Raw genomic sequence first — 288358 nt, 5'->3', positions numbered from 1 at the left:
CATGGCTAGTTTGTCAATGACCAAGAGGAAGAGAATTCCACAGTTTGGCACCAAGATAAGCCATAGAGCTTCCGGCCCATTTGGATTTTTTTATTATAGGGATTGAGGCTAAGGTGGCTGATGAGGACCTGAGATGTCTGGTGGGCTTTTGGAAAGAAGCAAGGGATCTTAGAGAAAGGTTTTTTTTGCTGTGTAGTGCCCTGTGGATACAGCACAAAGTTTTAAACTTTTTACGTTGTTCCACTGGTAGCAAGTGCAAAGAAGAGAAGGCCGATTTGGCAGATTCATGCCTGGGTATGTCAAAGAGGAGGTGGGCAGCAGTATTCTGCACCACCTGTAACTTCTTTTTCACATATTTCAGGGAACCAAGATACAAGGCATCACCATAGTCTAAACGGGAAATAATGAGTGCCTAGATGATAAGTCTATCTTCAATGGGTGGAAGTATTTTAAACAACTTCTTTAGGAGTCTGAATGTACCAAAGCAAGTGGAAGAACATTTCTTAACCTGATGACCCATGGTAAACCATGGATCAAGCCAAACACCTAGGCTCTTGATGTATAACTTGGGCAGGGTCAAATTCCCTAATGAGTGCAACAAAGGGTAATTGAAGCCTGGCCAAGAGCAATGACCTAGAATCATTACCTTGGTCTCGTCTCCATTTAGCTTAAGTTTACATTCGGACATCCATTCTGACACTGCCCATAGGCAGGGGGAGAGTGACGACTCATAAGAGCTGTGCTTAATAGAAAATGAGACCACCAACTGGGTGTTGTCTGTGTATGACACTAGTGAAAGGCCATATGGCTGAGAGAAGAGCCCTGTGGCACTCCACAGCTGCTCTTAAAGCAGCTGAAGAAGAATGACCGATCTATCACCTGAAATGATCCCCTAAAAAAGAGCAGAGCCAGCTCAGCGCGCTGCCTGTAACTCTAATCTCCCTCATTCTTAAAAATAGAATGTTGTGATTGACAGTGTCAAACGCAGCGCTAAGATCAAGAAGAATAATTGCAGACACAGATCCCTGATCAAGAAGCTTCCTGACCTCTTCCGTAACTCCAATCTGAGCTGATTCTGTACTGTGTAGAGGCCTAAAGCCCATCTGAGTGGGTTGAAGAATATTGTAGTTTTCATGAAAATTTGAGAGTTGAACAGTAACATGTTTTTCAACTATCTTAGAGAGGGCTGGCAACAAGGAGATGGGTCTATAATTATTGAGCACGGTTGCGTCTAGGTTAAGTTTCTTCAGCAGGGGTTTGACTACAGCATGTTTCCACTGGTATGGGATGGTGCTGCTAGACAGCGAAAAGTTCAACATGTCGGTCAGAACTGGAACTATGACAGATAACCTAGTGCTAAAATTGCAGGGGAACCAGATGTGAGAGTAGAGAGTAATTTAGAAGCCAGGTCCGAGGAGAGAGGGGAAAACCGTGAAACACCGCTAAGCCATTAACACGTTCCTCTCGAAGAGTTTGAGAACAGAAGGTGCCCTTCGGGAAGGCAGAGTAAATGTCTGAGATTTTTTGCTGAAAAAATGATGCCAGATTGTTGCTGTGTTCTTGGGAAGCTTCGCTATGAGAGTGAGGATGAGCAATTTTTCTGAGTAAATGAAATATCTCTTTAGGAGATTTGGAACTCTATTCTATTTTGGTGGCATAGTAAGTGCTTTGAGCTAATTTAATTTCAACATGAAACAGTCTAATAGCTTTCCTATAATCTTTTTTCAGAGAAATATCGTAGGATTTTCTCCATCTTCTTTCAAGGCGTCTGCAACCCCTCTTAAGTTGAAGAATATGGGAGGATAACCAAGGGGTGTCTTTTTTCAGACGGCTCCCAAACCTGGTTGTATAGGGAAGGAGAGTGTCTAAGCTTTTGATGATCCAGTTACAAATCTAAGGGACAGGCCTTATTATTTAACAAGGAGGGTTTCAGACTCTCAAAAGTGATGACACAGTCCCTGACTTTAAGCATATGTTAGCACCTATAGGGTTGGGTTATAATTTGGGAGGATCTACCTATGACAGAGGTGGCTATATTAAGAGAAATTAAAGAGTGACCTGACCAAGCCAGAGGAGTAGGGGGCAAGGAAGTTAGGCCAACTACGTTACTAAAGACTAGATCGATGATGTGGCCATTGTTATGTCTGGGACCTCTGACCAATTGTTTTAGGTCCAAAGCGACCATGTCAGTCAAACGAATTTTAGCAGCTGCGTTATATTGATTTTCTGATGAATATTAAAGTCACCAAGAATTGTGAAGTTGGATTTTTTGCAATTTAGTTCAGCGACTTGCTCGGAAAATGATTGTAAAATATTTTGTACAGGACCAGGAGGGCAATACACTAGGACTCCTGAAAAAGTGCATTGGGGATTTAGTGAGATGGAGAAAAACATACTCCTGCAATCAGGCAGCTGAAGGGGCCTGGATATGACCTTTACTGATTCCTCAAAGATGATAGCAATTCCTTCCCCTTTAGAGGTGGTTCTTTCCAACCTTGTTATTGAGTAGCCTTGGGGAAATGCCAGAGCTCCGTCAGGTGATGACCCCTCGTGGAGGTATGTCTCAGTAAGAAATAAGGTGGTAGGTGTCAGATCACTCAAGAGAAGATTAATATCAAGATTATGAGCAGTCAGGGAACGGCAATTAGGCAAAAGGAGAGCACTATGTGGGCCTTTCTGTAGCGAGGTGCCATTTGTCACTTCAGGCTGAGGGGATCAAAGGCAAGTAGAGCAGAGCCAATTGGCATCAGTAAAGTCTAAACGGCAATAAAAACTTTCTGAGGGGCCCGGTCTCAGCAACTGGAGGAGATCAGGGTTGTAAGAAATCCTATTCCTCCTAATTGGAGCAGGGGTACTGGCCCCTGGGCCAGGCCGGGTGTGGCTAGGCGCAGATGGGCTTGCCTTCAAGTTGCCAGCAGCACACCAGCTGCACACTCCCGCTGCACGCACCCGCTGTGCTTCCGCAGCATCGCACCCATTATATGGGGTCAAAATGTGAGAGGAGGACGGCAGCTAAACCGCTGACCTACAAGATGGTGCCTAGCAGAGTGTATGGTCAGAGGGGAAGAAATGGCTGCCATTGGCTTTCCTGAGGCAAACCAGAGATGCCGGCTAGGAAAGAGGAGGGCATGAAACAACAGGTAAGGCGAAGGGAGTAGCAGGGGACAGGGGAGGGGGAACAGTAAAAAGGGCTTACTCCACTGTAAAGGCTACTGAACACAGGCCAAGGAAGGCAGCAGGAGCTACTAAAACCCAAATAAAATGAAACAGTAAAACAGACAAGTTGTAAAAACAGCAATAATTAGGCAAATGGTCACAAGTAAAATGTCTTGAAAGTACTTATTATTATTAAAATTAAAAAGCTCAGTCACCTACAGCAGTGTCCTAACATGATCCGCTGCACGTCTGCCGCATCACGCCCCTTATATGAGGTCGAAATGCGAGAGGAGGACGGCAGCTAGACCACTGACCTACAAAATGGCATCTAGCAGAGTGTATGATCAGAGGGGAAGAAATGGCTGCCGTCGGCTTTCCCGAGGTGAACCGAGATGCCGGCTAGGAAAGAGAAGCTGTCCCGATGGCCCTAAGGTCCAGTTGTCCAATTTTGGTGGAGGCAAGAGCTTGCCTCCCCACGCAAGACAGTACCCCCATGCATCACGTGATTTGTTGTTGCCAAGGCTTCTGTGCGACCTTCCACAAAGTTCTTCATGCACAGCACAACTCTGGCCCCCTTCACTCCTTCCTACGATTCACAGCTTCCTGAGTGGTTCTCCGGTGGCGTTGGATCCCTTTGTGTTGTGCTGCATGGGCCTCCATTTGCACCTTCTTTGTCCCCATGCTGTGGGACTCCTGTGCGCACTGCCTGGTCTTCTATGGGCTCTCTGAGTTGCTGAGAGCCCCCTCTGTGTCTCTCTCCTCGGTAGAGGCCACCAGGTCCCTCCTGGTCCCGGCAGTGCCATTTTCCGCTAATCGTGAGTTTTGTATTTGCCAAGGCCTGTTGGCAGAATCCAGTGACACAAACCAGCCAGCAAAAATCCATCCAGCGTGGGACATCGTGTGCACCAACCAGGAACCCTCATCTGTCTTCTTGGGTGCATAACTAACTTTGTCTTTTCACCGGTGGTTCTTCTTTTGCACCTTCATCTGGGTTAGCAGGGGCTCCTGTTCTCCCTGGACTCTTCAGTGCTTCTTCGACTTGGTCCCCTTCTTCCACAGGTCTTCAACCCCAGGAATCCATTGCTGGTGTCTTGCAGTCACTTTGGGTTCTTGCATAATCTTCTATCACAACTTCTTGTGTGTTGTAGGAAACTTACTGTGATTTACTCCTGTTTTCCTGGGCTCTGGGGTGGGTTCTATTACTTACCTTTGGTGCTTTATTACACTCCGAGGACCCCTCTACACACTACACTTGACTAGGTGGAAAACCGACTTCCACATTTTACTATTTTAGTATCTGGGTTGTGTTCCCCCTAGGCCCATTGCAACCTATTCGAATTTTCACTATTTGCACTGCTTTCTAAGTGTTTTTACAGCAATTTCTGCATTCTGGGGTATATATTGTGTATATTACTTACCTCCTAAGGGAGTATAGTCTCTAAGGTATTTTTGGCATTGTGTCACTAAAAATATAGTACATTTATTACTGTAACACTGAGTATTGTCTTTCATGTTTGTGAGTACTGTGTGACTACAGTGGTATTGCAAGAGATTTGCATGTCTCCTAGATAGGCCTTGGCTGCTCAGCTACAGCTACCCCTAGACAGCCTGGCTTCTAGACACTGAATACATTTCACTAATAAGGGATAACTGGACCTGGTATAATGTGTAAGTTTCATGGTACTCACTACAAACCAGGCCAGCCTCCTACCCCAGGCAGCCAGGACATGGATCAACCTTCCCCTACATTTCAGGACTGCCCCATCACTCAAGCAATTCAGGAAAGAACTCGAGTCATGGGTGATGGTTTGAAGACCACTACACAGCAACCAACTTCCCTGGTGCTTTGAGACACTCACAGGTGATTTGCCACACTTTATAAATGATTAAATGATTAATAGGGATGAAAATACTGGCTGTCTCTACTACCCACCGCAATGACAATCAGCTGGGCATTCTTGACCGGTTCAGATTTGCATTACTGTTTGTGTCTCCTTTGTGAAGCACTTACCATTCCTACACTTCACCTCTCCATCATGGTGCAATACCATCTCACAGATCTTGACATTTGGTTCCTCAATATCAACAGCATGACCAACTTCATTAAACACACAAAAAACCTAGCCTCCTTGGGGTCCATACGACCTGATATTGCCCTGGCAAAGGAAACCCATCCCATTGCACTGGAAACCAGTAAATTTAAATGTGACTGGGTGGGCAAGGTAATATCTGCCTCAGATGATCCCTTTCTGAGAGACCCCAGAACTGTGACCACCCCCAGAAAATACAGAGTGGCTATATTGATCAACGAGAAGGTGCCAGTGAGGTTCCTGAATATGTGGACTGATATCCATGGTCAATAGGTCTATGCCTGCTGCGTACCTCAGGTCACACTTATTTGTGGGATTTATCTATTCTCCAACAAGAACTAAGCACCATTGGTTCACAAAAGTGACGAAACCCCTTACCAAATTAAGCTGCACCCCTGTCATCATCAGAGGGTGTTGGAACATGGTACTGAACTCCCTGGGATTTGGCACCCCGGCCTTCTACACACTCTGGGCAGAGCTATGTTCAGTGACAGTATGGGCATTTTCTCCTTGCATGACCCGAGGCACCTGTTTCACCTTGTGGGAAGAGATTATACCTATGTTTTTCCCTACACAAGGATCAGAATCCAGATTGGATTTCTTACTGACAACCTCAATCACGCTACCAAAGATCCACAAGTGTGAGATGAAGGTGAGGGATATATGACCATGCTTGGATTGTTCTCCCTTGGATATCCAATTAATGAGACCTAAAACATGCACATGGCAAATGGACATTTCGAAATGTCAGAAGAAAAACTGAAACTCATTTCCTGACTTGCAGAATACCTAGACCTTAATGGTCCTATCATCCACTTTAAACAGATTCTATGGCCAGTAGGAAAGTATTTCTATTGATGAACACTGATGAGGGAATCCAATATAGTACAGAAAGCTGCCGAATGTAATAGTCTGGCGCTGGAAACAAAAATCTTGACCCTACAGTACACATACCTGGATCACCCCACGCTGTTCCATTCCCTCTCTCTGCTGAATAAAAAATTCAAACTGAACATGGACTATACTCTAGTGAAAGAGAAATAACTCATGCAGATTAATCAGAAAAAATAGGAACAAGGAAAAAAAAACAGGTAGACTCCATGCCCTGTAACTCTGACAGAGAGAGGCCAAATCGGTTTGGAATACCTCTGGCTCACTACTTACCAAAACAGATGTGATAGCACGTGAATTTACTTCCTTTTACTCTGGCCTGTACATGTCAGAATACCCTGAGACCCAACAAAAGAGGACTCGTTTTTGTCACATACCCACCTGCCCAAACTTCCTACCCAATTCCCAGAGGAACTGGAACAAGATATCACTGAAGATTAAGTGGGTGAGTGTTAGAAATGGGTCTCTAAATAGCAGAGGTATTTACACTGTCTAAGTAGGGACCCCATTCCTAGTCAGGGTAAGTCGAATACACTCTATTCTGTGCTCACCCTCTGGTAGCTTGGTGCAGAGCAGGTAAGCTTAACTTGAAGGACAATGAATAAAGTATTTGTGCAGCACACACATACAGCAATGCACTGACAACACCACAAAAGGACTCCACGTGGGTTTAGAAAATTAGGTAGTTTTTATCTGATAAAAAGAAGACCAAAATCCAATATGTATAATAGAGTTATCCACCCTTTTAAATTGAGAGGTACTTCCACACTTTTTAGAAAGGTTACGCTAAAAGCCCCAGACATGCATTACTCTGGAGAATGGCTGGATTTCAAGGGTTGAGAAATGCTGCTCAAGTTGAGGGGAAGTGACAACTTATGTGGCACTCCGTGGGAACAACAGTGCAGTGAGGAAAAAGGCCATCGAGCCCACAGGCAATGCAGTCGCAGGAGATCGGTGAGTGATTTAAAATTCCTTTCTCTGTCTCAAGTGTGGTGAGAGGAGAGGCCACACAGGACTACGGGCAGCTGCTACCGCAAGGAAGGCCGCATGGTACTGTAGTATGATCTGACCCTAGCGTACCCCTGTACCTGTGGGAATGCAGTTATCACAGAAGCGGGCACTCAGAGTTCTCTTTCCGAGTGTTTGGCCCAGAGGAGGTTCCCAGGTAGAAGGTGCTGTGGGGTGGCCATGTAGCACTAGCCTGCTGGTGGGCGTAAGGTATCCTTTTTTTCCAGTCGGACCGCAGCGTTACAGGCACACACTGTGCTGACTGTATGAGAATGTACGGCAGTCCAGCACACTCCAGCGAGGAGACGCTTGTCACACAGGGTGGGTTGTGCACCATGGGCTGATGAGAGAGGTGCATGGGGCAAAGTCTTTAATGTCCCTGGGACCCTGCAGATAATAGGGGGCAAGCCCACAAGTCCTTGGAGTCACCCTGGATTTAGTGGTAGCTTTGCAGTCCTTTAGCAGGGCTGAGGTCAGCAGGCAGAAGGGCTCCACAGTCCACTGGGGAATTAATTACTTATAACAATGAGACCCATCCATGAGGCGATCCTTCAGCACAGCAACCTTTGCCCCAACATACGTTTTTCCAGGTCCAGAAGTGTACTGATTTTAGGGGGTCAGAGACCCAGTAATTATACCCAGAAGGGCCTTTGATGTGGGGGTGATTTCAAAGCATCTTTCTGAAGAGCACAGTCCCCCTTTCATCCCAGCTCTGGCTACAGACTATCAGCAAGGGTACTCAGCCTCTTTTAGTGGACTCAGGCCAGTTACCCTATGAAGTGTAAGTGTGAGCCTTTCCCAACTTCCTCTCCAGGAAGACCCATCAGTATGCAGACAAATGCAGATGCAGTTGGGTATCTTGTGTTGTGGGTGTCTGGAGGGAATGCACAATTGCAACTGTCACCGAGGCGAGGTCAGACGTTTATTGGAGACAGGTTTTCAGGCACACAGGGCAATGAGGGCTGAAAAATTCCCTCTTTGTGAAAGTTGCGTTTCTAAAATAGTAATAATAAATCCAACTTTATCAGTAAAGAGGATTTATCATTACCATTCAAATGAAATCAAAATAATGCAGATCAGGATTTATAGCTTAAAAGTATTTTAATGAATTCCCAGTCCCGGCCTATGAGAGGAGCAGGCCTCACAGAAATGAAAAGCAACTTTGGCAGTTTTTCATTAACAGTACATGTAAAACCTAAAAGTACATGTCCTGCATTTTACTTACATGGCACCATGCTGTAGGAAAGTACCATCTTGCCTGTCATGTTACCCCACTTTTTACTATATGGATGTTTGTTTTTGCCTGTGTCACTGGGATCCTGCGAGCCAGGACCCCAGTGCTCATAAAGTATGCCCTGTGTGTGTTTCCTGTGTGGCACCTAACTGTATCACTGAGGCTCTGCTAACCAGAACCTCAGAGTATATGCTCTCTCTGCTTTTAAAATTGTCACTGCAGGCTAGTGACTAATTTTACCAATTCTGATTGGCAGACTGGTACACCCTTATAGTTCCCTAGAATATGGTACCTAGGTACCCAGGGTGTTGGGGTTCTAGGAGATCCCTATGGGCTGCAGCATTTCTTTTGCCACCCATAGGGAGCTCAGACAATTCTTACACAGGACTGCCACTGCAGCCTGAGTGAAATAATGCCCATGTTATTTCACAGCCATTTTACATTGCACTTAAGTAACTTATAAGTCACCTATATGTCTAAACCTCACTTAGTGAAGGTTAGGTACAAAGTTACTTAGTGTGAGGGCACCCTAGCACTAGCCATGGTGCCCCCACATTGTTCAGGGCCATTTCCCTGGACTTTGGGAGTGCGGGTACACCATTACACACGTGCACTACATATAGGTCAATACCTATATGTAGCCTCACCAAGGTAACTCTGAACATGGCCATGTAACATGTCTAGGGTCATGGAATTGTCACCCCAATACCATTCTGGCCATTCTGGTATTGGGGGGACAATTCCATGCGTCCTCGGGTCTCCAGCATAGAACCCGGGTACTGTCAAACTAACTTTCTGGGGTTTTCTCTGCAGCTACCGCTGCTGCCAACCCTCAGACAGGTTTCTACCCCCCTTGGGCCTGGGCAGCCTGGTCCCAGGAAGGCAGAACAAAGGAGTTCCTCTGAGAGAGGGTGTTACACCCTCTCCCTTTGGAAATAGGTATGAAGGGGAGGTGCCCAGAGCTCCTCCAGTGTGTCCCAGACCTCTGCCATCCTGGATGCAGAGATGTGACGGCAAAATGGACAACTCTGGGTGGCCAGTGCCAGCAGGTGATGTCAGAGACCCCTCCTGATAGGTGCTTACCTTTCTCTTTAGCCAATCCTCATCTGAGGGCTATTTAGGGTCTCTCCTGTGGGTATCTCACCAGATAACGAATGCAAGAGCTCACCAGAGTTCCTCTGCACTTCCCTTTTTTACTTCTGCCAAGGATCGACCGCTGACTGTTCCAGGACACCTGCAAAACCGCAACAAAGTATCAAGAAGACTACCAGCATCCTGCCGGCTTTCTCAACTGTTTCCTGGTGGTGCATGCTCTGAGGGCTGTCTGCCTTCACCCTGCACTGGAAGCCAAGAAGAAATCTTCCCTCTGCCAACGCAGGCACCGAACTTCTGCATCACCGGTCCTCTGGGTCCCCTCTTATCTTGACGAGTGTGGTCCCTGGAACACAGGAGCTGGATCCAAGTGTTCCCAACAGTCCAGTGGCCCTTCTGTCTAAATTTGGTGGAGGTAAGTCCTTGCCTCCCCACGCCAGAGAGTAATCCTGTGTACTACGTGAACTGCAGCTGCTCGGGCTTCTGTGCACTTTTGCAAGACTTCCTTTTTGGACACCCCTAGCCCAGGTCCCCAGCACTCCGTCCTGCATTGCCCAACTAACTGAGTTGGACTCCGACATCGTGGGACCCTCTTTTGTTGTTCTGAGTCAACCGTCGTCCTTCTGCATGGGCTCTCTGTGTTGCTGAGCACCCCCTCTGTCTCCTCTTCCAAGGGGCGACCTCCTGGTCCTTCCTGGGCTCTGGCAGCACCCAAAACCCTCAACCACAACTCTTGCAGCTAGAAGGGCTTGTTTGCGGTCTTTGTGCGTGGAAATAACTCTGCATCCTCCAGCACACCATTGAACATCTTCTGACCAAAGGAGAAGTTCCTGGCACCTTCCGTTGTTGCAGAATCTTCGGCTTCTTCCACCCAGAGGCAGCCCTTTTTCACCTTCATCCGGGGTTTAGTGGGCTCCTGCCCATCGTGGACACTTGCGTGACTCTTGGACTTGGTCCCCTTCCTTTGCAGGTCCTCAGTTCTAGGAATCCATCTTCACCTATTCCCAAAGGTAGAGGCAGAGTCACAGAATGGTTTAAGCAAGAAAATGCTCCTAAAAGTGGCATTTTCAAACTAACAATCTAAAAACCAACTTCACTAAAAGATGTATTTTTAAATTGTGAGACCACAAACTCCACATTTCTATCTCCTCTCAAAGGGAAACTGCTATTTAAGGATATTTAAAGTCAGCCCCCATGTTAACCTATGAGAGGGATAGGCCTTGCAACAGTGAAATCTGGATTTGGCAGTATTTCACTGTTAGGACATGTAAAACACATCAGTACATGTCCCACCTTTAACATACACTGCACCCTGCCAATGGGGCTACTTAGGGCCTACCTTAGGGGTGCTTTACATGTATAAAAAGGGAAGGCTAGGCCTGAGTCGAATTGGCAGGTTTGAAACTGCACACACAAATGGTGCAGTGGCTGGTCTGAGCCATGTTTTACAGGGCTATTAATGTGGGTGGCACAACTAGTGTTGCAAGCCCACTAGTATCATTTGATTTACAGGCCCTGGGCACCTCTAGTGCACTTTACTGGAACTTAGTAGCAAATCAAATATGGTAATCATGGAAAAAGCCAATTATGCATACACTTTACAGAGGAGCACTAGCACTGGTCAGCAGTGGTAAAGTGCCCAGAGTATCAAAAACAATGAATGAATGCATTGCACCACTTTGTAAACATGGCTCTGGGATTTTGGGCATCTAATAAAACATTAACGTAACAAAATGATGCTAATGTGTCAGTAGATGCCCCAAGGGGCTCTTAAATGTGCCCCAAAGCTCTAATGATGAAACTATATCTCAAAAGTACTCCACACAGAAATGTCCCAAAATGCTAGAACTCCATGGGGAACCATTTCCTGGTGTATCTAGACTTTACAACTGAAATATGACATATAAAGAATCTAAAATAGAAGAAGCGAAACACTCTTAAGGCTAGAATTAAATTAAAAAAAGATCCCAAAAACAACACACCCATTATCTAATACTACTCCAGAGTAGTTGGCACTCTGTGGAACTCCCTCCCTAATGGGATGAGAGGCCAAAAAGATCTGTTTATCATAAAAAAGGAAAGCTTACCTGTTTAAAACGTACTTTAATTAAGCCTCCTCTTATCTCCTAAATAAGTTTAACTCTGCACTTCCTCTTTGTCAAGACTGAAGGATATGGGTGCTTTGCCAAAATGGAGTATAATGAAAGCCCCAAATATCCACCTGACACAACAAAAGTTGGACACTCTGGAGTAAAATGGGGAAAGGGGTGACACCAGAAACATTGCTTTGGAGTAATGCTAATAATAGCCAATGCATTCTCAGAAATGTGGTTGGTAATCTTAACAAGCTCAGAGGAAGACTAGAAACTAGTAATTTGGCAAGCTGACCTTTAATATATAAAAGATGCAATTATGGAGTCATTCTTACCACTCTCGTGGAAAAAGACTGCCAAGACTAGCCCTGATCCTACTAGGCTACAGGTCCAGAGCTGTATCCGCTGAGGAGTGTAATGATATCCCAGGAGGGTGTATAGAAGTAAGGTGGAGAAAAGAGTGGAAAGGATTCAGAGAAGGTTGAAAGTGTACATCACCAATGTGTTTTGATAAGGAAAATGAAAGGCATGAAGATGGAAATGAGATGAGGGAACTGTGAAAGGAATAAAACAACAAAGTGTAGGAATGCAAGAGTGGATGTCAAACTAAGCCACAGGGAATTAGGGCCTACAGCACTGAGAGAAGCTGCTAGGTATTTTGCCTTTATTACAGTGGCCCTCATATTCTGGATCTACCACTCTTGCCCTTGAAATCCGCAATCATTTTTTTCCCGCAGTAAAAAGAGATGCTTTTTGCTAATATTTGGTTTCTGTTTCTATTCAATATGCACTTTATGTAATCTAAGGCCCATATTTATCTGCTTTGTGGCACAGAGAAAGGGCAGGAATACACTGTATCTAACCCTTATCGCACATTCCTGTAGTTTCCCTTTCACTGGTACCTCTTTGGCAGCCTAACACCAACACAGATACCCTTGCACCATGTTGCATGGGTGCCTCCGATGCATGCCGGATTGGTTTTGTGCAGGAAGAACACCTTCCTGCACAAAAACAATGCTGAGGTGCTTTTTCCTCTTTCTATGTGTGCTGCCGAATGCTCCCCGCTAGGCCTCCCCTGGGGAGGCACATCTTTTTGGTGTATTCCAGGTTTACAAGTTCTTGTAAATCTGCGAATGCATCAAAGTCCATCGATGTAACTTGGGAACTCCCAAGCAAATCCTGTGAAAACACCTCCCTGGCACAGAGTAATGTAACATAGCGATTTCAGCTACATTAAATTACTTGAGATTTATGAAGACACAACTGGCCACGCAAAGAGGCCTTGTGTGGCTGCATAAATCTCACCTAAGGTTTGTGTTGCTCTTGTACCATGTTGCGTGGTGCAAGAGTGACGCAAACCGGGCCATATAAATGACCCTAAATGTTCTTTATTTCTTCATCAAAAGCACATTTCTCTCCTTTTTTTTACCACAATATCCTCACTGTCTCTACCTAATAGCCTTAAAATAATTTGATTTTGGCCACCTAAACTCCTCCTAGACAACTCTGTCTTTACATTATGTTTTAAGCAAAGTTCTCCAAAACTAGACTTTGTCTCAAATGTTGTTTGGAATCCACAGCACAATAATGTCCAATAGGAAGAGTTTACCAAGCACTGTGAATAAATAAAATCAATGTTTATTGCACCTGGGTCATTGGGTATCATTAAATCCCATCATTTGGTGTCCGAGTAAAAACTCCCTCACTGCACTCTGGCAGCCCCTGTGTGTTTGAAAGTGGGTTATTAGTATGGGCGGGTAAGTACCTACACATATTAATGAAGACACAATCAAAAATAAGATACATTTAAAGTCTCAATAAATTAATCCTTACACAACCCATTGTAGCTTGGCTCACGAGCTGTCAGGCATAAGTGAGGAGATAGGCGTGTAAATCATTTAATACCAACAAGACAGTAAATAAATAAAACACAACACACAATAAAAATCCAACACCAATTTAAAATGACACCAAAACAACAAAAATCTAATGTAGGAAACAGGAGATATGAATTTTTAAAGACTGAGGGGTTCATTTTGACCCTGACGGTCCTGCCCCGTCAGACCGCCGACAGCTTGGCAGTGCAGGACCACCAAATTATAACACGTGTAGTGAACTGGCTGCACTGCAGCCAGTTCACCACCTGTATCGCTAGGGGGGTAGGACCGCCTGGCCGAAGGTTGTCCACCTTCGACCGGCTGTCCACCTAACACTGCCTACTGTATTTTGAGTATCCTTACCACTAGGGATTATGTGGCAGCAGCCCTGCCACAAAATCCCTGGCGGGAAGGATACTGGCGACAGAAATACTCATTCCTGTTTCCACTACAGGACTCCCCAAATCCCCCCTCCATGTCAGAACCGCCCCATCCTTGCAGGCACACACCACACATATATACACGCACACATCCACGCTAACTCATTCACACACACATGCACACAACACTCCCCCCACATCCCACATGCACGCAGTCACACAGGAACACAGACACTTGCACACACACAAATTCCCACAATACCCCCCACCCCACATTCACACACACGCACCTCCATTCACGCACACAACACTCAACACTTACCTTGTTACCCTTGTCCAGCCCTCTAGTGCCTTAACTGAGATGTCTACAAAGTAAACCCAGGACTGGGTACTGACTTTCTGGGTGTCCTTGATTCTATACTACTTTGAGGAAAGAACAAACTTCCTGATCAAACATTTCTTCATCAGTGGCTACGATTCTGCCTCTTCCTCCTCTAGGGCCAGGGGGCTATCCCACCCAGCTATTAGATTCAACTCCCACAAGAGTGAACCCCAGTACTGTAAGCTAACCCTCCTTATTCAAAGGGTTCTCTCAAATGCTGTCAATCATTTGTCAATGTCATCAGCCTCCTGGTATTTAGGGGCAATCCCCTTGTGTTGCCTTGGGTCAAACCTACCACCCCTGGACACCTCTAACTCTTCTTCGCTTTCACAATTTCTTCTCTCTTCCTGTGACCACCTCTTCTTGGCCAGGGCCATGTTCTCTGCCTCTAGAGCTTTATAAGCTAACTGGGTCTCAAGTTCTCTTTCCCCGAGGAACAGTTCTGCATTTTCTGTGGAGTATCCTCTCCCCCTACTAGCTCTAGGTAGGATCCCAGTTACTGTAGTAGTGGACAGGCTTTCTGATTTATTGTTGCTATGGTTGGAGGGGTCATCCTCCCCCCTCCCCTTCCATCTCTGGAGCTTCCTTTTTGGTGTGTTTCAGGGACTCTGCCCAGGCTTCAATAGACTTAATCAGTTATCAGCCTTTCCTGTTGGTAGCTGCTGGTAATCCCCTGTCCCTACACAACCCCCTAAGCTAAACTACAATGAGGGAGGGTAGGTTAGCCAGATCAAGCTTCATTGTATCCCTAGGTTTTGTGTCACACAAAAAGAAAACTTTGCAGGAACTAAATCAGTGAGTTAGAAAAATCAAAAAAGTGAATTAATTGAAATTAGTCCAAATGAAAAATCAAAAAACAAGTTTTGCATTAGAAAGATTTGGTCTTAAATGCTGACTTGTGAAACAGGTACTGGATCCACCACTGTGCACCAAATATTGGAAAGTGGGTTATTTGTAAATGCAAGTAAATACCCACACTTAGTAGTAAGGACACAATCACAAATAAGGTCAAGTAAAGTTCTCAATAAATTAATCCACGCTCAACCCTTGATAACATGGCTCACATGCTGGCAGGCTTAACTATGGAGACAGTTCTGTAAAGCGTTTAATAACAACAAAATAGTAAATATGTAAAACACAACACAATACAAATCTGACACTAGTTGATTCAAAATAGTTTTTTTTTAGCATAATTACGCCCTTGACATGCACAGTTTTTTATGAATAATTTACAACAAATGTTACAGTGATATTATCAATAATGTTGCAAAAGATGTCATGAGTGCTGTAATATCTGGAGTAGTTAGCAGTACATTATTTGAAATAACTCTAACAAGTGAAAATGTGACCCTAACTATATTGTTCCTATAACATTTAGTTGTTAAGTGAATTTCTATGGTTTTCTTAATTCTATTTCCTAATTATAACATCCCTGTAATCTTAGTTTTTCCAGTGAATTTCTATCATTTTTTTAATGTAAAGTCATTTTCATGACTATACGTTAATCCAATCCCACGTCAATCCTGCTCTTTGGCCATGCACAGCAGAGGTTGCCCACAGAGCCTGGCCTATGGCCAGGCCCACCAGCCAACCCCTATAACTAGCCAGCCCCACGCAAGACGTGGCCTTTGTCCGTGTGTGGTAGAGGTTGGCCACAGGGCTTGGACTGCAGCCAGGCCCCTGCAGCCACCCCCATATAACCACCGACTGGCAGCAGGACCAGGCCACGCTAGATTTTTTTTTTTTTAAACTCATGGCAAAGTTAAAAAACATTTACAAATTTCACCATAATTGTTCTAAAAAATGCTTTTTTTCCCCTGGTGAGGTTCTGGGGGACCCCTGTACCAAGGATAGGGGCATAGGATAAGCACACCTTGCCCCCATTTCTTTTTTACATTTGTTATTGAGACTCTGCTGAAGCCGAGTCTAAAAACGACTGTCAATATTTGCTGGTTGACGTGCTGGCAGCCATTCAGTTCTCTGCATGAGGTCAGGAGGATTTGAGAAGCCTTTACATCTCTAGATATACATGTTTGGTTTTCCTTTAATATCTCAAAAAACACTGAACAGATTTACACCAAATAAGAAAAAGGGTGATTTCTGGCCCAAGAGCAACCTTTCTGAGCAAATTTAGAAGATTTTGTTCTGCAGCTTGTGCTTTTGGTTATTTGGGGCCAGATGTACAAACCATTTTGCATGGCGCAAACTGCGAAGTTTGCACCATGCAAATCGGCCATCGCGATGCACATTCCCATTTTGCGAGTCGGCAACGACTCGCAAAATGGGAATGCGACTCACAAATAGGAAGGGGTGTTCCCTTCCTATTTGCGATTTGCACTGCGATGCAGAATTGCTTTGTGACCGCGAACGCGGTTGCAAAGCAATTCGCAGTTAGCACCCATGTCAAGTGGGTGCTAACTCATTTGCAAAAGGGAAGGGGTCCCCAGGGGACCCCTTCCCCTATGTGAATGTCGCCCAAAATATTTTTTCAGAGCAGGCAGTGGTCCAATGGACCACTGCCTACTCTGAAAAAGCGAAACCAAATGGTTTCATTTTTTTCTTTTGTAATGCAACTTGTTTTCCTTTAAGGAAAACTGGCTGCATTACAAAAAAAACTGCTTTATTGAAAAAGCACTCACAAACATGGAGGTCTGCTGTCTCCAGCAGGCCACCATCCCTGTGAGTGCAGGGAATCGCAAGGGGGTCGCAAATTGCGACCCACCTCATTATTATTAATGAGGTGGGTCTTTGCGACCCCCTTGCGATTCGCAGAAGGTGTCTGAGACACCATTCTGCATACGATTTTACGAATTGAAAATTGCGAGTCGCACCGACTCGCAATTTCCAATTCGCAAAAACGTATCTTGCTACATCTGGCCCTTGGTGTTTTTGAGGTTTTAAAGGGAAAATACATTTGTATATCTAGGGCCATGGATCCTCCCCATAACATTGTGAATAATAAGAGCTCATGCATAGAGCTGCAGAGCTCTGATTGGCTGACAACACTTCAAACCTGGAAAAAACTGAAAAAAGGTGAAAAAAAGAAAGGGGGTAGGGTAGGTGCACCTTGACCCCTAGCTCTGGTGCTGTTGTCCCAGAGGGACCACGTCATGGCAAAAAAACACTTTTTAAAAAATGTTTCCTTTCAAATTCACAACAACGCTGCAAATTCATGTCAATTTTTTTAAAACATAGCAAATAAGTGAGGGCTCCAGAGCCTGTTTTTAATGAAGCCCTGAGTGAACTAGGCCCCAAGGGCATATCGGAAGCCCCACTCCTGGGCTTGCTGAAGCCCCGGGGACCGCCACCTCCCTGGGCGATTATTACATTGAAATTGGGGGGGGCGCACGGCTCCCCAGCAGCCCTGGGACTTTAATGACATTGAATGTGGGGGGCAGCGAGACCCCCCTGCAGCCCCAGGGACATCCACTTTCTCGAGGCTTTAATGAAAATTAATGCAGGGATTGTGCGGCTCCCCTGAACCCCCAGGGACTGCCATGTTCCCAGAGCTTCAATCATAACTAAGGGGGCGTGCAGCACCCTTGCAGTGCCTGGGGACTGCCATTTCCCTGGGGCTGAATTTAAAAAAGGAAGGGTGTCCGTTATGGACACCAGGGACCACCATTTCTCCAGGGTTAGTTCACATTGGAGGAGGGCCACGTGGCACCACTTGAGGAGCCAATGATTGCCCTGGGGACAATCACCCCCCAGGGCTGGCTCCTGCCATGTCCCAGAGTGCCCACCCTTGTGACATAGCTGTTTGCTTTTGCTTGGCGGGAGCTGACACCTTCACTAAGCAAAAGCAAACTAAGTCCGCTTCTGCAAGAGGGAGCTGTTAAACAGCTCCTGCTTGCATAAAGCTGAGTCTTCATCTATTTCCCTGCATGAAAATATGCATGCAGGAAAACAGATGAAAACATTGCTCCCACAAGCAGGGAGCTCTACTTAAAGCAGCTTCCTGCTTGTGGGAGCAATGCTGGCTCCCGAAGGATGTGGGAAGCTAGCTAGGTCTGCGGGACCTTGAGCCTCCCCGCGCAGTTCTGTCACTCTCTCTTTCCTCCACCCCATAATGGGATGGTAGAGAGAGATTGTTATAGCAATGGTCACTCCATGCAATGACTTCAAAGCGTCAAATTAGCAAGATGTTTGGCGCAGTTTTTATAGTTATGTTTTGATGGACAGCAGACATGGGTCACTTCTGGCCTAATGTTAAGGCTTGTGGACTTTCAGTAGGTTGAAAGTTGACATTCTAGTATCTCATGGCAGTGTGTCTGTTTATTTTCTAGTGTTTTGACTGTTAAACAATCCTAGTGATGGAGCATTGAAGTCTCTTACTGCTCAAAATCTGTGGGTTGAATGTCATAGCTAAGTCTGGACACTGCACAGTAATGAGTCACCTAAGAACTAGTGGTTAATATCTCAGACATGAATACTGAACATAAAAGGGCTCCAGTCTAGGTGAGCCTGTGGTTATTTTCTGCTTTAGTTTCTTTTCAACTAAATATTTAAGTTACATATTGAAACGTAATCTCACTCTTTAATTGACAAAAACATCTGTCTGTTCACTTTGTCCGGAACTATATCATTTTAAGTATAACATGCAGCAATGCCTAAAAAACCTCTCTCTCTCTGTCTCTCTCTCTCAATTTCTCTCTGTCAAATCTTTCTCTAAATTACTCTCTCTCTCAGTCTCTCACTTTATCTCTCTCTCTCTCTCTTTCTCTCTCTCTCTCGCTCTCTCTCGCTCACAGGGTTGGGTGGCTATAGGGGATTAGTGGGGTGATTATAGGGGTTGGTCACAGGGCCTGACCACAGGCCAGGCCGTGCAGTCAACCCCTGCTGTGCATGGCCAAAGGCCATGCACGGTTGTGGTAGAATTAACAGATAGTAATGAAAATGACGCTACAAAAAACATAGAAATTCAAGGAAAAAACAAAGGTTACAGGGACGTTATAGTGAGAAAATAGAATTTAAAAAACATAGAAATTCATTTAAAAAACTAAAGGTTCCAGGGACTTTATAATTAGGTTCCGAATTTACTCATAGAAAACCTGAGAAGTTCACAAGTTATTTCAAGAAACTATAACTTGCGCCCTAACATAACTATAACTCAACCCTCATCATGCACTGTTAGTTAGGCCAGATATAACAGCAATAATGATATCTTTAATAACTTCATTGATATTATCACTGTAACAATTGTTGTAAAATTATTCATAAAAAAACTTGCATGATGGGGCACGTGCTACAGCTACGTTAGGGCACGAGTTATAGTTAGTTGAAATAACTAAACTTTTATAGCTGGTAATTTCTAAAGTTTTGTAAGAGTAAATTACGAGCCTAGCTACAATGTCCAAGTAACATTTGTTTTTTTAAGAGAATACATACCTATTTATATGTATATAAAAATATATATATTCACTAAAATAACAGGTTAAAATGATGTTATAGTGAGGTGAAAAATTTAAGAAAACATGAACATCACCAGCTATAGTTAAGTGAACTAATTATAACTCGGGCCTCTGCCATGCACAGAGTTGTCATCAATGATGTAATTTGAGATGTCAACAGTGATGGTATCAACAAGTCATAGAACTTGTCATGAATGTTGTAATATGTGAGTTTATAAGCACTGCATGGCAAGGGTGCAAGTTATTGTTACTTTAGGACCCTGGACCTTGCCTTCCCTGCCAATAGTCACAGCAGGCATCACCTGAGGGCAACAAGGTCTGTGCATTTCCATAGTGAGGCGCAGAGTTCCCTCGGTCGCAGACTGCCCCCCCCACTTTAACCTGATGAAAATGCACCTTGTCCTCCTGTGGGAAATAGTGAGGCATGTTACAAACTGATAAAGACTCATGAGGAACTAGAGAAGGCCATCAACACCCCCTAACCATATAACTTGACAGCACAGTGCTTTCACTGGCACACGGGTGGGAGTCACACCTAATAGCATGTACAATTATCAGAAAGGGGACCACATGATTGATCAACGCAATACGAAGGATTTCTAGGGCTCCAGCGCTCACACCTCTGCTTACATCAAAAGGGCTAAAGCCATGAGGTAAGACAATATCTGAGAATCCACGCCCCACCAAGATACTTCCAAATGGACAAGTTTAACCCCATGCATGGTTTTTATTGCATAGACTGTTATATGGGGGTATCTGGCTGGTGAACTAATTGCCGTGGTCCTGGCAAGTATTTACTAGTACTTTTTTGTTTCACATCACAAGATTGTTTCAGGAGATCCATGGTGGATTGACAGGTGGTGGGGGCCCACTGAGGAGGGGCGATTACATAAATTGCACGCTCGACATAGGAGGGGGGAGTAGGTTACACTGTGGGTGTGTCATCCTGTGTGTAACTACTAAATCTGCATAACACATCATAAGCGTCCAAGCTGACATAACTACTCCACATTATATCATGCTGACACGGAATGTGCGGTGTATGGTGACACACAACAAATAATATCAGATTCCTGCATATCTCAAGTGTTGCCACACACACATTGCTATATTGGCAGTAACCCATTTTACATACATGGAGCTCCGAAGCTCTTGGCTAAATGGTGTGGGCAGGTATATGGCACAACCACATCAGTGTCTTCCTGAAGAGTGCTGATCTGGTTGGCACGGGGATTCCCCTTTGTTATGGACCAATACATTCCAGAAACAGAGGTTGATATGTGGTTCTCTAGAGACACTTAGACGGGTTGCCGCTCATGATAGTAGGGGTATACGTGCCCAAATCAAGCCATAAAGAATTTCTTGGTATGCTTACCCCTGTTCTTTTTCACAGCCCAGTGGCTACCTACCGGTGAGGGGGATGACTTTAACTGTGCTACGACATAGACCATGATCAGTCCCACCCATCACTGCTCAGCGTGCAAATAGGAGAGTGGCTAAGGGGTTCGGCTCCTGGCTCGCTGACTGAGGGCTCACTGATCTGTGGCACATTGGGCACGATATGGTTCGGGATTACTCCTTTTACTCTCCGGTCCACGATCCCCACACTAGGATTGATTTGTTTCTCAGATCGGCATAGCTGGCTCAAATGGTTGTGAGGGCAGAATACCTGCCTCACACTCTATGTCATCACAGCCTACTACAAGTGAACTGCAGTGGGGCAGGCCGTGAACACGTATTCCCATGTGCCACCTGCAGACTGAAGCTCTTTCCAATCTTCCGTTTAGGGAGGAGCTATCAGCATGTTTTGTCCAATATTTTGAGAACAATAGTGACACCAACCCCATCCATGACACAGAATGGGAAGCACACAAAGTGGTAGTGAGGGATCACTGCCTATCAGCAACCTGGGGAGTTAGGTGTGTATTACACTGCAAATTGATGTTACTGGATTCATAGCTGTGCTCACTAGAGAAAGAGGTTGCATCCTGGATGGTAGGCCCTGTCCACCTCCCGGACCTCTGGAAAAACACAATCATCTACATATATGCCTAATCTGACACGATTATAAGCATTACCTGGCTAAGCTGCACACTGAAGATGACTGCCCGGGTAGACTGCTGGCTTGGCTCATTAGGAACAAAAATCAACATACCCAATTGGGGCCATCAGGTTGGACACTGATTGTATGGCCACAACACAAACATCAATTAATGATGCTTTTCATTACTCAGGGGGCCCCGCTCCCACCCCTGGTCAGTTGACAGTCTTTTTGGAGGGTTTTCCCCTGACTTGTCTCACTCCACTCCAGAGGGCTGAGCTCGACAAGCCGATTCAGCTCAAAGAAATTCCAGCCACACTAGGCACAGGAACGGATGGCCTACCGACTGAATATTACTCTACCTACTCCGCACTTCTCAACCAACCTCTGTTGGAGATATGTAAAGAAGCACAAACTCATGTGTCAGCTCCCGGACTCCCAACGTGAGGCGTTTTTTTAGTAGTCCTATGCAAACCAGGATGTGACCCATTTGATTTGCCTTCTTACAGGCCACTGTCCCTGCTTAACCATGACTGTAAAGTATTAGGTAAAATACTTGCAAACCGACTTCTTCTCCTGATCAGCATATTGATCCAGGAGGACCAATCTGGATTTATTCCATGTTGTAGTACTTTCCTCAGTATTAGACACTTGTTAAGAATTGTCCATGATACCCCACAGGCTAACTATGACAGGGCAATGGTCTCCTCAGACATGAAAAATTCTTTTGAAATCCTCAACTAAGAGTTCCTGTTAATAACCCTATGAAGCATGGGTTTTGGCCTGGGGTTCTTGAGTCCGGTCCACTCTGTTCTTCAATCCTATGGTCCGAGTCAAGACGGGTTGCTTAATCTCTGATAATCTTCCTATATATTCAGGCACCAGGCAGGAGTGCCCGCTCTTGCTGTTACTATTTGAAATGGTGATGGAGCCTCTCATCTGCTGTCTGCTGTGTTACCACCCTTCCGGTTTTAATGGCTCTACTAGACACCTTTAGAGATATCTAAGTGCTAAGAGTAAACTAGACAAAATCTTGCTATTTCCCCTCACACAGACTCTGGCATCTTTGAGGGCTAGCCTACCAAGTCATTGCTTACAATAGTGCCATGATTCCTTTAAGTATCTAGTGATACAAAAATATCATTGCAATGACGACCTCAAGAGGGCAACCTGGGTTGTGCTACCTGCTCTATCTGTGGTTCACTCTCCTTTTGCTGCTCACTACTTCTCTTTCCCTTGGAACATGTGGCAATAGCTGAGATACTCATACTTCCTAGACTGTTGTATTTTTTTGCTGCAGTATCAGTAGTTTTTCCCAGAACCTTCTTTTGTGAGCTACATAGATTACAGTTAGTACTGCTGTGGGGGATGGACTGGCGCTGTGTTGCCCTGACTACAGTACAGCTCCCACTTGAGAAAGGCAGTTTAGGCATGAGTAATTGTGAGTTATACTATGGTGCTGTGCAATTGTAGTGGCCCCTGCAATGGCTCAGTGACTCCACCAGTGCTCAGACCGTACGTCCTCCCACTGAAAGCTTATCTAACCCCCGTGGTATTAAGCGTATGTTGCCATTGTCAACTCTAGAATGACCGTGCTACGGTTGAAGGGGTTTAACCATATAGTGTGGGACTGTCCTTCCCTGCTATATATACCTGGCAAGAGATAATGGCAATGAAAGCAGACTTAGTTGATCACATGATAACTTCCACCCACTAATCCTGCCTCCTTGGGCTCTGCCCTAAATCCAAAGTGGACAAACATTTCCCTAGGTTTATTGACCTGGCATTGTGTTGTTTTATCGGCTCATAACAATGCTATGGAAGGTTCCTACAACACTGGGTATCACTAAATGGCTCTAAGCCCTGCTACAGTGGGCACAAGCATGCTGTGCTCCTTAAGGTAAAGAAATGTTGGGTTTGTGAGAAATGAGATGTATTTGTGATCAGTATAGAAGGAAGAATGATACCTGCCCCCCTTAAGGGAGCGGCTCACCACCATTGTACTTGATCCTCTTACATACAGACTAACTCACACAAGGGCAGTACAGTAGAAAACTCACACACCCCACTTCCCCACACATTACACAGCAGACTAATCCCCCATTCCTCCTCACCTTGGGAGCGCCCACCACCTTGCCCTGCCTTATCCTCACTGTTTGTGCATGGGTGCACAACACAGGTGCAACAAATCCTGTCAATATTAATTGACTACTGTACACTATGCATAAAATTCTCACTGTAGTGTGTTCACTATGTTGAGCTCTCAGCTGAATATGGAGCTTTCCCTGTTCCCTTTCCCATCTTTCTCTCCCTCCATTGTGCTGTACATTTTGTTTTTGTTGTTTTTAGAAAACAATAACAATAGTTTTTAGAAAAACTCTGTCATGAATATCTCTGTTTATTTAGGTTAAAATGCTGCATTTTCATGTAACTAGAAAGTCACATAAACCTGTGTTTTCTTTGAATTTCTAAGTTGTATTAAATGTATAAGATATTATTACCATAACTTACCTCAAATGTCACTTTGACTATTGCTTTTCAGTGAATTTCTGAGTTTTTTAAAGTAATTCAACAATATAAAGAGGTGTAATTTTAAGTAAGCAGACACACTGGATTTGTCAATGGGTCAGAACATCAACATATTTATGGCAAGCCTATTGGCTTTATCAGGGGTCAACACATCAACACACAAACTAGACCTATCTTCTTTTTCATTAAATCACCACAATTAATTATGGATACTTATAATCCAATGCAATCCTATGTGAATACATGGCAATGATAATAAATAATAATCATTTTCACTAAACTATTCTAAAAAATAATTTCTATTCAAGACTGCAGTCTTAGAATCTTTCTTTAACACTCTTCAGGCCACAAAATGCAGCCAGAGCACCAGACACAAGGGATCTCCACACTCAAGTCGAAAGGCATCGAGCTCCTGCTCAGAATGCTTTAAAAAAAAATCTTTTTTTTAAAAAGAATGCAATCTCTCATGGGTTCATGTATTCAATGACCCAGTAGACATACTGTGACCTTTTAAATGTTCCTGGGGAGCAAGTGCACTACCTGTAGCTCCCATCACAATTAAAAAATAATTTTTTGTGGTGATCGCGTCCCTTCTGGGGGCACCTGGAGGATAAAAATATTAAAATATTTAGCCCTCGATGGAACTTATGGAGTGCCTCCGGGTGAGAGCAATGAATGTCAAATGAGTGTCTTCTCCTCTCTTTTCACAGGTTTATTTCCATTTTTTTAATTAATAAATATTTATACTTGTGCACTGCGGTCCGAACCTAGACCCCCCAACAACTCAAAAATGTTGGTGACAAAGACCTTATGTGCACTGCAGAGCAAGAAGTAAGGAAATCAAAACATACCATTCCAAAGTCTTCTACAGTGTAAAAGCAGCTCTGTGGTTGTCTTCCATCTTTCGTAGCAGAGCATGGGCTATTTGTAGGGTCAGGGCCTATAAGTGGCATAGGAAGTCTTCTGATGGCCCTAATGCAAGAAAGGAAAATGCCCCTATGTGTCTCCCATGTGGACAGTAAAATACAGCCAATATTTGGCTTCATTGGGCCCCTCACAACTCTGGGCCCGGGTACTAAAGCACCTGCTGCACTTTCGCTAACAATGCCCCAGCAGCCCAATTGCTTTCTCTGGCCATATTTACATACTAGTCTTCTTGGAGACAGTGATAGCCATTAGTGCCCCAGGCTGCCATATCATTCACTATACTGACATTCTTGAGGCAAATTTTCTGAAGGTCCTTCAACAGCCCCTCACCCTGGTTGTTCATTTTTCAAATTGTTTTCATGCACAGAAAAACTTCAGGGCTGATTTAAGAGCCCCTAGCGCCTCCTTGTGTCACATTAGCATAATTGTTTACGCTAATGTGGACCAAAGAGGCACAAATTGTTGCGTCAAATTTACAAAGTGTGGCAATGCATGCATTGCACAACTGTGTAACTGTTTGCACTACATTATGCCTGCGCCACGCATAATGTATGAAAAGGGGGCGTTCTCCCGTTAGGGGGGCCGAAAAAATGGTGCAAAGAAATCTAATAGATTTCTTAGTGTCATTTATTTCAACACTTTTAACGCATGCTCAGAGCAGGCATTAAAAGGAGGTATGCCATTGTTGTCAATGGGCCTCAATGGGCTTTGAATGATTAGCATCAAAACAATTTACGCTCATCCTACAAAGCTCCGCACTAGTGTCATAAATTTTTACGCTAGTTCCCCTAACTACTGCTATGGGTCGCCGTATTTCAGATACGGCGCACATATGGTGGCTTTAAGGGGGTGCAAGAAAAGTGCTGATGCAGCTCCACGTTTCTTAAATCAGGGCCCTAGTATGTTAAAATAGGCAGTGTCACCACTGGGGAGGTGGACTGGGAACCATAAGCACCCAGGAAAAAATGTCTAAACTACCACCACTTCCTCCCCTCTATTGCCCTTTCTCACTCTCATCCTCTCTCTCCTGTTGCATAACCTATGACTTTGGTGTAGTTCTAGAAGGTTTGCTTTCCACCCACTGATGACACAGGTAAACTTAGGCCCATATTTATACTTTTTTTGTGCCGCAATTGCGTATGTTTTTGACGCAAAAGCAGTGCAAACTTACAAAATATAATTGTATTTTGTAAGTTTGTGCTTCTTTTGCGTCAAAAAGTGACGCAAATGTGGCAAAGAAAAGTATAAATATGGGCCTTACTTCAATTTACCACAGCTAAATGTGAAGGCAGGTTACTGTAGTCCAGGAATACCCCACTCAGTACATTGTTGAAGTGAAGTCATTGCTTTTGGGTTACTCAAAACCCCTGGATTGGGATCAGGAGCACTGTGGTAAATGAAAAACTATTTCACTCTTAACAATATGACACACAGCATTAAAACAACAAAAATAAAATGAACATTTCTAACATGGTTAAAATGTTATCTAAGAGCAATACAAAAGAGTTAAACCATAAAAGCCTAACACCCTGAGCCCTATCTCTATGCGCTACGCTGGGAGAGCATATAGTAGAGAAACTTGCAATAAAGAGTTACTGAGGGAGAAGTGGCTTTGGCTGTCATTATCGGACAATCCATGAAGGAAGCGTTCCCTGTGAAAGGCAAACCTGAACTGCAATAACAGCCTCCCTTGGGTAATTGGCTCTTATCAGTGACAGGCAAGATGCATCATCTTTTCTGAGTGACAGCAGTAACCAAGATTGTTCTCGGGTGGTATCTTGCAGGATAATCTGGGGCGAAGGAACTCTCTACAGAAGCGGTCAAGTGGTGGTCGTTAAATAATAAGCATTATCAGGTGTAGGAAAGTACCATCTTTGTTGGCATGTTACCCCCAATTTTACATGCCTGTCAGTATGTTTTGGCAGTCTCACTGGTATCTTCTTAGCCCCAGTGCTCATACTTTGTGCTCTAAATGTGTATGCCTGTGTAGTGCCTAACAGTGTCACTGAGGCTCTGCTAATCAGAACCTCAGTGCTCATGCTCTCTCTGCCTTTAAATTTCTCACTACAGGCCAGTGACTTAATTTGCCAATTTCATTTGGCATACTGGAGCACCCTTATAAGTCCCTAGTATATGGTACCTAGGTACCCAGAGCATTGGGGTTTCAGGAGATCCATATGAGCTGCAGCATTTCTTTTGCCACCCATAGGGAGCTCAGATAAACCCTTACACAGGACTGCCATTGCAGCCTACGTGAAATAACGTGTGTTATTTCACAGCCATTTTCACTGCACTTAAGTAACTTATAAGTCACCTATATGTCTAACCTTCACTTGCTGAAGGTTAGGTGCAAAGTTACTGAGTGTGAGGGCACCCTTGCACTAGCAAAGGTGCCCCCACATAATTCAGGGCCATTTCCCCGACTTTGTGAGTGCGGGGACACCATTACACTTGTGCACTACATATAGGTCAATACCTAAAATCTGGTATTGGGGAGTCAATTCCATGCATGCTGAGGGCTCCACTAGGGACCCCCAGTACTGGCAAGCCAGCTCTCTGGCATTTTCTCTGCAGCTACAGTTGCTGCCACCCCACAGACAGGGTTCTGCCCTCCTGGGGTCTGGGCAGTCCAGTCCCAGGAAGGCAGAACAAAGCTTTTCCTCTGAGAGCAGGGTGTTACGCCCTCTCCCTTTGGAAATAGGTGTTAAAGGATGGGGAGGGAAGCCTCTCCCAGCCTCTGGAAATGTTTTGAAGGGCACAGATGGTGCCCTACTTGCATATGCCAGTCTACACCGGTTTAGGGAACCCCCAGTCCCTGCTCTGGCACGAAACTGGACAAAGGAAAGGGGAGTGACCACTCCCTGTCCATCACCAGCTCAGGAGTGGTGCCCAGAGCTCCTCCAGTGTGTCTCACACCTCTGCCATCTTGTTTTTAGAGGTGTGGGGGCACTCTGGAGGCCTCTATACCTGGCTAGGTAGCCAATCCTCCACTGAGGGCTATTTAGGGTTTCTCCTGTGGGCTTCTCCTCAGATTACGACTTGCAAGAATCCATCAGGGCTCCTCTGCACTTCTCTCTTTGACTTCTGCCAAGGATCGACAGCGGACTGCTCCAGGACGCCTGCAAAACTGCAACAAAGTAGCCAGAAGACTACCAGCGACATTGTAGCGCCTAATCCTGCTGGCTTTTTTGACTCTTTCCTGGTGGTGCATGCTCTGGGGGCTGCCTGCCTTCACCCCGCACTGGAAGCCATGAAGAAATCTCCTGTGGGTCGACGGAATCTTCCCCCTGCTTCAGCAGGTACCAAACTTCACTGGTACTCTGGATCCCCTCTCATCCTGACGAGCGTGGCCCCTGGAACACAGGTGGTGGACCCAATTGGCCCAGACTGTCCAGAGGTCCAACTGTCCGAATTTGGAGGAGGTAAGTCCCTGCCTCCACTCCCAGGACAGTAATCCTGTGCGCTGTGTAATCTGCAGCTACAAGGGCTTCTGTGCACATTTCCAAGAAATCCTGCATGCACAGCTGAGCCTAGGTCCCCAGCACTCCGTCCTGCGATGCTCAGCTCCCTGAGTTGATCTCCAGTGTCGTGGAACCTCTCTTTGCAGTACTGAGATGACCGCTGTGTTCAGTCTTCTTGAACCCATGTTCAAGGACTTCTGCGGGTGCTTCCTTCTTTCCGTGGGCTCTCTACATTGCTGAGGTTCCCCTCGGTCTCCTCTCACAAGTGGCGACATCCTGAACCTTCCTGTGCCAGGGCAGCTCCCTTTTTCTTGAACCGTGACTCTTGCAGGTAGCAAGGCTTGTTTGTGTTAGTCTGCCAAGGAAACAACTCTGCATCCTCCAGCACGCCGTGGGACATTCTTCTGCATGAAGAAGAACTTCCTACCTCCTTTCGTAGGTGCAAAACCAGCATCTTCTTCCAACCGGAGGCAGCCATTTTGCACCTTCATCCGGGGTTTAGTGGGCTCCTGCCCCCCCAGACACTTTAGCAACTCTTGGACTTGGTCCCCTTCCTTTGCATGTCTTCAGGTCCAGGAATCCATCTTCGGTGCTTTGCAGTCTGTTGAGGTCCCTGCAAAATCCTTTATCACGACTTTAGTGTGTTTTGGGGAAATAGTAGTACTTTACTCCTACTTTCTAGGGTCTTGGGGTGGCCTTTACACTCTTGGTGTTTTCTAACACTCCCAGCAACCCTCTACACACTACACTTGCCTAGGGGTGCATTTGTGGTTCGCATTCCACTTTCTTATTATATGGTTTGTGTTGCCCTTAGGCCTATTGCATCCTATTGTGTTTTACAGTGTTTGCACTACTTTACTGTTTTACTTACCTGATTTGGTTAGTTGTGTATATTTTGTGTATGTTACTTACCTCCTAAGGGAGTATATCCTCTGAGATATTTTTGGCACATTGTCACTAAAATAAAGTACCTTTATTTTTAGTAACTATGAGTATTGTCTTTCTTATGATATAGGGCCAGATGTAGCAAACGTTTTGCGACTAGCAAACGGCAAAATTTGCCGTTTGCGAGTCGCAAAACGCGTATCCCAATGCAGAAATGCATTTTGCGAGTCGTTACCGACTCGCAAAATGCATTTCAGACTCGCAAATGGGAAGGGGTGTTCCCTTCCTATTTGCGAGTCGCATTGGGATGCAATACCATTTGCGACCGCATATGCGGTCGCAAATGGCATCGCAGTTACCATCCACTTCAAGTGGATGGTAACCCAATCGCAAATTGGAAGGGATCCCCATGGGACCCCTTCCAGTTTGTGACTGGAGCCCAAAATATTTTTTCAGGGCAGGGAGTGGTCCAAGGGACCACTCCCTGCCCATAAAAAAAACCGAAACTAAAGGTTTCCTTTTTTTTTTAAGTGCAGCTCGTTTTCCCTTAGGGAAAACGGGCTACACTTAAAAAGAAAAAACTGCTTTATTTAAAAGCAGGTCGCTAACATGGAGGTCTGCTGACGTCAGCAGGCCTCCATGTTAGCGAGTGCCTATACTCGCAATGGGGCCGCAATTTGCGACCCACCTCATTAATATTCATGAGGTGGGTCATTGCGACCCCATTGCGAGTTGCAGTCGGTGTCGGAGACACCGTACTGCATAGCAATTTGCGACTTGCAAATTGCGAGTCGCAGGGACTCGCAATTTGCAAGTCGCAAATTGCTTTTTTCCTACATCTGGCCCTATGTACCTATATGATACAAGTGGTATTGCATGAGCTTTGCATGTCTCCTAGTTCAGCCTTGGCTGCTCTGCTATAGCTACCTCTATCAGCCTAAGCTGCTAGAACACTACTACACTCTACTAATAAGGGATAACTGGGCCTGGCATAAGGTGTAAGTACTATTGGTACCCACTACAAGCCAGGCCAGCCTCCTACATCAGGGATGGAAACCTTTGAAATAATTTAATGAATGTGGTACATAGATTACAGGCACCAAATAAAGAGTTGGAGGCATATTTTTAGGAAGAAGGAACCCAAGGGGATCTAAGGATTTTTCTTGATGGCCCTGACATATTGGTAAGGGAAGACTTGATTCGGACTGGGTGTCTCACCAGGTATTATATCTGGGTCATTATTGGAATGACTTAACACTCTCAGTTCTACGAATGATAAGGGCAGACAATATTCATGGTATTATTGTTTCTAACAGATATGACACTGAATTTATTGAATCTGGCAAGAGTGTTGTCCAAGATGGATTTGAAGGCCTGACCAGAATAAAGTGGGTCCTTAGGGTTTTTATGTGCCTCTCTACTTGTATCCTCCATCTCCTTTCATCCACCTCTCTTCTCCCCCTCTCTCTGATATTGCCCCATGCTCTTTCTTATACATTATACTTTCTTTCTCTTACCTCTGTCTCTCCACCTTATTTGTGAGCTTACCAAGAACCTATAGGGGTTTACAGGCTGGCCATTACTTTGCTCTCATTTGCTTGCTTCTTATTAAGGCCCTCATTATGACATTGGCGGTAAATACTGCTTACTGCCACACTGACGGGCACCAACATATTGCTGCGAATATCCGTTCACCATAATATGACACACACACACACACCAATCCGACAGAATACTGCCACATACACAAATCCACCAGCCAAAAGGTCAGAGATAAAGTGGTGGTCCCAACACCCATACCATTACGTGAACAGAACAACGCCCAACACATTATGACCCACGCATTACAACAGCGGACATTCAATGACAGTAAACCATTGGTGGTACAAACCGCCGCGCTCAGAATTGACACCTGCATAAAAACAACTCTACATTGGCCAATATTAAAAACACACACCTGACACTCATACACACACCACACCCACCCACCCACAGCACTACAAGACACACAACCACAGTACTCACAACCCCTTACAAACAACAATTACTGCCAGGAGATTGACACAAACAGCACAGAGACAACTAGACACACACACCACATACACCTGTACATCCCTCAAGCACCCCACATCACACACCTCGCCACAGTACCCAAAACACTCTCACCAACACACACCACACAACACCCATGTCCCCACAAAGGCAACCCCATTTCACTGATGAGGAGTTAAGGGTCATGGTGGAGGAAATTGTAAGGATAGAGACACCGCTGTTTGAAGCACAGGTACTGAATATATCCATTCCCAGGAAGATGGGGCTATGGCGGAGGATCGTGGACAGGGTGAATGCCATGGTACAGCATACAAGAACAGGAGGTGCCACGACTATCCAGTCCCCCAACAGAAGATGCCCCCAGTGATGATAGTAATTCTGGACTTCGGAATCTGGACCAACAACCTGACCTATCATGGATCACTGGACAGTCAGTCACCAACGCCCACTCTCATGCCTCCCCATCAGTATCCAACACCACAGCACCCACCCAGCGTACCCACACCTCTGTCCCAAGAACACGTCAATAAGCAGTGTGCCCACATGTACAGGGACCCCAGACCACACCTCATACCCAAGACAATCGGGGTCAGTGGCAGTGGGCACACCATTCAGGGGATAGAGGCACAGGCCAGCAGGGACACTGGGAGGAGCGCTGGACACCAGGGGTAGGACAGGCCAATAGAACCAACTCTCCAGGAGGCACTCACCGAGATCCTGGGAGCCTACCAACATTCCCAGGACACGATGGGCCAGATCCTTGACATCGTGCAGGAGAACAGGCTGCTGCATGAGGAACAGAATCAGGGAGGACTTGCAGGCCGTCAACACCACCTTGATCTCCATAGCAGGGGTGCTGGAAGACATAGCCAACATCATGAGGGAAGCAACAGCACAGCAGCGGGCCCCTACCACTAGCCAGTCCATTGACCAGCCCTCCACTTCTGCTGCAGCTAGTGGGCAGGAAGCCCCACCACAAGACCCACATGCCACCTGCACCCCTCCCCCTGCAGAAGGTGAACCACCCCACAAATGTTTCCTGCGACCTGGACAGAAGCCAGAGACACTTGCCAAGACCACCACCAGGAAATGAAGCTCTCCTGATTGTCCCCCTTGTGTCCCACACTGTCACCTTGTCCACTTTGAACTGCCTTTGCTCCCCTTCCTATGGTCCCTTGGACACTGGACCTGTGCTACAAAGTGACTGGAACAATCCCCTCGACTTTCCTCCACCATCACCCCATTTCATTGCACTTTTCCCTCAATTTCATAGCACTATAATAAACACCCTTGTACACAACTTGACTACTAGTATTTTATGTGTTGAAAATGTGCATTTATGGAAACAGTTACAACTAGTGCAAATGTCCGGAACACTGTGAGAGCACAGAAATAATGAACTGTAGCTGTCTGTACTCCTCACATCAGTACACAGTTGTTATCTCTCCAACATCTGTAAAATGACAAGCCATTAGTGACAGTAAGTTGAGATGCAATGGAAGTTAATGCCATCGTGCTACAGCCACACAGAAAACATCAGAGGAATGGTCAGTTGCACTGTCGCACCTGTGTGTCATTGGAAGTATTGACGTATAACTGATGTTGTGTTGTCCTCATCCTCATCCTCTGCCTCCTCATCCTCACTGTCCTCACCATCAAATGCTGCCCCAGGGGCATCTCCAGTCACCTCCTCCTGCCGAAAAGGTACATGCCGTCTGAGTGCCAGGTTGTGCAACCTCGGCATGCCACTACTATCTGGCAGACCTTCCCGGATGAGTAGCACAGGGATCCACCTGTCAGATGGAGGCACCTGGACCTGGCCTTCAGGCGGCTGAAGGTCCTCTCGATTATCCTTCTGGTTCCCCATGTGCCTCATTATAATGTTCCTCAGCCCCTGACCTGGTATTCCTCACAGGGGTCAGCAGCCAGAATAGGTTTGGGTAGCCAGAGTCACCTGAAAGTATTGAGGGACAACATTTAGCCTTACACAATGATTTGGGGATGACACCTAAAGGCATACACTAACATACAGTGGTTGGGGACCATGGCTCACCTGTTAGCCACACCCAGTGCCTCTGTAGTTGGGCTATCACATTCGGGATGCTGCTCTTCCTCAGAACAAAGGCGTCACGCACCGACCCGGGATACTTAGCATTGACGTGGGAGATGTACTGGTCCGTCAGGCACACCATTTGCACATTCAGTGAGTGGAAACTCTTATGATTCCGGAACACCTGTTCATTCTAGCGGGGGGCTAACATAATATGTGTCCCGTCAGTGGCCCCAACAATATTGGGTATATGTCCCATTGCAGAGAATCCGGCCTTCACAGTGGCCAAATCTTCCACGTAGGGCAAAGTTCTGTAGCTACACATGTGTTTCACCAGGTAGAGAAAACTCTTGCCAGCACGATTGAGAACATTGGCTGTGAAATTTCGGTTGCCAAGCCCACTGTCACTTGAAAAGAAACAGTTGCCAGGAAATGGAGCACTGATAGCACTTGGAAAAGAGGGGGGATCCCAGTCAGATGACCGATAGCAAATATCAGGTCAGGCTCCAAATGGGCACACAGCTCTGTGATTGTGGCCCTGTCAAGTCTATAGGTGAGTATAATGTGCCGGTCCGCCAGTGTAGCCAAGTCCACAAAGGATCTGTACACAGGGGTATGTTTCCTCCTCCTATTTATCCACAGCGGTAATTATCTAAGGGACACAAGAGTGAGTAGGCTGTCACAATTTGAACAATGGAACCCCAACCTCAGTGTACATAGTGCATTTTTGTGATGGGACAGTGGGAATGGTGAGGTATGTGCTAATGTAGGCTGTGACGCAGTTAAGGTTTATATGACCCTTATCTGCCACCATAAAATGGCGTCTGTCTGTCCTGTATGTAGGGACAGGTGGAAGTGAGGTAACTCTGCCGACGTTGGGGGTTGTGGCAGAAGGCGGTCTTGCACTGTCGTGCAATTCCTCATTGGATAATATTTGGCTCTATGGAGTACAGTGGCCAAGGGGGATCTGCACCGGCGGTGACGGTGTACACCTCCGCGGATGTAACGCCATTTTCTATCTGATTCCTCACTTGTTTCCTGACCTTCAACAGGAGCACACCTACACTGCGTGTGCTGCTGTGACCTATGTCTGGAACCTACCATGGCCCTTGTGACCGGGGAAAGGGCCCCTGCCTTCACTTCGGAGGAGTTGTGGAGTTAGAGCATTTGGTGGATGGGGTTCTACGCCAGTACGGACTGCTGTATGGGCCTCCAGACCAACCGGTGAGTACACCTTGGGCACGATGCATGTGGAAATTATGCATGGGGATGTGTGTGCAAGGATTGTGTCACTGGTGGTAGTGTACAGGGTGGGCGCCAGACGATGTGTGTGCCAATGGTGACGGAAACGGGATTGGTGGGCCATATGTGTGACAGGGTGGATTGTATGTGTAATGGTGCCCTCCTGTCTGTATTACCTCTGCAGGTCAGCGCCCATCAAAAGAAGGGACGTGCGGACCGTGGGGGTCTATGGCAGACAGATCACCCAATTTTGGAAAAGGTGCAAGGACCTGAGACGCTGGGCACGGATGTCCGCAGAGGCCTCCCAAGGAGGAAGGAGTGCCCGCCCCACCCTGACCCCCCCTGATGGCCAGCATACTGGTGGTGGCCTACTCAGAGATGGATGGGCACTTGAGGGCATCACAGCAGCCACAAGGGGGTCAGTACAGTGGGAATTACTACAATAATTGGCAGGTGACATGGGATCTGGGTGGTGAGTGTGGCTTAGTGGGTGCCCCTAAGGCCAGGCCAGACATTGCAGCGTGAGCCAGCTCAAGGGAAATGGCTGCATGGCAAATGAAGGTAACCTAGCTTGTTAGCATTCCATGTCAGTCAAGGCTTTGGGGGTACCAAGAGGGGTGCAGTTGGTGGTGTGTGGCCGTCATCTTGCTGTGGTATCTAGCCAAATCACTGGCAGTGTAATGCATAGTGCTCAAGCCTGATCCCTGTGTGTGACGGTGCTGTGTATGCCAAATGTAGTGTTGGTGCAGTAATTGACCCAGTATTTCCTTTCTCTCTCTCCACCCCTTTTTTCTTCTGTCATCCTGTCATCTTGTCCATGTGTGCCTTAGCATCATTTGGCGAAGGAGCGTGGGCACCAGCGACAGAGGGAGCTGCATCCCACAGGACCCTGGAGGCAGAGTCCACCGACACCAAGGGGACCAGTGGGATGGAAGGCGAGGGGAGCACCACAGTGGAGACAGGAGGCGACAACTCAGACTCAGATACCTCCTCTGATGGAAGGTCCCTGGTGATGGTGGACACCTCTGTGAGCACCCCAGCTGCTGGTACAGCCACCACCCCCGTACCTCCCAGTAGCCCCTCTGCGAGTTGCCCGTGCCCACTCACCCAGGAGGGTGGGCATCTCCTTTGCCCCAGGCACCTCAGCCCCTGCCCCATTGAGCCCTGCTGCTCTGAGTGAGGAGGCTATTGAGCTCCTGAGATCCATCCCTGTAGGGCAGTCAACCAATGTGAATGCATTCCAATCCTGGAGGGCATTCACAGTGGATTAGCGGCCCAACAGTGATCGACTCAGGCTCTGGACTCCTCTCTGATGGAATCCATTGTCCCTGTCTCTATCATCCCCCCTCCAACTACCACTTCCTAGTCTCCTCAGTCCCAATACATGCACACATGCAGACAAGCATGCACACAAGACAACACACAAGAGTGGCACAGTCAAACACAGGCACCACACTTCATCCCACAAGCACTCACGCAAACACTAAACATTTGCAGACACAACCACATCCACTTCCTCCACTGTCTCCCCCTCCTCCTACTCTACCTCCCTCACAGTCATGTCCACACTCACACCTGCATGCACTGCATCAACATCTACTACCAGCATCACCACACCAAGCAGCATACACATCTCACTAGCAGACACCTCGACAACATCCATGCACACGTCCCCTATGTCCTCTCCCACCCTGTTTGCCCCCCTCCTAAAGGACACAAACTCAAGCACTTACACACCCAACAGCCATCCACCTCACATCAGCACACTGCCTATGCACCTGCACCCAAGTCCAGCAGACATACACCTCCAATAACCACTCACTCAACCTCCACTCCCATCCCTCCTCCACCCCACTGTCCCTAAAAAGCTTTTCCTTGTTGTAGGAAAGTACCATCTTGCCTGTCATGTTACCCCCTTATTTCACTGTATATATGTTGTTTTAGTCTATGTGTCACTGGGACCCTGCCAGGCATGGCCCCAGTGCTCATAAGTATGTGCCCTGTATGTGTTCCCTGTGTGATGCCTAACTGTCTCACTGAGGCTCTTCTAACCAGAACATCAGTGGTTATGCTCTCTCTGCTTTCCAAATTTGTCACTAACAGGCTAGTGACCAATTTCACCAATTTACATTGGCGTACTGGTACACCCATATAATTCCCTAGTATATGGTACTGAGGTACCCAGTGTATTTGGGTTCCAGGAGATCCCTATGGGCTGCAGCATTTCTTTTGCCACCCATAGGGAGCTCTGACAATTCTGACACAGGCCTGCCAGTGCAGCCTGAGTGAAATAACGTCCACGTTATTTCACAGCCATTTACCACTGCACTTAAATAACTTATAAGTCACCGATATGTCTAACCTTCACCTTGTTGAAGGTTGGGTGCAAAGTTACTTAGTGTGTGGGCACCATGGCACTAGCCAAGGTGCCCCCACATCGTTCAGGGCAAATTCCCCAGACTTTGTGAGTGCGGAGACACCATTACACACGTGCACTGTACATAGGTCACTACCTATGTATAGCGTCACAATGGTAACTCCGAAGATGGCCATTTAACATGTCTAAGATTATGGAATTGTTAGCAGCGCTGGCCCAGGAAGGCAGAACAAAGGACCTCCTCTGAGAGAGGGTGTAACACCCTCTCCCTTTGGAAATAGGTGTGAAGGCTGGGGAGGAGTAGCTTCCCCCAGCCTCTGGAAATGCCTCCCCAGCCTCTGGAAATGCTTTGATGGGCACAGATGGTGCCCATCTCTGCATAAGCCAGTCTTCACCGGTTCAGGGATCCCCCAGCCCTGCTCTGGCACGAAACTGGACAAAGGAAAGGGGAGTGACCACTCCCCAGACCCGCACCTCCCAGGGGAGGTGCCCAGAGCTCCTCCAGTGTGTCCCAGACCTCTGCCATCTTGGAAACAGAGGTGTTTGTGGCACACTGGACTGCTCTGAGTGGCCAGTGCCAGCAGGTGACGTCAGAGGCTCCTTCTGATAGGCTCTTACCTCTCTTGGTAGCCAATCCTCCCTCCTAGGTAGCCAAACCTCCTTTTCTGGCTATTTAGGGTCTCTGCTTTAGGGACCTCACCAGATAACGAATGCAAGAGCTCACCAGAGTTCCTCTGCATCTCCCTCTTCACCTTCTACCAAAGGATCGACCGCGGACTTCTCAGGATGTCTGCAAAACCACAACAAAGTAGCCAGATGACTACTAGCAACCTTGTATCGCTTCATCCTGTCGGCTTTCTCGACTGTTTCCAGGTGGTGCATGCTGGGGGTAGCCTGCCTCCTTTCTGCACCAGGAGTTCTGAAAAAATCTACTGTGGGTCGACGGAATCTTCCCCCTGCAACCGCAGGCAACAAAAGACGGCATCACCGGTCCTCTGGGTCCCCTCTCAGCACGACAAGCGTGGTCCCTGGAACTCAGCAACTCTGTCCAAGTGACTTCCACAGTCCAGTGACCCTTCAGTCCAAGTTTGGTGGAGGTAAGTCCTTGCCTCCCCACTCTAGACTGCATTGCTGGGTACCGCATGATTTGCAAGCTGCTCCGGCTCCTGTGCACTCTTCCAGGATTTCCTTTGTGCACAGCCACGCCTGGGTCCCCGACACTCTAAGCTGCAGTGCACAACCTTCTGAGTTGTCCTCCGGCATCGTGGGACTCTCTTTTGTGACTTCAGGTGGACTCCAGTTCACTTTTCTTCTAAGTGCCTGTTCAGGTACTTCTGCAGGTGCTGCCTGCTTCTGTGAGATCTTCCTGACTTGCTGGGTGCCCCCTCTGTCTCCTCATCCAAGTGGAAACATCCTGGTCCCTCCTGGGCCACAGCAGCATCCAAAAACCCTAACCCCGACCCTTGCAGCTAGCGAGGCTTGTTTGCAGTCTTTCTGCATGGGAACACCTCTGCAAGCTTCTTCACGATGTGGGACATCCATCCTCGAAAGGGGAAGTTCCTAGTCCTCTTCGTTCTTGCAGAACACCAAGCTTCTTCCAACCAGAGGCAGCTTCCTTGCACCCTCAGCTGGCATTTCCTGGGCTCCTGCCCACTCTTGACACTGTTGCGACTCTTGGACTTAGTCCCCTTGGTTTACAGGTACTCAGGTCCGGAAATCCACTGTTGTTGTATTGCTGGTGTTTGTTCTCCTTGCAGAATCCCCCTATCACAACTTCTGTGCTCTCTGGGGATTGTAGGTGCACCTTACACCTACCTTTCAGGGTCTTGGGGTGGGCTATTTTTCTAACCCTCACTGTTTTCTTACAGTCCCAGCGACCCTTTACGAGCTCACATAGGTTTGGGGTCCATTCGTGATTCGCATTCCACTTTTGGAGTATATGGTTTGTGTTGCCCCTATACCTATGTGCTCCTATTGCAATCTACTGTAACTTTACATGGCTTGCATTACTTCCTTTTGCGATTACCTGCATAATTTGGGTTTGTGTACATATATCTTGTGTATATTTCTCATCCTCATCCTGAGGGTACTCACTGAGATACTTTTGGCATATTGTCATAAAAATAAAGTACCTTTATTTTTAGTATATCTGTGTATTGTGTTTTCTTATGATATTGTGCATATGACTCCAGTGGTATAGTAGGAGCTTTGCATGTCTCCTAGTTCAGCCTAAGCTGCTTTGCCATAGCTACCTTCAATCAGTCTAAGCTGCTAGAAACACCTCTTCTACACTAATAAGGGATAACTGGACCTGGCACAAGGTGTGATTACCTCTGGTACCCACTACAAGCCAGGCCAGCCTCCTACACTTGTCCAACTTGATCTCTTCCCTCCACCTCCCCCTCCCTCTCCCCCTTCCCCTCCCCCATACTGCCCATAAGAGCAGGGTCCCAACAACCCAGACCAGGACCTCAGCCAAACAGTCCACACAGACAGTGCTGGCACTACCTAGTCGTGTTGGCAAGTCAGTGAAGGATCCCACTCCACCAGCCAGGAAGGTTAAGGATCCCACACCTCCTGCCATGAAGGGGAAAGAGCCCGCACCTCCTGCATTGACAGGAAAGAAGCCCTCGACTCCTGCCAGGAAGGCTAAGGAGCTGCACATCCTGCCATGAAGGGGAAGAAGCTCTCAACCCCTGCCAGGAAGGGTAACGATCCAACGCCTCCTGTCATGAAGGGGAAGAAGCCCTCGACTCCAGCGGAGGTTGTCAGGGTGACACCACCACCACCAGTGGTCACGCCCCCACCGCCAGCTGAGGAGGTGCATCCCTCACCTCCAGCAGAGGCTGTCAGGGTGAAACCACCACCGCCACCACCAGTGGTCACGGAGCCCTCACCACCTGCTAAGGGCATCCCTCACCTCCAGGAGAGGCTTCCCAGGAGGCACCTTCACCTTCTGACACTGTGCAGCCCTCATCTCCAGATGACACAGTGCAGCCATCACCACCAGCGGAAGCCATGTAGGAGCAGTGGGCATGTTCCCCACTTCAGAGATTGTGACCTTGCACTCCCCAGGAAAGAAATGGGCAGAAAGCCTCCTCCAGAATCATTGGGAAAGTCACCCACCTGAGAGACTGCAGAATTGCACACCCCAGGACAGAAAAATGGGCATGGAGCCCCCTCCAGAACCAGTGGGAAAGTCACCTGCTCCAGAGACCGTGGCCTTGCACTCCCTAGGACAGAGAAATGGGCATGGAGCCCATTCCAGAACCAGTGGTAAAGTCACCCACCTGAGAGACTGTGGCCTTGCACTCCTCAGCAGAGAGAAATTGGCATGGAGCCCCCTTCAGAACCAGTAGGAAAGTCACCCACCTGAGAGACTGGTCTTGCATTCCTCAGGACAGAGAAATGGCATGGAGCCCCCTCTAGAACCAGTGAGCTTGTTCCCCTATTCGGCTGAGGTGCCCCCATCCGCCATCCCCCTGAGGTGCCTGCCCACTTGCAAATTAATGCCCCTGCAGAGTTCTATACAGATGAAGTGAGGATTCAAGTTGGGCCTTGGACTGTGCCCTGTGGCCCTCTGGGCCCTTAGTACATTGGACTGGGCATTGGCCCTTTGTGTACATTTGTATGTCTGTTTTTCATACACTTGGTTCATTTGGTAGCTGCTTATATCAATACATTCTCATTACTGCATTCTTGTTGTCCTTGCATTATTCTTCTGCACATCGTGTGCCATTGTTTTTCGTCTCCAGCTGTTTGTGTGTACAGTGTGTGTGTATCAGGTGTGTGTGTCACTCTTGTTTTCCTCCCTCCCTCCCTTGTGTGCCAGGTGGCTGTACTCACTGGTGTCGTCGTTGGTGTTCCAGGTGGAGAATCATGTAGATGAGCATCAGGAAGACTTGAAGTTCTGGTTCCATGGCGGCGCTGTTCTTCCCTGTGTCTCCGATGGTGAGTCTTTGCTCTTCTGTGATGTGTTTCCACCAGGCTTTTGATGGCGTTGGTACTGCCCTGGAAATCGTGGTGAATTTCATGGTCAAAATATGGTGGACTCCCTCAAGTACTATATGCTCTCTGTGTTTCTAATGTCCTCTTTCCCCGCTTCTCTTGCAATCATAGTTTTCACTATCATGTGCTCCAATCCCTAGCTCCCAATGTTGCTGTCACTTTCGCTGGAACCGCTGGTGTTAGTGCGCATGAGAGGGGTGGACCAAGCCCCCTGAGGGAAGAGGAAAGAAGAGAAAAACTCCAAGCAGAAGAAAAACACTGGCCACTTGCTGCTCAGTGGCAAAGTGTGTTTTCTTGGACAAACTTTGATGAACTCTGGGGGTGCCCTCCTGAGCATGTGCCAGCCGGGGAAGATCTGCTTCGACCTGCAAGCACAAGCAGTGACACAATACAAGAAGGCAAGCTGAATTATAAATACCTTGATGCAGTTGCTTTTCGGGCACTTCTGCAGTGGCCTTTGGAGGAGTTATCCAAACTCCATTAATTTCAGTGGTCGGAGGTGGGGCAGGCAGAAGAGGACCATGAGGTTGTCAACATTGTACCATTACAAAAGGGTAATAGGGGTAATAGGGATGCAGCTGACTGCTCTCTTTGCTTCCATGTTATCTGAAGTAACGTGTGTGTCTATTATTGCATGTGGTTTCACTTTCAAAATGTTCAGAAGTAGTTTCTGAGCCTGAGTTCACTACTTAAGACAATGTCTCTCTCATTTTGTTTGTTGCACCATGGGCACATAGTTCTTGTTGTCTCCCGGACTGAACCGTGCCAGAGGGGCGGCAAACAATCTTACAATTGCATCAGAGGCATCCACAGGCCTTGCATTGAACAAACGAGTCAGGAGACAGAATGGCATTTCTCACTAGGGTCAGTAGTCGTAACTAATCACGGTTACCAACTCCTATCTTTTTATTTCGAAAATACATGTGGACATATGGTAAGACTGTACCAAATGCATCAAGAATCTCAATGGCTAAAGAGGGGGCTACCCTCATGTCAAATACGACGCAGTGCGTTCTAATGTGTTGTACTTGTGTCACATACACCACATTACAGTTCTGTGGTCCTCACTCTGTGCCTCCAGAATCTGACTACCTGTAAGTACCTTTTCTGCAGTGACTGCTCCGGTCTGGGCAAATCGACAGGACAGGGGGCACAAAAAAACATTACCAATTAAAAAATAATGAAGAAAAAAAATTACCTTACTCGCCACCTCCGCCGCGGGCTCCCAGGCTGCCCTGTCGGCAATCCTAATGCTGATTTCGTGGTGATGGCAGCATGAAAGCAGCATTAGAAATGGCCAGAGTGTCCTGGCTAGGTGCTCCAAAGAAGACTGGGAGCATCTGCCTGCTGTCTCCAACCCGGCAACACAGTGCTGGGTTGGAGAGAGTACAGTGTTCATGCATGTTTGGCCACTCTGAGATAGCCAGCCAAACACACATGCACACTGAGGGGAATGCACACAACTCCACTCAGTGCCTGTCATCCATATGACAACGCCCCTTGAAAAATAAAAGCGAGAATGAATATTGTTTGTCATGGTTTATATTCTTCAATTTGCAGCTGCTACTGGCGGGGGTGACGCTCGTCCACCATAGCAGAGGAGCCGCTGCACTTTGAAGGTTTATGTTATCTCTTTGTAAAACGATCAGTGTTTAATTTCTGCAATTGCTTTTTTCTGTATTTCAGTGTGATTGATGGAAATGCAGAGCTCATTTTAGAAACCGGTCAAATATAGTCACACTTTAACATCTTGAAATATTTCCGTTACAATGGGATGTAATTAGGGAAGTACAAACAAACAATGATGGAAACTGATTTTAAAGTGCACACTTGTGAATAAAGTGCATGCTTTTCCTCCTCATTCTAGCTCTGGTGAAGGAGTTCTGCCACATGAAGGAAGAGGAAAAAATGGGGAGAAATAAAGATACTTTTACACATCGCGTCATTCTTATGTCACTCCTAAGGTGGCGTAGGAATGTGATGCATTCCCAGACTTCTAAATCTGGGAATGCGTCAGATTCCTTTAGGTTCCATGAGTGTTGTGTGGGAACATCCGAAGCACCAACCATGGAATGCCCCTTTCACGCACTGTTATGCGCGAAAGGGGTCCATATTTACAAGGCCATGAAAAGTCACTCAAGGTGGCATTGCATGGCCTTGTAAATATGGGCTGGCAAATTGCGCCACTGGAGCATTAAAAAAAAATGAGGCTCCGGTGGCCCAGTTTGCCGCTAGGGACTCATAAAGGAGGCCCTTGGTTTCTTTGTTTGAGCAAATCATTTGTGACATTTGTGAATAAAGTGCATGCTTTTCCTCCTCATTCTAGCTCTGGTGAAGGAGTTCTGCCACATGAATTGCAATTACATCTAGAACTGCCAATGTTTGTCGCAAGTATAGAAAATATGACTTCCTATTTTGTGGATTATAGAGCAATAGCAACATATTTATTTACTTGCAAGCACTTGTAAAGATGACAGTTTTTGGTCTAATATTGCTAGGTTGTAGGCTACACATTCAGGAAGTGGGATTTCTGATATTGGGGCCTCATTTACGAGGCCCGTACTGTGCCACCCTAAGCCACCAGGAAATTACAGAAATGCACCTTATCTACAAGATACAGTGCATTTCTGTCTTCTTCCTCTGTGTTGCTGCACCAATTGCTGCCTAGTGTCAATGCAGGCACCATGGTGAAAGGGTGCCTGCTTTGTGGGAATAATTGTTTTTGTGCAGGGCAGGACACCTTCCTGCACAACAATCACAAGAGGTGATTTCCTTTTTCTATGTGTGCTGCATTCTGCAGCAGACATAGAAAGAGGAAATAATGGGGAGAAATAAAGATACTTCTACACATTGCGTCATTCTCATGTTACCCCTGAGGTGTCGTAGGAATCTGACGCATTCCCAGATTTCTAAATCTGGGAATGCGTGAGATTCCTTTGGGTTCCATGAGTGTTGTGTGGGAACATCCGAAGCACCAACCATGGAATGCCCCTTTCACGCACTGTTATGCATGAAAGGGGTCCATACTTACAAGGCCATGAAAAGTCACTCAAGGTGGCATTGCATGGCCTTGTAAATATGGGCTGGCAAATTGCGCCATTCGAGCATAAAAAAAAATGATGCTCCAGTGGCACAGTATGCTGCTAGGGACTCATAAAGGAGGCCCTTGTTTTCTTTGTTTGAGCAAATTATTTGTGACTCTGGCAAAGCACTTTCACATTCTATACATCAATTCCCTTAGCAACAAAACTGCTTGAAATCCTTGCTCATCTGATCTTGGATTCCCAGGCTTGCCTATTTTGATTCTACCTTTGGTAAACAAATCACCTTGTTAGTATGCACTGCTTTACATAATAATTAAATTAGAATGCAGGTTAGTGCAAACGATCAATCAAATGTCTTAACTGGCATGATGCCCTGCAAACTAATGAGTTGGGAGTTTGATGCATAGTGACTGGGCTCTAGGCTCCTCCACTTAAAGGAGAACGGTATGATCCGAATGCCAGGGGACTGTGGATAGTAACACTAACTAGATATTACTCTGTTATCAGACATAAAAAATAATTATCCTTTCGGGTTTTATAATACTCCACAATTCATTAGTATGTTTATTGCTATAACATCAATTCACTCCAGGAGGTGTACTTCCAGCCTGAAGGTTGCCCTGTTTGATTTCAAAGTTGGTAAGCGTTTGGAGTTGGTTTTGTAAGGGGGTCTGAGGCAGGCATAGTGTACCTTAAGCTGTCATATTAAAGGGTGGGTATTGCTTACTCTGGTGGACCACACTGGAACTTACTGACACATTGTGGCTGTGTTTGTTGAATATGATTTGAGAGAATCTATATTTCACTGGGAGAGTAGAATTTAATGTTATTATGCCTGGATTGGACTTACAGGGCACCAAGCATTTTGCCAATGTCTAGAGAGGTTGTAGCTGGTTTTGCCTTCAGGGTGACTAATGCCATGACCACGAACAGGACTATGTGTGTGTGTCTTTCTTTCCTTCTGCCAGGTGCTAGCCGGGAGCTAATCTGGCCTGTGTGAGCACCTAGGGAGGAGGAAGATTGTGTTGAAGCCCCTGTATGTAGCCTGCCTGTGAGGAGGAATGACAGCATACATCAACTCTCCCACCAGATAGGCCTGCAAGCTTGGCCCCCACACAGTGGTAAGACCTTCATGAAACTGCCCAATACATGGCCTCAGCACCTGAAAGATACATATCTTAGAAACCCAGGTATTGAGCACCCTCTCTTTCTGGCTTCGGGGGCAAGTGAAGTTGCCAGTGCCGGAAGGCTACAGCAGACTGTGTGGCATCAGGCAATGACCACTGACTGTGCTTGCTACAGCCCTTTCAAGCCAATTTCAAATACAAATGGTTTTAGAGTGTGCGTACTCATAGTGCCTTCTCTGAAGTAGCTTCAAAGCTCAAAGGTATTTTAATCATGGCTTGCAACACAAATGCAACACCAGTAGTTTTTCAAAGAAATGTATGTGTGCAAGTGTATGGAAATATTGTAATGTGGCATTGTGTGCTATTAGTCCACAAGTGGCAAGCATTCACAAAGCAAAATCTGAATTAAATGATAATAGGCACAACAGCAGGAAATGTTCAGGTGGCTTCTGCAGACACGGTTAAGAATGGCACTTCTCTATTGCTTACCTTAACATGCAATAGGGATCTTAGAGGAAATTGGTTGTGATGAATGCTACAACACATCAAGAATGCAATACATGGGTGTTAGACCTGGCATCCCTGGCGTGGTCTCCTATGTCTTTTTTGCCTCTGCTTCCCATTTTTGACTTTGTGCTGGACTCTGTTTTTGCTGAAATTGATACACTGGGCACTTTACCACTGCTGACCAGTGCCAAAGTGCAAGTGCTCTTGTGTAACTTATAAGTGTAATTGGCTTTTCTATGATTGGCATATCTGATTTACTAGAAAGTCCCTAGTAAAGTGCACTAGAGGTGCACAGGGCTGGTAATCAAAGGCCACTAGTGGGCTTACAGCACTGGTTGTGCCACCCACATGAGTAGCCCTGTAAACATGGCTCAGACCTACCGCTGCAGTATATGCTTGTGCAGTTTTAATCTGCTAATTCAACCTGGCAAGTGCACCCACTTGCCAGGCCCACACCTTCCCTTTTTATATATGTAAGGCACCACTAGGGTAGGCCCTAGGTAGCCCCATGGGCAGGGAGCAGTGTATGTTAAAGGTGGGACATGTACTGATGTGTTTTAAATTGTCCTAATAGTGAAATACTGCCAAATGTGTTTTTCACTGTTGCAAGGCCAATCTCTCCCATAGGTTAACATAGGGGCTAGCTTTAAATATCCTTAAAGTGCAGTTTCCCTTTGAGAGCAGATAGAAATTTGGAGTTTGGGGTCTCTGAACTCACAATTTAAAAATACATATTTTAGTGAAGTTGGTTTTTTGATTGTTAGTTTGAAAATGCCACTTTTAGTAGGCATTTTCTTGCTAAAAACCATTCTGTGACTCTGCCTGTTTGTGGATTACCTGTCTGGGTCAGACTGACACTTCGGTTGTGTAGGAGGCTGGCTTGGCTTATAATGAATACCTGATGGTACTTACACCTTGTGCCAGGTCCAGTTATCACTTATTAGTAGATTAGTAGTGTTCTAGCAGCTCAGGCTGATAGAGGTAGCTATAGCAGAGCAGCTTAGGCTGAACTAGGAGCCATGCAAAACTCCAACTATACCACTTATATCATATAGCACTATATCATAAGAATCACAATACTCAGAGTTACTAAAAATAAAGGTACTTTATTTTAGTGACAATGTGCCAAAAATATCCCAGAGGATATACTACCTTAGGAGGTAAGTAAAATACACAAAATATACACACAAACCAAAATCAGGTAAGTAAACAGTTAGAAAAGTAGTGTAAACACTGTAGAATACAATAGGATGCAATAGGCCTAGGGGCAACACAAACCATATACTCTAAAAGTGGAATGCGAACCACAAATGCACCCTAGGCCTAGTGTAGTGTGTAGAGGGTCACTGGAAGTGTAAGAAAACACTAAGGATGTCTGAGATACCCCACCCCAAGACCCTGAAAAGTAGGAGTAAAGGTACCTTACTTCCCCAGAAACACACTAAAGTCGTGATAGAAGATTCTGCAAAGGCAACAACTGACTGCAAAGCACTGAAGACAGATTCCTGGACTTGAGGACCTGCAAAGGAAGAGGACCAAGTCCAAGAGGCACGCAAGTGTCCGGGGGGGCAGGAGCCCACTAAACCCCGGATGAAGGTGCAAAAGGGCCGCCTCCGGGTGGAAGAAGCTGAAGATTCTGCAACAACGGAAAGTGTCAGGAACTTCTCCTTTGGTCAGAAGATGTCCCACGGAGTGCTGGAGGAAGCAGAGTTACTTCCACACAGAAAGACCACAAACAAGCCTTGCCAGCTGCAAGAGTTGCGGTTGAAGATTTTGGGCGCTGACAGGGCCCAGGAAGGATCAGGAGGTCGTCCCTTGAAGGAGACAGAGGGGGCACTCAGCAACAGAGAGCCCAGGCAGAAGCAGGCAGCACCCGCAGAAGCACCTGAACAGGCGTTCAGAAGATCTGAGCACGGCGGTCGTCTCAACACAACAAAGGGGGTTCCAACAATGTCGGAGGTCAACTCAGCAAGTTGGGCAATGCAGGACGGATTGCTGGGGACCTGGGCTGTGCTGTGCACGACGGAAGTCTTGCAAAAGTGCACAGAAGCCCGAGCAGCTGCAGTTCACACAGTACACAGGATTACTGTCTGGCGTGGGGAGGCAAGGACTTACCTCCAACAAATTTGGACAGAAGGACCACTGGACTGTTGCGGTCACTTGGTTCCAGCTTCTGTGTTCCAGGGACCATGCTCATCAAGATGATAGGGGACCCAGAGGACAGTGATGCAGAAGTTTGGTGCCTGCGTTGGCAGGGGGAAGATTCCGTCGACCCACAGGAGATTTCTTCTTGGCTTCCAGTGCAGGTTGAAAGCAGGCAGCCCTCAGAGCATGCACCACCAGGAATCAGTCAAGAAAGCCGGCAGGATGAGGCGCTGCAATGTTGCTGGCAGTCTTCTTGCTACTTTGTTGCGGTTTTGCAGGCGTCCTGGAGCAGTCAGCGGTTGATCCTTGGCAGGAGTCGAAAAGGGAAGTGCAGAGGAACTCTGGTGAGCTGCTGCATTCGTTATCTGAAGAGGAACCCATAGAAGAGACCCTAAATAGCCCTCAGAGGAGGTTTGGCTACCTATCCAGGTAAGAGCCTATCAGGAGGGGTCTCTGACATCACCTGCTGGCACTGGACACTCAGATGTCTCCATTGTGCCCTCACACTTCTGCATTCAAAATGGCAGAGGTCTGGAACACTGGAGGAGCTCTGGGCACCACCCCTGGGGTGGTTATGGACAGGGGAGTGGTTACTCCCCTTTCCTTTGTCCAGTTTCGCACCAGAGCAGGGGCAGGGGGGGTTCCCTGAACCGGTGTAGACTGGTTTATGCAAGGAGGGCACCATCTGTGCCCTTCAAAGCATTTCCAGAGGCCAGGAGAGGCTACTCCTCTCAGGCCCTTAACACCTATTTCCAAAGGGAGAGGGTGTAACACCCTCACTCAGAGGAAATCCTTTGTTCTGCCTTCCTGGGACTGGGCTGCCCAGGCCCCAGGGGGGCAGAAACTTGCTGAGGGTTGGCAGCAGTGGTAGCTGCAGAGAAAACCCCAGAGAGCTAGTTTGGCAGTACCTGGGGTCCATGCTGGAGCCCCGGGGATGCATGTAATTGTCATCCCAATACCAGAATGGTATTGGGGTGACAATTCCATGATCCTAGACATGTGATATGGCCATGTTCCGAGTTACCATTGTGAAGCTACACATAGGTATTGACCTAAATGTAGTTCACGCGTGTAATGGTGTCCCTGCACTCACAAAGTCCGGGGAGATTGCCCTGAACAATGTGGGGGCACCTTGGCTAGGGAAAGGGTGCCCTCACACTTAGTAACTTTGCACCTAACCTTCACTAAGTGGGGGTTAGACATATAGGTGACTTATAAGTTACTTAAGTGCAGTGTAAAATGGCTGTGAAATAACGTGGACGTTATTTCACTCAGGCTGCAGTTGCACTCCTGTGTAAGAATTGTCTGAGCTCCCTATGGGTGGCAAAAGAAATGCCTCAGCCCATAGGGATCTCCTGGAAACCCAATACCCTGGGTACCTAGGTAGCATATACTATGGAATTATAAAGGTGTTCCAGTGTGCCAATTAGAATTGGTCAAATTAGTCACTAGCCTGCAGTGAGAACATAAACACTGAGGTTCTGGTTAGCAGAGGCTCAGTGATACAGTTAGGCACCACACAGGGAACACATACAGGGCACACTTTATGAGCACTGGGGTCCTGGCTAGCAGGATCCCAGTGACACAGGCAAAAACAAACATACATATAAGTAAATAATGGGAGTAACATGCCAGTCAAGATGGTACTTTCCTACAAACACCCGCTGTGCGGCTAGAATCAGTGCTCCACCTTCATCGCAGTTGGGAGATCATGGCATCGCGGCTGGAGAAACAACGCAACACCTACTTGCGGCTGGTGATAACACAAACCTTACGCAGTGATGTTTTATAACACCGTGTGACCAGATTTCTCATGCATCATGGCTGGGTGCCAAAGTCATTGTTAACCTGCGCAGATAAGAGCTGCCCTGTCCGGAAACTGACACATTGCTCTCTTCTAAGGGAGATAAACAACACATTGCCAACCCGACCAGAAAAGAAATGACGCACAGCCTCATTGGCGAGTAAGGAATAAACACATTGCTGACCTTTCCAAAACCCGTGCAGCTTTACTTTTGACACAATCTAGGTACTTTGGGACATATTTATACTTTTTGACACAAAACTGCACTGGCGCAGTTTTGCGTCAAAAATAATACCAGGGGTTAATGCCATTTTGGTGTGCTGTGCGGGCGTCAAATTTATACTTTGATGCACGATGGCGCAAACCACATGTGTGAGTCTTTTTTTTTACTCACACCGCAGCGTCAAGAAAACAACGTTACCACGGCGGAAATGACTGTGGGTTGATTTACGACACCTCAAACCGGATAGGAGGCGTTTTTATGACGCAATAGCGTCAAAATTCCCAGCGAACGTAGCCATTTCAGCAGAGGAGAGACAAAATAAATCCCAGATGCCTCTACAGACCCCAGGAAGATGACAACAGACCAGGAACCAGCCAGAAGGACCCACACAGGAACCAGGACACTTTTAAGAAGAAAAGAAAGTGTCGCTTCAATGCAGAGGAACAGGAAATGCTGGTTAAAGAGGTGACGGAACACCAGCACCAATTGTCTGTCACCTCAGAGTTGCCAATCAGTAGGAGAGAGGCTATATGGCAACACATTGTTGACAAGATTAACAGTGTGGCAGAAGTACGCAGAACAGTCATCGAGAGCAAGAAACACTGGCATGACTGCAAGCGCAGGACAAAGGAAAAGATGGCCAGGAACAGGAAGGCAGAACTGCAGACTGGAGGTGGGAGTCCAGCACACCAGGAGGCCTTGGATCACATGGAGGAGATGGTCGCAGCCGTCATCCCTGGGGGGATTGTCACAGGGATTCAAGGACAGGACAGTGCAGACTACCAGGAGACAACGCACATGCAGGGTAAGTCGCATGGTGAATTAAAATGCACTAATGTCAACTGTAAGGAGGGGGGGATACCGACCACAAAATGCATGGAAGTCATCATATACATGGAGTTGCATGGGTAAAGGGGTATGGCATGGGGGCATGGCCTGCACAGACAGAAGTCGGGGCACACCATTACACTACACCAAGAACAGTCCCATGGCGGCATGCTGCCATGCCAACGATGGAGCAAAGGTAAAGCCACGCCAGGAGGGAAGGGCACAACATCAAACTGACATCCTGGCACAAGTCAGCCACTATACCCCCTACATTAACTAGGGCCCAATTAACAACCTCTAGCCATACCGACAACTGGAATGTAACATTGACAACAGTTGTCACTACCACCTCCGCTGTGTGTGCAGCTCAATTAGCCAATGGCAGTAACTTCCCCATGGATCATACACAGCTAAATTAGAGGGTTTAGGATGACAACTCTAATAATCCCCTGAAACAAGACAAAGGCCCCAGTCCTGTCAAATGTCAATGTCCATAGTTGTCGCAAACATCAGCCAATGTCATCAACAGTAGGAGCTACACAGCACTAAGGACACACCCATGCTGCATATGTCAGGGTCCATCCTGTGCCTGGGTCACAGTGTTCCCAAACATGTCATACTGCTCAGACAACAGCATTGAGGGGGAGGACACATGTAACTGGTCACTGAAATACACCAGCACAGTCAGAGAAGGAAATAGGACACTGCTACGACTATCAGGGCAATCCAATGTACCACACATTCCCAACATCAGCTGTACACATTACCAATGCCAACATCCATATCGTGCCATAACAATGCTATGCATAGGATACGCTACATGTCAACTACATATAAGTGGATGTGAAAGATCAGAGACTGGGGCAGGTCCAGATTGTTAAGTGTGCTGCCAGTGCCATCAGAGCACCCATAGCCAGTGAAAGGCCTCACCATGAGAATGGATGTAGACGGAGGGTTGAATAGGACAAGAAGGTGGCAAATCACTATTTGGCCAGAACAAACACCTAGAGGAGATGATGCCAACAAGTCTAATAACTTACCACAATACATGTGACATGCAGGTGGGCCATAGGCCTGGGAGAATGCCCATCTGAAAGAATGGAGCAATAAACATGAAACAAGATCACAATGTGAATTCATCACAAGGCAGGCATGTCACATCACTAATGCCACAACCCAGACCCACTAATTGTACCCCATTTCATTGCAGAGGACGATGGATCTCCTGCGGATATGCCTGTCCCAGAATACCCTGATGACATGGATGACGAGCTGACAAACATCACCAGCAGACCATCCATGATGTCCTTGGAACCCTCCAGACCCCACCTTCAGTCACAAGGAGGAGCACAGAACAAGCAGCCATCACAGAGGACCCACACACCACCCCAATTGTAAGACCTGCCAGCTCCAATACAGCTGAGAACTCAGACGACACAGGCACCAGCTTTGAGAGAACTGTAGTCGGGTACAGCGGGAGCTGACCAATGAGGTGCGGGTGGGGATGCAAACCATGGCAGCCAGCCTAGAGGGGGTGCGTTCGTGCATGATGTCAACTGAGGAACAGGCAGCAGCTATGCAAGGGCGAACAACCATCTTGCAGGAAGCTGAAAAAAGGTTGTAGGAAATCAGCACAGCTGTAATACAGTTGGCCCAACACCTACAACAGCAATCCTGTCAATGTGTGCACGAATGCAACATTGAACCCCTCCGGGCCGACCTGGCTGCCTACCATCATGATGTGGCTGCTATTCTTAAGAATCAGCAGATCCTCCTTGCTGCTCCTTGCTTAAGACCTTCACAGGTAGCAGCGACCAGGATATCTGACTCCACGTCTTCTAACACTGAGGTGTGTGTTTCCCCTTCACAACCACCACCACCAAGGACAGAGGAGGCAACACACACATCAGAAGAAGAAGACATGGAACAGATCACATTCACACGGAAAAGTGCCCGGAAGCACTAGTCCGTGCCACATGGCCAAATATTACCACGGTCCTGCGTTTTGAAACATGCCAGTCTTACAACAACTCTACTCAATGACTGTTCTGCTAACCACTGTATTTCTTGTCTGCCTGCCCAATGCTTGTCTCTCTCTTAGTCATTCGCAAATCCTGTCCCTCTGCACTGTCTGAAACATCACCCAAACATGTCAAATGCATTTTCCTTTATCACTTGTGTAGGATCACAATGGAAGATGTCACTATAATGGACTCACAATCATGGACAATGTACATATGGCACTACAGCACTTTTCAATAAATAGCACATACACAACAAATCTGTCTCTGTGTAATGTGACATATCAACTGTGCAGTCGATAACTGAAATGTGCCTCCTGTCAAATAACGTAGCTTGTCAATACAACTGTCCAGAAATTATGTAGTCAGATAAATCTGCACATTGGCCAGGATTGCATCATACTATGCCCTTCCTGAGGGTAATATCTAATGAAGTGAGAAACCATACACCATCATGCTGTGTTGGACAGAATAATGCTTCCTCAAGGGATGTCTAAGTCATCAAATAGGGGCCGCAAAATGTTGTCATCATGCAATACTAACATATATAACAGAGCACACAAATCTAAGCAAACACTCCAAAAACTGCATGAATGAAGGTGTCTGAGTTTATATCCAAATAGGTAATCATGCAGAACAGTGTCACAAATCATCTATGTGACTCATGAAGATGATACTACAAGAGTGCTTACGACAACTCACCTTATAGGGGTGTCCTTGAACATCACACTGCAGTCAGACCTAAAACTGTTCCCCCAAAACCAATTCTGGAAGCACTGTTTGTGACTTAGAAAACATACTTATCGACAAAAACACGTTGGGATCCATATTAACTGTGATTGGTGGTTGCAACAAATGGTGGAATCTTTGCAAGGTAGCTCTGGGGTAGCTGCCAATCTTACAGCTCAGTTAGGATTTGTTTGTTGCATAGGACACAAATGTAATAGTACAAAATTCATGTACACTAATGCCAAGGCCATGATCAAGAAGCATTTAACACATACTGTAAAGGGTTCACTATATATTTAATAAATGGTAATCACAGAAGAGGAAACTGAGGGAAAAGTCTTACCTACCCTAATCTACCCTGACTACTCATTACCCACAACTGTCCCTAACTAACCTAACCTAAACTTACTTATTACATGTAACGAAACGTTCTAAACATCAGCCCCCCAACCCCCTTATGAGACGGGATACATGGAGGACAACAGATACTAACTAAACACATGCTATACTATCCTAAACAAATATATATGTTTTTTTATTTTTTGATATATATTTTTATTTTTATATGTTTTTTTTAAACACACAAGAACCCCAACATAGCCCCCCACCCACACACTTAATAAGTAAAAATAGAAAGAATCAGGACCCCCCACCCCCACCCACTAACACTATCTAAACTAACAGCCTATACTAACCTAACACTAAGCCCACTAAGTATGAGAACAAGGAAAGAGGAGGGAGGGGAGGGAATCGGGTCCATCATCATCAAAGTCTAGAGGATGGCCCTCAAGAGGGTCCGCTTTATGGACTGCACACGCCTGTTCATATGGCGAACATCCAGACTCAGATTACTGATTTTCCTCAACACACGGTCCATCTTACGTTTCATTGCCTGGAAAGATGCAGGGTCAACCTTTGGAGCTGGGGCAGTCTGGGTACCAGCAGAGGAGGTTTGTGGGTGTGTAGAGCCAAGGCCTGTGGGCTGCCCTGAAGGTGTTGCACTGCTGGGGCCTGGAACAACAGCAGACGTTGGGACAACAGTCCCAGCTGTGGGTGGTGCCAACTGGGTGGAACTGGTGGTTGTGCTGGTGGTGGCAGTGGTGGGCAAAGTAGGGGCACCCTGTGGGAAAGCCCTCCTTGCTCCAGAGGCCCGTTCATTGCGGTACCTACGGGCCATCCTCCTGAACCCCGACTCTACAAGCAGGATATGTTGATATCTCATGGCCCGCCTCTGGAACTCACGGACCTGGATGGGTGTCATGTTTGCAGCTGTGAAGACAAAGGCAAATAATTTAAATTAGGAACTGCATTGTCTGAAATGGCAGAAGATGTAAATCAGACAATACATCTACTGTACTTGTAACAGCTCATATCACCATACAGATCATTGAATGTTCCTGAGGAGGTACATGGCAGGCCAGCCTCCAAAGGTCACATCACACAAAGCACATCCAAAACCTACAAGATGGGTAACAACTGGCATTGACTTGCCATCTGAGTTCTGCCAGTTATCAGCTAACAATCATGCTGCACATCCTCCGCCAATGCCTGGGCTACAGATGTCAGTGTACGGAATGAAAAACTAAAGCCACATGGTCTGCAAGTTGTAACTGGACTTGCTAGTATAGTACTCATGGGCCATACCTGAGTGGGTATACTAGGTTCCGACCAAACAGTCACTTATTCACATGTATGTGTAACATACTGGTAGCATCAGTCCTAGGTACCCTATTCACAAACCCATGACTCTGTTTGAGGGGGGGTGGAGAAACAATGAATAATTCCAAACAACATGGATACCCAGGAGTGTTTAGAAAACTCTGCACGTGTTTGGCTCTACACACACACCACAGGTAAGGTCTATAAACAATTAGGAGTCTGCAAACCTTTGACCAATCATAGCGCCACACATGTCAGGAAATGCAGAGCTTGGTACACATCATATACTTCCAGTAAGGCATGACTTACACCAGATACAGAGTTGCAAGAACACCCATGATCATGATTGGCATGCACACCTAAGCCATTGCAGTCAAGTTTCACATACCTGTTGCACTACATGTGGAAGTACATGCTGCTAGGAAGTTCTACCTACAGTTTAATAAGTACTTTGGTTAATAGGGAAGCAGAAGTCTGTTGGAAAGCGATTTGCAGTACCAATCTGCGAGAATGTGGGTCTGACAGGCTGACTAAATCTGAGATGAGTTCCAGTGCGACTCTTGTTGATACAAGTGTTATCCACATGACTCACCCCAGGACTCATTGTGGAGACTACAGGAATTACCTACAATCCCTAGATAATACAATCGGATAAGCATTGGCCAACTCAAAAATTTTGCGAAACTGAAATCCCACTCATGGAACAAGACAAATGATTGGCCAGCGCATCACACCCTGCTATGTGTTCAACACACAGGAGTCCATAACACATCACCAGCAAACACAACACATAACAGACATATCAACACTTACTGGAGTGGTCGAGGTCCTCAACTGTAGCCACCCCTCCCACAGTGTAGGGTGCCGGTCCACCTGTAAGGCACTGAAGGAAGAAATGTGCTCAGAATCTGTGCACTGACCAACAATTTCAAAGACATATACAATGTGTAAGCTGAATAAAGTAATGAAAGCCATTCAGACATGATGATACCGCATCTGATATATCACGGCCAACATGTACATAGCATGGGTCTCCTGTGACAGTTACACACATATCTGCACACATGCAGTGGCCCTAACTATCATCTGGTGGCAAACATGCTCCGTCATTAGTGATCAGAAATAATAATGGTGTGTAATCGTCTCATCATGTGCATCCAAGAGAGACATCCAAAGACTGCATTACCAGTCATTACCAATCAAACAGCCTATGTGGCCATGACACATTTATTACACATAGGTACAATGTACAGAGGGGCAGGGACTTTTGTAAGACCTCGGGCCTGATTCTGACCTTGGCGGTCTTTTCGCAAGACCGCCGAGTTACCGCCGCGGTAAAGACCGCCGACCGCGGCGGTATGCCGCTGCGCGTATTCCGACCGCTGGGAGCGTTCCGCCGGAATACCGCCAGCAGCCACACTGGCGGTCGGCGGGAAAGTGGAGACTGGTCAACCTCCACCGCCACGCCAGCAGAACACCGCCCCCAGAATTACGACCCACATTTCTGTGTGGCGGTCTTCTGTTGGCGGTCTTCTGTTGGCGGTCACGTCCCTATGGCTCCCGTCGCCTCCCGGAGGCCCAACGCACAAGGTAAGTTGATCGTCCGTGAGGGGAGGGGGTGGGGGGGTGTTGTGTGATGTGTGCGTGCATGGGGGTGTGTAGAGGGGGTGTGTGAGTGCGTGCATGCGGGCGGGGGGTGCTGCTGTGCCTTTGGGCAATGTGTGTAGTTCGGCGGGTGCGCATGTCGGCATGTATGTGTGCGGGTATGTGCCCCCGTTGTGTATGTGTGTGTGTAGGGGGTGTGCATATGTGCATGTTGGGGGTGCGTGCATGTCGGGGTGCATGTATGTGCATGTCGGGGTGGGGGGGGCAGGGGGTTCGTACCACCTCTGGGGGGTGGCAGGGGGGTGGAGGGTGTGGGGGGAGGACTCGTGGGGGGCAGTGGGGGGTGGGGGAGACCCCTATCAGTGCCAGGGAAGGAATTCCCTGGCCCCGATAGTGCCTACCGCCATGGTTCGCGTGGCGGTTCCCGACCGCCAAAAACCGCGGCGGTAAGCAGGGTAATGATACGGTTGGCGGTCTTGGGTCGACCGCCGGGCCGGAGTGTGCGAACTCCAGCCCGTCGGTCATGACCGCCGTGGCGGTCGGAGTGGGGAAGTGGCGGTCGATCGCGGCGGTGACCGCCGCGGTCAGAATGCCATTTTTTGGACCGCCGGTCTGTTCGCGGTCCGACCGCCGCCTCTCCGCCGACCGCCAAGGTAAGAATCAGGCCCCTCATGTTGTTACAGTTTCTTCATTTGATGTGGCCCAGCAATGGTGATTTGCACCAAACATGGAGATGTGAACGCTTGTGCATACCTTTGGACTGCCTTCCCTAATTGGAATGTGGCACAACAAATTCCAAATACCATTCTAAGATGTTAGCTGAGTGCACCTTACACATTTTCCCGATGTTTTCAAATCCATATCTGACATGTATCCAAAACGATGAAGGACCACAATAATCCCTAACATTCATAGAACTTCCGTGAAAGCTTTCCACACTCACCAGACTCACATGAGACATATGTCTCAGCCAGTTTGCTATCATCAATTGATGTGAAGCCAGCACTCATTTTCTGCATCATGTAGTGTTTCTAAAGTCAGTCTAGCTATTGCGTCAACAAAGTTAGCCAATATTTTAGTACATCTATACTTCTCTGGCAAATGTGACCTATATAGACATGATTGGCTCCTATTTTGTTTGGTTGTCTGACACAAAGGCGGCACCAACTTACTTAACGGAAAAGTATCCTGTAAGTTTGCAAAGCACGTGCTTCCTGACAGCTAGCAATAGTGATCCTTCACATAGTGCATCAAGTACCCTGTATGTTTCCGCAGCATTACACACTTAAGCTGGCAGATATTGTACAAATCATCTGATGTCACTACAGAGCATTTAATCGTGCACATTTACATGATTTGTACTCACCAAGAGGGCCACCAATCACTATTCCCAGGTGGTCCAGCAGATCTTGCTCCCTGGTGATGAGGTCATCCCACTGGTGCTTCAGCTGGTGGTCACTCCCCTGGCTCCCATACACGTGCTGCAGGTGATGCAGCACCTTTCCCCACCGGATTCTGCGCGCCTCAGTGTGATACCCCTGTATCACTCTGCCTCGATCATGAGTGGTAGGAAATGGCACACAAGCCATATAAAGCCCCCCAACTCCTTCTCACCCATCCTGCCAAGATGTGGCCTACCAGACATCTCGGGGAATTGGGGATAAAGAAGTAGAAAGGAGAAAAGGGGTACAAAAAAAACAAAAGTAAACTTAACCACTAAAAGAGCCCAACTATCCCCAAACTAGCACTACCCACAACAGACTCCCACAAACAACAAAAACACTAGAATACTGGACAAATGTAAACAAAACACACTAGGACACTATACAACAACAATATTTATTTAACAAAATAACAATTAAGATAGCACACAGGACACAAAAGCACAAAATCACTGGACAACACTCTGAACACAGCCACACAGTCTAGAAGATTCACAGACTGCAAAGTGAAAGTGAAAGTACACCCACTGTACATAATCTGTAAACAGGATATCCTATTACATCACTTCCTGCATAAAATGGCTGCTGTTTTTCTCGTTATGCGTCATATTCTTTCACGCATACAGTTTGTGTGTCATATTTTTTGACGCACAGGAGTGAAAATTAGGCCGCATCCAAATAATAGTAAACAGTCTGTACAATTATTTGGATGCGGCCTAATTTTCAATCATGTGCATCGAAAAATATGATGCACAATCAGTATTGGTGGAAAATAAATGACACATAACGCTAGCAATGTTAACATTTCAGTGCATGAACTGGTTTGGGGCATTTTTTCAGTTGTTATGTTATGTTACATTTGGTACACATCAGAGATAGGCTGATTGCACCCACTATGGTGTTGATGGTGTATGTTCTCATGTGAGACATCGTACTGCAGCGGACCATGACCTGCTACTTCCTTAACAGGATTTTGACGGTTGGCTGACGCACTAGATGGCCATATGTGTGTCCTGCATATATGTATTGCACAATTTGGGCATGTTTGGCATCAGGAGAGGATAGCAATGTGACGAACATAAGTACAATACCTCAATGCCTATGGCTCAATGTGTGTGCAGTGGCAACTAATGTAGTTGTTGACCAAGTGTGTGTGCATCACAAGATGCATTATTGAACATATGCTTGTATGAATGTGAAGTCAATGTGTCCATACCTTAGATGCAAGTCATTGTGGAAATGAGAGGGGACATGTGCTAGTCATACATGTAGCAATATCTGTTGTGTGCACTTCCAAGATTTTGGGTAACGTAGACACCACAAATGACAAAGCATGCACCAGGTAGGTGGCAGACGCTTGTTCATGTCAATGGTCCACAATTTCACCATCCTATGTCCTAGATTTTTGGTAACTTCTTCCTAGGCACTTGTTGGTGAATCCCACAGTGAATAAGGCACATGCATTGATGAAGTAGGTACCATGTAATTGGCCCAGACAGCCAAAGGTGAACCACAAATATATGATGACGCCACAGTTGAGGTCATATAACTGAGCCACAACTCTCCAGTGGCTGTGGTGGACCAGCAGACGAGGCAGCACGTGTCCACATATTTCCAGTGATCAATTGCACAGAGGTGTCTTGTTCATGTGTGTGGTCCAATGTTGATCCTGTATATTTTTAGGGGTGTATGTTGTCACAGTTACATCCAGGTCTCATCATGAGTCAGTGGCAGCTATTCCTGTATCTACTGAGTATCCTTTGTTGATCAATGTGAGTAAAGTGGATGAGGACATGAGAACCTACATGTGAATGGTCCCACCCTGTCACTGAAGACGTGTAATGAGACTGTTAACAGGGCAACCTTGGTGTGCTGAGTGAGATCATGTCTCTGGTGTCATGTTCTGGCAGGTGTCATTACAACAATTGTACACAGGTTGGCCTCTGCAATTCCCACTGCATCTGGGAACATCATAGCCTCTGTGCTGATTATTTTCGCAGCTATTCACCACACATGGCCCATCAATATGTTGTGAGCAATGTAATTCTCTGTGTGAACTGTCAGGGTCCTAACATGTGTGGACTTTTCATGGACATTATCAGAGGTTGCTGGTTCTGCTAAGGCCCCTACCCAATCCTTGCATATGGCCCTGGGACACTGTCACACTTTGTGGTTCATGCATAAATGAGACCCAGACAAGGGATGGGCCATGATTTTGGTATTCAAAGAGGATTTAACTAATATGGTACAATTAAAAGGCAGATGATGCTATACAATGTATTTGGGTATGCATTGATGAAGCACATGACCAAATACCCTCTGAGGGATGAGAGGTTTGGTAAAGCAAGTGTGGTACATATGTAGCCACAGGGAAACTTTAGGGTGACGCACAGAGAGATGCCAGTCAGGCTGACAGGATGCAAGGTCAATCTGGATCCAGCAATTTCACAAGTTACATAATCAGTGGTCTAACTAAGACTGTTTGGAGGACGATCTAGTCAGTTGACATGTAAAACTTTGTATGCCCTGTGTTTTTGGGGGTGACACATGAACCCAAGGGCTGTGTTACACTGCTTAATTACTAGCAATGCTTAACGGTGTATTTGAAAACATGGCAACTCCTATGCTGTTCCAGGCATCAGCAGGGGCAGTGCATGTTGAAATGGGTGGAGTGCATGGAGGTGATCACAGGTGTGGGCTGCATCAGTTTCTCACAAGTCCTGTAGGTGAAATTTGCATTCTAATGGCCAACAGACATTTTCACATGGGAAACAATCTACAGGTCATAACAGGGCTTAGAAACTACAAGCCAGTGTATTAATTGACCTGGAATCCATGCAGTCAGATGTACTATGACAATGGTATACCATAGGAAAGGGTGTAGCACACTGGATTACTATTGTTAGTCTGTGTGTTAGAGGAGGGAATATCGGGGTACACATATTACTATCCAGGGACCTCTTCAGAAAGGTGGGTTGTGACCAGGTGCATGGGTGTGTCAGGAGTTAGGAAATGGGCTGACATGTACATGGAATGTCATGTGCGCAATGCTTGTCATATGTGTGGCACTTGTGCTGTCTATGATCTGCTTCGGAGAACTCTAGTCACAGATAGTCCTTGCAAAGATTGGATGCAGTTGGACTTACTGCTGTCAAGGGTCTGGTCATACATTCCTGTTACTGATGCAAAAGCACATCAACTGCCTCATGTATGAGGCTTGTTTTCCCCTTATTGAGTGATGGTGTCTCAGTTGCGTGCCATAGGCTGCGATGAACCATGTTTCCAACATGTATGTGTGAAATAGGTGTGGTCCTCTGCTATTGGCCTTCAAAGGTGAAATGTACAGGATGTATGTCATTTACAGTGTGTGTGTATGTGACCGTTGTATGGTATGCCTCACAATTTCTCTGGGATTTTCAGTGTCCTAATCGGTACATCAGCAATGCTCCATGAGGCAACACTCTTATTCTGATAGTTAGAGTTTAAATTAGTTCATAAAGTGGTGATGGTGATTATATTTAAAAGAAATTGTTCACGATATGTTGCCGCCTACGCAAACCAGCGGCCGTGTTTTGTTGTTCCCCCTCATGTTGCAGGCCAGCATCCTCCTCTTCCTCCTCTTCAGGCATGTGTGGGTCTGGTTCCAGGAGCGGAATGATCCTTCTAATGCAAATGTTGTGCAGGATGGCACATGTTAGAATGATCTTACAGACCATTTCAGGTGAATATAGGAGGCTACCACCTGTGATGTCGAGGCACCGGAATCTCGACTTGAGGATGCCGAAGGTCCTCTCGACTATGGTGCGTGTCCTCCTATGTGCATCATTGTAGGCACGCTCTGCTGCAGTACTCGGGTTGCCAATAGGTGTCATTATCCATGGCAGGATGCCATACCCCTGATCAGCTGAAAGAGAAAATGAATGGGATCATGTTAATGTAGCTTGCCCCATTGATATCAGCTTGCATGGCAGTAGTTGTCTTGTGTTGTCTGTGATTCTTTTGTGTTATTGTGTTGCATCCTAGGCTTGTAGGATGTACCATCTGCATTGTGTTGTTTCCTTGGCAGAACGAGTGTTTGGCTGCTGACCGGTTGTCAGCAGTATGTTTTGGGATTTGCAGTACAGTGTGCCCTCCCTAGCATTGTGACTTGTGATACAGGTGTTCCTGTGTCTTCACTGGGGGTGAGATGATAGTTCCGTACACAGGTTAAATTTGACAGTGTTGTTAACACGTTCATATCAATGTACCCTGGACATCCCATACCTTTAGACTTATGCAATGGATTAATGTAAACATAATTGAGACGCTTATAATTTGCAAGGTGACATTTAGGCAACACACTCCAAACGTTGTGATCATTGACATCTTAACATTAGGCTGTACAGTTATTTCAGATGTGTGACAGGTTCAATGGTGAACTATGAAACATGGCTAGCGATGTCACAACCTCAGTGTATTCCTGTTGACATGTTGCTGTTGTGGTGTATGTGTTGTGTGTCCTAGAGGGTTCCTGTGCAGTGTGTATATAAGTAGGTTTTTGTACTTACCAACAAGTGGTCCATTGATATACCGTCCATCCTGGAAGTGTTGATTGATGGTGCTGTGATGGAAGATGAATGAGTCATGGACACTCCCAGGATGTTTTGCCACGATGTTGGTGATCAATCCTTGGTGATCGACAATGGCCTGCACATTGATGGAATGTGTGTGCTTCCTGTTGCGGTAGAGGTGTTCAGTTGCAGCAGGCGGCACAAGGCATACATGTGTGCAGTCGATTGCACCAAGGATGTGTGGGAAGCCACTAATGATGTAGAACCCCTGTTTTGTTTCCTGCTGCTTCTGCAGTGTGTTAGGGAAGCAGATGTGGCGGGGTGTGAGTCCAATGATGGCATCCAGTACTTTGGGCAAAAAGGCAGAGAATGATGGCTGTGATATTCCGGCAACCAGGGCACTAGTTGTTTGAAAAGAGCCACTTGCCAGCATGTAAAGTACGGCAAGCAGCTTGGTTTCTGTTGGGATGGTGCGGGGTGTCAGCAAGGTGGGTGCCAACTGTGGCTCTATGTTTCGCAGCAGCTGCTGAATGGCCTGCCTGTTCAACCTGTACCTCTGGATGATGTCATGTTCCCCGAGGCCATGAAGGGTTGTTCTGGGGTGGAATATCCTCTCCTGCCTTCTGCGCTGCCTTTGGGGTCCCTGCTGGTGTTGTGGTAGCTGCTGTTGTTGTTGCTGGGCTCTGCGTCTGCGTGCACGCTGGATGAGAAGCACCTCCATGTCTCCCTTTTGCTGCTCTGCTGTTGCATCTGTGTGTTCTGATTAAAAACAGGTGTGTTTGCCCCATTTGAATGCCTACCCTGACCCAGGCGTTAAATTTTGACGCAAATCAGGCTGTGTGTCATAATCTGGCTCCGCCTCCCGGACGTGAGTCATTTTTGCCCAAAAGCATAAATACGACGCACGGCCGTTTAAGTCCTTTTTTGGACGGGAACCTTGCATGTGATTAACGCAAGGCGGGTTGCCGCATCCAAAAAATGACGCACACAGTAGAATTTTGTCATCCGTGGGCTCAGGCGTCAAAGTTTAAATACAGGGCAAGGTTTGCGCTGAATGTGCGTCAACATTTTTTACGCATATTCGGCGCAGACGGATTATAAATATGCCCCTTTGTGTGAATTAAACGATTCTATTGTTTTCTATGGAGTAAGACTCTTTTTACTTTAAAAATTCATAGCTTGACTTGCCTTTGTTGGATTTTTGTTAGTTTGGTCTTGTTTGATTCAGATAAATATTACCTATTTTTCTAATCTGGTGTGGTGTCCATTTTTTGTGTTTTTTAACTGTATTACTGTGTGTATTAGTACAAATACTTTACACATTGCCTTTAAGATAAGCCTAACTGCTTGTGCCAAGTTACTAAGAGGGTAAGCAGGGGTTATCTAAGTGTGTATATCCACTGCCCTAAGAAGAGTGAGGGTCCCTGTTTGGACAGAGAGCAAACTGACTGCCAACCAGAGACCCCATTTCCAACAGTGGTGATCAGCGGTAAGGATTGAACTTGTATTTGTACTTGACATACAGTGATTAAGCATACACTACTATTTTCAGTGCAGGCCATTACACAACCACATACCACTTGTTTGTGTGATTTTGCCTTTTCTCTTTCTGGACTTCATCTGGTTCCATTTTTTATTTTTTAACTTCTCATTGGGAACTCTTTGTTCTGCCTTGGAACTTTGCACTTTTGACTTGTCATCATGTCTCAATCTTGAGATGCACCAGCTGGAGCTGTTTTTAAGTTGGAGAAGCTGGAGAGTTTTACAGATGCTCAACTGAAACAGTTCAGTAAGGATTTTGCCTATCCCATTAGGAGCCCCGCCAGGAAGGAGGAGCTGCAAAAGGCACTGAGGGCCTGGGTGACTGCCAAGGAGGTTAGGGGGCACACAGATGTTGGGGGGCACACAGAGGGGGAGATTGAGGGTGAGGATGTGCAATACTGCCTTGACGGAGTCGTTGAGGTACCTGTACTGCTTGGTGGGAGGGTCTCCAGGACCGGTAGCAGTGTGTACTCTAAGGGTCTGACTCCTGAAGAGTTGCAGGACAGACAGACAGAGAGGGTCCACCTGATTGAATTAGAGACGCTTAAGATGGAGAGGGAGATGGAAGAAATGAGGATGGCCATTGACGAGAAAAAGATGCTCTTGGCTCATGAGCTTAGTTTGAGGGAACTAGATCGGAGGAGCCAGTCTACCAGAGATGGTGGCAGCAGTACCACAGTGCAGCCTCAGAGGAGGGTGCATATCCCAAAAGACCTAATGAAGGATTATAAGAGAGGGGATGATATACTTGTGGTTTAAGGGGTATGAGTCTGCTCCCCACATGAACATGGTCACTGAAGCACATCGGGAGCAGGTCTGTGGAAGTACTTTGAGGTAGAGGTGAGAGATAATCTGACATCTTAAGGGGATCTTCAGGGGCTCACTTACTCCATCATGACAGACACCTTACTCACAAGGTATGGTCTCACCCCTGAGCAGTACAAGGACAAGTTTAGGTCCTACAAAAGAAAGAATCCCACACTGGGCTAGAAAGTGTTGACTCTTTCTGCAGGTCACTAGATGGTTGGGTGAAAGGGAGTAAGGTAACAACTTATGATGGGATTTACAACTTGATTGCACTGGAGTACTTGTGCAGTATTTGTTTTCCAGAGTTGTGCCAGCACCTGATTAACAGCAAGCTGACTGACCCCAGTAAGCATGCACAGGAAGCGGACCGTTGGGAGAGCACCAGGGTCCAAAGAGGTATGGGGAGACCACGTCAAGGGGGGGTAGTGTCCCTCTCAAAAGGGATAGTGTAGAAAAAGGAAGAAATCTTAAGAGCAAAAACAAAGTACCCAGACTAAGGATAAACCGATTCCCGCAAGAGTCATGCATATGACCAGGTGGGTCATGTGAGGGGGGATCCCAAATGTTCCACGTGGACACAGGCACCCAATGCTGCTCAGTCACACGGGTTTGGACAGTGTAGCGCTAGGGGAGTAGTTGATTCCAGCTGTGTAGGAGCCAGCTGAGATTACCCTTGCCTCACTAGGAGACAGTGAAATGGTCTAGAGAACCCTTGTGCCTGAAAACACTAAAAAGTATAGGCAGTGGGTTTCCATCAATGGACAGGGGGTGGAGGCTCTGAGAGACACAGGAGCCAGTCTGATTACTGTGAGAAGTCACCTGGTGACTGAAAAGCAGATATATCCCCATGTACTTCACCAAGTTGTTGCCATAGACAACTCAGAGTACCTGTACAGAGTGGCGCTGGTTCACTTTGAATGGGGGGGGTCTCAGGTGCCTTGAGATTAGCTGTGAGTCCAAACATGCCAGTAGATTGTCTGCCTGGCAATGACCTGGAGTATTCCCCTTGGATCTGCTGGGTGTGTGTGTGTCCACCTGGTCAATGGCAGCCCGTCAGGGTGATCAGAAGATCCTGGAGCCTAAAAGAGTTACCCGAGTGTCTGCCAGGAGGAGGAAGGGCAAGGGGCTTCGGAAACCAGCTCCAGAAGTTTCAACAGTCTGGCGGAGGCCTAACCTGAGGGAAACGCTCCGGAGCCTACAGGGGAACAAGTGGCTGAACTGGGGGAGGGCCATGAGATGACTCAGTGGCAGCAGGAAGGGGGACCCACCAGGGAAGCCTTCTGTGAGGCACATAGGACATGCCCTACTCTGGAAGGTTTGCAGCGGCAGGCTGCAGAACAGGCATCTGGCAACAAGTCTGGATCACACTTGATCTACTGGGAGAATGGCCTCTGTTGGAAATGGACCTTCTGCAGGGTCACCCCCAAACTTTTTGCCTTCCTCTTTCTCTTTTTCTGACTTCATTTTTGCTGGCTTTAGGACTCTGCGCTCGTTACCACTGCTAATCAGTGATAATGTGCATATGCTCTCTCCTTAAAATATGGTAACATTGGTTCATACCCAATTGGCTTATTTAATTTACTTGTAAGTCCCTAGTCAAGTGCACTACATGTGCCCAGGGCCCGTAAATTAGATGTTAATAGTGGGCTGCAGCACGGGTTCTGCTACCCACAGAAGTAGCCCCCTAACCATGTCTCAGGCCTGCCTCTGCTGCTTCAGCTGGACTTTGTTGTGCATTCCTGCTTGAGAAGAATCCTGAAGGGCTTGGACTGAGCTTGTCTCCTGTTTTGAAGACTCAGGGCCATCAAAGACTTCCTCTGCCAGAATCTAGACTCTCTGTTGAGACTTCTGCCCTGCCAAGTGGTACCCCATCGAGTCCCTGGTCCCTTGAAAGGTGAAGGTGGCAGAACAAGGACTGAAATCCATGCACAGAACACTGAGCGAGGACATTTTTGATGCACCAGCTGCAATGTGACTGAAAAACGACACGCCACCTGCGTTGCAGCAAGAATCGACGCTCCACTTGCCTCGCTGCTGTGAGATCGACGTATCGCGGTTGGTGAAACAATGCAACCCCGCTGCGGCTGCAGATAACGTCCCAAACCCCGCGCACTGTGGTTTTCTAACACTGTGCAACTGGATTCCTCACTCATCATCACTGGGCGTCAAAGTCACTGTGAAACTGCATGGATCTGAGGTGCCATGTCCTGAAAACGACGTGTCGCTCTCTTGCGAGGGAGAAAACTGACACATCGCCAACCGATCGGCCTCACTTGCAAGTAAGGAATCAAAACATTGCTGACTTTTTCGAGGCACGCTTACCCGTGCAACATTCTTTTTGATGCAATCCATATACTTTGTGTAAAATCAATGTTTCCATTGTTTTCTATGGTTTTCTACTCTTTTTACTTTAAAAATTCATAGCCTGACTTTTGTATGTCGGATTTTTGTTCTTTTGGTCTTGTTTGATTCAGATAAATATTACCTATTTTTTTAAACTGGTGTGATTCTCACTCTCCTGCATACTTCTTTCCCCATCCCCACACTCTGTTGTTCCTTTGGTGTGTGCTTCCCACCCCACATTGCTCTCTCCTTTGTGCAATGCTTTTCCCCTTTTCGTCCCCTCCTGCTTTGTCCCCATTTATGCCCTCTGCAATAGTCCCATGAGAACTGAAGTGAGTGATATACATGCATGGACTATCCATGCCAGCTAAAACCTACCCTGTCCTGTTCTTAAAACTACCCGACCCCCTTGCCCTGAACCCTAAAACCTACCAACCCTGTCCTAAAAACTAACCCGACCCCTGCCCCACCCTGAACTGTAAAACCTACCCGCTCTGTCCTAAAAGCTAGCCAACCCCACCGCTACTCTGAACCCTAAAATCTACCCCACCCTATCCTAAAAATGACCCCGACCCCCTTCCCCGAACCCTAAATGCTACTCCGCCCTGTCGTAAAAATAATCCGACCCTGAAGGAGGCTGGCCTGGTTTGTAGTGGGTACCTTGGGTACTTAAACCTTATACCAGGTCCAGTTATCCCTTATTAGTGAAGTAGTAGTGTTCTAGCAGTTTAGGCTGATAGAGGTAGCTATAGCAGAGCAGCATAGGCTGAACTAGGAGACATGCAAAGCTCATGCAATACCACTTATAGTTACAGAATAAACTAAGTAAAGACAATACTCAGTGTTACCAAAAATAAAGGTATTTATTTGGGTGACACAGTACCAAAAATATCTTAGAGACAATACTCCTTCTGGAGGTAAGTATTATACACAATATGTACACTAGACACCGAAATTAGACAGGCCAGCAATGCACCGTATTGTAGATGCAGCACATTTCTGCCCTTTACCAATGACGCAGGGCAGTGCAGGAAGGTACTAGGGGGCTCATTTACAAGAATCTGATGCATCCCCATCGATGCATCAGATTTCTTGCGCTGCCCTGCACCCCCCTAAAGATGCCATGGTAGCACTGTATTTACTATACAGTGCTCCATGGTGCACATTGTCCACAGATCACATCTAGCACTAAAATTACGCATCGCTCGACCAGCATTAAAAAATGACGCTACTCCAGCAGTGCCAGAAGGCCCACATTCAGAAAGGCTTGTGTCTGTTTAACGCCTGCACTGAGCAGGCATTAAAAAAGTGGTGATGTGAAGGCGCAGAACAATGCAGTGAAATCTTGTATATTTCACCTCGCCAGTTCTGCAAGGCTTCTAACAGGGGAACCATTACCTTGCATTCATTATAAATGGCACAGGTATAATGTGGCACAAAGCTTTAAGAAGTGGCACAATAGTCCCATTGCACCAGTTTGTAAATGTGGCACACCGTAGGGGTCTCCTAGGCATCATCGCTGCATCAAAAAAAAAAGGAGCAACTGTGGCGCAAGGGGGTCTGTATATAACCCCCTTCGGGCCAGATTTAGGAAAAGTGGCACTGCACCCTTTAGCGCCCCCCTAATGCCACCATGGCGGTAGGTAGGGAACTAGTATCAGACGTTTTGATGCTGCTTCGGAGAGCTTTGCAGGATTAGAGTAAAAATGTTAAAGTTAATACTGCAAAGCCGATTGAGGCCCATTGCAAGTATGGGTGTGCCATCTTTTAACGTGTGTTCTTAGTATTCGTTAAAAGTGTCGAAGAAAATGACACTAAGGTGCGCCATTTTTTCACCCCCACCTAAACGGGGGACTGCCCCCTTTGCATACATTATGCGTGGCACATGCAGAACATAATGTATAGGGTTAAAAAATGGAGTAATGCATGCATTGCGCCACACTGTAAATTTGGCTTATCGATTTTGGCCTTATTGGGGCACATTAGCATTAAAAAATTAGGCTAATGTGGCGCAAGGAGGGCTAGGGGCGCTTAAATCTGACCTTTAGTTCGCCGCCCAGCACCACGGGCCTCATAAGTCAATGTTCCGATAAGGAGGCAAGGATTGTGCTGTATATGGTCTTACAAAACGAATGACAGACCTTTCATGGAAAATATATTTAGCTCAGCACTGCCATCTACTGAGTGATCAGTGTATGATTGCTGATTCTGTTCTGAAACTAAAGCTAGCCAGTAAAATAAATATTAATACAACTGAACCTACATTGGTACCGTTCTCACGGTAGCGCAATATAACTAATTTCATACAGTTAGTCTCAACATCTGTTTTTCATTTTGTAACTATTTTACCAGTCACTGCAAAAATACACTGAAATACAATCGGTTTTACAATAAGAACTAAAATATAAACGTCGTGAAAGTCTCACATACCTTTTCGAACCATTTTGCCAACGTGGCAAACAAAATACACTTTGGGTTACATGTCACAATCTTCAAAACTTCCTTTCATCTCCGGTTTAATTTTAACGTCTAGTTTGGCTATAAATCTTCAGGCAAAACTCCCGGAAGTATATTCTAAGCCTCTTTTGTATACAGTGCAGGGGCGCGAAAGAATGACATCGACATGAACTAACTATGTGCTCGTTAGCGTCGGGCATGAATTGCGGTCAACACAGCTGAAAACCGTTGTTCAGATCTGTTATGACCTTCACTAGGCCCGGATGGCTCTCCACTGTCAGGACGGCTCAGAGGTCAGGAGACGGAGTGCATTGGCACTTGCCTTTGGCGCGTGGGCCTTTTACTATCTAGCCCCTTAAGTCAGGGACATACCATTCACCATTACTTCATAGGGGAATCCGTCAACCTCACAATGAGGAACTACCCTAGTAATGAAACATACCCAAACATAATGGCGGTCATTATGAACATGGCGGGAAAGACCGCCGACCGCCATGGCAGAGGTGAACAGAATGCCGCCGCCGGCGAATGGAAACCCGCCATATAATGATCAAAAAACTCAACCCCACCAAAAATTCCGAGACCACCACTCCCTGCCAGTACCCTGTTGGCGGGAATCCCGGCCCACCCCACCCCGCCACCGCCAAGCACACCCACATCCCACCCTCCAAATAATGATGCACAAATCACCTCGGCGGACAATGGAGGCCGGACGACCATTGGCAGCTGCGACTGCCACGGGTGGCAAGTGGGCCCATCACCAACCAGTGAACACTTTGGCTAGGCCTAGCACCCACACACCTGACACACATCCAGAACACCATAAAATACCCCCAGGCACACCCCACAATCCCTTGCAACGAAACCAGGACCAGAAGACGGAGAGCACCAGAGCCAGACAGAGAACGCCAGCAGACAGGACACACATAACGACCCACACAGGAGCACCCAAACCCCGTCCCCAGTCCCAACGCCATCCAGCACCCTCACCATGTCCCCCCCACCAAAAGGGAGCTAAGGATCATGGTGGACGAGAGCCTAAAATTGGAGCCACAAATATTTGGGTCCAAGGTGCAGCACACACCCATCGCACGGAAAATGGAGCTGTGGCAGACCATTGTGAACAGGGTGAATTCAGTGGGACACCAGGGACGACATCCGCAAGAGATGGAATGACGTGCAGGGGAAGGTCCGGCCATGGCATCCAGGCACAACATCGCAGTGCAGAAGACTGGGGGAGGACCGCCACCAACACCACCCGACTACACAGACTGGGAGGAGAAGGTACTCGTCGTCCTGCACCCAGAGGGACTCACTGGAGGAATGGACTCGGGTAAGTCATCTACAATTACCCCATATACACCATACCTGTAATGCATGCACCACCCCACCCCACCCACACCCACCTAGACCCACACCCCACCCAGCTTTTACCCACCACATCCACCACCCTGTATCACCCACAACTCACTACCAGGCCCACATCACTCCAGCTGTGCACAGCCACCCACCCCTGCACGTACCCAAAATGGAATAATAACTCCAACCACAATGTAACCCCACCACTGCCACTAAATGCAATGACCACCTCACAAAGGCACTCTGGAAGGCCACAGAAAGGCACACCAGCAGAAAAATGCACAGTTCAGTACACCTCAAACCCTCATGCATTTGTAACATACATTTCTATGTCCACCAACAGGCACCACCACCCATGGAACCCTAATGGAGGGGACAAGGAGTGCCACAGCACTCCAGGGAGACAGAGGCACATCACAGGACACTGGTGAAGGATCCCTGGACACTGGTGAGCAGGCAGGCCCCTCACACAGCCCTGGATGCTCACCATGCAGCAGCCGCACCCAGGAAAACACTGTCACCCCTAACACCCAGTCAAGACCAGCAGGCCAGGGGAGGCATACCCACACTAGTGGACCCAGGGCACAAACATGTGGAACACAGCTACAGAGGCCACAGTCTCCCACCCCCAACATGCAGAAAGACGAGAGCCCCAGTACAAGTGGCACGTGAAGTCCTGCGCAGGGGACACAGGCACAGGGGGCCACGGCAAGGTCAAGTGCCCCAGTGGGTCAGGGGGTAGGGCACCGGATAGATTCAGCAGCCCAGGACGTCATTGCAGAGGTATTGGAGGCCTACCAACATATCCAAGACAGGTTGGCACAGATTGTATCCACCCTGGAGCAAAGTCAGAGGATGCAGCTGGAACAACACCAACAGGCCATGGAGCAGTGGAACAATTGACACTGCTACTACTGCCAAGCAACCATCTCACCCATTCACCAACTACACTTAGCTGAGGGCTAAATAAAGTACTAAACTACAAATAGGACCCACCTATGACATCAAACAGGCCTGCCACTAAGTCAGTTTTGAGGGCACACAACCATTACGACTTCCATCACTGTACATAGCACATTTCACTGTATTCCACCAATAACCACATATGTCACCTGTAACACTGTCCCCTGTCTTCAGTGTTGAACAAAGTGGAATATGGATGCAACTGGCAGGGAACAACTTTATTGTCAATTTGTGCATGTTGATGGTAATGTGTGTTTCAAATTAGGCAAGGAGGGAATGCATATATTGTCTGTCAGTACCATGCTGAAGAGGTCCATGTCTCGCCTATCATGACCAATTCCCCCTAGATGACATAGCACACTTACAGTATCAGTCACTAACCATTCTTACAGGCTTAAGTCCCACACAGTTATTGGAAGTAGAGTTGTATCAGTTGGTTCCTATAATTGACATCTGTAGGAGGCTGGCCTGGCTTATAGTGGGTGTCTTGTGTTACTTACATCTTGTGCCAGGTCCAGTTATCCCTTATAAGTGAATTAGAAGTGTTCTAGCAGCTTAGGCTGATAGAGGTAGCTATAGCAGAGCAGCTTAGGCTGAACTAGGAAACATGCAAAACTCCTACTATACCACTTATATCACTTAGCACTATATCATAAGAAAACACAATACTCAGAGTTACTAAAAATAAAGGTACTTTATTTTAGTGACAATATGCCAAAAGTATCTCAGAGGATATACTCCCTTAGGAGGTAAGTAATATACATGAAATATATACCCACAAACCAAAATCAGGTAAGTAACAGTTAGAAAAGTAGTGCAAACACTGTAGAACACAATAGCATGCAATAGGAGACAATAGGCCTAGGGGGAACACAAACCATATACTCCAAAAGTGGAATGCGAACTACAAATGGACCCCAGGCCTAGTGTAGTGTGTAGAGGGTCACAGGGAGTGTAAGAAAACACTAAGGATGTCCAAGATACCCCACCCCAAGACCCTGAAAAGTAGGAGTAAAGTTACCCTACTACCCCAGAAAGACAGTAAAGTCGAGACAGGGGATTCTGCAAGGATTACAACTGACTGCAAAACACTGAACCTGGACCTGAGGACCTGCAAAGGAAGGGGACCAAGTCCAAGAGTCACGCAAGTGTCCCTGGGGGGCAGAAGCCCACTAAACCCCGGATGAAGGTGCAAAAGGGCTGCCTCCGGGTGGAAGAAGCCGAAGTTTCTGCAACAACGGAAGGTGCCAGGAACTTCTACTTTGGTCATAATGTGTCCCACAGTGTGCCGGAGGATGCAGATTTGTTTGCATGCAGAAAGACTGCAAACAAGCCTTGCAATCTGCAAGAGTCACGTTTGAGGATTTTGGGTGCTGCTAGGGCCCAGGAAGGACCAGGAGGTCGCCCCTTGGAGGAGGAGACAGAGGGGGCACTGAGCAATACGGAGAGCCCACGCAGAAGCAGGCAGCACCTGCAGAAGCACCTGAACAGGCACTTAGAAGATCTGAGGTCGACTCAGAGCCACAAAAGAGGGTCACACAACGTTGGAGTCCAACTCAGCAAGTTGGGCAGTGCAGGACGGAATGCTGGGGACCTGGGCTAGGCTGTGCACAAAGGAAGTCTTGCAAAAGTGCACAGCAGCCCAGGCAGCTGCAGTTCACGCAGTACACAGGATTACTGTCTGGCGTGGGGAGGCAAGGACTTACCTCCACCAAATTTGGACAGAAGGGCCGCTGGACAGTCGAAGACACTTGGACCCAGCTCCTGTGTTCCAGGGACCACACCCGTCAGGATGAGAAGGGACCCAGAGGACCAGTGATGCAGAAGTTTGGTGCCTGCGTTAGCAGGGGGAAGAATCCATCGACCCACGGGAACACATACAGGGCATACTTTATGAGCACTCGGGTCCTGACTAGCAGGATCCCAGTGACACATAGGCAATAAAAAACATACATACAGTAAGAATGGGGGTAACATGCCAGGCAAGATGGTACTTTACTACAACATCTTCCCCTTCCTCATCCTCACCATCACTCTCCTCACCTCTCTGAGGTAACTGATCAGGACCTGTAGCACCCTCCACCTCCAAAAGGGGGATTGAATGTCTCACTGACACGTTGTGCAACATGCAGCAGGCCACCACTATTCTAAACACCTTATCAGGCCCATAGGCCAGGGAACCCCCAGAGAAATGAAGGCACCGGAATCTAGCCTTCAGGAGACCTATAGTATGCTCTGTCACCCTCCTAGTATGTCCATGGGCCTCATTGTATTTCCTCTCCTCATCCGTCCTGGGATTCCTCACTGGTGTCAGGAGCCAACGCAAGTTTGGATAGGCAGAATCACCTAGAAAAATGGTGCAATACAGAGCCGTCATTGTTATGCCCCTTAGTCAGACAGACTGGTTCTCAGCAATGAGTCAGTTAGTGACAGGCAAAATTACTTATGATCCACCCTCTGTCTTCTTGTAGTTGTTTCATCTTCTGTGGCACACTACTGTTCCTCAAAACAAATGAATCATGGACAGAACCCGGAAACATGGCATTCACCTGGGAAATGTACTGGTCTGCAGTACATACCAATTGGATGTTCATGGAGTGAAAGTTCTTCCTGCTTCTGTACACCCGTTCACTCACTCTTGGGGGGATGATAGCTACGTGGGTGCCATCGATGGCACCTATGACATGGGGAATGTTTGCAAAGGCATAGAAGTAAGACTTGGTTGCAGGGAGGTCAGCACTTTGGGGGAATCGCACATAGGATTGCAGATGTTGTACAAATGGATTCAGAAATCTTGTCAGTACCTGGCTGAACATTGGCTGTGAGAAACCAGCACCCATGCCCACTGTCACTTGAAAAGAGCCTATGGCCAGGAAATGGAGTACGGAGAGCACCTGCACCTCAGTTGGAATGGCGTGCTGTTTACGATTTCCGGGAGTCAGTGCAGGATCCAGTAATGCACATAGGTCCTGAATAGTTGCACATGTGAGTCTGTAGGTGATTATGATCTGATGCTCCACCATGGTCCCCATATCCACAAGTGGTCTGTACACTGATGGTGCCCTTCCACGCCACAAGGGTCAGTACCTATGAGGGGTAAGAAAAAGTAGTGATGTGCACACATGCACTGGCATATTTGCTACATACATGCACTGCATTCTTCATAGTAGTGTCTGTACAATAACTGCAACCTGGCAGATGTACATGTACATCACTAGGAGGGAATGGAGTAAATCATGTGTGATTATATACTCAATGGATTGAGGCCTATGTGCTTCTTATGGCTAGTAGGCCCAGCATTGTGAGTAATATAAATTTCAAGATGCGTAGGAGATGGCAAAATGTCTGCCCACTGTATTTCTGCCCCTTCGTTGTGGAAGTGATCTAATACCGCTAGCTGTTGACGTCACAGCATACGGCGGTGATGACCGCTGTTCGCACCCTCATCGGATAACATGGATGCCAATGGGGAATCCTGGCATATCATGATCGCCGCCGGTGGTGACGGTGCATACCGTTGCGGAACGTACGCGCGTTCGTCATCGTTTGATCACTTGACTCCCTGATCCTGTGCGGACAAGTACTCCACTCTGTGTACTTGTGTGGCCTGTCTCTGGCTATGGATGTTCAACATGGTGCAGGGGAAAGGGCCCCGGCCTTCACCCAGGAAGAACTGGAGAAACTGGTGGAAGGGGTCCTGCCTCTGTACGGAAGACTCCACGGACGGCCAGAGGTACAGGTGAGTCCAGGTTTTGGGGGCACTGTGTGAGTGATGGATGGAGTGGATTGGCCAGATGTGTGCTCCTGTGAGCCAGGATGGGGCTTGGTGCATGGAATGCTGTGTGCCACTATCCTGCATGTCTGGGAGTACTGTTTGTCCTATGTCTGACAATCTGCCACCTGTTGCCATCGTGCAGATGACTGACCTCTGTGTTCCATTTCTGTGTCACCCTACTAGGTCAGCGCCCACCAGAAGAAGGCACATTGGCATGCCATTGCCAAGGAGGCACGGACCCTGGGGGTCTACAACCGGCGGAGCACCCACTGTCGAAAGAGGTGGGAGGACCTGTGGTGCTGGGCGTGGAAGATCAGTGAGGCCCAGCTGGGGAAGTCCTCCAACGTGGAAGGGGTGCCCATCGGGCACTGACCCCCCTCATGTGAAGGATCCTGGGCGGTGGCGTACCCAGACCTGGATGGGCGCTTGAAAGCTGCACAGCAGTCACAAGGGGGTGAGTACTCACAGCCCAAACTTCAGCCTGGAAGGATGAGTGTGTGTGCAATAGGGCTTATGGTGCTTAGATCAGGGATTTTGACTGGTGTCCAGCTACTGTCTGCTCCCCAAAGGGTGTAGGGATGTCCCTGTCAGGTTTCACCTACCTCAGCTCCAATACAATTTCAGGATATGGGTGTAGGTCAGTATACTGCTCAGTAGTCAGGGCCATGGCCATGGGCCTAGTGCACGGTGCTGCCTGTTGGGTGTGTCTGCTGGGTAGGTGTATGTCTGGCCATTGTGTATCAGCATTCAGCTACTTACAAGTGTCTCTTCTGTTTTGTCTCCCCATCCCAGTTCTCTTGTGTTTGTCTGGTACAGCATCAACATCAGGCGAGGGAGCTGAGGCACCGGCAAGTGGGGAGGCAGCGGCCCACAGATTCTCTGAGGCAGAGACAACGGATGCCCAGGGGACCAGTGGGTGGGAGGGCGAGGGGACTTCCATGGGGGAGGCTACTACCACAGGAGGTAGTGACTCTGAGACCTCCTCCAATGGGGGTCCTCAGGCAGTGGTGGACACTAGTGGACAAACCATGACCATGAGATCTTCCGCCACCCCCATACCATCAGCGCCCTCCCTTCTGCTCCCCACCGAATTGCCCGTGCCCGCCCACCCAGGAAGGTGGGCTTCTCCTTCTCCCCAGGCACCTCCTCCCCTGCCCCAGTCAGCCCTGCTGCCCTCACAGAGGAGGCTATTGACCTCCTGAGAACCATCTCTGTAGGGCAGACAACCATCGTCAATGCCATCCAGGGTCTGGCTTCTGAGGTGCAGCAGACCAATGCCTATCTGGATGGCATTCACGGTGCTGTGTCTGCCCTACAGAGATCTTTTCAGGCTCTGGCCTCCTCTTGGACGGCAGCCAGTTTCCCTGGCCATTCCATCCCCCCTCCAACCTCCTCTTCCCCTTCCAGCACCCCACTCCCTTCACCCGTCCAAAGCACACAATCAGACCCGCTTACAGGCACATCAACACACAAGAAGCACACTTCCAAACACAAGCACCACACCACCCACCACAAACATTCACACAGCTAACAGACACACGCACACACAACAACATCCACTTCGCCCAGTGTGCCCACCACTTCCACCTCCCTGTCTGTCCCCTCTACATCCACACCCTCATGCACTGCATCTTCACTCACTGTTACTGCTCCTCTTCCTGCACTCACCACAATAGCAGACAGCCATACATGCACCTCATACACCACACCTGCACTCACCACCTCCACTGTAGTTGACACATGCAGCACACTCACCTGACTTGCAAACACCCACCCAACATACATCCACATGTGTCCACCCCCCACCTCCCAAAACACTCAAACTCACCAAGACACCCACCCATCAGACATCCACCACACCACAGCATACTGAGCAGTCACCTGCACCCACTACACGCACACCTACACCCATACATCAACTCCCTCTGCCTCCACTCACACGCCCTCATCCACCCCCACCCCAATTGCTCCAAAAAACTTCCCCTCTCCCGTGCAGACCTGTTTGAACCCACTGGCCCACCCCGTCTTGTCCCGAAACGTGCCCACCTCCTTGCCCTTTCCGCTCCTTCCACATCGCAGCCCACCCCAGTCCAGCCTTCCCATTCCTGTGCCCCTTCTCCCGTGAAGAAGAAGGCCCGCTCGGAGCCTAAGCCATCCAGCTCCACCCGAGACAAACAGCCCCCACCCCCTTCAAAGGAGAATTCCACCCCCCCTCCAACCTCCTCACGCAAGTCAAAGTCCCACCCCCGTAATAAATCCCCACTCCTACCCCCCTTCCGTGAGGTGCCTGGATCCCCCATATGGTGCCCCATTCAGTGGATTACCCAGCACTTGTGGGAGTCAGATGTGGCCAGTTGTGGCCAAGGACAAATGACTTTTGAAGGACTGGCCACTGGCCCTGTTGGCACCATTTCACTCACTGAGCTACATAATAAAGTTTCGGTGTGGCCTGTGTTTGGGCTGCACGCAGCTCCACCCTGGTGTTTGTTTTAAATTTTTTATGGGTATGGGGCTATTGTATGTACTATGGCCAAGTTGCAGTGGCCTTCGGTCAGGTGCGTCCCTCTTGGTGTGGGGTGTCTGACTTGAGCTGCTGGGAAGGGTTGGGGGGGGCGTTGCGGGGTGGGTGGAGTGGGTGGGTATGTAACTTTGCCCTTTCCTCACTTGTGTCGTAGGTTGCGGTACTTACCGTCATTGTCTTTGTCGGCGGTCTCAGTCGTGTAGATTTATGGCAAGGAGCAAGGCCGGCATGATCTGCAGCTTTCTGTCCATGGATGCCGCTGCACGTTTTGTTGACCTCCGGTGAGTGTTTTCTTCGTTTTGTTTCTTTTCCGCCTGGCTTTGTGTGGTGGTGTTTCCCGTCTCGGAACTGACAGCGGAATGGTGGTTCATAATTTGATGGACAGGTTGGGCCTTTCTGACGGCCTGTGGGCGGACTCTGCCGTTGTCAACGGGACTCCTTTCCTGGCAGTGGGTGGTGCGCGGGATGCATGTGTTTCGTTTGGTTCACTATGTGGCGGTCCGGGCCGCTCCTCTGTTGGTGGTTTCTACCACCACCGCCGGCGGTGCAGAACGGACCGCCATGTTCATAATGAGGGCCAATATTCCTTCCTTTTCCATAAACAAAAAGAACAGAAAAATCAATAGGAATGAAAAGAACACATAATACTATACTATGCTATAGACAAATGTAAACAGGCATAAAATGGCTGCCTCTATTAACAGTCACAGTTCGCCAAGTACTCGATTACAGCAACACAAAATCCTTTGGCCTACTGGAAAGTGGGGGTTGGGGCCATAGATTATATTTCCCTGAATCATCCCTCATAGGGACACTCACCACAGCTTCTGCAGGATCACTCCCCCCAGATGGTTCTTGTAGGCGGTCTCATTCTCTAACTGCTGATGAGTCCCTAGTAAGGGGCGGGCTCCAATGCAGCGGATTGCCCCTTGATGTCATTTCACTGAGTCCAGGGGGTGGGGAAAATCATCTAAGTTGTCAGCACCTTCAGAGTCAGAGGGCTGTTCCCCAGTACCAGTCTCCATATTTGCACCGTTGGAACGGTAGGGCTTAAAGAAGGAGATATTCCAGGTCACAGACTCTTCTCCTCTTGCCACAGTTATCATGGTGCTGTTTGTTTTCACAAGAGTCCAAGGCACCATCTCAAATGGAAGTTTGAATTTCCCCACTGGACGTTGTTTCCAAATCAACACCCGGTCACCCACTTGGAGGGGCGATACACGGGCACACCACTTCCTGGACATGCGATCGTTGGCAGGGCCACGCTGGCGCAACCTTTCATTGGCCTGCTCTTGCATGGCGGTGAGGATTGCATAGTGTTGGATGGTGTCCCCCACCATTCTGTTCATACACAGAGAGCTGGGTGGTATTTTCGTGGTAGTGTGGGGCTTGAGTCAATACTCTCTCAGGAAGGAATACAAGGCACAGCCTTTGTTGTGCGACTTGGCCACCGCAATTCTCAGGACTTTATTTAGGGTTTGCATGAAACACTCTGCTTCACCGTTAGCTTGGGGCCAGCATGGTGTAATTTTCCGATGCCTAACGCCCTTGAGAGCCAGATATTCTGCAAAGTCCTGACTAGAGACCGCTAGTCCATTATCCGTTCGGAGATCCTGGATAATATTGTGTCAAATAGGGAGGGAGAGAGAGATTTTATAATGGTCCAGTGCATATCCTCCCAAAGGTAATTACAAATAAATAAAGTAGCCATGGTTGTATGAAGGAGTCTTGGGTTTGCAGCCGCTGGGTAGGTCTTGGCGCAGGCTCTACCACAGCAATTTGCCACAGTAGTCCCTCGGCTCGCATTATCCCAAGGGGCCCATCCCCTAATATAGGATGGTCCAAACCTATTTAGGTTTTTTGCGTATCTCTTCATGAAAGTTGTACATTTTTGTCACACACTATTCACTCACTTGAGTTCCCTAGTGAAGCTTAGGAGTTTTTTTGTACTATTTTTGGTCCTGAAAAATTGCCAACTGATCCTTTGAGACAATATAAACGTAAAACATGACAACCATAATTAGGGTTGAAGGAACAATTTTCCTTTTCCCTATTGTTTTTTGGTGAAGTGGAGGAACAGTATTTCCTTACCACTCCAGCTATTTTTAACCTGGACCTAGACCCCTCGCTCATCATAAACATATTGATGGTAGGGTATAGAGACAAATTTAACATACCCGCTCCTGATTTCCACATACCCTCATAGGTCTGAATCTACTCTGACGTATAACCATGGCACACATTTAAAAAGATCTCTGACAAAGAGCACCCCTAGAGGGACCTGTCAGACACTGCAGGCCCAACCCGACGAGGAGCAGGCCCTGTGATGAAGCATGACATCCATTGAGTGTGTGAGGACCCTGACTTCTACTCTTAAGAGTACCCATGAAACTTGTGGCCATCCCTTTTTGAACAGTGTACTTTATTAATTTGTGATATTGTGAGTGGCCATTATTTTTTCAAAACAAGGGATGATTGGCTCCACCATGTCTTGTCCAGAATCTCTACCTCTGTATACTTAGAGAAATCATCAACAACCACCAAATGTGTCACCTATCTGGTAGGGCGTAAAAGTCTTCACTGTCTCGGTTCCAGAGGACCAACGGGATCAATTCTGTGAGTATGGGTGCTGGGGGTTCACTAGGGCGAACAGCCTGACAGAGGTGACAGTGTTGCACCACTCTTTCCATATGTTTATCCAGTCATGGAAACCACACCTTCCAATGAAGCCTTGCTTTGGTTTTGACCTCCCCTTGGTGTGCCCGAGTGAGCCAAATCAACTATGCAAGATTGTAATGACCTGGGGACTACCAGTCTCAGTCCATGGAGTAGACACCCTTCTGGAGACACTGACAGTTCCTGTTGGAACATGATGGAACGAAGCTAGCATGAGGCCGGCCTCCTCAGTTCTTTTTGACTGGTCACGCACCATAACATGCCACCTTCCTGATGTGACGTCCACTATGGGCAGTTGTATGCATTTATCTTCTTAGGTGGCATCCTTGAACTCTTTCATGGACATCAGCAGTGGTTGGGACTGCTCGACTACCAGGCGCACATAGTTCTCCACATCCTCAGCTTCCGATTCTTCCTGAGCCGTGGCTGGCCTGGCATACCTCGACTGATAGTCTGCTGGAATCTGGGCACGTGGTTGGCACACCACAGTGAACTGGTACTTCTGTAATTGGAGAATCCACTTCTCTATCCTAGGGGGAGAAGTGGAAGCTGACCTATTAAAAAGGGGAATAAGAGGTTTGTGATCCGTCACTACAGTGAAAGGTTGTCCGTATAGGTGCAGGTGAAAATGGCAGCAGCCCCAATGAACAGCTAAGGCCTCCCTTTCAATATGGGAGCACTGATGTTCCATCTCAGTCAGGGCACAACTGGCATAGGCCACCGGGGCCCCTCCCCTTGATCACTCCGTTGAGACAGAATGTCATCCAGGCTTACTGGACTTGCATCCACAGACAAATCAGATTCTTTGGATGAATCAAAATACACCAACGTGGCTGATAAATCTTCCTGGACGGGACCCCATTCCCAGGGGGCATCAGCCTTCAATAGCTCTTGGAGAGGGGCAGTTAGAGATGCCAAGTTCTGAATGAACCTCCCACAATATGTTACCATGCCCAGGAAGTTGCAGACTCCGGTAATAGAGGTAGGTGTGGGTGCTGTTTGAATGTCTTGGACCTTCTCGGAATCTGGCATTACTCCTCTGTCAGAGAAGTGGTAAGCGAAGAAAGCAAAATGGGTCTGTAGGAATGCACACTTTTCCCTATGTAGCGTCAGCCCATGATTTTGCAGACATTTAAACGTAGCTCGAAGTCGTTTGAGATGTTCCTCCACCATGGCGGCATGCACAAGGATATAATTGCTGATGTTTATCACTCCCTCCAGCCCCGCTAGTACTCCCCTTATGTTGTCCTGGAAAACCTCCATGGAACTGAAGATCCCAAAGCTGAGGCGTTTGTACCTCTGGAGTCCCACATGCGTAGAAAATGTAGCAATGGTACTTGACTCTGCGGTAAGCAGCAGTTGGTGGTAGCCTGCCCGCAGGTCTATTTTTTAAAAGCAGCGGAACCCACTTACCTCTGCCAAGATGTCATCTATTGTCAGGGTTAGGTGGCATTCAAGGCATATGGCTGCGTTGGGCAATCTCATATCAATGCAGATTCTCACCTCACCAGGCTGTTTGTGCTTCTTGATGATGACAATCGGTGAGACCGAGAGAGTGGTTCCCTCCACCCACTCAATGATATCTGCCAGGTCTTCTCAGTTCTTCAACCTTGGGATGCAGATGAAAGGCAACTCGTTAGTGTTTCAGAGCTACAAGTTGGACAGACTTATCAATGTAGGTGAGGTGTATCAGCCTTTCATTTCGGCATCCAAGTCCTTGAAACAGCTGGGAATGTTCTACTACCAGTCCCTTACTGCTCTCTTAATGTACACTAAATATGAACTACACTAGACCCAGCTCCTCCACCGTCCTGAAACTCAGCAACATGCCAGACCCGGTTTTTGTTATGTAGAGTTTTGTGCCAACTGTCTGGATCTACTGTGTGATATCAGTCTTGAAAACTCCAGCCAGAGGAAGCAGGGTGGATGACTCAAAGGTAAAGACTTTGGTAGTGGTGGGATGAAGCACCAGGTGAATTTGTAGTGCCTTCAGAATGGGTAGAGCCATGATGTTGATGGATGCTCCGTATCTATGAGGACCACTACGGGTCTACCCTCTATATGTATACTGCATTTTGGGATGCTTTTCTGGGGACAGCCTCCCACCTGAATGGCATGAATCAGATGGATGGCTCCTTCTAAGTCATCATCATCATCCATGTTTCCATCCCCTGCATCCGGTGAGTGAACATCCGCAGTGTAGGAGGCTGGCCTGGCTTATAGTGGGTGCCTTGTGGTACTTACACCTTGTGCCAGGTCCAGTTATCCCTTATTAGTAGATTAGAAGTGTTCTAGCAGCTTAGGCTGATAGAGGTAACTATAGCAGAGCAGCTTAGGCTGAACTAGGAGACATGCAAAGCTTCTACTATACCACTTATATCATATAGTACCATATCATAAGAAAACGCAATACTCAGAGTTACTAAAAATAAAGGTACTTTATTTTAGTGACAATATGCCAAAAGTATCTCAGAGGATACACTCCCTTAGGAGGTAAGTAAAATACACAAAATATACACACAAACCAAAACCAGGTAAGTAAACAGTTAGAAAAGTAGTGCAAACACTGTAGAACACAATAGAATACAATAGGAGTCAATAGGCCTGGGGCAACACAAACCATTAACTCCAAAAGTGGAATGCGAACCACAAATGGACCCCAGGCCTAGTGTAGTGTGTAGAGGGTTGCTGGGAATGTAAGAACACACTAAGAGTGTCCAGGATACCCCACCCCAATACCCTGAAAAGTAGGAGTAAAATTACCCTACCACCCAAGAAAGACAGTAGTCGAAATAGGGGATTCTGCAAAGACAACAACTGACTGCAAAGCACTGAAGACGGATTCCTGGACCTGAGGACCTGTAAAGGAAGGAGACAAAGTCCAAGAGTCACACAAGTGTCCGGGGGGACAGGAGCCCACTAAACCCCGGGTGAAGGTACAAAAGGGCTGCCTCCGGGTGGAAGAAGCCAAAGATTCTGCAACAACGGAAGGTGCCAGGAACTTCTCCTTTGGTCAGAAGATGTCCCACAGCGTGCTGGAGGATGCAGAGTTCTTTCCACACAGAAAGACCCCAAACAAGCCTTGCTAGTTGCAAGAGTCGTGGTTGAAGGTTTTGGGTGCAGCCAGGGCCCAGGAAAGACTAGGAGGTCACCCCTTAGAGGAGGAGACAGAGGGGGTGCTCAGCAACACAGAGAGCCCAAGCAGAACAGTCAGCACCCACAGAAGCTCCTGAGCAGGCGTTCAGGAAATCTGAGCCCGGCGGTCATCTCAGCACAACAAAAGAGGGTCCCACGAAGTCGGAGTCCAACTCAGCAAGTTAGGCAATGCAGGACAGAGTGCTGGGGACCTGGGCTGTGCTGTGCATGAAGGAAGTCTTGCAAAAGTGCACGAAAGTCCTAGCAGCTGCAGTTCACGCAGTACACAGGATTGCTGTCTGGGGTGGGGAGGCAAGGACGTACCCCCACCAATTTTGGACAGAAGGGTTACTGGACTGTCGGGGATTCTTGGACCCAGCACCTGTGTTCCAGGGACCACGCTCGTCAGGAAGAGAGGGGACCCAGAGGACCAGTGATGCAGAAGTTTGGTGCCTGAGTTAGCAGGAGGAAGATTTCGTCGACCCACGGGAGATTTCTTCTTGGCTTCCAGTACAGGGTGAAGGCAGACAGCCCCCAGAGCATGCACCACCAGGAAACAGTCGAGAAAGCCGGCAGGATGAGGCGCTACAATGTTACTGGAAGCCTTCTTGCTACTTTGTTGCGGTTTTGCAGGTGTCCTGGAGCAGTCAGCAGTCGATCATTGGCAGAAGTCGAAGAGAGAAGTGCAGAGGAACTCTGGTGAGCTCTTGCATTCGTTATCTGATGAGAAACTGTAGGAGGCTGGCCTGGCTTGTAGTGGGTACCAAGGGGTACTTACACTCTGTACCAGGTCCAGTTATCCCTTATTAGTGTAGAAGAGGTGTTTCTAGCAGCTTAGGCTGATAGAAGGTAGCTATAGCAGAGCAGCTTAGGCTGAACTAGGAGACATGCACAGCTCCTACTATACCACTGGTGTCATATGCACAATATCATAAGAGAACACAATACACATATATACTAAAAATAAAGGTACTTTATTTTTATGACAATATGCCAAAAGTATCTCAGTGGGTACCCTCAGTATGAGGATGCCAAATATACACAAGTTATATGTACACAATACCAAAAATATGCAGTAATAGCAAAAGGAAGTAATGCAAGCAATGTAGAATTGCAGTAGGTTGCAATGGGAGCACATAGGTATAGGGGCAACACAAACCATATACTCCAAAAGTGGAATGCAAACCACGAATGGACCCCAAACCTATGTGAGCTTGTAGAGGGTAGCTGGGACTGTAAGAAAACAGTGAGGGTTAGAAAAATAGCCCACCCCAAGACCCTGAAAAGTAGGTGTAAAGTGCACCTATATTCCCCAGAGAGCACAGAAGTCGTGATAGGGGAATTCTGCAAGGAAGACCAACACCAGCAATGCAACCAAAGTGGATTTCCGGACGAGAGTACCTGTGGAACAAGGGGACCAAGTCCAAGAGTCGCGACAAAGTTGAGATTGGGCAGATGCCCAGGAAATGCCAGCTGAGGGTGCAAAGAAGCTGCCACCGGATGGTAGAAGCTGTGGATTCTGCAAGAACGAAGAGGGCTAGAAACTTCCCCTTTGGAGGATGGATATCCCACGTCGTGAAGAAGCTTGCAGAGGTGTTCCCAGGCAGAAAGACCGCAAACAAGCCTTGCTAGCTGCAAGGGTTGCGGTTTGTATTTTTGGATGCTGCTGTGGCCCAGGAGGGACCAGGATGTCGCCACTTGGATGAAGAGACAGAGGGGGCGCCCAGCAAGTCAGGGAGCCCTCACAGAAGCAGGCAGCACCCGCAGAAGTACCGGAACAGGCACTTGGAAGAGGAGTGAACCGGAGCTCACCCGAAGACACAAAAGGAAGTCCCACGACGCCGGAGGACAACTCAGGAGGTTGTGCACTGCAGGTTAGTGTGTCGGGGACCCAGGCTTGGCTGTGCACGAAGGAAATCCTGGAAGAGTGCACAGGAGCCGGAGCAGCTGCAAATCACGCTGTACCAAGCAATGCAGTTGGACTGAAGAGTCACTGGACGGTGGGAGTCACTTGGACAGAGTTGCTGAGTTCCAGGGACCACGCTCGTCGTGCTGAGAGGGGACCCAGAGGACCGGTGATGCAGTCTTTTGTTGCCTGCGTTTGCAGGGGGAGGATTCTGTCGTCCCACGGGAGATTTCTTCAGAGCTCCTGGTGCAAGAAGGAGGCAGGCTACCCCCAGAGCATGCACCACCAGGAAACAGGCGAGAAAGCAGCAGGATCAGTGATACAAGGTTGCAGTAGTTGTCTTTGCTACTTTGTTGCGGTTTTGCAGGCGTCCTGAGCAGTCAGCGGTCGATCCTTTGGCAGAAGGTGAAGAGAGAGATGCAGAGGAACTCTGATGAGCTCTTGCATTCGTTATCTAAAGAATTCCCCAAAGCAGAAACTCTAAATAGCCAGAAAAGGAGGTTTGGCTACCTAGGAAGGAGGATAGGCTAGCAACACAGGTAAGAGCCTATCAGAAGGAGTCTCTGACGTCACCTGTTTCCAAGATGGCAGAGGTCTGGAGCACACTGGAGGAGCTCTGGGCACCTCCCCTGGGAGGTGCAGGTCATGTGAGTGGTCACTCCCCTTTCCTTTGTCCAGTTTTGCGCCAGAGCAGGGCTGGGGGATCCCTGAACTGGTGTAGACTGGCTTATGCAGAGATGGGCACCATCTGTGCCCATCAAAGCATTTCCAGAGGCTGGGGGAGGCTACTCCTCCCCAGCCCTGACACCTTTTTCCAAAGGGAGAGGGTGTTACACCCCCTCTCTGAGGAAGCCCTTTGTTCTGCCTTCCTGGGCCAAGCCTGGCTGGACCCCAGGAGGGCAGAAACCTGTCTGGCGGGTTGGCAGCAGCAGCAGGTGCAGTGAAACCCCGGGAAAGGCAGTTTGGCAGTACCCGGGTCTGTGCTAGAGACTCGGGGATCATGGAATTGTCTCCCCAATGCCAGGATGGCATTGGGGTGGCAATTCCATGATCTTAGACATGTTACATGGCCATGTTCGGAGGTACCATTGTGACGCTATACATAGGTAGTGACCTATGTATAGTGCACGTGTGAAATGGTGTCCCCGCACTCACAAATTCTGGGGAATTTGCCCTGAACGATGTGGGGGCACCTTGGCTAGTGACAGGGTGCCCACACACTAAGTAACTTAGCACCTAACCTTTACCAGGTAAAGGTTAGACATATAGGTGACTTATAAGTTATTTAAGTGCAGTGGTAAATGGCTGTGAAATAACGTGGACGTTATTTCACTCAGGCTGCAGTGGCAGGCCTGTGTAAGATTTGTCAGAGCTCCCTATGGGTGGCAAATGAAATGCTACAGCCCATAGGGATCTCCTGGAACCCCAATACCCTGGGTACCTCAGTACCATATACTAGGGAATTATAAGGGTGTTCCAGTATGCCAATGTGAATTGGTGAAATTGGTCACTAGCCTGTTAGTGACAATTTAGAAAGCAGAGAGAGCATAACCACTGAGGTTCTGATTAGCAGAGCCTCAGTGAGACAGTTAGTCATCACACAGGGAACACATACAGGGCACACTTATGAGCACTGGGGGCCTGGCTGGCAGGGTCCCAGTGACACATACACTAAAACAACATATATACAGTGAAATATGGGGGTAACATGCCAGGCAAGATGGTACTTTCCTACACAACCCGCCCCACCCAAACGAAGGACAATAAGACTAGCCATGACCTGATGAGTCTTCATTGTCTAAGTGGAAATATCTGGAGAGTCCATCTGCATTGGAGTGGGTATTCCCAGGTCTATGTTCCACTGTATAGTCCATTCCCTGTAGAGATATGGACCACCTCAACAATTTAGGGTTTTCACCTTTCATTTGTTTTAGACAAAGTAGAGGTTTGTGGTCTGTCTGAACAATGAAGTGAGTGCCAAACAGGTATGGCCTCAACTTCTTCAGTGCCCAGACCACAGCAAAGGCCTCCCTCTCTATGGCAGACCAACGCTTTTCTGTAGGGGTCAACCTACTGCTGATAAAAGCAACAGGTTGGTCCTGGCCCTCAGAATTGAGTTGTGATAAGACTGCCCCTACCCCTAATTCAGATGCATCAGTTTGAACAATGAATTTCTTGGAGTAACATGGGCTTTTTAGGACAGGTGCAGTGCACATGGCCTGTTTCAGCTCCTCAAAAGCTTTCTGACAGCTAGCTGTCCACAATACCTGTTTAGGCATTTTCTTAGAAGTGAGGTCATTAAGAGGGGCTGCAATGGAGCCATAGTTCTTTATGAACCTCCTGTAATACCCAGTGAGGCCTAAGAAGGCTCTCACCTGGGTCTGAGTTGTAGGGGGAACCCAATCCATGATAGTTTGGATTTTCCCCTGAAGTAGTGCAATCTGTTCTCCACCTACAAGTTGTCCCAGATAAACCACTTTCCCCTGCCCTATCTGGCACTTTGAAGCCTTGATAGTGAGGCCTGCCTTTTGCAGGGCCTCCAAAACTTTCCACAGGTGGACCAGGTGATCATCCCAGGTGGAGCTAAAGACAGCTATACCATCTAGATACGCAGAACTAAAAGCCTTCAACCCTTGCAGGACTGTATTCACCAACCTCTGAAAAGTGGCAGGTGCATTTTTCAAACCAAAGGGCATTACTGTGAATTGATAGTGCCCTCCAATAGTCGAAAATGCAGTTTTTGCTTTAGCATCCTCTGATAACTTGATCTGCCAATACCCTGCAGTCAAATCAAAGGTGCTTAGGTACTTGGCAGTTGCCAGTGTATCTATTAGCTCATCTGCCCTGGGTATAGGGTGAGCATCAGTTTTAGTTACCTGGTTGAGACCTCTGTAATCTACACAAAACCTAATTTCCCTTTTTCCATCTTTGGAATGAGGTTTGGGTACAAGCACCACAGGAGAGGCCCATGGGCTTTCAGAGTGCTCAACCACTCCCAGTTCAAGCATTTTCTGAACCTCTTGTTTTATGCAGTCTCTGACATGGTCAGGCTGCCTATAGATCTTACTTTTGACAGGCATGCTGTCTCCAGTATCTATAGTGTGCTCACACCAAGAAGTGGTGCCTGGCACAGTAGAAAAGAGTTCAGAAAACTGACCCAGGAGATTTATGCAGTTGTCTTTCTGCTCAGCAGTAAGACAATCTGCTAGAACTACACCTTCCACTAGAGCATCTTGTTCTGTGGAAGAGAAGAGATCAGGGAGAGGGTCACTCTCTTCTTCCTGTCCTTCATCTGTTGCCATGAGCAGGGTGAGATCAGCACTGTCATAGTAGGGTTTTAGGCAATTGACATGGAGCACCCTAAGGGGACTCCTGGCAGTGCCCAAGTCAACCAAGTAGGTGACTTCTCCCTTCTTTTCAACAATGATGTGGGGTCCACTCCATTTGTCTTGGAGTGCTCTTGGGGACACAGGCTCCAAGACCCACACCTTCTGTCCTGGTTGGAACTGAATCAGAGCAGCCTTCTGGTCATGCCATTGCTTTTGGAGCTCTTGGCTGGCCTGAAGGTTTTACTGGCCTTTTTCATGTACTCAGCCATTCTGGATCTTAGGCCGAGTACATAGTCCACTATGTCTGGTTTTGGAGCTTTTAAAGGTTGTTCCCAACCCTCCTTCACAAGTGTTAGAGGACCTCTTACAGGGTGTCCAAATAGGAGTTCAAAGGGGCTGAAGCCCACTCCTTTATGGGGTACCTCCCTGTAAGCAAAAAGGAGACAAGGTAACAGGACATCCTATCTCCTCCTGAGTTTTTCAGGGAGTCCCATTATCATTCCTTTGAGAGTTTTATTAAACCTCTCAACCAGTCCATTTGTTTGTGGATGATAAGGTGTGGTGAATTTGTATGTTACACCACATTCCTTCCACATGGCCTTTAAGTATGCAGACATCAAGTTGCTACCCCTGTCTGATACAACCTCTTTTGGGAAACCCACCCTGGAAAAGATTCCCAGGAGGGCTTTTGCCACTGCAGGTGCTGTAGTGGTCCTTAGAGGAATTGCTTCAATATATATTGTGGCATGGTCCACTACCACCAAGATAAACCTATTGCCTGAAGCAGAAGGAGGGTCAAGGGGTCCAACTATGTCAACCCCTACCCTTTCAAAGGAAGCCCCAACCACAGGCAGTGGAATAAGGGGAGCCCTTGGGGTGCCACCAGATTTGCCACTGGCTTGACAAGTGACACAGGACTTACAAAAATCTTTTGTGTCCTCTGACATTCTAGGCCAATGAAACAGGGGGACAAGCCTTTCCCATGTTTTAATTTGCCCTAAATGTCCAGCCAAGGGAATGTCGTGGGCTAGAGTTAGGAGGAACTCTCTGTTTTGCAGGGGAATTACCAATCTCCTAGCTGCTCCAGGTTTTGGGTCTCTTGCCTCTGTATACAAGAGGTTGTCCTCCCAGTAAACTCTATGTGAGTACCTGACATCCCCATTTTGCTGTTTGACAGCTTGCTGTCTTAGATCCTCTAATGTGGGACAGGTTTGCTGTGCCACACTCAGCTCCTCCCTGACAGGCCCCCCTCCACCCAAAAGCTCAGCAGTGTCTGCTTCCAGCTCCTCTGGTGAAGGTTCTGCACAGGGGGGAAATTCTTCTTCCTCAGAAGTAGAATCATCTGTAAAGGGAGGGATAGTGGGTAGGGATTTACCCTTACTAACCCTAGCTTTAGGGAGCACTTGGTCCAATGTTCCAGGATCCAAGTCACCCTGTCCTTTTTGCTTTTTGGCCTGAGCCCTGGTTAAAGCAAAAATATGCCCAGGAATGCCCAGCATTGCTGCATGAGCCTCCAACTCCACTTCTGCCCAAGCTGATGTCTCTAAATCGTTCCCTAGTAGACAGTCTACAGGTAAATCGGAGGCAACAACAACTTTCTTTGGACCAGTAACCCCCCCCCCAGTTGAGATTCACAACAGCCATGGGGTGGCTAAGAGTGTTGTTATGAGCGTCTGTCACTTGGTACTGGTGACCAAGTAGGTGTTGTTCAGGGTGTACCAGTTTCTCTATTACCATGGTAACACTGGCACCTGTGTCCCTGTAGGCCTGAACCTCACCACCATTTATTAGGGGAAGTTGCTTGTACTTATCCATATTAAGGGGACAAGCAACTAAGGTGGCCAAATCAATGGCACCTTCAGAGACTAACACAGCCTCTGTGGTCTCCCTAACAAGACCAACCCCAACTAAATTTCCAAAAGTGAGCCCAGCTACTCCCTTGGATTGGCTATTAGTAGGTTTTCTCCCACCACCACTGCTATTACTAGGGGCACTAGGTGCAGCAGTAGGGGTTGTGGTAGGCTTGGTGCTTTTCTTTGGACAACTGGCATCAGTTGTCCAATGGCCTTTTACTTTACATAAATAGCACCATGGTTTCTTTACTTGACTAGAAGAGGATATGGACCCACCATCCCCACCAGAGTGTTTTTGTGGGCCTGATGAAGACTCATTTTTAGATTTTTCCCCACCCTTGTCTGAAGACTTACCATCCTTCTTCTTGCCATCCTTGTCACCCCCTGTATGACCTTTTCTGTTCACTCTTGTTCTGACCCATTTTTCTGCCTTCTTTCCCAATTCTTGGGGAGAGGTCAGATCTGAGTCCACTAGATATTGGTGTAACAAATCAGACACACAGATATTCAGGATATGCTCTCTCAGAATCAGATTATACAGGCTTTCATAGTCAGAAACTTTACTGCCATGTAACCACCCCTCCAAGGCCTTCACTGAATAGTCAACAAAGTCTACACAGTCTTGTGAGGACTCTTTTCTGGTTTCTCTGAACTTAATCCTGTATTGTTCAGTGGTTAAGCCAAATCCATCCAAGAGTGCATTTTTTAAAACTGTAAACTTATTGGCATCACTTTCCTTAACAGTAAGGAGCCTATCCCTACCCTTTCCACTGAAAGATAGCCATAGGATAGCAGCCCACTGCCTTTGGGGGACCCCCTGTACAACACAGGCCCTCTCAAGTGCAGCAATCCACTTGTTAATGTCATCCCCCTCCTTGTAAGGGGGAACTATCTTATGCATATTCCTAGAATCATGCTCTTTCATAGGATTACTATCTGGAATACTGCTGCCGCCACCATGGGGTCCAAACCCCAACCTCTGTCTTTCTTTCTCTAAGTCTAAAGATTCCCTGTATAGAGCCAGCTGTTGCTGTTTAAGCTTCAGCCTGGACTCTTCCACTCTCAATTTATTGAGCTCCCTTTCTAACAATCTGTCATCAGGGTGGGTGGGTTGGGCATGCTTGGACACAGACTAATGATGTGAATGGACAGAGGGAGACCTGTCCCTAACAGATTGCACCCTAACAACCTGGCCTGCAGGAATAACATCCCTACTGTGATGAGAGCTCATATTGGTACCAGCTATGCTAGGTGGTCTGCTAAGGGGCAGGTTGGGAAGATCACCATCTAACACTCTTACTAGGGGAGCCCCTGAGTCAGAGTGTGAACCATCTCCTAACTTCTCAATGGATGTGCCAGCTAAGGCCTTATCATTCTCAATAAGCATGTTAGATAACAATTCTCTAGAGGGATTCTTTCCCACCCCTAAACCTCTATCAATGCAGAGAATCCTTAAACCTTTCCAGTTAAGGTGGTCATAAGCTGAGCTGACCAGATCAAGAGAAGGACCTACATCAGACATGATAGGAAAGGTTTAGGGACAGATAAAAGAGAGAAAAAGTTTCAGGACTTTTTAAGGAAACAGAAAAAACTTTTTCAACTTTTTAGAAACTTTTTGAAAGTTTAGAGGTACTTTTCAGCACTTAACAGATAGTGTAAAAGAAGAAAAGCAAAACTTTTTGGTTAGGTGTACATACACTGAACTTGTTTTGTATATTATTCTCTTATGAAAAGTACAAAATGACAAAGTGGTAAGTAGTTGCAAGTACTTATCCCACTGCTGCACAACCAATGTAGGAGGCTGGCCTGGCTTGTAGTGGGTACCAAGGGGTACTTACACTCTGTACCAGGTCCAGTTATCCCTTATTAGTGTAGAAGAGGTGTTTCTAGCAGCTTAGGCTGATAGAAGGTAGCTATAGCAGAGCAGCTTAGGCTCAACTAGGAGACATCCAAAGCTCCTACTATACCACTGGTGTCATATGCACAATTTCATAAGAGAACACAATACACAGATATACTAAAAATAAAGGAACTTTATTTTTATGACAATATGCCAAAAGTATCTCAGTGAGTACCCTCACTATGAGGATGCCAAATATACACAAGATATATGTACACAATACCGAAAATATGCAGTAATAGCAAAAGGAAGTAATGCAAGCAATGTAGAATTACAGTAGATTGCAATAGGAGCACCTAGGTATAGGGTCAACACAAACCATATACTCCAAAAGTGGAATGCGAACCACAAATGGACCCCAAACCTATGTGAGCTTGTAGAGGGTTGCTGGGACTGTAAGAAAACAGTGAGGGTTAGAAAAATAGCCCACCCCAAGACCCTGAAAAGTAGGTGTAAAGTGCACCTATATTCCCCAGAGAGCACAGAAGTTGTGATAGGGGAATTCTGCAAGGAAGACCAACACCAGCAATGCAACCAAAGTGGATTTCCGGCCGAGAGTACCTGTGGAACAAGGGGACCAAGTCCAAGAGTCGCGACAAAGTTGAGATTGGGCAGATGCCCAGGAAATGCCAGATGAGGGTGCAAAGAAGCTGCTGCTGGATGGTAGAAGCTGTGGATTCTGCAAGAACGAAGAGGGCTAGAAACTTCCCCTTTGGAGGATGGATGTCCAACGTCGTGAAGAAGCTTGCAGAGGTGTTCCCACGCAGAAAGACCACAAACAAGCCTTGCTAGCTGCATGGGTCGTGTTTAGGGTTTTTGGATGCTGCTGTGGCCCAGGAGGGACCAGGATGTCGCCACTTGGATGAAGAGACAGAGGGGGTGCCCAGCAAGTCACGGAGCCCTCACAGAATCAGGCAGCACCCGGAGAAGTACTGGAACAGGCACTTGGAAGATGAGTGAACCGGAGCTCACCCGAAGACACAAAACAAAGTCCCACGATGCTGGAGGACAACTCAGGAGGTTGTGCACTGTAGGTTAGAGTGTCGGGGACCCAGGCTTGGCTGTTTACAAAGGAAATCCTGGAAGAGTGCACAGGAGCCGGAGCAGCTGCAAATCACGGGGTACCCAGCAATGCATTCTAGCGTGGGGAGGCAAGGACTTACCTCCACCAAACTTGGACTGAAGAGTCACTGGACTGTGGGAGTCACTTGGACAGAGTTGCTGAGTTCCAGGGACCACACTCATTGTGCTGAGAGGGGACCCAGAGGACCAGTGATGCAGTCTTTTTTTTGCCTGCGGTTGCAGGGGGAGGATTCCGTCGTCCCACTGGAGATTTCTTCAGAGCTCCTGGTGCAAGAAGGAGGCAGGCTACCCCCAGAGCCTGCACCACCAGGAAACAGGCGAGAAAGCGGCAGGATCAGCGATACAAGGTTGCAGTAGTCGTCTTTGCTACTTTGTTGCGGTTTTGCAGGCGTCCTGAGCAGTCAGTGGTCGATCCTTTGGCAGAAGGTGAAGAGAGAGATGCAGAGGAACTCTGATGAGCTCTTGCATTCGTTATCTAAAGAATTCCCCAAAGCAGAGACCCTAAATAGCCAGAAAAGGAGGTTTGGCTACCTAGGAAGGAGGATAGGCTAGCAACACAGGTAAGAGCCTATCAGAAGGAGTCTCTGACGTCACCTGCTAGCACTGGCCACCCAGAGCAGTCCAGTGTGCCAGCAGCACCTCTGTTTCCAAGATGGCAGAGGTCTGGAGCACACTGGAGGAGCTCTGGGCACCTCCCCTGGGAGGTGCAGGTCAGGGGAGTGGTCACTGCCCTTTCCTTTGTCCAGTTTCACACCAGAGCAGGGCTGGGGGATCCCTGAACCGGTGTAGACTGGCTTACACAGAGATGGGCACCATCTGTGCCCATTAAAGCATTTCCAGAGGCTGGGGGAGGCTACTCCTCCCCAGCCCTGACACCTTTTTCCAAAGGGAGAGGGTGTAACACCCTCTCTCTGAGGAAGTCCTTTGTTCTGCCTTCCTTGGCCAAGCCTGGCTGGACCCCAGGAGGGCAGAAACCTGTCTGAGGGGTTGGCAGCAGCTGCAGTGAAACCCCGGGAAAGGCAGTTTGGCAGTACCCGGGTCTGTGCTAGAGACTTGGGGGGTCATGGAATTGTCTCCCCAATGCCAGGATGGCATTGGGGTGGCAATTCCATGATCTTAGACATGTTACATGGCCATGTTCGGAGTTACCATTGTGACGCTATACATAGGTAGTGACCTATGTATAGTGCACGCGTGAAATGGTGTCCCCGCACTCACAAAGTCCGGGGAATTTGCCCTGAACGATGTGGGGGCACCTTGGCTAGTGCCAGGGTGCCCACACACTAAGTAACTTAGCACCTAACCTTTACCAGGTAAAGGTTAGACATATAGGTGACTTATAAGTTACTTAAGTGCAGTGGTAAATGGCTGTGAAATAACTGGACGTTATTTCACTCAGGCTGCAGTGGCAGGCCTGTGTAAGATTTGTCAGAGCTCCCTATGGGTGGCAAAAGAAATGCTACAGCCCATAGGGATCTCCTGGAACCCCAATACCCTGAGTACCTCAGTACCATATACTAGGGAATTATAAGGGTGTTCCAGTATGCCAATGTGAATTGGTGAAATTGGTCACTAGCCTGTTAGTGACAATTTAGAAAGCAGAGAGAGCATAACCACTGAGGTTCTGATTAGCAGAGCCTCAGTGAGACAGTTAGTCATCACACAGGGAACACATACAGGGCACACTTATGAGCACTGGGGCCCTGGCTGTCAGGGTCCCAGTGACACATACACTAAAACAACATATATACAGTGAAATATGGGGGTAACATGCCAGGCAAGATGGTACTTTCCTACAGAAACCCACAGGAGAGACCCTAAATAGCCCTCAGATGAGGATTGGCTACAGAGAGAGGTAAGCACCTATCAGGAGGGGTCTCTGACATCACCTGCTGGCACTGGCCACTCAGAGGTCTCCATTGTGTCCTCACACTTCTGCATTCAAGATGGCAGACGTCTGGGACACACTGGAGGAGCTCTGGGCACCTACCCTGGGGAGGTGCTAGTCAGGGGAGTGGTCACTCCCCTTTCCTTTGTCCAGTTTCGCACCAGAGCAGGGCTGGGGGATCCCTGAACTGGTGTAGACTGGCTTATGCAAGGTGGACACCATCTGTGCCCTTCAAAGCATTTCCAGAGGCCAGGAGAGGCTACTCCTCTCAGGCCCTTAACACCTATTTCCAAAGGGAGAGGGTTTAACACCCTCTCTCAGAGGAAATCCTTTGTTCTGCCTTCCTGGGACTGGGTTGCCCAGGCCCCAGGGGGGCAGAAACCTGTCTGAGGGTTGGCAGCAGCCGTAGCTGCAGAGAAAATCCCAGAGAGTTAGTTTGGCAGTACCCGTCTCTATGCTGGAGCACCGGGATGTATGGAATTGTCCCCCCAATACCAGAATGGTATTGGGGTGACAATTCCATGATCCTAGACATGTTACATGGCCATTTTCGGAGTTACCATTGTGACGCTACATATAGGTATTGACCTATATGTAGTTCACATGTGTAATGGTGTCCCCGCACCCACAAAGTCTGGGGAATTTGCCCTGAACAATGTGGGAGCACCTTGGCTAGTGCCAGGGTGCCCTCACACTAAGTAACTTTGCACCTAGCCTTCACTAAGTGAGGGTTAGACAAATAGGTGACTTATGAGTTACTTAAGTGCAGTGAGAAATGGCTGTGAAGTAACGTGGACGTTATTTCACTCAGGCTGCAGTGGCAGTCCTGTGTAAGAATTGTCGGAGCTCCCTATGGGTGGCAAAAGAAATGCTGCAGCCCATAGGGATCTCCTGGAACCCCAATACCCTGGGTACTTAGGTATCATATACTAGGGAATTATAAGGGTGTTCCAGTGTGCCAATCAGAATTTGTAAAATTAGTCACTAGCATGCAGTGACAATTTTAAAAGCAGAGATAGCATAAACACTGAGGTTCTGGTTAGCAGAGCCTCAGTGATACAGTTAGGCACCACACAGGACACACTTTATGAGCACTGGGGTCCTGACTAGCAGGATCCTAGTGACACAGGCAAAAACAACATAAATACAAGTAAAAAATGGGGGTAACATGCCAGGCAAGATGGTACTTTCCTACACGCAGCCTGAGCTGTCTTGGTTCTGTTGAGCTTCTTGGAGGGAGCTGATCGACAGACCTTGGCAAAGTGGTTGAGCTTACCGCAGTTTGTGCACAATTTCCCTTGAGCAGCACACTGACCTTGGTGGGGTTATGACCCTTCACCCATGTAGCATGCTCGCGTTTCTGGTGCCTTTTTTTTGGTCCCAAGTTACTGCAGTGACTGCATTTATCTGTTCAGTTTTCACTGGTCTCTGCAACACTGCCACCATGTTCGCAACACGTACCTTCAAAAGAACCTTTAACCTCCGCATGGTGAACATGTCCACCATCTGCATCACCGGGACTTGCAGTATGTTAGAATCCCTGAAGGAATTGTGCTCGTATTTCACCCCCGGAGTCCGGCAATGTACAAGTACTCACCAGCTCTCGGGGTCTCCCATAGAATGTGTCAACCGATTCTTTAGCAAGTTGCTCAGCCTGGTGCAGCAAGAACCTTTCATAGACAGGGTTGGCTAATGGCTCGAAGTGGGCTGTTAGAGCCCTTTTTAGTGTTTGGTATGTGAATGGTGGCCCTTCTTCTGTCACCTATTTGCTGATTTTGTGGATTGACGCCCCTCTTAGTTGTAACAGCATGGGACGGCGTTGATCATTGTCTAGCGCTACAGTTGCAAAATATGTTTCCAGTCTCTCAGGCCCGTATTTATACTTTTTTTAGCGCCACATTTGCACCGCTTTTTGACGCAAAACGGCGCAAACCTACAAAATACAATGGTATTTTGCAAGTTTGCACCGTTTTTGCATCAAAAAACGACACAAATGCGGCGCTAAAAAAGTATAAATACGGGCCTCAATCTACTCCTTCCATTTGGCCGCCTGAGCCGATGGTGGCTCGTTGATTTTTAAGGGTTCCAGAGCAGGTATGGATGACATGATGTACTGCTGACAGCTTGAAATTACGTCAGTGTAATACAATATAGAAGAAGAAGAGAATAACGCAGATCATATAACCAAATCTTTGTATGTGTGTGGGAGTCAAGCCGTGTCACCGTTTTACGTGGGCGTGTGGATCATCCTCTTTCTCGTGCTGTGGGCCTTTTATCAGTATGTGTTTCTGGTGTGTGCTCCTTGGGTTGACTGAAAAGCCCCGGACTGATCCTTAGAGTCTGTCTCCCCTCCTTTTTGCTTAGTTCCTCAGGAATGTGCCACAGGTATCCCTTTATGCCACCTGGGTATTGGAGCAGGGGATCTTGGCTTTGTTTCTCCGTTAGGTAATCCTTTCTTGGTCCTGGATGGACAGGTGACAAGCACACACCTGTTCTAGTGCAACTAAGTAGCAGAAAGCGTTGTCAGTGTGCCTGTCTCATTATACATACTCTGTCTCCGGATGCGCGCAATGAGCAGTGGTGGATGGGGCTGCTGTTGTGTGTGCCGGTGTCAGGCAAAAAGCCTGCAGCATCCGTAAGACGCTGTGTTCACTTGCGCCACTGCGCTGCAGAGACACACCCAGCCGGCATCGGATGTGGACATGAGGCATGGGATGCCCTCCGGCCCCGCCAATTTGTTATATCCTGCACTAGGCCCAGATGACTCTCCACCCCGTCAGGACAGGACAGAGGACAGGAGATGGAGTGCAATGAACCTTGCCTTTGGCACGAAGCTGTAGGCCTTTTATTACCTAGCCCCTTACGTAGGAGATATACAATTCACCATCACTCCATAGGAGAATCCGTCAACCTCACAAAGAGCAACTCCCCTGGCAATGGAACATCCCAGAACATAACAAGAGCAACACACATGGTGGGTTCGACAGCTTGTTTCCAAAATGTTAGAATACACATGGATATGCATTAAAAATCTCACATTTCTCTTCATGTGCACCATGAAACTTAAACACACCTGTTTTAAACTACTGATCAACGACAGACTGGGATACCAAAAGCAGCTCTGGCAAAAATGTTCAAACCAGCCATGCTCCCTTCCTCTCTTCGTACAATCTCTTTCATCGCATCTATCCATTCCTTTCCTTCTCTTCTCTTCTCTTCTCTTCTCTTCTCTTCTCTTCTCTTCTCTTCTCTTCTCTTCTCTTCTCTTCTCTTCTCTTCTCCAATTTCTTTTCTACCTTTCCCCTTCCCACCTCTCTTTCTCTTGAAGCCTCACTGTGCTTGCTCCATTTAGCCCTGGGAGATTGGGGAAAACTGATAGAGGCACCAGTAGCGGGCCTGAGCTTTTAAAACTGGCAAACAAAGGCAGTGGCTTAACGGAACTGAGGCCCCGTTGCAAAGTACAGGCCGGGCCACTCTCTTGAGTCACCCAGGAGCTCTAAGGCCAGAGTACTGCACTAGGGAGGACCTCTGGAGCATGGGGCCACTTGTCAATGCAGGGGCTGTGGGGGGTCTTTGTTATACCACTGAACAAGGAATCAAGCCCAATGGAGAAATGCGTGGTAGAAATAAAAACCTGTCCACAGGGGTGTTGCTTCAGGGGGGTAGTTGGGGTGTTAAACCACCCTAATGAATATACTATTTAACAAATAGTTGCGTACAGTAGCTGTCAGTTGGGTATGGGAAGGTGTCTGCCCGATTTCATCTGGAATTTTTAAATAGACAAAAACAAACACTCTTGTCTGTAGTGATGGTCTTAAAACATTGTTATTTTACAAAATACTGTGTTTAAAGTACTCCCTCACAATCCACACTCATTTCCCTTTCCAGTGACCCTTAAGCTACCCTTATGCACTGCTTCTTATGGAATGATTGACATGATATGCCAGCGTGTTTGTCAGGAAATCTGAAGCTTATACCCCCCAAGTCCTACTGACAAGCTATGCCCCTGCCTGTCCAGCCCTGCTACTGTTTGCTCTGCTACAGATAGTGAAAACAGACTATGGGTTATGGGCACTGAGGAGGATCCTTCATGGATTGCGAGATAGGTAGGTCCTAGCACTGATTACTAGAGTGTGAGGGGCTAGAACAAGCACTAGTTCTGCAACCTAGATGAAGAGATTGACAGCTAGAACAATGGGGCATATTTACTAAAAGTTCACTCAATACAGGACAACAGCAAGCAAAGTTGCTGCACTACCTGAAAGGGTGAGAGCAGAACAGGAACGTACTTAGTAAGATATGGCACTCTTCAGCTCTCTACCCGTGCTGGCACATTTGAGGCTGCCTAGCGCCAACGCAGGCACACTTACACAATGGTGCATGGATACCTGCATCCCAGGTAAGATTGTTTTTGTACAGTAAAGTAGCACACTAAAACAATCCTAAGAGGCAATTTCCTTTTTCTATGATCTGCAGAATGCATCACAAGAAGAGGAAGCAACCAGCAGAAATAAGCACATGTCTCATCTGTACTCCATGGTCCGAGTGGAATTCCATTTCCGAGCAATACCACAATTACTTATTTCAGTAAATCTGAGATTGCATCAGATTTTATGGGTGAAAGCATGGGCATGCCTATACACACACATGAAATGCCTACCACAAAGTAATATAATGCAACACAGTACAAGCTGTTGCATTGTGTTGCATTTCTTCACAGAGTAGTGGAATGTAATAAAATATCTACTTGTCCCTGAGACAGTCTGCTTTACAAATCTGCTTGTCATGTAAAAAAATCAACTTGTCCCCTTTGGTGTCACGTAGTGCAGGGACAAATTATGGCAGCACTCTCATCTTATAAGAGCTCTGATGATAGCCTCTCTGTTGATAATATAGAAGAGCTTGAATACTAGCAATTCCCTTAGGGGTATATTTATTGAGAAATCACGCAGCGTAGCAAGTCACCTTGGTGCGCTGTGTGATAAAGGGCAGGAATGACCCATATGTAAAACTGTACGGCGCATTCCTGTCCTTTCCCTGTGCTGGTGCACAATGTGCTGCCTAGCCACAATGCAGACAACCTTGTACCATGGTGCAAGGTGGTGTGCGATGGAAGTGGGATTGTTTTTATGCTGCAAGGGGTTCCTGTAGGAGACTGGCCTGGTTTTTAGTGGGTACCTTGGGTACTTACACCTTATATCAGGTCCAGTTATCCCTTATTAGTGAAATATAGTAGTGTTCTAGCAGCTTAGGCTGACAGAGGTAGCTGTAGCAGTGCAGCTCAGGCTGAACTAGGAGACATGCAAAGCTCCTGCAATCCCATTATAGTTGCACAGTACTTATACACAAGTAAAGACAATACTCAGTGTTACCAAAAATAAAGGTAGTTTATTTGGGTGACACAGAACCAAAAATATCTTAGAGGCAATGCCCCTTCAGAAGCTAAGTATTATACACAGTATGTACACTAGACACCAAAATAAGGTAAGTAATTAGACATAAGATAGTGCAAACAATCGAAAAAGCTATAGACTGCAATGGGAGAAAATAGGTCTGGGGCAACAGAAACCATATACTAAGAAAGTGGAATGTGAATCACAAATTCCCCCCTGGACAAGTGTAGTGTGTAGAGAATTTCTGGGAAAGTAAGAAAACCCCAAAGGTGAGTAAAATACCCCACCCCAGAGCCCAGAAAGTAGGAGTAAAGTACTGCAAGTTTCCTTAGGGCACACTACAAGTCATGATTAGAGTTATTGCAAGACCTAAGCAAGACTGCAAACAACATCTGGTGGATTCCTGGACCTAAAGACCTGCAAAGAGAGGAGACCAAGTCCAGGAGTCGGAAGAAGTTCCAGGAAGTACAGGAGCCTTTGTCAACCTAGAAGAGGATGCAAAAGAAGAGTCCTTGGTTGGACGAAGACTGCAGGAATGCTCCAAAGGAAGATGGCTGCGGGTTTCTGCATGAAGCAATGGATGTCCCACGTAGAGATGTTGGATGCAGGCGAGTTTCGGTGCTGGATTCGTCCAACAAGCCTTGGTTCAAGCAAAGTTGCGTTTTGTGTCAAAGTGCGGTTGCCTGGACCCAGGAGGGACCTGGGGGCCTCAACTCAGACCGAGGAGGCAGAGAGGGCTCCCAACACTGGAGGGAACCAACAGATGACCAGGCAGCACCCACGGAGGTCCCAGGACACAGGGACAAAGAAGGTGCAAATTGCTGTTGGTGCAGCACTACAAAAGAAGGTCCCACGCTGCCAGAGGTCAACTCAGCAAGCTCTTACCTCCTCCAAATATGGACAACAGGACCTTAGGACAGTCTGTGTCAAAGGGGTCCACCACCTGTGTTCCAAGGAGCACACTTGTTGCCACGAGAGGAATCCAAGAGAACCGGTCATCGACTTAGAAGGTGCCGGCAAGAGCAGGGAAGCGACTCCGTCACTCCATGGGAGATTTCTTCGGTCCTTCTGGTGCAGTGTGAAGACAGGGAGTCCCCAGAGCATAAACACCATGGAAACTGTTGCAGTTGCTGGCTGGAGCTGAAGATGCAGAGGAAAAGTATCGCTTGTGGATACTTTGTTGCTGTTACAGCGGTTCCTGGAGCAGTCTGCTGTCGATCTGAGGTCAGAGGATGAAGTAGTAGTTGCAGAGGATTCCTGCTGGAAACTTGCCAGTAGAATCTGAAGAGAAACCCACAGGAGATACCATAAATAGCCCTACATCCTGCGACACTCAACTCGCTGAGTTGTTTTCCGGCGGCGTGGGACCTTCCTTTGCTGTGCTGCACAAACCACATGTTGCACCTTCTTTGTCCCTATGTCCTGGGACTCCTATGTGTGCTGCCTGGCATCCTGAGGGCTCCCTAAAGTGCTGAGATCCCCCTCTGCCTCCTCACACAGAGTTGAGGCCCTCCTGAGTCCAGCCAGTCTGAAATGCACTTTTGTGGTAACCAAGGCTTATTGGTGACTTCCAACACAAAATCATGTCTGCATCCATCTTCACATCGTGGGACATCTTTTGCATCATGCAGGAACCCGCTGGCATCTACCTAGGGTGCATTCCTGCAGTCTTCCACTAACCGGGGACTATTCTTTGGCGCCCTCTTCTGGGTTAGCAGGGGCTCCTGTCCTTCCTGGAACTTCTTTCGACTTCTAGACTTGGGCTTCTTTCTTTTCTGGTCTTCAGGTCCAGGAATCCAGCAGTTGTTGTGTGCAGACTTAGTTGGTTACTGCATAATCCCAATCACGAGGTGTAGTGTGTCCTAAGGAAACTTGCAGTACTTTACTCCTGCTTTTCTGGGCTCTGCGGTGGGGTAATATACTTACCTTTACTGTATTTCTACTCTCCCAGCGATTCTGTACACACCACACTTGTCTAGGGGGGAATTTGTGATTCGCATTCCACTTTCTTAGTATATGGTTTGTGTTGCCCCTAGACCTATTTTCTCCCATTGCATTCTATAGCATTTCCAATTGTTTGCATTGTTCTATGACCATTTACTTGTCTAATTTTGGTGTCTAGTGTCTATATTCTGTATAATACTTACCTCAAGAAGGAGTATTGTCTCTAAGATATTTATGGTACTGTGTCACCCAAATAAATACCTTTATTTTTGGTAACACTGAGTATTGGCTATACTTATGTATAAGTACTGTGTAACTATAAGTGGCATTGGATGAGCTTTGCATGTCTCCTAGGTCAGCCTAAGCTGCTCTGCTACAGCTACCTCTAACAGCCTAAGCTGCTAGAACACAACTACATTTCACTAATAAGGGATAACTGGAACTGGTATAAGGTGTAAGTACCCAACGTACCCGCTACAAACCAGGCCAGCCTCCTACATTGGTGGTGCAGCAGTGGGATAAGTACTTGCAATTGCTTTACCACTTTGTTGCCTTTGCTTTTCACAAGAAAATCTTGCTCCAATATTTAGAGCATATATAATATATACTTAGAAACCATTTTATAACTTTTTTAAAGTTCTTTAAACTTTGCAATATCTTTTACAAAGTCTTGAAAGGTTTTCTTCTTTTCTTTAAAAAGTTAGCTATGTTATTCTACTAACGTTTTACTCACTTTCCTAAACTTTTTCTTTCAATATGTCTTCTGTAGAAGCTACCCCTAGAGTTGTCAAGACTACCTATGAGAATCTAAACTTGAAACGTTTGGGGAGTCTCTGCATTAAATGAAGTTTAGGGATTGGGAAGAACCTCAATAAGGAGTTCCTCTTAAATCTTCCCCTCCAAGATGACCAGGGACTCAGCACTGGTCCAGATCAGACAGGGGAAGAGGTAGAGGATCACTCCAACCAGGAAGGCTCAGAGGAGCAGAATGACAATCCTGGGGAGGGTCCTTCCACAGACCTATCTGTCAATAAGTTCCTGTAGGAGGCTGGCCTGGCTTATAGTGGGTACCTGATGGTACTTATACCTTGTGCCAGGTCCAGTTATCCCTTATTAGTAGATTAGTAGTGTTCTAGCAACTTAGGCTGATAGAGGTAGCTATAGCAGAGCAGCTTAGGCTGAGCTAGGAGACATGCAAAGCTCCTACTATACCACTTTTGCCATATATCACTATATAATAAGAATCACAATGCTCAGAGTTAGTAAAAATAAAGGTACTTTATTTTAGTGACAATGTGACAAAAATATCTATAGGATATACTCCCTTAGGAGGTGAGTAAAATACACTAAATATACATACAAACCAAAATCAGGTAAGTAAACAGTTAGAAAAGTAGTGCAAAAACTGTAGAATACAATAGGATGCAATAGGCCTAGGGGCAACACAAACCATATACTAAGAAAGTAGAATGCAAACCACTTAGGGACCCCAGGCCTAGTGTAGTGTGTAGAGGGTTGCTGGGAGTGTAAGAAAACACTAAGGGGCATATTTATACTCTGTTTGCGCCGAATGTGCGTCAAAAATTTTGACGCACATTCGGCGCAAACCGTGCACCATATTAAAACTTTGACACCCAAGCCCGCGGATGTCAAAATTCCTCCATGTGAGTCATTTTTTGGATGCGGGAAACTGCCTTGCGTTAATGACATGCAAGGTAGGCGTTCCCACCCCAAAAATGACTTTAAGGCCTGTGCACCTTTTTATACTCCTGCGTCATTTTGATGCACAGGAGGGGGCGGGCCTTAAAAAACAGCGCACAGCCTGATGTGCGCCTTTTTTTAAGGCCTGGGTGAGGGCAGGCGTTAAGGGACCAGTGGGCTCACTCCCATGGTCTCTGACCATGGAAGAAGTACAGAGGTGCCCTTCCCTGCCCCCAGAAACACCCCCTGCCACCCTCGCCCACCCCTGGAGGACACCAATGGTTGGGGGGACCCATCCCAGGTAAGTACAGGTAAGCCTAGTGTAATGTGTAGAGGGTCGCTGGGAGTATAAGAAAACACTAAGGGTGTCCAAGATACCCCACCCCAAGACCCTGAAAAGTTGGAGTAAAGTGACCTTACTTCCCCAGAAACACATAAGTCGTGATAGGAGATTCTGCAAGGACCACAACAGATTGCAAAGCACTGAAGACAGATTCCTGGGCCTGAGGACCTACAAAGGAAGGGGATCAAGTCCAAGGGTCCCGAAAGTGTCCAGGAGGGCAGAAGCCCACTAAACCCTGGATGAAGGTGCAAAATGGCTGCCTCCGGGTGGAAGAAGCTAAAGATTCTGCAACAACTGAAGATGTCAGGAACTTATCCTTTGCACGGACGTTGTCCCACGGCATGCTGGAGGATGCAGAGTTGCTTCCACGCAGAAATACCGCAAACAAGCCTTGCTAGCTGCAAAGGGCGAGGTTAAAGAAAATGGGTGCTGCCCGGGCCCAAGAAGGACCAGGAGGTCGCCCTTTGAAGGAGGAGACAGAAGGGGCACTCAGCAACAAAGAGAGCATATGCAGAAGCAGGCAGCACCCACAGAAGCACTTGAACACGGGTTCAAGAGAACTGAGCACGGCAGTCGTCTCAACACTACACAGGAGGGTCCCACGAAGCCGGTGGTCAACTCAGTGAGTTGAGCAATGCAGGACGGAGTGCTAGGGACCTGGGCTGTGCTGTGCATGAAGGAGTCCTTGCAAAAGTGCACAGAAAGCCAAAGCAGCTGCAGATCACGCAGTACACAGGATTACTGTCTGGCGTGGGGAGGCAAGGACTTACCCCCACCAAATTTGGACCGATGGACCACTGGACTGTCAGGGTCACGTGGATCCAGATCCTGTGTTCCAGGGAGCAAGCTTGTCAAGATGAGAGGGGTTCCAGAGAACCAGTGAAGCAGAAGTTTTGTGCCTGTGGTAGCAGGGGGGAGATTCTGTTGACCCACAGGAGATTTCTTTTTGGCTTCCAGTGCAGGGTGAAGGCAGACAGCCCTCAGACAAATCTTACACAGCACTGCCACTGCAGCCTGAGTGAAAAAGTGTCCACGTTATTTCACAGCCATTTTACACTTCACTTAAGTAACTTATAAGTCGCCTATATGTCTAACCCTCACTTGGTGAAAGTTAGGTGCAAAGTTACTAAGTGTGAGGGCACCCTGGCACTAGCCAAGGTGCCCCCACATAGTTCAGGGCAATGTCCCTGGACTTTGTGAGTGTGGGGACACCATTACATGCTTGCACTACATTTAGGTCAATACCCTCTCCCTATGGAAAAAGGTGCTAAGGGCTGGGGAGGAGTAGCCTCCCCCAGCCTCTGGAAATGCTTTGAAGGGCACAGATGGTGCCCTCCCTCCATAAGCCAGTCTACATCGGTTCAGGGATCCCCCAGCCCCTGCTCTGTCACGCAACTGGACAAAGAAAAGGGAAGTGACAACTCCCCTGTCCATCACAACCCCAGGGGTGGTGCCCAGAGCTCCTCCAGTGTGTCCCAGACCTCTGCCATCTTGAATGCAGAGGTGTGAGGGTACAATGGAGGCCTCTGAGTGGCCAGTGCCAGTAGGTGACGACAGAGACCCCTCCTGATAGACTCTTACCTGGTTAGGTAGCCAATCTCCTCTAAGGGCTATTTAGGGTCTCTTCTGTGGGTTTCTCGTCAGATAACGAATACAAGAATTCACCAGAGTTTCTCTGCATCTCCTTCTTCGACTTCTGCCAAGGATCGACCACTGACTGCTCCAGGACCCTGCAAAACCGCAACAAAGTAGCAAGAAGACTACCAGCAACATTGTAGCGCCTAATCCTGCCAGCTTTCTCGACTGTTTCTTGGTGGTGCATGCTCTGAGGGCTGTCTGCCTTCACCCTGCACTGGAAGCCAAGAAGAAATCTCCCGTGGGTCAATGGAATCTTCCCCCTGCTAACGCAGGCACCAAACTTCTGCTTCAACAGTCCTCTCGTCCCCTCTCATCTTGACGAGCGTGGTCCCCGGAACAGAGGAGCTGGATCCAGGTGACCCCGTCAGTCCAGTGGTCCTTCTGTCCAAATTTGGTGGAGGTAAGTACTTGCCTCCCCATGCCGGACAGTAATCCTGTGTACTGCATGATCTGCAGCTGCTAGGGCTTCTGTGCACTTTTGCAAGGATTCCTTCAGGCACAGCACAGCCCAGGTCCCCAGCACTCCGTCCTGCATTGCTCAACTCGCTGAGTTGACCACCGGCTTCGTGGGACCCTCTTTTGTTGTGTTGAGACGACCGCCGTGCTCAGATTTCTTGAACACCTGTTCAAGTGTTTCTGAGGGTGCTGCCTGCTTCTGCCTGGGCTCTTTCTATTGCTGAGCACTCCCTCTGTCTCCTCCTCCAAGGGGCGACCTCCCGGTCCTTCCCGGGCCCGGGTAGCACCCATTATCTTCAACCTTGACTTTTGCAGCTAGCAAGGCTTGTGTGCAGTCTTTTTGCATGGAAACAACTCTGCATCCTCCAACCAGCCATGGGACATCTTCTGACTAAAGGAGAAGTTCCTGGCACCTTCCATTGTTGCAGAATCTTTAGCTTCTTCCACCCGGAGACAGCCCTTTTGCACCGTCATCTGGGGTTTACGGAGCTCCTGCCCCCCCAGACACTTGCATGACTCTTGGACTTGGTCCCCTTCCTTTACAGGTCCTCAGGTCCAGGAATCCATCTTCAGTGCTTTGCAGTTAGTTGTTGCCTTTGCAGAATCCCCTATCTCGACTTTACTGTCTTTCTGGGGTAGTAGGGAAACTTTACTCCTACTTTTCCGGTTCCTGGGGTGGGGTATCTGGGACACCCTTAGTGTTTTCTTACACTCCCAGTGACCCTCTACACACTACACTAGGCCTGTGGTCCATTCGTGGTTCGCATTCTACTTTTGGAGTAAATGGTTTGTGTTGCCCTTAGGCCTATTGTGTCCTATTGCATCCTATTGTATTCTACAGTGTTTGCACTACTTTTCTAACTGTTTACTTACCAGATTTTGGTTTGTGTGTATATTTTGTGTATTTTACTTACCTCCTAAGGGAGTATATCCTCTGAAATACCTTTGATATATTGTCACTAAAATAAAGTACTTTTATTTTTAGTAACTCCGAGTATTGTGTTTCTTGTGATATAATGATATGTGATATAAGTGGTATAGCAGGAGCTTTGCATGTCTCCTAGTTCCTAAGCTGCTCTGCTATAGCTACCTCTATCAGCCCAAGCTGCTAGAACACTACTAATCCACTAATAAGGGATAACTGGACCTGGCACAAGGTGTAAGTACCATCAGGTACCCACTATAAGCCAGGCCAGCCTCCTACAAGGGGGTGACAAGGGTGGCAAGAAGAAGGATGGTAAGTCATATGACAAGGGTAGGGACAAAGATAAAAAATCAGAGTCTTCATCAGGCCTACAAAAATCCTCTGGGGTTGGTGGGTCCAAATCCTCTTCTCACAAAGATAAAAAACCTTAGTGTTATAAGTGTAAAGCCAAAGTTCATTGGAGAACTGACAGTCATGCTCCAAAGAAAAACACCAAACCTCCCACCACCACAATCCCAACTGCAACCACTAGTGCCCCCAGTAATAGCAATGGTGGTGGGAAGAACACAACTAATAGCCAGTCAAAGGGTGTAGCTGGGCTCACCATTGGTAATGTAGTTGGGGTTGGTCTAGTTAGGGAGATCACTGAGGCTGTTTTAGTCTCTGATGGTGGCATTGACCCTGCCACTTTAGTTGCATGTCCCCTTAATATGGATAAGTACAAGCAGCTACCCTGATTAATGGTGTTCAGGTTGAGGCCTACAGGGACAAAAGTGCCAGTGTCACCATGGTGAGGGAAAAACTGGTTGCCCCTGAGGAGCACCTACTTGGTCACCTGTACGAAGTGACAGACGCCCCTTGCAACACAGTAAGCCACCCAATGGCCATCGCGAATCTCAACTGGGGGGAGTTACTGGTCCAAAGAAAGTTGTGGTAGCCACTGATTTACCTGTAGAATGTCTGCTAGCCAATGATTTGGAGACTTGAGCTTGGGCTGAAGTGGAGTTGGAGGCCCATGCAACAATGCTGCACATTCTAGGGCACATCTTTGCTCTTACCAGGGCTCAGGCCAAGAAGCAAAGAAGACAGGGAAACTTGGAGCCTGGAACAATGGACCAAGTGCTCCCAAAAACTAGGAGTAAGAAGGGCAAACCCTTGTCCATTATCCCTCCCTCCACAGATTATTCCCCTTTTGAGGAAGAGGAATTCTTTCCCTATGCAGAACCTACACCAGAGGAGCTGAAAGCTGATACAGCTGAGCTTTTGGGTGCAGGGTGGCCTGCCAGGGAAGAGCTAAGTGTGGCACAGCAAACCTGCCCCACATTGGGGGGCCGTCAAGCAGGAAAATGGTAATGTCACTGACACACACAGAGTTTATTGGAAGAATAATCTCCTTTATACTGAAGCAAGGGACCCTAGACCTGGTGCCACCAGGAGACTGGTCACCCCCTTCAGTACAGAGAATTCCTCCTAGCTCTGGCTCATGACATTCCTTTAGCTGGGCATTTAGGCCAGAGCAAAACATGGGACAGACTTGTTCCACATTTTCACTGGCCCCATATGTCAGAAGACACAAAGGAGTTGTGTCACTCCTGTGTCACCTGCCAAGCCAGTGGCAAGACTGGTGGCACCCCAAAGGACCTATTAATGCCACTACCAGTGGTTGGGGTGCCATTTGAAAGGGTAGGGGTTGATATTGTTGGCCTCCTTGACCCTCCAACAGCTTCTGCCAATTTGATTTATTCTTGTGGTGGTGGGCCATGCCACAAGGTACCCAGAAGCTATCCCCTTAAGGACCACTACAGCTCCTGCAGTGGCAAAGGCCCTCCTGGGAATCTTTTCCAGGGTGGGCTTCCCTAAGGAAGCGGTGTCAGACAGAGGTAGCAACTTCATGTCTGCATACCTAAAAACAATGTGGAAGGAGTGTGGTGTTACCTACAAGTTCACCACCCCTTATCACCCACAAACTAATAGACTGGTTGAGAGGTTTAATAAAACTCTAAAAGGTATGATTATGGGACTCTCTGAAAAACACAGAAGGAGATGCGATGTCCTATTACCATACCTCCTTTTCACCTACAGGAAGGTACCCCCAAAAAGGAGTGGGCTACAGCCCCTTTGATCTCCTATTTGGTCACCCTGTTAAGGGCCCCCTTGCTCTTGTTAAAGAGGGTTGGGAACAACCTTTAAAAGCTCCAAAACAAGACATAGTGGACTATGTACTTGACCTGAGAAGTAGAATGGCTAAGTACATGAAAAAGGCCAGCAAAAACCTTGAGGCCAACCAAGAACTCAAAAAGCAATGGTTTGACCAGAGGGTTGTCTTGACAGAGTACCACCCAGGACAGAAGGTGTGGGTATTGGAGCCTGTGGCCTCAAGAGCACTCCAGGACAAATGGACCACATCTAATTGTAGAGAAGAAAGGTGAGGTCACCTACTTGGTGGACCTGGGCACTGCCAGAAGCCCCCTTAGGGTGCTTCATGTCAATCTCCTAAAGCCTTACTATGACAGGGCTCACTTAACCCTGTTCATGGCTACAGATGAGGGACAGGAAGAAGAGAGTGACCCTCGCCCTGATCTCTTCTCCACCACTGAAACTGATGGTTTAGTGGCGAGAGTAGTTCTGGCAGACTGCCTTACTGCTGAGCAGAAGGAAGACTAAAAATCTCCTTGATCAGTTTTCTGAACTCTTCTCCCTCACACCTGGTACAACTACTTGGAGTGACCATACAATTGACTCTGGAGACAGTTTACCTGTCGAAAGTAAAATTTACAGGCATCCTTACCATGTCAGAGATTAGATAAAAGCTGAAGTTCAGAAAATGTTAGACCTTGGAGTTATTGAGCCTTCTGATAGCCCCTGGGCCAGCCCAGTGGTGCTTGTCCCCAAACCTCATAGCAAAGAAGGAAAGAGAGAAATGCGGTTTTGTGTGGACTATAGGGGGTCTCAATACAGTAACAAAAACAGATGCTCACCCTATACCCAAGGCAGATGAGCTAATAGATACCCTGGCATCTGCCAAATATCTAAGCACTTTTGACTTGACTGCAGGGTATTGGCAGATCAAGATGTCAGAAGATGCTAAAGCAAAAACGTATTTTTTTACCATAATAGGGCATTATCACTTCACAGTTATGCCCTTTGGTTTGAAAAATGCACCTGCCACATTTCAGAGGCTGGTGAATACAGTCCTCCAAGGTTTGGAAGCTTTTAGTGCAGCATATTTGGACGATATTGCTGTCTTTATCTCCACCTGGGATGATCACCTGGTCCACCTTTGGAAAGTTTAGGACACCCTGCAAAAGGCAGGCCTAAGTATCAAGGCTTCAAAGTGCCAGATAGGGCAGGGGAAAGGGGTTTATATGGGCCACCTGGTAGGTGGGGAACAGATTGCACCACTTCAGGGGAAGATTCAGACCATTATGGACTGGGCTCCCCCTACAACTCAGATCAAGGTCAGAGCCTGTTTAGGTCGCACTGGGTATTACAGGAGGTTAATTAAGAACCCTGGCTCAATTGCAGCACCTCTTAATGACCTCACCAGTAAAAAGATGCCTACAAAAGTATTGTGGACAGCTAGCTGTCAGAAAGCTTTTGAGGAGCTTAAACAGGCAATGTGCTGTGCACCTGTCTGAAAGGGCCCAAATTACTCCCAAAAATTAATTGTTCAAACAGATGCTTCTGAATTAGGGGTAGGGGCTGAACTGTCACAACTAAACTCAAAGGGCCAGGAACAACCTGTTGCTTTCATTGGTAGGAGGTTGACCACTAGAGAAAAGCGTTGGTCTGCCATAGAGAAGGAGGCATTTGCTGTGGTCTGGGTACTGAAGAAGCTGAGACCCTACTTGTTTGGGACTCACTTCATTATTCAGATAGACCACAAACCTCTATTATGGCTTAAACAAATGAAAGGTGAAAACCCTAAATTGCTGAGGTGGTCCATTTCCCTACAGGGGATGGACTGTACAGTGGAACATAGACCTGGGAGTACCCACTCCAATGCAGATGGACTCTCCAGATATTTCCATTTAAACATTGAAGACCCATCTGGGCACGGTTAGCCTGATTGTCCCTTGTTTGGGGGAGGGGGGTTGTGTAGGAAAGTACCATCTTCCTTGGCATGTTACCCCCATTTTTACCTGTATGTCAGTATGATTTTGCCTGTCTCACTGGGATCTTGCTGGTCAGGACCCCAGTGCTCATAGTTTATGGCCTAATGTGTGTTTCTGTATAGTGCTTAACTGTGTCACTGAGGCTCTGCTAATCAGAACCTCAGTGCTTATGCTATCTCTGCTTTTAAATGTGTCACTGTAGGCTAGTGACTTCTTTAACCAATTTCATTTGGCACACTGGACCCCCCTTATAAGTCCCTAGTATATGGTACATAGGTAGCCAGGGCATTGTGGTTCCAGGAGATCCATATGGGATGCAGAATTGTTTTTGCCACCCACAGGGAGTTCAGACAAACCCTTGCACAGGCCTGCCATTGCAGCCTGGGTGAAATAACGCACACGTTATTTCACAGCCATTTTCACTGCACTTAAGTAACTTATAAGCCACCTATATGTCTAACCTCAACTTGCTGAAGGTTAGGTGCAAAATTACTAAGTGTGAGGGAACCCTTGCATTAGTAAAGGTGCCTTCACATAGTTCAAGGCCATTTCCTGGGACTTTGTGAGTGCGGGGACGCCATTACACACATGCACTACATATAGGTCAATACCTATATGTAGCTTCACAATGGTAACTCCAAATATGGCCATATAACATGTCTAAGATCATGGATTAGTCCCCCCATTCCAAATCTGGTATTGGGGAACCAATTCCATGCATCCTGGGGGCTCCACCATAGACCCCTGGTACTGCCAAACCTGCTCTTTGAAGCTTGCACTGCAGCTACCGCTTCTGCCACCTCACAGACAGGGTTCTGCCCTCCTGGGGTCTGGGCAGCCCAGTCCCAGGAAGGCAGAACAAAGCATTTCCTCTGAGAGTAAGGTGTTACACCCTCTCCCTTTGGAAATAGCCTCTGCGAATGCTTTGAAGGGCACAGATGGTGGCCTCCTTGCATAAGCCAGTCTACACCTGTTCAGGGACCCCTTGTCCCCTGCTCTGGCGTGAAACTGGACAAAGGAAAGGGGAATGACCACTTTCCTGTCCACCACCACCCTAGGGCTGGTGCCCAGATCTCCTCCAGTGTGTCCCAGACGTCAGCCATCATGCTTTGAAAGGTGTGGGGGCACTCTGGAGGGCTCTGAGTGGCCAGTGCCAGCAGGTGACATCAGAGACCCCTCCTGATAGGTTCATACCTGATAAGGTAGCCAATCCCCCTCTCAGGGCTATTCAGGGTTTCTCCTCTGGGTTCTCTTCAGATTCTGCTTGCAAGTTTCCTTCAGGAATCCTCTGCAACTACTTCATCATCATCTGACCTCGGAGCAACCACAGCCTTCTCCAGGAACCGCTGTAACAGCAACAAAGTATCCACAAGGGATACTTTTCCTCTGCAACTTCAGCTCCAGCCAGCAACTGCAACAGTTTCCATGGTGTGCACGCTGTAAGGACTCCCTTTCTTAATCCTGCACCAGAAGGACCAAAGAAATCTCCCATGGGGTGACAGAGTCACTCTCCTGCTCCAACAGGCACCTTTTAAGACGATGACCAGTACCCTTGGGCTCCTCTCACAGCGACGAGCATGCTCCTAAGGCCGCAGAGGTTGGACCCCTTTGACATAAACTATCCTGAGGTCCTGCTTACGCTGGAGGAGGTAAGATCTTGCCTTTCCTGAGAGCGACGGTACCCCTGTGCACTGCGTCTTCTTCACCTCCTAAGGCCTCCGAGCCCTATTTGCAAAATTCTTTTGTGCACAGCCTGGCCCAGGTCCAAAGCACTACATTCTGCGATGCTCAACTCGCTGAGTTGTTCTTTGGCGGCGTGGGACCTTCCTTTGTTGTGCTGCACCAACCGTGTTTTGCACCTCCTTTGTCCCCATGTCCTGGGACTCCCGTGGGTGCTGCCTGGCATCCTGAGGGCTCTCTAAAGTGCTGAGAGCCTCCTCTTCCTCCTCACACAGAGTTGAGGCACCCAGGTCTTCCTGGGTCCAGCCAGCGCCATTTTGATGAAAAACACACTTTTGTCATAACCAATGCTTTTTGCCGACTTCCAACACAAAATCATGTCTGTATCCATCTTCTAATCGTGGGACATCCTTTGCATCATGCAGGAACCCGCTGCCATCTTCCTAGGGTGCATTCCTCTAGTCTTCCACTAACCAGGGTCTCTTCTTTTGCACCCTCTTCTGGGATCGCAGGGTCTCCTGTCCTTCCTGGAACTTCTTTCGACTTCTGGACTTGGGCCCCTTCCTTTTCTGGTCTTCAGGTCCAGGAATCCAGCAGTTGTTGTGTGCAGACTTGGTTGGTTACTGCATAATCCCAATCATGAGGTGTAGTGTGTCCTAACGAAACTTGCAGTACATTACTCCTGCTTTTCTTGGCTCTGGGGTGGGGTAATTTACTTACCTTTACTGTATTCCTACTCTCCCAGTGATTCTGCACACACTACACTTGTCTAGGGGGGAATTGATGATCCCCATTCCACTTTCTTAGTATATGGTTTGTGTTGCCCCTAGACCTATTTTTTGCCATTATGTTCTATAGAATTTCCTATTGTTTGCATTGTTCTATGAATATTTACTTGTCTAATTTTGTTGTCTAGTGTATATATTGTGTATAATACTTACATCCAGAAGGAGTATTGTCTCCAGGATATTTTTGGTACTATGTCACCCAAATAAAGTACTGTACTGTGTAACTGTAAGTGATATTGCATGAGCTTTGCATGTCTCCTAGTTCAGCCTAAGCTGCTATGCTATGGGCTTCCTCTATCAGCCTAAGCTGTTCGAAGACTACTACATTTCACTAATAAGGGATAACTGGACCTGGTGTAAGGTGTGAGTACCCAAGGTATCCACCACAAACCAGGGCAGTCAACCATTGTGAATGCCATCCAGGGGCTGGCAGCCCAGATGCAACAATCTAATGCATTCCTGAAGGGCATTCACACTGGATTGGGGGCCCAACAGAGATAGATTCAGGCTCTGGCCTCCTCTCCTTTTGCAGCCATTGTCCCTGTTTTTACCCTCCCCCCTCCAACTTCACTGCCCAGTTCCATTCTCCTCAAACCCAATCCATCCGAAGCACACAGGCAGACAAGCATGCACACAAGATAACACCCAAGAGTGGTACAGGCAAACACAAGCACCACACTTCATCCCACAGGCACTCACACAAACACCATCCAGTTGCAGACACACCAACATCCACTTTTTCCACTGTCTCCCCCTCCTCCTCCTCCACCACCTCCCACCCAGTTCCGTCCACAGTCACACCTGCATGCACTACCTTATCATCCACTACCAGCATCACCATACCAAGCACAACACACACCTCACTGTCAGACACCTCCACAACAGCCATGCACACGTCCCCTGTGTCCTCTCCCCATGTGTCTGTCCCCCCTCCTAAAGTACGCAAACGCAAGCACTCAGACACCCAACAGCCATTCACGTCACAACAGCATACATGCCATGCACCTGCACCCAAAGGCAGCGTACAGACACCTCCAACAACCACTCCCTCTTCCTCCACCCCCATTCATTCTCTCTCTTCCCACCCCAATGTCCCTAAAAAGCTTTTCCTTTCCATCATTCCCTACCCCTCCCCCCTGTCCTGCATGTATGGGCAGGGTCGGAAGAACCCAGCCAAGCACCTCAACCACACAGTCCACAGGCCCAGTCTTCACCACGCCCACTCGTGGTGGAAAAGGATCCAGTCCACATATCCTGAAGGTGAAGGAGCCTCCACCAGGCAGCCTCAAGAGAAAGGAGCATGCCCCAGCTGCCAGAAAGACCAAGGAGCCTGCACCAGCAGGCAAGAAGGGAAAGGAGAATGTCCCATCTGCCAGAAAGACAAAGGAGCCTGCCCAAGCAGGCAAGAAGGGAAAGGAGCCTGCCCCCACCAGCAGCAGCACCACCACCACCACAATGCAGCTGTCCAAGGTTGCAGGGGATGGGCAGGAGCTTCCCCCCACCAGCAGCACGACCACCACTGTGCAGCCATAACCGCCTGTGGACAGTATGTAATCCTGCCTCCGTGGGCTGCTGTGCGGCCTGCCCCCTCCAAAGCCAGTGGGTATGACACCCACCTGAGAGACTGTGACCTTGCACTCCCCAGGATCAAGCACATTGCTTACTCCAGAACCAGTGGCCAAGACACCCACTTGAGAGACTGTGGCCCATCACTCCCCAGGACCAAGAGCACAGGGCATGTTGCCCCCTCCGGAACCAGTGGGTAAGACACCCACATGTCCATCACTCCCCAGGGTCAAGCACAGGGCACATTGCCCCTCCAGAACCAGTGGGTAAGACACCCACATGCCCATCACTGCCCAGGATCAAGCACAGGGCACGTTGCCCCCTCCAGAACCAGTGGGTAAGACACCCACATGCCCATCACTCCCCAGGATCAAGCACCGGGCATGTTGCCCCCTCCAGAACCAGTGGGCAAGACACCCACTCGAGAGACTGTGGCCCATCACTCCCCAGGACCAAGAGCACAGGGCACGTTGCCCCCTCCAGAACCAGTGGTCTTGTTACATCTCCCAGTTGAGGTGCCCCCCCGTTCACCCTCCTCCCGAGGGGCCTGCCTATTTACCAACTGATGCCCTTGCAGTGTTCTCTCTGTGTTAAAGCAGGTGACATGTGTGGCCTTGGACTTTGGCCTGTGGCCATGTGGACTACACAAATAGTGGAATGGGCTGCGTCCCTTTTTCTGTACATATGTATATATCTCTTATCTTGCCTAACTTATTTTTCATGCTGTGTTGATCTCATTACAATCACTTTTGCGAAATTGTTTTGTCCTTGCATTATTCATCTGAGTTATGCAGTAAAATTGTTTTTGTAATGCAGCTGGTTGTGTGTATGGTGTTGGGGGGCCTGTTGTGCGTGTGTGTGACACTCTCTTTTTCCTCCCCCCTCCCTTGTGTGCTAGGCAGCTGTTCTCACCATTGTCGTCTTCGCCGGCGTTGGTGTTCGTGGTGGAGTAGAACGTAGAAGATCATGGGAAAGATATGCAGTTCAGGTTCCATGGCGGGCTGGTTGTTCCCTGTGTCTCCAATGGTGAGTCCTTTCCTTTCTAAGCTCAGTTTCTGCCAGGCTTTTGATGTTGTTGGTACCGCCCCGGAAAAGGTGGCGGTTTGCAGGCTCATAATATGGTGAGTGAAACATTGACTACCGCCTGGCTGTAGGCGGCCACCACCATGGTGCATGTTGTTTCTGCCCTGGCGGACGGTGTGGTACATTGGCTGTCTTTTGGGGATCTTTCTGCCATGATCATAATTTGGTGGTAGTCACCACTCCCTGTTGGTGGCATTACAGCCACTTTAACATTAACCGCCAGGGTCGTAATGAGGGCCTTAGGGTTACTAAAATAAAGGTACTTTGGCCCTCATTACAACCTTGGCGGACAGTGGTAAAGCAGCGGTAATGCCGCCAACAGGCCAGCGGAAAAGAAATGGAGTCACGACCATGACGGAAACCGCCAACATAGACAGCCACTTTAACACTCCGACCGCCACGGCGGTAGAAACAAATACCGCAGTGGTAACCGCCAACAGACAAGCGGAGGACAAAGTACTGCCCACTGTATTACAACAGGCCTATCCACCACCTTTTCCGGGGCGGAACCAACGCTATCAAAAGCACAGCGGAAACAGTACACAGAAGGGAAACCACTCACCTCTCGACAGCCAACTAGGAACCAGGACGCCATGGAGCCCGAGATACACGTACTGCCAATGCTGGTCTTCCTCCTGCTGTATCAGGAGCAGGACAGATGCCGTCGACGACCACAGTGAGTACTGTACCTACAACACAGGGGATGGGGGGAGGGAAAAGAGAGTGACACACACACGCAACACGCAATACCCCCACCCCCACCCTCACTCACAACACCATACACACAAATACATGCAGCAACATTACATATACATCCCCCCCCACCCCGTGGAAGAACGCAAGGACAAATTAAATGATTGTAACAATTGTAATCATGAAAAATCAGATAGTGAAAGTTAAAAAATCAGTGTATACAAATATGTACACCAACTACACAACTCTGGATAGTGTACCAATCATTGTCCGTGGACCAGTGATCCCAAAATGCATGGGTGAAGCCCAAACAAGATACCTGACTCGAAACAGAGAGAACACTGCAGTGGCATCAGATCGAAAATAAACAGGCACCTCAGGGGGAAGGGGAGGGGGGGGCACCTCAGCCGGATGAACGCACGACGCCACTGATCCTCAAGGGGGCTCCATGCCCACTGCTGTATCCTGGGGAGTGCAAAGCCACAGTCTCTCAAGTACTTTCAGTGGGTGGTTTGCTCACTGCTTTATCCTGAGGAGTGCAGAGCCACAGTCTCTCAAGTCGATAATAGTCTCCACTGGTTCTGGGGGGAGCTTGGTGCCCAGAGTGCTTCATCCTGCCAAGGACTGAGGTAGTGGATGTGATTCTCCACTGGTTCTGGAGGGGGCCTTGTGCCCAGAGTGCTTCATCCTGCCAAGGACTGAGGTAATAGATGTGATTCTCCACTGGTTCTAGAAGGGGCCTTGTGCCTAGAGTTCTCCAAATGCAGTGTGGCAGATCCCATTCCCTCACCTGGGTGCCAAGAGATTGGCTAGGAACAGGTAGCATGATACGCCATGGAGGCACAGACATACCCCACCCTGCTGCGGATTTGCCTTCCACCTGCAGGTGCAAACATGAGTTATGCCTCATGGAAGCTGGGCAAGGTCCAGGAAGTCTCCTCCAGCCTCGGACGGCTGCCCACTGGGGATAGTAGCCATGTCAGCTGTGGTGCCACTGTCCGAGCACGTCACGGGACACGTTGCGTCGGTGTCTGTGGCGGCGGTGCTGGGGGTGGTGCATGTGTCAGCACCTGTTGGGGGACACAGCAGGATGCCTCCTGCAGCCTCAGACGGCTGCCCACTGGGGAAGATGCTGGGGACTGTTGCTGAGGCTGCAGATGTGCAGGTGGCGGTACAGGTGGCTGTGCAGGTGGCGATGCCGGTGCCAGTGCAGGTGGCGTGCTGGTGGCGGTGCAGGTGGCGGTGCTGGTGGCGGTGCAGGTTGCAGTGTTCGCCGCCATACTGGTTGGTGTAGTTGTTGACAGAAGGGGTGACTCTAGTCCTTCAGTCGGTGCTACCGTGCCCTGTCCTGACCTACTGTTCTGCTTTTGTCCCTTCCCCACCTTTGATGGTGCCACAGGTGTCTTGCCACTGTCTCCTTTTGTTTTGGCGGGGCCTTTGGTGGCTGTTAGGTGCGGCTTCTCCCTCCAGGATGTGGGCACCTTCTTCACCTTAGCAGGTGGTGGAATGTCCTTGGCCTCCCAAGGTGGCACACTGGCAGCCCTGATGGGTGGCGCACTCGATGACCCCGCAGTTGCTGGCGCCACGGTGCCTGGGGACTTGGTGGCTGAGGCGCTGGGCTGGGACCTGGAAAGCCTGGCCCTAGGGGAAGGATGGGAGGAGGTGTAGGGACGAGGTCAATGTTAGCCCGGAAAAGCTTCTTAGACACACTGGGAAGGGAAGATGGAGGGGATTTGGAAGTGGATGAAGAGGTAATGGTTGTACGAAGTGTGTGTTTGCTTAATTTGGGTGAAGGTGCATGGGCCAGAGGCTGTTGTGAGGTGGATGGCTGTTGGGTAGGTGTGTGCCTGCGTTTGTGTACTTTGGGAGGAGGGCTCACAGACACACTGGGAGAGGACACTGGGGATGTGTGCATGGTAGTGGGGGTGATGATTTCACGTGAGCGGTGTGTGGTGATGGGCGTGCTGGTGATGGAGGTAGTGGCTGAGGATGTAGTGCATGCATGTGTGAGTGGAGATGAAACAGGGAGGGAGGAGGAGGACGTGGAGGAGGGAGACACAGTGGAGGCAGCGGATGTTGCTGTGTCTGCATGGGGATGGTGCTTGTGTGAGTGCTTGTGGGATGTGTGGTGCTTATGTTCGCCATGTCCACTCTTGTGTGTTGATGAGTGTGCATGCTGGTCTGATGGTGTGCTTAGGATAGGCTGAGGTACAGGGGATTGGGTCTGGGTGGAGGAAGTTGAATGGGGGAGACTGGACATAGGGACAATGGCTGCCCTCAGTGCTGAGGCCAGAGCCTGAAATGCTGTCCGTTGGGCCGCCTGCCCAGAATGAATACCCTCCAGGTATGCATTTGTTTGTTGCAAATGCCTCTCAACACCCTGGATGGCATTCAAAATGGTAGATTGCCCAACAGTGAGGGATCTCAGGAGGTCAATAGCCTCCTCACTGAGGGCAGCACGGCTGACAGGGGCAGGGTCTGAGGTGCCTGGGGCGAAAGAGATGCCCACCTTCCTGGGTGAGAGGGCACAGAACACACGCTTAGGGGCTGCTGGGAGGGCGGTGCTGGTAGGGGGGGTGGCGCCTGTACCTGTTGATGCAGTGGGCACAGAGGTGCCCACCACCGCAAGGGCGCTCCCATCAGAGGAGGAGTAGCTGTCGCTGGTGTATGCTCCTGTCCCCGTCATGGAGCTCCCCTCGCCCTCCATCCCACTGGTGGCTTCAGACTCCGTTCCTTCACCCTCCAGGGCCAAGTGGGTTGCAGCTCCCCCCTGCTCCGGTGCACTGCTCCTCCGCCAGATTATTCTATTGCACGCAAAAACAGGGAGACAAAACAAAAAGAGGGGGATGACAGAAGAAATACATGTTCAGTGCATGCAACACCACTACCGTTGGTGGACACAACACACAGGGAGCAGCCCTCTACACTAAGCCATGCACTAACAGTTCCTAGCAATTTCACATGCCCATGGGGGACAAGGCCTAAGCCCGATTGCTGCACACCTGGAGGTCACAGGAGCCTGACTAGGTGTAGATGGCTATTACCAATAGTGAGGTTGGGGTGCCACAGAGCCTGCCAAACAAGAGACCTAGCCTACCAAGTTCGCCCTGGCCTAGAGGAACCCACAGCCCACTTCGACCACCCAGACACCTCGTAAAGCGTGCAGAGTCAGCTGAATTAGAGTGTTCTCACCCCCTTGTGGCTGCTGTGATGCCCTCAAGTGCCCATCCAACACTGGATAGGCCACCACCAGGATCCGGTACATCAGGAGGGTCACAGTGCGACGGGCACCCCTTCCACGTTGGGAGGCCATTCCCAGCTGGGCCTCCTCCGTCTTTTTGCTCCAGCGGCACAGGTCCTCCCATCTTTTCCGGCAGTGGGTGCTCCATCTATGATAGACCCCCAGGGTCCGGACATCCTTGGTGATGGCACGCCAAATACCCTTCTTCTGGTGGGTGCTGGCCTAGAGGACAAGAGAAGTACAAATGGATGTTTCTAGCCTGTACATTTCATCTCACGCATTGCCAAACACCTCCTACCCTGGCCCAGCCATACATGCACACACAATCCTGACATGCTGGCCTGTCCCCCTCCCCATCCACAACACTCCATACACTCAGGTGGCATCCACCATGCTCGCAGTGTACTCACCTGTTTGTCTGGAGGACCATACAGTTGCGTGACTGGGGGAGGACCCCATCCATCAGTTTCTCCAACTCCTCCAAAGTGAAGGCAGGGGCCCTTTCCCCAGACACTGTAGCCATTGTCGCTTCCAGACACAGGTCACAGCAGCATTTGCAGTGTAGGTCCTCTCCTGTTGAAGGTCAGGTATCAAGTAAGTGAACAGTAAGAAAATGGCGGCCACATTCGTGGCAGTGGGTACCGTCACCATCAGTGTACATCGTCATTGGCTCCTGGGACCCACAGGGCCCAATGTTAACAAATGCTGAATTGCGCACCGCGGTCTTCGACGGCCCACAGTGACGGTGTACAGCGCCAGCACAGTTACCTCATTTCCCCTTGTCCCACCTTACAGGTCAGGCAGCCGCCATTTCAGGTGGCCACATGGGATGAAAAAAAACTGCGTCACACCCATCTAGGCCTGGAAGACAGACAGATACTGGCGCATTGTGATTTTCCAACGTTTTAGCAAATAACACTTTGTGATACCTAAGTGTTGGATGACCCTCTGCTCGCTGTTCTCCATAGGGCACATCTGCTGTGGCAGGTGATGAGATGGCAGCATCCTCCGGTGTGCAGACCCCTGGTGGACCTGTCGACAATGGAAGAGAGATGCATCATTATCACATACAGACTTGATCGTGCAACAATCTTGGAACTGTGTGCCCAGTTGGAGCCAGACCTGATTTCAGCTATCCCCCATCCCACTGGAATCCTCCCTCTAGTGCAGGTTCTGTCTGTACTCCATTTCCTGGCCAGTCGGTCTTTTCAAACAACAGTGGCCATGGCATCAGGGATGTCCCCGCCAATGTTCTCTAAAGTGATGTCCAGAGTGTTATCTGCCCTGCTGAAACACATGCGCAGCTACATCGTTTTCCCTCAGGTGGAGGATTTGCCCACAGTGAAAGGTGACTTCTATGCCCTGGGACATATCCCCAACATCATTGGTGCTATTGATGGTACATATGTGGCATTTGTCCCTCCCGCAGGAATGAACAGGTGTACAGAAACCGGAAAAGCTACCATTCCATGAATATGCAGATGGTGTGCTTGGCAGACCAGAACATCTCCCATGTGAATGCAAATTATCCTGGCTCTGTGCACGACGCTTACATTTTGAGGAATAGCAGCATCCCTTATGTGATAGGGCAACTCCTGAGGCACCATGTGTGGCTAATAGGTGAGCCCAAGGTCCCAACACAGTTGACATAGGTGTCTGGGTAAGGGGTTATCTCTAAGGGTTAGTGTCTGTCTTACAGTTGTCCCTCGACATTTGCAGGTGACTCTGGTTACCCCAACCTGTCATAGCTACTGACCCCAGTGAGGAATCCCAGGACAAGGTCAGAGGAACGCAACAATGAGGCACATTGCTGAACTAGGAGGATTATAGAACGCATCTTTGGCCTCCTGAAGGCCAGATTCCGGTGCCTCCATCTCACAGGTGGCTCCCTATACTACTCACCGAAGAAGGTGTGCCAGATAATCGTGGCCTGCTGTATGCTGCTCAACCTGGCTTTGCGACACCAGGTGCCTTTTCTGAAGGAGGATGGGCCAGATGGTGGTCTTGTGGCAGCTGTGGAGCCTGTGGACAGTGAAGAAGAGGAGGTAGAAGAAGAAGATGTTGAGAACCGAAACAACATCATCATGCAATACTTCCTGAGAGCACAGGTAAGAAGATGTAACTGCTTCCCACATCTCATACTATTGTTGGAGCCAGCATAAGTCTGTCATTTTCACTCAGTGTATGGACCCTGACTTGTTACTTTGCCTTTCCATTTCACAGATCTGGTTCCCACTTTGTGCCCTCTGCTATGTTTACTGTTGGCCTACAGCTGTGTTACATTGGTATGTGAACAAGTACATTGACATTGCTATATTCCAGAGGTTTTGCAATTACACATCAGTGAAAGCACAGACTCACTCCAGATTGTTTTGTGATTCAAGTGTGTTTATTTCTGTGCAAATGAGTGGAAGTGGGTGTGAAATGGGCTGAGGTGATGGTGGAGGAATGTCCATGGCAGAGTCCAGTCTATTTGTTTCACGGGTGCATTGTCCAATGGGGCATAGGAAGTGGAGCAATGGCAGTTTAAGGTGGACAGGGTGACAAAGTGGGACAGAAGGGTGACATTCAGGGGGGTCTTATTTCCTGGCGGGGTTCTTGGCAATGTTCACTTTCTTGTGCCTGGATCTCAGGGATCATTTGCAGGGTGGTTCTCCTTCTGCAGGGGGTGGGGTGCTGGTGGCCTGTGGTGCCTCTGGCGGTGCCTCCTGTACACTTGTGCCGGCGGAGGTGGAGGGCTGTTCATCGTCCAGGCTATTGTCAGGGGCCCGTTGGTGTGCACTGTGTCCCTCCTGGTGTTGAGAAGATCTGCCAGCACCCCTGCAATGGTGACCAGGGTGGTGTTGATGGACTTCAAGTCTTCCCGGATCCCCAGGTAGTGTTCCTCCTGCAGCCGCTGGGTCTCCTGAAACTTGGCCAGTACCGTGCCCATGGTCTCCTAGGAATAGTGGTAAGCTCCCATGATGTTGGAGAGTGCCTAGTAGAGAGTGGGTTCCCTGGGCCTGTCCTCCCCCTGTTGCACAGCAGTCCTCCCAGCTTCCCTATTATCCTGTGCCTCTGTCCCCTGAACTGTGTCCCCACTGCTCCCAGGTCCCTGATAGACCTGTGTTAGTGGGGTTGCCTGGGTTCCTTGTAGTGGTGGACACACTGCTGATTGACGTGTCCTGGGACCAGAGGGATGGGCCCGCTAGGTGGGTGCTGTGGTGGTGTTTCCTGAGGGGGAGGTTCAGTGGTGGTTTGTGACTGTGTCAGGGGAACCGACTGTCCTGAGGTCCATGATGGGCCGGGCTGGTAGTCTTGATCCAGGTGTGCAGAGCTGCAGTCATCACTGTGGGCCTCTTCTGTGGGGGGACTGGATATGTCTGGCACCTCCTGTCCGGTGACGTTGGGTATGGGTCCTGTTGGGGTGTGAATGCATGATGTTAGTATCTGTGTGTGCCATCTTGTGCAATGGGTGACTTACCCTCTACTCCTGTGCTTGCATTATTGCCGTGGCCCTTGTTTGATTGGTGATTTTGGGGCATGAGTGAGTCTCTCTACTGGACATGCTTTGGTGATGGGTGTCCATGCATTGTTGTTACATGCAGGGCTTGATTTTGGGATGTGTGGGTTGATGGGCTGATGGGTGTGAGGGTGAGGGTGGGAGTATGTGATGGCATGCAGGTGGGGTGGGGGGATATAGTTGTAAAGATTTGCCTTGCCAGAGTCCAGTCCTCCTGCTACTCCTGCGAGGCCCTCAGGATGCATTATTGCCAAGACTTGCTCCTCCCATATTGTAAGTTGTGGGGGGGGGGGGTCCATCGCCAGTCCTCTGTACAGCAATCTGGTGTCTGGATACAGCGAAACGTACCTTCCCCCGTAGGTCGTTCCACCTCTTCCTGATGTCATCCCGTGTCTTGGATGCTGTCCCACTGCGTTGACCCTGTCGACAATTCCCCGCCATAGCTCCATCTTCCTAGCAATGGACGTCTGCTGCACCTGTGATCCGAATAGCTGTGGCTCTACCCGGACGATTTCCTCCACCATGACCCTGAGCTCATCCTCAGAGAACCTGGTGTGTCTTTGAGGTGCCATGATGTGGTGTGGGTGATGTGTGAGGTGCTGTCTGTTGTGATGTGTGAGGGGATGTGTTGGTGTGTGTTGTTTGAGGTGCGTGGATGTAGTATAAGTGATGGTGTTGTGTGTCTGTGGATGCTGGTGTTGTGTTAGGTAGTCTCTCTCTCTGGCCTTCTTTCAGAATGTTGGTTGTAAGGGTTTGTGGGTGATGTGGGTGTGTGCTTTATATTGGATTGGGTGTGTGGGTGTGGTGTGTGTATGTGTGTCAGGTGTGTGTATTTTGAATTGTCCAATGTGATTGTGTTTTGTAAATGTGTGTGTATTTTGAGTGCAGCGGTGTGTACTGCCAATGGATTACCGCAGTTGAAAGACCGCTGCGTTGATTCGTGGGTCATGATACTGTGGGCATATTCCTGTTGGCGTGACGGCGTAGGTTTTGGTATCGCCAGTTTATCACTGACCTTTGGTGTGGCAGACTTGTGTGGGTGTCTGTATTGTAGCGGATTCCGAGCTGTGAGTCGTAATACCTGTAGTGGAATTCCGCTGCCGCAACGGTATGTTGGCGGTCTTCTGCACGGCGGAAAGTGGGATTTACCGCCAGGGTTGTAATGAGGGCCTTTATTTTGGTGACATAATTACCAAAAATACCATAGAGACTATACTCCCTTAGGAGGTAATTAATACACAAATTATATACATTAGTATACAGAAATAGGCATAAAACAGTTAGAAAACAGTGTAAATAGTGAAAATCTCAATAGTTAGAAATAGGCCTGGGGGAGCACAAACCATACACTAAGAAAGTGGAATGCGAAAGTCGGTCTCCCACCTAGCTAAGTGTATTGTGTAGAGGGGAGCTGGGAGTACTAAGAAAACCCAACGGTAAGTACCACAACCCACCCCAGAGACCAGGAACGCAGGAGTAAATCACTGTAAGAGAGGAGATGATGAATTATGCAAAGCCCAGAAGAAACTGCAAGACACCAACAGTGGATTCCTGGACAAGAAGACCTGTGGAAAAATTGGACCAAGTCCAAGAAGCTCAGCCGAGTCCAGGAAGGGCAAGAGCCCCTACCCACCAGGTTGAAGGTGCAAAATGTGAAGCACCAGTGAGGAAGAAGTGTCAGCACTGAGCCCAAGAAGACGAAGTTGGGTTCCTGGAGGATGCAGGTAATGTGCCACGCTTGAAGGAGGATTTCAGTTGGGTTTGCTTCTGCAGGTTCCGCCAACAAGCCTTGGCACATGCAAAACACGCAGTTAGCTGAAAATGGAGTGGCCATGGACCAGGAAGCTCAGGTGGACTCTACCCTCGAGGGGACCCGGAGGGGGCCCTCAGCAACACAGAGAGGCCACAGAATCCCAGGCAGCACCCACAGGAGTCCCCAGGACAGGGACAGGAGAGCTGCAAAAGAGGCCTACGCAGCACTGCGAGAAAGGCTCCCACGCTGTGAGCTGTGCATCGCAGAATGGAGTACTGAGGGCTTTAGCTTCAGGATACCTGAAGATCTAACGCCAACAAACCTTGGCAGCTGCAAAGGATGTGGTGCATGGGTGTACTGTCCAGCATGGGCAGGCAAGGGCTTACATCCACCCAAGTTGGAAAGTTGGAAGAGAGGACCGTCAGGACCACTTGAGTCGACCACCTTTGAGGTAGGATCCACACTGCTCAGCAGGAGAGGGGATCCAAGCAGCCGTTCATCGTCGCAGTTGGTGCCTGCAGAAGCAGGGTAGTGACTCCTTCACCCCAAGTGAGATTCCTTCTTCCTTCTGATGCAGGCTGAAGACGGGCTGTCCTCAGAGGATGCACGACCAGGGAATTGTTGCAGTTGCTGGAAGGCGCTGGAGATATAGGGGGTGATTCTAACTTTGGCGGGCGGCGGAGGCTGCCCGCCAAAGTTCCCCCAACAGAATACCGCTACGCGGTCAGAAGACCGCCGCGGTTATTCTGTGTTTCCCGCTGGGCTGGCGGGCGACCGCCAGAAGGCCGCCCGCCAGCCCAGCGGGAAACCCCTTCCCACAAGGAAGCCGGCTCCGAATGGAGCCGGCGGAGTGGGAAGGGTGCGACGGGTGCAGTAGCACCCGTCGCGATTTTCAGTGTCTGCATGGCAGACACTGAAAATCTTTTAGGGGCCCTCTTACGGGGGCCCCTGCAGTGCCCATGCCATTGGCATGGGCACTGCAGGGGCCCCCAGGGGCCCCACAACACCCCTCACCGCCATCCTGTTCCTGGCAGTCAAAACCGCCAGGAACAGGATGGCGGTGAGGGGGTCGGAATCCCCATGGCGGCGCAGCAAGCTGCGCCGCCATGGAGGATTCCTCAGGGCAGCGGAAAACCGGCGGGAGACCGCCGGTTTTCCGTTTCTGACCGCGGCCATACCGCGGCCATACCGCCGCGGTCAGAATGCCCTTGGGAGCACCGCCAGCCTGTTGGCGGTGCTCCTGCGGTAGTTGACCCTGGAGGTCAATGACCGCCAGGGTCAGAATGACCCCCATAATGTTGCAGGAGGCATCTTGCTTCTTTGTTGCAGCCTGTAGGGAACTGAAGAGTCTAGGTGCAGTTTCTTCTGTCAGAAGTCAAAGTGGAGTTTTCAGAGGTTTCCTGCTGGAATCTTGCAATCCGAATATGAGACTCCAAATAGCCCTGAAAGGGGGATTGGTCACCTAGCTGTGTGACCACATATCGGTAGGGGGCTCTGACGTTACCTGGTGGCACCGGCCACTCAGATGCTCCCAGAGTTCCCTGCCAACCTTGGATCCAAGATGGCAAAACCCAGGGACCCTCCGGGGTGGTGATGTATAGGGCAATCGTCACTCCCCTTTCCTTTGTCCAGTTTCGTGCCAGAGCAGGGACTGGGGGTCCCTGAATCGGTGTAGGCTGGTTTATGGAAGGAAGGCTCCAAATGTGCCCTTCAAAGTATTTCCAGTGGCTTTTGGAGGCTATCCCTCCCAAGCCTGTAACACCTATTTCCAAAGGGAGAGGGTGTAACACCCTTCTCTCAAAGGAAATGCTTTGTTCTTCCTTCCTGCCCTCAATCTTCACAAACAACAGGAGAGCAGAAACCTGCCTGGGAGGTGGCAGCAGCTTGGGCTGCCTGGAAACCCTCAGAATGCTGAAATGGCAGTACTAGAGTCCTTTAAGGAGCCCCCAAAGGGCATGGAATCATACAACCAATGCTTGCAAAAGCCTTGGGGTATGATTCTAACATGTTTGATACCAAACATGCCTATGCCTATGTTCAGAGTTACCATTATGTAGCTGGACATAGGTAGTGACCTATGTCCAGTACATGCTTACAGTGGCGTCTCCGCACTCACGAAGTCCGGGAAAATGGGCCTGGGGTTCATGGGGGCACCTCTGCTAATGCAGGGGTGCCCTCATACACAGGTACTTTGCACCCTGCCCTCTGGGCTAGAAGGCCTGCCATAGGGGTGACTTATAAGTGACCTGGTGTAGAAAACAATGGCAGTGAAAGGGTGCCTGACACCTTTTCATCCAGGCTTCAATGGCAGTCCTGCAGAAGCCTTTACATTGTCTCCCTATGAATGGTAAAATATATGCTGCAGCCCATTGGGATCCCCTGGAACCCAATGGCGTGGTGCCTAGGTACCATATACTAGGCCTTATAGTGGGGGACCAGTGTGCCAATTTTGGATGAAATACAGAGTTTTGGGAGAGAGAGCATAATCACTGGGATCCTGGCTAGCAGGATCCCAGTGAACACAGTCAAACACACTGACATCAGGCAGAAAAAGGGGGTAACCGTGCCAAGAAAGAGGGTATTTCCTACAATAAACAATAGTTCCAAGATGTGAATGTCCTGTTGAGTCTGTGCAAACCTACACATTTGCATGTTTTAGTGATTTTCACCAATTCTTCTCTAGTCTTTTCCCATATTAAGATTGGTTGGAAACGTACTCCTGAAAAGGGCAGAAGTAAAATCTCTTCCAGAGTTCAAAGGGGAGTGGTTGGAGGGAAAGTGAACTTGTAAACACTCAACAGATTTTCGCATGAGCAAATCAATGGATGCACATTTGCTTATACTAAAATGCAGTTCACAAACATTTTCCAGGACTGTGATTTCCTGGCCTACTTCTGTAAATGTATGTGAATTAATGAGAGCTGTAAATCTGCGCTAATGCAAGAACATGTACCATAGGTGCACTTTTGTGACTTTCTTTGAGATTTGGGTCCCTAATTAGGTCTGGTGATAGCCAAGACTTTTTTGTTTAATTACATTTTGTCCCTCTATCTATCCGGCTTCTCTGTGTGTGACAGCATTCTGCTCTTTCACATTGAGCATATCAACACACAAAGTAGTTTTTTCAGTGCCCTGGACTATTGCAGCAATCTGTGCTTTTTGAGACCAAAAAATAGTTTTACTTTTGCCAATGTTTGTTATAACGGTGAGTACTCCAGAGCTCCTACAACATTAACATTTTAGAAAAACCATGTCAAAACAAGACTCGCATTGACAAAACCAAAGATTTGACCACAAACATCAGACCTGCTGGCTTTGCCAATGCTTATTTATTTGCATGTTTCCCATAATCTTGTTGAAACCAATTTTCCATTATGAATTCTTTTTGGAAATACTAGCATGCATCAAGACATTTCACTAGAAATGGTATCTAAAATTTTACATGAGTGTGTTAAGGAAATACTTTTTCCAGGTTGCATTTTTTGTGAACATATTATTTTGAAAGCAAAGAGCCATAAATCGTGCTTTCAAGCATCTGCAAATATTTGCATCTTCTCAGAAAGCATTCTGGGAAATATATACGTAGCCTCATAATGGTAAACGTTTGCAAACGTGTGTACATATTTCTAGGCTGGAACCTTTGTCAGTAGCGCAATCCGAATTTACAACATTTTCTTAGAGCACTCACCCTAATAGAAAAAGCTTTGTGTGAATGAACCGTAAATACAAATCCGAGCAGAAAATGCTACATAAACTGCATATAATGTCTTTCCTTGATCTATAATGTGGTACTGTAAACTGGCAGCTAAGGGTTTTGTGTTGTGGGGCTTGGACTTACTAAGTTGCACGTATTGCCCATGTGTGAGTTTGTAAATATTTCTCAAACCTTTGTATAGCCTAGCTGTCCTTGCATGTTGCAAGGACAATGCAAAGACTTAGCCAGTCTTGGCATTAGAATTCTTGATGAACATTTGAGGCTACACTTTAAATGGCTGGTCTCAATCTATTACAGACCCACATGCTCTGAAGAGAGATGGTTTTCTACTGTAGTTCTACTCCTGAGCTATTTCTTTACAGGTCTTGTAAGCTGTTTGCTTTTCATTTTCAGTACCAGTGTCACAGGTAATCATAAATTTGAATTCAGAAAAATTGTAACCACCTTAGCTCACAAGACACATGCCAGAACTGGAGATTTCATTAATCTATTAAATGAGACAAGATGGACCCAATTCACAAAATCTTTGTGGGCAGTTTGTGTGACTAATTTGTCTAGTATTCCTGGTTTACTACCAGACTAATCCTGGAATTCAGGAGTAGGTTTATGGTACTTCAAAAGTAAGTGAAAGTAAACTCATTGTTATTTGGGTGCTGTTTGTTTAACACTAGCAAATGACTGCATCTCACTAGGAAAGTAGAATACAGCACCAAGATTCTATTTAAAGAATCAGTGACATTTCACAGACAATCACAAACTGAAACATGGGGCAGGAGACATCAACAGATACTAACAGACAAGATAATTGCTAACTTACTACCAGCAAAGGACAAACGTAGTAGAAGATCTAGCTGCACACTACAAAGAGACGTTATCAACATACTCAAGCCAGAAGCACAGCTAAAACTAAAAAGAATAACCAAGCACATGGTCAATGAAGATATCAACATAGAAAGCAAAAAGCTCAGATGGGCCGAGTGAAGATGGAAGTAAAACTCCTCAATTTACACTTAACACTAATTAACAACGAAAGCAAAAAGCAGAAAAACTTACCTTCAGAGCAAAAGTATTTATTTTCCATTCACAACTGGATAAGGACAGAAGCTGCCCCAAACAACACTAAAACATCATCAGACAATAAGGATACTGAATGAAAATTCAGAGGCAAATGTTTGCAGTAAAGAATAGCAAAGACTTTGCAGAGTTCTTCACAGACAAGATTTAAAGGATTGAACTGTCTCCTAAAGACCACAATTGCATTAACAACTTTACACCCAATACAGCCTAAGTAACAAATAATGAAGGGAAATAAGTAAGACCTCATGAAAATCATCTCAGAGCTAAATCCCACATCTCACATTGCCAAACCACTACCCTCAAAAACAGTTAAGGAACTCAATCACCTCCTTGCACCCTTTCTGGCCAAAATAATTAATACCTCGTTATCTCAATGGACAATACCACACTGCCTGAAACTAGGTCAATGTTAAGTTAACAGATAGCTGTTCAGCGTCTTGTGGATTTGATCTGAGCGGTGGAAGAACAACAAAGGAGGATCCCCACAGTGTTTGTATTACTTTTCACGGATACCAGGACCACTTTAGAATGGCACATAGAGTGGGAATAATAGGGCAACTTTGAATTGGGTCCCATTAAGCTATTGGAAATTTGGATGCCACGGATAGGTAATTGTGTGTGAGGCAGACAACGGTGTCCTGAGGAGACCCCATGAGTCAAAACAGTAGGGGTCAAAACATCAGCAGAATCCCCCAAACGGTTAAGGACATTGTTTTGAGAATGGAGTAGCTCTGACATACGGGCACACCATCATTTAAGTCTGTGCAACTACCATTTGGACACATTTTGTATTTTTCGTATTTCATATTTATTTTATTAGTTTGATAGCAGGCAAATTAAGCCATGCAAACCCCATAACTCATAAAATAACAATAAACTATATCCCATAACTCATAAGTAACAATAAACAATACAATAACTTTAAAATGACTTCACTAATATATCACTAAACAGCTTAATAATCGTAAACAGATCCAACCCTTACAACCCTGTCAATACTTGCATAAATCATATGATGTGCAAAAAACACTGACATGTACCAATTAATTTGCAAATTCATCTTACAACTTTAAGAGATTATCTCTAGCATAATACTCCTGACCCTGCTCAGCAATGGTTATAGAAATGACAATAACATTATATATTAAAAATCGTGCTATGGGCATGCAATTCAATTGAATATATATATATATATATCTAAAAAGTAAATTCTAGACCTTCCCCCTTCCTGGACTTAACCATATATATGGAATCATCCCCCCAAAGCCCCCCTGTTCACAGTCATAATTAATTGCACAAAAATATATAATTTATGAACAGTGAACTTAACAGGGCAGGATTAACAGGGAGTACAACAGTGGAAAATGGAGACCAGTGCAGTGCATGCCCTCCCATAATCCACAATGATATGTAAAAATGGCAATATCATAAAGTCAAGTCATGCCAGCTAGCATTTCAGATACCACACATAAAAATGTATTTCTGGCCTAACGAACCGGCATGCTATCACACTGCATAATTAACAGTTCCAAATCTCTCACGCGGGGTACCTGCAACTTTCGAAGAAACAGTTATAGCATACTGCATTGTATATCATAAAAGGAGTGACAGAAAACAAGGATATGCACCAAAGAAAATTATTCCAGCTTACAGAAAGGACAGGGATCCCAAGCCAACCACTCCTGGTTAATACTCCTCCACCTAATTAAGGCGGATGCCTGGCCCAGCCTGACCTTCAGGGCCCACTGCCGGACTGACCTACTCTTAATATCCTTCAGGTAGGGCTGTAAGTGGCCCGTACATTTATCCTCCCATAAATGCTACAACATATTTCTCTTGCAGACATTAACAACATCTCTATTACGTGAACAGTCTTTTATTGTCTTTCATTGCTTGGATTTGGTGAAACTGACATTTTCAAGGGAGTATACTCTGCCTGCAGGTCATGAGCTGACTCAATGGTCTTTACATTATTTACCTGTTCAACCAGATGTATCTCTTCTAAAAGGATTTTTATTAAAGGCCTAAAAGTCCCTGCTTCAGCTTTTAAGAGCCCGGGCCAATAGTTAAGCACCCGTTCTATATATTGAAATAATATATCAGTAGGGCCCAGCTGTAGCCTCAAGGCACTACTAACTGAACCCCCTGGGCAAGTCTAACCAACTATTCCAAATGTTTGTTTCTATAGTTTGCATACACTTCACTTATTTTTCAGACAGTGTTTCACAGCCATGGAGCAATGGAGAGAAGTTGGCCTTATACACCTCTCTAAGCACTTCCACAGATTTATGGCTTAGGACAGAATTCAATCTCTGCAATGCCCCTGCATCCGACTTGGTGCTAGTTTCTTGCAAAGAGATATGAGCCCCAAAGTCCAGATTATTTCCGAACAGTAGGCCCAAGTCTCTATACTCCTTGACCATCTCAACTTGTGAGCCCCCCAACCACAACTTAGACCCCAAGGACTGCCTCTTGTCTTTTGAAAAAAAACATAATCTTAGTTTTAGCTATGTTTATTCTTAGCTCATTTCTCTTTCAAAACAGCGAGAAGGCCTCCAATTACCTCTACGGTCCAACTGCATCAGGTCTAATAGCACTGTGTTGTCTGCATAAAACAGTGTTGCTATATGTTCTATCCATAGCTTAGGAGGGAAACATATCACCATTGTCATGCATCTGCGATATAGATTGAAAACAGCAGTGGAGTCAAGGAACACCCTTGCCTCAACCCATTAGGGGTACTGATCTTTTTTGATAAAACCCCATTACCCCATAACTCAATTCTGGTCTATGAACGCTCATGTAACTGAACTGTCAGTTTCAGAAGACCCCTCGGACAGTTCCATTTAGCCATTTTTCCCAATAAGAGTGATCTGTTGATGGTTTCCAATGCTGTTGTTAAATCTATGTATGCCATATAAAGTGGCTGTTTTCTTTTGAGGGCATACTCTTCAGCCAACACTTTCAATGTCACACAGCCATCCATAGTTGAATACCCTTTCCTAAAACCCAGTTGGGTCAAAGGGAGAATTCTAGCTGAGCACACCAAATCTTCTTATAAACCCAATAAATGTTGTGCATAAATTTTACTTGTTATATCCAGCAGTGTGATCATACGATAAATACAGGGAAGGGACCTGTCCCCACTTTTGAATAAAGGATACCCTGAAACTACCCTTTGAAGTGTACGGCACTTTATGCCCATCCATCATTTCCTTAATCACAGGTACCAGGGATTGAACCTACAACTGAGGATTAAGTTTAATAATGCCTGAAGGTATGTCATCTGGCCGTTGCACCCTTGACATTTTCAAACCCTTAATCACTTCTACAATCTCACTGACTGTAGGGACAGGTATGCTTTCCTCCTCCTCTCTCTTGCTGGACGTGCTCCTCGCCAGAGTATCTACAAATCTTCTCCTATCATCTCTAGCTCTTTATAAATCTGAAATATATCTGGCTTAGGTGTCCTTCGAAATTAAGCTTGCTGAAGTTTGTTTAACTAATTCCAGAGTATCATTTACAACCCTCCAAAAGTGATTAAGGTTACAGCTACGCAAGAAAGAAATTACCCTTGCCCACAGGTTCTCTCTTTCCCTCCCCTTAATGTGCTGCATCTGTTCTCTAAAGTCTTTCCTATGCAGTTTGTTCTGACTCTCTCTACAAGAGTTCCCAACCCTAAACGCCTTTTGAATATTCTCATATAAACATAAACTTGGGCTGCTTCTCTCAGGCTTCTGCATAGCCTTACCGGCGCATCTTTTATTCATCCCTATTCCCGTCCCGACCCTTATGGAGAAGATACATTTTTCAAAGTCCTGGGCTCCATGATGAGAGTATGAACTTGGCATGCTCCTCTAATAAATTCCTCAATACATTTATAATATAACTTTTTAATTTGGCAGACCACAATATTCTGTGGTCATTCTTACAGCACAACTGCAGACTGTTGGATCACTAATCCCTTGTCAAAGCCTCCCTAGCCAGCAAGACGATAATCAACTTGTGGCCACTACCTTCCAGAGCCCCTACAGACAGATCCATTACCATCCCAAAATGCTCTGAAGAAAAATTGCATGATAATGCAAGTATGTAACCCTCTCTTTATCAAACTTTGATTGCGCCGGCTGATCTTCTGGACACCTACTATTAATGATTGTCAGGTTAAAGTTGTCAAGCAGGATCCCTAGATGTCTACCGCCCACCTCCACTCTCTGACCCCCCCACACTTGGCTGGGGATATTCAGTGCGCTTTCGTTAGCGCTATGAGTGCCCTTCCTCATCTGCCTTGAGGATATTTTGACATTTAAACCCCCCACCAAAAGAATAGGCACCAATGGGAAGCTCTTTGGATCATTTCAAATAAGCGGGCCAGCTTCTTGAATTGAGTCTCCTTGCTCAGATTCGGGGGAAGGAATGTGTTAATAAGTATCAGGTCCAAACCCCCAAGTGTGCCCCCCTCGGTAACAAAAAAGATTATGGCGGTGATTCTAACCGCGGCGGGCGGCGGTCGCCGCCCGCCATGCGGTTACCGCCAAATGACCGCACCGAGGTCACAAGACCGCGGCGGCCATTCTGGCTTTCACGCTGTGCTGGCGGGCGACCGCCAAAAGGCCGCCCGCCAGCACAGCGGGAAAGACCCAGCAACGATGAAGCCGGCTCCAAATGGAGCCGGCGGAGTTGCTGGAGTGCGACGGGTGCAGTAGCACCCGTCGCATATTTCAGTGTCTGCTTGGCAGACACTGAAATTCTTTTTGGGGCCCTCTTACGGGGGCCCCTGCAGTGCCCATGCCATTGGCCAGGGGCCCCGCTGCACCCGCCACCGCCATCCTGTTCCTGGCGGGAGACCCGCCAGGAACAGGATGGCGGTAGGGGGTGTCAGAATCCCCATGGCGGCGGAGCGCGCTCCGCCGCCATGGAGGATTCTCAAGGGCAGCGGAAAGTCGGCGGTACACCGCCGACTTTCCGTTTCTGGCCGCGGCTGAACCGCCGCGGTCAGAATGCCCAGCGGTGCACCGCCAGCCTGTTGGCGGTGAACCGCGGTCATTCGCCCTGGCGGTTTTTACCGCCAGGGTTAGAATGACCCCCTATAAGCCTGACAATGATAAAACCAAAAAAGTTAGAGAGTCGTAAGAGATAACAGACACTCCTACACTGCACTCTGCAGCTAACAAGACTGCAACACCTCCCACCGGTCACTCAATGTGCCCCTTCACTGCCTTTGAACTGAAAACAACAAATTCAGACAACACCCATTACTCCTTTACCCAGGTTTCTTGGAGGGCCACAACCACAAATTTATTGTTCTTGATAACTGATTGAAGCACCTCAGAGTTCCTTCTTAGCCCCAGCAATGTTCCAGGACAAACCCCCAAGCTATCAGGTATTACAGCATAGGGGCTTTGCAACTCCCTTTTTAAATTAATTGCCCCAGCAATCCAATTCCAACTTGTTTTATTTTTCTCCACCAGCTCTACATAATCAGAAAGGTTTTATCTACCCTCAGCCATCTTCACAACAAATAGCTGCTCCCTCCCAAACCAGATAAGCTATTCTAGACCACAGGCGAAGACACAGGGGTTGGTAAATAAAAGGTAGAACAATTCCACTGGACCCCACAGCTTGAAACTGACAATAAAAGATGTGATGGAAGATCTTGCTGGTTTAAAGGCATACAATATACATCGAAGCCTGATCACCTGAGGTCATCCAACAATTTCATGACCTCTTTTGCCACAGCTCTGCAATGGAAATAAGCCTAAATGTACAGCCAGTCCACTAATGACCCCCCTCTATGAGGCTAGATGACCAAAGTGATATCTTTAGAGGAGATCTTCCACAACCGAGGGATGGAATGAAGGAGTGCTAAAACCGTAATCTGTTTAGAATCCCGTCTGCCTCCACATCAGCCATGATGTCTGCAAACTGAATGGCCCACACTGTATTATCATAGGGATTGACTTTTAAGTTCCTCTCCTAAAATATGTCCTCCTCAGGATGAACCTGTAGCCTCCCACTCTCCACAGGTGTTGCCCCCTCTGCCCATGGATCTGCACAACCCCTCTACCCAGCCTTACCGAAATTGAGTGCCACCACTCAGGAGGCCCCCACTGGGTGAAACCAATGTGGCGCCATCTGCCGGAGCCAAGGCCAGGGCACTCACTGGTACAGAGGGGAATTCAGCTTTGATGGACTTATCGCTGTCCTGCACTAGAAGAGACACAAGTGAAATAGCAACAACTGAGAATTTAACATTCCTAGGCCTTCTCTTAGATATCTTCTCACTTTTCCTTTTGTCTGATGGGAGGAGTTGCTTGATTTTTCAAAGGGGAATTGTGTTTTGGAGGTTTGTTTGTTTCTACATACTGAGGTAACCCCTTTCCTGGATGCTGACCAGGGTTTTAAATCAAAATTGATGAATTACTTCTGCTCCATTCATTAAAATAGAAAAAACTCCCCCTGCTTCCTGTGGAGCCTGGGGAAACCCCATGGGCCTTGGACAGTTGCCTACTGCCTCCTAGGCTCGTGGACCGGGCACAGAAAAAAGAACGTCAATATCACTTAGAACCAAAGATTGATCACATTCATTCTCCACACAAAAGAGACCCTCAGATCACCCGCCTGGGTGCACTTTCCCACCGTGACGGCAATGGAACCCATTACATTAGACTTAGTTTAACCCTACTAGAAGAAACTGGCAGACCCTTTAATATCACTGATAATATGTCTAACACATAGTTGGAGCTGTCAGTGTTCTTTTCTAGTAGGGGCAAGATAGATTTCCAAAATGTGTTCAAGGCTCTGCAGGGAATTAGAAAAGCTTGCATGGTTTTGGGAAATAGTCACCACAAATTGTTAATAAGCAGGCCATCAGTCCATCTATTTAGACATAGTAAAAATCAAGGCCGAGCAAGGCACACTGGAACCATGAAAGCTGCACTCAGACAAAGCTGGACCACTTCTGTGAAGACTGGGGAACACACTCAGCAGAGGCTGACTACAGCCACCATGCTCACCTCTGCGTTGTTACATTTTCCTCTACTAACCACTGCTGTATTTGCACCTTTTGTCTCCACCCCAATATTTCAAATTCCCAAATGGCAGGTGTGGGAGAAATACAACGGCTGCTGCAGAGAAATAAAGTCCCTCGACTTGCCCTGCTATGTAAAGGCTCCTATTTCTACAAGAAAGGATCCAGAGGCACTTTCAGCCTTTAAAGTGCCATTAATGCACCTTTAGCATATACTACAGAAGAATGTGCCACCTCTACCCTTACACTGTCCTACGCTGAGCCTAGAGGCACATGAGCATGCTCTCTTTAAAGGTCCTGGAAGGTCTTGGAGGGCCCTGGCGGTCCTGAGGATCCTAAAAGTCCTTGAGAAGAGAATATAATGCTTATGATTCTTGCAGAAATGATTGAAAGTCTTTAGGGCATTTGAAGTCTTTTTTCAGTCCTTAAAACTAGAGGCCAGATACCATCTTGGGTTCTGGGGGGAAAAGGGGGAGGGCCTGAAGCCGAAGCAAACTGCACCGGCCTACTGCCAGTCACTTCAACTCCCCTAGCTGGGTCCTCAGCTCTGATTCTACTCCCACATCCAGCTCCACTTACCACTCACTGCGCGGCCACCAGGATGCTGCGGAAAATCTCAGATTAAGGCCGCTTAATACCTAGTCCTCCCCAACCGCCTGCCCGCGAGAACTGTGGGGGCTCAGGATGCAAGGCATGGCAACAGGGATCACTGGCAGGGGTGTGGAGGGAGCGCTCCGAACTCTCTATTCTGTGCTCATTGTCTCATGTCCCACTCCACTCTGCTCCACCTCACGCAATCACAAACTGAACAACAAACCACATATAACCAATATACTGCTTCCTTGAGAACACCTCTGCTGAGGGAGGTTAGAGGCTGAGGTTTCACAGTGCTTAGGGAATTTAGCTCCAGGGTCGCAGCTACTTACAATTCCCATTTGGGCATATACAGTTACATATGAGCACTGTACCGTCTGCACTTTTTTGATTCACTTTTATTCACACATCTGATGTAAAGATGTTTTTTAATATATGAATGTTGCCAATATAAATGATGATTAATCACTTTGATGGGTCCAGCATATGTGTTATAACCATAAATATTGGTTCAGGGTGAAGTTTTTTCCTGAGTGTGGAATTTACTTGCATTAAATGTGGCATGCAAATAAGTCAGATAGAGTTTAGGACCTACAAACTGTGCAGCTGGTTGCCCTACAAAATAAGTCAGACGTGACAATTGTAGGATGAAAACTAGGTCAGGTCATGCCACTCCTTACAAAATCAGGAGCAGACACTAAATACCTGAAAAACTTTCAGCCTGTAACCACTCTTGGAAACAAAACCTTGAAAAGTGGTAACTGAAACAGTTCAAACAATACATAAATGAACATGATCTACTCAACAACCTCCAGTCAGGTTTTAGAACGGATACAGCACTGAAACAGCTATTCTCAATATAACAGACAATATCTTCAAGAAATAGATACAGGAAGTTCATGCTTGCTCATACAGCTCAACTCTTCCTCAGCATCTGACACAGTAAGCCACAAGGCACTACTAAACATGAAAAACAAACATGGGTATATGAGGCACACTTCTTAATTGGTTCAACTCAGACCTCAACAACGAATTCAATTAGTAATACTGAAAGATACATGCTCAGAATCTTCCCCCATACACACGGAAGCCCCCTAAGGCTTAGGCCCTTAGTTCAGCGCCACCTTTCTTGTGCCCCTTAGCACCCCCGTAACGCCACCATGTGTGCGCCCTATCCTGCAAAGCCCCTTGAGGCCTGTTGAAAACAATGGCATGTCCCTTTTAACGTCTGCTCTGAGCAGGCATTAAAAGTGCCAAAATAAATGATGCAAAGAAATCTTTTAAAGGAATTTCAAACTTGTGGAGTTGGGGAGAGCTAAGTCACAAGCGTCCTTATTGCGTGTTTATTCACGCCTCATTAGGGAATTGGTGGAACACTGTTAGCACTATGGGTGGCCAACCTGTGCAATTTATCTTTAGAGCAGGTTATGTTTTAAGGATAACAAAGGAACCATGGTTGAAATGTTGGCTAAGTTAATCTCTTTGGCCTTGCTGATTGTTCCCTTTGCCCAATGGGGTTCAATCAGGAATCCAGGTGATGAGTGAGTACGAGAGAGGTAGACTTGATGTCAATAACAAAAGACGTCTAAGAAAATTAATACAGAGGATAAAATATGATGTAGACCTATCGGAAGTGCTGCTAGCTTTCCACAAACTTGACCACCTGATTCTATTAATTTAAGATATTGTCATGATATCAGAAATAGCAATAAAGTGATGTTTAGCCAATTCAAGTATGAACTCAAATTACAAAACACTGGTCACAAAATACTGGCTACATATTGCAATCAGTGTTGTTGCAACCAGTTTGAAGTTTGTGAAAGGACATATTTAATAGTAGGTTTGTTCACAAAATTCCCATTCTGAATGGGTTGCAGTCTGTCCTACTTCACAACCAGTAATGAGTTAGGTCACAAATTGAGGCTTATTCTCAATGGATGCCATCACTGGGAGTGGGGCCAGGAGACCACCATCTCTATGATTGAGTTTAAATAAACTATACTTTTTTTAAAAAATGCAACCCGTTTTACTTGAATGAAAAGAGGCTGTGTTTAAAAAGAAATGATACTTTATTTATGAAGTTTATTTGAGAGTTGGCACTGGTACCCAGAACTACTGCCTGCTGCCCAACAAAGGGGAGGGTGTCCCTTGGGGTATCCTTCTCTTTTGCGAATGCTTTACCATCCTACCTCGAAAGTTTATAATTTGTCAGTGTTTTGTGACCAAATTACAGTCATAAAATGATCAATCATATAACAATTCATAATTTGGAAGAATCACTACAACAGTTCCCTTCCATTTGGGATCAGTAAAAGTTTTGGATTAGTACATAGTAAAAACCTATTTTGTGGTCACAGATACACCTGTTTTGCAAATTGCAGTGTTTGCGACCCACTAAAAGGTTTACACATCAGGCCCTATGTTCCATGAGGAAATGAGTATGTCAGTAGTAACATCCATAGCTTCATCAAATGGGTGTCTGTGGGGCTTGGTATTATTCCTATTATGTCTAATGTTTCCAACCAGCACATTTGTGAGAACCTGATGACCGCAAGTATGTCATTCTATAGGTATGCAAATCAGTGCTTTAAATGGGCCGGTACTGTCCGGTACTGCGTACCGGCACTTTTTTATTTTGAGAGGGAGAGTACCGGCATATCTCAGGAAAAACGTAATACTTTTAATTGGAGAGTACCGGCACTTCTCAGAAACAAGCAGGTACTCTGGTACAGAGTACCTGCACTTCTATTTTTCCATTTAAAGCACTGATGCAAATGATCCACAACTGTTTATCAGGCACCTGGGAGATCCTCGAAAGGAAATAGTTCCGGTATTATGAAATCTGTAGTGGGATGAAAGTAGCAACTTCAAAATTCTGGGCTATGGGATATTGTTGCTGATTGATGCAATAAGATCACAACCTGTGATGAGAGGCAGAAATGTGTGTTTAAGATGCTGACTTTGATGCACATGTGTTGGGAAATTCACAAAAATCAAGGGACAATACTTTTTCCTAATTCTCTTTTACATTTTTCATTCAGTATGAGAAGAAAGCTGCTAGGAGGGGTCTTGGATTTCAACTGGAGGAAATACATTTACGATAATAGGTTTGATTATATGGAATAGTCCGGGGTTTCTTAGATTTTTAACAATTGGTGCATTTAAAAAAATATCACCAAAAAAGTCATTGGTTAATGTGGGATGGATCATGCTGCAGTTTCACTTTGGAAATATTAAGAGCGTTGTGTATTAAGTGCCATGTGGACTTGAAATGTAATTTCATTCTGATGAGTATTTTTAATGCCAGCCCAAACATCCATAGACATATTTCCCATCTTCATGTTTTCAGAGGACTGTGATATATGCGATCCATGACCTGCAGATGAGAACAAATTTGACTCCATAAATAGCCACTGTTGCTCCAATATTAGGAAAAACGCGATTAGTGTACGTTGTCAGAGCTCTCCAAAGGCAAAATATTTCACCAGAATATCCACGCAAGGACAGCTGTGGAAAAACTAACCTGCAGTGAGTGAATAGTTTGCATTGGAAAATGGTTTCACCAGGGATTCTCATTTGAGTTTTCGTTCCGACATCATACGAAGTAAATATAGTTGACAGGGATATAGGTCAAGACATAGAGTTCAAACTATGTGCTCAGACATCACTAGTCCCACATAATAATGTACCTTATGAAAACAAATTAAAAATATGCAAGGTTCAGCACATCCGCCATAGGAAGGCGAGCTCATTTATTTTCTGCTCAATAACACTGCATGCTATGTATTTTTATTTACGCCAGTAGTACCTGCATGTACATCAAATCATATTCACTGTCATGACATGAATATTCACACAGATAAATTCACTACATTAACCTTTTAGAAAAAGAAAATATTTTAAAAGCAATGGCATGGTGTAAAATATCTGTCAATGTAACGTACAAATTACTGTGACAAAATTACGGCGAGCAGAATTTGCCCAACATTAAGATACTGCGGGATTTGTTGTGCCTCACTGCCATCAAGAAGGGGTGATCACCATTAAATTCGTCTTTGTGCATAAGAACTCTTTCTCTTGCCATGTCTGGCTCCTCGAGACCGTCTTCACTGATTTCAAGACTGGCTTCGTGGATGGCTTGAGACAAAGCCACTCCTTTGGTCTCAGTCATGCCAGAAAAATCAGCCACCTCTTCGTTGAAGATGTCACCTAGTCCCAGGGAGGTCAATAGTGATTTCAAGTCATACCTCCTAAACACTTTAAATTTGGGAAGAGACACATTCACTTTAGTGTTGGCCATCATGCTCGGATTAGTCCAGTGAACAAATTTCTCGTAGGTGAGCTCCTTTTCAAGCTGGTGGAAAATGATAAGATAAAAGATGTTAACCATCCAGAAAGCATCACAAGACTAAGGGCCTGATTACGACTTTGGTGGAGGGGATTACTCCGTCCCAAATGTGATGGATATCCCGCCCACCGAATTATGAGCCCATTATATCCTATGGAACTCATAATTCGTCGGGTGGGATATCCGTCACATTTGGGACGGAATAATCCCATCTGCCGAAGTCGTAATCAGGCCCTGAGTTTTCTAAAACTATCAATGACCATCGACTGGATTAACACATCAGTGGATTTCCTGACATTTTTCAAGTTCTACCCAATTCCACACATGTCATGGAATTACAGTGAAAGTCAGATGTAATACTTGGAGAGGCTCCAGTAAAATTGTACATCTCTCAGTAACTATCAACAATGTTTCCAGCACCATATCGTTGCCAGAGTATGAGTGCAGTAATGGACATTGTAAACGATTTTCCATTGGTCATTCCCACAGTCAGTGCTGGAATTAGAAATAATTTACTCTGGGAGTGCATGAACGGAGATGAGGCAACAGAAAGGCAGTAGTAGCCAAAAGCGATGGAGTCATAAAAAGGAAAGTCTGACAGTTCTCTTATACACGGATTTTGGTCACAACCGCTGCATTTTAAAATATCTCATAGGGTTAGTACATCTACTGGAGAGATCTTTGTGTGCCCAGCAAATCTTAGGAGATAATAGTAATGGTCGGATAACTCAGGTGGCTGATGCAGATGCTGGAGAGATCTTTGTTTTCTCTAGTCACGGATTTGCCACATAAAGTAGCATAGAGGGTTATTGTGCTTCTTGAAAAGGATACTGTGTATCATGTTGGTCACAGATTTTTATTTTATGGTGATAGGTAAGTGGGTTAGAGTTTTCAACACAGAGATCCTTTTGTAACTTGCAGTTCATAAAGTGTAATCCCAATATAGCTCAGTGGCCCATGAACCAGCATCAAAGAGCTGCATGCAAACTGCAAGGCATGGGTTTAGAATGTTATTGTATTTTTCTCAGTCTGTTGTTATTCTAAGATTTCTAAAAATATTATTTTCTGTGGTAATTCTTGTTAGGATAGAACACCTCAAGCACTACTTCACTCTTTTAAATTCTGCCATTTGTGTTTTCCCCAAACATGAAATCTTAACATATAAAGTCTACCAGTAAAAATAATGTGACTCGGACACCTGGTAACGCTCATTGTTTTATGTAACACATCTTTTACTTTGATTTTCATGTTTGGTTTATTGTCAATAAATAATTGCCTCTGTTTAAAGTGCACTGACAACCTTAACTGTTGGGCCTTTCCCTCCAGTGCTGAGCCCTTTCTTGGCTATTTCTTGGCATTAGTGTTTTTCCTCAAATGTATCCACTCCAAATTTGTGTCCATTTTTTAACAACATCCTGAGTAATCTAAAGGTGCCCAGCATTTGTGGATTCCTCTGGAGGCGACTTAGAAAATAGGTAACATAGCTACATTTTGAGTTTTTTGGGATAAATAGGAAAAAAATGCTCCGGTTAAAAGTATCTTTTTTTTTTCCTAAGAAGGGTATCAATAAACAAATTGCTGTGCTAAAGTCCCCATCTTTGTAGCTTTCAGGAACACACAGAACTAATTATAAAAATTGAATGGCCTCATTTACAAGCCCTTTGTGCTATCGCTGCATAATTATTATTTTTTTACGCAGCTGTGACACTACTGCTCCAGATTAATAAACTGATGCATTGGGCCCAGTGCGTCAGTTTGTAAAGTCTTGCATCACATTATACCTGTGCCAGGTATAATGTATGCAGAGTAGGCATTTCCAGGCCAAAAGCAATGCAGAACTGCTGCAGCGTAATTTACAAAAATTCACTATATCATTCTGCGACTTCACAGCAGCAGAAATTAACTCAGAACAAGGGCAAAATTGACTCAGACTGTTTTTCAATGAGAGCCTCCTCACATTACTGGAGTAGCAACATTTGTACACTGCTACTCCAGTAATGCATGAGTTTAAGGTAAACAGATGCATCAGAATTTCTGACGCATCTGTGAAAGTGTGTGCCATGAAGCTCAGTATCGTAAATACAGTGCATCCATGGCGATGTTAGAGGATCTTAAGGATGTGTAAGAAATCTGACACATCAATGCAGATGTGTCAGATTCTTATAAATGAGGCCCTACGTTTTTTTTATCCCACTTTTGTCATTTTTTTAAGAGATAGCCCATTTTTCCTTTTTTTTGTGCTCTCCACCCACTTCCTGTTTGTGGTGGAAACCAGTATAAAAGCCATGGGTGATGAGGGAAAGCTATAGATTTCTGGAAAGTAGACAAAATTCCAACGCAAGGGCTCATATGTGTAGATCCCTCAAGGTTTTCCAAAAGAAACTAACCACTGAAATAAAGAAATATGGAAAATGAGCAGAAAAAAACTGTAATTGTTTACAATGTTTTTATCTGTAACTTTTGAAAACGGTATCCAGTTTACAAAAGTAATGTGCTATTATGTCCACTAGATCCTTCTGGTTGCGGGAATATATAAGATTTGTAGGTTCAGCAAGAACTCAAATTAACCAGAGCTAACAACTGAGTTCCACCATACAATGTTTTTCATTCCGTACCGAACATAGACCAATTCACATGGTGAAATATTTAGTGTGAAAAATAGGAATCAAGGAAACCTATGTATTTCTGAAAAGGGCACAAGACGTGGGGTTTAAGAACAGTGGTTTGGACATCTCTGAATTTGTGGGTATGCATACTAGCATATGATTTAGAGGGCATTTCTCAAAATGTCTCCTTTCTTACATGCTGTCTTACATATGAAAGGCACAAATGCATTGTAATCCAATTGATAATAAAAAATGTTCTATAATTCTGTGCTTCCACATAGCTTCCAATAAAAATGGTACCTCGCTTGTTTGGTTGGGCCTAGTGACTGTGACAAGCAATGGGCAAAAACACAACATGGACATATCTCAGGTAGTGGCACCCAGGAACCAAGCAAACTTGCATATTTCTGAAAACTGGACACCTGGGGAATCCAAGGCGGGGTGACTTGCATGGCTCTCACTAATTTTTTTTACACATAATCCCTTGCAAATCACAAACCTTGACAAAAAACACTTTTGTGTCACATTTCTGTGATTGAAAGTTCTGCAGTCTGTGGGTAGATGCACATTTCCTTCTAGCCAGCATTTCCCCAAGTCTTCCTATATAAATGTACCTCAGTTGCGTGTGTAGGCTTAGTGCCCCTGACAGGAAAAGGCCCAAAACACAACATGGATACATCACAATTTTTCACTCAGTCACACCCAGAAAACCTAGCAAACCTATGCATCTAAAGGACTACGTTGATAGATAACCAATAGAGGTAGCTGGGGTATTCGGGACCATATTGTGGTTCCAATCATGCATTTGTGATAACTAGACAACCAGGGGATTCCATAGTGGTGTGCCTTGCATAGATCCCATGAGATTTTCTTACACACAATGCTCTGTAAGCATCAAACTTTGCCGGAAAACAAGCATTTTCCACAAATGTCTATGATGGAAACTTCCAGAATCTGCAGAAATCGAGATAATTTCTACCATCCAGCGTTACCCCACTTTGCAAGGGGACTCCCATTGACCTTGGTTTGATTTTTTCCTGTTGTAGGCTCTAGGCCCATGTACAAAAGTGGTGCAGCGTTTTTGTCAGCACAAGTGAAGCAAAGAATGCCCTTGGTGTTTAGTGAGCTTTCTGAAACTCCGGGGGCAAAATGGGGGTAATCACTCCATCTGTCCCCACAGGGGAACATAAATAACGTATGCTCTGTTTTGGGGTTGGGACAAGGCAATGCCTTTAGAGGGCAGCCCCCACACCTATATTTCTTTTTAAAAATAAAGCTTTCCCTGGTGCCTAGTGGGTTTCTGCTCCCATGGGTGACAGATTGGGGTAATTATCCCCATCCACCCCCCCGGGTGGCAGAAAAACTGACACCCCATTTTGGTCGGGTGTGATGCAGGCATGGCCATGTCCATGGTGAGCATCCCCCACCCCTATATTTGAAAAAAATGCATTCCCTGGCATCTTGTGGGCTTTGATGCCCGTGGGGGATAATTTTGCCCAATCTCCCCCTGGGGGCAGAAAGACTGATGTCCCATTTACATAGGGTGGGGGCATGCCCATGGTGGGGAGCCCCCACTACCAAATTAAAACAATTCCTTTCCCTGGAGTCTAGTGGGCTTTCTCTCCCCCAACCTGTCAGGGGCAGATCAGTGGTAATTACACCCATCCTCCCCTGCAGAAACACTGACGCCTCTTTTAGTTGGAATGAGGGATTGACCTTTTTGCATAAAACTATCATTTGAAGGTATTTCTTCTTTGTATGTGCGCTCAAAATGCAGCACATATGGAAATAGGAAATGGCTAGGAAAAATAAAGATATTTCTCTTTACTACACAACCCTCGAGTAGGTACAGCATTTTTGCACAAATATGTGTTTAAAATGATTTTTAAATATGTGTTTACAGCAAAATCTAAGTGTGTACATTCATGGAACAACTCCCTGACACAAGATAATACAAGGCAGCGGTATGTGCTGCTTGGCATTACCTTTTCTATACAAAGTCATGCAATGCCATGAAAAACATCATTTGCATGGCTTTGTAAATCACAAAAGGGATTTGCTACTTGGCTGAGCTAAACAAGCGACGCAACCCTGATGCAAAATCTCAGTGACTTGGTCGGAGGCAGGTTTAAGCCGTCCTTGGTTTGTCCATCAAGCGCCAGGAAGTTTATTGAAATTCCTTCAGGGTTAAAATAGAGCGGGAGCTTGCAGTACAATGAAGGAACAGGACCAGAAAATTATTTCGGTGGCGTTCGGGACTAAATGCAAAAAGACAGTAGTCTCATCCAGGGTAAACAGGCTCAAAAATAATTGAATGGCACAACTGCTGTAAAAAACTACGGGCGTATGGTGGCAACGTGGCAGGGTCGTCAATAGAAGTAAGTGGGAGATGAAACCATCACCATAAATGGGCACTACTCATAAATTTGTTTAGTATTGTTGCTTTGGTCCGGTATCTTTTCGTACTCAAAACCTATAAATATTACTCTCCATGCATTTAATTTGCATTTCCTCATTTGTGGCATAGTTTCTTAAACAGCTTCATTAGTCATTTTACTTTATAATGGTTACACCCCATATGTTGATCCGAAGAATAGTAGGTGTCCCAAAGATCGAAAGAGGAACCCCTGGGGCACTTGAAGGCCCATTTTCCACAGATTTTTTATTTTTCGCCTTCCTTCAGCTACCCCAATATTCTACAGTGGATTTTTGCTATTGTGGTATCCCTGCTTAGTTGTTGACTGAAATACATTTTGTGTTGGTAGTGTTTTGTGTGATTTATTGTATTTTGAAAGGGTTTTGGGGGGCATCTGACAGGAGGAAGGTCTGCCCCCCTGGTTTATTGGGGGAATGGTGACGTCATTTCGGATATTTTTTTGGGGCTGGTAGCCCAATTATATATAGGGCCATTTTAGGTCCCCATTCTCTTTCCCTTTTGTTCGCATTAGCCAGAGGCTAGTTATTTTCTTTGGCCCACTCCCTATTCCCTCTGTTCTTTATCGTTCATGGGGTATCTCTTTTTATTTTTTAGGCAGTTGCCTCGCTTTAGTTGGTCTCAAGGTGGGCAGGGAATGGGATGTACTATGGGGCATATTTATACTCCGTTTGCGCCAAATTTGCGTCGTTTTTTTCGACGCAAATTCGGCGCAAAATTAACGCCATATTTATACTTTGGCGTTAGACGCGTCTAGCGCCAAAGTAGGAGTAAAGAGCGTCATTTTTTTGCGTGAACGCCTTCCTTGCGTTAATGAGATGCAAGGTAGGCGTTCCCGTCCAAAAAAATGACTGCGACGCAAATGCGTCTTATTTATACTCCCCGGCAAAAATCACGCCCGGGAGTGGGCGGGTCAAAAAAACCAGCATTTGCGCCGCTTTTTAACGCCTGGGTCAGGGCAGGCGTTAAGGGACCTGTGGGCTCAAAATGAGCCCACAGCTGCCCTCCCATGCCCCCAGTGACCCCCCCTGCCACCCTTGCCCACCCCAGGAGGACACCCAAGGATGGAGGGACCCACCCCAGGGACATTCAGGTAAGTTCAGGTAAGTATAAAAAATTGTATTTTTATATTTATTTTTTGGCATAGGGGGGCCTGATTTGTGCCCCCCTTCATGCCACAATGCCCAATGACCATGCCCAGGGGACAGAAGTCCCCTGGGCATGGCCATTGGGCAAGGGGGCATGACTCCTGTCTTTACTAAGACAGGAGTCATGTAAATGGCGTCTGGGCGTCGTTAAAAATGGCGCAAATCGGGTGGAGGCGATTTTTTAGCGTCAACCTGACTTGCACCATTTTTAAGACGCCCTAACGCCATTTTTCCCTACGCCGGCGCTGCCTGGTGTACGTGGTTTTTTTCCACGCACACCAGGCAGCGCCGGTCTGCTTGCGCCGGCTAACGCCATTCAATAAATACGGCGCCCGCATGGCGCTTCAGAATGGTGTTAGCCGGCGCAAATTTTTTTTACGCTAAACTGCGTTAGCGCAGTTTAGCGTCAAAAAGTATAAATACGGGCCTATATGTTTTCCACTTGATTCAGGTGCGTGCGGTTGGACGTCTAGTTGACACGATTCTAAAGCAAGGTTTTTGTTGCTATACGTGAAAAGAAATATTGAGTGGTGTCAACAAAAGTTAAGCTGGGTAAACAAGGAATTAAAAGTGACACTGAAGGAATGTAGATAGGTATACATGTAGGTTATGTGACAGAAGATCTGAAAGTTAAAATCTTCAAGGCATAGTAGAATTTAAGAAGTGTAAGAAGTTTGAAGATAATGGCAGTAAAAGGGTGCAGATGGGTACTTTAGGGTGGGTGATCAGTGAATGTAGGGGTTTGTGTATAGTGATGTATAATTTTGTAAAGGCAAATGCCTATGGTTTTATTTGTGACGCACAACTAGTATCAATAAAGTCTCCTTTTCTACACCAAAATAGTCTGTGTTTTTGTGCTGCCCCCTTTCACCCAGTCTTAGATGGGGGGAAAGTATTGATACTTACTTGCTCTAAACCAGTGGAATCATCTTCAATGTCTTGCGGTAGCAGGATTATCATGCTCATGGCTTTGTTCTCGCAAGGAAGATCCAGTACAAGTGTCTTCAGTTCTTTTACGTAGCCCATGAAACAGCGGGCTTCGAGTTGCATCATTTGAACAGGCTTGCTCTCAGTCTGGAAAAAAATGAAATGTGCAGTATTCTTAATTCAACTCTCCGGATCAATCACTCTTCTTATTTTTCCTTTCTGCATTCACCTATTTCTTAAGCTGGAAAAAGATGAGCTGGTGAGTCCGGCCAGAAAAATAATATTGTCCAATGTACCAATAAACAGCTAATCAGCACTATTACACAGGTCTCACACAATAAATGTAAATCAGAGGTCATCCTTTCAACAGGAGAAGTTCATGTAACCTTTTCTTAAATGTAATAAAGCAAACTACAAGTGGACTCTGCACCGATGGTAAAACATTGAAATCAAATTAATCTTACTGAGTAGCACAAGACCATCTTACCATCTCAGAAAAGGCTCCTTGCTTCAAAAGATATGTGCTGGTTAAGACTTTGGGATCAAAACGTATCCATACATATCCAGCCACACAATTGCATACTGACATTTTGAGTTGTTTGGGCCCTGTACGAGTTATAGGTCAGTGTGGTTCTGTGGCAGCAAAGTGAAAACAAAATTGATTCAACGTGACACAAAATCTCAATTAAATTAAAAGAAACTTTATTCAGAGGCAGTAGTCTCCATAAAAGTGACATACAATAAAAATCATACAATATAAAAACAAAGATAAATCAGAGCGAAGCAAATATTATATTGATAAAAACAATGATGTTAGAAAGGGCCCCTTTTGACATGGTTAGCCCCCATTTTTTTGCCTTTTATTTGATGTGGTTTCAAAGTTGTTAGTGCCCAGAGCTCCTGCTAACAAGATTCCCTGAGCCTGATCTCTTTCCCAAAACTGTTGTGATGCATTGGCACAATTGGAAACAGCTTTAGGTCACACTACCAGTCCCTAGTAAATAGCACTAAGGTACTCAGGGCATGAAGTACCAAGGGTAGGCTCCTGAGGGCAGCAGAACAGCTTGTGCCACCGTAAGAGGCCATGCATCTACATGCACCCAGCACTACCATTGCAGGCTGGGTGTCCTGTTGCAATCCTAAATTGCAAAACTGACATGGCACACAGCCTGTGTGCCCTGTCCACTACACACCTCATGCAATATAGGTAAGTCACCCCTCTGGCAAGCCTTTCAGCCCTAAGGCAGGGTGCACCTTTATGCATGTGTGGGCATAGATGCATGAGTAATATGCCCCTACTGTGTCCTTGCCAAACCTGGAGTATAGTAAGTGAACAAAGCAGCCGTTTTACATGCAGGTGCTGGACACTGCTCAGTACAAGTTTCGCTGTCACCTGATGCCCACTTTGGTATCAAACAACTCAGAATGATGAATCCAAACTGGTGCCAGTGTTGGAGTTATTGCAAAATGTACCCAAGGGCACCTCAAAGGTTCCCCCTGCAAAATCTAACTACCCTGGCATGGTTGCTAGCCAGTCACAACAAGCCTGACACCACCAGACAGGATTCTGGAACCCAGAGGTGAGAGCATGCACTCTCTGGGTCCACAGAACAAAGCCCTTCCTGGACAGAAATGTTATACCTCCTCCCCAAGGAATGTGCACAGCCCTGGCTAAGAGATTTAAAGGGCTTACCACCCTTGACACTCAACCCCCAGCCCTGCTGCTTGCAGTGTGTCTTGCTTTGTTGATACTGTGAGTACAATAAATGGTTTGCCCCTCTCCAAGATTGACCTCACTGCTCGACCAAGCTACCATAAAAATGAGAGAATTAGGTGGTCTAGTTGTTAACCCTGTAAACCAACATGAGGTTGCCTGGACTCTCTGCACAGTGTGCCAGGTTTTGCACACTACATATAGAGCAAACCTCCTACATTAAAATAGCAACACTAAAAAATAATTGTACTATGGCCCTTACAGCAGATCTCAGAAAGGGCCCAGTATGCAAAATTACTTCATTGTCACTTCACTTCATAGCTGTAGCCAAAAATTGAAAGCTAATCTACAGTGCCTAATATATATATATATATATATATATATATATATATATATATATATATATATATATATATATATATTTATATATATATATACATATATATATATATATATATATATATATATATATATATATATATATATATATATATATATATATATATATATATATTCACTTAAAAAACAAAGGTTACAGGGACATTATAGTTAGGTTCATATTTCACTCATAGAAAACATTGAAATTCAACAGTTCCAGTTACCTGAATTAACTATAACTTATGCACCCACAATGCACTAATTATGACCTCTCACATTACATCACTCATGACATGGTCAGTGACATCACTGATGGCATCATTTAAGACATCTCAAATTACATCGCTGATGACATCACTGATGACATAATCCAGTGAGCGTGTTTTCTAAGAGATTCTGACAGTTAATACATACTAAGTTACTTCATAAGTTAAATTGCTATTTTTTTACACTACTAATGAGTGATACTGTTTCTACTATGAGTGTGTGTGTCAGTATTTATATGGTTCTGTCAATCGGTATGTGAGTGATTCGGTGGGTATGTGAGTGGGTGTTTCAGAGTTTGTATGGGGGTGTGAGTTGGTGCGTGAGTGGTTCTTCGGATGATGTCATCCTTGATGTCATATGTAATGTCACTGACCATGTTGTGGATGATGTAATGTGAGAGGTCATAAGCACTGCATTGTGGGGGTTCAAGTTATAGTTAGCTCAGGTAACTATAAGTGCTGAATTTCAAACTTTTCTAATTCCAGCTAATTTCTTTAGTTATTTACAGGATGATTTCTATAATATCTTTATATGAATTGCAAACCTACTCTTTATATTTGTTATAGCATTTTACCAACAAGCTGCTCAGTTTCAATCACCTAATATTCATTCATTCCTTTATTAATACTTTGTTAAATAAACTACACTTCACTTGGCATACCTGATAAGGGTGCTTGCTGGAGAGTATGTTTGTCTTTCGGCGTCAGTTAGAATTTTTTCTCACTGAGAAATGCACAAAAACCAACCACAAGAGCGGTAATCCATTCTCACAGAAGCGAATCATTAATGGCAACCTTTTCAACTTTGCTTTCAAGGTTACTGAGTAAGAAAACCCATCACAATCTCCCTCGCATGTTAAACACTGGCTTCTATAGTAACAATTTCCAACAATCCTCGAAAGATAGGCTAATTCGGTAGGAGTTTTCAGAGAATCTGCAGATCGATTGCAGCAATACCGTGGTCCCCGTGTAAACCCGCGGGTGGATCCGCAGACCCACAGAGAAGTTCAAAACTCATTTTTTGGTCATATTTAAAAATAGAAACCCATAAAAAAAATCCAAACCAAATAATCATTTTAATTCATTATTGCAACTACATTTGCAACAACTAACTCACAGTATAGTCTTTTTCTATTCCCTTCCCCCTCCTGCTCCTGTAGCTGTGTTACCCTGGTTACACGGCCCGCAAAATTCTGCTACAGCAGGTTCATAACAGTTTCTGAGTAGAGCATGCTTACTTTTAAACCTACTTTAGCAGGTGTGGTTGAGGCTTTCACACAATAAACATATGTATGTATGTATGTATAGTGTATTTGTAAAGCGCGTTTCGGCCCGAGGGCATCAAAGCACTAACTAGGGTGAGGTTGTGCCGGCTCTGGGAGAGACTAAGGGTTCGGGCTTATCGCGGGAAGAGCCAGGTCTTAACCCGTTTCTTGAAAATAAGATAATTATGTTCTCTCCTCAGTTTCAACGGGAGTGAATTCCAAACCTTAGCAGCTGCGATAGTAAATGCTTTGTCACCCCACTTCACCTTTTTGGTGCTGGGGACTTGAATTTGATGATTGCTGGCAGAACGCAGCAGCCTTTTAGGTCTGTACCACTGTAATCTAGCCGTCAAATACTTAGGTCCAATCCCGTGTGCGGCTTTGTTGGTAATACAGAGGGCTTTAAAAGAAATCCGTTGGACTACCGGAAGCCAGTGTAAACTTTCAAGGCTCTTCTTAGCAGAGGCCGATCGTGGCAGGTTCAGTAATAATCTAGCAGCAGTGTTCTGCATCAGCTGCAGCTTATTCAATGATCCTTTGTCCAGATTGAGCAAGAGCGCATTCCCATAGTCCAATCTGGAAATGACCAAGGCCAGAATAGCAGTAATGCACCATAGTTTTGGGATGTAGGGAAACATTTTCTTCAATTTCTTCAGCATCCACATACAGGTTTTAATTATCTGATTAACCTGCGGTTTAAAGGATAGATGCTCGTCAAACAGTAGTCCTAAATTCCTTGAGGTGGACCCTGGCATAGGAGGGGGTGCCACAATCTTTAGGCCACCAATTGGAGTACCACTGTTCCCTGCTGATCCCAAAGCAGAGGATCTCAATTTTTTCACAATTCAGTTTTAGCCAGTTAGCCTTCATCCAACTGTTCACCGCTAACATACAAGCGTTAAAACGGGCCGTCACTTCCTCCATGTCTTTGTTAATCAGAATGATAAGTTGGGTATCATCTGCATAGGAGGTCGGGATGAAGGCAAATGAGCATATTAATTCTGCCAGTGGGGCCACATAGACACTAAATAGCGTAGGGCTAAGCGATGAGCCCTGAGGAACCCTGCATGGCAGAAGATAGGCAGGGGATCTAAAGTCTCCGCTGCTAACTGTAGCCCACCTATTGGATAGAAAAGATTCAATGAGCTTAAGGGCTTGATCTCTGATGCCTATATGATGTAAACGTTCTAGCAGAATATGGGGAGCAATGGTATCAAATGCTGCAGACAAGTCCAACAGAACCAGAAAGACACCCTGACCCTCATCTACCAGTCTGCAAATAGTATCTGAAGAAGAGATGAGAGCTGATTCAGTACTGTGAGATTTCCGGAATCCATGTTGAGAGATGTCTCAGCCCCCTGACTCTAGCAGAAAGTTGACCAATTCTCTATTAATATATTTTTCAAAAATGTTGGCCAGGCAAGGAAGCAAAGCTAATGGGCGTAGATTGGTTAAATCATCAAGCTTTCCAGTTTCCTTCTTTTTTAGGGGGATTATGATGGTCTCTTTCCATGCCGTTGGATATATGCTAGTCGTGAGGACCTCCTGAAAAATTGGGACCAGCATAGATGCCACCAACTCCGGGACCAGTTGAAGAATGTCAGGGGGGCAAGGATCTAGCGGGGAGCCAGATTTACATTCGAGGAGCAGCTTACAAATAGCATCTTGAGATGGAATTTTGAACTTAGAGAGTAGACAAGGATTATCAAGAGTAGCAGTGGGTAAGGTAGAGGGAGCATCGACGTAGCAACCATGGGAGAGAAGTTCCCCTGATCCTTCTCCGGAAAAAAGCTAGAGTAGATGTTTAAATTTTACTTTAGAAAAATTTAGCTATTTTGCTGTAGAAGTCTTGAGAGTTCTCCAACTTGGGCGTGCCCAGGGGAGTGGTAAGAACGTTAATAACTCTAAATAACTCTCTGGAGGAATTGGCTGCCTCTCTAATTCTAAGCGTGAAATAATCTGATTTAGCCACAAAACAAGCCTCTTTGTGAATATTTAAGGCTGATTTAAAATTTGCTTTCTCGCTGGCACTAGGATTCAGTCTCCAGCGCCGCTCCTGCTGTCGGTATTTCCTCTGTAGTATTTTAAGGTCCTGAGAGAACCATGGTTGGCTGGGGTTTTTTCCAATGCGTGGTGCATAAGCCCTCAAAGGCCCTAATGAATCAATTGCCAAAGTAATTCCCTGATTAAAACAGGCAAGCTGCGGTAAAGCAGACACCTTAGGATCTTTCCAACTATGTTTTAATGCCATTTCCAGGGATTCGGCCTTGATGCTTTTCCATTGTCTTAACAATTTGTTCGGGGGTATGGGTGTGAGAAAAGGCTGTCTTTCAGTGAATTTAAAAGTCAGGAGCGAGTAGTCAGTCCAGTCTAATGGGGTAGTTGTGAGCTTTAGTTCCTCCTCAGGACGGGTAAAAATCCCGTTGAGGATATGGCCAGCTGTATGAGTGGCCGGCCCCTCCTTTAGGGCCCAGTCCAAAGCAGCCATAATGTTGAGCAATTCAGTGACCAACTGATTACTCGTATCATCAAAATGAATATTGAATTCCCCTAATATAATGGCTTTAGGGGCCATGATAAGGGGTTCCAACAGGTCAGTCCATTTTAAAAGGAACTTAGGGAGGGGACCAGGAGGACAGTAGATTAACAGACCTTCTGAAACTAAAGAGTTACCATAAAAAAGTTTAAAGGCAATAGCTTCACATGCCTCTGAAGCACAACTCGTGCCGCTCCAGGTACAGGTGAGGTCTGACCTAAAAATAATAGCCAGTCCCCCTCCTCTGCCCGTAGTCCTGTCTAACCTGTAAAAGGAGAAGCCTGCAGGGGAGGCCTCAATAAAATCCAGATCCGAATCAAGCCTCGCCCAGGTTTCTGTTATAAAAAGACAATCTATGTTAAATGTGGAAATGAGTTCACTAATTTCAAATTTATGCTTGGGGAGAGATCTAGCATTGATGAGGGCAAAGGATCCCTTTACTCTGAAGTCCCTTATGCCTCCACGAAAAACATGCTCTGACTTATTCCCTCCTTCGCCCCGGACTCTATGCTCTTCCACAGTGAGTGGCATAGGCGCAGTCCAATTACACCGCACACATTTCCAGGGGGCGGAAATGCCAGGAGTCAGTGAATGAGTGCACAAAGTGCTGGCCAAACTCCTGAGATCTGAAGAGGCATACCTATTATTTTTAGAGAAAAATTTAAGATTCCTGGCCCTCTGGCCCATTCTGGCGCGGATGGGTGCAGACAGGCTTGCCTGCCAGCGGCGCGCCCGCTGCGCGCGCCCGCTGCACACGTCCGCTGCGTGGCCCTGTTGCTGCCTTCATTTATCCCCCCTTGAACAACTAGACCTTGAACAACTAGAGCGCTAACCGCTAGTCCCTGCCGGAAAACCAGAGGTGGGCTCTAACAGGCCCAAACTTCCTGAAAGGTCCGTGAACTGAGAGGACCTCCGGCCAAAAGAAGAAAAACAATCCCCAACAGCCCCCAAAAGAAGCACCCACACAGATAATGGTGCCAGTTAAAATTGTTCTGTAAATATGTAAAAGCGCTCGTTATAATCGTTTTTTAGTTTTGTCTAAAAGACCATAAGTCTGTAAAAGTGGATCAATGCCCTCAGCACTCTAAAAGAAAATGAGAACACAGATTCAGATTTAAGAGTGATTAAAAATGGTTAAAAGTACAAATGCAAAAAAGTGCTAATGAATACACGGACACACGCGCTCACCATATCACAGGTACTTATATTGTTTTCCGATTTGCCTAAAGCCAATCCAACATTTACCTACTATTCACATAACCTCACTACCTAGCACCATCAACAAACATATCTACAACAGCCAATTAAATATGTTCTTTCAGATTCTACCTTCTACTCCCCATTTTAACTGAATTGAATTTCAAATCTGCCTCATTCAGTTGCAGACGTCTCCTGGGTGGTACTCCAGATTCCCTCCAAAATGCTCAGAGTGTAGATTGTGGGACACAGCTTTGTGTTTTGGGCCTGAGAGAGTGCAAAAAAGTGGTATTGACAGGGATCTAAGTTTATCTAATGTGGATATTACTTGGGTTGGTCAGAGAAGGTTAAAGTGGCTCTCTTTGGGTGATTGTATTAAGGATTGACAACATCCAGACCTTATGATTGTGCACTGTGGTGGCAATGACCTAGGCACAACTACATAGGTTGGTTTGGAAATCCTAATAAAGGATACAGTTGGAAAATGAATTACACTTTTTCCAAACCCTGCCTTTGTTCTTTCTAACATTTGCCAAAGACAGAAGTGGAAGTGGTCAACTGAATTCTTACCACAAACAGACAAATCCAGGAAACAGATTAATAAAACTGTTTCTGCATTCCTCAGAGACCATAACATGGACGCTATACATCACAACAACATACAATTTGATGTGGATTGTATATACAGAATGATGGAGTTCACTTAACAGACAAAGGCACAGGGTGTTCCTGCATAACTTGAAATACTGCATCCTCCTTCATCAGTAGTAATCAGCTACACATCATAAACACAAAGGCTCTTTTCAGAGCCAGTCCTTTAGCCATACACATATGTATTTATTTTAAAATACTTAATTTGTAGAATGTGATTCAGATTCACAGATCCAACTGCGGGTCTAAAAAAAAAAAAAAATTGGGGACATTCTCTACACATTGGTTCTCACTATGCCATATTTCTTTAAACTCTTGTGGCCAGGATACTCCTTCCCTGACCCTTTCATATGCATAAGTGACCACATGTTAGCCCTGGGACCCTTTCCCAAAACAACAAAAAAGCAGCAAAAATGTTCCCTCTCAGATCATTGACACCCAAGGCTATGGGAGTCATTAACAGTTTGGTGGTCTTTCGGGAAGACCACTGTCATGGCGGCAGCCAAAAGACCACCATGTTGGTGTTAATCTGACCACTGTATTAAAAGTTACACTGTGAAGTCCACCAAAAAACAGTCAAATTTTAGAAACTGCCAGGTCACTGGAGGACAGAAAACAGACAGTTCCACCATGAGCACCGCCAGCCCGACAAAAATCCTCCCATCAGATTACGTTCCACAAATCACAACAGCATTTCTTTCATGGCGGAAAACCATTGGCGTTCCGAACCGCGGAGATCTCAACTCACATCACAATAAACACAACATCACATTGGATGATTTGAAAATTCCACACCTGACACACATCCACATACTCGACACACCTACACACTCCACTATATAACACTCACTCTACACAACCCACAATCCATTGCAAACAAAACGCCACACACAGCCACAGAAGAGCAATAACCAATGCAGATTTCTTAAAACAACTTCTGGCACCTATACACATTTCACCACACATATCTCCCACACTTGCACAACACACAATTTACTCTTACACACAACAACCGTCACCCACTCACATCACAGAACCTATACCTCATAAATTTTGTTTTTTTTCAGATTTGTTCTTTTAACTCTACCTCACTGTCTTTACCACCGCTACCATGTTCCCACAAAAACACCCATGTTTCACTGATGATGAATTGAGTGTCACGGTGGTTGAAATTGTCAGGGTAGAGCCACACTTGTTTGGAGCACAGGTCTAGCAAACAACAATAGCCAGAAAAATGGAGTTGTGGGAAAGAATAGTCAACAGGGTCAATACTGTTGGTACATATCCATGTACAAACGAGGGCATCAGGAAGAGGTGAAATGACCTCTGGGTGAAGGTGCATTCCATAGCATCCAGGCACCAGCTGGCAGTAGTGAAGGCTGGCAGTGTGCCCCCCCTCCTCCTCCTACTTTCACATCTTGGGAGGAGAAGGTCTTAGACATAATGCATCCTGAGTGCCTGACAGGAATACATGGGGGAGTGGAGTCTGGTAAGTCCCAACAATATTCATGTCAACTAATTGTTTTGTCCTGCATGCACCCTCACCAACTTACCCCACATCAATTAACAAACCACCCAATACTCCTCTGTCCAAATGCACTAATACCCCTCACTGGCATGCCATAGGTCCACTAAACTCATCTGGCACCACAGCCCTTGGGAATGGCATGTGAAGTATTGCAAACTGATAGCACTACAACTCCAAGAAGGCAAAATCCTACCATTAAGAAAACCTGAACAGTGCACCAAAAGTGAGAGGTCATGCATGTGAAACTAACTACCAATCTAACCCATCATGAATATTCAACTGTGAAACAGTTTACGGCAATGACAGCAGTGCCAATACCCGCTCCCCCATCACTACAAGCAAAACACAGCTAAGGTTGAGTGCCCAATCAAACTGCCCTTAGAAAACAGATTCCTAAAATTTAAATTTACTCACCTAGGCTGGGAATCTAGATGCCAAAGGGGATGCACATACAGTACATCCAGATAGAGGTCAATGTCTACTGCTTACTTCCATACTATGTCCCTACTCTGACACTATTGTGAATTGACCAGCTTTTTTGTGCCAGGTATCATGCCAGATACTTCACTAGGCAACAGAGGTGAACACCCATGTCAATAGTCAGACAACATAAGATGGTGTCAGCAGTCTAATGACTACCAACACCGTTTAACATCTGTAAGCATTGTGCATGGTATTGAAATTACAGAGCCTCATATTGTTTTACAGCAGCTGTCATTGTCATTTCTGGGGAACATGTCAAGGCACGACATCATCTCGTCACAATGATATGCATCTCACACAACATCACTAATACTCTAAATGAACCATCACTTGTTGCATCACTTACTGCAATTCTGTGTTCGACTTCTCCCACAGGTAACCTTGCCATTCCCACCATGGAGAGGATACCAGAGATGGACACTACCCCTCTGGCTGAAGGCCCAAGTGAGGACAACACCCCTGGATGTGTGGACACTGAGGACGAAGCTGGCCATCAGGGACACCTGGTCAGTCAACAACTGTCAGCCTTCCCCTGCCCATAGTGATTCCTCCCAGCCCTGTTGCATCAACATCGCAGGCAACCATTCACCCCCAAACCTGTATCCCAAGGACTGTTTCATTCATTGTGTACCACCCCAGTACAGGTACCTGTGTCTCACCTTGTCACCCATGATAAAGGTTCCGGTCACCACTGGGAGTGGACAGCTTGTGGCAGGGGCACAGGCACATGGGGGTAGGGTGCCTGTGAGGGATGGTGTGGGCTAGAGGATGAGGGCTCCAATTGACAATACTGACCAGGAAACCATCTCCCAAGTCTCGTGAGCCTACCAAAATTCCCAAGGCATGATCGGCCAGGTAGTCACCATGATGGGAGAAATCCAATAGCTACAGATGGTCAACCACCAAGAAGTTATACAGCAGTGGCAGGCACAAAATGCCATCCTGGCGTCCGTTGCTTGGGTGCTGAGGGACATTATCAGTACTCTAAGTAGGTCTGCCCCACAACGTCAGACCTCTTCCATTAGTAATGAATTTTGAGGCCCTTCAAACTCTGCAGCTGCTAGTGGAATGGAGGCCCTGCCAGGGAAAGGACATGCCTCAGACACCCTGCCCTCTTTAGCAGAGAACCCCCCTGCAAATGTGGACATTCACCCAGACATCCAGAGGAGCATATCCCAAGACCAAACCCACTGCCAGGAAGTAAACCTCTCCTGAATGTTTCCCCTTGTGTGCCACAGATATACACTGTTGACTGTTCCGAATCCTAACTCCATTTTCCTGTGGTGCCAGGACACTGGACTTGTGTTTCCTAATGGTGAAGCAGCTACCCTGATAATTTCAGCCACCATGACTGAACCCTTCACTGTTTACTTTGTGTTTCTTTTGGTTACCATTCATACATATTGTTTTTCACTCCCTATTAAATAACTCTTCAACACATGTCCTGTGTAAGTGTCATTTATCAACCATGTACAAATGTCATGTATGACAACCATAGAATCAATATGTCCCTCTGTATTGTACAACCTTTGCTATGGGCATCACACATGTACTCTATCCCCAGGAGACTTATTACATTGGGATTGTAACATAGATAGAAGCCAATACAACTGTATTCTACATCTCCACACATTTATTTCTAGCTTTGCAAACAGCAGATAGAATAGTACTGCTATTGACTTATGATTGTCCGCTTCAATGTCATACACTACTAACCCACAGGATAGAGAAGTTAGGAACATGTCAGTCTTCCTACAAGCCAGTGGGCATACATATTAGTCCTTTGTAACACCATGTAAAGCCTCATCACATACCTTAGCTTACTAATAATCATACCCCATGATACAGACAGAGATGGCCCCAGTCTAGGGACCTTTCACCTACATCTGTCACAAACTTGTAGGCTTGCCACTCACCTATGTCAATCCACAGAGACATGCACATTGGTCTGTAAAGTAGAAACACAATGATAGGTGTGTTACGGGTAGGTCACATACAACAGAAAACATTATGATGATAGAGGCTCTGGTTCAACATTTTCAAATGTCAGACACATGACACCATTTGAATAGCTCCAGTACCAAGCAGGTCTTCTTGGTGGGAAAACACACTTCCACCCCAGTGTCCTGACACTCTGGCAATACTACCAACACTCCACATACTCATGCCAATCAGTACCTGGTTTCATCCAGGTACACTTCTCATGTCTGCTTGCAATTCCCATCTGCCTCTGACACTGTCTGTGACTTGCCAATGATAAAGAGCCAAACAGAAAATCAGCAAATCTGTGTTCGACAGAGATAATGGATAGAACATATCTGTAAACATACATCAATTCTGACAAGTCATTTTTACAAGTGTGACTTTGCATGTGCAGGAACACTGTATACCACTCATTTCTGTACACAATACCAAATTACAAACTGCATGCACAACTGACTCATTGGCATTGAAGCTGCCTAAGATGTCATGGATGACGGTAAATATGAGGTGACATGCCAGCCATCATTTCCATGTTACAAAATGAAATTTCACCATTTTTAAGACATCACATACCTAGAGTCACTTGAAGTACTGATTGATGAGATCTGCCCTGAAGTCTCCAGCTTCTGGCTCATCATCACTTGGCAAATCTGTGTTTCCACCCACAGGTTCTGCTGCCTCCCTCTCATCTGGTATGAATGGTATCTGACGTCTCAGGGCAAGGTTGTGGAGCATGCAGCAGGCAACAATTATTTGACATGCCTTGATGGGTAAGTAGAGCAGAGCTCCTCCATATATGTCCAGGCAGCTAAATCTTGCCTTTAGGAGCCCAAAAGACCACTCAACGACAAGCCTTGTCCTTCTGTGGGCCTCACTGTAGAGGACTTACCCTGGCGTGGTTGGATACCTCATTGGTGTCAACAACTAAGGATGGTTTGGATAGCCTGAGTCCCCTGTAAGGAATAGGTAAAATGACACAAACATATGTCTAGGACATGCATATTTTTGACAGCAAGAGATAAACTTAGCAAACACACCTGTCAAATGTGACTTACCAACCAGCCAGGCCCTCACTGTGTAGAGTCGTGTCATCAGCAGTGGATACTGCTGTTGCCCATCATGAAGGAAACATGGACTGATCCTGGATACTTCACACAGTCTTGTGAAATGTACTGGTTGCCAAACACACCTCTTTGACATTGACTTAGTGACAGTGTTTCCTATTACTATATACCTGTTCATTGGCATTGGGGGGAACCAAGGCAACATGGGTGCCAGCTATGGCTCCAACCACATGAGGAATGTGTCCCATTGCATAAAACTCTGTCTTCAAATAGGCCAAATCCGCACGTTGGGGAAACCTGATGTTGCTGTCCAGGTGTTTCAACAAAGCACACAGTGCATCCTTCAAAACTAGACTGAACATGGGCTGAGACATCCCTGTAATTAGGGCCACTGTATTCTGAAAGGACCAAGTGGCAAGGAAGTATAGCACTGACATGACTTGAACGATGGGAGGTATGCTATTGGTATTGCAAATGGCAGGCATCAGAACTGGCTCCAACTGATCACAAAGATCCATGATTGTCTGCCTATTCAGGCGATAGATCTGTATTATATGTCTATTCTCCACGGTGTGCAGGTCTAGTAGTGGGCGGTACACTGGAGGTTGTCTTCCTCTCCTCATGTCAGGGTAACTATATGGAAAACAATTTGATTGTAGGTGACTTTTACAATGTATACATAATGAATATGTTCATATACAAATCCGACATATCTGATGTCGATGTCAGATACAACATATGATATCTGAAGTAAAGCATCTTGCTGTGCATCCTATGACCCTCCCCTTGGATCACATTCCCTGAGTCCTCTTAGGTGCTATACAAGCATATTTATCTGTGACTGTCAGTGTTTGATAGTCCAACTTAGTGTACATGTGAAACATATTTGTTGCACCTATGCTATATTACTGATGCACATAGGATATTGAGAACGGTGTACATTTCCATTTACACCATTCCCTCTATCACACAGCTTTTACTACTCACATGCACAATTAGACTACTAAATATGAAGGTAGCACTCACTGATGTTTCGCACAAAATAGGAAATTGTTAATGACACAGATTCCAATATTTCTCAATACATACAATTGCATCAAAATGGCAGCTGTCTGACCTACTATAATGGACATGAGGAAGTGACCTCACTCCACCAGCGGATGTCATCATGGCGATAGGCGGTTACAACCGCTGTGGACGTTGCCATTGGAATACATTGCTGCCTTTGGCGGACTTGGGCCAATGGCGATGTCCATCAGTGGTAACGGTCCTGTACATGGCAGATGTGACTGCCATTTCCTGCAGTATTGCTCACTTGACTCCTGACACTGTTGCTACAAGACCTCCACTACCTGAGCTGCTGTGTACTGCCTCTGGGAGCTATCCTGTCATTGCCTGAAGGTGATAGGGCCCCAGCCTTCACACCAGAATAGCTGGACAGGCTGGTGGAAGCTGTGTGGGGAGCTATATGGTACACCAGAGGAGCAGGTGAGTCCAATGGTATACCAATGTGTGAAAGGTGGAGTGTATGATGGTGTACATGAAATGTGAAATAGTGAAGGTTTCAGCACTCTTGTCAGGGTGTATGGAAATGTGTACATGTGCACAGGCAGCCATACAGTAGTGTCACATGGTAGATAGTGTGTAATGTAACTTTCTTCATATACAGCATAGATTGCAGCATGGACAATAATGATGGTGTGAGAAATGTTTTTGTAGACACGCCATGTTATGGACAATCATGTGGCCTGGTCATATGTATGTAGTCAATACCAGGTACTGATCATGCATGTTGTATGGGACACTCCACTTCACACATGGGCTGCCCATAGATGCTAAATTGTGAAGGAGTTTGCACTTAGAGGATGGGAATGTTTGCCTACTTGTTGTGACAGAAGTGTTCTGACCACCTGTGTTGGTATGGTGCATGTGGACATACCTTTCTCCTTGTCTGTGTTATCCCTGCAGGTCAACGACCATAAAAAAAATGGAATCTGGTTTGCCATCACCAAGCAAGTGCGGACGCTGGGGGTCCACAGCCAGTGGATCACCCACTGTAGGAAGCGGTAGGAGGGCGTGAGACGCTGGGCCTGGACCACTGCTGAGGCTCAGCTGGGGATGTCCTCCCTATGAGGAAGGGGTGCCCGTCAGACCTTGACCCCCTAATGGCCTGGATTTTGGCGGTGGCCTACCCTGAGTTGGATGGGCGTTTGAGGGCAGCACAGCAGCAACAAAGGGGTACGTACTGATTACAGACATTTAAATCCCTCTGCCAGTTCAGTGTCTGATGTGTAAGTATCTAAACTGCAACAATATGGTAAGTGCTAAAGGTAAAGGGCCTCCTCGGAACACATAGAAGTGCAGTTGGCACCATTGATACACAGGTGTGGACATGGTATTGGGTACAGGGAAATATAACACCTATGTTAAGCCTATTGTATGATAGCATGTGACTGTGTCGTATGTGTGCCTCTACAGTGCAATACATATGTGTTACCTACTATGTCATCCTTCCCACCTACTGATCCACAGGCCAGATATCCTGTTGGTAAGCTGTCCAGCTCTTTGGTCTCAGTCCAATCCTATTCCACTGGATCTAGCTCTATGCGCAACATAGGGTCTCACAGGTGAGAAACAGGCCAAATATTCCTGAGTTGTGAAATATATGACAACTCGTGAGGGTGTTATCTCATTCAGATATTTCACATGGAATACTTGCTGCATTTAATTGGAGGTGTGGGGAGATGCCCCCATTGTTAAGTGTGGACTGTACATTGGCAAATGTGATGTTTGATCAGGGTGGACATCCTACATGATGAAAAACATGGGGGTAATTATACATTCCTAGTGCAAGACATATCATAGACGTGTGTTCAGACTATCTGTACCATGTACGTATTATTGAGAAGATAAGTGGCTACCCTGCTATTCACTTAGCCAATTTATTTTGCCCATGATACATAGGGCAGGATATATCCTATATAGATACAACATCCACTGTTTTTTTGCCAACATCTTGTGTACATTGGTACTTCCTGCCATTTATAAGGTTTAAGATTTAGGTTTGGCATACTTACGTTTGCTATTTTTAATCTGTTTTGAAGTATTTTGGTATGGATATGCTCCTTTAACCATTAATTTTTAGTGTTGCAGGTGTTGTAGTTGACAGTTACATGTTGGTGGAATGCTATATATTGTCAGTCAAATTGCTGGACTCTAGATGTATGTGTCAATCATGATTACTTTAGAAGTGGTTTATATCAATGTAACTTACTCCGAAGATGTAAGGTGACTCATGTTTTAATAGTGATGTTGGTCATTTGATCTGGACATCTTGAGGTTGCTACACAGTATGATTAGTGGAATTGTATGTGGCCTTCATGCAGACAACAGGTGTCCATTTTATTGAAGGTGTTGGCATGGTCCCTGTGGTTGTCTGTGGGTGTATCCTGTGTGCTAAGTAGACCCCACTGCCGTAAATGACTTTGTTTTCTATGTGATAATGACTAAGATGAGTAGGTCCAGAATGTCTGTGCAATCCTCTGCAAAAAACACAGTTGATACATGTGTTGGAGAAATGGTTTGGGAGTCTATCATACTTCAAAATTGGATATGGCAAATGGTGTAGATGCATTGCAGCTATTTGCCATTGTGAATATTTTAGGCAGAGTTACATTTTAGAAATGGGATAGCTAAGCAACATGCTGTGTTGTAATTGGAATTTGATGAGGTAACTTTCCTAGAACACAACATCTGGCAATGGACTGAACAAGTGCAGATTTGGAGTAGGTATGAATTTGAAATCAAAGTGAACACTGATTTCCATTGATGGATTGTTGTTTCACAGTGATGTTCTGTATAGGGACACACTTTTTATGATTACAAATATTGTGCAGAAATAGATTGTGTTTTAGCTGTACAGATAGGATGGTGATGTAGTGATCAGATAATAAGCTTATGTTGGGTGGGACATTACATATGTTGTAATATGAGATTGTGGAATGTATGTTTTGGTTGGAACATGATGTTGGTTTCTACCTGTGGGTGTTTTACACATAGATAGGATGTTGCTGTAGTGTAGGGTGTAATGTAACTGGTATGTAATTATTCTGATGACCCTACCTCTTTCTCTGTTTCTCTGCATCAGCATCGGCAGGCGAAGGAGACTAGGCACAGCTGAGTGGGGAAGCTGCTGGCCACGGGGCCCGAAGTCATGATACCACTCACACACCGAGGGACCCTGTGGCCTTGAGGCCCAGTTCTTTATCTTCTGAATCCTCCTCAAGTGGACACTACCTGGCGGTGGCGGACACATCTGGCACCACCCGAGCACCATCTCAGTCCATCACCCACTTGTTACCACCCAAGAGGGAGGGTGTCTCTTTTGATACAGGTACCTCTTCCCATGCCCCTGTGAGCCCAGCTGCCCTCAATGAGGAGGCTATTGACCTCCGGAGATCCATCTCTGTGGGTCAGTCAACCACTGTGAATGGCATCCAGGGACTTGCAACACATATACAACAGAGTAATGCATTCATGGAGGGCACTGGCTGGCCTACAGAGATCCTTTCAGGCTCTGGCCTCAACATTGATAGCAGATAGTAACCCTGTGTCTCCCGTCCTCCCTCCACCTTCCTCTTCCCAATCCAAAACACCTCTTCCCCAACCCAGCCAAAGCAAACAGATAGACAGGCATGCATTCATCGCAACATCCAAGGGTAGCTCAGACAAACACAAGCACCACAAGACATACCACCGGCTTGCACACAAGCAACATTGAAATGCACACAAAGCAACAGTCACAACCTGCCCTGACAGCCCCACCACACCAAGCATCACTGACAGCACACCTGACACGCCTGTAGACACTACACCAACATTCACAGATCCAGCCACCACACCAGTCCTCCCCACAGACAGCACCACAGCAGACCCTCAGACATCAACCCCAGTCACCACACCTGCAGACACCACAAACACTGACACACCTTCATGCAGCACATCCCCCATACTTGCAGTCACCACCCCAACAGAGACTCACCCACCTACCACGGCATTCCCCAGCACCTCTACCCTTCTCATCCCAAGACACATAAACGCTTGCATTCACCCTCCCAAGAGACAACCACCACCCACAACTATACCTCGCACAAACATGCACCCATTACATCCACAACAATACCTCAGATAACGACTCCCTCTCGCTCCCCAAATTAACCCTTTTGTTATGACCATCCCTGTGTGTCTAAAAAAAGCTTTCCTTTCAAAGTTTGCCCTTTTCCCTACTACTCTCCCACCCAATGATACCCCTTGACATTCTGTGTCCTTCCCCAAGTCCGACCCTACCACCTCCAAGACCTCCCCTGCCCCACCTGTAAGTACCCATGCCCCTCCCCCTGCCAAATCAGATGCCAAAGGCCCTCCTCCAAAACCTAATCACAAACCCCCCCTCTGCCAGTCCCCCCCAAGATATCCCCTGAGGCGCTTACCTGCTTCATAGATGCCCCTACCTGTGGAGGTTACATGGCAGTCAAGAGTCAAGTTCGGGGCACACATATGTTCACTGTGTGCATTGAGAATGTTAATTATGGACTGGCCCATGGCCTTTGTTTTTCCAATTTATTGACATTTAATAATAATTTGAGCAAACCTGTTTTGGTTTCCTGCTTAGATCTTTGTCGTGCATTTCTTTCCCTAGTATTGAGTTGTTCCTGGCTGACATTTGTTGTGTGTCTGTATGTGTGTGTGTGTGTGTGTGTGTGCTGCTTGGACTGCATGTGTTGTTTAGCCAGTATTTGGGGTTGTGTGTGTTGCTTTTGTCTGAAAGTGGTAGGGTATGTGTTGTGTGATGGACAATTGTGTGTTCAAGATTTTTTGTAGTGTTGGTATTGAGTGTATTTTTAGTTGTGATGTGTTTGTTGTTATGTTATGTGGCTTTGTGTGCTTTGACTGTGTGTGTGTGCATGTCTTGTGCATGTTTTGTGCATGGTATGTTAGATACGATGTTCTGTGTAAGTTGGTAAGTAGTATGGTTGTGCATTTGTGTGTATTTTTTTGCCTCTTGGTGTTATGTTGTGATGTATGTGTGATGTGTCCCTGGATAGTGTCCCCTGTGGGTCTCTGCAGGGGAATGGAGATGGTGCGGTTGTGTTGTGGTTGTGACGTGTTGGGGTGTTGTGGGGTACTTTGTGAGTGTGGGCCTGTGCAGTGTTTACGTGTGTACCTGTGTGTGTTTGTGACGTATGTATGTATGTGTGTGTGTGTGTGTGTTTGTGTGTGGTGACCATAGCATGGCTGCTGTGTATATGTGAGTGTGTGTGTTGGTGTGCTGTTATGTGTGAGTCTCGCCCTCGCACCCCTATCCCGAATGTATGTTGTCTGTATGTACAAAAACTGGCAATCTACAACACTACCAGGTAAGTGTGTGTACTTCGGTTGCTGTGGTTGTCGCAGATTTTGGAGTCTTTGGGTGCGCAGGAGTAGCAGGAAGACGTCTAGTTCAGGTCCCATGGCGGCTCAGGATGAGTATGGCTTCCTGAAGGTGTGTCTCCTTTTATGCAGTTGGTTTCTGCCTGGGTTTTCATGGTGGTGCGACAACAGCAGAAACCTTGGCAGTGTGTAACCTCGTAAGTTGTCTGGCAGAAACATGGTCTCTGTCAGCCTGCAGGTGGATACAGTCATCTGTGGTGACCAGACCACAGTGGCGGCGCTGGCGGTGTCTTGGCTGTGTTCTGTACTAAATGCCGCCAATGTCATAATTTGGCTGTCTTCTCCGCCAGCCTGTTGGAGGTACAATCATCACCATCAACAGGCAGTCTTGAGACCACCAAACTCATAAAGAGGCCCTATATGAGTATGAGTGTGAGTTTATAACTCGTGGTTCGAGTATAAAAGCATGTGTGAGAGATTGTATTTGGAAGTGACAGTGGGTTTGAGTGTGTGTATCTGGGTGTGAGAGTGGGTGTGTGACCATATCTCTGGGTGTCAGAGTGGGTGTGTGAATCCCTCCCTGAGTGTGAGAGTGGGTGGGAGAGTATATTTGGGAGTGAGAGTGGGTATGTGACTGTCTTTCTGGGTGTGTAAGTGTGTATAAGAGTCTCTGCCTGGGTGTCAGAGTGTGTGCGAAAGTGTATCTAGTTGAGAGTGGGTACATGAGTGTCTGCCTGGATGGGAGAGTGGGAGTGAGAACGTCTCTGTGGGTGTACGAGTGGGTGTTAGTGTGTTTCTGTGTCTGAGAGTGAGTGTGAGAGTGTCTGTCTGGATGTGAGAGTGTATGTGCCTATGTCTCTATGAGTGTCAGAATGAGTATGAGAGTGTCTCTTGGATGTGGGGGTAGGTGTGAGAGCATCTCTCTGGCTGTCAGAGTGGGTGTAGGTGTATTTATCTGGATGTGAGAATGGGTATGTGGCAGTCTCTCTAAGGCCCTCATTATGACATTGGCGGTAAGTACCACTTACTACATGCTGACTGCTGCCAACATACCGCCGTCGCAGCAGATTTCCACTACCCATATTATGAGACACACATAGGAATCTGCCACTATACAGCCACACGCACAAGTCCGCCAGCCCAAAGGTCAGTGATAAACTGGCGGTAGCAAAACCCACACCGTTACGCCAACAGAACTATGGCCACAGCATTATGACCCATGAATCACTGCAGCGGACATTCAATGGCGCTAAACCATTGGCGGTACGTACCGCCGCGCTCAAAATACACACACACATACAAAACAACACTACATTGGACAATTTGAATAACACAAACCTGACACCCATACACACACCACATCCACACCACCATAAAACACACACCCACATTACTCACAACCCTTTACGACTAAAAACAATTGCCACAAGAGAGAGAGCATGACCACAGACAAGACCACAGCCACACACCACCATCACCTATACACCATCCACGCACCTTACATCACACACCCCAACACATTACCCCACCCACCCTCACCCACACAAATCACACTACACCCATGGCACCACAACTACACCCCTGGTCCACAGAGGAGGAGCTAAGGGTCATGGTGGAGGAAATCATCCGGGTAGAGCCACAGCTATTCGGATCACAGATGCAGCAGTCATCCATTGCAAGGAAGATGGAGCTATGGCGGAGAATCGTGGACAGGGTAAACACCGTGGGACAGCACCCCAGAACAAGGGATGACATCAGGAAGAGGTTAAACGACCTACAGGGGAAGGTGCATTCCACAGCAGTAAGACACCAACTAGCTGTACAGAGGACTGGTAAGTCAAATATCTATTACTATCACCCCCCCTACCTGCATGTCATCACAAACCCCCACCCTTACCCTCACTCCTGTCACTACACCACCTCACACCCCCCCCACCATCACAACCCACCCCTCCCAATACCAAGCCCTGCAGGTAAGACCAATGCACGGACCCCCATCATAGACCTGCATGGACACCCATCACTAAAGCATGCACACTAGAGCGAATCACCTAGCCCACCAAATAACTACACACACAAGGCAAAGCTACCAGGGCAATATCAACCATGGAAGTGAACATACCCATGCATAAGATGTCACACAGAGAAACAATAACACTGCATTTACATCCCCACAGGTCTCCCACCCAACGTCACCAGAGAGGAGGTGCCAGCATCATCCAGTAACCCCCCAGAAGAGGCCCACAGTGATGACAGCAGCTCTGGATGCCTGGATCAGGATGACCAACCTGGCCCATCAGGGACCTCCAGACAGTCGGTTACCAAGGCACAGCCCCATACCCCCACAGATCCTCCCCCCCCCAGGAAAACACCAGCACAGTACCCACCCATCGGGCCAATGCCTCTGTCCCCAGGACACATCAATCAGCAGTGTGTCCACCACTACAGGGCCTCAGGCCAACCCACAAACACAGGACGATCGGAGACCTGGGGTCAGTGGCAGTGGGCACACGGTTAAGGGGACAGAGGCACAGGACAACAGGGAAGCTGGGAGGACTGCTGTGTGACAGGGGGAGGACAGGCCTAGGGAACCAACTCTCCAGGAGTTACTCACCAAGATCCTGGGCGCATACCACCATTCCTAGGAGACGATGGGCCAGATACTGGACAAGTTGCAGGAGACCCAGCAACTGCAGGAGGGACAGTACCTGGGGATCAGGGAGGACTTGAAGAACATCAACACCACTCTGGTCACCACTGCAGGGGTTCTGACAGACATGGGCAACACCATGAGGGAGGCAGTGGCACACCAGTGGGCCGCTGGTGGACAGGAGGCCCCGCCACAGTACCAAGAGGCCACAAGCACCTCTTCCCCTGCAGAAGGAGAACAACCCCGCAAACGGTCCCTGCGATCCAGGCAGAAGCCAGTGACTATTGCCAAGACCCCTGCCAGGAAATAAAACTCTCCTGATTGTCACCCTTGTGTCCCACCCTGTCACCCTGTCCCCCTTGAACTGCCATTGCTCCACTTCCTATGCCTCTTTGGACAATGCACCTGTGATCCACATAGACTTGACTTTATCCTGGACATTCTCCGCCTTCACTCCAGCCCATTGCACACCCCCCTCTACTTATTGGCACTTAAATAAACACCATTTGAATAAATGCAAGTATGGGGTCAGTCAAATGACGAAATGTATTCATTTTACAAGCTTTGAACACTGCAATACAACTGTACAGTATTGTATACATAGGAATGACCTGTAGTTGGCTGCAGTCAACACACCAGGAGTGATAGTGGGGCACAAATATCTGAAACTAGATATGCCAAAGAGTACAGTAAGTGGGCATAGAAGTGGGAAAATCAGCCAGCCAGTGACAATGTCAAACACAAAACTGTCAATGAAAAGTGAAGTTACACTGTCTTACCTGTGTGTCATTGGAAGTATTGTCATATTATTGCATTTCTGTTGTCTTCATCCTCATCCTCTGCCTCCTCATCTTCACTGTCCACAGGGTCCACTGCTGCCACACGCCCATCTCCAGCCTCATCCTCTTGCAGAAAAGGCACCTGGCGACTTAAGGCAAGGTTGTGCAACATACAGCATGCCACGATGATCTGGCAGACCTTCTTGGGTGAGTAGAACAGGGATCCACCTGTTAGATGGAGGCAGCAAAACCTGGCCTTCAGGAGGCTGAATGTCCTCTCTATGATTCTTCTTGCTCGCCCAATGTGCCTCATTCTAATGTTCCTCTGCCCTTGTCCTGGCATTCCTTACAGGGGTCAGTAGCCATGAGAGGTTGGGGTAACCAGAGTCACCTGCAAATATCGAGGGACAACTGTTAGACACACACTAATCCCTAGGGCCCACCTCATACCCATACACCAACACCTAATGGGTGGGAACCAGGGTTCACCTATTAGCCACCCCTTGTGCCTCTGGAGTTGAGTCATCACATATGGTATGCTGCTATTCCTAAGGATAAAGGCATCATGCACAGGCCCAGGATACTTTGCATTGACATGGGAGATGTACTGGTCCGCCAGGCACACTATCTGCACATTCATGGAGTGAAAGCTCTTTCGATTTCTGAACAGCTCTTCATTTCTACGGTGGGGGACAAATGCAATAATGCAATATGTGTACCATCAATAGCCCCAATAATGTTGGGGATATGTCCCATTGCATAGAAATCAGCTTCACCGTGGCCAAATCATCCACCTGGGGGAAAACGATGTAGCTGCGCATGAGTTTAATCAGGGCAGACAACATTCTGGTCAGCACTATTGAGAACATTGGCTGTGACATTCCGGCTGCCCAGCCCACTGTCACTTGGAAGGAGCCAGTTGCCAGGAAATAGAGCACAGATGTGGCCCTGTCCAGTCTATAGGTGAGGATAATATGCCTGTCCTCCATTGTTGCCAAATCTACCAGGGCCTGTACACGGGGGGATGTCTCAATCTCCTATTCATCCGCAGCTGTTGCAATCTAGAGGGCAAAACGGTGAGCAGCTGGTCAGTATTCCTTATTTACAAACACTACACTGCATTGCATGTTGTGACTGTAACAGTATATTGTTTGATAGGCCCAAATGGTGCCTATGTGTACTGTGATGAAGTTAGGTGCCATGGCCTGCCCACCCCTGAAATGGCGTCTGCCTGTCCTGTCTGCAGGGACATTTGCAAATGAGGTAATTCTGCTGACCTTGTGCGGTCGAGAACCGCTGTGCAACTCCTCATTGGATACCATTGGGCCCTACGGGTTACAGTGGCCAATGGTGATGTACGCCGGTAGTGACAGTACGCACTGCTGCAGATGTGACTGCCATTTTCTATCCGTTCACTCACTTGATACCTGACCTTCAACAGGAGAGGACCTACACTGCAAGGGCTGCTGTGGCCTGTGTCTGGAACCGACCATGGCTCATGTCACTGGGGAAAGAGCCCCTGCCTTCACCACTGCGGAGTTGGAGAGTCTGGTGGATGGGGTTCTACATGCACCCAAACAAAGCAGAAAAGCGCCTCCTACAACCACTTCTTCTTCTTCCACTCCCAAACCTTCACCCTCTTCCCTCCCCAATGTCCCTAAGAAGCTTTTCCTCTCCACCGTTGAACTCTTCCCTACTAATCCCCCCCATCCTTCACATCGGGCCAGGGTGGTCAGAACCCAGGCAAGCACCTCAGCCACCCAGTCCACGGCCACAGTAGTGTCAACAGCTACTACAGGTGGGAGAGGATCCCGGGCACCAGGCAGCAACACTGAAAGGGTGCCTGCACCATGTGCTTCAAGGAAGGGCAAGGAGGCACCACCAGCTTTGACAGGGAAGGGCAAGGAGGCACCAAGAGCAGCGTTTAGGAACGGCAAGGAGGCACCACCAGCTGTGACAGGGAAGGGCAAGGAGGCACCACCAGCAGCATCAAGTAAGGGCAGGGAGGCACCACCAACTGTGACAGGGACGGTCAAGGACCAATCCCCGGCTGCACCAGTAGGCAGGAAGGACAGGAGGCCTGGTGCTGGGACTCATTCGGAGCCCCCACCACCAACCATTGTGGTTCAGCCGTCTGAGGCTGCCAGGGATGGGCCGGAGCCTCCCCCCTCCACTGCCAGCACTGCCACCAGCACCACTGCCAGCAGCAGCAGCCCCAGTCGGCAGATGTCCGAGGCTGCAGGGTATGGGCTAGAGCCTCCCCCACCACTGCCAGCACTGCCACCAGCACTGCCACGAGTACCGCCACCAGCACCCCTGCCAGCCCCAGTGGGCAGCCGTCTGAGGCTGCAGGGATGGGCTGGAGCCTCCCCCCACCGTCCCCAGCTTTGCCACCAGTACCACTGCCAGCAGCAGCAGCCTCAGTGGGCAGCCGTCCGAGGCTGCAGGGGATGGGATGGAGCCTCCCCTCACCACTGCCAGCACCACCACCAGCACCACTGCCAGCAGCCGTCCGAGGCTGCCATGGATGGGCTGGAGCCCCCCCTTACCCCTGTCAGCACCACCACCAGCACTGCCGCCAGCACTGCCACCAGCACCAGAGGGCAGTCGTCCAAGGCTGCAGGGGATGGGCTGGAGCCTCCTCCCACCACTACCAACACTGACACCAGCACCACTGCCAGCAGCAGCAGCCCCAATGGGCAGCCGTCTGAGGCTGGAGCCTTTCAAAGGGCACCCCAACCACTGGTAGTGGAATTAAGGGGGCCTTAGGTGTGCCACCAGTCTTGCCACTGACTTGGCAGGTCACAGAGGAGCGACAAAACTCCTTAGTGTCCTCTGACATGTGAGGCCAGTGAAACAATGGAACAAGTCTGTCCCAAGTTTTAGTCTAGCCCAAATGCCCAGCCATAGGAACATCATGTGCCAAGGTCAGAAGAAACTCCCTATACTGCAAAAGGATGACTAATCTCCTGGCAGCTCCAGGTTTAGGGTCCCCTGACTCAGTGTAGAGGAGGTTATCTTCCCAATAGACCTTTTGGCTATTAGTAATATCCCCATTCTGCTGTTTGAAAGCTTGCTGCCTTCAACCCTCTAGTGTGGGACAGGTCTGCTGTGCCACACTCAGCTCTTCCCTAGCAGGCCCCCCTGCACCCAAAAGTTCAGCTGTGTTTGCTGCCAGCTCATCTGGTGTAGGTTCTGCACAGGGAGATGATTCCTCTTCCTCAAAAGGGGAATCTTCTGGAGAGGGAGGGATAGTGGGCAATGATTAATCCTGCCTACCCCAAGCTTTTGGGATCACTTTGTCCATTGTTCCAGAATCCAAGCTTCCCTGTCCTCTTTGCTTCTGGGCCCGAGCCCTTGTGAGAGCAAAGATATGCCCTGGAATGACCAGCATTGCTGCATGAGCCTCCAGCTCAACTGCAGCCCAAGCTGATGTCTCCAAATCATTGCCTAGTGAGCAGGTAAATCAGTGGCTACCATAACTTTCTTTGGACCACTAAACCCCCCCCCCCCCAGTTGAGATTGACAACTGCCATGGGGTGGCTAAGAGTGTTGTAATGAGCATCAGTCACTTGGTACTGCTGACCAAGTAGGTTTTGATCAGGGTGAACCAGTTTCTCAATCACCATAGTGACACTGGCTCCTGTATCCCTGTAGGCCTCAACCTCAACGCCATTTATTAGGGGAAGCTGCTTGTACTTACCCATATTAAGGGGACAAGCAACCAAGGTGGCAAAGTCAATACCACCATCAGAGACTAAAACAGCCTCTCTGGTCTCCCTAACAAGACCAATCTCAACTACATTACCAATGGTGAGCCCAGCTACACCCTTTGATTGGCTAATTGTAGTAGACTTCCCACCACCACTGTTATTACTAGGGGCACTAGAGGACGCAGTTGGGGCGTGGTGGTGGGAGCCTTGGTGTTTGTTTTTGGACAAGTGGAATCACTTGCCCAATGGCCTTTACTCTTACATAAATAACACCATGGCTTCTTTTGATTGTTAGAAGAGGATTTGGACCGAACTCCCCCAGAGGATTTTTGAGGGCCTAATGAAGACTCAGAATGTATGAACTTTTCTGTTCACTCTTGTTCTAACCCATTTGTCTGCCTTCTTTCCCAATTCTTGGGGAGAGGTCAGATCTGAGTCTACCAAGTACTGATGTAACAAGTCAGACACACAATTGTTCAAAATATGCTCTCTCAAAATTAGATTATATGGGCTTTCATAGTCAGTCACCTTACTGCCATGAAACCATCCCTCCAAGGCCTTCACTGAACAGTCTAAAAAGTCTTTCCAGTCTTGAGAGGACTCTTTTCTGGTATCTCTGAACTTTATCCTATATTGTTCAGTGGTTAAGCCAAATCCATCTAAGACTGCATCCTTCAAAACCTTGTGGTTGTTGGCATCACTTTCCCTGACAGTAAGAAGCCTATCCCTACCCTTACCAGTGAAAGATAACCACAAGATAGCAGCCCACTGCCTTTGAGGGACCAACTGTACCATACAGGCCCTCTCAAGTGCAGCAAACCACTTGTTGATGTCATCCCCCTCCTTGTAAGGGGTGACAATCTTGTGAAAGTTTCTTGACTCTTGTTCTCTTGCAGGATTACTATCAAGAACACTGCTGCTGCCACCATGGGGAACTAACCCCAACCTCTGACTTTCCCTCTCTACATCTAGAGTTTCCCTGTCTAAGGCCAACTGCTGCTGTCTCAGCTTCAGTCTGGCCTCTTCCAACCTCAGATTTCTAAGTTCCCTGTCTAGGGTGTTATCCTTAGGGAGGGAGGCTTGGGAATTCTGAGACACAGAGGAAATGTGGGAATTCGGCAGAAGTGGACCTGTCTCTAACTGGCTCGACTCTAGTTACCTGGCCTTTTGGAGTGAAAGGTGTCCTACCAGTGTGTGACACCCTCCCACTACCAGTGTCACTAGGTGGCCTGTTAGCTGACAGGTCTTTGGATGAACCCTCGCCAGAGTCCTCAGGGCCCTCCCCTGATCCTTGGTGGGTACCCTCCTCCTTTACCTCCTGAAGCTGGGATGGGCCAGACTTGTTCTGGTCACTTTCTAGGAGAAGGCTAAGGAGAAGATCTGTGGTAGGGTTCTTACCAATGCTCAAATCTCTATACAGAGACCCCTCAAACCTTTAAAGTTTAAACTACCATAGGATGCCTGGACAACTGTGGGAGTAAGCTCTACTGCAGACATAGTTGTAAGAAAGGGTTTAGTGCAGAGAGAAAAAAGTTTTCAGAATTTTTAAAGAAACTTTTCAAAACTTTTGAACATTTTTTAGATACTTTTTAGAAAGAGAGTTAAACCATTTAAGTTACCTGTATATATTTTTAAGTATTTGGAATATGTTTTTCTTATGAAAAGCACCAATGAAAAAGTGGTAAAGCAGTTACAAGTACTCATCCCACCGCTGCACCGCCAATGTAGGAGGCTGGCCTTGCTTATAGTGGGTACCTGATGGTACTTACACCTTGTGCCAGGTCCAGTTATCCCTTATTAGTAGATTAGTAGTGTTCTAGCAGCTTAGGCGGATAGAGGTAGCTATAGCAGAGCAGCTTAGGCTGAACTAGGTAGGAGACATGCAAAGCTCCTACTATACCACTTATGTCATATAGCACTATATCACAAGAATTACAATACTCAGAGTTACCAAAAATAAAGGTACTTTATTTTAGTGACAATGTGCCAAAAATGTCTCAGTGGATATACTCCCTTAGGAAGTAAGTAAAATACAGAAAATATACACACAAACCAAAATCAGGTAAGTAAGCAGTTAGAAAAGTAGTGCAAACACTGTAGAATACAGTAGGCTGCAATAGGCCTAGAGGCAACACAAACCTTACACTAAGAAAGAGGAATGCGAACCGCTTAGGGACCTCAGGCCTAGTGTAGTGTGTAGAGGGTCACTGGGAGTGTCAGAAAACACTAAGGGTGTCCAAGATACCCCACCCCAAGACCCTGAAAAGTAGGAGTAAAGTGACCCTACTTCCCCAGAAACACACTAAAGTTGTGATAGGAGATTCTGCAAAGACCACAACTGACTGCAAAGCACTGAAGATTGATTCCTGGACCTGAGGACCTGCAAAGGAAGGGGACCAAGTCCAAGAGTCACGAAAGTGTCCAGGGGGGCAGGAGCCCACTAAACCCCGGATGAAGGTGCAAAATGGCTGCCTCTGGGTGGAAGAAGCTGAAGATTCTTCAACAACAGAAGATGGGAGGAACTTCTCCTTTGCACAGAAGATGTCCCACGGAATGCTGGAGGATGCAGAGTTCTTTCTATGCAGAAAGACCACAAACAAGCCTTGCTAGCTGCAAAGGTCACAGTTGAAGAAAAAGGGTACTGCCCGGGCCCAGGAAGGACCAGGAGGTCGCCACTTGGAAGAGGAGACAGAGGGGGCCCTCAGCAACACAGAGAGCCCACGCAAAAGAAGGCAGCACCTGCAGAAGTACTTGAACACGGGTTCAAGAAAACTGAGCATGTCACTTGTCTCAACACTACAAAGAAGGGTACCAAGAAGCCGGTGGTCAACTCAGCGAGTTGAGCAATGCAGGACAGAGTGCTGGGGACCTGGGCTGTGCTGTGCACAACGGATTCCTTGCAAAAGTGAATCCCTAGCAGCTGAAGTTCACGCAGTACACAGGATTACTGTCTGATGTGGGGAGGCAAGGACTTACCTCCAGCAAATTTGGACAGATGGACCACTGGACTGTCGGGGTCACTTAGATCCAGCTCCTGTGTTCCAGGGACCACGCTCGTCACGATGAGAGGGGACCCAGAGGACCGGTGAAGCAGAAGTTTGGTGCCTGCTGGAGCAGGGGGAAGATTCCGTTGACCAACAGGACATTTCTTTGTGGCTTCCAATGCAGGGTGAAAGCAGACAGCCCCCAAAGCATGCACCACCAGGAAACAGTCGAGAAAACTGGCAGGATTAGGCGCTACAATATCACTGGTAGTCTTCTTGCTACTTTGTTGCAGTTTTGCAGGCGTCCTGGAGCAGTCAGCAGTCAATCCTTGACAGAAGTTGAAGAGGGAGATGCAGAGGAATTCTGGTGAATTCTTGCAAGTCGTTATCTGAGGAAAAGCCCACAGAAGAGACCCTAAATAGCTCTCAGAGGAGAATTGGCTACCTAGTGAGGTAAGCACCTATCAGGAGGGGTCTCTGGCGTCACCTGCTGGCACAGACCACTCAGAGGCCTCTACTGTGCCCTCACACCTCTGGATTCAAGATGCCAGAGGTCTGGAACACACTGGAGGAGCTCTGGGCACCACCCCTGGGGTGGTGATGGACAGGGGAGTAGTCACTCCCCTTTCTTTTGTCCAGTTTCGCCTTCCTGGGACTGGGCTGCCCTGCCCAGCGGTAGCTGCAGAGAAAACCCCAGAGAGCTGGTTTGGCAAAACCCGGGTTCCATAGTGGAGCCCCAGGGATGCATGGGATTGACACCCCAATACCAGATTTGGCATGGGGGGACAAGTCCATGATCTTAGACATGTTACATGGCCATATTCAGAGTTACAAAGTCCGGGTAAATTGCCCTGAACCATGTGGGGGCACCTTGGCTAGTGCTTTGGGTAACTTTGCACCCAACCTTCACTAAGTGAAGGTTAGACATATAGGTGACTTATAAATTACTTAAGTGCAGTGTAAAATGGCTGTGAAATAACGTGTGCGTCATTTCACTCAGGATGCAGTGCCTATGTGTTTTGGCCCTGTGGCCCACAGACATTGAGGACTGGGCAGTGTCCCTACATTTGTAATTATGTATATACGTTTGTATTTTGATGCACTTATTCGTGTTATTTTATCGTATTATGCTCACTTTCTTCAAATCATTTTGTCCTTGCATTATTCCTGAAGGTTACGGGCGGAATATGTCATGTTAGTGGATCTGGATGAGTGTAGGTGTTGGGGGTGGGGGTGTTGTGGGTTGCATGTGTGTGTCACTCTCTTTTTCCTCCCCTCCCTTGTGTGCTAGGCGGTAGTACTAACCGTGGTCGTCTTCGCCGGCGTTGATGTTCACAATGCAGCAGAAGGTAGACGAGCATTGGAGATATGTGCAGCTCGGGCTCCATGGCGTCGTGGTTGTTCCCTGAGTCTCCACAGGTGAGTCCTTTGACTTCTGTGAAGTGTTTCTGCTATGCTTTTGATGTTGTTGGTACCACCCCAGAAAAGGTGGCGGATAGGCCGGTCGTAATAGTGTGGGCGGTACATTGTCTTTCGTCTGGCTGTTGGCGGTTACCGCATGGTGCTTGTTGATTCTGCCATGGCAGTCGGTGTGTTAAAGGGGCTGTCTGTCTGAACTGTTTCCGCCGTGGTCATAATTCCATTTTGGGTACCGCTGGCCTGTTGGCGGTATTACCACCGCTTTATCACCGACCGCCAGAGTAATGAGGTCCTAAGTGTCAGAATGGCTGTAAGAGTGACTCTCTCGGTGTGAGAGTGGGTGTTAGGGTGTCTCCCTGGGTATGAGGGGTTATGAAAGTATCTGTCTGGGTGTGAGAATGAGTGTAACAGTGTCTGGATGTGACAGTGCCTCTCTGAGTGTGAGACTGAGTGTGGTAGTGTCTGTGTGGGTGTGATAGTGGGTGTGACAACGTCTCTCTGTTTGTGAGAGTGGGTGTGAGAGTGTTTGTGTGGGTGTTTGAGTAGGTATGTGAGTGTCTCTGGGTGTTAGAATGGGTATGAGAGTGTCCCGCTGGGAGTGAAAGTGGCTGTTAGAGTGTCTGTCTCGGTGTCAGAGTGAGTCTGAGAAAGTGTCTCTGGGTGTGAGTCTAGGTGTGAGTGTGTCTCTCTGGGTACGATAGTGGGTGTAAAGGTGTCATTGTGGGTGTGAAAGTGAGTGTGATAGTTTCTGTGTGGGTGTGAGTGGAAGTGACAACACCTCTCTGTGTGTGAGAGTGGGTGTGAGGGCGCTTCTGTGTTTGAGTGGGTATATGTGAGTCTCTCTGAGTGTCAGAATGGGTATGAGTGTCTCTCTGGGTGTGAGAGTGTCTGTTAGAGTATTTCTCTGGGTTTGAGAGTGGCTGTGAGAGTGTTTGGGTGTCAGAGTGAGTGTTGTGAGTCTAGGTATAAGAGCGTCTCTCTGAGTGTGAGAGTGAGTGTAACAGTTTCTGTCTGGATGTGAGAGTGGGTGGGAAAGTGCCTCTCTGAATGTGAGAGTGAGCATAACGATGTCTGTCTGGGTGTGAGAGTGAGTCTGACAGTGTCTGTCTAGATGTGAGAGGGGGAGTGAAAGTGCCTCTCAGAGTGGATGTGACAATGTCTCTCTGGCTGTGAGAGTGGGAGTGAGGGTGTTTGTCTGGGTGCTTGAGTGGGTGTATGAATAAATATATAATTTTTTTTTATGTTTCTCGTGATCCGTTGATCCTCCCGCAGATATACACTGGGGGCCGCGCTAAGCCCCATGGATGGATTCACAGATCTCAAAAGCCATAACAAATTATATTTTCGGGCATTTCAAGCCCATTACTTAGCATTTCATCACAACTATATTATCCCCATGGAGTCGGGGTACCTCTACCCTGACCCTGTCATCTCCATTGCCCCCCAGATTTCAGCCCTGGGGACCATTTCCTGATCAAATAAAAGGGAGGCCACAACATTCCTGTCAGATTGCATCCAGCCAATCAGATTTTTCCAGTGGTGCATGGATCTGCACTGGATCCGCGTAGGATCTGCATCCCTGCATATCTATATTGTTTGGACTTAACATACTTCATAAATACTGAACAGAGTTACTACATAAAGCACAACTGTGGAACACCATCTAACTTCCTGCCAAATTTGCTTTAATTCTGTTTAGTGGTTTGGGCTGTAGGTGTGTCCAAAGACCCTATGGTAAAATGAATGGGGAAAATGTGTTTTGGGAACCCCCGTTTTTCTCATCCCCTGCTTGATGGATCACCCCGAAACTTTCAAGGCAGCACCTGAACTGGCCAAAGTATAAGTTTTGAGAATTTTTGGATGATCTGTCAAGGTGTGCCAAACTTATTGGCAAAAAAGAAACTCTCCATCTATGAAAACTAGGTCCTAACTATAACTACCTAGTGGTGACCATCACTAGGTAATATATATATATTCACTTAAAAACTAAAGGTTACAGGGACATTTTAAATGTACAAAGCCATAGAAATTCAGAAGTTATGGTTAGAGTTATTGAAAGTAACTATAACTCGGGCCAATAAGGTGACTATAACTCGCACCCCCACCAAGCACAGTCATTTCTTTAATAATTTGACTGCTAATTTTTTAATTATATTTTCAATAACATCATAGAAGTTGTCATGAGTGCTGTAATATCTGGGGTAATTAGCAGTGCATGGCGAGGGTGCAAGTTATAGTTACCTTAGGGTGTGAGTTATAGTTAGAGTTGTCCCCAGGACCAGGACCACCTTTTGTTAAAACAAGCGCATTTTTTTTTGCCACCAATCTGCGACCCTGTTGCGAGTTTGCAGCTATTTTTTTTCTTAAAGTACTTTTTTGCCCTGGGGGTCCCTCTGGGACACGAGCACCAGAGTTAAGGGGTCAGGGTTTCCCTAGCATGGCCCCTTTTCTTTTTTTTTTAATCTTTTTTTCCTGGGACTCAGCTGAAGTGGAGTCCAAAGATGGCTGTGAAGTGCTGGCAGCCAATCAGATCTCCGCATGAAATGAGATCAAGTTGGCAAGTGTGACTCCATACTCAGGGTTTGACCATTCTGACAGACTGTAGTAAACACATTTATACAACGTGTTACAAAGTGCACCTTGCTGCTGTCAAACTCTTTAACAATGGCTGCTTATGTCACGTGTGTGGCATTGCATGCTTAATTTGTGCAACAAGGTTCCACCAAGGAAAAGTGCAGCACTCAGCGGGTTCAGAATTTGACTCATTGTCAAACTGTCACACTGTTTGATGCCTCAAACACCAATGTAATTAATGTTGAAAACTTCACGCAATGATGGTGGTGGTTACTGTAAACTATTCATGTAGATCTAACATTCTTTTTTTGATGCCTCATCCAATAGGTGAGAGCTAAGCCACATTTGAAGATTTGTAACTGACATCATTGAGCTATACAAACATTGAGGAAGGCGATGCTGCTGAAGCACGTCTGTATAGACCAATAAATGTAAAATATGTTTTTAATACCTTACATAAAGCCAAACCCATCCACGTATGACCCACAGGGCCCGGCCCAATCCCCTACATGCAGCCGACCCTACACCACGCACAGCCTTCTCTGAACACCAAAATATAAAAAGTGAGCCTATTGAATTTATGAAGGGATCAGCATACCAATATATATAAAGCAGATCTATCATCTTTCTTCAAAAATCACAAATATTGTTATTCCAATGTACATTTCAATTATTTATCCAGTGTAGTGTTTATTATTATAGTTTATTGTAATAATGTTTAATACTTTTTTTTGTTAAAGTCTGACTTTCTTTTCACATATTGATAATGTTATGCTTTGTAAGTAAAAAAATGTCAATGCAAACTGGGACTTAAAAAAAACCCAAAAAAAATGTCCCTGTGTTTTCCTTTTATTGTTTTTGGCCCAAAAAAACGCAATTATATAAACATCACTCCAGCTAAAGATCACAGAGCTCCAGCTAGGAGTGCTTAAAAAATATGGTAATATTTCCTGGGGCCATGGATTTAATAACCCAGGAGATTTGCTGTTTATTTTTATAATGGTGCAGGTGTGTTGCAGCCATTCAAAAAGGCTTTGTGGTGCCCCTCCCTATTCCAGGGACACCTTCAAGCTCAAAAAAGTACAAAAACAAAGAAAAGTTTAAAAAAATAATAATTTACTGTGGGTGTTCCAATGCCCATCCAGGACACACATATATTATGTATTATGTTTTTTTAAGGAGGTGGGCATGCAGCCCACCTCTGAGGTTTTCCAGGCCTTAGGGGCCCCATTCACCAAGGCTGTGTTTTTTTTAATCAGGAGAGGGTGGCACATGCCCCTGAGCCACAAGTGACTTCGGGTCCCAATCCACAAGGCCTATTTTTTTTTAAATAATGGGAGGGGCCATGCGGCCCCTTCCCCAAGCCAGCAAGGGCGCTGGGGACACCATCCTGGGGCCTTTATTTTCAAATGAAGGAGAGGGGTCATATGGCCCCCCTCCCAAAGCCTTAATGGCCCCAGAACCCATTTCCTCAAGACCAATGGCATCAATGGTTGGTGCTGTGCTGCCTACCTAGGCCAAACACAAAACATTCTGTTGGGGGTTGTGGGGGTGCTTCAGGACATCCTCTGCTCCAGCCCTCTCGTCAGGCAGCATCATACCAGGTGCTGGTGGAAGCTGGCACTTTGGGCCTCATTACGACCCTGGTGGCCGGCAGTAAGCTGGCAGTAACAGCGCCAACAGGCTGGCAGTGAACCGCCAGCGTAATATGACAGTGGCGCATTAGCAACGGCCATACCGCTGGCCCCTCCAACATATCCCCAACCACCAGCCTGTCCATGGTGGTAAACACCTCCATGGAGAGGCTGGCGGTAAGAGGGACTTGGCATGGGCAGTACAGGAGCCCCCAGGCACAGCCCCGTCGCTGAACATCAACATTGCGGCCAGCTCTTTTACAAGCCGGCCACAATTTTGATCTGACTTTTCCACTGGGCCAGAGGACGGAAACACTGTTTCCGTCCGCTGGCCCAGCGGAAAAGTCATAATAAGGGGCCACTGGCGGTATAGTGGCGCCCGCAGCTTCGGCGGTCTTTTGAAAAGACCGCCAAAGTTGTAAAGAGGGCCTTTGTATTTGCTACCATCTGGCAGGAGCAACTGTTCTCAACTTCTCCTGCCAGGTGGGAGCAAAGTGGAGTTCCACGGCCAGGAGAGGGCAGGCACTGTATGCCTGTACTCTTCTGGGCAGGTAACTACATTGTACCAGAGTGGACTCTCTAGGACACTGTAGATCAGTGCATCCCGAAAGATAGGATCCACAGGGCAATATAGGGCATGTGGAGGGGGATGCACAGGAACCCTTCCCTTTTATGATTAACTTGGTACCGAAAGATTGGTCCTCAGGGCCCATTAGAGGCTCGGCAGGAGGTCGCTCACCCCCTAGTACATCAGTCCCGGGGGAAGGGATAGCCAGGGTCTATTTGTGGTGTGGGTAGTGGGACCTCATGCCCTGCCCTTTTATTTTTAAATTAGCCCTGGGAAATTGGCTCACCAGGGCAAAGACTCAGGGAAGGTGGCCCCACTCATGAAACATTTAAATGAGAAGACTACTGGCTTGTGGCCCACCCGGGGAGGTCTATTTTATTAATAATAATACTACAAAAAAGTGTTATGGGAGCCCCCACGAGGCCTAGGGAACAGGGTATCCCTACTCTGCTCCCTTACACTCTTTTTTAAAAATAAAACTCGGAACAGGGTCCTGTAAAGGATACTTGCAAAATTTTTCTTCATGTTGCAGACATCCAATCAGAGCACCTACTCCCATAGAAGCAAATTTGGTGTTCCATAGCTTTCTAGAAATGTCAATGGAAAATGAATGGAGATTTTCCATGGGGCCCAAAAAGATTTTTTTTTTTTTTTAGCAGTACATCAAAATAGACACAGGACATTTCATTGTCATGTTATAGCCATTGGCCTCAATCACATAATGAGTGTTTGGAAGTCTCAAAGCAGCTTGGATTCAACCCAGTTTGCACCTATTGTAATCTAGAAAGATCAGCTGTGCTAGCCAGTTTTCATCAATGCTTTATAATATGAGGTAAGCAGACTGACTGCCAGTATGAGGCCCAATTGTTCCAGTCCTAGCCTGGTTAGAGGCATATTACCATATTTCTAGTCAGAATGAGGCAAGAATTTAAATAGCTTCAGAATTTATTTGAAAAAGGTTGCACGTTAGGTGGCCCTATTTTTACAAATGTCTTCTATAGCTCATTAGGGATCTTTCAGAGCCTCCTTATTTCTCATTTAGCATGGGCCTGATGGCCCCCTAAATCTCATGCAATGTTGTGGTGCAGGTGTGTCTGATTTATTGAAGGTGATAACGGAGGTCTTATAAAGTAAATCTACCACAGTGAATGTTTGAAATATCGATTGCATGATATCCCCCCCACATTTTTGCCTTCTTTTGCTGAACCTGTTTTTCTTGTGACCATAGGACTTGGCATACTTTGCACCTACTAATCGGAGATACTGTGCTTGTACTCTCCTTTTTAAATATGTCAGGATAAGCATACCCCTAGATGTCACATTTATTTTATTTATAAGTCCCTAGTAAACAGTACCACATGTACCCAGTGCCTGTAAATGGAATGCTCCTACTGAAGCACTCATTGTGCCACCCACTAAAGTAGCATTGTAAAACATGTGGCACCCTCTGACCAGGTGACAAAAGATTCTGCCATGCTGAATTTAGGGAAAGAGGGGTAGTGTGGGATAGTTTACTGCAGAGCACAATGCTCCATCTGCTCACTCAATCCTATGTGTTTGATCTTTTATCAAAAAGGTTTATTCCACATGTGCTGTCAGGATATGTGCAGTATCTCACTCTGTACTTGTTTGAAAAATTACAAGATGGTCATACTACCAAAGTAACAGGAAATCACCCTACACCCGAGGCATTTGTCTCAGCTCTTGGAGGAAAATCACACCTCATCAACGGGGCTATTCAGCTCCTAGGTGACAGTTGGAAGCTAATGTAAACGGGCTGCTAAAGGCATTAGGCAGGGAAAACATAACATTTTAAAAGTACCTTCTCCAAAATATTGATTATAAACCTGACTTTACCAGTGGATTGGGTTTGAAATAAATATTTTAAAAAGTCTAAGGGGCATATTTATACTCCGTTTGCGCCGAATTTGCGTCATTTTTTTCGACGCAAATTAGACGCAAAACTAACACCATATTTATACTTTGGCGTTAGACGTGTCTAGCGCCAAAGTTCATGGAGTTTTTTTGCGTGAACACCTTCCTTGCGTTAATGATATGCAAGGTAGGCGTTCCCGTCTTAAAAAATGACTGCGATGCTATTGCGTCGTATTTATACTCCCGGGCAAAAATGACGCCCGGGAGTGGGCGGGACTAAAAAACCCGCATTTGCGCCGGAATTTAGCGCCTGGGTCAGGGCAGGCGTTAAGGGACCTGTGGGCTCAGAATGAGCCCAGAGGTGCCCTCCCAATCCCCCAGGGACACCCCCTGCCACCCTTGCCCACCCCAGGAGGACACCCAAGGATGGAGGGACCCACCCCAGGGGAGAGAAGGTAAGTTGTGGTAAGTATTTTTTATTTTATTTTTTGGCATAGGGGGGCCTGATTTGTGCCCCCCTACATGCCACTATGCCCAATGACCATGCCCAGGGTACAGAAGTCCCCTGGGCATGGCCATTGGGCAAGGGGGCATGACTCCTGTCTTTGCTAAGACAGGAGTCATGTTAATGGCGTCTGGGCGCCCAAAAAAATGGCGCAAATCGGGTTAAGACGTTTTTTTTTGCCTCAGCCTGACTTGCCCCATTTCTGGACGCCCAAACGCCACTTTTCCCTACACTGGCGCTGCCTGGTGTACGTGATTTTTTTTCACGCACACCAGGCAGCGCCGGTCGGCTAACGCCGGCTAACTCCATTCAATAAATACGGCGCCCGCATGGTGCTTCAGAATGGCGTTAGCCGGCGATAATTTTTTTGGCGCAAAACTGCGTTAGCGCAGTTTTGCGTCAAAAAGTATAAATATGGCCCTAAGTGTACTCTGCACTTGTAATACATATTTAAAAAATCTAAGTGCACTTTGCACTTGTTTGAAAAATTCCAAGTTTCATGGTGGTGGTGTGGACCACTAAGCAGCTTCATGAGGCACTTTACTGTGACCCACAGGCTCAAACACCACTAATAAGTTACAAAAATTCAAACCATAATCAATATCCATAAGATATGTTTTCCATTGCTTGTTTTTTTTTATTGATCATATGTTCATTGACTTTTGATTGTGTGAATTTATAATTTACCATTGTGTCAATGCGTGATATAGCAAGATGAAATACATTCAATTGATCATCATGGCTCAATCACTCCATGGACCCAATGCATATAGGGTAAATGGATCCTTCATCATGGGTTTTTTCAAATGCCTGAAATTCGGTACACCATAAAATGTCAGTCGCCTTCCATTGTTTAGGGAATGACCAGGACTTTCCGCCATGCACAGGCTGGCACTAGGCATCAATGTAGCATCCCCAGAACCATCTTCAGAACACTCCTGTTCCTATGAAGACCAGAAGGTTTGCGCTGCCAGCTGGAGCCTCAAGGAATGCTAGACCTACTTGCCTTGAACCAGGACCCTAGAAGTGACCCAAAGGTCAGTTGGCTAACCTCCTGTTTGAGCTACAGGGGCACAACAAGCTTCCAGAGACATCACTTCCTGCAACAGTCCAGCTGACTATTTCCAACTCAGCCTGCCCTGGACCCTGAAGGTGGCTTCTGCTGAAGTGTGTTTTTACCTTCAAGTTCTGTTCCTGAGGTCCTGGAACCATTGGCTATAAAGTGTACATGGTGCTTTGCTCTACTGGAAAAGTTATTCTAGCAGCTTGTACCTGGAGCTTAACAGGTGGTCAGCCAACTGAGCCTTGGAGTCCAATTCTTTGTCCTGGGTACAAGGAGAAGCCATTCCAGGCTTTCAGGTATTGTAGATCTGTGAAAGGATACCCAAAGGTGCCACATTTACACCTGGCGCAAGCCTGTGGGGAAACAAGGGTGACTCCTGGACCCTCTCTAATTAATAGGGAAAAGGCTCACAGCAATAATGCTACCCATATTTGCAACTGTTCCTATGTGCCCTACTGCAAATAATCCCACAGTATTTCTTTCTACTTAAAAGCAAGATGGTAGAACTTTCCTTCCTTTGTGCAGAGCTTCTGTGCCTACCCTAGAAGCATGGTTAGGGAAATTAGAAATCTCTCCTCAGTGGGCAGTCAAATTCAGTTCCAGAAGCAGCTTCTCTTCCATTGAAAGTGGTGCCTGGCTGACTAGAGGGGCAAAGGAGGGGGGCAGGCCTAAGTGTTAGCTACATCTGCTTGTGACTGAGAATGCTTCTTTGAAGTTTATTAAATTACTGGACACAGCCAAGATAGTCATACTGCCAGAATAACAGGAAATCACTCCAAACCCGAGGCATTTGTCTCAGTTCTTGGAGGAAGATCACACTTCATCAAGGACAATAGTCAGCTCCTATGTGACAGTCGGAAGCTCATGTAAACGGGCTGCTAAAGACATTAGGCTGGGAAAATGTAACATTTTAAAAGTACCTTCTCCAAAATATTGATTATAAACCTGACTTTACCAGTGAATTTGGCTTGTAATAAATATTTTAAAAAGTCTAAGAATAAATTGCTGCTGTTATCTAAGCGGTGATACTATTATTAAATGCAATATTATATCCCAGTGCTTTCTTATGGAACAGCTAGCCCTGCTACAGTGAGAACAGTGTTTGGGGCCTTGTCAGTATAAGGACAAGTTGAACATTGAAAGTTTTCATGTCCTACTTTAAAATAACATGCGCCCTTCTTATGGGCTTTGCAACTTACATAGGATTGACATTATTATTTAAAAGCAGGTTTTAGGCCTCTGAAAAGGGGTTATCATTACAAGTCGAATTTACAGTTATAAAAATTCACAGACAGACTATGGTGGTAGGCTTGCTGTCATGTCTGTACTGCCACTGGTTTGGGTGGCACAATGGGTGCTGCAGTCCACTAGAGACATTTAACGTACAGGCTCTGGGTACAATGTGTACCATATACTCAGGGTCCTAATGGTAAGTTAGATATATTTTAGGGGCCACAGCACCTGCTCTGTGGCCTGGTTAGCAGAATCCCAGGGTCGAGAGTCAAAAACCCAGCATCATCAGTTCAAACATATGGGGTGATCTTGTAAAAAGAAGCATTTTCCTATACAGGCATAACAGGCACTTGGGATGTGAACACCAGCATCTGGGTTATCGCCTACAAGCAGTACTTTGCATGAGTAGGCCAGCACTCCAGTGGCACAGTTAAAAAGGTATTGAAACAACTACCACTTCCTAAAACCCAGTATGCTGCCGCCACTGCTCAGCATGTTAAATCTATGACAGGGGCAGAAGTTCACAGTCAGTTAAATAATTGTATGCTTGGAGATACCCTCCTGGTTACCGAATGTAACATAATGGTCTCACTCATGTCAAGGTACAGACCTAGGCGTTTTGTGCACACAATAGATTAGTGCAAGGCTAGTGCCACAATCAAAAACAGATACTTACAGTCATGCACTGAAGGGGGCAGGGAAACACGACTGTACTCAATACAGAGAAATTCCTGTCCCAATAGTGGTGAATTTGGTTTGTGAAACTAGTTAGTATTTTACCTTAAATCATCTTCTCTATCTCTACCATTTCTGTTTTACCTCTGTGTATGGGATGATTATTCATGAATTTATCTATGGGGCCGCTTACGCCTCAGTGTGAAAAGTTAGAAGCTTGCTAGATTGTATTCCTTAAAGCTCATTTGTTAAGCCCTATTATGTTCACGAGTTTCAAAGATCAAAGAACTCAGTTACAAAGAACTTTTCCTTCAGACTTTCAGCAACTTAGCTCAGCATTGTTATTGTCAAAAGGGAGGGATTTGGACGTGGCACTTGAGCTTCATATAGATGCACACAACATTACACTTTTTATCAACATATTCTATACCAAGTTCACTGAAAAATAGTTTGAATTAAATAGGTTTTTGCATAATTTTTAATCTACACCTATCCTCACCCTGCCTAATAAAGAGAAATTCACTCACAGTTAGTTCTGGCAAGTGGAAAGAAAAGTATAATTATCTGATATCATGATGGGTACAATCATTTGCTTTAAACAAAGTACAGAATTGTAATACTAAAACAATCCAATTTGCTTGACTGTTATTTTGCTGAATCATGTAAAAGAAGCCTTTGCAAGAAGATGGATTGGTGTCACATATCCTGCTATTTGTAATCATAAAGTTAGCCACATATAGATACATTATGTGCATTGTTTCTTTTAGATTTCTGGGGCAGAGTCACCTTATATGTGTAGTCTTGCCTGATTTTTCTCCTTTTTCTTGATTGTAGTTTTGGTATTAGGGCTGCGTGTGTTGTGGCACTTCTAGCCACAGCTATGGTGTGCATTCTTTGTCAAACCTTATTCACCCAATTGGTGTACTTAATTTTCCAGTAAGTCCACAACATTTTTTGCAGAAATTGCAAAGAAATTGGGTGGTTAAATGGAATAAGTGACCTGCAAGGTGCATTTACGCAACCAAAATAAATGGCAAAAAGGAGCTCAATTGTGCTGTCTTTGGGCTACTAAGACACCTGGCATAGAAAACTGCTGTGTAAGGTAGGAAACGTAAAAGGATGTCACCCTTGAAACATGCTTTTCAGAGCAGAAGGCTGGGTAAATGGGGTCTGATTTATCAAGTTTTCATGCCAAGCAATTTAGCAAGACACTTTGCTACACTGTGCTAGGTGGAAAGAAGTGGGTAGGAAAGTGCCATATTCAATATTGTATGGCCCATTTCTTTCCACGCCTTGTGCTAGAGCACAATGTGCTGCCTTGTGCCAATGCAGGTACAGTTGTCCCATGCTGCAAGGGTACCTGTGTTGCAGGCTGGAATGTTTTTGTGCACAAAGGGACACCTTCCTCGACAAAAACTATTCTGAGAGTTTTTTTCCTCTTCGTAAGTGTGCTACAGAATGCACTTAGAAAGAGGGAACAGTGAGGAGAAATACATATTTTTCTCCTGGTTGCGACACCCATGGGAAGGTGTTGCATTTTGGCACATTCCCAGGTTTATTAATGTTGGTAGATATGGGAATGTGCCACAATCCATGGCTGGATGTGTGGGAATACCTATGCTCTACCAATGGAATGTCTTACCAGAGCAGAGTATTGCAAGATAGTAACTTGTTCTGCCTTACGTTACTCCAGATTTACCAACCCATGCAGGGTCCACAAGGTGGTCTTGTGTGGCTTAGAACAATTTCATTCCAGGTTTTGCATCACTCTCCATTGCTTTGCTTGGTGTAACAGTGATAAAAGTGCCCGTCGATACATAAAAAGGTGGCATGCTACACATTGATATGGCCTCTTAGATAATAATTGTCTAGAAGTTATTTCACTTTGTAGGCAAAGCTACATTTGCAGGAACCAACGGAGATTGGATTAAAATCCTTACTTTCTATTTTCACTGGGGGACATGTGAGAAAATTGATTAAAAGTTATTTCTCAATTTATTTAAAAAAACACTCTTTGATGAAAGCAGATTTTTTATAACATTGGTGCAAACGTAACTTCAGAGAGAGTATACTTTGTGCTGCCTGAAAAAAATTTGGTTTAGAACTAATTTTCCTTCCTACTCCAAAGGCTCAATACACATTCTGGACTGGGAGATAATACTTGGAAGCTAAAGCTTCAGTACTACTTCCATCATTCTTTTGTGTTGCTGAAATTGTCCTAAGTGGGAAGTGTATGCCCAGATGTGGGCCCCGTGCTCACTGAGTCAATGGATTCAAGCTAGTCTGGCTGATAAAGGACGACATCCTGAAACCAGTCCCAGGATGTTTGTTTGCAGTCTAGGGAAGATCTGGCCAGGCACTTCGGGCTGGATTGTTCCCATGGGGAACAGGGTCAAGACTGATTTGCATATAGCTGGGTCCAAACTGGTATGGCATGGTGAGTAAGAAGAATGATGGATACCCAGATCTGTGACTGAGGGTGAGTGTTTGAAAAGTTTCAGCACTCCGTCCATTATCCTTTTGTGTTATCCAATCTATTTTTGTCAAATGTTGTACTACATTGCCTTACGTAATCTTGTAAAAGTCTATATAACAGATTTTTTTTTGCTTTGGAGTGGTGACCAGTGGAGAGCTAGACCAGATTACAGAGTGGTAGAAGGGACAAGGCACTGCAACCCTCAGTCTCTCCTAATTAAGCACTAAAGCATACTTTTGGCATAACCTTAATCTGAGAAAAATCAGGAAGGAACTCACAGATACTCTCCACATGAGACATCACTTTACCCCTGTCCAATTATATTTATTGTGTATGATATCTATAGGGGATAAAGAACCACCTGCTGTACATTATAAGGAAACTGCAGGTCACGGAGGAGTTCCTTTATAAGGTTATGGAACTCTGAGGTAAACTGCAATATTTTTATCCTGTGTAAAGGGATACTTTATGCCATATAGTACACGGTCACACCATCGCCTTTCCCACAAACCACTGAAAGCCTTGGTGTGTAGCTCCTTCAGAAAGAGAGAGCATGTTTACAAACGTGAAGAATAAAAATACTGTGTATTGCATTGACAGTGGCTAGAGCCTTCATGTTGCTTCCCTTGCTGCTTATGCCTCTGCTTTGCTACCTGCTGCAATAAACAGAGGAGGGTGGGGTGGGGGAACAGGAGTTAGAGAGAAAGTGACAGTGGTGTAAGTGGGATTTGGCCTTCAAAAACTCCACTGGCTCCAGCCCCGAGAAATATTCAGTGCAGAAAATGGGCAGTCTGACTGTGTTCAGTGTTAGAATTTCAGTGTTTCATGGTTAGTGTAAGATATTGGTTTACTGGTTGAGAGATGTAATATCCTACTCAAGCAGCAACTACAATCCTTGTCAGGGTGAATTCACAAGCAACCCCAAATTAGCCTGTGCTTAACCCTCTGGTAGCCTGGCACAAACGCAGTCAGGGTTAACTTCGAGGCAATGTGTTAAGTGGTTATGTAGCACTTAAAACAATAATAAAGTGACCACACAAGATAAGAAAAATCCAACAGCAATTTAAAAAAATGGAGTAAAATTTAATAAATTATGAGAGCCCAAACTGACAGAAAATCCAATCAGCAGAACCGGAGCTATGTCATTTTAAAGATTTGAGTAAGATAAAGTACCAATAAGCCAAAAACTCCACCTGTGAATATATGGTAGTGCTGGACCGGGGCAAAGTCACAAGTTCAGGATGACAGGAGGGACCGTGGGCTAGTGACAGTGACAGAGACCCAGCTCGGCCCACTGAAGAAGATTACCTTAAATTCTGGTTGCGGACTGATGCAGAGTAATCCGTCGAGGATGAGTCATTCAGTATTTATTCGGGGAGCTTTGAAGCTGCAATGCAAGGTTCTGCATTTACACCTATGCAGTTTAAGAGGGGTGTGCTATACAAACTTCTACGACAAGATGCTTCATGCACCGACTGGTTCCAAAGAAGCTGGGAAGTGGCAATGTGAATTCCTGCACCAGAGACTAAACACACAGCATTTCCAATGTGAGTGTGATATGGTGAGATGATGAGTTGCCCTGCAGCTCAAATACAGCTTTTCTGGTTGGCACTGCTTTGCACAGAAGCTCAGATGGATTGGTTCTGTCGAGACCACAGTTGGGGCTGGTAGAGAACCTTCAGAGCCACATCTTAGGGTCCAGGACCAGGGTGGCACCACTTGGAAGGCAAGGACTCATAGCTGTCCAGAAGATAGAGGAAGCCTGTTCTGCCCCTGCGGCATTTGGTCAGGAAGTCAGCCAACTAGCCCTTGGAGTCACTCTGGTTGTCCTGGGTTCAAGAGGCAAGTCCAGTCTTTCACTCAGGCATGGGGGCAGCAGGGCAGCGCAGCACAACAGTAGAGTGGCAGTCATTTTTGCAGCAGAGCAGCACAGCAGACCTTCTTTTAAGTCTTCCACAGGTCGAGATATGTACCGAAGAGTTGGGTTCTGAGGTCCTATATTTGTACCTGTTGCCCACTTTGAAGTAGGACAAGCTTCCAGAATGTACCACTTCCCAGAGGAGCCTGAAATTGCCTTCCTTCCTGCCCTGGCCCCACATTGTCTGGGTCACAATAGACTAGTATCAAACTCCTTTGTGAGAGTGCTCAGGCAGGGCCTTTGTGATGTGCAAATGTGGCAGTTGACAACTTCTTCCCCTTGTAAACTCAGATTGGCCCATCCTGCTAACACCTAGCTTCCCTTTGTCTCACTGCCTGGGAGCAATACACAAAAACGAACTGCCAACTATATCTTGTCATGTGACCCACGAACTAAGCAGCTGACACCACGTAGTTGGGACAAGAAAACACAACATTTTGAGAACTGTGACTTAAAATCTGACTTTACCATTAAAGAAGGCTTGTAATTACAATTCTTTAGGCACCAAACCCGACCTGTTTACCTTCTTGAAATTGATAGTTATCACTTATTAAATGTAATAAGGTACCCCAATGCTATCCCATGGCAGAGATAGACCTTGCAGTAGGGAATAAAGAATGTAAGAGTTCTTCACTACCAGGACTTGTAAAACTTAAGAGTACATGTCCAACTTGTTAAGTACACTGCACCCTACCCTCTGGGCTGTTCAGAGGCTACCCTCGGGTGACATATGTATTAAAATGGAAGGTTTGGACCTAGCAAAAGGTTTATTTTGCCCAGCCAAAATGGCAGTTTAAGCTGCTCACACAGGCTGCAATGGCAGGCTTGATACATGTTTATGGACCTACTAAAGCAGGTGGCACAAAAGAGCTGCAGGCCAACTAGTAGAATTTAATTTACAGATCCTGGCTACATGTGGTATTGCTTTACTGGGGCCGTACAAGTAACTTAAGCATGCCGAATGGGTATAAACCTATTCTTCTATGATTAGGGGAGCGAGCAAAAGCACTTTAGCGCTGGTTGGCAGTGGTAAAGCGCAGAATCCTAAGGACAACAAAACTGAGATCAGAAAAAATTGGAGGGGTGAAAGCAAAAAGGTCTGGGGGAAGACCAACCTAAGGCTGACAGATCTAACAGTTTGCTCATATGAGGAGTTTATGAAACTCTACAGTGCGTTTTCGCTTCACGTATGACTAAAATAACACTCAGTGTCATATTTACAAGCCCTGTGGAGCAGGGCAGCTCAGCAAATTCAATGTGTACTGACCTGCAGCACATGGAAAGGGCAGAAATGCACTGTATTTGCAAGATAGAGTGCACCTATGCCCTTTCCCCCTTTGCAGGCACACAACTTATTGCCTAGTGCCAATGCAGGCACCCTTGGATCATGGTGCAAGGGTGTCTGCATTTTTTTGCTGGCAGGATTATTTTTGTGTATGAAGGGACACTTTTCTTCACAAAAATAATCCTGGGAGGTATTTTCCTCCTTGTATGTGTACTGCAGAATGCAGCACACGTAGAAAGAGGAAACAGTGAGGAGAAAGATATTTCTCTTTGTTGCATTTGCCCTGGGGAGGCATACAGTTTTGAAGCATTGCCAGGTTCCCAGAGTCTTGTAAATCTGGGATTGCGTCAAATCCTATTGTTTTTTCATGGGAAAACCCATTGCAAAGCCCATGCAATGCCTCTCTGCATTGCCTTACACCATATCTACAAGGCTGTGAAAAGCCAAGAAAAGTAGCTTTGCGTGGCCTTGTAGATATGGGTCTGCATTATGTGTTGCTGGTGCATTACAAAAAGTGACACACTGGTGGAGCACGGGGCTTGTAAATATGTCCTTCAATGCTCTTATTAGTTCCAATCAGAGCAAAACCTTTCAGTGTAATGATTTTTTAGTAGTAGATGGCCCAGAGATAGAATGTGTGTGTTCATAAGTAATGTGCACTTGTCTTTGAGTGTTTAAAATGGACTAATGCCACTTACCTTACTAATTCTGAAAGGAACTTCTTTTGTCTTAGTCTTATCAAATTTCTTCAACCACTTTCCTGAGCAGATGGCTGCACCCAGCAAAAGAAGTTTAGTCTGGTCAGTGGCATTGTCTTCACAAAGTATTGTCTCAATTTTACCTGTTAAAAATAATGTTAAAAGTATGTTTTCATTAAGTACTGCATACTGGTTTGTTCTCAGCCTCCCTTTTTTTGGGTATGCTAGTGATTACAATAATGTCCTGGGCATGGGGCTCAGGCAGGAAGAATTGTGTTGCCATACCAATTTCTCAAAACAAGAAGAAGAAGAAGAAGAAGAAGAAGAAGAAGAAGAAGAAAATATGTGACCCCCAGCCCATTCACATATTTTGCCCCCAGATGTAGCATGCACTGGTGACTACCAATTTTAGTGGCTTCGGCTTTCAAACTTTTGCAGTCTGTCATACAGGAAAAACAAAGTATTCCCTAATATGCATGACATGCCCTGTATAATGTGTATACTGAACATTTACTCACACTACATAGGAATATTTTGAGGCTCTGCATTTGGTGCATTGGTTGGGCTAGATAAGGAAGGTCTGAAAAGCTTAGGTCAGGGATGTCAGATTCCTGACATGAGAGACATGAATGTAGTAATAAGGGAGGAGGAAACAAAAAAGACAGAATGAAGGTACAGAGGAAGCACTGACTCATCCTCTTCCTCTCTGATGATGACACCCCCAACTCCCAGGCAAAGTTTGCCACCTGCATGTCTGAAGTTACCAACCAGATGAAGGCCAACTTCTTAAAGCTCAACTCTGACAAGACAGGGGTAGTCCCTGGTGTCCCATTGAATTAGGACCAACACCCAACCAGTCTAACCTAGCCTGGAACCTCGGCAAATTAGTGGATAACCATCTCCTAATAGCAGGCCTCCTGGTCCTCCGCCTCAATCTCCTCAGGAAAATCTTCAAATGGCTCCCCCTCAACACCTACAAAACTGTCACACAAGTCTTGCTCTCCAGCAAGCTAGGCTAAGGAAGCACACTCTACATTTACATCACCAAACATCTCACCAAGGACTTCAGGTCTTTCAAAAAAGCTGCAGCCAGACTACGCTACAACTCTCACTCTACATTCACATCTCCACACACATGTAAAAGGCTTCCTCTAGCTCCACGGTAACGAAGACACACTCTTCAAGCTCCAGGCACATTCATACCAATCCCTACATAATCTAGGTCCCATTTAAGTCAACAGCTGCTTAAAATGACACTTTTGGAATAAAAACCTCTGCACTCCATGTCCCTCACATCTGAAGAACTAGACCTTTTTCATACATGGCTCCCAAAGACTGGAAAGGGCTCCTCCTGAAGATCAGAGCCACTAGTTCAGGCCTTGAAGTCTACAAAAAAACTGAAAGCCTGGCTAGTCCAATCGTTCCCAGCCAGGACCACACTGTCTTTCTTTAGGTGCCAGTATACCCTCCCAGGTGAGATTGTGCCAAAGTAACTCTGTGTCTTGGAGCAAATGATTTATACTTCTTTCAACTGCAACTCTCTAAAACAAATTGGGATATTAATTGTGAAGGAGGTGAGGTTGCATGTTTACCCAAAGATGGATACCTCACGGAGCCCTATCAGGAAAAGGAGAGCCTGAGATCCATGAAACTGTACTTTGGTTTTGATTTTGCCAATAATGTGTAATTCAGGTAAGCACCACAGGTTTTAGTAAGCACTACAAACCTACACTATGAATGGTCCCTCACATTATAAGGCCCACCCCAAATCTGTTCCAGTCCCTTAAGGGCCCGGTGAGTATATGGATTATAAATTGGGGTGGATTGTACTCAACCACAAGTAACACTGGCACTGTTCTTGTAAAGGTTTCAGTAATTGAAACCTGAGCTCAATCCCTGGTAGCTATGGCAGAGAGCAGACAGGTTTACCTTATGAAATTGTGTAAACTATTTTGAAGTACTAATACAGTTAAACAGTCAAAAACACAATACAATAGCAATTCTACTTTTTTTTCCAATAGAACAAATTTGAATGAACAAAATTACACCAAATTGACGCAATCCAATATGAAGATCTGGAGATATGATTGTAATTTTTTTTTAAATAACAATAGTGCTAAAAATTCAAACAATCAACAGCTGGCAAATGATCACTCAAGACCAGAACAAGAGTAAGGTTTAAAGCCGACAGCAATAGAACACAAGTTGGATACACAAGTCAGATTGGTACCAGTCAAAAAGGAACTTTCAACTTAAAAATATTTCAAGAAGGCAGAGTCCTCAGCAAGGCAAGGCTGCAGGCTGGAACCAAAGAAGGGTTCATCAACAGCTGGATGAGAAGTCAAATGTTTTGGTGAAGCTGTGATCCAAGCTGGGACAAGCTCAGAGTGAGAGAAGTCTGGAGTTTGTTCCCGGGAAGGCATCTGCATTGATCAGAGACTGCTTGGGGTCTGGGCCCTGTGAAGATTTCCACCTTTGGACTTAGACTCTTTTTTGACAGTCAGATATCCTTCGGGGTAAGACTGCAGGCTACAGTTGAAGAGGGTTCAGTGTTGTCAGATGCCAGTCGGCGTCAAGTCTGCTGAAACGGATTTGCTGCTGTTGCGAAGAATGAAGTAGGAGCTGTGGCAAAGTCAGAACACTGTAGGTGGATCATTTGGCATGTTGTTCCCTGGTTCTCATTGGTTCTCCTAGGAAATAGTTGGCAAAAAGTTCTTAAGCCCCGCCAATCTAAGTTTAGCACAAAGTCGACACTTTGTCGAAAACTAAGGGTTCCAGGAGCTCAGTAACAGTGCTTCATAGTCAAGACTCACTCCAAGAGAAGTATTTAGTAGAGTTCAGGACAGTTCTGGTTGAATATGGTCAGCTAGGCTCTTTCAGGAAAGTGGGCTGCTTGCAGCATTAGTTTCTCTGTAGTTTGACTGGTGGTCAGCCAACTGACCCTTTGAATGTACTTCTTTCTCCTGGTTACATGTGGGAGCAGGTCCAGCCCTTAAGGTTTTCCTCACTGGTCGCAACAGCAGCTGAAGGCCTTTCATTATCTTTTACAGGTCCAGTAGTTTTCTGAAGAGGGTATGCAGGGATGTCACATTTATGCCTGGCACTAGTCTATGGGTGAGGGTAACTCCTGGACCATCACCTACCAATAGAGCAAATGTTCTCAGTCTTACCTCGTCTTACAGCAGCTCCTGTGTGCCCTACTGCAAACAATCCTGCAGTGCCCATTGCTACATACAATCAGAGTCCTGTGTCCAGCCAAGAAGCATGACCAGGGAAATACGCAATACCTCCTCTCAAAATCATTTGAGAGGGCAGCTCCTCTCCCACTGTGATTGAGCCTGTGTCTCGGCTCTGGGAGCAAGTTTACAGTTCATTAATAGCTATTTAGCTCCTGGGGACAGTTTGAAGCTGAGACAAATGGGCTTCTAGAGGCTTTAGGCAGGCTAAATGTGAGTTTTTAAAGGTACCTTTTGTAAAGTGTTTGTTAAAATTCGACTTTAACAATGAATTCGATTTGTAATATATATTTTAAAAAGTCAAAGAACAAATGTTTTAGCTGGTTCGTAGGCGTAAATAACATTATTGAATTTTAAGATTAATTTCATACTCTTTCCTATGGAAAAGCTAATCTTGCTACAGTGAAAATAGCTTTAGAGGCCTTGGCACTGTAAGGACGTGTTTTACATTAATGTCCAACGTTTGATTACCATGCACCCTGCCTTACTGGGCAATGAGTCGCCTTAGGTGTGAACTTTTGCTACTGAAAAGCAGGGTTTAGGCTTGTCAAAAATGGTTATTTTAGCATGTTGAATCAGTACACTGAGAACAATATTCTTATGACTTAAAGGTTAGTTAAATATGCCCATGAGAAGTATGCCCAATTTTGACGTGGTTTCGGGGTCAGAACAGATGCACAATGGCCTGGTAAGCAGAGCCCAATGCATAGAGTAAAAAAACAACAGCATCAGTCCATCCAAAAAATTGGGCGTTCGTGCAAGAAGAGGCATTTTCTTACAGGTCCCTTCTGCGACAGGCTATCAGTGTGCAAACACTAGAATGTTGAAGATGGTAGTCTTGCATGCACAACCCATATACGTATGCACATGTATGTGTTCAGATGTTTGTGTATAACCAGGTCAGCGTCTTTAATCCTGGCTGCGCAGCTGTGGCCGTATCCGAAAAGGTAGACACTGGTGGTCATCATTCTCATTCCATTTGTGTCAGATTTACATTTTCATTCTGGATACTAACAAACAAGCGGCAGGTTTGTACATTTGTCAGAAATCAAAAGTGACAAAACATTTGTAGATAATTTCACACCCTCTAAATACACACAAATCTGCTGCTGTCAGCAGCACAGGTGATAGTTTTATGTGGGTTCCAAGTTACTATGTGCACTCTGAAACAGAGTCATTTATTCAACAATGGATGCACACATCCCATTTGCTCCTTTGTGCAGATGCAGGAAACTTAAATAGGATACATCCCCTGGAACCCTTTGTAAATCTTTATCTGGTCCTTATGGGTCACTGTATATCAGTACTTATCAACATATCATGACTACAACTACCTAATTTGAATATAAACTTCCCTATTTCTTTACAGTTGATGACAGGGTTTGTCAGATGCCTGTGTCAGACCCCTTTAAGGGTACCACAGGGATGACAGAGGTAATGGGACCCAACTTTGGTCTTTGGGTTTGTTAGTCAATGGTGTCCTGGGTCCGTCCTATTTTGGACCTGCAAACTGGGGCAAGTACAAGCCTTTCCACACCTGGGATTGTGAGATCAGGTGTTCACAGGTTTCCCATGGAGGTAGAGTGGGGAAGACAGGAGCTCAGAACTGAACAGTCAACCAGCAGTCACAGTCATGGTGAAGGATCCACAGTTGTGGCAGAGTGTCCATACTTGTGACAGAATCTTAGCAGTGAGAAGCTGCAGGGTAGAGATTCTGACACAAGTGCGGAGACTCTGACACTATTGTGGAGCTTCCACCACAATTTCAAAGGCACTTTGTGAATTGGGCCATCTATTTCCACCCCAGTGTGTATCATTTATGTAAAATTAAAGTACCTTAATCCCACAGCAGAACAGAATCCTACACAATTTAATTGAATAAGTGAATACATGTTTGTGTTCCTTGTTGCGATTCCCAGTAAGTGCTACACACCTCTACCTATATTCTCTTCTCAGCCCAGTGAACCCAGTAGTTAAACTCTCCAGTACTCTGTGGGCGAAGAAATGAACAGTCACAGGTCAGATCATTTTTACCCTGTAGGAAAGTAGCCTCTTTCTAGCTTGGTTACCCCAACTTTTGGCCTGTTTGTCAGTGTGTTTGACTGTGTCTACAGGGATCCCGCTAACCAGGACCCCGGAAGTTATGCTCTCTCCCTTAAATTTGGTTGTTGGCTACTGTTTTTCACAGTATTTCACCCACAATTGGTATACTGGTGCCCCCTTATAAGTCCCTAGTATATGGTACCTAGGTACCCAGGGCATTAGGGTTCAAGGGGATCCCAATGGGCTGCAGCATAGGGAGCCCATGCAAAGGCTTCTGCAGGACTGCCATTGCAGCCTGCGTGAAAGGGTGCAAGCACCCTTTCACAGCCAATTACACTGCACCAGGTCACTTATAAGTCACCCAAACAGCAGGCCCTCCAGCCCTAAGGGCAGGGTTCAAAGTACCTGTGTGTGAGGGCACCCCTGCACTAGCAGAGGTGCCCCCATGACCACCAAGATAATTTTCCTGAGCTTCGTGAGTGCGAGAACGCCATTTTTCACGTGTACCGACATACGTCACTATCTATGGCCAGATACATAATGGTAACACCGAACATAGGCATGTTTAGTGTCAACCATGTAGGAATCATACCCCAATGCTTTTGAAAGCATTGGTTGCATGATTCCATACACTCTGGGGGCTCCTTAGAGGACCCCCAGTATTGCCACTTCAGCCTTCTGAGGTTTTCCAGGGAGCCCCAGCTGCTACCACCTCATAGAGAAGTTTATACCCTCCTGTTGCTTGAAAAGCTCGAGCACAGGAAGGCAGAACAAAGGATTTCCTTTGGAAGAGGGGTGTTACACCTTTTTCCTTTGAAGGTATGTGTTACAGGCTTGGGAGGGGTAGCCTTCCTAAGCCACTGGAAATGCTTAGAAGGGCACATTTGGTGCTCCCCTTGCATAAACCAGTCTACACCGGTTCCGGGCACCTAGTCCCTGCTCTGGTGGGAAACTGGACAAAGGAAAGGGGAGTGACCACTCTCCTGTCCATCACCACCCAAGGGTGGTGCTCAGAGTTCCTCTGGAGGGTCGCTGGGTTTTGCCATCTTGGATTCAAGGTTGGCAGGGAAATCTGGGAGCATCTGAGTGGCCAGTGCCAGCAGGTGACATCATAGCCCTCCCCTGATAGGTGCTTGCCTAGTTAGGTGACTAATCCCCCTTTCAGGTCTACTTAGGGTCTCTCCTTTTTGTGGATCCTTCAGATTCAGATTGCAAGACTCCAGCAGGAATCCTCTGCATCTTCCACTTAGACTTCTCTCTGAATAAACTGCATCTGGACCCTCCAGGAACTTTACAAGCTGCAACAAAGAAGCAAGACACCTTCTGCAACGTTGCATCTCCGGGTCCTGCCAGCAACTGCAACTGTTTCCTATTCATGCATCCTATGAGGACAGGACCATCTTCAGCCTGCATCAGAAGAGCAAAGGAATCACCCTTGGGGTGAAGGAATCACTCCCCTTGCTTCGGAGGCACCAACAGCAATGATGGTCGGCTGCGTGGATCCCCTCCCCTGCTGAGCTGCGTGTATCCTGAATCATGAGTGGTGGACTGAAGTAGTCCCGACGGCCCTTTCTTCCAACTGTCCAACTTTGGTGGAGGAAAGAGCTTGCCTCCCCATGCAAGACAGTACCCCCGTGCAGAGCATGTTTTGCAGCTGCCAAGGCTTGCTGGCATCCCTCCTCCAAGTCCTTCATGCATTTTGTAGCTCTGGCCCCCAGCATCGTATCCTGTGACGCGCAGCTTCCTCAGTGGTTCTCCAGCGGTATGGGAGCCTTTGTCAAAGTGCTGCATGGGCCTCTTTTGCAACTTTCTTGTCCCTGTGCTGTGGGATTCCTGTGTGTGCTGCCTGGTCTTCTGTGGGCTCTCTGAGTTGCTGAGGGCCCCCTCTGACTACCCCTCGTGGGTAGAGCCCACTTGGTACTTCCTGCTTCCTTCCACACACTACACTTGTCTAGGTGGGTTGCCGACTTTCGCATTCCACTTTCTTAGTATATGGTTTGTGATCCCCTAGGCCCATTTCTAACTATTGTGATTTTCACTAATTGCACTGTTTTCTAACTGTTTTTATGCCTATTTCTGCATACTAGTGTATATAATTTGTGTATTACTAACCTGCTAAGGGAGTGTAGTCTCTATAGTATTTTTGGCATTTGTGTCACCAAAATTTAGTACCTGTATTTTTGTAACACTGAGTATTTTCTTTCATGTGTGTGAGTACTGTGTGGCTAGAGTGGTATTGCATGAGCTTTGCATGTCTCCTAGAAAAGCCTTGGCTGCTCATCCACAGCTACCTCTGGAGAGCCTGGCTTCTAGACACTGATTACACTACACTAATAAGGGATACCTGGATCTGGAGTAAGGTGTTAATACCATAGGTACCCACCACACACTAGGCCAGCCTCCTACATGAGCTTGATTTCTAAGAGGTGTCTTAGTACCTTCATTTGATTGTAAGCCAACCCATGTGTTACTTGCTCAATTGTATTTTGCAGCTCATGTGGTGAAGGAGGCACAGCCTCTGACCTTGACCTTCACAGGAGAGGTTTTGGAACAGGAGTCACTAGACGACTTCACCACAGGAAGATATGGTACAGTAACATTACATTGTTGGCATTTACACCCTGTAGGCCGAGTACAAAGGGATCCTATAGCACAGCAATTGAAACCTCCAGGCTGATTTGTTAAAGGTGCAGAGACTTTTGCAAGTGTGACCTCCCAGGCCATTTGACCTCCATTTAGCAGTGACACAGCTCCCTTCTTTTTTGCTTTGACTGTAGCAGCACCAGTCAGTGACCCACAGCAGCTGCCAGGGGACAGAATGGCATTTGTTCTCGTAACATTTTTGCATGGCTGACATCAGAAGCACACAGAAAGACTGGGTAACCCCTTCATGACACTGATCACACATGGCTTCACTTTCTAGAGTAGTCCTCTTTCAGTCGGTGCTCCTCACACTAGAAACATTCTGGGATTCGACTCCTGAATAGTCTCTCTTTACTCGGGGCTAAGCACACTCTTTCCCTCTCGACAAGTATGCAGGCACTAGAAACACCCTCAGCTCCTCCTGCCAAAAGTGCGACTTGAGGTTATGTCAGCTCACCTAGGGAACCTGACTGTCAGGAAGACACCAGTATTGGTCATACAGAAGATCTTTGAGAACTCTTTGAAGCACTCCATTCCTTGGCCATGAAGTGAAACTGGAACAAAGTGTGAGGGTTTCAATCAATCACAGATATTTTCAGAGCGCAAATTGTCACCCCTGGGGGGCTCCAGACGGTGGGGAAGTCTGCAAGCCTTGGCAGGCTGGTGGTTGAAAAAACATGTCTTTAGTTGCCTTCTGAAGTCTTCCAGAGAAGGGGAGGTGAGCAGATGGAGGGAGGAGGTAGTTCCAGGACTTGGTGGCAAAGTGGGAGAAGGAACAGCCAGTGCAAGGTTGGCGGTGCGGTGCTATCTGGTGGGTCGGTGGAATGTAATGCATTTGTTCATATAGGCAGGTCTGACATCATGGAGGGCATTGTAGGTGTGCATGAGGAGCTTGAAGTGGAAACTTTGCTGGACATGGAGCCAGTGGAGGGCCCTGAGGTTGAGAGAGATGCTGGTCCTTCTGGGGAGGTCAAGGATGAGTCTCACTGCTGCGTTCTGGGTGGTCTGGAGAAGCTTAAGGAGCTGCTTCATGTTTCTGGCATAGAAGGTGCTGCGTAGTCCAGGCGGGTAGAAATAAGGGCCTAGGTGACTGACTTCCTGATCACAATGGGGATCCAACAGAAGATCTTAAGGAGCATGCAGAGAATGTGGAAGCAGGTGTTGATCTGTTGTTTCATGGTGAGCTGGGAGTCCAGGATAATGCCAAGATTGCATGTGTGGTTGGTAGGGTTGGGAGGGGGGTCTATTGGGGGGGCACGTGTCTTCCCAGGGATAGGGGTCATTCCCGAAAATGAGGATTTCCGTCTTGTCTGAATTCAGTTTGAGGCAGTTGGTCCTCATCCAGCTGGCAATTTCGGTCAAGGAGTTTTGGAAGTTCCTTTGTGTGGTGGGGGCGTCGTCAGTGAGGGAAAGTACAAGCTGGGTGTCCTCAGCATAGGAGATGATGTTCAAGCCAGGGGTGCGTGTGATGTCCCCCAGTGGACCCATGTAGGTGTTAAAGAGGGTGGGGCTGAGGGAGGAGCCCTGAGAACACCGCAGATGATGTCTTTGGGTGCAGAGATGAAGGAGGGAGGAAGATTCTCTACGTACAGCTGGAGAGGAAGGAGGACATCCAGCGAAGTGCTTCGTCTTGGATGCCAATGTTGTGGAGTATGGTAATGAGGGTGTGGTGGGTGTAAAAGGCTGTAGACTGGTCGAGGAGTATGAGGGCTGCTGTTCTTCCTAGGTCGAGGAGGTGTCTGATGTAATCAGTTGCTGCGATCAGGGCAACCTTGGTAATGTAGTTGGGCCAGAAGCCAGATTGGGATGGGCCGAGCAGGCTGTTGACTTTGAGGAAGTCTGTGAGCTGGTGATTGATGGCTTTTTCCAAAACTTTGACAGGGAAAAGGAGGAGCAAGATAGGGTGGTAGTGTAGGAGGCTGGCCTGGCTTATAGTGGGTACCTGATGGTACTTACACCTTGTGCCAAGTCCAGTTATCCCTTATTAGTAGATTAGTAGTATTCTAGCAACTTAGGCTGATAGAGGTATCTATAGCAGAGCAGCTTAGGCTGAACTAGGAGACATGCAAAGCTCCTACTATACCACTTATATCATATAGGTACTATATCATAAGAAACACAAAACTCAGGGTTACTAAAAATAAAGGTACTTTACTTTAGTGACAATGTGTCAAAAATATCTCAGAGGAAATATTCCCTTAGGAGGTAAGTAAAATACATAAAATATACACACAAACCAAAATCAGGTAAGTAAAACAGTTAGAAAATAGTGCAAACACTGTAGAATACAATAGGATGCAATTCGCCTAGGGACAACACAAACCATATACTATGAAAGTGGAATGCGAACCACGAATGGACCCCTAGGCTAGTGTAGTGTGTAGAGGGTCGCTGGGAGTGTAAGAAAACACTAAGGGTGTCCAAGATACCCCATCCCAAGACACTGGAAAGTAGGAGTCAAGTACTACTATTTCCCCAGAAACACACTAAACTCGTGATAGAGGATTTTGCAAAGACCACAACAGACTGCAATGCACTGAAGACAGATTCCTGGACCTGAGGACCTGCAAAGGAAGGGGACCAAGTCCAAGAGTCGTGAAAGCATCCAGGAGGGGGCAGGAGCCCACTAAACCCTGGATGAAGGTGCAAAATGGCTGCCTCCGGATAGAAGAAGCTGAAGATTCTGCAACAACAAAAGGTGCTAGGAACTTCTCCTTCATGCAGAAGATGTCCCACGGAGTTCTGGAGGATGCAGAGTTGTTTCTTTGGGAAAAGACCACAAACAAACCTTGCTAGCTGCAAGAGTCATGGTAAAAGAAAAAAGGTGCTGCCCAGGCCCAGGAAGGACCAGGATGTTGCCACTTGGAAAAGAAGACAGAAGGGTCCCTCAGCAGTGTAGAGAGCCCACACACAAGAAGGTAGCACCTGCAGAAGTCCTTGAATACAGATTCAAGAAGTCTGAACATGGACCACCAGGAAACAGTTGAGAAAGCCGGCAGGATTAGGCGCTTCAATGTCGCTGGTAGTCTTCTTGCTACTTTGTTGCAGTATTGCAGGTGTCCTGGAGCAGTCAGTGGTCGATCCTTGGCAGAAGTCGAAGAGAGAGGTGCAGAGGAACTCTGGTGAATTCTTGCAAGTCGTTATCTGAGGGAAAGCCCACAGGAGAGACCCTAAATAGCCCTCAGAGGAGGTTTTGTCATCAAGTCAGGTAAGCACCTATCAGGAGGGGTCGCTGACATCACCTGTTGCACTGGCCACTCAGAGGCCTCCAGAGTGCCCTCACACCTCTGGAACCAAGATGGCAGAGGTCTGGGACACACTGGAGGAGCTCTGGGCACCACCCCTGGGATGGGGATGGACAGGGGAGTGGTCACTCCCCTTTCCTTATCCAGTTTCGCACCAGAGCAGGGGCTGAGGGATCCCTGAACCGGTGTAGACTGGTTTATGCAAGGAGGGCACCATCTGTGCCCTTCAAAGCATTTCCAGAGGCCAGGAGAGGCTACTCCTCTCAGGCCCTTAACACCTATTTTCAAAGGGAGAGGGTGTAACACCCTCTCTCAGAGGAAATCCTTTGTTCTGCCTTCCTGGGACTGGACTGCCCAGACCCCAGGAGGGCAGAAGCCTATCTGTGGCTTGGCAGCAGCGGTAGCTGCAGTTAAAACCCCATAGAGCTGGTTTTGCAGTACCCGGGGTCCATACTGGAGCCCCGGGGATGCATTGGATTGGCACGGGGGACAATTCCATGATCTTAGACATGTTACATGGCCATATTCGGAGTTACCATTGTGAAGCTACATATAGGTATTGACCTATATGTAGTGCACGCGTGTAATTGCGTCTCCGCAATCACGAAGTTCGGGAAAATGGCCCTGAACTATGTGGGGGCACCTTTGCTAGTGCACGGATGCCTCACACTTAGTAACTTTGCACCTAACCTTCAGCAAGCAAAGGTTAGACATATAGGTGACTTATAAGTTACTTAAGTGCAGTGAAAATGGCTGTGAAATAACATGTGCGTTATTTCACTTAGGCTGCAGTGGCAGTCCTGTGTAAAGGTTTGTCTGAGCTTCCTATGGGTGGCAAAAGAAATGCTGCAGCTCATAGGGTTCTCCTGGAACCCCAATACCCTGGGTACCTAGGTACCATACACTAGGGAATTATAAGGGTGTTCCAGTATGCCAATTAGAATTGGTAAAAATGGTCACTAGCTTATAGTGACAATTTTAAAGGCAGAGAGAGCAAAAGCACTGAGGTTCTGGTTAGCAGAGACTCAGTGACACAGTTAGTCACTACACAGGTACACACATTTAGGCCACAAACTATGAACACTGGGGTCCTGGCTATCAGGATCCCAGTGAGACAGGCAAGAACAAACTTACATACATGTAAAAATGGGGGTAACATGCCAGGCAAGATGGTACTTTCCTACAGGTAGTCCTTGAGTTTGTTAGGGTTTGCTGAGGGTTCCTTCAAGAGGGGCTTGACCTCAGCGTGCTTCCAGGCATCGGGGACGGTGGCTATGGGAATGGAGAAGTTGGGGATTTCTGTGAGGGAGGCTCTGATTACTTCTCTTCCTAGGTTGTAGAAGAAGTGAGGGTGTGGGTCAGTGGAGGATCTGGCATGGGTGGAGGTTATCAAAGCAATAGTGTCTTCGGTGGAGAGATGTTTCTTTTCGGAGATCTGGTGGGGTGGGGAGTTGTAGACTGAGGTGCGGAGGTGGTTGAGGTCGGTGGGCTGGGGGTCGAAGCTGCTTCAGATGTCAGTGGTCTTGTAGTGAAAGAAGTCAGAGAGTGTGTCACATAGGGTTTGGGAGGGGTAGATAGTGTTCTCTGTGGTGGTTGAGTAGGAGAATTCTCTGATAATTCTGAATAATTCTTTGGAGAGGTTGGCACTTGTCTTGACATGGGTGTTTAGCACTTTGTTCCTGGTCTCCCTGATATAGTGGTGGTAACTGTTGAGGGTGGTCCTGAAGGAGCTGAGGTTGGTGAGGGTCTTGTTGCTGCACCAGCGTCGTTTGTGTTTCCTGCAGTGGCATTTTAGCCTTAGGGGTTCTGGGATGGACCACCTGGCCTGTTTGGTTGTTTTCTATTGGTGGTGAACTTCAGGGGGGCTATGGTTTCGGCTGATGAGGAGATTCAGTTGGTGAAGTGTTTTTTGGACGCAGTGTTCAAGTGTGTCTGAGATGATGGGTCTTGCTTCTTTGAGGGTGGAGATCCAGGTTGTTTCCGTGACTCTGCTACAGTTGTGGTGGGGGAGGGTCGTGGTCTCGTCGGGGCTTCCAGTCGTCCCTCAGTGGTGAAGTGGACAATGTGGTGATCAATCCAGGTTACCTCTGTGGTGTGGGAGAACTAGGTTCTGTCATTGTTGGAGAAGATGGGGTCCAGTGTGTGTCATGAGCTATGTGTGGGGGTGTTGAGTTGAGAGAGGCTGATGATGCTCATATTCTCGGGGAGGGAGTCAGAGTTAGAATTATTCAGGTACTCTAGGTGAAAGTTGAGATCCCCAAGGAAAATGTATTGGTTGGAGTCGATAGCCAGAGGGACAATGAAGTCTGGGATGAAGTTGCAAAACCTGCCGTGGACGTCAGGGGGTTTGTAGGAGAGGGTTCCTCTGATGGTGGTATTGTCATTGGCTTTGACATGGAAGTTGAGGTGTTGCATGATCGGGATGTGTTGTTGTCCGAGGCAGTGGAGGGAGTCCTTGTGAATGATGGTGATTCCTCTGCTATGCCTGTTAGGGTGGTGGATCATCTTGTATCTGGGGGGCACTGCGGTGGCGATGTCCGGTGCTGATGAACATTATGTCGGGTGGTAGGTCGGTGATGGTGCACCAGATTTCAATGGCATGCTTTCCAGAGGGATCGGACGTTTAATAGTGGGCAGTAGAGTTTAGGTTTGTGGGAAGGTGTTCACTGGGTGGAGCTTGTGTTTGTTTCTGCTTCACAGGGGAAGTGGAAGTGGTGGCAGGAGAATAGAACATTAGTGCGTAGGGGCGAGGCGATGTCGCAGTTGGGGCTGCAGGCCTTGGTTCTGAGATTTTTGATCTTGTTGGAGGAGTACTGGTGCCTGGGGGTGGTGGATTCAGGGGTCCAAGCACTGTGTGCAGACTGGGCAGAGGCTGCAGATCCATGGATCCAGGTGCTGGGCGCGTCCCGTACATGGGTTGAGTATCAAGGGGTCCTGGTTCTGGGCGTGGGCCAGGCTCAAGTTGCAGATCAGGGAGTCCTGGAGCTGGGTGTGGTCAGGGTGAAGGTTGTAGATCGAGGGATCCTGGTGCTGGGCACAGTCTGAGCTGCAGATCCAGGGGTCCTGGTGCTGGGCGCGGTCCAGAAGTGGGCTGCAGATCCAGGGTTCCTGATGCTGGTTCTGGCACTTGGAGCGGTGTGAGCATGGGCTGCAGATCCAGGGGTCCTGTTACTGGGCACGGTCTGGGTGCAGGCTGGAGATCTATGGGGCCTTGTGTTAGGTGTAGTCCGGGCATGGGCCGCAGATTCAGGAGTCCTGGCGCTAAGTGTGGTCCGGGCAAGGACGGGTGCAGACGGGCTTGCTTTCGGCATGTCGGCAGCGCACCCACTGCACGGTCGCACAGCAACCACCATGAAATAGGCCTTCGGGAGGGAAGGGTGGAAGGGAGGAGGTGGGCAAAAGGAAAAAAAGGTTTGAAACGTGGGGGTCTAATCATGGGAAGAGCAGCAATGCCAGAAGGCCTAGGGCCAGAAACAGCAGGCAAGCAAGACCTGAGAAATTTAGGGGGCAAGGCAGGCAGAGGGCACTGTACTGCAGGTGCTGTACAGGTCTTCGAGGTGCTAGTACCCAGGGCTGAAGGGGGGCAGTGGATCTGTGCAATGGTGTCACACAGCGATCACCATTAAATAAGTCCTGGGGAGGGAGGGAAAAGAGGGCGGAGGTGGACAGAAGGACAGGAGGAACAAAAAAAGGTGAGAAATGCAGGGGGCCTGAAATGGGGAAAGGGATGGGGGATCTTGAAGAACAGCAAGGTCAGAAGGTCTGAGGCCAGAAACAGCAGGCAAGCAAGGCCTGAGCAATACAGGGGGCAAGGCGGGCAGAGGGTGCTGCACTGAAGGTGCTGTACAACTCTTTGCAGTGATAGTGCTCAGGGGAGGCAGGAGGACAGGGTATCTGTGGTTTGAATGCCACTTTTACTCACACTTTTATGTAATTTGATGTGGATCCATTAGCTCATTCTTAAGAAGTATTTTGGGTTGACTCCCTTTCAAATGACACTTCCAAGCAGCTCTCCAGAGACAGCCTTTGTGTAAAGCGATGTATCTCACAGCAGAAAGCATTGATGCAGGCTCCAACGAAAAATACCCAAAACACAGTGAAGAGTGAGATCCCTACATTAGTCTTTCTAAAACATTACTTAGAATTAGACCAAAGACATGGCCTTCCTAGACATCTCCTCACTTTAAACAACAGAAACTGCAGTCCCACCACTCACCCCTATAATATACCAACCAACAAGGCTCTGGAAGATCTAATCAACCCCCTCCTGGCTAACACAGCCTTCATGGAATTTATAAAGTCCACCTTCCAACCATTCATATGCACTTAATATATTACTACTGTCTGCAGAAACTATCCTGCTGCTCCATCTTGTGCCATGATAAACCGGGGACTCCCTAAATGGACCCCAGTGGCCCCAGTATTCAGATTCATCCAACACACAGGTGGTCATTCTGACCCTGGCGGTCTTTGACCGCCAGGGCGGAGGACCGCGGGAGCACCGCCGAGAGGCCGGCGGTGCTCCAATGGGGATTCCGACCGCGGCGGTAAAGCCGCGGTCGGACCGGCACCACTGGCGGGGTCCCGCCAGTGTACCGCGGCCCCATTGAATCCTCCGCGGCGGCGCAGCTTGCTGCACCGCCGCGGGGATTCCGACCCCCCCTACCGCCATCCAGATCCCGGCGGTCGGACCGCCGAGATCCGGATGGCGGTAGGGGGGGTCGCGGGGCCCCTGGGGGCCCCTGCAGTGCCCATGCCACTGGCATGGGCATTGCAGGGGCCCCCGTAAGAGGGCCCCTACAAGTATTTCACTGTCTGCTGTGCAGACAGTGAAATACGCGACGGGTGCAACTGCACCCGTCGCACAGCTTCCACTCCGCCGGCTCGATTCCAAGCCGGCTTCATCGTGGAAGCCTCTTTCCCGCTGGGCTGGCTGGCGGTCTGAAGGCGACCGCCCGCCAGCCCAGCGGGAAAGTCAGAATTACCGCCGCAGTCTTTCGACCGCGGAACGGTAACCTGACGGCGGGACTTTGGCGGGCGGCCTCCGCCGCCCGCCAAGGTCAGAATGAGGGCCACAGTGTCCTACAACCATTCATGTGCTATACATGCATATTTGGTTTCATACAACACGCTATGTTCTACTACCATTCATGTAAAACACATGCACTGTATAGACTCACACTCAACATACACACTGATTGTTAGTGCATGCTTCTAGATCTCAAAAAAACATAGAATCTTTACAAGAGATGGATCAGTAGACATCTTTCTTTCTGACAGAGAGAAAGAGTCATGGGAACACTGTAGATCATGAAGCACAGTATGTTGCCACAACCAATTACGTAGTAGTAAAATTCCTTTATTCAGTTAAAAAATATACCCATCAAAAGGTACGTATATACCAAAACATTAAAAACATATCATAAAACCATACATGATAAAAATAACGAGCTAAAACAAATCACAATAGATCAGCGGAAATCAAACCATCATTCTAATCCAATACAAATGGCGTAAATATTAGGTGGGTCAAAGACCAATACCATGCACATTTTTGTTAGTCTCCAAAACGGCCAGCCGTCACCCTCAGGTATCAAGCCATTGACCATTAAAAGGGCCACCTCTGAGATACAAATGGAAACGCCCCTACATAGTGAGACAATCCAGATTACTGACATGCTTCTCGTAATTTTATTACACAACAAAGGAAATTAAAGACACATTACCAAGCACAAATATCCATTTACGTTATGCATGCAGGTCAGGGACAGTAGTCCATTGTATACTATGAGGGCACACTTAATGTAAGCATTAATGTCATGTCTTGGACGGGCCTGGCCTTCTGTGCTTACACTTGATTACCATGATTCCAAGAACAAAAAGAAAGCCAGGATACCAATTTGACATGTACTCATGAATTCAGGGCAGGTCCACACTCCTGTTTACCATACAAGGCTCACTCAATCCCAAAAGAGTACATTGCCTCTGATTCCGAGATTACTGTGCAAAAATGCCTGTCTTGGATAGGTTTGCAACCCATCCCCAATATCAAAATGCACCATGAATTGATGGCAAGAAAAGTGTGTGATTGGTTAGTGTTCAGCACCTATAATCTCATGACTAGTTCTGGTTAAACATAATTTTATAATTTAATCATGGCTGTGAATTTTACATTCAATGACCACATATTAACAGTCTTTAATATTTTCCCCACACTACTTTTCGAAGAGTACTTGCCATTAGTTAGTTCACTAATATTTTTGTTGATTTGCTCTCTGGTTTCTTTTGGGTGTTCCTTAAAATCTACAATTTCCAACTGTGATGGATAGGGCTTCTTGCTGGAGTTGATGAATTCCTGAAAGAAGCAAAAGTGAAATGGGTGAAAACAAATGACAAAATGCAACACAGCCTGAGAAACATCTGACAGACTATAGTTGTGTTAAGTTCAGATTGTAGATCTATAAGAGGCCAAAGTCAATGTTTTAAACAAACTGCAGATCATTTTAAAATGTGTGAGATATTCTGCATAAAATAAACACATCATTCTAAACTGAAACAAAATGTATTTTTGAAAGACTATGCTCTACATTCAAATAAATAATGCACCGAGTTAATTTTTTGCGTTGCTGTTAACATCTATAGGCGCATTCTGGCAGAGTGCCCAAGAGATAGGTGTAATGTCCTTAAGCCAATATATCATAGGCAGTAAGTGCACAATGTTACTAGGGGTGGGCGATAAATACGCCGGTGGAGTTGGTGGAATTTTAGCCACTCTGCCCATTGCTTGTAATGAAGAGTTCCGGCTAAATGCCACGAACCACAGAGTGATGGAGTTTTTCTTGTGTAGAGCTTACCAATGGTAAGTATCGACATTCTCCAGTGCAGTTTTCGGGCACTCGGACAACAGCCAGCAAGATTTTCCTAATGCAGACAGTTACAGGTGGTCCAGTGAGAAAGCTGATGCTCCAGTAGAAAATCTTCTTGACTTGCACCCAAAACATCTCAAGAAGCAGTGCCACATGCTTATCGCAGGCCAAGCTCCCAGCACAAAAAAATCAGTGGAACCTCACCAAGTTCTAGCCACCCCGGATGTAATAAAAAAGTGCAATAGGGTACACGCTCCAAAGAGGTCTCAAGCCCCTGCACCACTCCTTTATCTAACTCTTCTGCTCTTTTCAGCTCATCTCCTCACACTTTTCAGACCCAGTTACAAAATATACCATCTTACTAGTTAATTGAGTCTGTGGGCAAGAGGAGAAATTAAAAGTGTAGTTACAAAAACGTCCTCTATGAGATCTCTCAAACATTTCTGCTGCTCACAAGGTTCATTCTCAGAATAGTAGTTGCCTTGAACCTCGTGAGCACACGACCTGTATTTGTCAGTGTCTTACAACATGCTAGGCGCCATGATGTCACTTCTGGAAGCCACTGCCATCACTACAGGAAGTCAAGTACCCAAATGGAAGTCCTCCACGGTAAGACGGATTGGGGCCCCTGATTATACTGAGGAAGGGGTGAGGTGCTGGATCACTGTAAGCACATTCCTCAGGGAACTGAACAGAGGTGTTGTGTGCAAATATGCACTTTTCTGCAAGGTTTTGGCACAGGAAAAGGCCCACATTTGTGTTAGCACAATTACCAGATAAAGACATCAATGTTTGTGACCCATATTGAAAACATTGTCTTGATCCTCAAAAGTATGTGTTGCACATGTTCCCATTGAGCGGCGTGCAGACCCTGTGCCAAGGTTAGGATACTCCAGACTAAAGAGCAGGCCCCTTGTTAACCTATGAGAGAGATAGGCCTTGCAACAGTAAAAAAACGAATTTGGTAGTATTTCACTGTTAGGACATGTAAAACACAATCAGTATGTTTCTCACCTTTAACATAAACTGCACTGTATCCATGGGGCTACTTAGGGCCTACCTTAAGGGTGCTCTACATGTATAAAAAGGGATGATTTGGTCCTGGCAAGTGGGTACACTTGCTAGCTTGAATTGGCAGGTTAAAACTGCACACACAGACTTTGCAGTGGCAGGTCTGAGCCATGTTTACACAGCTACTCATGTGGGTGGCACAACCAGTGCTGCAGGCCCACTAGTAGCATTTGATTTACAGGCCATGGGCACTCTAGTGCACTTTACTAGGGACTTACTAGTAAATCAAATATGCCAATTACACATATAATGTATACTGGAAGCACTTGCACTTTAGTACTGGTCAGCAGTGAAAAAGTGCCCAGAGTATCAAAAATAGCACAAACAGAGTCCAGCACACAGTCAAAACACGGGAAGCAGAGGCAAAAACAACAGGGGATACTGTGTGAAGAATGCCAGGCCTAACATGTGTCCCCTCCAGCAGAAAGTGGGGAGAATTACCCAACCTCATCGGAGTTCTCATCACTAAGGCAAAAGAATCTGGACAAACCATCATTATTAGTGTGTTCTGCTCAAGGGCGATGTTCCATCGTAAAGTCCATTCCCTGTAGGGAGATAGACCACCTCAAAAGTTTTGGGTTCTCACTCCTCATCTGCATCAACCATCTGTGGGGCCTGTGGGGCCTGTGGTCTGTCTCAACCCGGAAGTGAGTCCCAAACAAGAAGAGTCTCATCTTCTTCAGCACCCAGACCACAGCAAAAGCTTCACGCTCAATTGCACTCCACCTACGTTCTCAGGGAAGTAACCTCGGACTAATGATGGCTACAGGCTGGTCCAGGCCCTCTTCATTTAGCTCGGACAACACTGCTCCTACACAATGCTCTGAAGCATTAGTCTCTACGACAAATTCTTGAGAGAAATCAGGTGCCTTCAGCAAGGGTGCCGTGCACATGGCCACCTTCAGGGCATCAAAAGCTGTCTGGCAAGTCACAGTCCAGATCACTTTCTTTGTTTGTTTCTTGGAAGTTAACTCAGTTAAGGGAGCAACAATGGTGCCATTCCCCTTATCAAACCTCCTCTAGTAACCTGTGAGACCTAAATAGGCTCTCACCTCAGTTTGGGTCTTAGGGGGCTCCAAAACCGAGATGGTATTAATCTTTGGCTGTAGGGGTGCAACCTGACCACTCCCCACCTGGTGTCCCAAGTACACCACAGAACCCTGCCCTACTTGGCACGTACTTGCCTTAATAGTGAGGCCTGCTTTCTGCAGGGCCTCTAACACTTTGCAGAGGTGCTGAAAGTGTTCCTCGCTAGTGGAGCTGAACATAGCAATGCCATCCAGGTAGCCTGCACTGGAATCATCCAATCCAGCCAACACCTGGTCAACCAGCCTCTGAAAGGTGGCAGGAGCATTTTTTATCCCAAAAAGCATCACCCTAAACTGGTGGAACCCATCTGGGGTAGAAAATGCAGACCTCACCTTAGCCTCCTCAGTCAGAGCAATCTACCAGTATCCAGACATTAAATAAAATGTGCTGAGATATTTGGCAGCCACTAACTGGTCAATGAGCTAACCAGCTCGGGGGATTGGGTGCACATCAGTCTTTGTGACCACATTGAGTCTCCGGTAATCAACACAGAATCTGGGTCTGGAGAGACACCAGGAGGAGCAGCTTTTGGGACCAAGACCACAGGGCGGGCCCAAGGGCTACTGGAAAACTCAATAACCCCAAGAGCTAACATTTTGGATACCTCATCCTTAATGTTGGCCCTAATCTTGTTAGTCACCCTGTAAACTTTATGTTTCACAGGTGGACTGCCCCAGTGTCTACATCATGTGTACATAAATGATTGACCATAAGGATCAAGGAAAACAACGAGGCAAACTGTCCCAACACCTGGCGACAGTCCCTCTGTTGCTCTGAGGTCAGTGAGGGCAAGAGGTTCACATCCTCCACAGACCCATTTTTCTCCTTAGCAGACAGGAGGTCAGTAAGTGAGGCTTGAGGTGGTTACCATTCAGGGCCTCAAAGGGTTCCTAGGAGTCTGCAATTTCACCAGATAGGTGACATCACTCTTGTGCTCCACCACCTCTAAAGGCCCAGTCCGCTTGACTTGGAGAGATCTAGGCTCCACTCTGGCCATCACCCACACTTTTTGCCAAGGAAGAAACTCAACCAGAGTGTCATTCTGGTCATACCACCGTTTAATATCTTCCTCGGGTGCTTCCAGGTGCTCTTGAGCGATCTTCCTGAAGCTGGATGTCTGCTTCCTAAAAGCCAGCATGTAACTGAATACATCCTGGGGGGGCTTACTAGAGGCTTTCTCCAAGCCTTCCCTAGCCAGACTCAAAGGTCCCCTCACAGGGTGGCTATACAGCCACTAAAAAGGGCTAAATCCAAGACTTTTTTATGGCACCTCCCTGTATGCGAACAGAAGGCATGGCAAGAGGACGTCCCATGTACGCCTTAAGGGCTCTGACAGGCCAATAATCATGCCCTTCAAGGTGCAGTTGAATCTCTCAACCATCCTTTGGGATGGAAAGGAGTGGTAAACTTGTAGGTTACCCCACACTCCTTCCACAGAGACTTAATATATGTAGATATGAAGTAGATGTCCCTATCAGGTACCACCTTGTTGGGGAATCCCATGCAGGTAAAAAAAAAAACATCAATACACGTCCCACCACAGGGGCAGTGAGTGATATGAAAGGAAAGGCCTCTGGGTACCGGGTGGCATGGGCCACCAATATCAGGATAAACCTGTTGCTCATGGCTGCCTTGGGATCCAGAGGCCCCAGAATGTCAATACCAACCCTTTCAAAGGGGTGCTGACAACAGGAAATGGTTGGAGGAGAGTCTTACTTTTCCTCTCACTTTTGCCACTTGCCTGACAAGTTTGGTAATACCTACGGTGTGCATCAGCGTGCCACCCTCCAATAAATCAGATGTGAACCAGATTACTTGCCAGATGCCTGCTCTGCAGCCTGCTGCTGCAAACCCTCCAGAATGGGGTATGCCTTCTGTGCCTCAGAATGATTCCCTGGTGGGTCCTCCTTCCTACTGCCACTGAGTCAGCTCAGGGAACTCCCCCAGCTTAGCCGCCTGCTCCCTTGTAGGCTCCAGGGCACTACCCTCAGGATCAGCCTCCTCCCAGACTTTGGGAACTGGAACTTCTGGGGCGGGTTTCCAGTGCCCCTTGCCTTTCCTCCTTCTGGCATATACCTGGGCCACTTTTTTAGGCTGCAGGGTCTCCTGATCACCCTGACAGACTGCGATTGACCAGATGGATACACACACCCATCCAGGCAGAGTCAGCATCTCCAAGTGAGACCTGTGTTCCACCTCCTTCCAAGGGGAATCCTCCAGGTCATTGCCAACCAGACAATCTACATGCATGGTTGGACTCACAGCTATTCTTAAGGCACCTAAGACCCCCACTGCATTCAAAACAAACCTGCGCTACTCCGCACAGGTGTTCTGAGTTGTCTACCTCAACTACATGGTGAAGTGAATGGGGAACTACCTGTTCCTCAAACATTAGGTCACACCGGCTCCTGTGTCTCTCGGAGCCTCCACCCTCTGTCCATTGATGGTCACCCACTGCCTGTACTTTTTAGTGGTCTCAGGCGCAAGGGTGCTCTAGACCATCTCACTGTCCCCTAGTGAAACAAGGGTCATCTTTGTTGGCTATCATTCACCTAGAACCAACTCCTCCCCAAGCAAAACATTGGCCAAATCCTGTGACTGAGCACCTGTGGGTGCCAGTGTCCACTTTGGACATTTGGGATCTCCCTCACATCACCTATCTCGTCACATGCATAACACTTGCGGGGACTCTTCTCTGCAGGTTTCCCTGTAGAGACCCATGGCTTCTTTTCACTGGGGGACTGGGATTCTTTACCCTGGGAAATAGGTTTGGGCCATTTGAAGAATTCTCTCTGTTTACCCTTACCCCCCCATTTCTTCTGATGGGGATCCTGCCCACCCTTAGCAGAGTCTGCCCCAACCTCTTCTGGACCCTGGTGCTTTCCCTCTGGTCCACTTCCTGGGCAAGCTTTCTGGGGTCAGTCAGCTTGCTGTCAATTAGGTGCATGTGCAGCTCTGGAAAACAAAGACTATACAAGCGCTCCCGAGCAATTAAGTTGTAAGCCCCTCATAGGTTGTCACCTTACTGCCCTCCACCCAACCATCCAGTGACCTGCAAAAAGAGTGGACACATTCTACTCAAGTTTGGCATTCTTTCTTCTGTAGGACCTAAACTTGTCCTTGTACTGCTGAGAGGTGAGACCATATCTTGTGAGTAGGGCATCCCTCATAATAGAGTAGGTGAGTCCATAAGGATCCCCTAAGGATGTCACACTGTCCCTCCCCTCTACCTCAAAGTGCTTCGACAGACCCGCCCTCCAATATCTTCAGGGACCATGTTCATGTGGACAGCAGACTCATACCCCTGGAACCACAGATAGATGTCATTATCCCTCTTGTAATCCTTCAACAGATCTTTAGGAATGTGCACCCTCCTCTCAGGCTGCACAGAGGTACTGCTGCCATCATCTCTACTAGACTGGCTTCTCTTATCCCTCCCTTTAACTGAGCTAATGATCCAAGAGCATCTTTTACTCTTCAATGGCCAGCCTCCTCTCTTCCACATCCCTCTCCATCTTCAGCTTCTCTAACTCAAATAGGTGAACACTCTCTGCCAGTCTGTCCTGCAACTCCTCAGGAGTCAGACCCTTGAATGACACACTGCTACCTGCCGTGGAGACAATTCCCCCAGGCAGAACAGGTACATCCACTACACCACCAGGATTACTATACACCTCCTCACCCTCCTCATCCTCCTCTGTCTGCCTCCCAGCCTCCTTGGCTGCTACCCAGGCCTTGAATGTCTTTTGCAGCTCCTCCTTCCTGGAGGAGCTCTTGATTGGGCAGGCAAGATTCTTACAAAACTGCTTCATTTGAGCCTCTGTGTACTCCTCCAATTTCTCCAAATCGAAAACAGCCTTTGTAGCCACAGCTGGTGAATCCCCAGATTGAGGCATGTTGGTTAGTAAATAATGCAAACAATGCAATGCTCCAAAGTAGTTCAGAGAGTTACCAAGAGAAGTTCAAAAATCACAAAAAATTGAAGTAGAAAAGTCCAAAAAGAGAAAAAGCAAAAACAAGTAGTATGTGGTCACGTAATGGCCTGCAATGAAAACAGTAGTGTACACTCAATCACTGTATATCAAGTAAAAATTCAAGTTATATCCTCACTGCTGATAACCAATGTTAGAAATTGGGTCTCTGGCTGGCAGTCAGTTTGCACTCCATCCAAGCAGGTACCCTCACTCTAGTCAGGGTAAGGGAAGTACACTCCTAAGACAACACCTGCTCACCCCCTTGGTAGCTTGGCATAAGCAGTCAGGCTTATCTCAAAGGCAATGTGTAAAGTATCTGTACCAACACACACAGTAATACAGTGAAAACACTACAAAATGGACAGCACACCAGTTTAGACAAACAGGTAATATTTATCTAAATCAAACAAAACCAGAATGATAAAAATCCTACAAACACAAGTCAAGATAAAACATTTAAAAATAAAAACAGTCTTACAACATAGAAAACAATGGAAACGTTTTTACACAAAGTAGCTGGTTTGCGCAAAAAAAAAAGCAGCACTGGAGAGCATGCGTTGCAAAAGTCAGTGATGCATCAATTCCTTACTCGCAAGTGAGGTCGTGTGTCGTTTCTTCTCCAGTCGGATAGGTGATGCGTCATTTTTCTCTCCTGCAAGAGAGCGATGCATCAATTTCCAGACAGGGCACCTCAGATCCACACAGGTTCACGATAACTTTGATGCCCAGCAATGATGCATCAGAAATCCGGCCGTATGTGATGGAAAACCGCACTGCGTGGGGTTTGCGTCATTTTCAGCAGCCGCAAGCAGGTGTTGCATTGTTTCTCCAGCTGCGATGCAGGTGATGCATTGAAGTCAGTGTCGAGGCTGGTGACACATCCTTTTTACACCCACATTGCAGGTGGTACATCAAGATTTTACCCTCACAGCTCCCTGTGCGTGGATTTCCATCTTTGTTCTACTAGCTTCACCTTTCGAGGGGCCAGGGACTGGATAGGGCACCACTTGGCAGGGCAGGATTCTCAGCAGAGAGTCCAGGTGCTGGCAGAGGAAGTCTTTGATGGCCCTGAGACTTCAAAACAGGAGGCAAGCTCATTCCAAGCTCTTGGAGATTCTTCACAAGCAGGATTATACCACAAAGTCCAGTCTTTGTTGTCCCCTTCTTCAGGCAGAATCAGCAACTGCAGGATAGCCCAACAAAGCATAGTCACAGGCAGGGGCAGCACTTCTCTTCAGCTCTTCCACTCTTCTCCTTGGCAGAGGTTCCTCTTGGCTGCACAAGTAAATATAAAAATTTTGGGCCCACTATTTATACTTCTTTCTCTCTTTGAAGTAGGCAAACTTCAAAGGAAAGTCTCTGTTGTTCACAAGATCCTGCCTTGCCCAGGCCTGGCTCCAAACTCACACCAGGGGGTTGGAGACTGCATTGTGTGAAGGCAGGCACAGCCCATTCAGGTGTAAGTGACCACTCCTCCCTCCACTCTAGTGCAGATGGCTCATCAGGATATGCAGGCTACACCCCAGCTCCTCCCTTTGTGTCACTGTCTAGAGGGGATTCACACTCACTCCACCTGTCAGTCTGACCCAGACAGGGAATACACAAGCAGGCAGAGTCACAGAATGATTTAAGCAAGAAAATGGCCACTTTCTAAAAGTGCCATTTTCAAACTGACAATTTAAAAAACAACTTTACCAAAAGATTTTTTTTTAAATTGTGAGTTCTGAGACCCCAAACTCCAAATCTACATCTGCTCCCAAAGGGAAACTGCACTTTAAGGATATTTAAAGGCAGCCTCCATGTTAACCTGGGTGAGATAGGTCCTGCAACAGTGACAACCGAATTTGGCAGTATTTCAATGTTAGGAGATGTAAAACACGTCAGTACATGCCCCACCTTTAACATAAACTGCACCCTGACATTGGGCTACCTAGGGCCTCCATTAGGGGTGCCTTACATGTCTAAAAATGGAAGGTTTGGCCGTGGCAAATGGGTACACTTGCCAGGTTCAATTGGCAGGTTAAAAGTGCACATACAGACACTGCAGTGGAAGGTCTGAGCCATGTTTACGGGGCTACTCATGTGTGTTGCACAACCAGTGCTGCGGGCCTACTAGTAGCGTTTGATTTACAGGCCCTGGGCATCACTAGTGCACTTTACTATGGACTTACTAGTAAATCAAATATTCCAATCATGGAGAAGCCAATTACACAAACAATTTACATAGGGAGCACTTTCACTTTAGCATTGGTCAGCAGTGGTAAAGTGCCCAGAGTACCAAGAACAGCAATAACAGAGTCCAGTACACAGTCAAAACATGGGAAGCAAAGGCAAAAAAGACAGGGGAGACTACACCAAGGATGCCAGGTCACACAGTGCTCCTCCAAAGTATATGCTGTTTGGTAAATGTCGCAGTGTTCTGATGTTTAACAGGTGGGTTGTGTCTGACTTAAGCAGTGCATGATTTTAGTGTGTATGCTTCTAAACAATAAAACACCAACGGTCAGATTTATCAAGGGCTTGCACAAGCCCTTAAGTTAGATTTACTATGCCATGCAGAGCCCTTGAGTGGCTGTATGTGGCATAGTAAATCTGGAGTTATGCAAAGTATTGCATGTTGCTGCCTTGCGTTAATCTTCTCTGGGAAGACATTTCATGGGATGAGCATGGGTGTTGCCATGCGACTACCTATGGTTTTTGGAACATTCTCAGATTAACTAACACTTGTGAACCTGGGAATGCATCAAAATGAAGCGCCTTCCAAGGGGGGGTGTAATGAGGACAAATATGTTTATTTTGCCTTTTTTTTTATTTTTTATGTGTGCTTCATTCTGTAGCACACGTAGAAAGAGGAAAAAGTCTTAGAGGATTGTTTTTGTGCAGGAAGGAGTCCCTTCCTGCATAAGAAATACCCTGCCTGTAACTCAGGGCCTCTTGCACAAACGTGCAAGGGTGCCTGCGCTGGCGCTTGGCAGCCACAAGTGTGCCACTGCAAAAGGCGAGCAGAAATGCACATTATATCTTAGTAGATAAGGCACACTCCTGCCTTCTCCATTTGACACAGCCAACCAGTTTTCTTGCTGCTTTACTTTGCTCCTAATATTAGTATATCTGCTCCTTATTGAAAAGTGATGGTACATTATTATCCGTGTGCTTGCTTTAGTTTATTTCATTCATATTCTTAAAGAAACATTTGTGATAATTTAGGTTTCACAGGGTATGGATTATGGCCACCATTGTGGATTGCCGTCAGGGGCACATTTACTTAGCATGTGTCTTGTGTATGCGTCACACAAGGCAATACAGGGCAATGCAACGGCTCATGTGTGATGTACAAAGCTAAGCAACGCCTGATTTGCAAGGCCTTGAATGGCTTTGTAAAGAAATTGAATGCAATGCTGCAGCTTGCACTTCCTAGTGGTAGGCATTCGATGGTTGGAGCATGGCAGTTTCCGTGCAATAACCCATGGATTTCAGACAATTGTAAATTTGCTAAGGTTTGTAAAGCTAGTATTGCGTGAAATTGGTAGACCTCCAGCAAAGAGAGGTGTAATGAGGAGAAAAAAAGCTTTTTCTCCTCGCTATTTCCTCTTTCCATGTGTGATGCACTATGGATCAATCATATGTGCAGGAAGCAAAAATAAATCCGGCCCATAATGCAGGCACCTCTTCACCATGGTCCTGCGCCTTGGCCTTAGGCAGCCTCAAGGGCTCCTGCGCAGGGAGAGAGCTTAAGAGCGCCCTATTTTAGTAGATATGGCAATTTTCAGCTCTCTTGTTTGCTGTAATGCAAAGAAGCAACTTGCCTTGCTGTACTCCGTTGCGCGAATTCTTAATAAATCTTTCTTTTAATAAATCTGTTAATAAACCTCATAGTAAATCTTCCTCTTGATAAATCTTTCTCTTCATGTCAGCCTGCAAAACAGACATGACTGATAATCTCAGAAACTGAAAAGTTAGAAAGCATCTGTTTTGAAAACGTGCTGGTGTAACAGGAATAATTAATGTTTGATTAGCAGAATTTATCTTTCTTCTCAAAAAGCTTGCTCCAGGATACGTTTTTCGTTCATAAATATTAACAATATTTTCAACATGTGCATCATTTTTATTGTTTTATCAAATTTTTGGGATGTCTCATTGGGAGATCTGAATGCCATATCTTTCTCGTGTATTTTCCTTTCCATTCTCTTTATGTTCATCCTTAGATATTTCAGAGTTCTTCCTCGATGATCCTATAAAATAATTTGCTGTTATGCTCTCAGGTCAGGTGTATACATTCCAAACACGACAAGCAAAAAGGAAAGGCCAGGCAGTAAAAGGACCGGTTTGTCTTCTGCTCTTGTATGATTCAATCAAGTCAGCTTCAGGGTCAGACAGCCTACAGTGACCAGGCGTCCCGGATTAGCCGGGAAAGTCCTGGTTTTTCCTTAGCTGTCCCAGTAGATTTTGAGAAATTTAGCTCATGTCCAGGTTTTTATAGAGGGTCGACTGAAAATAGGGGGAGGTGCCTTTTTATGTTTTCTAAAGCAGGGATATTTAGCAGTTGTTATAAGACAACAAATTATTTAACAAGCATAATACAGGCTTTAAAAATTGCAATTAATTTATGTTCCTAGTGCCTCTTCTGTAAGTCTACAGAGAAGAATGCTGTCATTTTGTGAGCTTGGTTGAAGTAAAATTGTAGTCCTTATTCAATTTTTGTGAAATGTACTGGATAGGGTTGAGCCTGCATCGCATGCGCTTACGCATGCGTTTCGCTTGCGAGACGCTTTAGGAATTAGAAAAGTGCTCGGAGCCCCGTTGACGTCACGTCAGTTGTCTTTCATTGGTTCGTGGGCTTGCCTGTTAAAATCTGCTTGCTTTCATTAGTGAAAGGCACGCATACGTCATGCCTTTTCCAGTGGTTAACCCTCCTTGAGTGCAGCGACCAAGTACTGGAAACATGCGAGGCTCGCTGTTTCCCGTCAAATTTGTGGACTACTTTTTATTTTTTGTTTGCAGTGCGATCTTGCTTGCCAGAAGTCGAGTGCTTTGCATAACATCAACTATTACAGTTCACTCGTAATGACACCTATGTAGCAGCGCGATCGCGCTGTTTTTTTCTTTCAATTTGGAAAGAAACATACGGTTGGGAGTGTACAACTGCTAATAGCTATAACTCAGAGAAATACGAGACCCTAGTGCATTGCAAATGCTTGTTTTTAGGTTGCAAGCGCTTTGGCCTGTTGTAATCTATCTGTGGGCTTTTAACTATGCCCACCGCATGCCCATCTCTATCACTCGTTTGTATGGCTTGCCTTTCAAAAATCCTTTGTTATCATTTGTAAATGCTTTATGTTTGTCCCTCCTTGAGGCGTTTTTTTTGCTGCCTTGGACACCGACCATGTTAAATGGATAATTGCACTTTTGCCGAATAGTTTGACTGTGAGCGAACTTCTTTTTCTTTTGCGTCCCTCCTTCGCACTCATGCTCATGCTGGCCATTGCGCTTTGAATCAGCTCGCTTATGTCAACTGTTTTACTTTTCATTTTCAATTTATGCGGCAAGAAATGTTCACTGCAGAAATCACAGCGCTAATAGCTCTAACTCGAGCAAACGCGAGACCCATTGCATTGCAAATGCTTGTTGGCTTTAGAATTCTGCTCACCTTAAGACACTTTATATGGCAATCAGGCAGTACCCAACGTACTGGTTAGTGTGTGAGATCGTTTTTTAGCAGTTGGTGGGCCTGTGGTACGGTCTGCAGGTCCAATTCTGACAGCTGATTTCCCTGACATTAAAGCAAAATGTTGCCTGGAAGAAGCGCTAGTCTATGCAGTATTCCATATCTTGCACAGCACTTACGGAGAGACCGAGAGACCGTTACTTTACAAGTTCAAAACTGCCCCAATTTGCAAATATGGACCACTTATTAACTATATATAACTATAGAATTCACTAATGGGGGACCACTTTTATTTTGGTGGCATGGCCTATTTTCTGCCACAGTCCGACCCTGGTCAGCTTATATTACAACACAAAAATAGGAATCCGAAATAAGCACCTGCACTTTGTGCCCCTGTCAGAATGAAATCATAAGTTATAAATTAAGAGAACACGTGTGACTATTTACACCAATCTGGTCCTTGACTGTTTTTCTAAATAAAAAATATTGAGGCCCTCGTTATGAGTCTGGCGGTCTTCTGCCTGCCAGACTCGCGATGTCGGTCTCACCGCCAATGGGCCAGTGGTTAAGACCACCACATTACGCAGAGGCCAAACCGCCACACCCCGCTGCTTCCCCAGGGCGGTTGGACCGCTGGGCCAGAGATCAGTATCTCCGACCGACCCATAGGTCCACTGAAGACCGCCAGTGGATTCACAAGTCTCCTTTCCTCCACGGTTTCCACGGCAGTAGCACTACCATGAAAACCCCGGCGGAAAGGCTACTGGGTGACAGGTAATTTCTTTCCTGTCACTGGCATACGACTCCCCCAACCCCACCCCTGAAATTACAATACCCCCCACAACTTCCATGACAGCACCCCCAAGCCCCTTTCCATGGCAGCACCCCCCTCCCGCACACTCCTTGCATGACAGCACCCCCCTCCCTCCATCCCCCTCTATGACAGCACCCCCTCCCCTCCCCCTTCCATGACAGCATGCCCTCCCCTTACCCCCTTACACGCATACAGGCATTCACCAACACTTACATACACACATTCACCAACACACATACATACACTCATTCACTCACATGCATACATAGTCTCATTCACTCACACACATACATACACTCATTCACTCGCACGAATAGACAGGCATTCACACAAACATTCCAACATGCACTCACTTCAACAATCATACACACATTCAAACATGCATTCAAACACCATACACACATGCATACACACTTACATTCACACACACAGACAACACTGACTCACACACACACACATACACACACAACACCTCCCACCCTCCCACCCTCCTCCCCTGTCAGACGATTGACTTACCTTGTCTGGCGAGGAGGTCGTCCGCCAGGGAACGGGAACAGGCGCTTCCACCACCGGCAGCGCCTCGCCATCAGGACACCACCACGCCGTATTACTGCTCATAATAAGGCGGGCAGAGTCCTTTTGGCATGGCGGTGACAGCAGTGGAAGAACCTCTCCACCACTGACTGCCAGCACGGCTACTGGATTTTTTCCACCCAAATTGTGGCGAAAACCCTATCAGTATTCGTAATATGGCAGTCAGAGTCTTCTGGCACCCGCGGCTCCGCGGTCTTTGTTAAAGTCATAATGAGGGCCTAAGTGTGAATTTGCATGGAATGGACATGCAATGGCTGTTGCTGTTGGCGTTCGATTTTGACGCTGCTTCAGGTTTACGAAATCTTGTAACTCTGAGGCAGTGTCAAAATGCAATGGGTATTGCTGTGGCACGCCCACAGAAACACCCATTGCACGCCCCTTCCATGCAAAGGGCTGTGTGTGAAGGTGCGTATTTACAAGGTGGCGTTGAGCCACAAATAGTTGCTTAACACCACCTTGTAAATACGGCACAGGACATAGCGCCACCGGGGCATTACTAAAAGTGATGCTCTGGTGGCGCTAGGGGCTCATAAATATGCCCCCAAGAATCACAATGATCCATCAAGTTGCGATATAAAAACAAATACAGGAAAGATGTGCAGAATAATATTAGCATGTAAAATGGATACAAGGGAGAATTTCAGAACCGGGAATGACGAGCGAAAAAATACATGAGAGCAAGAAAGATACACAATAGAAAATTAAAATGTAAAACAGGTAGAGCATATTCTCCTGAAAAAACAGATGTGCATTATGGCACGTGGATTGTAAGTCTACATCTGCTTCCCTGAAACCTACCTTTGTGCAGTTAAGTGATTTGTCTACGTACAGACGTTTAATCAGTTTCAAGGAATTTGACTCAGAAATTTTGGCTAGTTCTGAGGCTATTGATTGGTATCCAAAATCAACGTCCTTGGCGTTTTCTATGTGAAGAACCTATCAGCAAAAAAAAAAAAACAGTAAAGAAATAAGCGTTAGGCTCGATTTGTAAAAAATGAAATACCAGACACTGTAATTTATAGCAGAATAGGAATTTCAAGCAAATTCCTCATCTTTCAACATTACATATTTAAAGTACCTGAAACAATTACAATATCAATGCCGATAAAAAAATTAAGGAATTGAAATACGAATACTTGACATTTTTTGTGTCTCTATATATGCACTATATTAATTCAAATATTAATATATCTTAAATTGCATAAAAGAATTATGATAAAAACATCCACTTATAAATGATTCTCTTCATTGCCGCCCCACTCAGTCTTGTATGTTAATTTTGAAGTATGTCTCCATAGGTAACACATTCTGTCTGTTTTAAGTTGTGTGGTAATGGAAAACCATGTGACTTCTGGAGAAAGTTCTAAATATTCTGCCGGACGTTTCTCCTCTGGGGTAGAATATTCGCACAGATGTAGCTCCAACATTCTAAGCCACCACAGCAGAAAAATCCGAATAGGTGGTCACATGAAACACAACCTGCTGTTTAAGGATCCAACCAGTTAGGTTTTGATGGAGTCAAGTGGGGCCTAAGGCCTGATCCTGCCATTTCATAATCTCAGTACCATCTCCTTTACATCCTCCCATCTCACTTTCATTTTAAATACAATAGCTACCTACCTCTTTAACACTAACACTTCAGTACCACCGATTCTTGTGGCTTGCACCACAATTTCTGGGTGGACTCACCAAATCCAATATAGTGATCTTTCTGGTTCTGCTTGGATGCTTGTGGGCTGCAACGTCTATGTTTTAGAGGACCACTATTGAACCTGTAGAATGGGTCTTTTGGATATGCCACCTTCCCCTCTGGGTAGACCTTACAGACCCACTACTTTGGTGACTATGGGTATCCTGTACTGTGATAGCTTCAGGGTAAATCCCACAGAGCTTCTTCTGTGGAGTCTATAGATATCCTTTGGTTTTCTTGGCTGTGCCATCTCTTCTGGTGACTGCAGCTTGGATATATGTAGGGATGGCCACCATAGACCCATAGCATTTGTGGTTATTCACAGGTGCCTCATCTCCACTTCTGGTCTATAGATCCCGTAATGTGATGTCCGTTGTTATCCTGGCCTGTGCTACCTCTACTTCTGGCTTGACCTCATAGTGTGTGTGATTCATCCTGAGTTTCATCATCGATAAACCTGGATGGATCACATAGACCTTCATATTGTGATGTCTGTGGTTTTCTTTGTGATGTGTAAGCCAGCTTCTGAAGAAGCCTTCTAGTGCAGTGACACTCACTCACTACTTTTTTTTTTACTCAACATATACATTAATCAGCATTTTATTAACTAACACACATAGCGTGATTTTCATGTTAAGATCAACCATATTTAGGCCCATATTTATAAAGTTCAACATAGAGAGTGTGCAGCAGATGTATCTTCCAAATATCAACTGCCTCCTTCCAACTGCAGAGAAGTGGAGCAGTAGCCCTGCACAGTAGAACAGTGCTCTCTGATTGATACGGAAGGTAAGTGCAATGATTTCAGACAGTGCAAGGTCACCTGAAGGTCAGAGAGGTAAGTGTTGTTTGTTGGGGTGGTGAGGTGGCTGGAGAGAGTGGTGTAAATTGAAAGATTAAAGAAACAATATCCAAATGACAACTATGATCATAGAAGCGTGAACTATATGTATTGAAATGTTATTTAGTTTACTTTAGATATCTCAATTAACTTATTTATAAGCAAAAATTATATCCTCAATGTATTCTTGTGGGATTCAACCTGGTAGGGAGGCAAGACTAGTTAAGAGGTCGTTCAAAAGATACATTAACGTTAAGAAGTGTCATCTGTTGAGAGTGGCAGTGCTGGCTGGGGAGGCTGTGGCAGGACCATTTTGGATTCGGGTGGCACCAAAAAGTACAGGGTGGATGTTCCCCGATTTGTATTTCATGTGGTAGCTTAAGTTGTGATTAGGTTTGTGTTTTAGGGGTCGACGGGCAAAGTCATGCAGTTCCAGCCTCTTTTGATTGAATGTATTAGACTGCACTGCATTAGCGTTAGAAAGATTGTGGTGCAATGAACTGTTTAACTCATTCGGATTGTATTGTCACCCTCAGTAATGGCCTGCAAAGGAACACAAATCATTTCTAATTGTAGCCTGGATAAAGACAAATATGACGTGTGTGGTTTTGGACAGATAATCTGCAGAGGTAAATGGGATGGAATGAGTTTAGAGTGGGATGTGATTCTATGCTGAGAGTCTAACCAAATGGGAAAAGCATAGCCTATAGTCCACTTCACACGGAGGAACAGACATACTAATTGTTCATGCACAGGAACAAAGCAACATAATTTCCTGCTCTATATTGTGCAAGATGGAAAAAAGAGTGCAGAGCCAATATGTACTAAGACTGGCTTCCTGCTGCTGTAATCCCCTGCGTTGGTGCTTTAACAAGATTGCCTTGTGTGACACACAGTCTCACACAATGGAGCACAGTAGAGTGTGCACTCAGTAGTATAGTATTTGTACTGGAACCATATACTTCCATTACAAAAGGGATCCCACATATTGGAAGTGTGCTGTGCACTGAAGCACATGCGGTGCATCAGCTATTTGAGAAATAAATACATTTCCCTTCCTTGAAGCCTGCTTCAATCAAGTGTTAGCTTCTAACACATAGCCCTGTCTCGCTTTTTTTTTAGACTGGGCCTTTGAGTCAAAACCTTTGAGTATTTCCCATGATCCTCCTAGTAAGACAAAGCAACACAAAACAGATCAAAGCATGCCTTGTGTTGAAGTGTGTGAGAATAGGGCACCTTTGCTGTGCAAAACAATGTTTGCACTGCATAGTAAACAACATGCACCTCCTTGCATCACTGTGTTCCAAAAATGCATCCACATGTTCCCATCAGCTTCTCCTACCCCACAAAGTAATTTATTTTGCTTCCAGTTGCAGACAGCATAAGCACAAAAGCAATCCTCTTTAGATTTCCCCAATAAATCCACCCCAACTGTCATCATTTGCTTCAATTGTATAAAAGGTAGGAGTTGCCGTATATATACGAGTTGAAAAGAATAAATCTTAATACGGAGCAATTTCAGCTTGGTGAAGTCAAGAAAGTCGCACAAAGTCACACAAGCCTTGCACCACTAGACAGTGGTAGATACTAAGGAGTATACTACAGGAGTATTGTAGACAAAATATCGCCCTTCAAAATATTGTAAAAGTACAGGTTTACTACACACCACATATATGTGCCTTTTAAAAACAAATGTGTTAACATCATGGCAATACAGAGATAGGTAATCAGGATTACATTGCAGTACACTAAACTCTTTCAAGAATAATGACAGTAGAAAATCTTTGCTTAAGAACATCTAATGTCAACCTTTTAGAGTGCACCCATTCGAGGACTGATAGTCGATCGTTGCACATAGGAACCACTACAACTGCAGAGTAGGTGAAGCAGTATACAGAGTGAAGTGCCTGGGGTGAAGGAAAATGGACAAATTAACTGGGGGGGTGATGCCATTGAGTACAGGTAATATTCTCAATAACGTAGTGACAGTGAAGCGACATGGTGGAGCAGTGGGGACGTCAATACTGAGTGTGGGAAATCCTTCTGCGTCCGTTGTCATAGATCATAGCATCAAGCTGCCCAGTGCACCCTTGGTTAGTCCTCCCCAGCAGAGTCATCATCTTACACTAGGAGTAAGCGTACCTCATCATCTATGCTGGGGCAGTCATTAAGGATCATGCACCACATATATGTACTTTGACATCAGAGTCTTCTTCAAGGTACTTTGGGTTCAGAAAAGTAAATATATTTTCTTACCTTCACAGTATTTTGGCTCTCGATATTTAGGCTATACTGTTTATGTAGGATGATATTTCTATCCTCTGTATTGTTCTGGTATTTTAGCACAGCTAAAGATGTACATATATTTATCAAGGACCACCACTTGCCTTGTGTTGAAGTGTGTTTTTATCAACAAGAGGATACTCAACTTCCTCTTTATCCAGCACGGGAGGAATGATAAATTCGATTTTATTGCATCACAATGTTTATATTTTTTTCACTAACTAGTCAAATAAAAGTATTTATTCTTTTAATCATTCGTTCATTCTTTCATTCAGTTGCCACTTCCACATTGCATGCACTGCATGATGTGCAGGACTTAGCGTACATGGTAAAAAGCATTTTTGTCTCTAGTAACTGCATATATCCTTGTAGAAAATTTAAGGTGGCTTCAGTTGCAACTTAAAACTAGCTTCACATGTGACTGATTGGTTTGCTTGGTGTTAAAATGTTTACATTTACCAATTTATTCACCAGTATAATTTGTCATTGTTTTATTGCCGTACTCCAAAGTAAAAAAAAATCCTGCACGACATTTTTGGCTCTAGTAAAAATGAATATATCTGGTCAAAAAGAATCTATAACCAGAGACATAAAGGATTTTTCAGTGTGCTCAGGGGGACTCAAGAGACCTGAGGCAACCAGTTCCGGACAACTCGGATGGGACAACTCGGATGGTTCAACGTTAGCATATTTTTCAGAACTCCAACATATTTTTTTGTTTCCTTTAACATACTTTCCATTCAGCTATGAAGTTCTCATTTGAACGGGACAGTCATGCATTCTGAATTATCATCCCCCTTTATAGGGTCGAGCCTGCGAGTGCATACGCTAGTGCATGTGTCTCACATGCGAGACACTGTTGTGTTCAGTAAAGGGCTTGAAGCCCGTCTGCCGCTCATCATTTGTTCGTTTGCGTGGCACTGTTCTTTACAGCCTCGTAATTCATCAAGGCATCATTTCCGTTCCTCTCTGTGGGGCAGGGATCAAGCACTAATTGATTTCAACTTAATTATTGCCCCGAGGTGATCTAGGTACTATTTTGTTCTAACCTCTAGTGCCCTGCAAACAGAAGGCTTGTGACGTGCAAAAAAGTGCCCAGCAAGACAAACAAAATTGCAAAGTTTTATTTTGTCATGCTAACGTCATTTTAATTTAAGTTGTCTTTTCTCAGTTTCCATGCATGTGTTTTTTTGTTTTTGCTCGTGGGTGCTGCTATCAAAAGATGACAAATTGTTCGAAATATGCGAGCCCCATCGCATTGTAAATGCTTGATAGTAGTTTGCTGTCTCGTCTTAAAGTGTGACTCTGTTGCCTTGGTAACTTGATTGGTCGGTAAATCATGTGTACGTTTTAGATCATCTCCTCTACTTAGGTTTTCAATTTAAATGAACTTAAATGCTAAGACTGCCTGCAATTGAAGGAAGGGATTTATTTACCAATGTTCGGTGTTCACGCATGAAACACCAAGCATTGTCATCTTAAAGAGTTTGGGGTCCTAGGGTAAGCCACATTTAAGGGGGCCCTCTGTACGGAATGTATTTGAATTTTATTATCCGTTTCAAGCACACATGATTCCAAGCAATACTAAATTCTGTTAAACGGTCAGACAAAAACAGCGGAAATATGTCTTGCCTAGATTGCCGAAAATCCATAAAATGACACTAGTTAAGACCAAGTTAGAGGCAACGGTAGGCAAAGAAGGAGAGAGGTTCAGATAGAGAAATTGAAAATATAGAGGTAAAAAAGAGAGAAAGTTCATTTTCCCAGGGGGTCCATTGGACGGTGTCACCCTGCGCAATTACCTACTATGCCCATACCTTAAAACGTCTCTTGGAAGGTGTTACCCTGGGCAATTACCCCACTTTGCCCATACCTTAAAACGTCTCTGACTCCAAATCGTACCTAATAAAATATCAGAGCAAGAGAAAGACATTAAATTAAGCTCACTATTTCATGTGACTTACCGTCTTCATTTTGGTTTCTGTGTCATTTTTTGCTCCTTTACTAGCCAGAGCCAAAGAGGCAGAGATGCATATAGGTGAAAAAATGATATTTGCTTTCTTGTCTTGTTCAATAATTTTTTTGTATATGTCAAGAGCAACGTTAATGTTGGCTTGCAGGAGGGTAGCCATCACTAAAGGCCTGCAATAACAAAAAGAGACAGAATCAGCAAAATATGCATGTGCTCGCTCAAGATGCATTTGTTCTTCATATCTTCTTGTACACAACGCATGTCTTAGTTGATAAAGCTTGTAATCAGCTTCCTATGTTTTGTGCGCCAGTGGCATGAGGGCCAGACCAGGAACCCAAAGCAGGCCTGCCAAAGTTTGTTGGACCAGCCCCCACAGGGTACATAGTGGGTGAGCCTAACCACTACAATGTGGGTCTGGGGGGCAAGAAAATTTGGGAAAATGGCAAATATGGTGCATTCTACAACACATTTTTCATTATATGATCAATTGTATTAGTTTTTAAATCATAGTAAATGATGACCTTACTGAACACCAGGATACAGCAATCTTTATTGGGACTCTTCAATGATTCCATCACCCTCTAATAGTGCATTAAGATGTTCCATAAACGACACAGTCTTTTTTGCATGTCCATGAAGAGGCTTTATTGTATAAATAGTACGAATCAAGATCAGCAGCTGAACCCTTCAGCTTGAAAACTCTGTCTGTTCTCTCGAGAATCTCCCACCTCTAACAGTCTGAGATGACTCATACAAGAACAAAAGTGACATCGTTACAGTCTAAGATCAATATAACACATTTCCCTCCCCACAGTGACCAATATGAATGTAGTGTTAAGAGGACCAGTAGGAATACGTTTAATGATAAAATCAGTGAAAAATAGCACTAGAAAGTAATACTATAGGCACTAAAGGGATATAGAAATATACAAAAAAGGGTATGGATGACACTAGCATATTATTAAAATGATCACTAACAAAACAGCAACAGTTCATATCACAGAATACATGGAAACTGTGATAAACATACATAGTGATTGTATCATGACATTACATACTCCTTTCACCACTTGGGCCTGTTGTGAGCCCTCTTGGCAGCCCTGAGAGAGCATTTAGAGGCGTTATTGGTGCTCTCCAGTGTAATATCCTGTACTTTTACTGGATATCCTCCACACATCTCCATTGGTCAAATTCATCACTTTCTCAATGGTAAAAGGACCCACATAACTAGACTCACCCTTTCTCACAAATCTTTTTTTTTTTACCACTACCACATCTCCCACTAACCACTTCTGACCCCCAGTGCAATTTTTCTGATGATATCTTCACTTGTATTTCTCTTGATATATTTCTCTTAACCATTTACCTTTCTGTTTGAGTTCCCTCACCTATACCTCATTCTCCACCCATCCTGTCCTTTGTTCCATGCTACTCATCCATGCTGGATTCAACTTGGTATTACCAACCATGTCTCTCATCCAGAAAAATGATGACTTGAATGTCACCGGACTAGGAGCATTGTGATGCACTCACCATACTTCATTCAGCACTTCTGACAGGGGCTTCCTCAACTCTACTGCTTTTTGCACACATAACTTCACCATCCTGTTCATACGGTCTGCTAGGCCATTGGCTTGAGGTGAGTATAGAGCAGTCTTGCGATGCACAATGGATAACTCTTTCATGAGATGTAAGTTGCACATCATTATCAGTTATATTTCTAGTGGTACACCTTCTCGACAGAGTTCTTCTTTCAAAAACTTGATTACAACCTGTTAGAAATGGGGTCTTTGGATGGCAGTCAGGTTGCCCCCTGTCCAAGCAAGGGCCCTCACTCTAGTCAGGGCAAAGGAGAAACACACCTGGTTAATCTCTGCTCACCACTTTGGAAGCCTGGCATGAGCAGAAAGGCTTAACCGAGAGACAATATGTGAAGTGTTTTTACCAACACACACAGTAATACAGTGAAAACACTACAAAATGACTCAACACCAGGTCAGAAAAATAGCCAATATTTATCTGAGCAAAACAAGATGAAAACGACAAAAATCCAACATACACAGCAAAGTTATTAATTTTTAAACATTAAACTTCAATATAGTGCAAAATGCTTCAATTTGGTGGTTTCACAGAGTCGTGACAGAGTTGTTCCCAACAACCAGACCCTAATGGCACCGGTCACGGAGTCAAACAGACCCCCAGGTACAGTACCTTGTCAAAGTGAAGAAACAAACCGGTGCACAGAGTCGGGGATCGCGGCGTCACTAGAACCGAGGCGATGTTGGTTCTGGTGCTAAGGAGCAAAGGAAGGGAGGCATCATGAAGAGGCGTCGGGTCCTTGCTTCGGAGCGGTGGAGGTGAGGGGGCATCAGTGCAAACCGTTGGATCCGCGCACTTCCAGTGGAGTCAGTATCCGGCAGTCACAAAGTAACCAATGAATGGAATACTTGAGCAATGGCAGATACTTTGGATACACAGTTTGGACAAATGGAAATGCATCTTATGCATTCATAGAAAAATGTGAATGCTGTAATGAAGACCATGGCCATTCTACTGCTATATTTAGGATCTAAAAAAACACAAGGGTGTTTAAAATTCAATTGGAGTTTGTCTGAACATACTTGGATCATTAGTTTCTGTATAGGGAAAACAAGGATCTGTAATTTCATGTCTTGTAGTGAGTATCTAGGAGGCAAAACAAAATAGCAGTTACTGCTAACAATAAAAATGCCACATATAGGGCAAGCATTAAAACCTCTGAAAAGAAATAAAAGCAAACTAAGGGCTTGATTATGAGTCTGGCGGTCAAAAGACCGCCAAACTCACGGTGGTTGGATTACAAGTTTGGCGGGCAGACCCGCCAACAGACTGCCATCTCTGCCATGATCCAAGATCTCATGGGGCTGACGGAGGTCCTGGTTGTAATCAGCCATGGCGGCGCTGAACTCAGCGTTGCCCTGCTGATTACAACCTTGTTCTCCGCCAGTCTTTTCATGGCAGTTTCCCCACCATGAAAAGGCTGGCGGAGAACAAGTGCTGGAGGCTCCCCTGCCCACCACCGTGAGAATGTGCACTGTCTGCTTTGAAGACAGTGGACCTCTGGAGGGTTCTGGTCGCCCCCCCTGTGCTACGAGATAGCACTCGGCTCCTTTAAGGAATGCTCTAATTCAAGGTTTACACCGGTCAGGCAGGTCAGACCGGTGGAAATCTTGTGATAGGGTGGGGGGATGCCACCGCCATGTTAGTGGCATCCTCCCCACAAGTTTGGCGGTCCCGCGTTGAAATCACCAAACTCGTAATCAGGCCCAAAATGTAGATAGAGAAGTACAGAAACTAAACTGTTGTATTATAATCAACTTGTCCCTACTTCCACTGTTGTTGATAAAGGCTGCAATCAGCTTCCTTTGTTTTATGCATCAGTGGCAGTTATTAGACATGTGACATACTTCAAGGGTAGTAGCCTCACAAACAATAGGGATTAGAAAACCTGCCAGAGGCTCTGGAACAAAAAAAGGGGCAGACTTATGAAAAGTGGCGCCACACCTAGTGCAGCTGCACCTTTCTTGCGCCTCCCCTAACGCCACCATGTGTGCGCCATATTTAAAATACGGCACACCATTGCGGTAAATAGGAAACTAGTATCATAATGTTTGATGCTTGTTCAGTACTTTGCAGGACTAGCGTCAAAAATGTTGATGCTAATCCGGCAAAGCACCAACAGGCCCATTAAAACCAATGGGCCTTCTTGTAATGCCTGCTCTGAGCAGGCATTAAAAATCCTGGAAAAAAGGACTCACAGAAGGGGTTACAAAGTAGTGCAATGCATGCATTGCGCCACTTTGTAAATATGGTGCAGTGTTTTTGGCCTTCCAATGCCACATTAGAGTAAAAACAATTATGCTAATGTGGCGTTGGGATGGCACTAGGCCCTCCTAAATCTGGGCCTAAGTTTGGTAAACTGTGATTACAGTGTGGGGGTAACAAACTCAAGTAGTGTGTTTACAGACGCTTGATAGATATTTTTAATTTACGCCTCTTTAAAATGTGTAGACAACGGAGGAAATGTGGAGTTTGCTGCCAGAGGGCACCTGTGGTTATCAAAATGTGATAGCATACATCTAAATACATAAAGGTGCTATCTTCAGGATGATGCAAAGCATGTTTCTCTAAGCCTCAACTATGGCTTGAGCTGACACAGACTTGTAACACTCATAGTACAGCTGTGTTTTCATTCATTAAACACCAAGGGGCATATTTATAAGCCCCTAGCTCCACCGTGCACCTCATTAACGTAATTGTTTTTACGCTAATGTGGCCCAACAAGGCCAGAATCCTAGCGCCATATTTACAAAGTGGCACAATGCATACATTGCGCCACTTTGTAAACCTTTGTGCTATATTATGCCCCCGTTAGGGGGACAAAAAAAATGGCACTAGGAAATCTGAGAGGTTTCCTTGTGTCATTTTGTTCAGCACTTTTAACGCCTGCTCAGAGCAGGCATTAAAAGGGGGCTTCCATTATTTATAATGGGCCCTCATGTACTCAGCAGGAGAAGAGCCAATATTTTGGCACTACTCCTCCAGAGTACATCGATAGCGTGAAAAATGATGCTTTTGCCCTTTACCTTGGCTATGGTGCACCTTATTTTAAATACGGCACACATGATGGCGGTACGGGGCCGCTAAGGAGCGCAGGTAAAGTGGCGCTGCCCCCAAATGTTATGAAATTGCATTATCTGATACTTCTATTTAAGTGTTACAATTGCAGAGTTCAAACTGTATTCTTGAATACCATGAGGTCAGAGAACAGTTAATGTGCTAGGAGGTAAGAGAGACATGTTTTAAAGAATTTTAGTTTACATTAGTACTTTAGTCAAGCAGTTTGACACAGGCCCTCATTACGAGTTGCTTGTGCAATTGTGAGATATGGGTTAACTCCGGGTACCAAACGTCAGAGTTATAAGTTAGCAACTCCCATTAAATATTGGGTGTGATAAAATAGGTATCCACAGATACATTTAAGCATGCCAATCCTGCTGGTATTTACTGGGAAAATATTACCCCAAAAATATCAGGACATGTAGATTTTGGTGCAGAAAACATAAAAAATCCACATAATATGCTTCACTTAGTGGGCAAAACTTGTAAAAGGTGTTAATCACTGCACCTAAACAATCTCAGTGTCATATTTTGTTGTGTGCTATGGTATAGCACTAGACCTCAAGCCACTCGTAATAAGACCCATAGTCAAGTCAAGTACCCAAGAGGTTTCAATTTATGTTCATCAAGTTTCTGTATATTCATATAGAAATGTACAGTCAGTTTTAGACACTGAAAATACTATGGCCCTCATTACAAAGGCCGCCCGCCAAGGTTTGACCGCCGAGCGGCCGCCAATGCGGCGGCACTCCCGCCAGCCCCATTTTGAAATCCCTCCTGGCCTGTAACATGGGAGCCGGCTCCTAAGGGAGCCAGCGGTGTTGCGGCCGTGCGACGGGTGCAGACAGTGAAAAGCAGTGTGGGGCTGTGCCTGGGGGTCCCTGCACTGCCCATGCCAGGTGCATGGGCAGTGCAGAGGCCCCTAGGGGCCCCGCAACTCCCCTTCACGCCAGCCTACTGCACATTTTCTATGCTCCACTTCATATTTTACAGAAATTCTTCCACTCCACACAAACACAATTGTACTCCATTGTTCAATGGAATAGACTTAAAATAGTTCTCTCTTTGGACCATATCATCCAAAAATGTCATGACACGTTTAAAACTGAAATCTTGCACACAATTTGTTTCTGGCCACTTGGAACAGAGATCAACAGACACAAGCAGACAAGATAAAGGCCCTCATTATGACTTCGGCAGTCTTTTTTAAAGACTGCTGAAGCCTCTGCAGCCGACAGACCGCCAGTTTTGGCAGTCTGCTGACCGCCATATTTGCAGTCATCGGAAGACTTCTGCCCATAAATGGGCTGATGTCTGACTCCGTCGGCCTGACAGACGGAGTTGAAGAGGCAGGTGCATTGCCAGCACTGCCACGCCATGTCAGCAAGACTCCGTTCACCGTATTACAAGCTGTAATACGACTTGGCGGAGTCTTGCTGGTGTGGTGGTGCTGGCGGTGGAAAACTGCCAGGACCCATCCCCTTCCGGACGACCAGCTAGTCGTAAAAGGTAAGGTGATTGTCTTACGGAGGTGGGGGGAGTGTTGGGTGCATGTGTGTGCATGTATGTGTGCAAATATGGGTGTCTGAGTGCATGTTTGTGAGCGGGGGTGCATGTGTGCAAGTGTGTGGATGGGGGTGTGTGCAAGTGTGCATATGCGGGGGTGAATGTATGTGTGTGTGGGGGGCTGGGGTGTGCATGAATGCGGAGGGCGTGGGGGTATGAATGATTGTGGTTGGGGATGGGGTGAGTGACTGTCTGGATGGGGAGGTGAGGTGGTGTTTGCAGAGGGGGGAGCATATGTGTGAGTGGGGGTGTGTGTATGTCAGTGTGAGAGCGGGTGTGGGTATTTGGATGGATGTGTAGGCTGAGGGGTGTATGGAAGTGTGTGGACGGGTGGGGGTGTATGTTAATATGTGGACGTGTGGGGGGTGGCATTGGGGGGGCCTGTGTGCATGTGTGTGCTGGCGACAGGAATGAAGATTGCAGCTTCGTAATCCAGCCACAGTGAAGCTGGCGGTCTGATGACCGCCGGCATCGTAATGAAGGCCAAAGTGTTTTTTCCCTAATTTGGGCCCAGTAGGTCAACTGCAACTTCCTCCCATGGATTGTGCAGTAACTCTCCCTTTTTATGGGGGCTTTATATGACATAAGCATTTGGTCACTATTGCAAAAAGCTGCACAATACCGTACTTTTCTTTGCACCATCACATGCAATCATGGCCACCAATAACCTTGTTGGATCCATTCCTTTTTTTTACTATACCCATATGTCCCATATCTCAAAATTACTAATGTTCTCTCTTAATGACCGGACATGTACCTCTAAACAGAAGTCCTTCACACACACTTAACTAATTTCTTACATTTCAAAATTATTTAAGCTTGGCATCACCTTTCTTTTTACTCTTATTCTACACATTTTTTAAATTTGTAATCACTTTCACCAAATATAAATTATTCTTCATTTCCTGAATCTATTTATCTTCCTAAATATCACCATCAATTATGGAATACAGATTCATGTCTAAACCATCTTGGTAATCTTCCTCTTCTTCCTTGCAGTTCACATCAACAAGTCTAGATGTGAGAAAGTAGCCTCTTTCAAGCGTGGTTACCCTCACATTTGGCCTGTTTGTAGGTGGGTGTCAGTGTGTTTTTACTGTGTCACTGGGATCCTGCTAGCCAGGACCCCAGTGCTCATAGATAAAAACCTACATGTCAGTCCGTTTTGCCTGTCTCGCTGGGATCCTGCTAGCCAGGACCCCAGTGCTCATAGTTTGTGGCCTAATGTGTATGCCTGTGTAGTGCCTAACTGTGTCACTGAGGCTCTGCTAATCAGAACCTCAGTGCTTATGCTCTCTCTGCTTTTAAATTTGTCACTGTAGGCCAGTGACTTCATTAACCAATTTCAATTGGCATACTGGACCCCCCTTATAAGTGCCTAGTATATGGTACCTAGGTACCCAGGGCATTGGGGTTCCAGGAGATCCATATGGGCTGCAGCATTTCTTTTGCCACCCATAGGGAGCTCAGACAAACCCTTACACAGGACTGCCATTGCAGCCTGCATGAAATATTGCACACACTATTTCACAGCCATTTTCACTGCACTTAAGGAACTTATAAGCCAGCTATATGTCTAACCTTCACTTGCTGAAGGTTAGGTGCAAAGTTACTAAGTGCTTTGAAGGGCACAGATGGTGCCCTCCTTGCATAAACCAGTCTACACCAGTTCAGGGACCCCTTCTCCCCTGCTCTGACGGGAAACTGGACAAAGGAAAGGGCAGTGACCACTCCCCTGTCCATCACCTCCCCAGGGGTGGTGCTCAGAGCTCCTCCAGTGTGTCCCAGACTTCAGCCATCTTGCTTTGCAAGGTGTGGGGGCACTCTGGAGGCCTCTGAGTGGCCAGTGCCAGCAGGTGATGTCATAGACCCCTCCTGATAGGTCCTCAGCTGATAAGGTAGCCAATCCCCCTCTCAGGGCTATTTAAGGTCTCTCTTGTGGGTTCTCCTCAGATTCTGCTTGCAAGTTTCCTTCAGGAATCCTCTGCAACAACTTCAGACTCTTCTGACCTCGGATCAACCGCAGCCTGCTCCAGGAATCACTGTAACTACAACAAAGTGTCTACAAGAGACAAGTTTCTTCAGCAACCTCAGCTCCAAGTCAGCAACTGCAACAATTTCCATGGTGTGCACGTTCTGGGGACTCCCTGTCTTCATCCTGTACCAGAGGAATCAAAGAAATCTCCCGTGAAGTGACAGAGTCACTCCCATGCTCCAAGCAGCACCTTCCAAGGTGACAACCGGTACCCTGGGACTCCTCTCACAGCAATGAGCATGCTCCTAAGGACACAGAGGGTGGACATCATCGACATAGACTATCCTGAGGTCCTGCTGATGCGAATTGGAGGAGTTAAGACCTTGCCTTCCATGAGAACAACGGTAACCCTGTATATTATGTCTTCTTCGCCTCCTGAGGCCTCTGTGCAGTCTTTATAAAATTCCTTCATGCACAGTCTGCCCCAGGTCCCCAGCACTCCACCCTGTGACGCTCAACTCGCTGAGTTGTTCTCCCGCGGCGTGGGACCTTCTTTTGTTGTGCTGCATCAACTGTGTTTTGCACCTCCTTTGAACCCAGATACTGCGCCTTCTGGGGGTGATGGCTGGCATCCTGAGGGCTCTCTAAAGTGCTGAGAGGCCCCTCTTCCTCCTCACACAGAGTTGAGGCCCCAGGTCCCTCCTGGGTCCATTACTGTGCCATTTTGATGAAAAATGCACTTTTGTCATAGCCAAGGCTTGTTGGCGCCTTCCAACACGAAATCTTGTCTGCAACGATCTTTACATCGTGGGACATCTTTTGCATTATGCAGGAACCCGCTGGCATCTTCCTAGGGTGCATTTCTGCAGTCTTCTACTAACTGGGAACTCTTCTTTTTCACCCTCTTCTGGGTTGGCAGGGGCTCCTGTCCTTCCTGGAACTTCTTTTGACTTCTGGACTTGGTCCCCTTCCTTTGTAGGTCTTCAGGTCCAATACTCCAGCAGTTGTTCTTTGCCGACTTGGTTGGCTGCTGCAAAATCCCAAAAACGAGGTGTAGTGTGTCCTAAGGAAACTTGCAGTACTTTACTCCTGCTTTTCTGGGCTCTGGGGTGGGGTAATTTACTTACCTTTACTGTATTCTTACTCTCCCAGTGATTCTGCACACACTACACTTGTCTAATGGGTTATTTGTGATTCACATTCTACTTTTTTAGTATATGGTTTGTGTTGCCCCTAGACCTATTTTCTCCCATTGCATTCTATAAGATTTCCTACTGTTTGCATTGTTCTATGACTATTTACTTGTCTAATTTTGGTGTCTATTGTATATATTGTGTATAATACTTACCTACAGAAGGAGTATTGTCTCTAAGATATTTTTGGTACTGTGTCACCCAAATAAATACCTATATTTTTGGTAACACTGACTATTGTCTTTACTTGTGCATGAGTACTGTGTAATTATAAGTGGTATTGCATGAGCTTTGCATGTCTCCTAGTCATGAGAGCTTGTCTAACTCTCAAAAGACCACGTGGAATGGTGAGGGCCCCACTTTTTGGAGTTTGGGACGCTGCCATGTAGAAAATTCCACAAGAACTAGACACATCTGAAAACTAAGCATCTGGGTGAGTCCAGGGTGTTGTGCTTCACATGCACCCGCACCATTTTCTTAACTACAATGCCTTGCAAACCTCCAACTTTGCTGGAAAGTACACATTTTTCCCACATTTTTGGGATGGGGCCTTCCGGAATCTGCAGGAATCCACAAAATTCCTCCCACCCAGCACTGTCGCATATATACCAATAAAAATTCTGCCCCACTAATCAGCCTAAAAATGTTTTTTTTCAAACTGCCCTTTTGGACCCGCTTTGGTTCCCCCTCAATTCTGACATGTTTTTGGCTCTTCCCTGTCACAGGCACTTGGGACACCTACACAAGTGAGGTATCATTTTTACTCGGAGAATGAGGGGAATGTTGGGTGGTAGGAAATGTGTTACGGTGCAGTGATCCCACACAGAAATGTGGGAAAAATTAGATTTTTTGGCTAAATTTGAGGCTTGCTGAGGATTCTGGGTAAGAAAACACTGGGGAATCCATGAAAGTCACACCTCCTTGGACTCCCTCGGATGTCTAGTTTTCAGAAATGTTTGGGTTTCGCAGGTTTCCCTGTATGGCTGATGAGCCCAGGACCAAAAGCGCAGGGGCCCACCCCCCAAAATAACAGGTAGTTTTGTATTTGATATTTTTGATGTGTCCACATAGTGGTTTTGGGAATTTCCTTTTGCAGGCACAAGGCCTACCCACACAAGTGAGGTGCCATTTTGTATCAGGAGACTTGGAGAAATGCTGGCTGAAAGGAAATTTGTGGCTTCTCTCAGATTCCAGAACTTTCTGTTGCCGAAATTTGTGGAAAAAGTGTTTTTTTTGTCAACTGTTGAAGTTTGCAAATGATTCTGAGTAACAGAACCTGGTGAGAGCCCCACATGTTGCCCCATCTTGGATTCCCCTAGGTGTCTAGTTTTCAAAAATGCATATGTTTGATAGGTTTCCCAAGGTGCCAGCTGAGCTACAGGCCAAAATCCACAGCTAGGCACTTTGCAGAAAACAGCTATGTTTTCTTTGGGAAAATCTGATGTGTTCACGTTGTGTTTTGGGGCATTTCCTGTAGTGGGCACTAGGCCTACCCACACAAGTGAGGTACCATTGTTATCAGGAGACTTGGGGGAACGCTGGGTGGAAGGAAATATGTGGCTCGTCCCTGATTCCAGAACTTTCTGTCCTGAAATATGAAGAAAAAGTGTTTTTTGGCCACATTTTCCGGTTTGCAAAGGATTCTGGTTAACAGAACCTGGCGAGAGCCCCACAAGTCACCCCATCTTGGATTCCCCTAGGTGTCTAGTTTTAAAAAATGCACAGTTTTGATAGGGTTGCCTAGGTGCCGGCTGAGCTAGAGGCCAGCCACTTTGCTAAAAACAGCTCTGTTTTCTTTGGAAAAATGTGATGTGTTCACGTTGTGTTTTGGGGCATTTCCTGTTGTGGGCACTAAGCCTACCCACACAAGTGAGGTACTGTTTTTATTGGGAGACTTGGGGGAATGCTGGGTGGAAGGAAATTTGTGGCTCGTCTCTGATTCCAGAACTTTCTGTCACTAAAATATGAGGAAAAAGTGGTTTTTTTGGCCACATTTTGAGATTTGCAAAGGATTCTGGGTAACAGAACCTGATGAGAGCCCCACAAGTCACCCCATCTTGGATTTCCCTAGGTGTCTAGTTATAAAAAAGCACAGATTTGGTAGGTTTCCTTAGGTGCCGGCTGAGCTAGATGACAAAATCCACAGCTAGGCACTTTGCAAAAAACAGCTCTGTTTTGTTTGGGAAAATGTGATGTATCCACGTTGTGTTTGGGGCATTTCCTGTTGTGAGCACTAGGCCTACTCACACAAGTGAGGTACCATTTTTATCGGGAGACCTGGGGAATGCTGGATTGAAGTTTGTGGCTCCTCTCAGATTCCGGAACTTTCTGTCACCAAAATGTGAGGAAAAAGGTTTTTTTTTTTTTTTTTTTACCAAATTTTGAAGTTTGCCAAGAATTCTGGGTAACAGAACCTGGTGACAGCCCCACAAGTCACCCCATCTTGGATTCCCCTAGGTGTTTAGTTAAAAAAAATTCACAGGTTTGGTAGGTTTCCCTAGGTGCCGGCTGAGCTAGAGATCAAAATCCACAGATAGGCACTTTGCAAAAAACACGTCAGTTTTCAATGTAAAAATGTGATGTGTCCATGTTGCGTTTCCTGTCATGAGCATTAGGCCTACCCACGCAAGTGAGGTACCATTTGTATTGGGAGACTTAGGGGAACACAGAATAGAAGAACAAGTATTATTGCCCCTTCTCTTTCTCTACATTTTTGCCTTCCAAATGTGAGACAGTGTGTAAAAGAGACGTCTATTTGATAAATGCACTGTAATTCACATGCTAGTATGGGACCCCGAATTCAGGGATGTGCAAATAACCACTGCTTCTTAACACCTTATCTTGTGCCCATTTTGGAAATACAAAGGTTTCCTTGATACCTACTTTTCACACTTTATAATTCAGCAAATTAATTGCTGTATACCCGGTATAGAATGAAAAAACATTGCAAGGTGCAGCTCATTTATTGGCTCTGGGTACTTAGGGTTCTTGATGAACCCACAAGCCCTATAAATCACCGCAACCAGAAGAGTCAAGCAGATGTAATGTGTATTACTTTCAAAAATCTGACATCGCAGGAAAAAAAGTTACAGAGTAAAACGTGGAGAGAAATGGCTGTTTTTTTCACCTATTTTGTTTTTTTTAATTATGTTAGCTGTTATTTTCTGAAGGAAAACCTTATATGATCTACACAAATGACCCCTTGGTGAATTAAAAATTGTATCTACTGTTTTGAAATGTTTAGCTTTCCAGGATCCCTATCATTAACTGGAAGGAGGCTAAAAGCACATAAAATAGTAAAAATGGGGTATGTCGCAATACAATGCCAGAATTGTGTTGAAAAATGTGGTTTTCTGATTCAAGTCTGCCTGTTCCCAAAAGCTGGGAAGATGGTGATTTTAGCACCACAAACCTTTTGTTGATGCCATTTTCAGGGAAAAAAACACAAGTCTTCTTATGCAGCCCTTTTTTCCCATTTAAAACAAAAAAAACATTTTCGCTGTATTTTGGCTAATTTCTTGGCCTCCTTCAGGGGAACCCACACACTCTGGGTAACTCTAGTATTCCTAGGATGCTGGAAAAAAGAAAGCAAATTTGGCATGGGTAGCTTATGTGGACAAAATGTTATGAGTGCCTAAGCGCGAACTGCCCCAAATAGCCAAAACAAGGCTTGGCACCTGAGGAGGAAAATGCCTGGCAGCAAAGAGATTAAGAGCCCTCAAATCCACACATAGACACACACCCCCACTAGGCTTTTTGACTACCACAATAGGTCCCAACAATTCACTTGCCTCAACGGGAACAATAACTCCTTGGTCAGTCAACTTATCTAAGTCAGACTTTACCTAAGCATGAACACCAATGGGTAATCTCCACAATTTAGAGATACATGTATCAGATTCCTACCACACCTCAGGGTTGGCATGAGTGATGCAACAAGAAGAAATATCTTTATTTCTCCCCATTTGTCCTCTTTCCATGTGTGGTGAAGAACACACAGAAAGAGGAAAACACCTCTTGTGATTGTTTTTGTGCAGGAAGGAGTTCCTCCTGCACAAAAACAATCTTCCCCACAAAGCAAGCACCCTTGCACCATGGTGCAAGGGTGACTGTGTTGGTGCTAGGCAGCAATTTGCATGCCAGCACGGGGGAGAGGACAGAAATGCACCATATCTTTTAGATACAGCACATTTTTGCCCTATCACACTTGCTGCGCCACTCTGCACCACCGACCTTGTAAATGAGGCCCTTAGGTTCCTTGTATTCACCTTTTATGTCTTGATAAGTTTCTTGAAAAATAACTGTTAGTTATGAACATGAATCAAGAAACATCTCAATGTTCGGACCGTCCAAACATACCACATTAGTAGGATTACCACATACACCTTTTCCAAGTACACTATTTCACCAGACCATTTGTTCACCTCATCAGTTTCTTCACTTGGAATGTTGACCTACAACATTTTACAAACTTACCCTTTCTTCCACACTTGTTGCATATGGCTTTTTGTGCAGGACAATGTTTGTGATCAGCCATATGGCAAACTGTCCACATCTAAAACATGTTCCCTTAAATTAAAAATTAGATTCTTTGCTAATCATCTCTTTTCCCTTGCTATTCTTAGCCACATTAATGTATGATTGCAACTTTCCTTTAGAGTCTTTACAAATCTCTGATACATAGGCCAACATGTATTCCGCTCGCTAGGGTGTCATTAATACCTCAGCCAATGGGGGTTTATCCTTCAAACCTGGTTCTTCAGTTACCCTATCATCTGTATAATTAAATAGAAACCAGTCTCTAACATGCTTATCCATCAATGTGCCAAATGTACAAGTGGATCCTAGTTTACAAAGAACTGTAACACATTCATCCACTTTTGGCCAGATGTAGCAAAATGCAAAATTGCGACTTGCAATTTGCGAGTCCATCCGACTCGCAAATTGCAAGTCGCAATTTGCTATGCACTACGGTGTCTCAGACACCGACTGTGACTCGCAATGGGGTCGCAATGACCCACCTCATCAATATTCATGAGGCGGGTCGCAATTTGCGGCCCCATTGCGAGTATAGGCACTCGCTAACATGGAGGCCTGCTGATGTCAGCAGACCTCCATGTTCGTGGCCTGCTTTTCAATAAAGCAGTTTTTTTTTTTTTAAGTGTAGTCCGTTTTCCTAACAGGAAAACGAGCTGCACTTTAAAAAAAAACGAAACCTTTTGTTTCGGTATTTTTTCAGGGCAGGGAGTGGTCCCTTGGACCACTCCCTGCCCTGAAAAAATATTTTTGGGTCCACTCACAAACTGGAAGGGGTCCCATGGGGACCCCTTCCAATTTGCGAGTGGGTTACCATCCCCTTGAAGTGGATGGTAACTGCGATGCCATTTGCGACCGCGTACGCAAATGGTATTGCATCCCAATGCGACTCGCAAATAGGAAGGGAACACCCCTTCCTATTTGCGAGTTGGAAATGGATATTGCGAGTCGGTAACGACTCACAATATGCATTTCTGCATTGGGAAATGCGTTTAGCGAGTCGCAAACGGCAAATTTTGCCGTTTGCGACTCGCTAAACGTTTGCTACATCTGGCCCTTTGTCTTCTTCCCCTTGAACACTTTTTCCAAAATTAAATCTCCCTAAAATTATACTTATTTTTGGAACATAATGAATGTTGAGTTTCTTTATATATAGCCCTAAATCATTTAAGTTTTATGCCACTTCCACTTCCTCCTCTGGTAAACCTTCTACTCCCCAAACAGTGAATAGGGAGGGCTACTTTCTTATCCATTGTCTTACTACTGGAGAAACAGTAATTGTTTGTATTTTATTTATCACGTGTTCGGTCAATAAAAACCATTACACGAAGAAAAAAGAAAAAAAAGAAAAAAGGAACCAAGGAATCATAAAATACAGTAATAAAATCGGTTTAGTTAAAATGTTCAGATGAATTACGCAGTACTACAAAATTGCCTGCAGGCTGGCTGTGCGCGCTTGTCTTGCTTGTTCGGTCTCTTGAAGAAGGCGCCCTAATTTGCCCAATAATTTAGCCAGTTTGCAGCTGAGCTGCACGTTGTCCCCTTTAAAGCCTGCAAATATCGCCGGTCTGCACCTGTGCAGCCCCCTTTGAAGCCAAACTGGTCGTAGGAGCCTATTACGATCTGCTGTAGTGCTTTTGCATAGGCATATCTGATGGATCAGGGTTTCCAGAGCCAGTCCACATAGTCGACAGGTGTCCATCGTATTGACTCTCATCCACCTACGGAGGTGGGCATATGTTGGAGGGCAGCCCATTCGGTATTTCATAAAGGCTGCTTTAATCAATGGATTAACTACTGCTCCCAGAAAGAGTTGGGGAGTTAGAAAGCCGTATGATGACAGAACCAGCCAGGCATGGCTTCCTTTCGATAAAGCCTCTTTATCCTGAAGATGTGAGATAGACTTGATGCTTACTTTCGTTACACATTTGATAAACTGGTGTGAGCTGAGTTGGGGTAGTTGATTTAAAAGGTCCAATGTTGTCAGGGAAGACTCGAGGTAGAGACGGAAAGCGGAGGATGGGTCCGAAGTCATTTACGCCCAAATAAGAGAACTTAGAGAGCCTTCTCTTGCTACCTTAAGTTTATGGCTTAGATTGATAAATGGCCCTTTCCTTGCTAAAGACTGCCTATCCAGGCCAAATTCTAGGTGGACTTGAGCCGGTGAAACATAATTTAGTAAACCAAACAACTGCTTGAAAAACTTGGTGATCATTTTGTCAAAGTGCTCGTCGCCACGGCCTCTTAGAACTTAGCTGCCATATGTAATTGTTGTTATTAATTTGGCTTGGATGACCTTTAATAGCGGCAGATAGGTTGAAGAACCAGTTGCATTTTTAACACTGTTGAACGCAAATGCAAGTTAGAAGGATTTCAGACTAAGGGACTCCAAATGGGGTTTGACGGAGCCATTGCTGTCAAGAAGAACCCCTAGGTATTTATACTTGCGCACTGTTTCAACTTTGTTGTTACCCAAGTACCACTGGTTTTGCAGCCGCCCAGTCGTCTTAAAGGGCATGATTTTTTATTTTTTCAAATTAATGAAGAGAGCATTTTTTTCTGAGAATTTAGCTATTATGTTGAGTAGCCTCTGCAGGCCTTTTCTAATGTGACTGAAAAGGATGAGATCATCGGCCTACATCATGCTTGTCATGGCAGTTTGCCCCAACCTTGGTAGTTCCGCCGGTAAGTCAGCTAAAAATAGATTAAAAAGAAGGGGTGCAAGTACACATCCCTGGTGCAGACCCTGAAGAGTGGGAATATTCCTGGAGAGGTGCATTCCCCCACCCAATTTGACCCTCACCCAGTTACCTGTGTGGAGGAGGACTATTGCTTTCAGCAACTGGGAGGGGATACCCCAACTTGCGAGTTCAAACTAGAGTTTCCCTCTTTCTACTCAATCAAATGCAGCTTTGAAGTCTATAAAAGAAAGAAAGAGGGACTTCTTGGCATGTTGGCATTGGTCAAATAATAGTGCGACGGCCATAAGATTGGCAGTCGTGCCCACCCCTTTTGAGAATCTAGTTTGATTAAATGGGATCAGGTTATTGACATTAGCCAAGGATTCAAGCTCCTCCAAGAGAATCCCTGCAGAGATTTTTGACTCAGCATCTAAAAGTTCAATTCATCTGTAACTTGCTGGGTCGTTAGCCTCTCCCCCTTTAAAAATAGGGGTGATGGTTGATCCTCTCCATGCTCGTGGGATGATGTTGGTAGCAAGAATGCAATTGTAGAGTGTCGAGAGATGTTTTGCCAAAAAATCTGGGTCCTCTTTGTACAGGGCAGCACGGATACTGTTGGGTCCCGGTGCTCCCTCATTCCAGCACTTAATAATTCTCATCCTCGCTGTTTCTGAGGGAACCGAAAAGCAGCTACATTGTTGTTTTGGAGAGCCAGTGGAGGTACCCACTGATGCTTTTGCCTGGGGGCTGGCTCCCTCACCTACTGGGCTCTTAGTTGAAAGGGTAAAATTGCATGAGAGATACTGATACCAGATGGACATATATATAAATATTTATATATATATGGATATAACTCAAAAATACTTTTTTCCATTTTGATCACACAACTGGTGGTTCATCTGTTGTAATCTTCTGCACTGTCATTTTGTTTTTTTCAAAACCACTAAAAGTCCATATTGGCTAGAGTTGAACAGATTCTCACTCTACGCATATACACATACACGTTCAATTTCATATAGAATGTTACCTTCAAAAGAATTGTTTCTCCACTTTCATCATAGGCATTTGACCTTGTTGTACACCCAGGTAGATGTCCACAATGGTGTGCGTCTCACCTTAGACATTTGACACCTTATTCACTCTGATGTGCGGGCGGACCTTCTATCTTGTGCTTACACCACTAATGTTTGAACTCAAATTCAATTAACCTTGATTTTAGCAGGTATGTCTATCACTGGTCAAAAGGCAAACCTTCTCCAGTCCTGAACATCTTCACTACTCATAACTCATAAAATAATACAACATTTTCAATTTTGACCTTAGTTATTCTTCCCAAACATAATAGATGGCTACCACATTGTGGTTTAAACGTGCAATGTATAGGAAATTGACCATGCGTTGACGCAATGTATAAAACTAATTGGGCCTGTCTTTTTTACTTTGCCTCCCAACCTCTTAAAATGGCCGCTGTGTTTTCCTATTGTGTCGCCTGCGCCTTGGGCACACTAGATACACGATTTACTAATGTCCATTAACCTTCTTTTTTGGCAATCTTCATCGGTCACTAGTGATACTCCTTCCTTTCTTAAGCCACCACACTCTCCTCTCCTTTCTATGACGTCCATATCATCCTTTTTCACATCAATAAGATTGCCATTTGAAGAATCCTTTTTTCCTCATCTGGAGCCAAACCAGATAAGAATATACTGTGGCGAGGCATGCGCAAGCCGTAAAATGCCTTTTCTTCCTCATCGCCAATGTGAAGTTTACTGATGAACCATGGGAGACAGGTTTAGGATAAAAGATGTATGTTTATTAGAGACCCCATCCACCATCTCCAGCCAGTAACTGTCGGAGCTAAAAATCCATTGAAATCTAAAGATTCTGTCTACCTTCAGCAACTAAAAAAAAGAATGCTAAGCATTGGAATCTTGTATCACAACAAACAGTGTAATCCCAGCTAAAACATATGATAAATGAGAATATGCTGACCCTGTGGCCTATCCAGCACTAGAGGAGACCTTTGTCCATAATCAATGGTTACATCACCATTGTGTAACTGTGATAGGGGCCCTGATGGTTAGGACATGAGAGGCTAAGAGAGACAGTGACCCATGTGGTTCATGGCACCTGTTTGAGCATGGACTCACCTTTCAGCTGAAGGACCAAGAGCATTGGTGAACAGTGGACCCATCGAACTGCTGCACAAGATAAGCATCATCTCTGACTAATTGGATGAAAAAGCAGACCACACCACCCCTGGCACAGAGGGAAAAGGCAAGTGCAAGAACCATTGAGCTCACATGGCCAGAGAGGAAGAACAGCACAATTGTAAGCTGACAGTGATTTGGAAAACAGATGTACTGTGGGCCTGGCTGATTTCTTTCCCTGCCAGTTGTTATTGACCCAAAAAACCCACTCTAGCACCTTGGGCACTCTCAGGTGCCACCAGCATCCAGGAACTTTACATTGAGAGGGAGGTCACCCCTACAGTACTGTACAACCTTCTCGAGACGAGAAGGATTCACCCATAGAGGCAAAGGGAAACAAATGAAATGTAAAATGATGCATTGGGACATGCAACAACAACTAACACTAAAGAGACACTGCACAAATGCTTTAACTATTTGCACGTTTAATGTTCCACTTAAGAAAAAATGGGGAAACATAAACTGATAGTCCACACCTATCTGCGTTCAACACACTATTCAATTTGTGAAAGCTTTATGTGGGAAGTAGCATCAATCTTGAGCCAGAATTAAAAACCAGTCTAGATATAAACAGTGTGGCCTCAGCAATATATTATTGGGTAGTCAGCAGTGAAAACCAATGCCAAACCACAAAAATGTGGAAAAATAATGATCAGCAAGCAAAATTAAACTTCACCTGAAGGAAAACGCCTAGATCTCCGGAATGTGTCTGCAACACCCAGAACTTGAAACCAGTCCAGTGAACTCGTAACAAGAAATGAGCATAGAGGCACTCCTAATGAACATGCAAAAAGGCCTACAACCAATGGGCTGCAAATGGACACAATAACAGTTCTTGTAGACACAGTGAAAGCCAGATTAGACACAGAGGCCACTAGGATAGACTTAACTGAATGCAGCATTCCAAAGGCCGTAGACAACCTAACATCTAACAACAAGAAATCACTCAGACCCTAAAAGACAATAGAACCTGTCAAAAACAAGAATGAGGACTTGGGGTGCACTCTAGTTAGAGTCAAGAAATGCCTGAGACCACAGTGACAGGCTAGATGGAAGATTTTGTGGAAACATTAAAGTTTGATACTTTTGAAAGATCGAGCCTCTGAGTAATGTTTATGGTTGAAAGAGCTCACTTATCACAAAGGTTATCCAAGAGGGACTAGATTTACCTATCATTGAAAACATAGAATACCATGGATGAACCATTTCCCTGTTCCCTGACCTCATGTTTGCAGTGCAGGAGGCCAGTATTCTCTTCATCACGATTAAGAGGAAACTGCAACAGATCAAAATTTCTTATGCTATGTTCTATCCTCCATGACTGAAAATCACTGTAAAAGGCAAGCCCCAAATCTTCAGTGATGCAACATGTACAGTACCTGCAGAAGATCAAATGTGACAAACCAGCAGCTTCACCAGAATTAGAGCAAGTATTGCCCAAATGGTAAGTGATTGGCTGCAAGCACACAAGGCACTCTGGGCTTGACAGTCCCAGGTATGACAAAAGGTTGTACCACCTGTGTAAACCTATCACTGACTCATTAGCCATACTCCTCCAGTTGCTGAGCACTACTGTGGTATAATTAACATCGAACTATAATTAAAAAGAGTGAAAAATCATAATAGTTCATTCTGGAATCGGGCGGAATACATATCTGCCATAGACAGATCTAGCTGACACTGCTCTCGGACAATGTTCTCACCGAACTAAGGACCCCCCACTTTGCCCAGATCCCCAGCATGAACGTTTTATCTACAGCTACATTGCCCACTTCAACGGTGTGAAAGCTGAATTAATTACTAATGATTTTCATGTATTAATGGTTACAAATTTGCATGGAATTAGGCTCACAGAGAAAATAAGGTGGGACTTGGAAAATGTGCCCACTTGAGTGGCCGTCATTAAATATGTAAACGTTTTAGTGAATACATATTATTATTAGTTATTGTACACATGTAGAGAAAAATGTATTAGTATGTCATATTAACAGTTTCATGCTGTGTTTTTGTTTTATTAACTTTAGGTCATAATTTGGTGAGGTCTGGGCTTAGTTTACAAAACCTCATGTCAAGTTGCAATGTTTAATAAATAGTGGAAAATATACTAAAAGATACTAAGTTAACTTGATGTGTGAGACTGAAATGTTCCCAGGAATCAACAATGGGTGTACTGACTGGAGTATGCATTGCAACAAAAGAGTTACCAGACGAGACTGACAATGGAAACCCGGAGAGGAGGAGCCAATCATCGACGTGTGAAAGAAAGTTTAGTTGTATCTTTGATTTGGGTTTTAGTTTTCATTGGACCAACTGTGAACGTATGATTTTCTGACCAATGACAATGTGGGAAGATTATTTAGGAAATTCTACCTTAGCATGACTGCAGAGAAAGTTCTGTGCAATTTGCCCTTTTTTGCCATTCTTCCCTTTCACACTTTTCGAGGTGAGCAGTTCCTGATGTTCTGTTTCCTTTATAACCATTCTCATAAAGTGTGTTAATGTTGATTCCTTAGCTTGCTAATTTTATGTGGTTCAGATAGCTTAGAGCCCACTGTGTCTGAACAATTCCTTTTCACTGTACCATTACTGAAGCTGACCAGACAGATGTCCAACTGACGAAGAGAATCCCAGCTTGATGATCCATTGAGAAGAGGTATAACAAAATGCTATTGTTGTAGAGTTCTGTTCTTTAAATTTCTAGGTACCAACCGCTCTTTTAATAGAGCCATAGTCAGATGTTTTCCAAATTAACTTTTGACTAAACTACTTTTGCATGAAGTACAGACATGCTATTCTAATTAGAGGGTTAGTTAGTAATCCCAATGTTTGCAAATGCTATTAACAAAGAATTGGTCTTGGTCGCCTGCTGAAACCAGATGTATTTCATTTCTGTTGCGCAGTAATTGTTACTCTTGATTTGTACTGTGACTCTTGAATGCTTAACTGCAAATGCTTTAGTTAAACTGAGATTCTTTAGAAGATTTGGTCAGCCAGTGGTATTCATATATGTTTTTTATTTGGTACTGAGACTAATATACGTGATGTTAGCATTGTTGAATATAGGGAAATAAATTTTCTAACTTTTACTAAAAGGTGTGCTTATTCATGGCAACATGGGTCATGATACGTAAAGTTTACTGACTCAAGATTTTGACAAATTGATTGCTTTACATGTTGTGGTCACTAGATTTGGCTGTGAGAGTTGAGATTTTTGATGGTAAGATTCCTCTAAGCGCAGTCAAAAGATCTATCGAACCTCTAACGCGTCCCCTTATGAGTAAATTATAAAAGACCAAATAAGGTCAGACACACTCACAACAGTAAGTCATCTTAATGTTGTTAGGGTATGGAAAGTGTTCATTGATTGATTGGGGATCAGTGTGGCAGCGGGAAGGAATGAAAAAGGTATGAATTGAATAAGCAGTCAGAAACAGGAACAATCATGTAAAACTAGATAACATATTGCTACTAGAATTGAAAAACAATTTGCTATTTCCACCAGCACTTACACTCAGGGTATTAAAAGTAGCTTAAAATATAGCCCAAAGCCGCACACTAGGCACATAACCTGGAATATCAGATGCCTTAACAGTTCCCTGAAAAACAGACTGAATACCTAGATAGACACAATATCCACAAAACAATGCTATAAGAAACCGGTCTCATTGGCCGGTCCGCAGTGGGAGTTGTCATAAAATGGAATGGAATGTGATTTTTGGCCTCATGCTCATCATCATTACAATAAAAATTGACTCTTTTGTGCCCCAAAATATCAGGTGTGACCCAGAGGACCGGATAGCACTAGGTCCAGGAATCCGATGTTTCAGGTCTGTTACACTAATTAACATTTATGGTCCAAACTCATCATTTGTTTCAACAAACAGCAAAAGACTTGACAATGATACTTTCAAGCATTTCAATATGGGGTGAAGACTTTAACTTTACATTCAACTCCTTCGTGGACAGGTATCTGTTAGTCAAATACAACTTAACAGAACAGGGTAACATGAAAAGCATGAGATTTGTGGCACACTACCCTAAAGGATACTGTTCCTTTGCAATTTAATTTCACCAATTATTGTCCAAATCAGCAACACCATTCACCAACTTCATATAATTTATAACAATTTTTCATCACAATTTAGAGTGGATTATGCACACACTCCAAATACAAGACAGACCCTGATGTAGACATAGGGTATCACCTTTGTGACTAAACATGTGTTGGCTGGTTAAAATGTATAGACTCAAGAAATTCAGAATAAAAGAGAAAAATCTGTTTTATGGCCTGAAAAGATGACTTCATTTCAACTGGTGTGATTGCACAAACTGTATTACTTACTGGGATTTTACCATACCTTAGAGGGCATAGGATTGACTGATATCCCATCTTGCTAAGGCCACTAAAACCAACTAATAAGAGTAAACCTTCTATACTAATTGTGTGTTTGGTACTGGTCAGCAGCTGTGAAAGCAGTATGCTAAATATTGTTTCAGCACAATCTACTGAATGTATGACGAGTCCACAATCCAATCTCATGCAAATTCACATTCCAATCAGTGGTACAAAACACCTCATTAAGAACTGATTACTGGTGTACAACCAGAGAAGTCATTTCTGGACCAGAAGAGTTATGCATCCTGCTAGATCATCATCATCATCATCAAAACAAACTTTATTCGACTTTCAACAAGTCATAAAAGTATCAAATAAAACACATCTATGTATAGAAACACAATAAATAGATAAAATGATAAAAAAATAAATAGTAAAAATAAAAATACACATCATTAATTTCTCCATATACAAATATTTAAATAACCCTAATGGAATTTAGGCCTATGCGCCCATGGACTTCCTTGCAGTTAGTACTGAGCATAAGAAATTCGCCAGAATTCTACACATTTCGATAGAAGATAAAATAATGTAAGCTAAAATACGCATCACAACACTGGCGCAAGTTAATCAATCTTAAAAATGGCAATAAAAAACGTTTTCTCTGCATATCGTAAAATTTACAAAAGAGGACCACGTGCATCGTAGATTGGGCTGCCTTCGCGTCACAGGGGCATACTCTTAAGGCTGTACTCCAGTCATTCATAGTCGGGAAAGTTACAAGACGATGGAAAGTGTCTAATCGTAATCTTGTAAGGACAAAACGATGTCGAGGGTTTTTCACATTTACTAGGTAAGGCTGCATGCCTTCCGTGGACAGAATTAGTTGGTTGGATATGACACTGGACTTTCTCGATTCAGCTTCCCATCGTTGATCTTCCAGGTACCTCAATGTCAAGGCCCTCAATTCTTTCCTGGTTATTTTTCCCAATGATTCTGGGTTTATATAATAGTCTTTACAACCCATATTTCCAAAAAAGAGCATAATATATTTCAACCAAGGAACTCTTAACGAGTGAGTTAGCCTCAAAAATCAGATAGAATGGCCTTGTTTAGTCCAGTGTACTCCGAGGTCCACACTTTGTGCCATAATAATAGTGGCTGTATCTTTATCAGATTGGCTACAAAAGAAACCCCTAATTCCACGTGGCTAATGTATGACGATGTACCGTTTGGTACCATTAACAAGTATCTGAGAAAATCATTCTCCACCGTCTGAATCGGATTACAATTAGTATACCCCCAAATACCTGAACCATACATGGCAGCCGGGATGCACTTAGCTTTATAGATTTTTACCATATTCGGTGGAGTAATCCCCCCAGCCTTTTAGAAAAGATCTTCAGAGCCGCCGTTGTTTTAATGGTCTGGTCTTTTTTAGTTTTCACACAATGTGCCCAGGAACCCTGTTTGTCAAACATTATGCCCAGATATGAAAAGGTACGAGCTATCTCCACTTTGTCCTCATGGATGGTAGTATTGTAGATCTTACCCGATTGTCTACCGCAATTCATTATAAAAGTTTTGGACCGATTAACTGTAAGTCCCAGATCTGTCATAAAGGTTATGCAGGTGGTTAAGAGTTTTTGGAGGGCTAATGGTGTCCTAGCCATAAGTACTGCGTCATCTGCGTAAAGCAGTACAGGGACAGCACGGTTGCCTATCTGGGGAAAGTCTTTACATTTGCTTATCAGATCACGTTCTAAGTTGTTTATGTATAATGAGAAAAAGAGTGGAGCAAGAACACAGCCTTGACGCACCCCTCCATATATGCCAAAAGGCCTAGTGCATTCTCCTCTCATCTCGTACCTTACTCTTGCTATACATCCTGTATACATGTCCCGTATGAACTGAACTATTGTTAATTCGACCCCCATGCTACTTAAAATGTCCCATAACTTCTCATGTAACACGAAGTCAAATGCTGAGGATAGATCTATGAATGCCAGGTACAAGTTACCCTCTCTGGTCTTTGTGTACTTCCCCACTAGGAGGCTTAAATTCAGGCCCTGTTCCACTGTACCTATTCCTGTGCGGAAGCCATACTGCACTGGGGATAAGATGTCATTTCCTTCTGCCCATGTTTGGAGTCTATTTAAGATTATTCTCCCCGCTAGTTTAGCTGTTGTGTCAAGGAGGGAGATTTGCCTGTAACAAGCTGGGTTGAGGCGGTAACCTTTTTTATGTATAGGGATGATGATGGAATCTCGCCACGTCGATGGGGGGCCTTGTATACAAAAGGCCCTCAGTACCTCTATCATTAGAGGGCCCCAGAGGTGCGTTTTTGCCTTGTATAAATCTATTGGGATGCTGTCGGGGCCTGGCGCTTTCCCCGCTTTGCTTATATTTATGGCTTCCACTACCTCCTCTAAACTAAACTGAGGTATTACAGCCGAACGTGGGCCTTCCTGAGCGTCTGGGATCTTTAAAAAGACCACAGAGTCTGTGTCAGTAGGTTGGCGGTATATCTTAGAAACATATACGATCCAATCCTCTTCCGAGATTGCAATTTCCATTCTGGGGATATCTCTATTCCTTAACACAGGAGTATTTATTATTTTCCAGAAGAGGATGTTATCCTGCGCAAGGCTAGCTTTATGTAAATTTTCCTCTAGGTCCTCTCCCATCTCCATTAAAATATTAAGAATTTCTCTTGGTGATGCATTGTTATAAAAATTAATAACTACTAGCTGAATATTCTGATCCAGGTTACTCTCTATCATTTGGTAGTGTGGTCTTGTAATTCGCATTTTTAAATTCTGTATACACAGCTTATTGGAAATGTATGTGCATAAACCTCCTTTTGGTTTACCATGCTTGGTCTGTACTGCAGGTGTGTGGAATGTCTTATAGCCATTTATATGAACAGGGTTTAATGCCCAAGTCTCCTGGAGGCATATGCAGGAGAAATCTTCTATAAAGTTCACCCAGAGCTCGTTATCAATCTTACTAATTAGGCCTGCCACGTTCCAAAAAGGTATGGCTATTTCCCATGTTCTGATGAAATTGGGAACACGCATTATCTGTGATTTGGTGGGGGTATGCCGCCATCTGTTGTATAGATTGCTATCTAAAGGGGATCTCTCTGGTTCGACTGGGTCTCTGTGGTGTTCCTATCGGATACCATTGCATGCGGTGTATCTCCTCTGTTCTTACTAGGCCCTTCTGTGTTTGCTTCTGGGCCCACTTCATAAAAGGAGTCTTTCTTATTCATGCTGAGTCAATCCAGACCTTCTAGTGTTGTAAGAGGTTGGAATCTATTGCTAGAAAGAAAGGGGTCTGGACTATGTAAGGATTGGTTGCTTACTGATTGTAGGTTCCTAAGGTTATGCCCTGGAGGTTTTTGGTAGAAAAATCCCGAGGGTAGTATGGAGATTCCTTGGTAGGTGGCTTGTCTAACACCTAATTCATGAATAATACTGTCCACTAAGTTTGGGGATTTGAATGAAAGGACCACATAGTCTCCTTCCAAATCTTTCTCCCTGCTTCCTATCCACTTGACTCTTCTGACCATTTTCATATCATCAAAAAGGGCCCCCGTCCTTCTGGAACCCAAACGTGTTCCTATCCAGTTCAAAGCCTTATTCCTCAATGTCACCCACGTTTCCCGCTGTTGGTCACCTATAGAAGGAACGTTTGCCAAGACCACCACGTATGGGGTTGCCTCCGGAGGAAGGTGTAGAAGGTCGCTTGGAGTGTATATGGACTTCAAAGGTCATATTCCACTACGTTGGCTCCCTCCTGTGTTTGGCTGGAACCGGTTTGTCCTGGCTAAATCACTATAAGACTATTCTCTGGTGAAAGATATACTGGGAGTATTGGTCCAATATACACCACACAGGTGAAGATGGTTCCCTTCCAGGGAACTCTTAGAACAATTATTTGATTAATAAATTAAGTATACCATTAATGTATAACTTCAAATAAATGCAGATTACATTCCTAGCTCTGGCAAAATATGCAAAGCATTCAAGGGTAAATCAGGGGAGCGTGCTTATCAAAACACGCTGGCCTCATCAATTCCATTTGCATATGCCTAGCCAATAAAGAATAAAAACTGCATGATTAAGAATCCAAACTGGTGACACTTGACAGTCAAAGATGCTGAAAAAGATATATTAGACAACCTTGAGAATACTCAGATGAGGCTGACAGAGAGGCTGACAGAGAGATCAACTTCCTAAAAAAATAGCTAAAAGCCCGCCTATATTCCAAAGGTGAATCATTGGTTGGTTTGGAACCCTAGACCATGGGCTTCAGCATGTATACTGGAGATGTGCACACTCAAGGGTGACATGATGGTCAACATAGAGGTTATAATACAGGAATTCTCTAAATTCCTCACAAGACTAAACACCTCTACAAGAGAGACAGTGTCCAGTGTAGAATGCAGTGCCTCAACAAGATGCAGGCCTGGTTGAGAGGTGCATCTGAAAATACCTGCCTAAACCAATTCCTGTCGAAGATGTCACCAGCACCCTTTGCAAAATGAGAGGTGGACAATCTCCAGGAAGTGACAGTTTTAGAAACTCATTTTAGAAAGAATATGTAGCTATTATTGCAAAATACTTAGGGGCAGATTTTTTAAGAGTCCCTAGCGCCTCCTTGCGCCACATTAGCGTAATTGTTTCTTACACTAATGTGCCCTAACAAAGCCAAAATCCCTGTGCTAAAATTTCAAAGTGGTGCAATACATGCATTATGCAACTTTGTAACCCTTTGCGCTGCATTATGCCTGCACCAGACATAGGGGGTCATTACGACCCTGGCGGACGGCGGTGATTTGGGGAAAGGTACTGCCAACAGGCTGGCGGTACCTTTTCCCAAATTATGACAAAACTGCCAATGTACTGCTCTGTCCGCCAGGGTGGTAACAGCCGCCGGGCTGGAGACTTCGGTCTCCAGCTCAGCGGCCGTCACAATCCCACCCTCAAGATTATGACCCCGCCTACGGCCATGATTTTCATGTCAATCTTACCACGACGAAATGGTGGTAGGCACTATCAGTGCCAGAGAATTCCTTCCCTGACAGTGATAGGGGTCTCAATCACCCCCCTCCCCCTCCCCAGAGTGCTCTCCCTTCTGACCCCCCAACATCCACACACCCACACGCACACACATACACACTCATACACACACACATACCCACATCCACCCACGCATGCACACATACATACCCACACACCGCAAAACACACTAGCATACATTGTCGCAGACATGCATTCACAACACACAACAGACATGGACACTCACATTCAGTCATGCACGCACGCATTCCACGTGACTCACACCCACATGCACGCATACAACAACAGGCAACCCCCCCACAGTCACACACACCCCCACACACGCACACAACACCCCCCACCTCCCCATCCCCTGTCGGAGAACCCAACTTACCTGCTTGCAGGGGGTCCTCTGGCAGGAGACGGGATGCGGCGCTGCTGCCAGCAGCGTTCGCCAGCAAAACACCACCAGGCCGTATCATGGAACATCATACGGTCGGCAGTGTTTTGCTGGCGTGGCACTGCTGCTGGCAGCAGCACCACCTTACCACTGTACGCTGCCATGACCGTCGACGGAATTCCGCCAGCCTTCTGGCGGTATTCCGTCTACAGTCATAATGCGGTTGGCGGCTGGTAGCCACGGCAACGGTATGTTGGCGGCCATCGCCATGGCGGTCGGCAGCATTTGCCACCAATGTCACAATGAGGGCCATAATGTATGAAAGGGGGCATTCCCTCATTAGGAGGGCCGAAAAAATGACGCAAAGAAATCTAAGAGATTTCCTTGCATCATTTTGTTTGCCACTTTTAACGCCTGCTCAGAGCAGGTATTAAAAGGAGGCACACCATTATTCATAATGGGCCTCAATTGGCTCTGCAGGATTAGTGTCACCAAGCAAAGCTCCAAAATAGCGTAAAAAATGTGGACGCCAGTTTCCTAAGTACGGTCATGGTGCGCCATATCTCAGATATGAGGCACACATGGTGGCATTAGGGGGCGCTAAGGGGCACAAGAAAAGTGGCGCAGCACTCAGTGCAGTGAGTGCAGCACTACTTTTCTCAAATCAGGCCCTTAGTTTGAGCATATCAAGAGGCAAAAAAAACATCATACTCCATCCATCCTTGTTAGAGGGAGAGGCGCTACTAATAACCCTTTTCAAGCCAAGCACCTGATACAATGCTGCCCAAACCAACCAATCACTTACCAACACCACTAATTACATTTTGGACAAAATACTGGCTGATAGGCTCCTGCCATTCACACCTGATATCATATTCATGAAACAGTCACGCTTTATCCAGGGAAGATAAAAACTCACAACCTGTAAAAAAAATATTCACATTGTTACATGACTCATTACCTGAGATCAAAGCAGTTGCTATTGCTCCTGGATGGTGCCAAGGCATTTGCCTCCATAGGGTGGGAATCTTTAGTTGATGTATTAAAACAGATAAGCTTAAAACCAGATTACATAAAATGGGTAACGGTAATCTACATGAAGTCCGTTGCTTGCTTAAGGGGATATAATCCAAATTCACCCCAATAAAGATTTTACCTGGGACCAGACAGGATTGTCCCTTGCAGAAAACAGTATATTTGTACCTGCTCTTTATCCAAAATTATCACTTAATAAATGTAGTAAGGTAACTCATTGTTAGTCAATGGGAGAGAAATGCCTTACAACAGTGGAAACAACTTTAGGAGTTTTTCACTTCCAGTTTAACACACATTGTTGCCAACTGGACTATGGCAATGCCCTCTACGTAGGAATCACTGCACACCTCCTACAGAAACTTCAGACCATACAGAACGCCACAGCCAGACTCCTCCTTGGCCTTCCCCAACTAGCCCACATCACACCCCACCTAAGGCAAGTCCACTGGCTCCCTGTACAGAAGAGATGCCAATTCAAGCTGCTGACCCACGAACACAAGGCTCTACACAACCAAGGACCTGAGTACATTAACACCGCTAAAAACTTCCGCCAACCGTCAAGAAGGCTACGCTCTGCCTCCCTTTCACTTTCCCATACTTCCTCCATCTATCAAAGCAGAAGTCGAGGGTGCTTCTTCTCTCACATTGCAGCAAAAACCTGGAACAGCCTCCCCCTGTACCTCCAGACCATCACCTCACTTCTGAAATTCTGAATGGACATCACGAACTGGCTGTACGAATAAGCTTCCAGGACCTGCAAGCACCTAGATACCCTCTCAGGTGACTAGCAGCACTTTATAAATCCTGACTGAGTGATTGACACATGTCTCACTTTTTATTACAATGCACTCTGCCCTATGAGGGTTTCAGACTTACCACAGAGGTGGCTTATAGGCATTGACAAATGAAGGTTTAGGCCTGGCAAAAATATTATTTTGCCAGGTGCACTACAGGCTGCAATGGCAAGACTGAGACATGTTTTAAAAGGCTACTTTAGTGGGTGGCACAATGATTGCTGTAGGCCCACTTTTAGTCTTTAACTTATAGGCTCTAGGTACATTTATCACTATTTATTAGGGACTTACAAACAAATGAAGTAATGAAGTGTGCCTCTTGTGGTGCATGCCAAGTGTACCATGTTCTAAGGAGAGAGCACAATTGCTTTCCCACTGGTTATCTGGGAGAAATGGCATAGAATTTTAATGCCAAAAAAACGAGTTCAGCAAAACAATTCAAAAGTCTTGGGAGTGACCCTGAAAAATGTGCCAGGTCCAACACTCACAAATATACACATCAAAAGAAACAGCAATCTTAGAGGATAAAAGATGTTAACAGAGCAGTACACAAAGGTCAATATAGTGAGTATTAGTGGAGAATATGTATAACCTTAATCTATCTTGAACATGTAGAACCATGATTTATTACTATTCCCATATTGATATTGTAGATATCCATATGAATTTAATCAAGCAAGGTATGTATTGCTTTGATTCGTATTATCAATGAAAGTTCATAGTGGTAAAAAACTTGCAATGTGCAAATGTTTGGAGCCTGTCTGACTGCCCACAACCATATGCTGGTGGGGGATTGCTACCCACCCAAAGGCTGTGGCAGAAGTGCTCAGAAGCTTAGACACCAGGAGTTCTCACAATCAGCAATTAAGGGTAAGCTCATGGGGTACCCTAATACTTTTCCTGACAGGACCGCACATTGCAGCTTGCTGTCCACAAGGTGCTCATGGCAGTCCCGCCCACCCAAAACCCTTTACTTTGTGTCAGGCAGGGGATTTTGATTTCCTTGATACCTGTGATACCTAGGTCATCATTCCGATGTCAGGATGCCACATCCAGTAGATGAAATGGCTAGGTCTCACCTCCTGATGGGTATTTGGCTGCAATCAGATACTGAGACACCCCCTCCATGGAGCTAATTCCCATTTATTATAGGGTGGTAACAAAATACTTGTTTAGTAAAGCTGTATGGGTCCCAATTGATTTCTCCTACATCAGCTCTGTGTTCACTTCCACACATACTCACAAGGCACACTCTTTACACCTCCTACAACTGTCAAACATTAGATTTTATGGAGGCTAGGGGAAGTGATTTCAGGGATCATCAGTCCTGATGAAAGCCACAGACTCCTTATGGTGTTCTAAACTGGGGCTGAAATATGTTATTTTGAGGATAAGAGGACCAATTGTTATCATCAAGCATCTTTCAGCTTGACTTTTATTTTAATTGTACTGCAGGCAACCATAATGAATTTAACTTGAGTGACCTACAAGTAATTTTATCATTTACTTTCTGAAGATCTCTCTTGTATAATCGTATATCTGGGATAATGATCTCCATTGAACTCCTGTCATTGGCCCAGACCTAGCCAATACATTTAATTGACAGGATGTGGATCGGACTCAATGATAAAGCACACCACTTTGGTGGACAAAGGACTCTCATTCTATAAAAAGACATAGGCTCTAAGGTTATGATGGATAACCCTCTTCTAAAAACTGCACAAAGCACACTAGATGTATTTCAGGTAGTTTTCTGGTTTTGTTGCATCAATGGTATTTTCAATAATCTCTTACCTGATTCAATCTTTTTGAATTGTGTACACAATGCTAGTGGCTGATGTTTTTAGCTCTGTGTGATGATGATAAACACTGGTGAAAATGGGCATTTATGAGAGGTGTCAATTCGTAGAATGGAATCATAATGGAAGATCCAGGCCAGTCTTGATAGGAAAAAACATAAGAGACACAGCAGCTTCTAGCACTTCATGAATGATTTCAGATTTGTTTGAAACACAAAGCATCTCATAGTCAAATTCTTTCTGGCCAATTTTTCACAGAATAACAAAAGGGGAAATCACAGAGCCTATATTATTTTATGGACCTTAAATTAAGACTATATGAGTGTTTAGCAGAATGGGGAAATTAACCCCTTAACATGAGTGCACGGGGGTCAGTCTGGACCATGTAGCTCAGAACAGCTGCTGGTCACATTGGTTGTCCAGTAGAATATAGATGACAAAAATCTTGTGTGGACAGAATATTGCTTAAAAAATATGGAGGACCAAACTATTGAGGTTGTAAATGGAATTAGGTAAGTATAGATATACTATGGTTAACTCCAGATCTACGTACCTTTAATATATTCAAGGTACACATATGTGCAGTCTGCACAGTAAAACTTTGCTTAACAGTAGAAAGTCACCTTCACAATATGTTTGTCCTCAATATTCTTGATACAATATTGTGTCCACATGATATTTTTACCTCAATATTTTGACTTAACACAGGTCACAGTGGTAGCTTGATTGGAAGATGCTAGGGCACTGGTGCCAGGAGAGGGAAGGAAACCCAAGGAGACAAAACACAGAGCTGCTTAAAGAACATGGTTAGGGGAATGTGGATGTTTTTGGTTGTTCGACAATCTGATTCCCTCATAGAACTGAGGGGCATATTTATACTTGTTTTGCACCAAATCTATGTAATTTATTTTTAAAGCAAATTCGGTGCAAAACTAACTCCATATTTATACTTTGGCGCTAGACCCGTATAGCGCCAAAGTTTCGGAGTTAAAGTCATTTTTGGACATGGAAACCTACCTTGCATCAATGAGATGCAAGGTAGGCATTCCCATGCAAAAAATGACTCTATGGCATTAGTGCCATATTTATCCCCCTGTGCTAAAATCACACACGGGGGAGGGGGTGCAAAGCTTGCTTTGCACCATTATTTAACGCCTGGGTCAGGGCAGGCATTAGGGGACCTATGGGTATTTTTCCATGTTCAGAGACCAAGGAAAGAGCCCACAGGTGCCCTTCCCTGACCCCAAGGACACCCCCACCCACACCAGGGGGACACCAAAGGATGGGGGACCCATCCCAGGTAAGTCCCGTTAAGTATTTTATATAATTTTTGTATTCCCTCTCGGGGGCCCTAACTTGGGCCCCCTGCATGGCACTGTGCCCAATGGCCATGTCAGGGGACTTACGTCCCCTCTACATGGCCATTGAGTTGGGGGGCATGATTCCTGCCTGTACTCAGACAGGAGTCATGTCCATGGGGTTGTGCATCTAACAATGGTGCTAGTCAGGTTAGAGTCATTATTTTGACTCTAACCTTACTTTCATGCACAACCTCCAGTTTTCCCTACACCTCCCCCACCCGGTTAGCATCATGTATTTTGATGCTAACTGGGACTTAGCGCCAGCTTGTGCCATTCCTTAAATATAGCACCCTGCTGGCTCTCTGGAATGGCACTATACTTTTTGACGCAATCCTACGCTACTGCAGGTTTGCGTCAAAAAGGATAAATCAGGGCCTGAGACTATACAGACACTGCAGACCGAACTCTAGGCGGCCCGGAGCAGTATTGTTGAAACAGATGTTGTTGAGGGCCATAATGAGTAACCTGCTTTTCCTGGCCTGAAATCACCATGTCTGTGAATAATGCATCCTGTAATCCTAGGTTCAGTAATACTAGAAGTAGCAATTGTGGAGACATAAAGCACAATTTTACTGGGTGCAGATGTGTACCCGGTGATACCACTGCCAGGACAGAAACAGGGTGGAAAACAGCACAGTCACAGTCAAGCTCCTTCCTGACCCAACATCACATGGGGAGCAGGCATTACTCTGTCAATCAGCCCTAGGAATTCTCAAGCCCCATGATCTTTTCCCGCTACCCACAAGCTGCAAGCCCAACTGCTAGTTCATGTTCAGGCTTATCCAGAGCCATGTGCTAAAGACTGTGATCTGACAGAGGCATGGACGTCACCTGAATGCAAAAAACAAGACTATACAAATACACTGATAATTTCAACACTAAACAAATACAGTACACAAATACACAGTAAGACAATTGCTAAATTCAGCCATGACATAAGCAATTAACAAATACCCGCAAGACTTATCTAGCAACATTTTCTCCTGATTGCACAAAGTTGATTCAAAGGAGTTATTCAGTCCACTGTGCTTGACTGTTGAGGGTGTTACCTCTGACCGTATCCAATCAAACTATAATCTAGAAGTCAAAAAGAAATCAAAACAAATCTTTTCTGATACTTCTGTCACATTTACTCCTTCACTAGAAGGTGCCTTGAGAGGATCAAGAAGTGACATGTTAAATGCATGTACTCATTCAGTCATTCTTTGCTAATAATTTCAGCAGATCGCTATTATGCTGACATTTTAGGTGCTGGTTGCCATAGTTAGAAATACACATTTAGCTAGCCTGTAAGTTATGCAGTTGCACTGGGTTGCCACACAGTCAGGCCAGCCAATTAATACATATACACGTATACAATTATTGAAGAAAAAACTGTTTTTTTGGCTTGGGCACAAGTTATTGTTACCTTAGTTACTTGAAAGAACTCTAGCTATAACTGTTGAATTTCTTCGGTTTTTCTGCAAGTAAATTCAGAACCTAACTACAACTTCTTTTTACCCTTTGGTTTTTAAGTGAATTTCCATGTTTTTTTAATGCTATTTCCTAACAATAACATCTCTGTAACCTTAGTTTTTTTCAGGGAATTTCAATTTTTTTTTAAACATAAAGTAATTTTAATTACTGTATTTTAATCCAACCACCGCTGCACACGGCCTTCGGCCTTCCTGCCAACCTGCAATAACTACCCAACCACACACAGCCTTTGGCTGTGCATGGTGGGGGATAACCTGCTGCCAGGCCCTGCGGCCAACCCCTTATAACCACCCTGCCCCTAATACCGCGCCAGGCACAGCCAAAGGCTGTGTGCTGCAGAGTTTGGACACAGGGTCTGGCCTGCCACGAGGCCCTGCAGTCAACCCTCTAAAACCACCCAACCCACATGCATAAGTCTCTGAGTGGGTCTGTGAGGTCTGTGAGTGGAAGCATGACTGTCTGAGTGGGTCTGTGAGTAGGTATGTGATTGAGTGGGTCTTTGAGTGGGTGTCTGAGTGGGTCTATGAGTGGGTACATGAGGGCTTGAGCGGGTCTGTGAGTGGGTGCATGAGTGTCTCAGTGCATCTATGAGTGAGTACATGAACCTCTGAGTGGGTCTGCGTGAGCATGAGTGTCTGAGTGTGTCTCTGAGTGGGTGTGAGAGTGTCTGTGTGGGTGTGTCAGTAGCTGTGTGTGTGACTCAGCCACAAAGGAACGTCACCTGCCCTTTAACCCCAACAATAGTCCACAGTTTTTCACAAAATATCTACCAAAGTGGAGTTCTTTATGCCTCCTTGGGTAAATGTCCAGTATGTATTCTACACTACAGCTGGGTAGTGGACCATGAGGAAATTTCTCCAGCGATCTTGTGTGAGTTTGGCAATGTGATTGTGACTCTTGCGTCTTTCTCCAAAATTATGTGATAAAATGTATCCTCCTATAGAGAGGTCAACAAGACTACAAAGACATACATTTCCACCAAACAAGGGTCCTTCCTCTTATCTATACGATGTAAGGGCTTCTTTGTTTTGTAGAGATGTCCTCATATCTCTCGGCATCAAGAGTGCACCAGCAAAATTATAGGCAAACGCACTGGGAGGTGCTTTAGTAAGCTGTCTCTTATCCTGGCAAAGACAGGAAGATTTTTTATTAATAATAGAAATAGGTGAGGAGAGCTGTGCGACCCCCCTCCTCTGGCCGATTTGGGCGCCAGTGACCCCATTCCTTGGGGCCAGGCTTAGGTGGTCATTATGATCGTGGCAGTGTGGGCCGCAATGCCGGCGGTGGCGGGAAAACCCGCCAGCCAGCATGGTGGCCCACACCGCCACATAATGAACCGTTTGACGACCACCATAGGCGGCCCTCACTCACCGCCAGGCTGCCTGAGGCAGCCTGGCGGCGGTCAGTATCATTATCCGACAGGGCAGCGGTGCCGCCCCTCGGATAATGATCCCTGTGCCTCCAGCCTTTCCCTGGTGGGTTTCCCCGCCAGGGAAAGGCTGGCAGAAGGGGTGCACCGGGGCACCCCTGGGGGCCCATGCACTTGGCATGGGCAGGGCAGGGGCCCCTGTGCAGTGCCCCATCGCGCAGGCTCCATGTGGAGCCGCCGTCAATATCCCGGCCAAGCATTCCTGTGGGCCGGCGGGCAGAAACAATGTTTCCGCCCGCTGGCCCACAAGAATGTTCTTTACACGTCCGGCAGGGATCCATACGTCAGCAGTATGACCGTCAGCATGAACACAGCGGTTTCGACCGCCGTGTTCATAATGAGGGCCTATGTCTCCCTGGGTGCCCTGGAGCCTACCCAGGGCACCAAGTGTACAATGGGTCCGCTGGGGGAGCCGCAAGGCCCCTGCATTCTCAGATAGGGCCGCTCTTTATTGTGGAGCCAGCTCTGCTGGTGCACACAGGGTGTTGCTAAACATGCAGCTCCCTATGTGCAAGAGCAATTGTTTCATCTCTTTGGGAGCACTTTGACAGCTCTTGCCCACTGGAACAGGAGTGTTTGTCTTTACTTGGTGGGAGCTGTCATTAAAAACCATCGGCTATGTCCCAGGCAGGGCACAAAAATGGAACTGCCAAGCAGTGTTACAGCAGATATTTATCATCATATTTATCATCATCACAAAATAAAGTCTCTTGATTTCTGTTGATACTATGAAAATATTTTCTTACATCACACCTCCATGAACGAATGAAGGCCATCGCCAAATGGATGAAGAACAGCTGCTTCAAACTCAGTTCCGACAAGACTGAGGTCCTCATCTTCAGCTCCACCCCCTCTGCATGGGATGACTTCTGGTGGCCTGCCACACTCGGATCCGCTCCAACTCCCACCGACCATGCACGCAACCTAGGATTCATCCTGGACTCCTCACTATCCATGACCCAGCAAGTCAACGCCATCTGCTCCTCCTGCTTCAACACCCTCCCAATGCTCAGAAAGATCTACAAATGGATCCCAACGAAAACCCGAAGAACAGTCACTGAAGTCCTTGTAAGCAGATTACAGCAATGCCCTCTACGCAGAAACTGCAGCCAAATTCCAGAAGAGGCTACAACCGGCAGCAGATCATTCTCGCACCTCGCCGCCAAGATATGAAACACTCTTCCCACCCACCTGCGTCAGACCAAGGATCTCCTTACCTTCAGGAGACTTCTCAAGACTTGGCTGTTCAAGCAGTAGCAGCGCTCCCTTCCCCCCCTTAGCAACTTGAGACCTTCACGGGTGAGTAGTGCGCTCTACAAATTCCTTGATTGATTGATTGATTGACCTTAGAATTAAAAAATATGCTTCATTTTTGATTTCCTAACTGCTGACGTATGTTCAAATATTTGTATAGTTCATTGAAATTTTGTGGTGTTTTAGGAAACAACTGACATCCTACAGCCTTTCTTCACATAAACCCTGTACCATAGGCATCAATTCACCAAATTGCCAGGGGTACAGGAAAGGACATCACACGTCATTTGTCCTTTATTTTGACTCACACACACATGCTTACACAAAGACACATATTTACACACTCTCTGTCACATAAAAATACACTCTCACCCACAAGCATGCATGCAACTTACACTTTAAAAGCATTCTTACTTACCTAAGCTGCCATATATTCTCATATTCCTCAAATTGTACTTACCATTTATTATAGCAATAGTGAATAATACTAATCACTATTTGTGCAAAAACAAACTGACAGAAAACCAGGGAAGTGGAGCCCCAACATTTGTCCATTAGGACGAGCTGCCCCTGTGTTTCAGACACTGATTTTGCCTCCTTTGAGGCAAGGGGAGCAAAGGCAGTGCTAGGGGTAAGACAGGGGTCGAACCGCGACCCTGGGGGAGCCCTAAATGACGTGCATGCCCTATACCCCATCAACCTTGTCAGATTCCTCATTTGACAAAATTGTCTAATTTTGGAGTCAGAGAAAGTAAAGTAGTCACCGTCCTCTATGTAAAACAAATGAACAATAATTTGTCAGAAGAAAACGCCTGACATTTGGCCTCTGTCCTTGAATGCACAGCAAATGTGACACGATAAAAAATAAATGTAAAGACATCTTTATATATCATTCACCTTCTGAAAGCTACATGGTTATTATGGGGTGCTGCAGCACCCATGCTTCCGGTCCTTTTGCAGCCCAGAAGACCCTGCAAATTCTATCTGAACTAGCTGTCAAAGAGCATACATGTAATAATAAATAGAAATTCTACCAACGTAGCATTTATGATATAACGGCAATTACTACAATATATTTAGAGCATTACACTTCACCGGATGTGGGCATGATTTCAAATATTTGACTTTCCCTTCAAAACTATCCTCCCACATTCCAGTAAAAGGAGTGACATTACAGATGGAGATACAGTTTTGAAAACTAGACTTTTTCTAAAACACATTTCCATGTGGTGATGCAGCCTTTCATATGTTACATTTTGGAATCAGCCGGCCTCCCTCGCAGACACATTCTCACTGAAAATCCAGTTTACTATCCTGTGAGATACTTGCGCTGAGACAGCACAGGAACACTAGGCTAGTGATGCGGTAGCAGAGGTGCAGGATGATCAGCTTTCGGATAAAGCTAGGATCACGTGATCCAAAAGTAATACCATTGAAGCTGCAGATTGAGTACTTGTCGTAAACTGCCAGCAGAGTGAACTATTCTTGATTTATTCTCTGCAATTCGGAAATTCTGTTCATAGAGAAAGTTGTCAGAACACCTTCACATCAATAATTGAACACCCACAATTATTGATACCATATTGTATGAAAATTCTGAGGTATTGTAATACTACAGTATTATTTCCAACAAACTGAGCAATAACTACTGTCACTGATTCCCTTCATTCCTAGATTATTATTCCAAGCACATTAACAATGTTTTTACCCAATTCATTTGGTTTGATTTGAAGGTTATGAAGTCTAATCCCATAAAGCTCAACTCAACCTTTCATCTTTCCGTGTTTAATAAATTCATATTCTAAAATGGGTAATGGTAACAACTACTATTTAAAGTGCCTAGAAATGTCCATTCTATGGCAGAAAGGGTTATGGAATTAAATCGGATCAGGTACCCTCTGCTGTACATTATAATGATACTGCAAGTCCTTGAGAAGTTCCATAACCCAGAGAGGAACAAGGCTGAATGTCGAGCAGAGTTTAGACAGAATCTTGGAAACAAATATGTCATACGACATAATATTGTTTCAAAAATATAGAGGACAAAAATATTGTGACGGCAAGTTTCAATGAGTTAACAAAGTTTTACTATATATAACTCTACATATATGTACTGTGACAATATATATATCTTGAAGGTATGTAGATGTGGATTATTGAGTAGTACATTTTTACTTACCTATTTGCACGTACCTTTTGAAATTTTGGTCCTACGATATTTTGTCCACACAATTTTATTGTTTCTGATATTCTGTCAGTGGTTCAGTCGAGCTTCTTTGGATGGGCATAGAACTATGAGGTGACTTGAAACATACTTATACATGTTTCCAAATTTTCGACCTATTGCTCATTTACAAGAATTAGTATAGTTTCAAAAACCTAGTACCTGCATACATCCGTTTGAAATCTATTTACTGCTCAAGTGCTACTTTTCTTGGATCTCGCTTTAACCCCTTAGCTGCCAGGCCTTTTCCCCCTCAGAAGCCAAGCCTTCTTTTGGCTGTTTGGGGCAGTTCACGCTTAGGCCCTTATAACTTTTTGTTCACATAAGCTACCCACACTAAATTTGCATCCTTTTTTTCCAACATCCTTGGGATTCTAGAGGTACCCAGACTTTGTGGGTTCCCCTGAAGGAGACCAAGAAATTAGCCAAAATTCGGGGAATATTTTGTTTTTCTTTTTAAAAAATGGGATAAAGGGCTGCAGATGAAGGCTTGTGGTATTTTCCATGTAAATGGAATCAACAAGATGTTAGCGATGCTAAAATCACCATCTTCCCAGCTTTCAGGAACAGGCAGACTTGAATGAGAAAACCCAATTTTCCAACACAATTTTGGCATTTTACTGGAACATTTTTACGATTTTTTGTGCTTTCAGCATCTTTCCAGTTAGTGACAGAAATGGGTGTGAAACCAATGCTGGATCCCAGAAAGCTAAACATTTCTGAAATGTAGACAGAATTCTGAATTTAGCAAGGGGTAATTTGTGTAGACCCTACAAAGGTTTCCTACAGAAAATAACAGCTAAAATAAAAAATATTGAAATTGAGGTAAAAAACAGCCATTTTTCTCCACGTTTTACTCTGTAATTTTTTACCTGCGATGTCAGATTTTTAAAAGCAATATACCGTTTCGTCTGCTGGACTCTTCTAGTTGTGGGGATATATAGGGCTTGTAGGTTCTTCAAGAACCCTGGGTATAATGAGCTGCACCTTGCAATGGGTTTTCTTTCTATACCGGGTATACAGCAATTCATTTGCTGAAATATAGAGTGAAAAATAGGTATCAAGAAACGCTTTGTGTTTCCAAAATGGGCACAAGATAAGGTGTTGAGAAGCAGTGGTTATTTGCACATCTCTGAATCCTAGGGTGCCCATACTAGCATGTGAATTACAGGGCCTTTCTAAAATAGACGTCTTTTTTACACACTGTCTTACATGTGGAAGGAAAAATTGTAGAGAAAGACAAGGGGCAATAACACTTGTTTTCCTATTCTGTGTTACCCCAAATGGGACCTCACTTGTGTGGGTAGGCCTAATGCTCGCGACAGGAAACGCAACATGGACACATCACATTTTTACATTGAAATCTGATGTGTTTTTAGCAAAGTGCCTAGCTGGAGATTTTGGCCTCTAGCTCAGCCGGCACCTAAGGAAACCTACCAAACCTGCACATTTTTGAAAACTAGACACCTAGGGGAATTCAAGATGGGATGACTTGTGCGGCTCTCACCAGGTTCTGTTACCCAGAATCCTTTGCAAACCTCAAAATTTGACCAAAAAAACAACTTTTCCTCACATTTCGTTGACAGAAGGTTATGGAATCTGAGAGAAGCCACAAATTGCCTTCCACCCAGCGTTCGCCCAAGTCTCCTCGATAAAAATGGTACCCCTCTTGTGTGGGTAGGCCTAGTGCCCGCAACAGGAAATGCTCCAAAAAAACACAACATGGACACATCACATTTTCCCCAAAAAACCAGAGCTGTTTTTTGCAAAGTGCCTAGCTGTAGATTTTGGCCTCTAGCTCAGCCGGCACCTAAGGAAACCTACCAAACCTGCACATTTTTTAAAACTGGACACCTAGGGGAATTCAAGATGGGATGACTTGTGCGGCTCTCATCAGGTTCTGTTACCCAGAATCCTTTGCAAACCTCAAAATTTGGCCAAAAAAACAACTTTTCCTCACATTTCGGTGACAGAAGGTTATGGAATCTGAGAGGAGCCACAAATTGCCTTCCACCCAGCGTTTGCCCAAGTCTCCCGATAAAAATGGTTCCCCTCCTGTGTGGGTAGACCTTGTGCCAGCAACAGGAAATGCTCCAAAACACAACATGGACACATCACATTTTCCCCAAAAAAACAGAGCTGTGGTTTGGAAAGTGCTTCGCTGTGGATTTTGGCCTTTAGCTCAGCCGGCAGCTAAGGAAACCTACCAAACCTGTGCATTTTTTAAAACTAGACACCTAGGGGATTCCAAGATGGGTGATTTGGGGGGCTCGCACCAGGTTCTGTTACCAAGAATCCTTTGCAAACCTCAAAAAAAAAATTTGCCTCAAATTTCGATGACAGAAAGTTCTGGAATCTGAGACGAGCCACAAATTTCTTTCCACCCAGCACTCCCCCTAGTCTCCCGATAAACATGGTACCTCACTTGTGTGGGTAGGCCTAGTGCCTGCGAACGAAAAGGCCCCAAAACACTATCTGGAGATGTCAAAATTATCAAATACAAAACTACCTGTTTTTGCGGTGGAGACACCTGCGTTTTTGGTCCTGGGCTCAGCAGCTATCTAGGGAAACCTACCAAACCCAGACATTTCTGAAAACTAGACACCCAAGGGAGCCCAGAGAGGTGTGACTTGTGTGGATCCCCCAATGTTTTCTTACCCAGAATCTTCAGCAAACCTCAAATTTAGCTAAAAAGAAATCACATTTTAACCACATTTCCGTGTGGGATCACCACACCGGGACACATTTCCTACCACCCAACGTTCTCCTCAGTCTCCCGGTAAAAATGATAACTCACTTGTGTCAGAAGAAAACGCCTGGACCAAGTGCCTGTGACAGGGAAGAGACAAAAACATGTCAAAATTGAGGGGGAACCAAAGCGGGTCTGAAAGGGCAGTTTGGAAAAAACTAAAAATTTAGGCTGACAAGTGCAGCAGAATGTTTCTCGGTATAGATGAGACCATGCTGGGTGGTAGGAATTTTGTGGATTCCTGCAGATTCCAGAAGGTTCCATCACAAAAATGTGGGAAATTGCATGATTTCCAGCAAAGTTGTAAGTTTGCAGGGCATTGTGGGTAAGAATATGGTGTGGGATGCATGTGAAGCACACCACCCTGGAATCACCCAAATGTTTAGTTTTCAGATGTGCCTAGGTCTTGTGGATTTTTCTACATGGTAGTGTCCCAAAGTCGAAAAATTGCAGCCCTCACCATTCCAAGTGGGATGATTTTGAGAGTTAGCCAAGCTCTCATGGCCTAAATGAAAAACCAAAACCCAAAATAATCAAATGTCCTCTTGCTTGCCTTGGGATAAGAAGTTTTAGTGTGCGGGGAGAGCTGAAAGACTGTTACCCTTTTCAGTTGGGGTGGATGTCATAACCAGGCCCATACTGGTTGACAGCCACCACCCCACTATCTTTTAATTCCCTGGCATCTAGTAGACTTTCTGCCCCCATGGGGTGTGGATCAGGGGTAATTGTATCATCTGCCTACTAGTGGGGAGAACAACTTTGGCCCCATTTATTTGGTGTGGGATATGGCCACACCTCCACCCTTTTATTTTGGAAAAAAAATCTTCCCTGGTCTCTGGTGGGCTTTCTGCCCCCCTTGGGGCTGATATGCCTTCCAAAAATAGGCCGATCTGCCCTCAAGGGGGGCAAGATATTGCCAACAGTAATGTGCCTCCATGGGGAGCGACTCTTGCGCAAGGGGCTTCCCCCCCAAACAAAACACACACATACACACACACCAACCCCGGGTGTGTAAGTGGTTTCTGTCACTCCAGGGGCAGATTGGCCTAATTCAAATAGGCTGATCTGCCCCCAAGGTGAGCAGAAATGGCCTGAAATAAATTTGCCCCCCCCCCATGGGAGCGACCCTTGCCTAAGTGGTCGATCCCCTTGTGTGAAATTGGCGCCAAAAAAAATCCCTGGTGCCTAATGGTTTCTGCCCCCCTTGGGGGCATATTGGGCCAATAAAAATAGGCGATCTGCCCCCCAGGGGTGAAGAAATGGCCTAAAGACAATTTTCCCCCCAGGGGAGCGACCCTTGCCTAAGAGGTTGCTTTCCACATATAAAAAAATAAAATAAACACAAAAAGAAAAATCCCTGGTATCTAGGGTTTTCTGCCCCCCTTGGGGCAGATTGGCCCAACAAAATAGGCCGATCTGCCCCCAAGGGCGGCAGAAATTGCCTAAAGACAATTTGCCCCCCAGGGGAGCAACCTTTGCCTAAGGGGTCGCTCTCCACATAAAAAATAAATCTCTGGTGCCTAGGATTTTTTTGCCACCCTTGAGGGCAGATCAGCCTAATTACAATAGGCCGATTTGCCCCCAAGGGGGGCAGAAATGGCCTACAACAAATTTGCCTAAGGGGTCGCTTCCCACATGTAAAAAAAATATATATATATATATCCCTGGTGTCTAGAGGGTTTCCGCCTCCCCTTAGGGGACAGAAATGGACTAAAAATAATCTGTCCCCCTGGGGAGCGGTCCCTTGGGCAATAACATTAAAAAAAATAAACTGGTGTCTAGTGGACATTTCTGCTGCCTGATGGTATCGCGATCGGGCAGCAGAAATGCTGAGAAAGACACCTCCACATGATTGGAGGAGAAATGTAAAAGCATTTCTCCTCCGATCCGCACTGGAAGCTGAGCTTCCAACACGGATGGGCATGCCTCTGGTGAGGTCAGACGCCACGAGGGGCAGAGGGAGGCGGGTTGGAAGGGGAAGCGATTCTCCTTCCATCCCTGCATTGGGAACGCCGAGGCTCGGCTCATGAGGCCCTATGAGCCGGTCCCAGGACGTAACAGTTACGTCCTTGGCACCCCAGTCAATGACGGAACCGCTACGTCCTTGACTGCCAACAGGTTAAGGAGCACGCCTCTTGCAAGGCAATTCCATTTTCATTCATGTTTTTTCTGGTTCCTCCCGCATTTAACACTGCAGACTCTGAGGCAGCTCATTCTCTTAATTCTCGTATATTGTGGCTAGATCTTAGAACAGCATGCCGTGCTTTATTAGGTTAATTCTATTGTATCTTACATTCTGTAATGCCCTAATAACATGAATCTCTAGTATTACTTTTGTCATTGTATCACAGGGTTCTCTATTTTTCCCACTTTGGCTGTTCTCTATATTACACAGTTATCTTAGCATCACAATACATTGGTGAGTGGATTGTTCGGGCTTTACAAAATATTATGTATTAAACATGCAAAAGAAATGTAGTGCGGAATCAAATATGCCGATTTACAACCAGTAATTGGTGGGAAAATATTAAGTGAAGCTTAATGTGAGCCACTTTCAAAAGCAGCTGTAATTCATAATGTGTGGAAAGATCCAAAGAGATTCCTGTTTTTGTGCAATGAGCTATGGCCATGCAGAAAATAAACATGGTGCCCTAAATGACTCTTTTTTGCTAATGACTGTCAAGTTTAGAGAAATGTTTCAGAAGACCTCAAAAAGTTCCTCCCTGTTTTCAGATTTTCAGTGGATAAATGATTCATTTTATTTTTTCTGATATCTCAAAACAGGGTAAAAACAGAAGTAGGGGAACCTCAATTTTTCAAAATATACAGAGATGACATTTTCATAATTCTGCACCACAACAGAGTATTACATATAATGTAAAAATGCTTTACATTATATGCTTGTTGCACACACCCTCTGCACATTAATCACTGTCCTACTTTAGATCGTAGAAAACAAAACTGGACTGCATCTCAGTTGCTGGATAGGGCACACAGCATATTAGATATTCTAATCACTGCTACAGCTCCACAGGGTCAGGTAGCACTACATACAAAAATATAGGCTAGTCTATCAAAGATTTCCATGGCGGGATGATCCTTTGCAGCCCCAAGAGCCATATTATTGTCAGGGAAAGCATTGTCCTAAGCCGTGGTTCCTAACCTGTGTTGGGACCCCTAGGGGTCTGTGATGCCTACTCAGGGCATGTCTGATTGCAAAAATTACATTTAATAATATTTTAGATTAAATATTAATAATACAACTAATACAAATAATAAAGAATAATAAAAATAACATTAGATATTAAATAATATTAACCGATTAATGAGAGGCATATAAATTAAGAAGAAAACTGCAAAATCTATAATTTTAAGATGTTCAGTAAACTGGAAGGAATTTGAAATTTGAGGATAAACAACTGAGGGCATGATTCACAAAGGTAAACTTAGACCAAAGGCCTAGGTTTAGACCAAAAGTGTAAACTTAGACCAAAAGTTTAAACTTGTACCAAATGTTTAACTTTGCTCATAGTAAAGTAGACTTTTGGTCTAAGTTCACACTTTTGGCCTACGTGGGAGCAGTGCAAGTGTATCAAAAGGAATATAGTATGGCCTATGGGTGCCCAGAAATGAATTTAGAGAATCTCCAAACCTCCCTTTGACATTATTATTATGTTTTTATTTGTTTGTGAATTATATAACATATTTCACCCTTTGTGTATTTGAATTCTTGTTTCCATATTTGTGTCTATTGTTTTGCTGTTCAAATCATCGAAATTGCTTAGGGTGGGGTCCCTGGCCTCCAATAAAGTCTCAGTGAGGGTCCTTAGATAACAATAATGACTCATTGAGGGTCCTCAGATTCCAGTAATAATCAAGTCAGGGTCCACAGCAATCAAAAAGTTAAGAGCCACCGATCCAAGATGTTTCATTTGCTTTGATTTCATTCCATTTCATTTTATTGGCTGGTTTGGGGAATTTATAATGCCCATGCATGTGTCTGGTGGCTTCAAGGCTTCCTTCTTATCAGACTACAGGATGCCAGTTCTTCGCCCAATTGTACCCTGTGTCATTTGATTACTTTTTCAGGACATATAAATGATACTTTGTTCAATCGTTGAACTTTGTTTGATCATTGAACATTTGAACAAGATTAGACTCTTAAATAGCTGGCTTTTGTACAAGTTCTTCCTGGATGGCTAACCATTTAGGAAAGGCTCACAATGTATGAATAATTTGTCCTGTACCTTTTCTAGTAAATTCTTGTTTGAGCTTACAATCTAGGAAGTTCTTTGTTCCATGATAACCACTCAATCAAAGAGACAAGGAGCATAACCAGTCTCAGGGGGTTCCCAAAAAATATCTGCAAAGGTGCAGGAACTTGCTACCAGACGGGCCTTAAAAGCAGGAAAGGATGCTACCTCGTGCCCCCAAGACTCTGGCAAGGCAGACGGTCTCTAGCCTAGCTTTCCTCACCCATGTCGTGCCAACTGAGAGGTGAGTTTATCTGTACAGAAACCCAAATCTGTCCTTAGGTGAGTTGCCAGATACCAGGCCTGAACAGATCCCTGCCTAGACAATTTTCTAGCTCTACAATGAACTAAATAGTTCTTGAGTTAAAGATATATTTTTCAGAAACAAGATCCAATGGATAATGTTTTCCCAGTACTCAGCATGTTAATAAGGAAATGTCAATCGGAGATTGGTGCATTCCTCATTAACTTTAAAGCACCAGTCAGCCCCCACTCCCCTCCCCTAAACTGATGTGCACGGAGTGATGGTTGGGTTCGCTATAAAAAAAAAATTTTGAACATTGCCACAGCTCTCGTCATTGAGGCAAGTTCCCTCAGAAAAATATTTAAGCAGAGTATAATAAGGAATAAGAAAAATCTTACAAAACATCAACTGCAGGGCCCTAGCAAAAATGGAAATCATTGCAGGTAGAAGCTACAAATAGCCACATTCAATCAATAAATATTTATAAAGCACAACTTGTCACCCTGGGGGTCTCAAGGTGCTAGCTGGGGGACACGGGTCAGTAAAAGAGCCATGTCTTGAGGTCCTTCCTGAACTGAGCCAGCAAGGGGGACTGCCTGAGGTGGAGCAGCACCGTGTTCCAGGTCTGTGCGGCAAGGTAGGAGAAGCATTTTCCTACAGCCGTGTTCTTCTGGATCCTGGGATGGAGGCGAGGGCCAGTTGAGCAGAGTGGAGTTGCCTTGACACTGTGTAGAAGGAGAGATGATGGTTGAGGTTGGCAGGTCCGATGTTGTGGAGGGCTTTGTACACGTGTGTCAGGAGTTTGAAAGTGACATTCCCTCAAAATGAAATAAGAAACATCCTGATCAGATTTTACCCCTGCCTCCTTTTCCCGCCAACCACATCAATTTTCTGCTGACTGTTTGGTTGATTGCTGGACGATCTGCCAGTGCTGTCAACCACACCCAACAGTTCATTAAATCTTGACATATAATTCACTACTAAAGACTGTCTCTGGCACTCCCAACTGGAGTTGCACCGACAGATTAGGCTACAGGATCGGTAAGGAAAACTTTGTAAATGGACTACTGTGCACAATAATAGAATGAATGAATAGGGGAAATGATAAAAAGTCCTGTTTCCCTGCAAGTCTTCAGACTAGAGCTTTCAGTAATTTAGTTTTCTCTGTGGTATGTAATGATAAGCTTATTGACTGATTATCCAATGAGAGATCTGAGTAACAAAGTGAGCATTCTCCCGGTTTCACTGACAAGCAGATCTCATTGCACAGATATGCTGACCTGAATGTTATTAATAGAACCAGAAGGCCACAGTACCTTAAAAAGTGCAAAGGAACTGGTTATAAGCACCAGCAAAAAGAAAATAAATGTTTCAAGCACGATACAAGAGGATCACCAATTAAAAAGCATAATTTCCAAATAGTACCACATCGTAGTAATTTTTCAACACAGCCTTGGCGCTATCACTTTGCCAAGATCAAGACATGATTACATACATTGTCTACTATGTTATTATCGAGCCTTTCTGCATCACATTCCTTCTACCACGTGTAAGGTGTATGACGTCAAGGCATGTGGCATTTACCAATAGGATGGAAGAGTCCAGCATATGCCCAGAATTGTCAGTTTAATTCCAGGATTTCAGGAAATCCATATAAAATGCATTTACATACAATGAATCTAAATGTATCTCATTTAAATGTTTAGTATGTATGCATAAATGTGTGATTGATCCGGCCCTCCTGGACTTATGTTGAACACCTCTGGCATAAGGGGCCAATATTTAGGGCAAACTGGAACATTTATACTGTGAGCAATTAAAAAAGAAGGCTCAGTGAGTGTAAATCACGCGACTTCAACACTCATTGTAAGATTTAACTGAACCACTTCGACTTTTCCACATGTGATAATGTCCTTTAATTCAATCACTGCCTGAAAAACTCGACACAATTTATAATTTAGTTATTTATGTACTTATTTAACTAATTTCTAAAATAAAAGTTTACCTCGTACCTATGACAAACTCTACCCAAGATCAGGAGCAGTATCTCAGGGAACGTTTCTCATGATGGGCTTGAGACACTTTCCCAGAGATAAAGTGTGTATGTGGTTGCACGTGGTGGGGACTGACACTATTTTTAGGGACCAGGACTTATTGTTCATCATGAGATTTTGACAAAGAGCAAGAGAAAAGGAGAAATGTAGAACAGAGGGAAAGGAGGAAGCAAACATGAAGAAAACATTTACAAAGGGAACAAGCAGAGTAAAAAGAAGCTGTTGTATGCCCTCAGTCTGAGATGGCCTGTGTCTCAGTGGTAATACTGGGCACTGTTTTATTGATTCCGGACGGCATCACTGCGCCATTTGCTGGTCATTATACGTTTTGGAGTAGAATGGGGAATAACATGAGGATCCAAAAATGTAAGATAAAGGCAATATGCGCATCCTTTAAAGTGACAATGCATGACTTAGAAACGTGCTAATTACATATCACTTTGAGTCACCCCAATACGATAAATGGGCAGTAATGAAATTGTGGCATGTTTTAATCACTCTAAACGCAGGGGGGCTACATGGAAGAATCAGAAATACACAAGGTATCTGCAGTTCATAACCAGTTTTGTGGAGAAAACTTAAGAGTCAACAGAGTCAACAGAAAAGAAGTGTGGAAAGTTTCAGACACGAATGACTTGGCAGAGAACCAAAACCTGCTGAGCAAGCTTGTGGACGTTAGTCATACAAATAATGCTGCTCAGATCAGAAAATTGTGCATACACTGGTCCACACCCAGTGTGATAACACCTATAAGTTTTTTCAGTGTCGAATTCCCAGTCAACATTCTCACTTTAGAAAAGCAGAATCGTGTCTCACATCTCGCGCCAAAGTCCTTAAACGATATACATTGAAAAACTTTGAAAATCTACATCACCTGAATGCACTAGTGTTGGTATAGGCGCGCTTGCATTCGTGTAAACTACAGACACAAGAATTTCCCGGATAACTTCAGTGCGTAAGCTACAACCTGCGTCGCTGTACACACGTTCGCTCGTGATGAGGTTGGAATCCTTTTGCTAGATCTGAACATAAGATAAGTTCACTCACATTTTTCTCATCTAATGCTTTCTGTCCTCTATAACAGAATACTAGCATCGTTTCTGAATTTGTTGCTTAAGAATAATTATTTTTCAAAGACTTACCTTGTTTTTCAATTGGAAGCAAATGAAAGAAAAAGTTGAAGCGGAGCAGCTGAAAGACTTGGGCCTCAGCAGCAACCGTCTGAAGAAAAAGAACAAATCTGTTGGCTCACCTTGCCTAAAGTACCACACCTACAGCCTCTGCGCATTCGTTTTTTTCAAGCTGCTTGTAATGTTTCTTGGCAACTCCTACCCACGGAGAGATGATTCAGGCTGCGCTTGTGACTACGGGATTCTGAGGCCAAAAACATGCTCATGCAGGACTTTTCAGCTCACAGATACAACTGGTGACAGGAAAGAACTGGAAAATAGAGGGTGGGGTGTAGCTGCGGGAGCCAGAGCAAAAAGGCACTGGGATTTTTATCTGTGTTCCCTCCCTTCTTTTCACCTGAATAGCTCCCGGAAGGGATATCACAGAAACAGCTACCCTAATCAGGGACTGGGGCATTGAAGGTTTTTCCTTAAACCCTTCTATTACGGAGAATTGTACTACTGAATATCGACACTAACAGTATTGTGACATACTAATATCGAGAAAGGAATATCGAGGGACGAATATCGAGAGACGAAGTAGGGAAAGAGGCGTGCCTATAGGGAAGTAGAGATATCTTTTCTTAAGTCCTTAGCCATGTATCTTAAAGATATATGTACCACGTAGGTACGTATATGTGGAGTTATGAATAGAAAATCTAGACTCACCATTTTATATTTTATTTTCGATATTTGGTCTTCGATTCTATATTCAGGGGGCACGCCATAGTGGAGCACTGAACTGCCAGTACAGAAGCAGTCAGCGTTGAGTGATCACCCTTGCTTTTGGAAAGGAAAACCCTAGTGCTTTCATTAAGGTACTACTATACCAAAATCCTTTGGGGCAGCAACACATCTATTTATTCAGCCGTTCACTATGAGTTGATGGGCCAGTTACTGACATCAGTGCACACATGGTACATGTTGTACAGAAGAGTCTCTTGAAAAGTAAAGGACTGCACACCTACCATGGGTGCCCCAAGCTATAATGATGTCTGGATCACTGATGATGATTTTGTTTTGTCGTGGGCAAACACGGATCATGCGTGTACCATGACATGGACTTGTCTCACAGATTGCAGTCTTTTTGGACCGGGAGGGGCACCAATGTGCTACTCATTTAGTGGTGAAAGGGTACTCTCTGCTGCAGAAGTTAAGCAGCATGAGCGTGTTGGTGGCAGCATACCGTATAGTGATCAGTAGGAGAGAAGAGACCTTT

General features: G+C 46.0%; 1 protein-coding gene across 3 annotated transcripts; it reads right to left on the bottom strand.

The window, feature by feature from the left end:
* Positions 1-143358: 143358 nt before the first annotated feature.
* SERPINB5 (serpin family B member 5) lies at positions 143359-287337 on the bottom strand. Of its 3 annotated transcripts, XM_069218795.1 has the most exons (8): positions 287113-287208; positions 286845-286992; positions 236669-236846; positions 230689-230826; positions 216055-216172; positions 198651-198793; positions 151087-151254; positions 143359-143998 (listed from the first exon to the last, which is right to left on the bottom strand). In XM_069218795.1, exons 3-8 carry the CDS (start codon positions 236834-236836, stop codon positions 143606-143608), a joined length of 1128 nt encoding a protein of 375 aa, XP_069074896.1. In that variant the 5' UTR covers positions 236837-236846; positions 286845-286992; positions 287113-287208; the 3' UTR covers positions 143359-143605. The 3 variants fall into 3 exon arrangements, with proteins under 3 accessions (XP_069074896.1, XP_069074897.1, XP_069074895.1); XM_069218796.1 differs by lacking the exons at positions 286845-286992; positions 287113-287208 and adding an exon at positions 287223-287337; XM_069218794.1 differs by lacking the exon at positions 286845-286992 and having other exon boundaries at positions 287113-287265.
* Between the last annotated feature and the right edge of the window lie 1021 nt (positions 287338-288358).

Source organism: Pleurodeles waltl, chromosome 2_1 (assembly GCF_031143425.1).
Source record: "Pleurodeles waltl isolate 20211129_DDA chromosome 2_1, aPleWal1.hap1.20221129, whole genome shotgun sequence".
NCBI lineage: Eukaryota > Metazoa > Chordata > Amphibia > Caudata > Salamandridae > Pleurodeles > Pleurodeles waltl.
Note: the sequence above shows the minus strand (reverse complement) of the source record. Positions and strands in the feature narration are given on the sequence as shown.

Excerpts from the sequence above, each read along its gene's own strand:
- SERPINB5 (XM_069218796.1), bottom strand. The coding sequence starts at position 236,836 with ATGGCTACCCTCCTGCAAGCCAACATTAACGTTGCTCTTGACATATAC. Across the intron at positions 216,173-230,688 it reads AATCACTTAACTGCACAAAG|GAATTCATCAACTCCAGCAA; the intron begins GTAGGTTTCAGG and ends TGCTTCTTTCAG. Across the intron at positions 151,255-198,650 it reads TTCCTTTCAGAATTAGTAAG|ACTGAGAGCAAGCCTGTTCA; the intron begins GTAAGTGGCATT and ends ATTTTTTTCCAG.